The sequence below is a fragment of the Sciurus carolinensis genome, chromosome X (genome assembly GCF_902686445.1).
Source record: "Sciurus carolinensis chromosome X, mSciCar1.2, whole genome shotgun sequence".
Taxonomy (NCBI): Eukaryota; Metazoa; Chordata; class Mammalia; order Rodentia; family Sciuridae; genus Sciurus; species Sciurus carolinensis.
Window position 1 is genome coordinate 64,560,125 of NC_062232.1, and position 254,934 is coordinate 64,815,058.

Below are 254,934 nucleotides of genomic sequence, written 5' to 3' on the forward strand. Positions count from 1 at the left end.
AAAAACTAAAAAAAAAAAAAAAAAAAAAAAAAAACCAGAATGTAAAGAGAGTCTACAGAATGGGAGAAAATCTTTACCACATGCACATCAGATAGAGCAGTGATCTCTATGATATATAAAGAACTCGAAAAACTTAACACCAAAACAACAATAACCCAATCAATGAATGGGCTAAGGAACTAAAGAAGCACTTCATAGAGGAAGACATACGATCAAACAACAAATATATGAAAAAATGTTCAACATCTATAGCAATTAGAGAAATGCAAATCAAAACCACTTTTAGTTTATTTTTGTCCAGGGTGAGAGATGTGGATCTAGTTTCATTCTTCTACACATGCATATTCAATTTTCCCAGAAGCATTTGTTTAAAAGGCTACCTTTTCTCTACCCTATGTTTTAGCTCTTTGTGAAGGATAAACTGATATCTCTGTGGGTTTGTCTCTGTGTCTTCTAGTCTCTAACACTGGTCAGCATGCTTCTATTTTTTATGCCAATACCATACAAATTTAGTTAATTTAATTCTGTAGTCTATTTTTTTTTCACATGTGTTTGAATGGTATTTATTAACCACATGCCCTTGGCATGTCATTGACCCATCCAATTTCAATTTAATCTTCCTTTTTTTATTATTATTGTATACAAATGGTATACATGTTGTTTCTCTATTTGTACATGGAGTCAAGGCATACCATTTGTGTAATCATACGTTTACATAGGGCAACGATGTTTGATTCATTATTTTTTTCCCTTCCCCCAACCCCTCCCACCCCTCTTTTCCCTCTATACACTCCTTCTTTCCTTCATTCTTACCACACTCCTTATCCCTAACCCTAAACCTAACCCTAAACTTAATGCTAACACCTCCCACTCCCCATTATATGTCCTCATCCGCTTATCAGTGAGATCATTCGTCTTTTAGTTTTTTGAGATTGGCTTATCTCACTTAGCATGATATTCTCCAATTTCATCCATTTGCCTGCAAATGCCATAATTTTATCATTCTTCATTGTGGAGTAATATTGCATTGTATATATACGCCACAGTTTCTTTATCCATTCATCAACTGAAGGGCATCTAGGTTGGTTCCAAAATCTGGCTATGGTGAATTGAGCAGCAATGAACATTGATGTGGCTGTATCTCTGTAGTATGCTGATTTTAAGTCCTTTGGGTATAGGCCAAGGAGTGGGATAGCTGGGTCAAATGGTGTTTCCATTCCAAGCTTTCTGAGGAATCTCCATACTGCTTTCCAAAGTGGCAGCATTAATTTGCAAACCCACCAGCAATGTATGAGTGTTCCTTTTTCCCCACATCCTCGCCAACACCTATTGTTGCTTGTGTTCTTGATAATCGCCATTCTAATTGGGGTGAAATGAAATCTTAGGGTAGTTTTGATTTGCATTTCCCTTATTACTAGGGATGTTGAACATTTTTTCATATATCTGTTGATTGCTTGTACATCTTCTTCTGTGAAGTGTCTGTTCATTTTATTAGCCCATTTGTTGATTGGATTATTTGTATTCTTGGTGTAGAGTTTTTTGAGTTCTTTATAGATTCTGGAACTTAGCGCTCTATATGAAGTATGGTTGGCAAAGATATTCTCCCACTCTGTAGGCTCTCTCTTCACATTGCTGATAGTTTCCTTTGCTGAGAGAAAGCTTTTTAGTTTGAATCTATCCCAGTCATTGATTCTTGCTTTTATTTCTTGTGCTATGGGAGTCCTGTTAAGGAAGTCTGATCCTAAGCCAACAAGTTGAAGATTTGGACCTACTTTTTCTTCTATAAGATGCAGGGTCTCTGGTCTGATTCCGAGGACCTTGATCCATTTTGAGTTGAGTTTTGTGTAGGGTGAGAGATAGGGGTTTAATTTCATTCTGTTGCATATGATTTTCCAGTTTTCCCAGCACCATTTGTTGAAGAGGTTATCTTTTCTCCATTGCATATTTTTGGAACCTTTGTCTAGTATGAGAAAATTGTATTTATTTGGGTTTGTGTCCATGTCCTCTATTCTGTACCATTGATCTACCTGTCTATTTTGGTACCAATACCATGCCGTTTTTGTTACTATTGCTTTGTAGTAGAGTTGAAGATCTGGTATTGCAATACCCCCTGCTTCATTCTTGCTACTTAGGATTGCTTTAGCTATTCTGGGTTTTTCATTTTTCCAGATGAATTTCATAATTGCTTGCTCTATTTCTGCAAGGTACATCACTGGGATTTTAATTGGAATGGCATTGAATCTGTATAGCACTTTAGGTAGTATGGCCATTTTGACAATATTAATTCTGCCTATCCAGGAACATGGGAGATCTTTCCATCTTCTAAGGTTTTCTTTAATTTCTTTCTTTAGTGTTCTGTAGTTCTCATTGTAGAGGTCTTTCACCTCTTTTGTGAGATTGATTCCCAAGGATTTTTTTTTTTTTCGATGCTATTGTGAATGGGGTAATTTTCCTAATTTCTCTTTCTGAAGATTCATCACTTATGTATAAAAATGCATTGGATTTATGAGCATTGATCTTGTAACCTGCTACTTTACTGAATTCACTTATGAGTTCTAAAAGTTTTCTGGTGGAATTTCCAGGTTCCTCTAAATATATAATCATGTCGTCAGCGAACAGGGATAGTTTGAGTTCTTCTTTTCCTATTCGTATCCCTTTAATTTCTTTGGTTTATCTGATTGCTCTGGCTAGAGTCTCAAGGACGATGTTGAATAGAAGTGGTGAAAGAGGGCATCCCTGCCTTGTTCCAGTTTTTAGGGGGAACGCTTTCAATTTTTCACTATTTAGAATGATATTGGGGGTTTTTCAAGATGGTGGACTAGAGGGCAGCAGCATTTCATGTTGCTCCAGGACGCAAGATTCAAAAGAGGAGATAGTGAGAGACTTGGGACCACCTCAAAGCCACAGGGTGAGTCTCTCCCTTTGGGGAGGCGTCCTGGATGGGGTGGTAGCCCGGGAACGCAGGGAACTTTGGGAAGTAGAGTTGTTAGGCGAGACGCCCCTCCCCCCGCTGGAGCGGTAAACACGGACAACTGGGATCATCGTAGAGGAGGCGGCTCAGCACAGTGCTTGGACTTGGAGTGACCACTGGGGCTCCGGGCGGTTACCTGAGTAGGAGCTGCGTGGCGAGCTGTTTGGACTCAGAACGACCACTCCTGAACACCGGTGGCCTGCCTGGAGGAGGAGGAGCACGGTGGGTCACTTGGTCTAAGGAGTGATTGCATCAGAGCTACAGGCGGTTGCCAGAGAAGGAGCTGCTTGGCAAGCTGTTTGGACTCAGAACCACCGCTTCTGAACACCGGGGGTTGCCCGGAGGAAGAGGAGAAGCGCAGCGGGTCGCTTGGTCTAGGAGTGACTGCATCAGAGCCACAGGCGGTTGCCAGAGGAGGAGGCAAGTGGTGAGTTGATTGGACTCAAAGTGACTGCTCCTGGACACCGGTGGCCTGCCTGAAGGAGGATGGCAGTGGGTCACTTGGTCTCAGAGCCACCGCTCCTGAACACCCGGGGGGCTACCCCGAGGAGGAGGAGAGGGAACAGGGGGGGTCACTTGGACTCGGAGTGACTGCCTAGGGCTACGGGCGGTTGGCGGGAGGAGGAGACGCGAAGTGAATTGCTTGGACTCCTAGTGATTGTGTCGGAAACTGGGCCGCTGTACAGAGGAGGAGGTGTGTGGCGGGTCTCTGGGTCTCAGAGCTATTGTACGGGGCTCCAGGTGGTGGCTCAGAGGAGGGGCTGCAGAGCCAGGCAATTAGGTGCAGAGCAGGGTCCCAAGACCTAGGCAGTTTCTTGCTGGAAGAGTCGCACAGAGACACGCCTAGGGGCGGAGTGAAGTTTCCAGGACTGCGGGCAGATTCTCTAAGGAGAGGCAGCCTAAGGAAACTCACCTGTGAAGGGTGAGGCTCCCAGGCCCAGGAGGTAGGTCCGGACCCCTGGGAACATTGCAGAGGAAGACAGCCCAGCCCAGGCGGTAGTTGTAGATTGAGGGGAACCTCTAGGAGGGCAACTGACCAGCGAGACCTCCCCACCCAGTGAGTCTTCCCCGCCGGGTGAGGTTTTCCCACAAGGATGGTAAAACCAGAGACACAGGCACAACAGGCCTTGCCTCAGCCTGCAGCTTAGTTCCCGTTGGATGACCATTGGTCAACAAGTGGAGGCACCTCTACCCACTAGCATGGAATACACCCCACCTGAGGGTCACCATCCCTAGAGGGGCAGCTTCCTTGTCGAACACCGCATTATCAACTTCCTCCAAGACTGCAGGCTACTGAAGGATAAGAGGGGATATACTAGCAATCTTCAGGGATATTATAAGTCGATAGAGGAAATCTGCAATATCTTAATGACCCACTGATTCCTGAACAATATGAGAATACAAGGGAAGAAAATGCCCCAAACAAATCTAGATGTTACATCAATAAAATCCAACAACAGCATGGCAGAAGAAATGACATAAAGGGAGTTCAGAATGTACATAATTAAAATGATTAGGGAAGCAAACGATGAGATGAAAGAGCAAATGCAGGCACTGAACGATCCCACCATTCGACAGTTAACAGAGTAAATACAGGAAGCAAAAGATCATTTCAATAAAGAGTTAGAGATATTGAAAAAAAACCAAACAGAAATCCTTGAAATGAAGAAACAATAAACCAAATTAAGAACTCCATAGAAAGCATAACCAATAGGATAGAACACCTGGAAGACAGAACTTCAGATATTGAAGACAAAATATTTAACCTCGAAAACAAAATTGAACAAACAGAGAAGATGGTAAGAAATCATGAACAGAATCTGCAAGAACTATGGGATATCATGAAAAGGCCAAATTTGAGAATTATTGGGATTGAGGAAGGCATAGAGAAACAAACGAAAGGAATGAGCAATCTATTCAATGAAATAATATCAGAAAATTTCTGAATCTGAAGAATGAAATGGAAAATCAAGTCCATGAGGCTTATAGGACTCCAAATACACAAAATTACAACAGACCCACATCAAGTCACATTATAATGAAAATACCTAACATACAAAATAAAGACAGAATTTTAAAGGCTGTGAGAGAAAAGAACCAAATTACATTCAAGGGGAAACCAATACGGATATCAGCAGATTTTTCAATCCAGACCCTAAAAGTTAGAAAGGCCTGGAACAATATTTTTCAAGCTCTGAAAGAAAATGGATGCCAACCAAGAATCTTATACCCAGCAAAACTTACCTTCAAATTTGACAATGAAATAAAATCATTCCATGATAAATAAAAGCTAAAAGAATTTACAAAAAGAAAGCCAGCATTACAGAATATTCTCAGCAAAATATTCCATGAGGAAGAGATAAAAAACAAAGAAGCAAATTAGCAAAGGGAGGAATTATCCTAAGGGAACGGTCAAATAAAGGAGGAACCAAGTTGTGTCAAAAAATAAATAAATAGGGGGCGATCCAAGATGGCGGCCTAGAGGGAGACTGCACCCCCTGTCGCTCCAGAACCCAGGAGTTAAGAAGGGGAGGCATTGAGAGACTCGGACTGAAATAGAGCCACGGGTGAGTCTGCCCACTGGGTAAAGCTCGGCCCGGGGGGCAGGCCCAGATAGAGGTGGCTTATCGGAGCCGGGCAGGGCAGCTAGAGTCATCCACAGGCAGCCCTGCGCACTCCGGCGGTGGGCCCCGCCCAAACAGCCAGCTTCTCCAGGTTCTTGGAATGGAACTGGCCCGCTAGTGAGAGCCTTTCTGACCAGAACAAGCTCCCAGTCCCGGAGCCAGTGCAGCTCAGCGTACTCTGGCACGCAAGCAGATTCAGGGTCCAGACAGGGCAGCCAAAGACTTCCCCAAGTAGTCTGGACCCCTGTGGTGGGAGGTGCCGTTCAAGGCTAGCCTCTCGGAGCTGACCGCCCAGTGAGAGACTTTCTACATAGAACCAGCCACAAGCCCCCGAACCAACGGAGAGCCTCGATCCGCAAACAGCCTCTGGGATCAGGGCAGGGCAGCCAGACACCTCTTCAGGCGGCTCTGCCCACTCCGGCTGCAGGCTCTCTTCTCGGGGCGATCCAAGATGACGGCCTAGAGGGAGACTGCACCCCCTGTCGCTCCAGAACCCAGGAGTTAAGAAGGGGAGGCATTGAGAGACTCGGACTGAAATAGAGCCACGGGTGAGTCTGCCCACTGGGTAAAGCTTGGCCCGGGGGGCAGGCCCAGATAGAGGTGGGTTATCGGAGACGGGCAGGGCAGCTAGAGTCTTCCCAAGGTAGTCTTCCACACTCCGGCAGTGAGCTCCTCCCACACGGCCAGCTGCACGGTGCAGGCCCACAGTGAGAGCATTTCAGCACAGAGCCACTTCCAAATCGTGGAACCAGTAGGGGGCTAGGGGCAGTTTTCTTCGGATGAGCTGCTTTATCAGATTCCTCCAAGATCAGGCTACTGAAGGCTGGGAGGTGATACACTGGAAATCTACCGGAACACTATAAGACAGTAGCGGAAAACTGCAATATCTCAGGGTCCCACTGACAACTGACCAATATGAGAAAACAAGGGAAGAAAATGTCCCAAACAAACCTAGATACTACATCAATAAAACCCAATGACAGCACAGCAGAAGAAATGTCAGAAAGGGAGTTCAGAATGTACGTAATTAAAACGATCAGAGAAGCAAATGAGGAGATGAAAGAGCAAATGCAGGCATTGAAGGAGGAGATGAAAGAGCAAATACAGGCATTAAATGATCGCACCAATCAACAGTTAAAAGACCAAATACGGGAAGCAAGAGATCATTTCAATAAAGAGTTAGAGATACTGAAAAAAAACCAAACTGAAATACTTGAAATGAAGGAAACAATAAACCAAGTTAAAAACTCCATTGAAATCATAACCAATAGAATGGAGCACCTGGAAGACAGAACCTCAGACATTGAAGACAAATTATTTAATCTTGAAAGCAAAGTTGGCCAAACAGAAAAGATGGTAAGAAATCATGAACAGAATCTACAAGAATTATGGGATATCATGAAAAGGCCAAATTTAAGAATTATTGGGATTGAGGAAGGCTTAGAGAAACAAACGAAAGGAATGAACAATCTATTCAATGAAATAATATCAGAAAATTTCCCAAATCTGAAGAATGAAATGGAAAACCAAGTACAAGAGGCTTAGAGAACTCCAAACATACAAAATTACAACAGACCCACACCAAGGCACATTATTATGAAAATACCTAACATACAAAATAAAGACAGAATTTTAAAGGCCGCGAGAGAAAAGAATCAAATTACATTCAGAGGGAAACCAATAAGAATATCAGCAGATTTTTCAATCCAGACCCTAAAAGCCAGAAGGGCCTGGAACAACATTTACCAAGCCCGGAAAGAAAACGGATGCCAACAAAGAATCTTATACCCAGCAAAACTTACCTTCAAATTTGACGATGAAATAAGATCCTTCCATGATAAACAAAAGCTAAAGGAATTTACAAAAAGAAAGCCAGCATTACAGAACATTCTCAGCAAAATATTCCATGAGGAAGAGATGAAACACAAGGATGCAAATCAGCAACAGGAGGCGCTAGCCTAAAGGAATAGCCAAATAAAGGAGAAACCAAATCATGTCAAAAACAAATATGAGTCAATTGACTGGGAATACAAATCATATCACAATAATAACCCTGAATGTTAATGGCCTGAATTCATCAATCAAAAGACACAGACTGGCAGATTGGATTAAAAAGAAAAATCCAACAATATGCTGCCTGCAAGAGACTCACCTCATAGAAAGAGACACCCATATACTAAAGGTGAAAGGATGGGGAAAAACATACCATGCACACGGACACAGCAAAAAAGCTGGAGTATCCATCCTCATCTCAGATAATGTGGACTTCAAACCAAAACTAGTCAGAAGGGATAAAGAAGGACATTACATGCTGCTTAAGGGAAGCATAAATCAGCAAGACATAACAATCATAAATATCTATGCCCCGAACATTGACTCATCCACGTGCGTCAAACAAATCCTTCTCAATTACAGAATTCAAATAGACCACAACACAATCATACTAGGCGATTTTAACACACCTCTCTCACCACTGGATAGATCGTCCAAACAAAAATTGAATAAAGAAACTATAGATCTCAACAACACAATCAGCAATTTAGACTTAACAGACATATATAGAATATACCATCCAACAAAGAACGAATACACTTTCTTCTCAACAGCACATGGATCCTTCTCTAAAATAGACCATATCTTATGCCACAAAGCTACTGTTAGCAAATACAAGAAGATAGAGATACTACCTTGTACTCTATCAGATCATAATGGATTGAAATTAGAAATAAATGACAGAATAAAAAACAGAAACTTCTCCAATACTTGGAGACTAAATAATACACTATTATACGATGAATGGATAACAGAAGACATCAGGAGGGAAATAAAAAAATTCTTAGAAGTAAACGAGAACAAAGACACATCATATCAAAATCTCTGGGACACTATGAAAGCAGTACTTAGAGGAAGATTTATTTCATGGGGCGCATTCAAAAAAAGAAGTAGAAATCAACAAATAAACGACTTAACACTACAGCTCAAAGCGCTAGAAAAAGAAGAGCAGACCAATACCAAAAGTAGTAGAAGACAGGAAATAGTTAAAATCAGAGCCGAAATCAACGAAATCGAAACAAAAGAAACAATTGGAAAAATTAACAAAATAAATAGTTGGTTCTTTGAAAAAATAAATAAAATTGATAAACCCTTAGCCACACTAAAAAAGAGAAAGAGGGAGAAAACTCAAATTACTAAAATTCGGAATGAACAAGGAAACATCACAACAGACACGAGTGAAATACAAAACATAATTAGAAGCTATTTCGAAAATCTATACTCCAACAAAACAGAAAACCTCGAAGACATCAACAAATTTCTAGAGACATATGAATTACCTAAACTGAATGAGGAGGACATACACAACCTAAATAAACCAATTTCAAGCAATGAAATAGAAGAGGTCATCAAAAGCCTACCAACAAAGAAAAGTCCAGGACCAGATGGGTTCTCAGCCGAGTTCTACAAAACCTTTAAAGAAGAGCTCATTCCAATACTCCTCAAACTATTCCATGAAATAGAAGAGGAGGGAACCCTCCCAAACTTGTTCTATGAAGCCAATATCACCCTGATACCTAAACCAGACAGAGACACATCGAGGAAGGAAAATTTCAGACCAATATCCTTAATGAACATTGATGCAAAAATTCTCAACAAAATTTTAGCAAATCGCATACAAATATATATTAAAAAGATAGTGCACCACGATCAAGTGGGTTTTATCCCAGGGATGCAAGGTTGGTTCAACATTCGGAAATCAATAAATGTCATTCACCATATCAACAGATTTCAAGTTAAGAATCACATGATTATTTCAATAGATGCAGAAAAAGCATTCGATAAAATACAGCATCCCTTCATGCTCAAAACACTAGAAAAAATTGGGATAGTGGGAACATTCCTAAACATTATAAAGGCAATCTACGCTAAGCCCATGGCTAATATCATTCTAAATGGTGAAAAACTGAAAGCGTTCCCCCTAAAAACTGGAACAAGGCAGGGATGCCCTCTTTCACCACTTCTATTCAACATCATCCTTGAGACTCTAGCCAGAGCAATCAGATAAACCAAAGAAATTAAAGGGATACGAATAGGAAAAGAAGAACTCAAACTATCCCTGTTCGCTGATGACATGATTATATATTTAGAGGAACCTGGAAATTCCACCAGAAAACTTTTAGAACTCATAAGTGAATTCAGTAAAGTAGCAGGATATAAGATCAATGCTCATAAATCCAATGCATTTTTATACATAAGTGATGAATCTTCAGAAAGAGAAATTAGGAAAACTACCCCATTCACAATAGCATCGAAAAAAATAAAATACTTGGGAATCAATCTCACAAAAGAGGTGAAAGACCTCTACAATGAGAACTACAGAACACTAAAGAAAGAAATTCAAGAAAACCTTAGAAGATGGAAAGATCTCCCATGTTCCTGGATAGGCAGAATTAATATCGTGAAAATGGCTATACTACCTAAAGTGCTATACAGATTCAATGCAATTCCAATTAAAATCCCAATGATGTACCTTGCAGAAATAGAGCAAGCAATTATGAAATTCATCTGGAAGAATAAAAAACCTAGAATAGCTAAAGCAATCCTAAGTAGCAAGAGCGAAGCAGGGGGTATTGCAATACCAGATCTTCAACTCTACTACAAAGCAATAGTAACAAAAACGGCATGGTATTGGTACCAAAATAGACAGGTAGATCAATGGTACAGAATAGAGGACATGGACACAAACCCAAATAAATACAATTTTCTCATACTAGACAAACGTTCCAAAAATATGCAATGGAGAAAAGATAGCCTCTTCAACAAATGGTGCTGGGAAAACTGGAAAACCATATGCAATAGAATGAAATTAAACCCCTATCTCTCACCCTACACAAAACTCAACTCAAAATGGATCAAGGACCTTGGAATCAGACCAGAGACCCTGCATCTTATAGAAGAAAAAGTAGGTACAAATCTTCAACTTGTTGGCTTAGGATCAGATTTCCTTAACAGGACTCCCATAGCACAAGAAATAAAAGCAAGAATCAACAACTGGGATAGATTCAAACTAAAAAGCTTTCTCTCAGCAAAGGAAACTATCAGAAATGTGAAGAGAGAGCCTACAGAGTGGGAGAATATTTTTGCCAACCATACCTCAGATGGAGCGCTAATTTCCAGAATCTATAAAGAACTCAAAAAACTCTACACGAAGAATACAAATAATCCAATCAACAAATGGGCTAAGGAAATGAACAGACACTTCACAGAAGAAGATGTACAAGTAATCAACAGATATATGAAAAAATGTTCAACATCCCTAGTAATAAGAGAAATGCAAATCAAAACTACCCTAAGATTTCATCTCACCCCAATTAGAATGGCGATTATCAAGAACACAAGCAACAATAGGTGTTGGCGAGGATGTGGTGAAAAAGGAACACTCATACATTGCTGGTGGGGTTGCAAATTAGTGCAGCCACTCTGGAAAGCAGTGTGGAGATTCCTCAGAAAGCTTGGAATGGAAACACCATTTGACCCAGCTATCCCACTCCTTGGCCTATACCCAAAGGACTTAAAATCAGCATACTACAGAGATACAGCCACATCAATGTTCATTGCTGCTCAATTCACCATAGCCAGATTGTGGAACCAACCTAGATGCCCTTCAGTTGATGAATGGATAAAGAAACTGTGGCATATTTATACAATGGAATATTACTCCGCAATGAAGAACGATAAAATTATGGCATTTGTAGGCAAATGGTCGAAATTGGAGAATATCATGCTAAGTGAGATAAGCCAATCTCAAAAAACTAAAGGACGAATGATCTCGCTGATAAGCGGATGAGGACATATAATGGGGGTTGGAGGGGTTAGCATTAGGTTTAGGGTTAGGTTTAGAGTTAGGCTAAGGAGAGCGGTAAAAATGAAGGAAAGAAGGACTGTATAAAGGGAAAAGGGTGGGAGGGGTGGGGGGGAAGGGAAAAAAAAGAAACATCATTACCCTATGTAAACGTAAAAAAATAAATAAAAAATAAATAAATAAATAAATAAATAAAATTTTAAATATTAACCAAATGACTGGGAATACAAATCATATCTCTATAATAACCCTGAATTTTAATGGCCTGAATTCATCAATCAAAACACATAGACTGGCAGATTGGATTAAAAAGAAAGATCCAACAATATGTTGCCTGCAAGCTACTCACCTCATAGAAAGAGATACCCATAGACTAAAGGTGTAAGGATGGGGAAAAACATACCATGCACATGGTCACAGTAAAAAAGCTGGAGTATCCATCCTCATTTCAGATAATGTGGACTTCAAGCCAATGTTAGTCAGAAGGGATAAAGAAGACCATTACATACTGCTGAAGGGAAGCATAAATCAGCAAGATATAACAATCATAAACATCTATGCCCCAAACAGTGGCTCATCCATGTATGTCAAACAAATCCTTCTCAATTTTAGAAACCAAACAGACCATAACACAATAATACTAGGTGATTTTAACACGCCTCTCTCACCACTGGACAGATCTTCCAAACAAAAATTGAACAAAGAAACCATAGATCTCAATAACACAATCAATAATTTAGACTTAACAGACATTTATGGAATATACCATCCAACCAAGAGCGAATACACTTTCTTCTCAGCAGCACATGAATCCTACTCTAAAATAGACCATATATTATGCCACAAAGCTAATGTCAGCAAATACAAGAAGATAGAGACACTACCTTGTATTCTATCAGATCATAATGGATTGAAGTTAGAAATAAATGAAAAAGTAAAAAACAGAAACTACTCCAACACCTAGAGATTAAACAATATGCTATTATATGATGAATGGATAACAGAAGATATTAGGAAGGAAATTAAAAAATTCTTAGAGGTAAATGAGAACAAAGAAACATCATATCAAAATCTCTGGGACACTATGAAAGCAGTACTTAGAGGAAGATTTATTTCATGGCGCACATTTAATAGAAGAAGTAAAACTCAACAAATAAAAGACCTAACACTACAGCTCAAAGCCCTAGAAAAAGAAGAACAGACCAAGATCAAAAGTAGTAGAAGACAGGAAATAGTTAAACTCAGAACTGAAATCAACGAAATTGAAACGAAAGAAACAATACAAAAAATTGACAAAATAAATAGTTGGTTCTTCGAAAAAATAAACAAAATTGATAAACCTTTAGCCACACTAACAAAGAGAAGATGAGAGAAAACCCAAATCACTAAAATTTAGAATGAACAAGGAAATAGCACAACAGACAGGACTGAAATACAAAACATAATTAGAAGCTATTTTGAAAATCTATACTCCAACAAAATAGAAAATTTCAAAGACATCAACAGGTTTCTAGAGACATATGAATTGCCTAAACTGAATGAGGAGGACATACACAATTTAAATAGACCAATTTCAAGTAATGAAATAGAAGAAGTCATCAAAAGCCTTCCAACAAAAAAAGTCCAGGACCAGATGGGTTCTCAGCCGATTTCTACAAAACCTTTAAAGAAGAGCTCATTCCAATACTTCTCAAAGTATTCCATAAAATAGAAGAGGAGGGAACCGTCCCAAACTCGTTCTATGAATCCAATATCACCCTGATACCTAAACCAAACAGAGACACATCGAGGAAAGAAAATTTCAGACCAATATCCTTAATGAACATCGACACAAAAATTCTAAACAAAATTTTAGCAAATCACATACAAAAACATATTAAAAAGATAGTGCACCATGATCAAGTGTGTTTCATCCCAGGGATGCAAGGTTGGTTCAACATCAGGAAATCAATAACTGTAGTTCACCATATCAATAGACTTAAAGTCAAGAATCACATGATTATATCAATAGATGCAGAGAAAGCATTTGATAAAATACAGCACCCCTTCATGCTCAAAACACTAGAAAAAATAGGGATAGTGGGAACATTCCTTAACATTGTAAAGGCCATCTATGCTAAGCCCATGGCTAATATCTTTCTAAATGGTGAAAAACTGAAAACATTCACCCTAAAAACTGGAACAAGTCAGGGATGCCCTCTTTCACCACTTCTTTTCAATATTATCCTTGAAACTCTAGCCAGAGCAATTAGACAGACCAAAGAAATTAAAGGGATACGAATAGGAAAAGAAGAACTCAAACTATCCCTATTTGCTCATGATATGATTGTATACTTAGAGGAACCAGGAAATTCCACCAGAAAACTTTTAGATCTCATTAGTGAATTCAGTAAAGTAACGGGATATGACATCAATGCACATAAATCTAAGGCATTTTTATACATAACAACACTACCCTATGTAAATTTATGATTACACAAATGGTATCCCTTTATGCCATGTACAAACAGAGAAACAACATGTATACCACTTGTTTAAAATAAAAAAAATAAAAAAATAAAAAAAATTGAATGATATTGGCCATGGGCTTAGCGTAGATGGCCTTTATAACATTAAGGAATGTTCCCACTACCCCAATTTTTTCTAGTGTTTTGAGCATGAAGGGGTGCTGTATTTTATCAAATTTTTTTTCTGCATCTATTGAAATAATCATGTTATTCTTAACTTGAAGTCTGTTGATAAGGTGAATGACATTTATTGATTTCCGAATGTTGAACCAACCTTGCATCCCTGGAATAAAACCCACTTGATCGTGGTGCACTATCTTTTTAATACATATTTGTATGCGATTTGCTAAAATTTTGTTGAGAATTTTTGTGTCGATGTTCATTAAGGATATTGGTCTGAAATTTTCTTTCCTCGATGTGTCTCTGTTTGGTTTAGGTATCAGGGTGATATTGGCTTCATAGAATGAATTTGGGAGGTTTCCCTCCTCTTCTATTTCATGGAATACTTTGAGGAGTATTGGAATGAGCTCTTCTTTAAAGGTTTTGTAGAACTCGGCTGAGAACCCATCTGGTCCCGGACTTTTCTTTGTTGGTAGGCTTTTGATAACCTCTTCTATTTCATTGCTTGAAATTGGTTTATTTAAGTTGTGTATGTCCACCTCGTTCAGTTTTGTTAATTCATATGTCTCTAGAAATTTGTTGATGTCTTCGAGGTTTTCTGTTTTGTTGGAGTATAGATTTTCATAATAGCTTCTAATTATGTTTTGTATTTCAGTTGTGTCTGTTGTGATGTTTCCTTGTTCATTCCAAATTTTAGTAATTTGAGTTTTCTCCCTCTTTCTCTTTGTTAGTGTGGCTAAGGGTTTATCAATTTTGTTTATTTTTTCAAAGAACCTACTGTTTATTTTGTTAATTTTTCCAATTGTTTCTTTTGTTTCAATTTCGTTGATTTCAGCTCTGATTTTAACTATTTCCTGTCTTCTACTACTTTTGGTATTGGTTTGCTCTTCTTTTTCTAGGGCTTTGAGCTGTAGTGTTAGGTCGTTTATTTGTTGATTTCTACTTCTTTTGTTGAATGCGCCCCATGAAATAAATCTTCCTCTAAGTACTGTTTTCATAGTGTCCCAGAGATTTTGATATGATGTGTCTTTCTTTGTTCTCATTTACTTCTAAGAATTTTTTTATTTCCCTCCTGATATCTTCTGTTATCCATTCATCATATAATAGTGTATTATTTAATCTCCAGGTATTGGAGAAATTTCTGTTTTTTATTGTCATTTATTTCTAATTTCAATCCATTATGATCTGATAGAGTACAAGGTAGTATCTCTATCTTCTTGTATTTGCTAACAGTAGCTTTGTGGCATAAAATATGGTCTATTTTAGAGAAGGATCCATGTGCTGCTGAGAAGAAAGTGTATTCGTTCTTTGTTGGATGGTATATTCTATAAATGTCTGTTAAGTCTAAATTATTGATTGTGTTATTGAGATCTATGGTTTCTTTATTCAATTTTTGTTTGGAAGATCTATCCAGTGGTGAGAGAGGTGTGTTAAAATCGTCTAGTATTATTGTGTTGTGGTCTATTTGATTTCTGGAATTGAGAAGGATTAGTTTGACGTACGTGGATGAGCCAATGTTCGGGGCATAGATATTTATGATTGTTATGTCTTGCTGATTTATGCTTCCCTTAAGCAGTATGTAATGCCCTTCTTTATCCCTTCTGACTAGTTTTGGCTTGAAGTCCACATTATCTGAAATGAGGATGGATACTCCAGCTTTTTTGCTGTGTCCGTGTGCATGATATGTTTTTTCCCATCCTTTCACCTTTAGTCTATGGGTATCTTTTTCTATGAGATGAGTCTCTTGCAGGCAGCATATTGTTGGATTTTTCTTTTTAATCCAATCTGCCAGTCTGTGTCTTTTGATTGATGAGTTCAGGCCATTAACATTCAGGGTTATTATTGTGATATGATTTGTATTCCCAGTCATTTGACTCATATTTGTTTTTTGACATGATTTGGTTTCTCCTTTATTTGACTATTCCTTTAGGCTAGCGCCTCCTGTTGCTGATTTGCATCGTTGTTTTTCATCTCTTCCTCATGGAATATTTTGCTGAATATATTCTGTAATGCTGGCTTTCTTTTTGTAAATTCCTTTAGCTTTTGTTTATCATGGAAGGATCTTATTTCATCGTCAAATTTGAAGGTAAGTTTTGCTGGGTTTAAGATTCTTGGTTGGCATCCATTTTCTTTCAGGGCTTGGTAAATGTTTTTCCAGGCCCTTCTGGCTTTTAGGGTCTGGATTGAAAAATCTGCTGATATTCTTATTGGTTTCCCTCTGAATGTAACTTGATTCTTTTCTCTCGCGGCCTGTAAAATTCTGTCTTTATTTTGTTTGTTAGGTATTGTCATAATAATGTGCCTTGGTGTGGGTCTGTTGTAATTTGGTATATTTGGAGTCCTATAAGCCTCTTGTACTTGGTTTTCCATTTCATTCTTCAGATTTGGGAAATTTTCTGATATTATTTCATTGAATAGATTGTTCATTCCTTTCGTTTGTTTCTGTAAGCCTTCCTCAATCCCAATAATTCTTAAATTTGGCCTTTTCATGATATCCCATAATTCTTGTAGATTCTGTTCATGATTTCTTACCATCTTCTCTGTTGGCCAACTTTGTTTTCAAGATTAAATAATTTTTCTTCAATGTCTAAGGTCCTGTCTTCCAGGTGTTCTATTCTATTGGTTATGCTTTCTATGGAGTTTTTAACTTGGTTTATTGTTTCCTTCATTTCGAGAATTTCAGTTTGTTTTTTTTTTTTCAGTATCTGTAACTCTTTATTGAAATGATCTCTTGCTTCCCGTATTTGGTCTTTTAACTGTTGATTGGTGTGATAATTTAATGCCTGCATTTGCTCTTTCATCTCCTCCTTCAATGCCTGCATTTGCTCTTTCTTCTCCTCATTTGCTTCTCTGATTGTTTTAATTATGTACTTTCTGAACTCCCTTTCTGACATTTCTTCTGCTGTACTGTCATTGGGTTTTACTGATGTAGTATCTAGGTTTGTTTGGGACATTTTCTTCCCTTGTTTTCTCATATTGGTCAGATGTCAGTGGGAATCTGAGATATTGCAGATTTCCTCTATTGGCTTATAGTGTCCCGGTAGATTTCCAGTGTATCACCTCCCAGCCTTCAGTAGCCTGAAGTCATGGAGGAACTTGATAATGCAGTGCTTCCGAGGAAAGCTGCCCCTAGCCCCCTGCTGGTTCCAGGGTTTGGAGCTGGCTCTGTGCGGAAAGGCTCTCACTGGGGGCCTGCACCGTGCAGCTGGCCGTGTGGGGGGAACCCACCGCCGGAGTGTGTAAGGCTACCTGGGGAAGACTCTAGCTGCCCTGTCCTGCTCTGATAAGCCACCCCTATCTGTGCCTGCTGCCCAGGCCAAGTTTCGCCCAGTGGGGGAGACTCTCCCTGTGACTCTATTTTTGTCCAAGTCTCTCAATGCCTCCCCTTCTTGAGTCCTGGGTTCTGGAGCGACTGGAGATGCAGTCACCCTCTAGGCCGCCATCTTGGATCGCCCCATGGAAAGAGCCTGCGGCCGGAGTGGGCAGAGCTGCCTGGAGAAGTCTCTGGCTGCCCTGCCCTGATCCCAGAGGCTGCTTGCGGATCGAAGTTCTCCGTTGGCTCGGGGACTTGTGGCTGGCTCTATGTAGAAAGGCTCTAACTGGGCGGTCTGTTCCGAGAAGCTAGCCTTGAAAGGCACCTCCCACGGCAGGGGGGCGGGCTGCTTGGGTAAGTCTCTGGCTGCCCTTTCCTGGTCCCTGAAGCCACTTGAGGGCCGGAGTATGCCGCGCTGGCTCTGGGACTTGGAGCTTGTTCTGATCAGAAAGGCTCTCACTAGGGGGCCTGCTCTAAGAACCTGGAGAAGCTGACTGTGTGGGAGGGGCCCAGCGCCAGAGTGCACAGGGCTGCCTATGGAAGACTCTAGCTGTCCTGCCCTGCTCTGATAAGCCACCTCTATCTGGGTCTGCCACCCGTGCCGAGCTTTACCCAGTGGGCAGACTCACCATGGCTCTATTTCAGTCCGAGTCTCTCAATGCCTCCCCTTCTTAACTCCTGGGTTCTGGAGCGACTGGGGATGCAGTCCCCCTCTTGTCCGCCGTCTTGGATCGCCCCGTGGAAAGAGCCTGCAGCCGGAGTGGGCAGAGTCGTCTGAAGATGTCTCTGGCTGCCCTGCCCTGATCCCAGAGGCTGCTTGCGGATCGACGCTCTCCATTGGCTCGGGGACTTGTGGCTGGCTCTATGTAGAAAGGCTCTCACTGGGTGGTCTGCTCCGAGAAGCTAGCCTTGAAAGGCGCCTCCCACCGCAGGGGTCCAGGCTGCTTGGGGAGGTCTCTGGCTGCCCTGTCCTGGTCCCTGAAGCCACTTGCGGGCCGGAGCATGCCACGCTGGCTCCGGGACTTGGAGCTTGTTCTGATCAGAAAGGCTCTCACTAGGGGTCCTGCTCCGAGAACCTGGAGAAGCTGGCTGTGTGGGAGGGGCCCAGTGCCAGAGTGCACAGGGTTGCCTGTGGAAGAGTCTAGCTGCCCTGCCCGGCTCCGATAAGCCACCTCTATCTGGGCCTGCCACCCAGGCCCAGCTTTACCCAGTGGGCAGACTCACCCGTGGTTCTATTTTGGTCCGAGTCTCTCAATGCCTCCCCTTCTTAACTCCTGGGTTCTGGAGCGACTGGAGATGCAGTCCCCCTCTAGTCCACCATCTTGGATTGCTCCCTCTGTAGTGTATTTTGACATCAAGAATTGTGACACATCCAGCATTGCTCCTGTTGCTAAGAATTGTTTTGTCTATTCTTGGTCTTTTATTATTCCACATGAATTTTAGTACTGTTTTATTTTTCTATTTCTATGAAGAAAATTATTATTGTTTCCTTATTGTGGATTTCATTAAATCTGTATATGGATTTTGGCAATATTGCCATCTAAACAATATTAATTCTGCTTATTCAGGAGCATGGGAGATCTTATGATATATTTTTAAATAACTAGAAAAATGATTAAAAATGTTTGTGACATATAGAAATGATAAATATTTGAGGAAACAGAAATACTAATTACGATGAGATGGTCCTTACACATTGTATATATCTATCCAATTATTATAATATATATTCCATGCACATATATTATGTGTCATTAAAATTATTTTATACAAATTATTTATTTAAGTAATTTCTAATAAGTATACACCTAATGTTGAATTTCTGGCTCATGGGGGAGGCATATGATCAACTCTGAAAATAACTGCCAGAGTTTTTCCACAGCAGTTGAGCCAAGTTCTAAGTTCGCGTTTTCCAAATTCTCCATAAACTTTAGGTTTTATATTTTCCTTTTAAATTTAATCATTTATGGTTATGTAGAGAGTGTCTACTGGATGTTTTATTCCATTTTCCTGTTGCCTGATGTATTTGAGCACTCTTTTATGTATTTATTGGTCATCTGCACATATTTTTGAGAAGTATTTCCTCAAAACTTTTGTCTATTTTCTATTGCTTTATTTGTTGTTGTAGTTGTACTTGTTGTTATGTTGCTATTATTATTTATTAGCAGAAACTATATATTTTGAACATTAGCTCCTTGTCAGCTATTTAAATCAAATATCTTCTGCCATTGTTTGAGTTGCTTTTCCCAGTCTTAATAGTGTCTTTAGATAAAAATATTTAATTTTAATATCTTCCAATTTATTATTTTTGTTCTGTCATTAGTGCCTTTTGTTTCCTGTTTAAGAAATTTCTGCTGGGGGATTTGAATATCGCTGAACAAAGATGCCTCACACTCACCTCTCCTACAAAGGCTAATCAAAGCAATGGGTATATAAGTGCATTTTGATGTAAGTGACCATGGAGAACACTGGAAATCAAAGGAGAGATACTGTAACCATATAGGATTCAGTGATATGGGACAAGAGAATAGAATAAGAAACAAGACACCTTTATGTCTGCCATCCTTGGCTCCTCAACCAGGGAGTAGTCTTCCCTTTGCAGGTTAAGGGTGAAAGAGAGAATAGCAGCAAACTGTATCAGCACAAGTGACGCCAATGCTAGATACTAGAAAGGTTCATAATCCTCACAGGCTTACAGCCCATTTAGGTAAGTAACCTACAATCTGCATAGTAGCTGGATTGGAAAAACTGTCATCATCTTCCAGTAATTCCCCAGTTTGTCACAGGCAGGAGTCATCTTGAGAAGTAAACTACTGTCTGAATTTGGACTGCCCAAGGGTAAAATAAAAACCTACAAATTCCAATCTCTGGAATCCCACAGAAATTTCACTGCATTTGCTCATGTGGTAGCTGCCTCATGAACCCATCTTAACCCAGCACAGTGTAACCCAAGCCCATAGGCATGGGTTTGAATTGTAGGTAATGGGTATTGTAATATAGAGAGGAATAGAGGGTACCACCCTTGAGCAACATACCTGGGTGAATAGCTTCTGAGAGTAAGAACATGGCCAGCCACAAGTAAACTTGTGTTAGTGCCTGAAAGCAGTTGTTCACTTGGTTCCTTCCATCCATATTCCTTTGCCATGCTCAGATGTTTTATTTTGTATAGGCATTGGTGGGAACACCATAGTTGTTCCTACTGTTCCACCCAAAGGGTCGTGCTCAGTAGACCTGGAGCATCTATCTGGGTGGCTCCAGCCATCACCACATGACCAAGTAAAAATAGGAAAACAGGGCTTAAGAGAAATTTTGCCTGGCTGCAACTTCGGTCCCATTCCTCTAATACACTACAACTGGAGAAATCAAGAGAAAAACCTATGATTTCAGCATCAAACACACTTCCAGGTATGCATAGACAAATGGTAACTAGAGGAACTTTTCTGACTCTGGCTGTGGTCTCACCCACACATATGCACTGGCACTGAAGCAGCAAAGAGACACACCATGGTTCTTGCTATGGAACCACTATGTGGTTCCAACTGCCACCCAGTCTTGAATCTTGTTTGACAATGTACTGCCATCAGAGATAGATATGAGTGTCACAGAGGAATGCTGTGGTTCCTGCCACTATCTTTACACATGAAATATCTGGGCCTACACTAATGACTGTTCATTGGTCACATGCTTCAGATCCCTCATCGCAGATGGGGCTGCCAGTTCTAGAGTCCTTTTTAGTAGAACAGCTAAAACCAACAGTGCCTGAGGAAATCTCCATCACCAGATAGATGCCACCACTCCCACTGTAGAACTGGACATAGTGAGTACTCCATAGCCACTGCTACATGCACCACAGCAACCTGAACTGTTATAGAATCCCTACTCTTTGATGGCCTGCAAAAACAATGGGCCTTTCTGACTCTACCGCGGTATGCACTGCACTGAAGATCATTTATCACAACCAATTAAGTTATAGGGAGATTGTACTACATTAAGGTTTGTAACTGAAAACAAAGGCAACATTGTATAAAAAAATTGGTTCACCACAAATGCAAATCTCAATGTAAGAGCACAGGAAATACCAAAAATGAAATAATATGATACCTAAAAATATAACTAATAACAATTCCCAAAGAAATTGATATGGCTGAAATGCCTGATGAAAAATTTAAAAGAATGATTATGAATAAGCTCAATGAGATTCAATAGAATAGAGATAACTTGACAAATATACACGTTTTTAATACCTGAATGGAGAAAAATGGCATTAAAAACATATTAAGCATAATAATAAAAGAAAAGCTCACTCATCTTGGGAAATATATAGACATCCATGTACAGGAGGTTTATAAATTCCCAAACACACATGACCAAAAATATCTACTCCATTGTGTATTATAATAAAACTTTGCAAATACAGGATAAAGGAAGAATTCTAAAGTCTGTAAAAGAAAAACATCAACTCATATTTAAGGATATTCCTATTAGACTAACAGCATATATGTCATAATAAACCAATAGGCAACAAAGATATCAAATAACACATTCCAAGTCCTGAAAGAAAATAACTACTAAGCAAGAGTGCTATACCCAATATGATAATCAGTTCTTCATTGACATGATGAAAATATCTGACAAAACCAAATTAGTCCATGATCAGCTGATTCTAGGACTTGGGACCTGAGGTGAGGGAGAACATCATGGTGGAATAATGTGCCAAAAGGAAGATGTTCAGTTCATGTCAGCCAAGAAGCACAGAAAGAGGAAGAAAGGCCAGAGCCAGTTGGAGTTCACAAGGTCACATCTACTTCCTACAGTTATACTCAACCTGCCTACAGTTACCAACTACTCATATTCAACTTATTAATCTATCAAATAGACTAATCCACTGATGAAGACTCTGCCCTTAAAAAAATCATGTCACCTTTGAACACCCATGAATGGCCCACAAGATTAAATGCTATGGTTTGAATATTTGCTTTACTCAAAAATTTACATTGAAATCAATCCCAATGTTATGATATTTTGTAAAAAAATGTTGGACATATGGTGCAGGGAAAACTTAAAATACATATATAATGAAATGAAATTAGAACCTTATCCCTCACCTGCACAAAACTCAAATCAAAGTGGATCAAAGAACTAGGCATTAGATCAGAGACCCTGCACCTAACAGAAGAAAAAGTAGGTTCAAATCTTCATCATGTCATCTCAGGAACCAAATTCCTCAATAAGATCCCTAAAGCACAAGAAGTAAAATCAAGAATCAATAAGAGGGGTAGTATCAAACTAAAAAGCTTCTCCACAGCAAAGGAAACAATCAAAAACATGAAGAAAGAGCCTACGAATGACAGAAAATCTTTGCTACCTGCACCTCAGAGCATTAATCTCCAGGATATATAAAGAGCTCAAAAAAACTTAACACCAAAAAATAAATAAATAAATAACTGAATCAATCAATGGGCAAAGGAACTGAACAGACGCTTCACAGAAGAAGAAATATAATTGGTCAACAAATATATGGAAAAATGTTAAGCATCACTCACAATTAGAGAAATGCAAATTAAAACTACACTGGAATTTCATCTCACTCCAGTCAGAATGGCATTTATCAAGAATACAGGTAACAAATGTTGATGAGTATGTGGGGAAAAAGGTACACTTATACATTGCTTTTGGAAATACAAATTGGTACAACCACTCTGGAAAGCATTATGGAGATTCCTCAGAAAACTTGGAATGAAACCACCATTTGACTCAGTTATCCCACTCCTTGGCATATATCCAAAAGACTTAAAATCAACATACTATATTGAAATGGCCACATCAATGTTTATAGCAGCTCAATTCACAAAAGCTAAGCTATGGAACCAACTTAGGTACATTTCAACAGATGAATTGATAAACAGAATGTGGTATATATACACAATGGAATATTATACAGCCATAAAAAGAATGAAATTATGGCATTTGCCAGTAAATGGATGGAACTGGAGACTATCATGCTAAATGAAATAAGTCAATCCCAAAAAGCCAAAGGCCAAATGTTGTTTCTGATATGAGGATGCTGACTCAAAACAGACTGATGGGGCAAAAGGAGGAGTGGAGATTCACCAGAGTAGGGGGATTGAGGGGGAGATAGGAATGAGAAAGACAGTAGAATGAATCTAGCATGACTTTCCTATGTTCACATATGAATGCCTGACCACTATAACTCCACATCATGTACAAACACAGAAATGGGAAGTTATACTTCATATATATATGATATGTCAAAATACATTCTAATGTCATGTATAATTTAAAAGAATAAATTTTTTCAAAGAGCTGGAGATTTCGAGGAAGTGATTAAGTTGTGAGAGCTCCATCATTGTGAATGGGATTAATTTCCTTAGTAAGAGGCTTAAGAGAGCTGCCTGGCCCTTCTATTCCTTTCAACATGTGAAGACACAGTGTTTCCTCCTTCCACTAAGAGAAAAAGCTATCTTTGAAGCATAAGGCACAGCTTAACCAGAAACTGCTAGCACCTCAATCTTGGACTTCCCAACCTCCAAAATGGCAAGAAATGGGTTGTTGTTTATAAATTACCTAGTCTACAGTATTTTTGTTATAATAGTCTGGAATAGACTAAGATCCATCCATTAATTCATAAACTATTTATGAAACACTTACCATTTACTGAGGATAAACTAAAGAGGAACAAAACTGATCTTTGTGCTTTTGAAGTTTATAGCCATAAACTCTAGATGTAGATATTTCATTACATTTTTTTGAGAAATCACATAATAATTACAGGTTAACAGCAGACCATATCCTATTTGTGGTAGGGTAAAATGGTAACTAATTAGTGCATACTATTCAATTAAGTGTGTTCATTTAACATGTTTCAAAAGTCATTCACAAACCATACAGTGAAATTAGTAATTAGTGGATTAAAGATATTATTTAGAAGAAATTGAAAAAATTAATTATTGATGAAATGTGATTAAGGAGAAGGAAAAGTCAAGGATGATATTCAGAATTTTGCTTCAACAGCAGTACAGATGACAGTACCTCTCCTTTTTGATCTTAATATTCTGATGTCTCATATATGCATTTGATGCTCTCCGTTCTTACCATTACTCCCCAGTACAGGCATTTCAACTTCTACTACATAGACTATTACAATAGCTTCTAGCTTCCAGTTGAAGACTATTATACTCTTTCCCTTCTGATTTATACTTCATAGTATAAATGATTGCCAAAACAATCATTATAAGACACAAACCAAGCCACATAATTCTTTTTATTAGAAAAATGCCAATGTCCTGCTGAAATACGCAGTGGTAACAGGGAAACATTATAGCCTGTCTAAAGCTACTGGATTGTTGAGAATTAATACTTATCTTTTGCCTCCTCTGAGCAAGAAAATTTGCCCTTGTTCAGGCCATTTGGCAAATAAAAATCTGGATGCCTGCAAATAACTGCAGCCACAATACACATAATTTTGTTTATTTACTTAAAAGCCCATGAGGAATAAAGAAGAGTAGAGCAAGGACATTTCTAGATAATGGGTGATGAATTTCATGATTACTTTTGTTAATTGAGCAGATGTGCACACTTCTTTTCAGCATTTTGAATTCTACATTCTCCTCTACTTCCCACAGGGTCCCCCAGATCAAGTGATTCATCAAAGTATCTAATTCCCCCTTTCATGAATTGCTGTGACTACCATGACCAAGGACCTAGTCAATTGAAAGGAAAATTTTTGAGAGTTTATGGTAGCTGATTTCATTTAGAGAAAACAGAGTCAAATACCGAAGAAGCCAAATAAAAAAGATACTTCGAAAGACAGGTTATGTGCAAGGATGTGGATCTGCATGTTTAATAAGCTAGGGATATGTATATTTGTATTTTTTCATTATGTGTTGTGTAAATGATATTTTTATTGGTCAGGATAGAGACTACAGTATCAATAGTGAATTCCTGAGTTACAGGACTTAGGAAGAGAAGATTTATACTTTATCATTTATACATTGTTTTATTTTTACCATGTGCATGCATTGTTTTTATATTGTTAGTATTATAATAAAGAAAAGTGTTATTCCCCATAAAACAAGTTATTGTTCAATTTTTCTGTGGTATCACATTCGTCCCCTGAAAATGTAAGAAGTTAATATATTCATTAAGTGATTTCATTGTTTCTAATTTATATGTGAAAAGTTGCATCAATTGCTCTAATCAGTCTTTAAACTACACATTAACTTACTTTGAAACATCAATCACACTAGGCACCTATGGTGAATCACTATCTTATTTTATATATTATCAAAGAAGTCTGGATCCTAAAATACACATATTTAATTATGTACAGTAGGCAGTAGTATGAAGGGGAGGACAAACTCAGGCCTGACTTGCAATTTTATTCAGAATTATGAGTGTTTTCAAGAACTCTCCTAGTTTAAATGGATCCTGAACTCTGCACCTTCCTGATTTAACAAGAAGGGGGCTGAGAAACAACTTTAAAAAATGTATTGCAGAATTTTTTTTTTCCTTTTTGAATTTAACTGTAGAAGGCAATGCAACAGTAGAACTACACTGCAATATAATAAGCAATACTACCATCTTTTGGCCAAGAGTAGGAAGTTCAGCAAAAGGAATCTCCTTAAAAACAGACCAGATGAAAGGAATGAGAATTCAATTAAAATCAAAGGAATAGAGTGTGTAAAAGTCAGCAGTTCAAAGTTGAGTATAACAAATTGGCAAGTTTCAAGGGCGAGTAAAGTGGATACAAATAAAGAAAGAATAGTTGCATTCAAATTTGAGAATGGTTCCCAGTTACTTAGTGACCTGTTACATAAATAACAGGTGTTCATTCATGGACTCATTCCTCAGCACTTGTTCACAGTCCATGTTCACTAGATGGTATCTGATTTATACTCCATTAGAAAACGAATAAATACTTGTATTGAATTTCACTCTCTATACTTCACCACTGCTGTCACAACTGCAACCTCTTGCATAGATCTCCTTCCATGTCCACTAGAGATGAATGAAAAGAAATAGACATTTCTTAACTGTCTACTTTTGGATGTTTCTTGGCTGGAATACCTAGTTTTAAAATTTGAATAAAATTAGATTCCTGCCCTCTAGTTCAGGCACTCAATGTTTTAAATTGCAGGCTAAAGTAAATGAAATTAAATTTTACAAAGAATCTTAGTATGTAAATTAGGAAAAATGAAATTGTTTCCATGATGAAGTATGGAATGGCATGTAGCCCCAACTATTTGGCATCTGCCTTTGCATCTGTTTGGTGATTTCAAGTTGCAATAAACAGGCTACTCAGGTTTCTTCAGTTAATAGGAAGATATAATAAGTAATTGAAACCTTTTGATTGAGATATTAACTTTTGACTTGATTCCAAGTGCAGAAAATTAAGGAATAAATAGCTCTTTTGTTTTATTTATTTTACTTTCTGCATCTTATTAATTAGTATTTCAGTACAATTTTATTAAAATAAGCTATCTGAATTATTAGCATTAGTTATGGTTTTTACTCGTGCATATACAGTTAAGCAATAATTGACAAAGGTAGCAAGAATACACAATAAGTAAAAGATAGTCTTTTCAATAAATGGTGCTGCAAAAATGAATATATCCATATTTAAAACAACTATATTAGAACTCTAAATTATACCACTCATACAAATTAACTCAGGATGGATTAAAGACTTAAATGACTGAAACAATAAAACTCCTAGAAAAGAAAGAGGGAAAAAGAATCTTTGACAATGGTCTTGGTAATAAATTTATGTATATGTCACCAGATGTAAAACTATACACAAATAAAAATAGCCTAAAGAGGGATCAAAGTTTCCACAGCAATATAGTGGAGAATAAAATACATAGTATCCATATAGGAAGAATTGTTATTGATATCAACACGTCTGAGATGCCAGGAGATGCCAAGGAGCAAAGACTGAAGATTATCAATATCAGTAAACCCAAGAAAGGTTATATACAATGAACTGTGGATAACATCAAACTCAAAAGTAAAACGTAGAAAACTTTTTCTTTAAGATCACAAATAAAAGAAGAATAGCCACTTTCACACTCTGTTCAACAAATACTGAGTCCTAGCTAGAGAAATTAGGTGAGAGAAAGAAAGAAAATAAAAGCCATGCTAGTAAAGAAGTTAAATTGTCCCTATTTGCAGACAGAATGATTTTATATATAGAAAACCCTAAAGGCTAAACACACACACACACACACCAGAAAAATGAATCGGTAGAATTCAGTAAAGTTGCAGGACCTGAAATCAACATATAAAAATCATTTACAGTTCTATGCACTAAGAACAAAATAAAAGGAAAAATTGAGAAAACAATCCTATTTACAATAACAATAAAATTAAAATACTTAAAATATACATGTAACCAAGGGAATGAAAGATTTGAATAACAAAAACTATAAAAGATTGATTAAAGAAATTGAGGAATACACAAATAATTGAAAAAGTATTCTTTGTTCATGGACTGGAAAACTTGCTACTGTTAAAATGTTCAAAATACACATAGCAATCTACAGATTTAATGAAATTCCAATCCAAGTTGCAATGATATTCTTCAAAGAAATAAAGAACACTGTTTTTGTGTTAAAGTAACCATACAAAAATCCCGAATAGTTAAAGCAATCTTGATTTTTAAAAAAATCAAAAGAACAAAACTGGAGGCATCACAATGCCTGACTTCAAAATATACTGCAAAGTGATGGTAACAAAAACAGAAAGATACTGGCATAAAAATGACACATAGAGAAGATGGCAGATTAGAGAAAGAGTGCACATTCCAGCAGTTCTTTAGTACCAGTCTTAAAAAGCAGAAGACTGCTCTGAAAGAATTTTAACTAAGGAAACTCACTGAAATTCAACAGTAGACAGTAAAAGAAACCATAGAGACACAGAAATTGGAAGATTTGAAAATAATGTAAGAAATAATACATTATAGATGGCCCAGCTTGCAGTGGTAGTAGCCACTGATACTGAAAGGAGTGGGAGCACACGCAAGAAGGAAAGCACAGCAGAAAAAAATTGAGAACCTGTGGAATAGAAAGGGAGGCTGATCTAAATGAACCTAGAGTCAGTAGGGGAAGCTGTTGAGTTAAAAAGCAATGAAAATCATTCAGCCTATGGGGGAACAGATTAGTGGGAACTGGGGTTACTGGTGCAGGAACTATAAGTGCTGTGCAGGAAATTGGCAAATCATGAAGGTAGGTGCCAGCTCACCCAGCTGTTATCTACTATAAGCACCAGCATGTACCTGGACCAGTGTGACTTATATAAGTGTAGAGAAAATTGTGCCTAGAGCATAGAAGCTCTGAATACCAAGGAAAGAGAGCTCCTTTTGTTGCTGGTGCCCCATAAGCACTAATAGGAAGAAATCAACAATACATAAACAGGAGTGTCTGCTTTCAAGGGCTGATATTGGATAACTCACACACCCATAGTTAGACCTCTGAGAACTTTGGTCCAGGAGGGACCAGCATCTCACCAGCAACAGGGTGTGTGTATCCAATCTCAAATAACCATTAACAGAGATCCAAAGGTCAGTCAAGACTAAATCCCAAGTACTGGAACTTCCAATTTATAACTCTGCACCACCCCTACTACAGGAATACACAATTTCACAGCATTCACCAGTCTATCTCATCCTATATCTCGAGCCAAGAAGTTGAGAGTTACTACAACTAGTACTGGCTCCTAGTAACAATGCGTGGCAACTAGGTGAGGAACACAGAGACATTGAACTTAACAACACTTAGCTGTTGAGAGAAGGGTTACAGATCCCAAATTTAAAAAAAAAAAAAAAAGAAAATTAATCTTTGTCAATAGTTTCAACCACCTCAGCAGAAACAAGCCCTTTATTTCTCATTAAGATTTTTAGTCAGTCTTTTCTTTATTTCTACATCCCCGCCATTTTCCTCTTCTTTTAAATTTAAATTTTTCCATTTTTCAAATTTCATTTAATTATATCTTATTATTTTTACATGTTTCCCTTCTGTGAGAGTGTCAGGGGGACATTCAAGTATGTGTGTTCTCACTGCATGAATTGTTTAAAATAATTTTACTTTCATTTTAATTGCTCTCTTTATCATCAGTTTATTTTTTAGGCTTGGTTTGATGTAGGTGGGATATAATGATAAGTGGTTTGAGTTATTTTGATCATACATTTATTTATTCATATCTTTTTTATGTCCCCGTAAATGTCCCTTTTTTCCTCTCTTCTCCTCCTAATGATCAAATTTTCCTGTTACTTCTTATTCTCTTTTTCATTACTTTATTTTTTACACCATCTTCTTTATAGCTGTCATTTGCTACCTAGTCCCAACCTCTCCTCTGTTCACTTTTTAAATATTTAAAATTTTCTCTTGTCTTCATACCCTATTTTTTTAAGAAACTGCAAGCCCCTATCTGAGGCAATATATAGTTATATAGGAGAATATGGGGAGGGACAAACAGAGGGAAAGAGAGTGGGAACAAGGACTAAAATGGAGTAAATCAAATTCCAAGCATATATTATTTTGTCAAAGTGAACATAACTACTGTGCATATATAAAATGTTCTAATAAAAAACAGACAATGTAAACAAAAACAGAATAGAGAGCCCAGAAAAATATCCATATATTTATGATCAATTCATTTTTGACAAATATGCTAAAAACACACAATAGAGAAAGGAACATCTTCACAATAAATTATGTTAGTAAAAATTTATGCCCACATGCAGTATCTTGATATTTTTAAAATTTTTTTAGTTGTAGAAATGCACAATATCTTTATTTTATTTATTTATTTATTTTATATGGTGTTAAAGATCAAACCCAGTGCCTCACCCATGCCAGACATGCACTCTACCACTGAGCCACAACCATAAAAATTTTTACTTCAAATAAGAATATTAATCTTTACACATACATGTAATGTATGTCATATTTTTAGTAGTTTTGATTTTTCAATTTATTTGTTCTTTTTATATGTACAAAACAGTAGAGTGTATTTTAACATATTATACATGCATGGAGTATAACTTATTCTAATTAGGATTTCATTCTAGTGATTGTATATAAAATCAAGATACTGGCTTGACATATACATTTTGCATAGATGTTCTTGCAAAATTAATATAAATAAACCCTCTAATTATTATCAGGATTTAAAAAAGAAAATTATAGTTTCAAATATGCATGTGGTTTTAAAAGAACTGACATAAGGCAATCAAACAACTTGATATTTACAAAGTAGTTAGAAAAAATTAATAACAAAATAAATTTTAACTAGCAATTTGTTTCATGATTTTACTTGAAATAAATATCAGGCAATATCCATAAGATAACATAAATTTTATCTAGGATTTGTGAAATATAGTTTATAGTAGTTATGTGTGTCCTTGGTGTTTTCATGTGTATCTATATTACATAATTTATATGTAATTACAAAGAAAATGTACATTATTTAGATATTAAGATGCTATTGATTGTAGCGTTATTATGGTCTTAGATTTGAGGAGTCTTTGTATTTTTTTACCTACAGTTATTCTATTATCTCTGCCATATTAAAGATTCCTAAATCGATTTACTGCTTGCACATGTTAGAGAAGTAAATGGTGTGAGATATTGCTAGCATATATATGAAAATGTGTAAGTGCTACATGCTTTGTATTAACAAAAACGAAATATTATTTTACACAGTGTTTTCTTCACTGCTTTTTCTCATCAATTTTTCTTAAACATTTCTTCATCTCTTTCTAAAATTTTCAATAACATAGTATCAATCCACCTTTGTATGTACATAAGTTACTTCCCAATTTTGTAAATACTCTTCCTCATTAATTTTATTACTGATTCTATCAATTCTATTTCCTTGGATTTTGATATTTTATTTTTTCTAAATGTATGACTTTTTAAAAAAATTAGTACTTTTGGGCTGGGGAGGAGATAGCTCAGTCAGCAGAGGATAAGTTCAATCCTCAGCACTGCAAAAAAAAAAAATTTAGTACTTTTAACAATATTGCTAAGCTTTGTAAATATTGAATGATAATAAAATAATTCCAATTAATGTAAAAATGCATGACCACATTCAAAAGAATGAAATAGAACCTCATATCTCATATCAAGTACAAAAATCAACTCCAATGTATTAGTTAAACATATCACTAAAAACTTTAAAACTGCTGGGAGAAAACTTAAGTGGAAAGTTCCATAACAATTTTCTGTGCAATGATTACTTGGATATGACCCCAGAAGCAGAGACAACAGAAATAAATTCAGACAAATGAAATGAAAATATATCAAACTAAAATGCTTCTGCATGGCAAAGCAATAATCATCAGAGTGAAGAGACGACCTAGGGAATGTGAGACTATATTTGCAAACCACATATGATTAGGAGTTAATATCAAATATATGTAAGGAAATTAGCTCAATAGTTAGAAAACCAATAGATCTATTTAAAACTGGGTGAAGGAACTGAATAGACATTACTTGAAAGAACACTATTATCTATCTATCTATCTATCTATACTCAACATCATTAATCTTCAGAGAAATGCAACTCACAACCACAAAGAGATATCATCCCACACGTATTAGAATAATTATTTCAAAAATATGAAAGGTAACAAGCAATGATGAGAATATGAAGAAAGAGAACTCTTTGTGAGAACGTAAGTTGGTATAGCCATTGTGGAGAACTGTATGCTGCATGGAGATTTTCCAAAAAATTATAAATAGAACTACTATATGATTCAGTGATCCCAATCCCACTGAGAGAGAGATAGATAGATATAGATATAGATATACACACACATATATATATATTCCATAGATTATAACATCAGCATGTCAACTATATATCTACATTCCATGTTCATTGCAGTATTATTCACAATAGCCAATATATGGAATCAACTTAAGTATCCATCAAAAAATCAATGGAAGACAAGTGTTGTAGATACGTATAGTATAATATTATTCAATAATTGAAAGGAAGAAAACCCTTTAATTTCCAACAATATAGATGAAGCTGGAGTTCATTATGCTAAGAGAAATAAGGCAGGCATATAAAGAAAGACAAATATTGTATCATCTCACATATATGTGGAGTCAACAGAGTTGAACTCAAAGAAACAGAAAAATTAATATTTTCAGAAGGTACGAATGAGCAAACTCTCCACCTCTGAGCTACTTTTTATCACCAGTTTTCCGATCATTTTAATATCTTTGACCATTCACTTAAACCATGGGCCACAACCCATAAATCAGTATATATTCACATATCTGACCATGTTTCCTTCCAAGCAAAATAAACAGGTGCACTGTTAAAATTTTTGCCTACTGGGAGGATGTTCCTTCCCCACTTCCCTGAAAAGGAATGTCCTGTAAATGACTTTAGTGATGAAGTTTTCAATGTCCTAGTGGTATCTGCATACCATACAGAATATATGTAAACCAGAATCAAGCTTTCTTTTGCTCTGTAAACTGAATATAGAGAATTCGCTGTCAGGTCAGGCATGTAGCTGGGAGAGAGAAAGAACTGTATCAGAATCTAGAACTTTGGACCTTTTGGGCTAATTTGTCATGTAACTTATTTATACCTTCAGGGTCTGCTCAAGCCCAGACTATATATACCACTTCCATTTGATGATGGAGTGCTTCTCTGCATGTATGACATTATCGTTTAGTGGATAGATAATACCTAATCTCTTTAGTTCCTTCAGAAATGCAGTATTATTTTTGGTTTACTATTTTCTGTGATAGAGGCTTTTCTAGTGGCTTTCATTTGGCCTTTCCCACCATAATAATCCTCACTTCATAGGTCAGAGTGCCAATGAGAGAATTATGCTAGTTGCTGAATACATCTCTTCCAATTATGACCTCAAGAACTGGGGAAATAATCACAGGATAAATTCAGGGACCCAATAAACTCACTGTGAGACAAACTTTTACTGAAATTCCATTGATCACCTGACCTGCATAAACACTCTATCTGTTGAGTCAGAGAGATTTGGGGGCTTCTTGAAATTAATGCCATCTCAGAGTCAGGGTCCAGTAATCCCCAAAGATTTAATAGTTTTCTTTTACCAATGACTATTCTCCTTGGTAAAAGGTCAAAGGTGTCTGGGGGAGACTTGGAAACAAAATTAACAGTATAAATTTGTCATTGTATCTTGGTCTTTTCTCAATGGGATGTGATATTCTCTTGATTCAAAAGGGTCTGCCTCTGCAAACTGGCAAATGTCAAGAAATTGAGGGACTATGATGCACTGTAGAATTCAAGTTAGATTTTTGTTGCATCATCCTAGAGCATTTATACTCACAGAGATCAAGTAAGAATTCAGCACATTACCCATCAATTTTTGCTTTTAAGGACACTATGATCAACTAGTTAATGACAAATGTCTTTTATGTCAGACTATTCTCATTACAACTTTGATTCCACTATCTATTACATTGATTATGCACATCTTGCCTTTGATGATCAAGTGCCAATATATGGCTTGTCACCTTAGGATCCACTTAGTCATGTTACACTTAGGTTTTACAATTCAGTGGCCACAGTTCACACTGTAGTATATATGTAAAGAGGGTTTCTCCAGGAATTCTGGAGATTCTCTAACCAATGTTTTTTTCCCCTTAATTGTGGAGAAATATGTGTCCACTAGACACCCCATGGTGGGCAAGCAGTTCATAATTCATAATTCATTTTACTATGCCAATCTATCTAAGCCTTTGAATCATTTTCCTCTCTAAAATTCATGAAAGCACGTCTGATATTCCAACTAAATTTACCGTAAGCCAATATTTTTAGGGCACACTAATTATACAGAACATTGAGTTTTATTGTGTATAAACATGTATATAACATATTTTGTGCATTTTCCCCCTTACTCTCCCTTTCCCTATCCTCCCCCTTCCCTATGATTTGCAGTCCACCTTTTGGTCCATGTTTTAGCCAATAAATCATTAGTGTGCTTTCTTTTCTCCCACATAGTAACATTAAGTCCAGAATTTCTGCTTAATGGGTCCATGTCAATAAATTCAGGCCTGATCCAATATTTTTTTCTTTCTCCCATTTTCCCACATTTTAGTATCAATTTCCACACATATTTCCCAGATTTATGTCTGTATAATTTGAAAAACTCATGTAGTTATTGAAGTATGGAATGGCTCCTCATAAGTCATACTTTTTAACCTCACTCATTGGACTCTGCTGGGACTTAAGTCTAGTCATAGGAGCAAAATCTAGGAGCAAAGAAGGGCAGCAGGGTTAGTTCCTAAAAATGAGAAGTGTTTTTCAATGGAATCACCTCAAGGAAATACATTACAGATTCCTCAGGCAAACCGTGTTAATCTTGTGAGGCAGGGGTTGAGCAGCTCTTTCTACTAGCAAAGACCCATCATAATTTACAGGTTCAGTGCCTCTAACTTCATGAGGATCTACCACATTCCAATTATCAGGATCTAATACCTCCTCAATTAATGCACTCACTTTAACAGTAGACACTTTGCAAAACAACTTTCTTTGGTAATCAGACACCCATAGAATGAGCTTCAGAGTTGAATTCTCAACAAACTCAGCTTTATAGCTCCAAGAAATAAAGGTCTCTTTGAGAACAGATGTAGGCATTTTTAGTTCATTTATACAGTGTTTGAGCTGGGAATTTGAATCCCTGAGCTCATCCTTTTCTTTTCCCAGTTTGTCTAGTGGAATAAGGATAACTCATTATACCAATTGAGTTTGAGAAAAAAGTTTGAAAATGTCATACACCCAGTCACTAAGAACTTTGCCTCTCCTAAGTATTTGGTTAGGCATATCTAATGAAGATATTTGTGATATCACTACTACTATATCATAATTTGGATTATGAGGGTTCCCTTTACTATTGGAAATAGAGACCTTAATATCTTTTATCAGATTAGTGAACCAATTCTAAAAACTACAGAAGCAATCCAGAAAACTCATCCTTAAGCCTGTTCCTCTAAAACCACACTTAACACCAAAATTTGTATTAGTCATGGTTCTATGGAGAAACCTTGCCATACCAAGAGGATATCTGGAAACCCAAGGAAGACTTGATGATGCAGCCAGAGTCCAAAGGCAATCTGCTGGAAGAATTCCCTTTTCTTCAGAGAAAGGGAATCCTTTATCTCTTAAGGCTTTGGATAATACCCAGCCACTTTATGAAATAAAACGTGTCTTACTGAATCTAGTGATTCATATGTTAACCTCGTCTAAAAATACCTTCACAATCATGCTTAGAATAGTTTTTTACCAACATATGCAACTACCGTGGCCTGTACAATTTGACACATAAAATAAAACATCACATCATCCAATTATCTATTCCTTAGATCAGAGAAACTTGAAAAAGTAGATTCCCTTTTAGTTTAGGACCCTGCAGTGGAGAACAGGTACACTGGGAGTATTTCAAATGACTGTTTTCCCCTGAATATATTGTAAAATGTTTATTTTCCCTCCCAATTCCAAACACAAGGTGATTTTACTTTGATGTTCATCATGATAGAGCAGGCTCTTGATGGTAAAACTGAAGAAAATCCCTAAGGTTGAGTCTCCATGAGATTTTAATTCTCACTATAAGCTCCTGGAGAATCATCAATTGCTATTTAAATGTCCCTACCCATTGCTGAATCCAACTGTGATTTTGTTTTGGTCTTTAATTACTGAAAACACTCTAACTTTGATAACTCAGCACCATAAAACAGATACAATGCATATATTACATTATTAGGGAAGGCAAACAATCTTAAAATCTCATCAAGAGGGTGTGATTTTTGTCTTCTTCCCATTAGCAATTCCATTTTGGCCTCAGGTCCTTTACTAAAATATGGGAATGACTACAATAATTATCCTATGTTAGAGTTCTCAGATATTCACCAAGACATGAGATCCCAGGTGCTCCTTTCTTCAGACACTCACAAATTTCATGAGTGAGGCTCCTGGTCACACCCTATCTTTTGAATTTTAGCAAACTTATCCTTTGGGATGTCTAAAACGTTTTTTCCTGAGCCCTGAATCATCTCTAAAGTATTGCCTGCAGAGGTTCTTGCAAAACATATGTCAGTTCTCTTTTCAAAATTCTTTACATATAAGTCTTTTAAAATAAGTTGCTACTTTAATTTTATAAGTTTGTGGGACATAGTGTGAAAAATTGACACATATACAGTGTGTTGTAATCAAATCAGGATAGCTAACATTTCCATCTCCTTCAATATTTTTTGTTTTAAAATGTTTTAAAATTTTGTTTTAAAGCATTTTGTTTTAAAATAATGAGTTAACACTCATAATAATTTCACATATTGATGAACTACAGCAACATATTTAAATACATGTATACAATATGTGCTGATCATATCCCTGTGATTAATGTTTCTGTTCCTTTAACATCACTTTGCTTTTGTAGAATTTGTGATTCTATTACACTCTCTTTAAGAGGGATTAGGCGGGGGTTTTTCAAGATGGCGGACTAGAGGGCGGCTGCATTTCACGTTGCTACAGGACGCAAGATTCAAAAGAGCAGATAGTGAGAGGCTTGGGACCAACTCAAAGCTGCTGGGTGAGCCTCTCCCTTTGGGGAGGCGTCCCGGATGGGGCGGTAGCCCCAGAACGCAGGGAACTTTGTGAAGCAGAGTTGCTCAGCGAGACGCCCCTCCCCCCGATGGAGCAATAAACACAGACAACTGGGATCATCGTAGAGGAGGTGGCTCAGCACAGCGCTTGGACTCGGAGCAACCACTGGGGTTCCGGGCGGCTGCCTGAGGAGGAGCTGCGTGGCGAGCTGTTTGAACTCAGAGCAAGCGCTCCTGAACACCGGGAGGTTGCCTGGAGGAAGAGGAGGAGCGCGGCAGGTCGCTTGGTCTAGGAGTGACTGCATCAGAGCCACAGGCGGTTGCCAGAGGAGGAGGCGAGTGTTGAGGTGATTGGACTAAAAGCCACCGCTCCTGAACACCCGTGGCCTGCCTGGAGGAGGAGTGCGGTGGGTCACGTGGTCTCAGAGCCACCGCTCCTGAACACCCGGGGGGCTACCCCGAGGAGGAGGAGGAGGAACAGGGCGGGTCACATGGACTTGGAGTGACTGCCTAGGGCTACGGGCGGTTGGCGGGAGGAGGAGACGCGAAGTGAGCTGCTTGGATTCCTAGTGACTGCGTCGGAAACCGGGTTGCTGTCCGGAGGAGGAGGTGTGTGGCGGGTCTCTGGGTATCGGAGGTATTGTACGGGGCTCCAGGTGGCGGCTCAGAGTAGGGGCTGCATAGCCAGGCGATTAGGTGCAGAGCAGGGTCCCAGGAGCTAGGTGGCTTCTTGCTGGAAGAGCCGCACAGAGACACACCTAGGGGCGGAGCGAAGTTTCCAGGACTGCGGGCAGATTCTCTGGGAGAGGCAGCCTAAGGAAACTCGCCTGCAAAGGGTGAGGCTCCCAGGCCCAGGAGGTAGGTCTGGGCCCCTGGGAACGTTGCAGAGGAAGACAGCCCAGCCCAGGTGGTAGTTGTAGATTGAGGGGAACCTCTAGGAGGGCAAATGACCAGCGAGACCTCCCCGCTGAGTGAGTCTTCCCTGCCGGGTGAGGTTTTCCCACAGGGACGGTAAAACCAGAGACACAGGCACAAACAGGCCTTGCCTCAGCCCACAGCCTAGTTCCCCGTTGGATGACCATTGGTCAACAAGTGGAGGCACCTCTGCCCACTAGCAGGGAATATACACCACCTGAGGGTCACCACCCCTAGAGAGGCAGCTTCTTCGTGGAGCTCCGCATTATCAACTTCCTCCAAGACTTCAGGCGACTGAAGGATAAGAGGGGATATACTAGTAATCTTCAGGGACATTATAAGTCGAAAGAGGAAATCTGCAATATCTTAATGACCCACTGATTCCTGAACAATATGAGAAAACAAGGGAAGAAAATGCCCCAAACAAATCTGGATGTTACATCAATAAAATCCAACAACAGCATGGCAGAAGAAATGACATAAAGGGAGTTCAGAATGTACATAATTAAAATGATTAGGGAAGCAAACGATGAGATGAAAGAGCAAATGCAGGCATTGAATGATCGCACCAATCGACAGTTAACAGAGCAAATTCAGGAAGCAAAGGATCATTTCAATAAAGAGTTAGAGATATTGAAAAAAAACCAAACAGAAATCCTTGAAATGAAGGAAACAATAAACCAAATTAAGAACTCCATAGAAAGCATAACCAATAGGATAGAACACCTGGAAGACAGAACTTCAGATATTGAAGACAAAATATTTAACCTCGAAAACAAAGTTGAACAAACAGAGAAGATGGTAAGAAATCATGAACAGAATCTGCAAGAACTATGGGATATCATGAAAAGGCCAAATTTGAGAATTATTGGGATTGAGGAAGGCTTAGAGAAACAAACAAAAGGAATGAGCAATCTATTCAATGAAACAATATCAGAAAATTTCTGAATCTGAAGAATGAAATGGAAAATCAAGTCCATGAGGCTTATAGGACTCCAAATACACAAAATTACAACAGACCCACATCAAGGCACATTATAATGAAAATACCTAACATACAAAATAAAGACAGAATTTTAAAGGCTGTGAGAGAAAAGAACCAAATTACATTCAGGGGGAAACCAGTATGGATATCAGCAGATTTTTCAATTCAGACCCTAAAAGCTAGAAGGGCCTGGAACAACATTTTTCAAGCTCTCAAAGAAAATGGATGCCAACCAAGAATCTTATACCCAGCAAAACTTACCTTCAAATTTGACAATGAAATAAAATCATTCCATGATAAACAAAAGCTAAAAGAATTTACAAAAAGAAAGCCAGCATTACAGAACATTCTCAGCAAAATATTCATGAGGAAGAGATAAAAAACAAAGAAGCAAATCAGCAAAGGGAGGAATTATCCTAAAGGAACTGTCAAATAAAGGAGGTACCAAGATGTGTCAAAAATTTTAAATATGAACCAAATGACCGGGAATACAAATCATATCTCAATAATAACCCTGAATGTTAATGGCCTGAATTCATCAATCAAAAGACATAGACTGGCAGATTGGATTAAAAAGAAAGATCCAACAATATGTTGCCTGCAAGAGACTCACCTCATAGAAAGTGATACCCATAGACTAAAGGTGAAAGGATGGGGAAAAACATACCATGTACATGGACTCAGCAAAAAAGCTAGAGTATCCGTCCTCATTTCAGATAATGTGGACTTCAAGCCAATGTTAGTCAGAAGGGATAAAGAAGGACATTTCATACTGCTTAAGGGAAGCATAAATCAGCAAGATATAACAATCATAAACATCTATGCCCCAAACAGTGGTTCATCCATGTATGTTAAACAAATCCTTCTCAATTTTAGAAACCAAATAGACCATAACACAATAATACTAGGTGATTTTAACACGCCTCTCTCACCACTGGACAGATCTTCCAAACAAAAATTGAACAAAGAAACCATAGATCTCAATAACACAATCAATAATTTAGACTTAACAGACATTTATAGAATATACCATCCAACCAAGAGCGAATACACTTTCTTCTCAGCAGCACATGGATCCTTCTCTAAAATAGACCATATATTATGCCACAAAGCTAATGTCAGCAAATACAAGAAGATAGACACACTACCTTGTATTCTATCAGATCATAATGGATTGAAGTTAGAAATAAATGAAAGAGTAAAAAACAGAAACTACTCCAACACCTGGAGATTAAACAATATGCTATTATATGATGAATGGATAACAGAAGATATTAGGAAGGAAATTAAAAAATTCTTAGAGGTAAACGAGAACAAAGAAACATCATATCAAAATCTGTGGGACACTATGAAAGCAGTACTTAGAGGAAGATTTATTTCATGGAGTGCATTTAATAAAAGAAGTAAAACTCAAAAAATAAATGACCTAACACTACAGCTCAAAGCCCTAGAAAAAGAAGAACAGACCAAGACCAAAAGTAGTAGAAGACAGGAAATAGTTAAACTCAGAGCTGAAATCAACGAAATTAAAACAAAGGAAACAATACAAAAATTGACAAAATAAATAGTTGGTTCTTCGAAAAAATAAACAAAATTGATAAACCTTTAGCCACACTAACAAAGAGAAGATGAGAGAAAACCCAAATTACTAAAATTCGGAATGAACAAGGAAATATCACAACAGACAGGACTGAAATACAAAACATAATTAGAAGCTATTTTGAAAACCTATACTCCAACAAAATAGAAAATTTCGAAGACATCAACAGGTTTCTAGAGACATATGAATTGCCTAAACTGAACGAGGAGGACATACACAATTTAAATAGACCAATTTCAAGTAATGAAATAGAAGAAGTCATCAATAGCCTACCAACAAAGAAAAGTCCAGGACCAGATGGGTTCTCAGCCGATTTCTACAAAACCTTTAAAGAAGAGCTCATTCCAATACTTCTCAAAGTATTCCATAAAATAGAAGAGGAGGGAACCCTCCCAAACTCATTCTATGAATCCAATATTACCCTGATACCTAAACCAGACACAGACACATCGAGGAAAGAAAATTTCAGACCAATATCCTTAATGAACATCAACGCAAAAATTCTCAACAAAATTTTAGCAAATCGCATACAGAAACATATTAAAAAGATAGTGCACCATGATCAAGTGGGTTTCATCCCAGGGATGCAAGGTTGGTTCAACATCAGGAAGTCAATAAATGTAATTCACCATATCAATAGACTTAAAGTCAAGAATCACATGATTATTTCGATTGATGCAAAAAAAATTTGATAAAGTACAGCACCCCTTCATGCTCAAAACACTAGAAAAAATAGGGATAGTGGGAACATTCCTTAACATTGTAAAGGCCAACTACACTAAGCCCATGGCTAATATCATTCTAAATGGTGAAAAAGTGAAAGCATTCCCTCTAAAAACTGGAACAAGTCAGGGATGCCCTCTTTCACCACTTCTATTCAATATCGTCCTTGAACCTCTAGCCAGAGCAATTAGACAGACCAAAGAAAATAAAGGGATACGAATAGGAAAAGAAGAACTCAAACTATCCCTTTTGCTGATGATATGATTGTATACTTAGAGGAAACAGGAAATTCCACCAGAAAACTTTTAGATCTCATAAGTGAATTCAGTAAAGTAGCGGGATATGACATCAATGCACATAAATCTAAGGCATTTTTATACATAAGCGATGAATCTTCACACAGAGAAATTAGGAAAACTATCCCATTCACAATAGCTTCGAAAAAAATAAAATACTTGGGAATCAACCTCACAAAAGAGGTGAAAGACCTCTACAATGAGAACTACAGAACACTAAAGAAAGAAATTAAAGAAAACCTTAGAAGATGGAAAGATCTCCCATGTTCTTGGATAGGAAGAATTAATATTGTCAAAATGGCCATACTACCAAAAGTGCTATACAGATTCAATGCAATTCCAATTAAAATCCCAATGATGTACCTTACAGAAATAGAGCAAGCAATTATGAAATTCATCTGGAAGAATAAAAAACCCAGAATAGCTAAAGCAATCCTTGGCAGAAAGAGTGAAGCAGGGGGTATCGCAATACCAGATCTTCAACTCTACTACAAAGCAATAGTAACAAAAACCGCATGGTATTGGTACCAAAATAGAAAGGTGGATCAATGGTACAGAATAGAGGACAAGGGCACAAACCCAAATAAATACAATTTTCTCATACTAGACAAAGGGGCCAAAAATATGCAATGGAGAAAAGATAGCCTCTTCAACAAATGGTGCCGGGAGAATTGGAAATCCATATGCAACAGAATGAAACTAAACCCATATCTCTCACCATGCACGAAACTAAACTCAAAATGGATTAAGGATCTCGGAATCAGACCAGAGACCTTGCATCTTATAGAAGAAAAAGTAGGTCCAGAGCTTCAACATGTCGGCTTGGGACCAGACTTCCTCAACAGGACTCCCATAGCATAAGAAATAAAAGCAAGAATCAATAACTGGTATAGATTCAAACTAAAAAGTTTTCTCTCTGCAAAGGAAACTATCAGCAATGCAAAGAAAGAGCCTACAGAGTGGGAGAAAATCTTCGCCAATCATACTTCATATAGAGCACTAATCTCCAGAATCTATAAAGAACTCAAAAAACTCTACACCAAGAATGCAAATAATCCAATCGACAAATGGGCTAAGGAAATGAATAGACACTTCACAGAAGAAGATCTACAAGCAATCAACAAACATACGGAAAAATGTTCAACATCTCTAGTAATAAGAGAAATGCAAATCAAAACCACCCTAAGATTCCATCTCACCCCAATTAGAATGGCGATTATCAAGAATACAAGCAACAATAGGTGTTGGCGAGGATGTGGGGAGAAAGGTACACTCATACATTGCTGGTCGGGCTGCAAATTAGTGCAGCCACTCTGGAAAGCAGTATGGAGACTCCTTAGAAAACTTGGAATGGAACCACCATTTGATCCAGCTATCCCACTCCTTGGCCTATACCGAAAGGACTTAAAATCAGCATATTACAGAGATACAGCCACATCAATGTTCATAGCTGCTCAGTTCACAATAGCCAGATTGTGGAACCAACCTAGATGTCCTTCAATTGATGAATGGATAAAGAAACTGTGGTATATATATACAATGGAATATTACTCAGCCATAAAGAATGATAAAATTATGGCATTTGCAGGCAAATGGATGAAACTGGAGAATATCATGCTAAGTGAGATAAGCCAATCTCAAAAAACCAAAGGAATAATAATATCGCTAATAAGTGGATGATGACACATAATGGGGGGTGGAAGGGGTTAGTGTTGGGGTTGGAGTTGGGTTTAGGGAGGGGGGCAGGAATGGAGGAAGGAAGGACTGTATAGAGGGAGGGAAGGGTTGGGAGGGGTGGGGGAGAAGGGGAAAAAATGGCAGAATGAATCAAACAACATTGCCCTATGTAAATTTGTGATTACACAAATGGTATGCCTTTATGCCATGTACAGGCAGAGAAACAACGTGTATCCCATTTGTTCACAATAAAAAAAAAAAAAAAAAAAAAAAAAAAGAGGGATTAGGCGGCATTCTTCACTTTTTCCACTAGGGGGCACTAAAGCTCTAAATTTTTTATGGAACTGGTTTCAGTTTAATCTTACTATTTTCCTACACAAACTGCTACTCTGTAAGTTTTAAGCTATACAATGATTCCTGGGAATCACAGAAAAATATAATAATTTATCACGTTATATTAAGCAATCACCACTCACATGTGCAGAGAAGTCCACTTTATTTTCAAAACTGCACACACTGTTTTGAGAACCCCTGAATATGTATAGAATACAGACCTTGCTTATAGGATATTATAATTCCAAAAAAGCTCCAAGTGGTTACTAAAATGTCATACTCTTCTCAGTACATTTAAGTAGCTACCTTCCATACTCATATTACATATTGAAATATTAAACATGTTTTATATGATGAAAACATCATAGTACATAAACCAAATGTTCTCTTTCATCATATAATTAATTTTATTAATATTTTTAAAACTTCTATTTATTTTTGCTGATATGTTTTCCCAATTCCTAAATATTGACTCTAACACGGGTTTTTTTTGCTCATTTGTTTGAAGCTTTAAGCTTGTGTGCTTATAATGAAATCTACCCCTCCAAAATAAGGCCACACTAAATTTCAGTAGAGTTACTATAAACAAAATAATAGAAACTTTATTTGTTATTATTCAAATGTTTTGATGCTATCCAAATTGATATTACCTGCAACCCTCTTAAACAGCCTTATTAAATTTGTTTGGGATATCCCTCTGTTCTCCTGCCATGTATCATCACAAGATCACTTGTCCCTTATTAGTGTCAAAATATGGCATATAAACTACAAAATAGATTCACCTATCATACCTATCTGTTTTACATTCCTCCTAAAGTGTATTCCATGGACTACAAGAACATAAATTATATTGTATTTTCCTCTAATTTGGTTTTGAAGTGTCTTCTTGGAGAGTGGTTATAAACTCTTTCCTGAGCTGATGGGTCCCCAGGGGAAGTGACTGTGGATGTTTACAGTGTGCCCTTCATGGGATAGTTCTTATACCTGTGGAGAGCTGATTGCCTAAGTATCTGGCATGTGGCCTGGTATTACTCTCACGGGAGACTTATTTACAATGACAGATACCTTTCTTACTCTTGTCTGAACTGTATCCAGTTTATTCCCAACAAGATAGCTACCATCTTGGAGAGTGCTGACTGGAAAGAGAGTTAGGTTTTGGTGTGTTAGTGAGGAGAGATACGGTGGAGGCAGCGTGATAAAGCACATGAAACAGCAGAAATAGTATATTACTTATAGATTCCAAAAAGAGGAAAGCAGCATACTTCTCAGAACCAGTGGAAAGCAGGAAACTGTCTAGGATACACGTGTTCAACCAGCAGGTGGTAAGAGTGAGAGAGACCTGTGAGCTAAAACCATTATTGAGGTCTAGGGTATTACCTAAACAAGATTCCTTCATGGTGTTCTAGTTGGTGTATTTAGAGCAAGCAGTCTTGTGTTCCATGGAGTCATTCTGTGACTGAGAGGTGGTCGCTGCAGCATATCTGCACATTCCATGGGGGGTGTGAAGGTTAGTGGGGTGAGTAAAGTAAGTTCCATCTAGCTGTTTCACAGGGAGGTAGTAACCAGGCAGTGGTTGTCATAGGCAGTTATCTGGATCAACCACATTGGAATACTTGGAAGAAGTGGAGAACTGGCAACTTTAAGAGTGACTAAGCCCTCTTTGAATATAAGAACATCAAATTTATATTCAAAATATAGGCAGGCCAAAGCAACAAAAAATTATAAAAATTCCTTACAGATGTCAAAAATAATTACTAAATAACACTTTTTGGATGTCTAGTAAGTATGTCAAATCTAACATGCTCAAATGGAGTTCTTAATTTCTAACCACCTAAAACAAATCACTGTCTTCCTCCAGTGATTCCTATCTCAGTTAATGGCATCACTGAGAATCACTCAATTCACTTATTCTAACTAGCTGGGCAATAATTCTTTATATGTATATGTGTCTCATATTCTGTAATGGTATATGATGAGAATTAAATGAGAAAATATGTATAATGCATAACAGAAATTCCATAAAATAAAGGCATTCAAATAATTATAATTATGATTCTGAAACATTTTCAAGGTAGTCAAATTATTTCTTTGTCTGACCTTCTGTTCTACATATTACCATAACAGGCATTAGGATAGGTTGTGATGCTACTGATACTTTGTCACCTCTTCCACCATGTGTTCAGCAAAGAATGGTTAGCTTTAGAGACTGGCCAAAAGCATATAGAAAAAAGAGTGGAAATTTATGAAATAAAGAGTGACAGAAATAACAAGAGTTCAGTTAAATGAATCTAGGAAGCATTATTTGAATTCTCAGTACATTAGTCTTAGTTTCTTTTAATAAATACTTTTTACCTCTATGGTACATGACTACTGTGATCTTTGGGGGTTCTAAGGATGTCCCATTGAGATTTCTGCTTTCCTCATAGTCTTCTACATGCTAAATAACTGTATCTGTGTGGTTACATTGCTCAAAGATGGGGTAGTCAACTAAATATGTCAACACTGAGTTTGGAACCCTGGTACCTGCAAACAGAGTAAGTGGTCCAGTGCAGAGTATAAAATGTAGCATTGTATCATCCCTATTTTTCCCTTTTAAGGGGCCATATTCCTTTAAATCCACCTAAAGTTTTTTTTTTTTTTTTCAACAAACATGAAGAGAGCTACAGATGGTGGTATACACCTGTAATCCCGGCTACATGGTAGACTGACACATTTTGTGGCCTACCTCCTGGGTTGCATAGTAGTATTCTGTAAGAAAGAGAGAGAGAGAGAGAAACAGAGAGAGACAGAGAGGAAAGAAGGGTGGGAGGGAAGCAGGAAGGGAGGCAGGGAAGGAAAAGAAAGGGAAGAAAGACACACCAGGAGTCAAAAGTGGTTCCAATAACATGTTGGTACTAAGTAGAATGTCACTAGTCTGGAAGCGCATTTCATGATCAGTGGTGTGCTAAAAGATTTCATGTCAGAATATGGTCCTCCAGAAGTACAAAGTGGGCATATAAAATGTATTTAATAGGCAATAATAACCTATCAAAGTAGTAAAAGATGTGTGAGTAGGTTTCTATGGTCATGTTTTGTAGTGTACATACCTCTATTTAGTCCCTTTAGGTACTCCAGGTTGCCTCTGGATCTTCTCCAAGTGCTACTCTGGAAGGGTATCAATCCACTCTGTTTTCATATGGAGTCAAGTCATAAAAAATTAGCAGTCCACAAAAACAAATGATAGCCATATGATTATAAAGGGATACCATGCCTTGAGTCAAGAGTCAGGATGGATTAAAACTGATATCATTGAAAATAAAGAAACAGAAACATAAAACAATCTTATTGGTAATAAAACACATGCTGTGTGAATTGATGATAGAATAATGTAAATATAATTACTCTGGCCCCTATAAGTATGTTTGGGGGTCTTCTTCAAGCTACTATTGAACAGTCTTCATTTCCTTTGCTAGTTCATGGTATTGTATCCAATCTAAATTAAGATCCAAGGTTCTTGATGATTTGAAATCCCCAAATAATGCTCTTCACTTGGATTTACTCCCAAAATCACTATCAGTCGACAGAGTAGACAGTCATTTAACCCTCCCTCATATAAAAAGGAAAAAACCTATGAATCCGAATCCTCCTTGATAAGGAATTCCTACAGAGTAAAATGAAGTATTTCCCAGAAAAATTGACTGGGTACTTGCTCCTATCTCCCAGACCAAGACTACAGAAAAGTAAGGAAATCACTCCTGGACCTATAGTCTGTATGTTCTGGAAATCCATTGTCAACAATATGCATTTTCCAATACTCCCTAAGATACCTTGCATGCTGTTGTAAAAGTAAAAGCAGCTGATAGAAGCTTTATCACAATTACTGTGGCTGTCTATGATGATAATGTGTTATAAATTCTCCTTTACCATTTTCCATCCTATTGAATTTACCCCATGGGTTTCTAAGTTTCATAAAGTCTGTTTTCACCTATGTTGCTTCAAATTAAGTACATTTTTGACTTCAAAATTTGACAATACTTATTTAAATATTGACTCAACCTTTTAAACCTTTGCAATGAATTACAGCTCTTGGCTCCTTGGCCAAGGAAATGGTTTTATATTTAAACCATATAGTAATATATCTACATATGTATCTGGTCTTTCATAAAGATAGTCCTAAGCAAACAACATAACCACCATATTGATGTGGACTCAATGAAGTGGGTGTTGGTTCAGACTTCCCAGATTTATTTATTATTTTTATATTTTTTTAGTTGTAGGTGGGCACAATATCTTTATTTTTATGTGGTGTTAGGGATCAAACCCAGGGCCTCATGCGTGCCAGGCAAGCATTCTACCACTGAGCTACAACCCCAGCCCCTTCCCAGATTTATTTTGGTTTAACTTTTTACAGAAAAATCTGAGTGATTTCAGTAAGGTACCACCTTCCTTTCACTAATATAAGAACCATCAAATATATTCAAAGTTACCTACTCATTGAAGTCTATATAATCTTATGTTAGCTTGGAAGCACATAGACCAATAATCTAATAGAAAGTCAAAAATTAATTCACTGAAATTACTTATAGATGATGCATTTAAAATGTTTGAGGTGATCTCTATCATTTTTAATAATTAACATTCATTGGACATTTGCTATGCACCAATTGATACCTCATGCTTTACATGGATTATGTCATTTAAATATCTAAAAAACAACAAATTAATATGTGTTGTTACCAAGTTTTGGTGAATTTCAGTAATTTTCCTAATGTCACAAAACTAGCAAGACACAGAATCAGAGTGTGAAATTTGACAATCTATCTTCAAAACCCTTTTTTTCATTTATATTAGTTCATTTTAATTATACATAACATTAGGGTTCATGTTGACATGATTATACAAACATGGAATACAATATTCCCTAATTCAGTCACCAGTAGTTCCCCTTTCCCTCTTGTCCTCCCTCCCCTTGTTCCCTTCCCTGCACTCTACTGATCCTTCTGCTATTTACTTGATTTTTTAAATTTTAATTAGTGCCTTATGGATATACATGAGAGATTCACTGTGGTATATTCATATACATACAGAGGAAAGCCTGGTCAGATTTACTCCATCATTCTTCCCTTTTCCTGTCTTTCTTCCCTTCCATTCAATTCTTTTCCCCTACTCCACTGATCACTTCAATTTTCAAGGAATCCTCCCCACTTCTTTTTCCTTATTTTGTTTTATCTTCCACATATTAGAGAAAACATTGACCTTTGACTTTCTAGGTCATCAAAGTCTGTATTTTTAACCACTGCAATAAGAAGTCTACTTACACTCTGCAATACGGCATGCATTCATAGACCAATTTGGAACCACTAATGATGTAATGGAATTTGTTAACCTGAAGAAGATCCTCAAACCAGGGTAAGATATCTTTGAAGTTACTTCTTCACATTGATCCCAGCCAAATGAAATGACCAACTTGAGACAAAAAACACACCAAAGATGACCATGAGGTATAGACCTCAAGAAACAAGCAGATTCCATTTACACATTAAATTCAACCCCTGGAACTTAGATGATTTCATATATTGTTTTTTAAAGAGAAGCTTGTAAAAATGTACATGTTTTGAAATAGTTCACTTTTTAGATTTGGGCGATTGCAGAAAATAAAAGCTTGTATGAGTCAAACTAAGTCTGTTCAGAGGTAGTTTTCAGAATGGAGACAACTACTTTGAACTCTACAGCCAATATATTTATATTCTACATGCATTATCTCAAAACTCATTGAAATGTATTATATTTCATTTTATAAATGAAGAAACAAGATTAAGTTTAGTAATTTCTCTAAGCTAGTAAGTGGTAGAGGGTATGCATGTACTTGATTATTGATTTATCATTTATGACAACCATGCATGTATCTTCAGCCTGGTGGACATACTATGAAAGATGACACAATCTGTGTTTGATCATCTTCAGCTGTGGATGGTACAGTGTGGAATATGTGTAATGCCTTTTATCATCACAAACTAAGTATAAAGAATTGTGCTTGGAACTCTGATATGTATGAATTTGTCCCCCAAAATTCATGGATTTGGGCAATCCCCAATGCACTAGTGTTGAAATGTGATCTTCAAGTGGTTATTAGGTCATCAGGGCAGAACCCTCATGAATGAATTAATGTCATAATGGAGGGAGTGGGTTCACTATTGAGATGATGGGTTTGTTACAAAAGTGAGTTCAGTTCTTTCTCTCTCTCTCTCTCTCTCTCTCTCTCTCTCTCTCTCTCTCTCTCTTTTCTCTTACTATATGATTCTTTCTGCTATATTATGATGCAGCATAAGGCCCTCCCCTGATGGAACCCTGGATCATGGACTTCCTAACCTCCATAACCATGAGCCAAACAAAAAAATATTGTTTTTAAACAACCTAATCTCTGCTATTGTGTTATAAAGACAGAAAACAGACTAAGACAAACTCCAATGCATACATCTTAATTTGGGAGCATCTTGTTTGGGATATTGCCAGTACAAATCCACCTCTCTAGTGCAAATCAACCTCAAATGTACAGTTATATATAGTAATAAACTGTGTCATAGAAAAGCATGTAGGCATTTCATTCATTAATTGTTTCATTCATTGACATTCTTTTATATGAAATTAATTGCCTAGCACCATGGTGAGTAATAAATATACCGTCAATACTATGTGTCTGCCTCAGATTGTGCCTATAAGAAACTAAGAAATGATCTAATCAAAAAACAAATACCTATACTGTCATGTACAACACACTAGAACAAATTTTTTAAAATGTAAAAAATACCATATAAAAGATTTGTGGAAATTTTTATGTATTAGATCTCAAGAAATAGCAATGTTTAACATAAAACTGATGATTTTTAACAAAATAAGAAGTGAACATTTCATGTAACCATTTCAACTTATAAAATTCATCATATGGATATACTAGTATATTAATAAATCATTGAACAGAGATTTATAATTCCTTATATCATTTTTTATTGTCAAAATTAAAGAGAATCTAATTGACCCAAATAAGAAAATAATTAACATTATGGTATGGGTATTAGTAAAATTAATAGAGTAAGGATCTTCAAAAATATCTCCACTCTGTAAAAGCAAAGAGACCACCAGCACAAACAAAAAATTTTCAGAATCAACTTCTTCAGAATTCTGGAAAATAAGAAGAGGCTTATAGCAATCTGGAGAATGCTCCTTTATAAATGACTTTAAATATGTTATTTAAATTTCTTCGAATAGCTAAATAAACCTCTGTCTATAGAACTAGATAAAACGTCAATACTTCCCAAATTAATCTACAGCTGCAATGCAATTCCTATCTGAATTCCAACTATAGTGATGTGGAGAAATTGGAACCTTCATACAATGCTGATGGGAAAGGGAAATGGCATATTCACTTTGAAAACCAGTTTGGCAGTTTCTCAAAATATTAAACATAGAGTTACCATATGATCCAGTAATTTCACTCATGTATTTATATATATATATAAATACATGTATTTATATATATATATATATCAACATAATTAAACACGTGTCCATACAGAAATAGTCACACTGATGTTAGTTGTAGCATTGTATATGATAGCAAAAAAAGAAGCAACTCTAATGTTGAATCACTGATAAGTGGGTAAGCTATAAGTAGTAGATCAATCCAAAGGAATAATATTCAGGAAGCAAATGTGTGAAGTATTGATGCATATTGCAACATAGATGAACTTCCAAAACAAAAAACACAGATGCAGTCGTATATTGTATAATTCCATGGATTTCCAAAATAGGCAAGACCATAGAGACAGACAGTAGATTGATGGTTGCCAGGAATTGTGAGGAGAGGAGTATGGTAATGAATGCTAATGAATATAGAGTTTCTTTCTTTTTTTTTTTTTTTTTGGCAGTATTGGGGACAGAACTCAGCTGTGCTCTCTATCACTAAGCAACATTCCCAGCCCTCCCCCACTTTTTTGCCAAAACTTTTTACTTTCATTTTGTGGAAAGTACTCCCTAGATGCCCACACTGTCCTCAAACTTGTGATCCTCCTGCCTCAGACTCTTGAGTAACTGAGATTACATGTGTGCCCCATTAAAGTAAGTGAGTATGGGGTTCATTTTGGGAATGATTCAATAGTCTGAAATTAATGGTGATGAATACTCAACTTTGTGAATATACTGAAAACCACTGAATTATACCTTTTTGAAGGATTTTTGTGTGAATTATATCTCAATAATAAATCCAAGGGAAAATTAATAAATTATGGTACTTTCATATGCTGAAATAGTGAATATTCATAAAAATGAATATGAAAATCTTGTAGATTGATATGAAAAGATCTCCCAAACATATTGCTCAGTGAAAAATTAGAGGTACAGAGGATTCAGACAAAAGAAAGTGGGCTGGAGATTTATACATACATGTACATATAATATGTAAGCATGTATATGCTCACCATATGTAAAAAGAATCATGACAAAATGATAATATTAGATGCCTGTGGCAAGAGGAATTGGATGGTTTAAGACACGTTTGGCCAGGATACTTTTCAACATATATACTTTTGTTCATTTGGAAGCCTATGAAAAATTAACAATTATATTTAAATTATAAGTTTATCATAAAAATATGTAAGACTCAAAGGCAAATTATAAAATAGGAAAATTATTTCAGTACCTAATAAAATCCAATAGTAATAACATTAAGACCCATATGAAAATCCTGACAAAATTCACAAATGATTCTCAGGAAAGAAATTGCATAAATATATTAAAAAACTCTTAAACACTTTACTGGTAATCTGAAAGAAACAAATGAAATAAGATTTTATTCTTTGTTGATAACATTTATAAAGTTTTTTTTTTTGAGTGAGTAGGATATTTCATATACTGTTAGTAGAAATATAAATCTGTACAAATATTTTTAGTCCGTGTGTATACTTACATTTTTTTAAAAATTCCTACAACTAGTGCTAGGGTACAAGCTACATCATCATAACAAGGAGACACAAAACAAATGGAGAGAAAGGATTGGGGAGAGATTGGTCAAGGTATACTAAATTACAGTTTGATAGGAGAAATAAGTTCTGGTGTGCTAATGCACACCAGATAACAACAATGAATTAAAAGTTTCAGAAAATCTTGAAGAAAAGATATTGAATGTTTTCACTACAAAGAAATGATAAATGTTTGAGGCGAGATATATTCCTCCCTTGACTTAAACATTATATAATATATACATGTGTTGGATGACATTCCACAAAATTTATGTGTCAATATTTTAAATTATAAAATGGGTCCAAAATATCTAAAAATGTAAGTTAGATAATAATAGATGTTAAATTACCTAAAAGTATCTTGTATTAAAAATAAAGTGTTTTGAATATGATTTTTATCTTTAAGTCTATTGATGTGATGAATTATGTTTATTGATTTCCGTAGGTTGAACCAAACTTGCATCCCTGGGATGAACCCCAATTGTTCATGGTGCACTATCTTTTTAATAAGTTTTTGTATGTGACTTGCCAGAATTTTATTGAGAATTTTGTATGCATGTTCATCAGGGATATTGGTCTAAAATTTCTTTGCTTGATGTATTTTTGTCTGGTTTAGGCATCAGGTTGAAACTAGCTTCATAGAATGAGTTTGGAAGGGTTTCCTCCTTTTCTATTTCATGGAATAATTTGAGGAGTATTTGTGTAAGTTCTTTCAAGGTCTGGTAGTACTTGGCTGAGAATCCGTTTGGTCCTAGGCTTTTCTTAGTTGGTAGGTTTTAGATGGCATCTTCTCTTTCATTACTTGAAATTGTTTAAATTTTCTATGTCCTCCTGATTCAATTTGGGTAGGTCATATGTCTCTAGAAATTAGTTGATGTTTTCAAGATTTTATATTGTATTAGAGTATAATTTTTTAGAGGGGCACAATACCTTTATTTTATTTATTTATTTTTATGTGGTGCTGAGGATTGAACACAGTGCCTCACACCTACAAGGCAGGTGTTCTACCACTGAGGTACAATCCCAGCCCTAAAGTACAAATTTTCAAAATAGTATCTGATTATCGCCTGTATATCAGTAGTCCATCGTGATATTTCATTTTTCATCATGAATTTTAGTATTTTGAGTTTTCTCTTTTTCTCTTCATTAGCGTGGCTAAGAGTTTATCAATTTTATTTATTTTTTCAAAGAACTAACTTTTTGTTGTGTCAATTTTTTAAATTATTTCTTGTGTTTCAATTTCAGTGATATCAGATCTGATTTTAATTATTTCTTCTATTCCTTTTAGTGTTAATTTGTTTTGCTTTTCCTAGGGCTTTAAGATATAATTTTAGGTTATTTGTTTTTTGATTTTCCATTCTTTTAATTTATGAGCTCAATGCAATGAACTTTCCTCTTAGAAATACCTTCATAGTGTGCCAGAGGTTTTGATATGTTGTGTTGCTATTCTCATTTACCTCTAAGTATTTTTTTATTTCATCCCTGATTTTTTCTGCTATTCACTGTTCATTCAATGGCATGTTGTTTAGTCTCCACGTGTTAGAGTAGCTTCTATTTTTTTATTTTAGCATTAATTTCTAATTTCATTCCATTATGATCTCATTCCTAGAAATTAATAACAAGGAAATAAATGACAAATATTTTAATAAGGGCTATTGTTCTAAATACAATTGTTTCCTGACTTATAATTGTTCAATTTACGATTTTGATACGATGATGGTACAAAGCAACATGCATTACCAACAAACTGAACTTTGAATTTTGAATTTTATTATTTCCCCAGAATAGCAATACGTGGATAAATACTCTCTTATAACATTAAGCAGAGTCAGAAAGCCACAGCTTCCAATCAGCCACACAGTCCTGAGGGTAAATAACCAATACTCTAAATTTTAATTTTTGTCACTAAGCTATGATACTCAGTAGGTTGGGTTTATTATATTGACATACAATATTTCCAGCTTCTCAAGAGGTTATATATTTTTTTGTTCTAATTAGTTACACATGACAGTAGAATGCATTTTGAAACATCATACATAAATGGAGTATAATTTCTCATTCTTCCAGTTGTATATGATGTAGAATCACACAGGTCATGTAGTCATATATGCACATAGGGTAATAATGTCCAATTCATTCTACTACTCTTCCTACCCCCATAACCCCTCCCTTCACTTTACTCCCTGCTGTGTAATCCAAAGTACCTCTTTTCTTCCCTAGCTGCACCCCCATTGTGAATTTCCATCTGATTATCAGAGAAAACATTTGACCTTTGGTTTTTTGGGATTGGCTTATTTCATTTAGCATGATATTCCTTCAGCTCCATCCATTCACTGGCAAATGCCATCGTTTCATTCTTCTTTAAGGCTGAATAACATTCCGTTGTGTATATATACGACCTTTTCTTTATCCATTCATCTGTTGAAAGGCACCCAGGTTGGTTCCATAGTTGAACTATTGTGAGTTGAGCTGCTATAATCATTGATGTGCCTAAGTCACTATTGTATGCTGATTTTAAGTCTTCTGGATATAAATGAGGCATGGAATAGCGGGGTCAAATGGTGGTTTCATTCCATGTTTTCTGAGGAATCTCCATACTGCTTTGCAGAGTGGTTGCACCAATTTGTAGTCCAACCTGCAAAGTATGAGTGTACCTCTTTCCCCACATCCTCGTCAACATTTATTGTTGCTTGTATTCTTGATAATTGCCATTCTGACTGGAGTCAGATGAAATCTTAGAGTAGTTTTGGTTTGCATTTCTCTAATTGCTAGAGATGTTCGACTTTTTTCATATCTTTGTTGATTAATTGTATTTCTTCTTCTGTGAAGTGTCTGTTCAGTTCTTTAACACACTTATTTGTTGGGTTATTTGTTTTTGTGGTGTAAAGTTTTTTGAGTTCTTTATATATCCTACAGATTAATGCTTTATTTGAGTTGCATGTGGTAAAGATTTTCTCCCATTCTGTAGATTCCTGATGAAGTTATATTTTGATGTCTTATTAGGGGCCATGAACCAACATAAATATATGAATGTCTATATTAACTTACAATTATAAATAATAAAATAAAAAACAAGTAAGCATCAAATTAATAGGGAATTCATATGGAATAATATTTAACCAATAAAAATGATGTTTACAAAATACTAATGATATGTATATGCAGTGGATGGCCATGTATAATAGTACTTCACTTAAAATTCTGTCATCCAAGTAATACTGAAATGAAAGTATTCAAAGCAGAGAACATAAGAACATAATGATGTATATGATTGTGAAGCTTTATTGCAATGTCATCCCAATCATAAAGATTTTGAATATAATCATTAGGAACTTTTTATGAATTCACAACTCACACAATCCTCCAGTGGGCCAGACAGGGGTATAGATGTCTATAAATTCTCACAGTATCCTTTGGATTCAAAATTTGTCTAGGGGTCATGTCCAATTCACTCCACCATGTCCCATCTCACTCTCTCCCTCATTTATTCCAAATCTCCCCCATACTGAAGCAATATTTTTGGTTAGATCCCTATTATTAACAGAATGTTTCTTCTTTCTCTTGTTCACCTAAGCAGGTCCTAACAGCTACCATCATCCTCTTTATTATTAAGACTAATCTATTAACAGCAAATGTCATTTGATTACCAACTGGGGACCCTTAGTTTCTCTCTCAGTTTTGGAGAGCACTATTCAATATCTATCATTTCTGTGTCTACCTGGCCTTCAAATACCAACCTGAATGACCAACTAGAATATTTTTTAAAAAGTGCTATATATCTAGCATTTCAGCATCTCTTGTTATCACAACTGACCACCCTACATAGGACTAAAATAACTCTCAGCCTTCCTAAACCTAGGGCACTGTGATCCCATGAGAAATTTTAAAACAAGAGATCGTATTAAATAGTCATGTTACATGAAGTACCTAAACACCTGGCACATGAAATTCTTGAAAAAGAAAAAGCTATCATAAATAAACCAAAATAACAGCTGCAGATAGGCACTATAAAATTTCCGTGTATGACCACAAGATGGAAGCATTGTCAAGGCACAATTGGTGAGATTGTCTGGTGCTCCATGATAGGGCTATATGGACCAAAGAAGCCACCATAATCTTTTAAGAAAATGGTATTTTTTTCTCCTTAGACTGAGACTAAAGTTCAACTAAAAAAAATCTATAGAGAACAGAGAAACATGAGTTGCAGGCAGGCAAAACCTGAGAGATAAGTGAATGCAGCATTTTAATAAAACTAGATACAATCAAAAGAATCATGCACACAGAATCAAGGAAATAAACTGATTCTAATAAGAGATAGGTATTATCAATTGCAGTTTGGATCTCTAGGACCACAATTCTTGGCTTTACCTTCTACTTTTAAAAAGGATGCATTGCAAGAACTGATGAAAGTTGGGGAATAGCAAGTTATTTTATTTATTTATTTGATTAATGTATTATAGTAATATGTAATTGTGGCATTCATTTTGACATATTCCTGATGCATGAGACATAATTTTATCCATTTCAGGGTAACCCTTTATGCCCTTCCTATGTTCCCCTCAATCCCCTTCAACTGCTCCACTGTTCTCCCTTCTATTTCATGAGATCTCCATTTTTTAATTCCTTATATCTCCCCAGCTTCTGCATATGGGAGAAAACATTTGAACCTTGACTTACTGAGTCTGGTTTATTTCACACAGGATGTTGTTCTCTAGCTCAATCCATTTACCAGCAAAGGACAAAATTTCATTTTTCCTTATTGCTGAGTAAATCTCCATACTGTATATATACCACATTTTCTATATCAACTAATCTATTGAAGAACAACAAGGCATATTCCATAACTTGGCTATTGTAGCTTGTGCTGTTATAAACATTGGTATGCATGTATGATGAGCAGGCTGATTTTAGTTCTTTTGGAGAAATATCAAGGAGTGGGATAGCTGGGTCATATGGTGATTCCATTTCTAGTCTTTTGAGGAAACTCCACAGTGCTTTCCAAAATAGTTGTACTAAGGTGCAGTCATGCCAACAATGTCTAAGTGTACCTTTTCTCCACATCTTTGCAACATTTATTAATATTTGTTTATATTTTTTGTACTAGGGATTAATCTCAGGGACATCTGACCTTTGAGTTGCATCCCTAGCCCTATTTCATATTTTACTTAGAGATAGGGTCTCACTGAGTTGCTTAGGAACCTCGCCATTACTAAGGCTAGCTTTGAACTCACAATCCTCCTGCCTTAGCCTCCCATGCTACTGAGATTACAGGCATGCAACACCATGCCCGGCTGATATTTGTATTCTTGATTGTTGCCATTTTACATGAAGTCACAAGAAATATCAGTATACTTTTGATTTGCATTCCCTGATTGTTAAGGATGATGAAATTTTTTCATATATTTATTGGCAATTTTCATTTATTCTTTTGAAAAATGTCTATTTAAATCATTACCCATTTATTGATTGGGTTATTTGTGTTTTGCTTTGTTTTGTTTTGTATTTTTAAAGTTACTTTATATTCTGAATATCAATCCCCTGTTGCAAGAATAACTAGAAAACATTTTCTCTCATTGTGTAGGCTCTCCCTTCATGCACTTAATTGTTTCTTTGCTGTGGCAGAGGATTTTTAATTTTTAGCCATCCCACTTAGTGATTCTTGATTTTGTTTCTTGAGCTTAAGGTGTCTTACTAAGACTCCTAAAGTCTTGTGCCAGCACCAATGTGTTGCAGTGTTGACCCTACACTTTCTTCTAGTAGTTTTAGTGTTTCTGGTCTAATACCTAAAACTTTGATTCACTTGGAGTTGACTTTTGTGCAGAATGAGAGGTAGAGATCTAGTTTCATCCTTCTACATATGGATATCAAGTTTTCCCAGCAATATTTGTTAAAAAATGATACATTTTCTCCAACATATGTGTTTAAACCCTTTGTCAACTTTCAGATGACTTTCTATGTGGTTTTGTCTTTATTTTCAATTCCATTTCTATTGGTCTTCATATGTGTTTTGGTGCCAAGACCATGCTGTTTTTATAACTATAACTCTAGTATAATTTGAGATCAGGTATTATGATACCACCAGCATCACTCTTATTGCTTTGGTTATTCTCAGTCTTTTATTCTTCCATATGAATTTCAGGATGTTTTGTTGTTGTTGTTCCATGAGGAATATCTTTGATCTTTTGATAGGGATTGCATTGAATTCGTACATTGCTCTGGTAATATGGTAATTTTGACAATATTAATTCTGCCTATCCAAAAGCATGGTAGCTCTTTCCATCTTCTAAGGTCCTTTTCAATTTCTTTCTTCACTGCCCTGTAATTTTCACTGTAGATTTCTTTCACCTCCTTAGTTACATTCATTCCCAGGTTTTTGTCTGTCTGTTTGGTTGAGGCTATTGTGAATGGAATTGTTTTCCTGATTTATTCCTCAGCAAGTTCATTATTGGAGTATAGGAAAGCTATTGATTTTTGTATGTTGACCTTTTTTTAAAATGTTTTTTAGTTGACAATGGACCTTTACTTATTTATATGCGGTGTTGAGAATCTAACTCAGTGCCTCACACATGCTAGGCAAGTGCTCTACCACTGAGGTACACCCCCAGCTCTGTGTCTTGATCTTTTATTTTGCTACTTTGCTAAATTGGTTTATTAGTTCTAGAGGTCTCTTAGTGGAGTTTTGTTGGGTCTTCTACATATAGTATTGTATTATGAGGAAATAACTGATTTGACTTCTTTTTCTATTTGTGACCCTTTAATTTCTTTCTCTTCCTTGATTGCTCCTAGAGTTCCAAGAATGATATTAAATAGGAATGATGAGAGTGAACATCCTTCCATTGTCCCTGATTTTAGAGGAAATGCTTTCAATTTTTCTCTGTTGAGTATGTTGGTCTTGACTTTAACATAAATAGCTTTTTTGATGGTGAATTAAGTTTCCTTTACTCATAGTTTCTTCAGGAATTTTATCACGAAGTTGTTCAATTTTCTCAGTCTTTTTCTGAATCTATTGAGATGATCATGTGATTTTTTCACCTTAATTCTATCATGTGATGAATTTCATTTGTTGATTTGCATATGTTGAACCAACATTGCATCCCTAGCATGAAACTGACTTGATCATGGTTTTATGATATTTCAATGTATTTTTGAGTGTGGATTGTTGTATGTTATTAAGAAATTCTGTGTCACTGTCCATCAGGAATATTGGTTTATAGTTTTGTTTCCTTTATGTGTCTTTATCTGGTTTTGGTATTCGGTTGTAATGGCTTCATGGAATGCATTTGAGAGTGTTCTCCGTTTCTATTTCATGAAATAATTTGAGGAGGGTTGGCATTATTTATTCTTGAAAGGTCTGGTAGAACTCAGGTAAGAATCCATCTGATCCCAGGATTTTCTTTGTGTGAAATTTTTATTAATGCTTCAATCTTGTTGCTTACTATTAATCTGCTTAGATTTTCTATATATTCTTGGTTCAATTTGGGTAAGGCATACATGTCTAGGAAGTGGTCAATATCTTCTAACTTTACCAGTTTATTGGAGTACAAATTTTAAAGATAGTTCCTAATGGTCCTCCAATTTTCAGCAATGTCTGTGGTGAAATTTCATTTTTCTTCTCTAATTTTATTGATTTGGTTCTTCTCTCTGTTTCTTTTAGTTATTTTAGCTAAAGGCTTATCAGTCTCATTAGGGAAGTTACTTTTTAATGTGTAAATGAACTCTGCCTAGGATAATGAAAAAGTTTTGGAAATCCATGGTGGTGATGATTGCAATGACACTGTGAATATACTATATGTCACTGAATTATACACTTAAAATGATCAAAAAGGTATATCTTACGCCATGTATATTTTATCATTCTTAGATATGAGAAAGAAGGATTCAACCAAAATACACTTCCATATACACTATGCTGCTTCATGAATAGTGCAAGTATCTTGACTTCCCAATTTCTTCCTCCCATCTCATATAACATTTCTCTCACTCATTTTATCTATCAATCAAATACTCATCTGACACATTGTTGAAATAATTATTTGATCAAACGTAAGTTAGATCAGTTAAGAATAAGTAGAATAAACCTTTTGAATAGATTCACACTTCAGTTGGTATTATTCATGCCTTATTAGAAGTAGTTCATTTCCTTGCCTCTCTGGTGAATTCTTATAATTTTATCTGGTACTACCTTATTGCTTGTATGTTCATACACTTATCTCTAAGATTTTTTCCTGCCTGAAACAGGTCTTTATGTTCTCTGCATATTGCTTCTCTGAAGTTGACCTTGGAATAAACACTTTACCTGAATTTATTCATTTTCTAACATTCTTCTTCCTTTATGCAGATCTGAGCTTCTTAACTATGTCATTTTCCATCTTCCTGAAGAAATCAATTATCCAATGCTTATAAGGCAGATGCACTGGCAACAAATTTCCTCAAGTTTTGTTTGTCTAAAAGTCTGTATTTTCTTCTTTGCTTGCGAATACAGAATTATACATTGGTGGGATTTTTCCCTTTCTATTGCTTGAATATTTTACTTCATTCTCTACTTCATTGATTGTTTCTAAAGATAAATTCAATTTAATTCTTATTCTTGCTCCTCCATAGATTATAACTGCTATTAATATCCATGTGCATGCTATTGTGTAGATATGTTACTTTTTGGTAACTACCAGGGAGACAAATTTCTGGATTGTACAGTAATAGTGAGTTTAGTTTTCTAAGAAACAACAAACTGATTTCCCAAAGTGACTTACAATTTGACATTCCCACTAATTTGGCAATTAGTCCACATCCATGCCAGTTTTTGTTGATGTCTGTGTTTTGGATTTTGGCCAATCTAATAGGTATGTCATGGTATTTCAATCTTTCAATTGTTGCTTAAATTTGTAAATCATTAATGACCTACAATCATTAAGTAAATTTTCGTATGTATATTTGCCACTTGTACATTTTCTTGGTGAGGGTTTTGGTTCAGAAGTTTTAGATATTTTTATTGTGTTATTCAATCTCTTATAGAGTTTTAAGTTTTCTTTGTATATTTTGGATGAGGGTCCTTTATCAAATATGTCCCATGCAAATATTCTCCAGGTGTGTAATGTTCCTTTTTAATTATTTTCTTGGAGTTTCTTTCTGCTTACTTCATCCATCTGTTCTTTCGTGTTATCCACTTTTACCACTAGAGACCTTATAACATCAATCACAGTTATTTGAAATTACTGAGTCTAGTTCAGATGCTTTATTTTATCTCCTCAAACCATTTTTATTTTTCCAATTCTAATGCATGACTTGTTGTTTTTGGTTGAAAGCTAAGCATAACATATTGAGCAAAAGAAACTGAGGTAAATAGGCCATTAATGTGAGATTTTATATTTTCTGATGAAGAACAAATTGTGTTTACCAATTGCTTTAGTTGGATGTGGTATAAACTAACATTTAATCTAATATCCTTATTTTTGCTCCCACTTCATTGGTGAATTTCACTGAAGATTTGTTCTTAAATAACATCTGTGCCTTACAGTTGCTTCATTTATAATCTCCTGTTTTCATATAGGAGCCTTATTGATACAGTCAATGATAAGATGTAGGAGAGAAGAAGTGATCCATAATCCTATTTTTAGTTCTCCAACTTTAATGAGCCTAAGATCACAGGTTGATATCTTCACAAGTGCTTATCAATGCTTTCTCTTATGTAAAACAGGGAGACTTTGTAATCTGGAGTTGGGAGTTTGCCTTCTCCCTTGCTGGTTAGGCCCTTCCAAAACCCATACTAGTTAGTCTTTTAGGACTGGCTTTTTTAAGAACATAATGTTCTAGTCATAAATCTAAATGGTTACTTTCCACCTCCCCCTGACCACAACATGAAGGCTGCTTCTCTGATCTCCACCTTCGGCACTAGGTGAGGTTTCCAGTGTTCAAACACAGAATGTGTGGGAGTCCCCTAAGTCTGGTTTCCCAGTAGTTTTATTTCTCAAGTTAGTCATTGATTAATTTTCAGCCAATTTTTTTATTAGTGCATTACACTTATACATAAAGTAGGATTCATTTTGACATAATCATACATGCATATAGCATAGTTTTCTTCATTTCAACCAGTTACTTTTTAAGTTTTCCTGCCATGATCCAGAAGCAACTTCTTCCAAAAAACGATTTTTTGCACCCACCTGCCCTACTCCCCACCCAGTTTTGGGGGTGTTGATTTCCCTGATGACTTTAATTCTATGATGGATCAAAGAAAAGTTGGTGGTTTTCATTTTTGTCAGCTTTTTACTTGTGAGGAAATAAATGACAATTTTTAAGCTCTTTCATGACAGATCTACCTGTTTTACATTTCTTGTGATTTTATTTTATATTTATATTTTTTAAATAAATAATTTTATGAATACATTTAAAAACAAAACATTTGGTAAAAATCAGGGCCCAAACACCTAATGTGTAGCAACTGTGAATATTTATCTATGTTCTTTCAACTTTTCATAGATGCTTTAATTTTTAAGTATGAATAAATATGCTTATAGTTAAATTTAAAATGGCACAGAAAATTAAATATATAAAGTTAAAATATCAGTATTCTCTTACTGAGTATACTGATGTAAAATATCTCCAGTACACTGTTCAAGTCTCTCAGTATTCTCTGAGTATTTTATTTTGCATCCTTAAATTAATAGTATATTTTAATATTTTAAAACAAATTGATCACATTATATTTAGTCATCTACAATTTTTCTTCCTTCTTTTTAATTTATTACACTTGAAAATTTACTAGAAATAGTTTTATTTTCTCCTTTTTATATTTTTATCATAAAATTTTCCTCTAATATTTTAAAATGTATTGTTTAACAGTTGTCTTCATTTCTCATTACACTAGAATATACTTAATTAAGTTTTCTTGCTGAGCATTCGGTATTTTCTTCATTTTTACTCTTTATTCATTTATTCAACTCACCATATGCCAGTTCCTGTATATGTCACTGCAAATGCAGAAGATATATATTTATACATATATACATGTGTGTGCACATATGCATGCATCCATGTGAATGTGTGACCTTTATGATTCAAGCTATTATAAATAATTCAAGCTATTCAAGCTATTATAAATAAGTCTACAACAAACAACTTTGGTATTAAATCCAAATCTTCCACTTCTCAGTATTTTTGCATAGATTTTTTTAAAGTGGAATCACAAAATTAGAGGGTATGTACATTTAAGGCTCAATGTAAATTACCAAATATATTATTATAAAGTTTTAATCATTTTATAAGCTTGTAAAAGTTATGCAGGCATAAATAATATTTGTCTTGCTCACTGAACCACTATATTTCTAACATGAGGATAGTATATGGCATATATTCAGTGGTTAAAGTGTGCTTGTTTAATAAATAAGAGCATAAAATCTCATATGCAGTTCATGAAAAAAGGACTCTATCACCTCTTTTTTCCATGATGTAGTTTAAATGCTGAAAGTATTCTTAAAAGACATTACACCTAGATGTGCATTCCTGCTCTATTTATTACTAGCTGGTGACCTTTGGCAAGTTACTTGACCTCTTTATGACTTAGTTTTCTCATTTATAAAGTGGAGCTAATAACAAAACATGGGGTGGTTTAATGATTAGTAGATTTGTATTAATCTATTAAAAGAAATGTACATTTGTATGTTTGTAAACATGTTTCATATACTTTTGGGGGGTACCAGGGATTGAACTCAGGGGCACTCAATCACTGAGCCATATCCCCAGCCGTATTTTGTATTATATTCAGAGACAGGATCTCATTGAGTTGCTTAGTGCCTCACTTTTGCTGAGGCTAGCTTTGAACTCTCCATCCTACTGCTTCAGCCTCCTGAGCCACTGAGATTACAGGCATGCACCATCATGCTTGGCCCAGTTTATATTTGATAAATAATTTATATATGCCTCTATCTTTATTACCTGTTAAAATTTTGTAGATGTTAGCATTTATCTTACTAATTTGTTTAAATTATTTATGTAAATAAAAAACCATCCACTCTGAAGTCAGAAAAATCCGAATTTGAATTCTGAATCTAATACAAACTTTGTGAGTTAATTATACATTCTGTGCCTCCATTATACCATCTATATGACAAAAATAATAAGAATGAATACTCAAGAGCTTTTACGATGATTAAAATTATGCTTACCATACAGTTTTCAAAGATCTATATATGAGGGACTCAAGATGGTGGAATAGAAACAGTTAGCACTAGGTTGATCCTCCATGAGATGCAAAGTAATAGGTATGTAACTGCTAGTGGAAGTGAGTGTGCTGTGGGCAACACTGGAAATTGAAACCATAGAAAACATAACTTGGCAAATTCCAGAGACTAGGGATAACAAGAAAGCCAGAAAAGCAGTAAAACACAGTACCTGGCACCAGTCATGGGGAGGTGAGTTATTCCTCCAAAGAAATAAAGGTGACAGAGAAAGAGTCATAGTGAGGCACACAAAGCTGAACCCTGCAGACTGTTGTAGTAAATAGGTGACCTGGAGTCTGCACACACAGCCAGCTTTAAAGAAGAAATTCGCTGCATCTCTCAGAAAATTCTTGGAAATCATCTTAAGAAGGGTCATATTGTCTAGCGTAAACACATCTGGGGATTATAAAACTAAGCATAGTCACATCGCAGGGTTCTTGTGGACCCCTCTCTGTATTGACTGGACAGACAAGAGCCACAGGAGATAGTCATGGCTTGGAGAGGTGTCTCTGAAAGAAACCCACTGTGAGGTTTGTGCTGTGGAGAGTGTGGAATGCAAAATGGAGGGGAGTAGAGGATCATCAGTTCAGCAATCCTGCCCTTTGTGATACTGAGTGACATAAGTCATGTGTGATTTCACTAGGGATCATGTCTAAAGGCACATGGATTGGATTTTAGCAAACAACACAGTCTCCACATATTCCCTCCAGAAAAGAACTCAGTGGCTCGATTCATTCCCCAAATTTTGGGGGCAATTCAGAGATTGCCCACAGCTTTGACATTCACCATGCCAAAGGAGCACAGAATAAAAATTTCTAGACCACATACATGCCTGCCTCAGTCCACATTCCATCAAAACTTGATCAGCAAGACAGGTTTTCTATTGCTCCAACTTTTGCCACACCCTAAGTGCACAGACTAAAAACCTCCCGGGAGAATATACCCTTGGCACAGTCAACACTCCACCTTAACTGGCTTGACAAGAAAAATAGGGCATGGCTTGCATACTACCCCAATTGCTTTGGTGAGAACTGAGAGGAATTACAACAAACTGCAGTCATGACCCACTACCTACCCCAAAATCTGGAAGATTTCCACCTTAGAACACACAGAGAGAAGTGTTTAATAGCATCTAAGCTAGGAAACTAGGGGGAACTTTCTATTCACTATTTTTTTGTCTGTCCAATCTTTTTTTTTTTTTATTTAACATTATCTGTTTTCTTCTTCTGTTTTCCCATTTGTTTAAATATTATCTCTATTCAATGCCCTTTAATTATTTTGTCTATTTTTATTCTTTATTTTCAAATTAATATTCTCTCTCTTTCTCTCTCTCTCTCTCTGTGTCTCTCTCTCTCTGTGTGTCTCTCTTTCCTTCTCCTTCTCCTTCTTGTGTTGGGCATTTAGCTCAGGTCCACAGACATGGGGCCAGTACTTTGCCTCTAAGCTATAGCCCTCAGCTCAGCTGGGAGGAATTAATCCCAGCTCTGGTAACAACCCACTCCAACTTGAACCCTGGGAGACACTTCTTCTTTAAAAGAGGGGAATAATATCCCAGCTATTGACCCAATCCTAGGTAGGCATATACATGGGGATGTTTAGATCTGGCTCCTTGGTGGGATATCACCCTAGAGAGTTAAACACAATTGTTGATGACATCGCATCAATATAGGTCTTCTGAATTGATCACACCCATACTTTTTCAGATGACAAATATCTGATAGTTCTGAAGGTGAGTCACGGAGGGGAGATGTGATTTCAGTCCCCTACCCTCCCTGTGAAGCAACTAAATTGGCACCAGTCTCCAATCAGAGGACAAGAACTTAAGGCTTTTTAGCATAACTGAAAAAAATAGCATCAGAATTACTTTTGAATAACAGAGATACTATCAATAGTGTCTCTGGAAATCCCCAACTCCTGATAGGGACTACCACTCCCATAATAGGAGTAGCCACCATGGGCACGTCCCACATACTCTGCCTGAAGTACTAGAGTATCCCCACTCCTGAAAGCCTTGAGGGTGAGTCTTTCCAAACCTGACATGTTATACTCTGTTTCAACCCAGGAATCTTGACCAGAGAAGATGTAGGGAGATTACACTACGAAGTGAAGTGGGAAATAAGCATAACATTATACAACAAACTGATACTCCAAGTCACATTGTCAGAAGTCACTCATCATAAAAGTGAACATGTGAAAGTGGTGTCCATCACAACATATGCACAAATCTCAACATGAAAACATAAGATAATTTTAAAGCAAGGTAATATGTCACATTCTAAAGTACACAATTCCATGGTAACAGATTCCAAAAATATCAAAGTGGATGAAATGCTGCACAAATAGTTCAAAAGAATGATTTTTTAAAACTTAATGAAATTCAAGTGAATACAAGTAAGAAGTTTAATGAATTGTAGAAGAAAATTCATGATATAAATTATCAGTTCAATAAAGAGATAGTTATTTTGAGAAATTCAAACAGAAATCTTGGGCAGGAAAACTCAATGAAGCAAATAATGAAACCAGAAGAAAGTCTCAACAATAGACTATGGCAAACAAATGAATAATATTGGAGCTTGAAGATGCCTCTACCAAAATATTACATTTATACAGCAATAGAGAAAACTAATAATAAAGAAAAGACACAATATCTCTGGAACATATAATAAGCATATAGGAAGAAGAAAAGTTACAGTGCTGAAATATAGAAAATGTATTCAGTGACTCCATTTATTTTGTTTCTTCTATTTATTTTTCTCTTCCTTAGTTTTGGCCTCCACTTGCTAGTTCTTTGCTATCTTCTCTCTGTTCTTATTTTGAATATTCTAAACTTTCTTTTGCTTTCCTTCCCCATTTTCTTTTCACTTACCTGTATTTTACCATCCTGTAGAACTATTTAGTACATAAACTCTCTGCTTCCAACATTCATGTTTTATAAATATTAGTATTTCTGATGGTGTATTTAGCATACTTTAATGCTAGATCTTGTTCAAGGCTGTTTATTGTTGCTGTTACTAATTGCTAGACCCACAATTCCTGTTGTTGTGGTAGTTAGTTTTGTACATGTCTTAGTAAGCACCAGATATTTGGGTTTAATATTGTATATGATTTGCTGTTATTGCTGTTGTTTGTCTCTCCCCTTTCTGTGACATTCTCAGAATCTACTTGGACACTCTAAGTTCACAGAATAGAGACTCTACTATTGAGCTATACTCACATCAAAGTCAAAGTAGAGCACATCTTGTTCCATATATAACCTAACCCCACTCAAACTTTAATAATACTTTAACAAAAAAATATGAAAGACAAAACCCCTATACTGTTGACCAGGCACCAATAAGAACTGCTAGTGGAACCATCATCTCCCACTCATTTTCATCCTCTCCTATAGCAAAAACAAATAACTCAAAGACTGATCATTACATCTATGATCACTCTTCATCTAAATTGTTCCCATATACTTTTAGAACATACAGATATATTCATTCTAGCAATCATAGAGTAAACATTAGATATCCTGTTATATACAGCACAATTGCCTAATTTTCAAGAAAGATTTCATGCTTGTGAGACTTACAGAGAAAGTGGGGTCCTTAAGCTCTGACACAATACATACTGTATCAAAGTGCACTAATAATCATCAAAGAATTAACAGGAAAACTCAACTAAAAACCCACTTGGAAATACATTGAAAATCTCACAGCGCTCTGATATCCCAGAACATTGTGTTATGGGGCACAACTTAATAATAGACCAATCACCACTAAGAAGTCCAAATTTGAGAGTCTTTATTAGTCAGCCAACTGACTGTCTCACACAATGTCTCAAAAATGGCTATTGAAAGAATAGCACCAACTATAGGGTTGTAGGGTTTTTACACCATAAGTCAGTACATCAATCATAAGTAGCTGTTGCTATGATTCAAAACTACAAACTAACATCATGAGATCTAAAACCATAAGAAGAAGGGGAAGCTGGTCAAAAATGATCTTAGTTGGGTACAAGTTAAAGAATGACTACTAACATCTAATCACTCTTGACATCACTGTTGACATGGTAAATTGTTTAGGAAAAATAGAAATCAAAAGAGAACAACTTTACATTACATAAGAATTGCCATTTTGTGTTACCAAACATGGTATGCTAAGCAACTGCTGATGGGTACAGAGGTGTGGTGTTCCCATGGGAGAAGTATTTCCTACATAACATGGAGTCTCAGGGTAAATCAGAGGCTGTTTAGTTATTGCCCATATAGCCTGGCCTATTACATTTCCATGGAGTCAAATATGTCCACCTGTCACATTCCCCACTGGTTTTATATAGATAATCAAATCATTGATTTATCATTAGTGTGGAGGTGATTGTAGTGGGTATGTAACACCATTAGTTAAACAGATTGGATTCTATCTCTAACATATTTATACAGTTTATCATGCATGGCCCAATTAAAAGCCCCAGTATAACTAGGATGTGAGGTCTCACCATCATGGTTGTTAGAGTAGTTAACCAGAGGGACTAAGAGAACAGATTTTAGTTCCAATTTCCCTCAGGTTTTCGCCTTTTTTTCCCTCTCCTTGAGTCTTTTTTTTAATCAAAGGTAAACTGTCACGAATGACACCTGAGTGGTTAGTATAGAAATAATAGGTTTCCCCTAACGCCATACATAATCCTCCTTATTTCAAAAATAGCAAATTTAACCCTCTTCTCTTTTGAAAAATGACCTCAGCAAGTGAATCAAGGGAATTTTTAAGTGTCTTACAGAGTTTTTAATTTACTTAAGTTTAGATATGTTTGTCCACTTACGGTGTTGAAATTTTGATCTCCTGTAATGAGTGTAGTGGTCCCTATAGTAAGTGGAGCCAGCTATACCTAATCCCACTAGGAGGGGAACTAAGATAGGGGCCACATGTTTAGAGCCAATGTATTAGCCCTAGATGTTCCCTTTTTTTCCCCCATCATAATAATATAACTGGGGAATGATGTGCACAGTAACACAGAATTTATCCCATTTGGTAATATGGAAAAATTGAAGGACCAGGCATGAAGTTACTTCTGACATACAAGTAAACTATGTTCCCTCAGGCGCCACAAGATGGTTGTCATATGGGCTTGAGGAAGTCCCAAGTACAACAGTAGAGGTGTAAGAAAAGCAAGAGAAATTATATGATAAATAATTTTTTTCAGTATTGTCTTTAGAAGGTGGTTGGGGTCTCTGAGGGCTGTCCAATTTCTGTTGTCTGGACTTAGATGTGATAAACTCATGTTGTGAGTAAGGTCCCCTCTGTTCCACCTGGGCATTAGTCATTTTTTCTAGAACCATTTGATGTAGATGTAGTCTCCTGACTGGAATGGGTGTTGGAAATCAGTGGTCCCTTGGGGTTGGTTTTCTCATAAGTTGAACTTTAAGTTGAAACTGTTGGAGCGACTTAGCAACAGGTTGGAGCAAGAACAGGTTATCTTGGTAAGGATGAAGGAAAGGACTCTGGAAGCATTAACATTTTAATCTCTCAGAGGTCGTCTCTAACTTTCTGGATGCAAATTGGCTTCCATTTTGTGCTTTGACCCGATTACCTATCTACACTGACTGTAATTATATTTCCCCTCTAATTTTAGGTACTTTTTACTGCTGTAGGGAAAAGAACGATGATGATCTTGCTGCTTTGAGTTGAGAGTGGGTGACATGGGGTGCGGCAAGCAGTTTGGGAGTCCCTTTTTAGAAATCAGGTCTGTCTAGGTGTAAAAGTCTGGTTCTATGAATGAAAAAAAGACATGAGTACTGAAATGAGATTAATACAAAAAAATATTGTAGCATCTGGAACATGCCAATGAATACATGAAGATGAAAGAAATCAATAATCTCTTACCAGGAGGGGGAAGATCTGAGATGTTGTCCCTGTAACAAGGCCTAACAAAGTCTAACAAGGCTGAAGAGGATAAGGCCTTTATTTATAAATCTTTAACATTGTCAGAGTTATCAGGGATGTAAACACATTTAGTTAAGTTACCCAATGTCATCTGATTTTTGTAAAATATCTTTTTATTGGCATGAATTCTTTGCTTAGTAGTGCTCTTTATGTTTTGGTTACTTAGGGCTAGAGAATCACCCTAGCAAACAGTGATTAAGTCTACCTGTATAGGAGGTTAGGAAGATATGTAGGCCTTAAACGGACTAAAAACTTATAACTCTGGCAGTTTCTCTTGATAGTTATCAGGCATTTTTGTTTAAGAATCTTTTTTGTCACTTCCAGTTTTACTTATTTTGGGGGTCTAACAAAAGTGTACATCTCAAGTTACATTAAAATAACTATTGTTTTGTTTTTAAAATGTTCAGGAATGACTGTGTTTTGGTTTTAAATGTTTTTGCTAGGTATTTAAGATCAAGTTGGTCAAATTGACCTTGTTTTAACTGTTGTTAAGAGTTAGCTGAGTTCCCATGGGGGTTACTCTTAGGGAATTTGTGAGCAGCTTTTTAGCTCTGCTAGTGCCATCTGTGCTAGGATAGGTCAAGGTCTCACTGACCATGTGTCTTCCCTTGGAAGCATCAGGGATGTCTCCCCTTTCCAATGACCCTACTCTTTTGCAGGATGTGCACTGATTGGCTTTCTTTTTGCAACCCAGTAATTTGGGAGGTCATGTGACCAAGAAGTGTAAATTTCTTCCCCTTGTTCCCTTGGTTCAAGCTAACTCAGAGGGCAAAAACCAAATATTGGTTTTCTTGGCCCCTTTATCTTAATTTTAATCTTTAAGTTTTGGTCTTAAACATCTAACAAGCCAGACTTATCAGTCTTAAAGTAAAAGTATTGGGTTTTAACTTTAATGTTTATAATTTTATAGTTATTTTTATCCCTTTTATTTATTATCTGTATATATATGATGGTCTAATATATTTTCGTAAGGCACTAGCAGATAGCAGTTAAAGTATATATTATATCCCATGTTTGAGATCCCAGTAATCTTTACAATGAAAATCAATCTTTTGAATACAACTTTAAATGAGTAGAAGTTGGAACCATTTTAACACATAACCTTTAAATAGATCATGCTCTTATTATCTTTTTAAAAATATCTTTAAATTATATATCACAGGGCTGGGACTGTAGCTCAGTGGCAGAGTGCTTGCCTCTCATGTGTGAGGCACCGGGCTCGATCCTTAGCACCACAGAAAAATAAACAAAATAAAGACATGCTGTCCATATACAACTACAAATTTTTTTTTAATTTTATATCCCACTCTAAAGGTTATTGTTACCAAAAATTTTATTTGGAGAACACCAGCTTGATAAAATGTTTCTTTAAAAGTTTTACTTTAAGGGATTGTATACCTGGAAGATATGAACACATTTAATATATAAAGAAGAAGAGTAATAGAATTATAATTACATTGATATGTTTATATTAACCAAGTTTAGCTTTTAAAGAAAATTTAGACTTTGTAATATAGTACGATACTTTAAAATAACAGTTGTTGTTTAAACAGAGTTGTACAAACCCCAATTTTTAAGACTAGTTGCTCTGGAGAATAACTTAACTGACACGATATTAAGAGTAAATTAATGTTCTAACATATAGACTAAATTTTGGTTTATATTAGTACATTAATATTTGACCTTAGGGGAAAACTTTGAATAGTTTTAACTGTTGTGTTACTTAGATATACACACAAATATTTTAAAATTTACCCTTAATTTATATTTTATCACTTAACTAGACCCTCTTGTTGTTTCCTTAGATGTAGCACAACTTTATTACATAAAGACTTTTTATCCTAGAAACATTTTTCTTTTATTAAATACATTTTTATATATAGAACCTTTTATTTTTTAATCTGTTGATCCCTTTTTTAAAATTTATACTCAAATAACATTTGTAAATTTCTGAATTTAGATGAATTACTCCATTTTAATAAGATGAAATACTTTGTTATTTATAGAACTTTATTTGAAATGTAGTTGAAACTTTTGAACCCTTTATATGCAATTATACATGTTGAGACTTTTAGTAACCTTGTTTTCAGTGAAGACACAAAGTAATTTTAAACACTTTTTTATTTACCAATTTATGAAAACACCAATAACATTTTAAGTATGTTACCTTATGGAATTTAAGGAGTTAGAGAGTATTTGATGTTATATTTAACAGTTAGCATTTTAGCTCTCTAAACCAATCAGATGTTTCTAACAAACATATCCATAATCAATCCCATACACATCAAATCTAATTTACTTATATTTAAAAATCAAAATATCAAACAAATGTATTGGAAAGCCTCAGCCATTTCTTCCCTATTGATGAAAAATCTAGACACAATGGATATTAGATATTTTATAGACATTAATATTTTATCAGTTTTGTGACCACCTAGAGAAACTTGTGAGTTAGTAACCTTTAAAGACATCCTTACTTTTGTTTACCCAATTTAAATTGAACCTTTTAAATCATGTGAATTTAAAGTATTTGGATTCATTTTTTAAAAGATTTAATTTATGAGCTCATATGTTAATTTTGGTACCAAACGTGTAGATGTGACAATACACAGGTGTACATACACATAAAACACACAGGTAAACAAAGGCCTTGTAATTTATTTTTAGAAATCCATTCATTACATTGGCCTCTGAATGAAACAAAGCATTAAGAAAGCTTTATAGTTGGAGAAAATAGATCTGATCAAAAATTAACCTAGACGCACCAGATCAAAATTATGAACTCAAAAAATAAAAAGAATTTTAAGTCTTTCTGACTTCCAGCCTATTGCAGTCCTGCTCATCACAGATGAAAAGAGTTAAGAGAATATAGACCAAGTTTATATTCCTTCAGGGAGGAGTTTCCCAAAGAGACAGCAAGGAAGCCTGCTTCCATTGGTCCCCTTGGTAGAGCCCCCTCAGGTTGGAATCTTGTTCTAAACCAGTTTTACTGGTCTCTTGGATAGCAGCCATCAAAATTTTAGTCTGGCATTTTGGTGGACCAACTCCAATACTTGGAAGTTCCTGTTGGCAGCAGTTTACGTTTTAATGTAAGCTTTAGTGAACATGGTTAAAAACATTTTCAACCATTTTTTTCCCAAATTTGAATATAAAACATTTAATCAGGATGTTTAGGCTGCCCAAAGACAATTTGGTGATCCCCTGGGGGGTCATCTGACCTCGAAAGTTAGCCATTCTGTCTCAGAGAATTTAGAGAGAGAAAACACATCACAGCAGGTCCCATAGTCAGCTGCCCTTCTATGGAATTCCTGGAAATTGGCCAATATGAATTGAGAGGGGTACATAACAAACATGAGGGAGACTGACCCATGTCCACACTCAAAGGGAACAAAAACAGAAAAAGATGAACAAACATGGAACAGGTAAGACACCAAAGACAATGACAAGTGGCCACTCCTGATTTCTGACCTGAGGGCCTGGGCAACATCTTGCCACAGTCCCACATTTGGGAAGTAATACTGCATCCAGCCTTCCTCAGAGGCCCCAGATATGGATCCACCAGAAGTAGATTTACCAGTTATTTCCCGGGAGTGCAGAAACAGGTAACTCTCAGAGAATTTAGTTCAGTCCTGGGGCAGGGCTCCACAGACCATGCAGCCTGGGGCTTTCCCTTCGGAGGCTTTAACTTAGGAGCAATGACTCTTGTGGCCTCTCCGCAGGAGTTTCCAGGTAAGTGGTGAGTGGTTGTTATCCACCAGGAAGTGAGGATCTTGCTGTGGCCTCCAAATATTGTGGGGCACAAGGTAGTAACAGACCAATCACCACTAAGAAGTTCAAATTTGAGAGTCCTTATTAGCCAGCCACTTTTTCACACAATGTCCCAAAAATGGCTATTGGGAAAACAGCACCAACTATAGGGTTGTAGGGTTTTATACCATAAGTCAGTACATCAATCATAAGTAGCTGTTGCTATGGTTTAAAACTACATACTAACATCATGAGATCTAAAATCATAAGCAGAAAGGGAAGTGGGTCAAAATAACCTTAGTTGGGTACAAGTTAAAGAATGACTACTAACATCTAAACAATCACTGTTGGCATGGTACATTGTTTAGGAAAAATAGGAATCAAAAAGAGAACAATTCTTCATTATTCAATAATTTCCATTTTATGTTGCCAAACATGTTATGCTAAGCAACTGCTGATGGGTACAGAGGTGTGGTGTTCCCATGGGAGAAGTATCTCCTACATAACATGGAGTCTCAGGGTAAAATGGAGTCTGTTTAGTCATTGCCCATATAGCCTGGCCTATAACATTTCCATAGAGTAAAATATGTCCACCTGTCACAATTGCACAAAGAGGAGGCTGTTCCTAAAAATGCCCACACATAAAAGTAGGAAAAAAATCCAATCCAATAGATGCACGATTGCAACACATTTACAATATATATAAAAAAAACAAGGTAACAATATCTGCTAAGGTTCTTAACTCATTAGCAATTAATTCCAAGGATATTGAAGTGGGTGAAATACCAGTTGAAGAATTCAAAACAATTATTATGAAACTGATCATCAATGAATTCCAACAGAACACAGAAATACAATTGAATAAATTAAGGAAGTCAATACAGTACATGAATGAGAAATTCAGTAAAAAGATAGAGATTTTGAGAAGGAACAAAACAGAAATCTTGGAAACAAAAGGCACAGTAAATCAACTTAAATTCAGTTGAATATCTCTCCAATAGATTATACCAAACAGAAGACAGTATCTCAAATCTGGAAGACCAAGCGGCAAGTCATGAATATTCACACAGCATTAAAGAAAAAAAAAGAAGTAAATATGACCAGAACATACAATTCTGGGAAATCATTAATAAACCAAATGTAAGAATCATTGAAATAGAAGGTGTTTTTTGAGAGGCCGACTAATGGCACAGATAATGTCTTCAGGAAAGTAATAAAATAAAAATTTCCAAACCTTGGAAATGAGATGGATATCCACATATAGGAGACTTTCAGAGCCCGAAACACATGACATAAAAAACAGAACTTTTCCATGACAAATTAGATTAGAATCCAAAACTAAAAATTAAGGAGAGAACTTTATTTATTTTTATTTTTATTTTTACACACTGCATTTTGATTCTTTGTGCACAAATGGAGTACAACTTTTCATTTCTATGGTTGTACACAATGTAGATCACAGCATTCATGTAATCATACATGTACATAGGGTAATGATGTCTGTCTCAGTCCACTGTCTTTCCTTCCCCCACCCCCTTCCACCCCATTTTCCTCTACACAATCCAAAGTTCCTCAATTCTTCTCTTTCTCCCTTCTTCCCTGTTATGTATCATCATTCACTTATCAGAGAAAACATTCAACCTTTGGTTTGGGGGGCTTGGTTTATTTAACTTAGCATGATATTCTTCAACTGCATCCATTTACCAGCAAATGCCATAATTTTATCCTACTTTATGGTTGAGTAATAGTCCATTGTTTATATATATATATATATATATATATATATATATATATATATATATATATCATAGTTTCTTCTTTATCCATTCATCAACTGACATGCATCTAGGTTGGTTCCATAATCTAGCTATTGTGAATTGAGGTGCTATGAACATTGATGTGGCTGCATCACTTAGTATACTGATTTTAAGTCCTTTGGGTATAAACTGAGGAATTGGATAACTGGGTCAAATGGTGGGTTCATTCCAAATTTTCTGAGGATTCTACTTACTACTTTCCAGAGTGGCTGTACCAATTTGCAACTCCACCAGCAATGTATGAGAGTGCCTTTTTCTCCACAGCCATGCCAACATTTATTATAGCCTGTGTTCTTGATAATAGCCATTCTAATTGGAGTTAGATGAAATCTTTGGGTGGTTTTAATTTGCATTTCTCTAATTACTAATGATGAGAACTTTTCACATATTTGTTGATCACCTGTGTATCTTATTCTGTGAAGTGTCTGCCCAGTTCCTGAGTCCACTTATTGATTGGGTTCTTTGTATTTTTGGTGTATGGTTTTTTAAGTTCTTTATAAATTTTGGAGATTAGTGCTCTGTCTGAAGTGTGTGTGGAAAAGATTTTCTCCCACTCCGTAGGCTCTCTTTTCACATTATTGATTGTTTCTTTTGCTGAGAAAAAGCTTTTTAGTTTGAATCCATCCTATTTATTGATTCTTATTTTTATTTCTTACCCTCTGGGGGTCTTGTTAAAGAAGTCTTGCCTAAGCCAAAATGATGAAGATTTGGGCCTACCTTTCCTTCTTTTTGGTGAAGGATCTCTAGTCTAATTCTTAAGTTCTTGATCCATTTTGAGTTGGGTTTTGTACAGGGTGAGAGATAGGGTGTAATTTCATTTTACTGCATATTGATTTCCAGTTTTGTCAGCACCATTTTTTGAAGAGGCTATCTTTTATCCATTGTATGTTTTTGGCACCTATGTCTAGTATGAGATAACGGCAATTACGTGGGTTTTTCTCTGTGTCTTCTATTCTGTACTATTGGCCTACATGTCAATACCATGCCATATTTTTAATATTGCTGTACAGTAGAGTTTAAGGTCTGGTATCCTGAAACCTCCTGCTTCACTCTTCCTGCCCAGGATTGCTTTGCCTATTCTGGGTCTTTCGCTCTTCCAAATGAATTTCATGTTCGCTTTCATTATTTTTATGAGGAATGTCATTGGGATTTTATTTGCAATTGTGTTAAATCTGTATAGCACATTTGGATGTATAGCCATTTTGATAATATTAATTCTGTCTATCCAAGAACATGAGAGATCTTTCCATCTCCTAAGACTTTGTTCAATTTCATTCTTTAGTGTTCTGTAGTTTGCATTGTAGAGGTCTTTCACCTCTTTTGTTACATTGATTCCCAAGTATTTTATGTTATTTTTTGAGGCTATTGTGAATGGAGTCATTTTCCTAATTTCTCATTCAGAAGATTAATTGCTTATGAATAGAAATTCATTACATTTATGTGTTGATTTTATATCCTGCTATTTTGCTGAATTCATTTATTAGTTATACAAGTTTTCTGGTAGTTATTTTGGATTTTCTAAATATAGAATCATGTCATTGGCAAATAGTTTGAGTTCTTCTTTTCCTATTTGATTCCCTTTAATCTCTTTGGTCTAATTGCTCTGGCTAGAGTTTCAAGCACGATGCTGAATAAAAGTGATGAAAGAGGGCATGCCTGTGTTGTTCCAGTTTTTAGAGGAAATTCTTTTAGTTTTTCTCCATTAATAATGATGTTGGCCATGGGCTTAGCATAAATAGCCTTTACAATGTTCAGGTATGTTCCTACTATCCCTATTTTTTCTAGTGTTTTGAGCATGAAGGGATGCTGTATTTTTTCAAAAGCTTTCTATACATCTATTGAAATAATTATATGATTCTTAACCTTAAGTCTATTGATGTGATGAATTACATTTATTGATTTCCAGATGTTGAACCAACCTTCCATAACTGGGATAAACCCCACTTGATCGTGGCGTACTATCTTTCTAATTCATTTTTTTTAATCCCACTTGCCAGAATTTTAAGGATTTTTGAATCTATGTTCATCGGGGATATTGGTATAAAGTTTTCTTTCCTTGATGCATCTTTGTCTGGTTTTGATAGCAGAGTGATACTAGCTTCTTAAATGAGTTTGGAAGTGTTCCCTCCTTCTCTTTTTCATGTAATTCTTTGAGGAGTATTGGTATACTTTCTTCTTTGAAGATCTTGTAGACCTCAGCTGAGAATCTATCTGGTCCCAGGGTTGTCTTGGTTGGTAGGCTTTTGATGACTTCTTCTATTTCATTGCTTGAAATTGATCTGCTTAAATTGTGTATGTCCTCCTGGTTCAGTTTGGAATAATTGTCTCTAAAAATTTGTCAATATTATCAAGATTTTCTATTTTGTGGAGTAGAGATTTTCAAAGTAATTTATATTTATGTTATGTATTTCAATAGTGTCTGTCATGATATTTCCTTTTTCATCACAAATTTTAGTAATTTGAGTTTTCTCTCTCCTCTTTGTTAATGTGGCTAAGGGCTTATCTATTTTGCTTACTTTTACAAAGAACAAAGTGTTCGTTTTGGCAATTTTTTGAATTGTTTCTTTTGTTTCAATTTCATTGATTTCAGCTCTGATTTTAATTATTTCCTGTCCTCTACTACTTTTTGTGTTGTTCTGTTCTTCTTTTCTATGGCTTTGAGATGTAATTTTAGGTCATTTAGTTGTTGGTTTTTTATTATTTTGTTGAATACATTCCATGCAATGAATTTTCCTCTTAGTACTGTTTTCATAGTGTCCCAGATATTTTGATATGTTGTATAGTCATTCTCATTTACTGCTAAGAATTTTTTTATCTCCTCCCTGATGTTTTCTTTTATCCATGCTTCATTCAGTAGCATATTATTTAGTCTCCAGGTTTTGGAGAAATTTCTGTTTTTTATTTTATCCTTGATTTGTAATTTAATTCCATTATGATCTGATCAAGTACAAGTTAGTATCTCTATTTTTTTGTATTTACTATGGGCTGTTTTGTCATATAACATATGCTCTATTTTAGAGAAGGATCAATGTGCTGTGAGATGAAAGTGTATTTGCTCGTTGATGGATGGAATATTCTGTATATGTCTGTATAAGTTATTGATTGTGTTATTGAGTTCTGTGGTTTCTTTGTTTAGTTTCTGTTTGGAAGATCTATCTGGTGGTGACAGCAGCGTGTTAAAGTCCCCCAGAATTATTGTGTTGTGGTCTATTTGGTTCCTGCAATTGAGAAAATTTTTTTTGTCGTACATGGATGTACCGTTGTTTGGGGAATATTTACAATCCTTATGTCTTCCTGATTTATGGTTCCCTTAAGCAGTATGAAATATCCTTCTTTATTCCTTATGACTAACTTTGGCTTGAAGTCCAAGGGTAGAATTTTAAATGCCTCAAGAGAAAAAATGTCAGGTCACATTTAGAAGTAAGCCCATCAGAATTACTTTTTATTTCTCAAAATCTAAAATACAGGAGGACATGGAAAACATAACATAACTGTCAACCAAGTTTGCTTTATCAAATCAAAGCTATCTTTCTAACTTAAATAAGAAAAACCTTCCAAGGGAAGCAGAGAATAAAAGAATTCATGAACATTGTATGGGCATCACAGAAGATCCTTCAATAAATAGTACATAGCAAATTAAAAAAAAAAAATTCCAGTGCTCACAAATGGATGAATCTCACTTGAAGAGTAGAAATGGAAACATATTAAACATCAGAAATAATCTAAATGTCATGAATTAATAAACATCTTTATATATTAATTCTGAATGCAAATAGTCTCAATTCCATAATTTAAAAAAGCAGACTAACAGAATAAATTAAAATTAGGACTATCTAAAAGTTCTTTGGAAAATATTCCTACTACATGAAAAGACAGCCACAGACTGAAAGTGAAAAGACAAAAAAGTGATATTATATGCAAATTGAGCACCAAAACTACCAGGAGTAGCAACTATCATATCCAAAAAGCAGAATTAAAGCCAAAATTAATCAAAAGAGAAAAATATCACTTTATACTGGTAAAGGGATCAAAAAAGGCACAGAGTAAATATTTATGACCCAAATGTCAGTGCAACTACCTACAGAAGGAAGAAATATTTCACTTAAAACTCAGATATACTGTTATATTGTGTGCATGTATGAATATATAACAACAAACCCCTTCATTATGTACAACTATAATGCACCAATAAAAATGTGGATAAAAGACTCAGATAGACCCTAATACAATGATATTGGGTAAATTCAACATAATTTCATGAATAGACTGGTCATCCAGACATAAACTCTGAAAAGTCTCTTCAGACATAAAAAATTGTAAATTAAATGATCCTAACATACATTTATAGAACATTTAATTCAACAACAACTACAGCACAAGTGAATTAATTTGCTTCTCAGTTGCTTATGAAAGCTTTTCCAAAGTTATAAAAAAATCATGGGAGAAATTAACAATTTCATAGAATCTAACAAAAATGGAGAAAAGGCATATCAGAATATCTGGGATGTTAAATGTGGTCCTTTTTTTCTTTAAATATTTTTTATTTATTTGGTCTTTGTACTTGTACAAGAAAAATGTATTTTGACATATTATACATACATGAAGTATAACTTCCCATTCTTTTGGTTTTACATGATGTGGAGTTACATTGGTCGTGTATTCATATATTAATATAGGAAATTTATGTCCAATTCATTCTACTCTATTTCCCATTCCCATCCCCCCTCCATTTCCACCATTCCCTCTGTCCAATCCAGTCAAACTCTACTGCTTCCTCCCGCATTTACCTATTGTGAGTCAGCATCCTCATATCAGAGAGAATATTTGGTCTTTGGTTTTTTGGGATAAATGTGGTCCAAAGAAGAAAGTTTATACCATGCAGTGCCTATATTTTTTTAATTCCAAATAAACAACCTAATGATGCATTGCAAAGGACTAAGTAAACAAGAACAAACCTATTTCAAAACTAGTAGAAGGGAAATAATTAAAATGAAAGCAAAAATAATCAATAAAATAGGGAATATAAAAACAATATAATAGATCAAAAACCAAAGAGTTGTTTCTGTGAAAACATAAAGATGATTAATGAACCCATAGCCAAACTAGCCAAAGACAAAGAAAGAAGGCAGAATTAATAAAGTTAGAGATGAAAAAAGAAAACATATCATCATGGACATTATAGAAATTCAGAGGATCAATAAGGACTATCTTGAAAATTTATGTTCCAATAAATTGGAAAATGTAGAATGAATGGAGACATTTTTAGACACATATTACCTTCTAAAACTTAACCAAAAGGATATAAAAACCTAAACAGAACAATAACAATCAATGATATTTAAAAGTAATAAAAATCTCTCTAACAAAAACTAAATTCTGGGAAAAGATGAATTCTTAGCTGAATATTACCAGACTTTTAAGGAATAAATAATTTCAATGCTCCTCAAAATATTCCACAAAATATAAAATGGTAGAACATTTCCAAACTCTTCTTTGGAGCCAGTATCATCCTCACACCAAAACCAGATAAAGACACATAAAGGGAGGAAAACTATTGATGAAAATCCCTGACAAACTTAGACTATAAACTCCTTAATAAAATATTAGCAATCCACATTAAAAATACATTGAGAAGATTGTATATCATGGCCAAACTGGTTTTATTCCAGGAATGCAAATTTGGTTCAACATACAAAAATCAACAAATATAATTCACCACATAAATACAATTAGGAACAAAAATCACATCATCTCAAATAATGCACCCTTTGACAAAATTCAGCACCCATTTTTGATAAAAACACAGAAGAAACTAGGGATATAAGAAGCTTCCCTCATCTTCATAAAGGTTGTAAACAACAAACCCAAAACCAATAGCATAGAGAATGGGAAAAACAGAAAATTTCCTCTGACATCAGGAGAAAGACAAGGATGTCTACCCTCATTATTTCTATCCAATATACTACTTGAAATTCTCACCAAATCAATTAGGCAAATGAAGGAAATAAAAGGGATATAAGTTATGTTATGGTTTAAATATTACATGTCCCCCAAAAGCTCATGTATGGGACAATGCAAGAAGGCTTAGAGGTGAAATATTTGACTTATGAAATCCTAAACCCAATCAGTTAATTACTCTCTTAATAGGGATTATCTGAGTGATAACTGAGGGTAAGCATGGTGCCGGTAGAGGAGGTGGTCATTGGGGGCATACTTTGGGGGCATATTTTTGGTTAGCTGAGCTTAGTCACCCTCTGCTTCCTGATGTGATGTTCTGGGCCACTTTCCTCTGCCACTCATCAACCATGATGTCCTGCCTCACCTCAAGCTCCAGGGAATGCAGACAGTCATCTCTGGAATGAGATTTATGAAACCACTAGCCCACAAATAAACTTTTCCTCCTATAAAATTGTTCTATTTATGTCTTTTAGCTACAGTAGTGATAAAGCTGACAAAAAAGTAATTAAGGAATCACTGTCACAGATGATATATTCCTTTACTTAGAAGACCCAAAAACCTTTACCAGGAGACTTCTTTTTTTAATATCTTAATTTTTTATGTGGTGCTGAGGATTGAACCCAGTGCCTCACGCATTTGAGACAAGCACTCTACCACTGAGCCACAGCCTCAGCCCCAGAAGACTTCGTTTTTTATACCTTTATTTTATTTATTTATTTTTATATGATGCTGAGTATCAAACCCAGTGCTTCACACGTGCTAAGCAATTGCTCTACCACTGAGCTACCAACCCAGCTGTCCATCAGAAGTCTTATAAAGTTAATAAATTCAGAGAAGTTCCATGGAACAACGTCAAAATCCAAAAACCAATAGTTTTCCTATATAACAAAAATGAGTACAACTAAAAAGAAATCAGGAAAATTATTCCATTCACAATAGCCTTAAAATACCTAGATATAAATCTAACTAAGGAGATGAAGGACCTTTACAATGAAAAGCACAGAACATTGAAGAAATTGAAGAATACACTAGATGATGGAAAGACCTCTCATTTTCATGGTTAGAATCAATAGTATTAAAATGGTTGTATTACCAAGAAAGATCTACAGATTCAATGAACATTTTTAACAGAACAACAACTAAAGTCTTAAAATTAATTTGGGAGAATAAAGACCCAGAATATCAAAAGCAATTCTAAGTCAAAAATAAGCAATGCTGGGAGCATCACAATACCAGACTCCAAATTATACTAAAGAACTTTAGTAACAAAAAGTACATGGTACTGGCCTACAAACAAACACGTGAACTAATGGAAGAAAATTGAAGATGCAGAGACAAACCCAGATATATACAGTCATCTGATACTTGATACAATGGTGCCAAAACATACATTAAAGAAAAGACAGTATCACCCTGATACCAAACCAGATATCCAAAACAAAACTGGTGCCTTTTAAATCAATAGTACTGGGAAACTTGTTATCTATATGAAGAAAAATGAAAGTAGATTCTTATCTCTCACATACACATGTCAACTCAAAATGAATCAGACATAAGAATTAGAACAGAAACTTTGGAACTGATAGAAGAAAATGTATGGTCCACACTCCAACATATAGAAGCAATCAATGTCTTCCTCAATAGGATTCCTAAAACTCAAGAAATAATACATAGAATTAATAAATCATACAATTGAAAACCTTCTGCATGGCAAAGGAAACAATTAAGAATGTGAAGAGAATGTACAGAATTGAAAAAAAGTTTGTTATTCTTATGAGAAAGGAATTATACCCAGAAAATATAAAGATCTCAAAAACTTATCATCAAAAAACAAATAACCCAATCAATAAATGGGCAAATGAAATAAACAGACACTTCTCAAAAGAAGAAATACAAATGTACAAAAATGTTTGACATCTTTAGTAATTAGGAAAATTCAAATCAAAACTACAATGACACAATGGAATTTTATTCAGCTGTAAAGAAAAATGAAATTATGTCATTTTCAGGAAAATGAATGGACTAAAGTCATGTTAAGTGAAATAAATCAAACCCAGAAGGTAAAGGTCATATATTTTCTCTCATATGCAGAAGCTGAAGAGGAGAAAAGAAAACAAAGCAGGGGGTTGATCTCCTAAAAATCAAAGGGAGCTGAGTAGAGGAAAGGGACAAAGGAGTGGGAGGTAGGGACCTTACATAAGGTACTGATTCACATGAAGTGTTTTACCAAAAACATCCATGAAAATGTGGATAAATTTTAAATACACATTGAGATTTCATCTCCAGTTACAATGACAGTCATTGAGAATAAAAATAATAATCTTGGAGAAGTTGTGGGGGGAAAGGAACACTTTTACACTGTCATTTACAATGTAAATTAGTATAACTACTATGAAAATCAGTGTGAGAATTCCTTAAAAAACGAGGAATGGAACCACCATGTAACTGAGCTACACCACTCCTTGGTATTAATTCAAATTAACCAAAATCAGCATACTATAGTGATACATGTATATCCAGGTTTATAGCAGCACAATTCACAATAGACCAAGTTATGGAACCAACATTGATGCCCTTCAACAGATGAATGGATAAAGAAAATGTGCCATAAATATACAATGGAGTTTTATTCAGTCAGAAAGAAAAATGAATTTGCAGAGAAATGGATGGAGGGGCTGGGGAGATAGCTCAGCTGGTAGAGTGCTTGCCTTGCAAGCACAAGGCCCTGAGTTCGATCCCCAGTACCACAAAAAAAAAAAAAAAGAAAAAGAAATGGATGGAATTGAAGAACATCATATTAAGTGAAATAAGTCAGGCTCAGAGAGACAAAGGTCACATGTGTGCTCTTATATGTGGAAGCTAGGAAGAGAAAGCATAAAAAGGTATTCCATGAATATAGAAGGGAGAGCAGTAAGGTAGAAGGAGGACAGCATATGGGGGAGAGAAGAGAAGAAGGCAGCAGGAAGTAGTGGCAAGTGGAATTGGTCAAATTTTGTTATGTACATATATGAATATGCCATTATGAAATTCATTATTCTATATATTTATTATGTACTAAGAAAATATTTTATAAAACCTAAAATTTAAAAATCCCTTTTGTCTTCCCATCACCTACTTAATTATCTAAACATAGCTATTTTAAACCTTCTCAATTCCAGACTTCAAATTATCTTCATGACATTTTCTATATCAATGGCTCTTCCCCAACCAGAACTCCCTGCTGTTTTGAAATATACTTTCCCTTCTCCACAAATTTACCCTATTCTTCCCCGATTTTTTGGCTTGGTATGCCTTTCATTTCTTTATTCCCCAGCAAATTTATACAATTCTGGCTCAAATACCATCTGTTAAAAATCAAGGTTTTGAAAGTGGAAAGAAGATTGAGGAATGGAACTAGACAGCAATTTCCAATCTCCCCACAATACAGAAAGGAGGCAGTGAAGGAAAAGTGAGAGGTGGATGACAAAATAAATGCTCTCTGATTCAGTACTACAAAGCGTGAGACCTGGAGAGATTTTAAGATTGGTTACCGCAGTAGAAAATAAGCACAGAATTCCCTAACCCAGAACTTGATCTAGGGAGGAGAAGAGTGGAGGGGCAACAGAGAGAGAAAGAAGAAACAGAAAAATTCTTGATTTCACCCACTTAAAAACATCTGGAAAGGCAGACAAAATTTGAAGCATGATTGGAAAAGAAGTGTCCTTGAAGCAAATTGAACGGCTTAAAAACAAACTGTGAAAAGAAAACTGTACTGGGCATCTGCAATCATTTTGTGGAGCCCTCGGCTCACTAATCACCCCCCTTACATCAACAGGACATCTTCCCTCATTTAGACAGCTGCAAATTAAATCAGAGGGAAGTTTCCTGAAGTGAGATATCTTAAGAATCTGGCTAGAAAGAACTTTTAGAGGGATTGCTACTAGCCAAAATTTGCTGAAACTCCCACTCCATCACCACAAACAATGGGAGTGGGGTGGATCAGACCTGTGTGGGAAAAGTGTATCTAACCCCACGATCTACTTGGCCTCCTTGTGACCTGGGCAGAGGTGGAAACCTCTGTGTAGCCTCTGTGAGACTGGGCAGAGATGGAACAGTAAAGCAATTTTGGTTCCTAACAGAGGAAAATGGATCCATCAGGACCATACAAGCCCTGACCACTGGCATTGTGGGGAGGCACCATGGGAAGTATAGGGACTGTTTTCTTGATCATGGGGTCTATACTGGAGGGACACTTCCTGAATATTCAGTGACATAGAGATCTGTTTCCTGGAAGGTGGCAGCCACCATCAGAAGGCCATTAGGAGAAGTTGCCTGACTACCCCAGGAAACTTAAGGAGAAGGCATTCACAACCATAGGCAGAGGTAGGTCAGTTAAGGTGGAAAACTGCCTGATCCAATATGGCAGGGAGTTACTGCTCCTGATCTTGAAGATACTGATGAATTCCTAGAGACATATGACCTACCTAAAATTAACTGGGAGGAAATAGAAAACTTAAGCAGATCAATGTCAATTAATACAACTGAAGAAGTTATCAAAAGCCTTCCAACAAAGGAAAACCCAGGACTGGACAGATTCTTAACTGATTTCTAGTATACCTTTAAGGAAGAATTACTACCGATCCTCCTCAAATTATTCCATGAAATAGAAAAGGAGGGAGCACTGCCAAACTCATTCTATGAAACCAGTATCACTGTTACCAAAACCAGACAAAGATACATCAAGGAAAGAACACTTCAGTCAGTGTCCTTGATGAAAATAGATGCAAAAATTCTTGATATTAGCAAACTTCATTCAAAGACACATTAATCAATATGCACAATGATCAAGTGGGTTTTATCCCAGTGATATGAGGTTGATGGAACATATGGATATCAACAAATACAATTCACTACATAACTAGATTATAGGTCAAGAGCCATATAATTATCTCAATTGATGCAGAAAAAGCTTTTGACAAAGTAGAACACCCATTGATGTTTAAAACACCAGAAAAACCACATATAGAAGGAACTTATCTCAACATTGTATAGATGATGATCCCAAGGCCAACATTATTCTGAATGGAGAAAAACTGCAAGAATTTCATCTAAAACAGGAACAAGACAAGGACACCCACTTTCACCACTCCTATTCAAAATAGTAGTTGAAACTAACTGGAGCAATTAGGCAAGAGGAGGAAATAAAAGGAATTCAAGTAGGCACAAAAGTGCTTGAATTATCTGTTTGTGATGACATGGTTCAATGTTTAGAAGACTCAAAAACTCCATCAGAAGACTTCTAGAGCTCATCAATGAATTCTGAAAAGTATCAGGATAAAAGACCAAAACCCATAAATCAATCACATTCCTATAGTGCAATAGTGTATCTACATGAAAATAAATTAGAAAAACTATCCTGTTCACAATAACCTCAACAAACCAATTTGGGAATCAATTAAACAAAGGAAGTGAAGAATCTCTGCAATGAAAACGTAGATTACTAAAGAAAAACCTTGAAGACCTCTGAAGATGGAAATAGCTCTCATGTTATTGAATAGGCAGAAGAATTAATATTGTCAAAATAGCCATATTACCAAAAGTATTCTACAGATTCAATGTAGTCTTCATTTAAAAACCAAGGACATCCTTCATAGAACTAGAAAAAAAAACAGTTTGAAATTAATTTGGTAGCCAAAGCAATCCTTAGCAAAAACAGCAAAGTTTTACACAATACTAAACCTCAAATCATACTACAGAGCTGTAGTTACAAAAACAGCATGGTGCTGGCACCAACACAGGCATGAAGACCAGTGGAATAGAACAGAAGACACAGAGGCAAATACATATAAATAAAGATATCTGATACTGAATAGAGGTGCCAAAAATATATGTTGGAGAGAAAAGTTAGCCTTTTTAACATATTATGCTGGGAAAACTTGAAATTCATAAGTAAAAGAATGAAATTTCACCTCTATCTCTCATCCTGCATAAAACTCAACTAGAAGTGGATCAAATACGTTAGAATTAGACCAGAAACTCTACAACTCCTAGAAGAAAATGTAGGCCTAACCCTCCAACATGTTAGGAACAGAGTTCCTTATCAAGATTTCTAAAGAGCAATAAATAAAATAAAAAATCAATAAGTAGGATGGCCTCAAATTACAAAAAAAAAAAAAAAAACTTCCATATAACAAAGGAAAAAATTAAGAGCATGAACAGGGAGCCTGCTGAATGGGAAAGGATCTTTACCTCCAGTGTCTCAGGGCATTGATATCTAGCATATACAAAAACTCAAAAAACAACACTATAAAACAACCTAACTAATAAATGGGCACAAGAACTAAAGAGACACTTCTCAAAAGAAGAAACACAAATGATCAACAAATATAAGAAAAATGTTCAACATCTCTAGCAATTAGAGAAATGCAAATCAAAACTTTTCTAAGATTTCATCTCATTCCAGTCAGAATGGCAACTATCAAGAATACAAGTAACAATAAATGTTGGTAAGGATGTGGGGAAAAAGGTATACTCATACATTGGTGTTGGGACTGCAAATTGGTTCAATTATTAGGGAAAGAAGTATGGAGATTCCTCAGAAAACTTGGAATGGAATGACCATTTGACCCAGTTATCCTGCTTCTTGTTATGGGTGCAACTTAAGAACAGACCGATCACCACTGAGAAGTCCGAATTTGAGAGTCTTTATTAAGCTGGCCAGCTGACTGTCTCACACAATGCCCCAAAAAAATGGCTATTGGGAGAACAGCCCTGACCACAGGGTTGTAGGGGTTCTTATACCAAATATCACATCAATCATAAGTGTCTGTTGCTATGATTCAAAATTACAAACTAACATCATGAGATCATTGACAGAGGGGAAAGTGGGTCAAATTGACCCTTACCTAGGTACAAACTAAAGAATGGTTGCTACAAACTAACATCACGAGGTCATCGACAGAGGGGGAAGTGGGTCAAACTGACCCTTACCTAGGTACAAACTAAAGAATGGTTACTAACATCCATACAATCACTGTTCACATGGTACATTGTTTAGGAGCAATAGGAATCAAAAGAGAGCAATTCTTTACTACATAGACGTTGTCATTGTATATTATTAAACATGTCACACCAAGTAACTGATGATGGGCACAGAGGTGGGGTGTTCCCATGGGAGAAACTTATTTCCTACATAACATGGAGTCTCAGAGCAAAATGGAGTCTGTTTAGTCATTTCCCTTAGAGTCTGGCCTATAATATTCTCATGGAGCCAGATCTGTCAGCCCATCACATTCTCAGTTTATATCCAAAGGACTTAAAATCAGCATACTATAGTGACACAACCACATCAATATTTATAGCAGCTCAATTCACAAGAGCTAAACTATGAAACTGGTTTACATGACCTTCAACAAATGAATGGATAAAGAAAATGAGGTATATATACAAAATGGAATATTATTCAGCCTTAAAAAAGAATGAAATTATGGCATTTGCCAGTCAGTAAATGGATGAGACTAGACACTGTCATGCTAAGTGAAATAAATCACTCCCCAAAAGTCAAAGGCAAATGCTCTCTTTGAAATGCATAAACTTATCCAAAATAAGGAGGCAGGAGAAAGAGAGAGAGATGTAAAAGAAAAAAAGGAGAGGGAATTTCATCAAAATAGAGGAAAGTTCAGAAGAGGAGATGAAGGGGATTGAGCATGAGAAAGGAGGGATGGGAAAAGGAAAGTACAGTGAAATAAATGTGATTAATCTTTCATATGTGGATACATGAATATACCTCAATTAATTCTAACGTAAAGTATATCCACAAGACACTAATATTTTACATTCTATAAATAATGAACACAAAGATCAGTAGAGGGAAGTGGGAGCAGGGAGAAGGAACACAAAGTGAGGGGAGTGCTGGGGAGTGAACTAGAGCATATTCTAGTCAATGTTTTTTATAATTATGTCAAAATGTATCCTAATGTTATGCATAACTAAATGAATCAGTAAAAAAGCATGTTTCTTGATCCCTTCAATAAATAGATGTAGTTAGTTCTTCACCTAAAACCAAATTCCATATTTTGAATATTTGTGCCATCTTTCATGGGCTAGTAAACTGCTTAACAAGGACCTTGTCTGATTTATTCTCCAGTGCTAAACAACCAATAGGTGCTCAAAATTGATTGTTAAGGTCCTGGTATTTACAACTAAAATACTAAAAAAAGACAAATACTTAGGTTTGTTCCACAGAATTCCAATGTTCATTTGCTCCAGTGGGAAGACAGGGGACTGTTAAGTACATACTAAGAAGATAGAAAGCTTACTGGGAATAATTTTAGGGATTAAAGAGTGTTGTAAAACCAAAAATGTTTTAATTGAAAATTTACCGTGTAAATTTAAAGTGGTTCTGTCATAAGCATAATATTTTGTCCTAGGCCCTTGAAGTTCTTGAGACCAATGTTTCCACACATTTTGTTAGGCAGGAAGAAAAGGGAAGGAGAGCAAGTAAGAAAACAAGTATGCGTTATTGGCAGAACTTTTACCAAGAGGGAGTGAAAACAAAATAAAAAAACTTGATTGAGTTGCCCAAATATAGAGAAAACCACAAAGATTCCCCTTTCTTCCCACCCTGGTAACCTTTCCTGAATGACTCCTCCATCTTTTATTAATTTATTTGTTTTATTCAACAAATTTTACTGAGTGACTATTATGTGAAGAACTGTGATTGAACTGTAGCAGACACAGGAAGCTCACAGTCTCAGAGCAGAGGTGGCTACATAAATAACAATTGTACAAGGCAAACTGCTTAAAGGGGATATGAAGAGAAACAGCCGTCCATCCGTTAGAGAAAAGTCACAAAGCAATGCAAATCATAAGCTCCTTCTTGATACCAAAAGGCTTACTGTGGCAGCCTCAGAATCCAGTGGGAGGATCTCTAATTAGCATTTGTGTATTTTGTGATCCACTTTAACACCTATTTTCCTATCAGATTTTTTCCAATGTAGTACAAAAAGGGCTGAAGATAGCATATTAACTCTTTACTAAAAACATAGTACTGGTATTTGAAACCAGGACTCATTCATGCTAGGTAATGCTCTACCACAGAGCTGTATTCATAGCCCTAACATTTTTGCTTTTTGTATTATTTTCTTAAATTTGAGTTCCTTACATTTTCGCCCATGTTTTTCCCTCCTTCTATTAATATGATTTTCTCAATATTAAATCAGAAATCAGTAAGAAAAATTTAATTGACAGTACTGCACACCATTTTATTTACTCTTTGGAAGTGTTTGTGACACTATCATGAATGCCTTCTTATTATAAAAGTCTAATTGACTAGTTTCCCTATATAACTGATTATAGAATTCATGGTAAAGGGTAACTGAATATTTTTATACTAATAAGTCCTCTGCGAAGAAGGTGTTATGGTTTGGATGTGAGGTGTCTCCCAGAAGCTCACATGTGAAACAATGCAGGAAGGTTCAGAGGAGAAATGATTGGGTTGTAAGAGTCTTAACTCAATCAGTTAATTAATCCCTGATGGGATTAATTGAAGGAGTAGGGTGTGGCTGGAGGAGGTGGAGACTGGGGCGTGGCTATGGGGTATATATTTTTGATCTGGAGAATGAATTCTTTCTTTGCTTTCTGATCACTGTGATGTGAGCTGCTTCCCCCTGCCACCTTCTCCGACCATGATGTTCAGCTTCACCTCAAGCCCTGAGGAATGAAGCCAACCTTCTATGGATTAAGAGCTCTGAAACTGTGAGCCATCAAATAAACTATTCCTCCTCTATAATTGTGCTGGTTGGGTCTTTTGGTCACAGCAGCAAAATAGTTGAGTAAAACAGAAGGTGTTGTGTGCCTAAGAATTTTTATGTTGTGAACCAGTTAATAGCATTTATGAGACAGATACAGGGTCACTAATTTTGTGTCAATAACTTTGAGGAATTTAAAAAATTTATTGGTTCTTTTTAGTTAAACGTGACAGTAGAATCCACCTTGATATAATTATACAAGCATGGAATATATCCTATTCTAATTAGGATCCCATTCTTGTGGATGGACACAATGGTGGTATTCACTGTGGTGTATTCATATATGTACATAGGAAAATTATGTCAGATTCGTTCCACATCTTTCCTTTTCATACCCACCTCCCTTATTTTCATTCCCCTTTGTCTAATCTGAATTTTTTACCTCCCTTCTTATTTTGGCTTTGCTTCCATATCAATGTTTGTAGCAGCTTAATTCACAATAGCTAATCTATGGAGCCAACCTAGGTGTCAGTCAACAGAAGGATTGATAAAGAAAATTTGGCATATATACACAAAGAATATTACTGAGCCATTGAGAAGAATGACTTTATGACATTTGCCAGCAAATGGATGAATCCACTGGGAGACTATCATATTAAATGAAATAAGCCAGTTCCAAAAGGCTAAAGCTGAAATGTTTTCACTGATATGAGGAAGTTTTAATAGCATATGCATCCCCTGTGCACAGATAGCAAAATGTAGCTATAACAAGCCACAGTTGGCAAAATCATTTAGGATAAATGACAACAAAGCAAGCTAATTGAACTACTAATGTAACCATAGACCACTGTTTCATGGGCACTAGTATCTCTCTGCAAAGGTAATTGATCATTCATTTAAAATTAATCTGTTACTTCCCAAATTGTTGGGACACAGTCTTCATCCTTTGAACGTTTTGCTTCTAGAAATTAGCATAAAGGTAACATCCCTGCTTTGGAATGACATTGATGACAATTTGAATTCCAGCTCTGCCACTTACTGGCTCTGTGGCCTTGGGTAACTCCCTTTACCTCTTCCATTCTACAATGTGAAGATAGCAACTGCACCTACTTCCTAGAATTGCTTTGAAAAACCAATGACATGTATACAAAGTGCATGGAATAGTGTGTTCCCAACAAACACGAGTTCTCTTGCTTCTGATCCTTTTCATAACATGCAAACCACAGAGCATTTATTAGTCAGACATGAGCTGATTATGTGACTTTGGTCAGGTCTTCCAACCTCTCCAGGCCTGAGTTTTCTCATCTTACATAGTAAATGGAAAGGCTCCAGGGAAAAATGGATGAGAATTTAAAAGCACTCTGCAAAACCATAATGCAGAATCTAAATGTAAGCTGGTCTTATTTGTATGCTAAGCAGCACTTCAAGAATCACGAGGAAGGTATATGGTTATTGCCACACTGAAACTGCCTCATTCAGCCTTTCCCCCTCATAAATTTATTTCCTAATAGAATGAGTCAAGCCTACTGCTGTTGCTAATTAAAATGCTCTTATAGCTGAATGAACATATCAGCTGCCCTGAGTGTGTGCAGCGGAGAGCAACTGAGGGTGTGTGTGTGGGTGGCTAGGAAGTCAATCCACTTTTTTAAATACATCATTTCTTGGAACAGTTTGAATTTTTGAAATTCAAGTCATCTTTTCTCTAATTAGATTTGTTTTCCCCAGTGTGTGTGTGTGTGTGTGTGTGTGTGTGTGTGTGCACATGTTTCTTTTTCTTATAAATGTATTCTTCTTGTAGAAGTAATAATACAGTAATATGGAAACTAAAAAAAGAAAACTCATCCACTGTTACATTGGTACATGCACTGTTAACCTTTTGGCACTTTAGATGCTTTTGCCAAGTGTTGCTTTATTCTTTGTGAACATAGAAAGAAAATTCAAAGGAAAACAAAATCTACACCTAAATAAAACGGAGATTTCCCTAAAATTAAAAGCTATTTTGGAATCATTTTGTGCCTTGTCATTCTGCCCCCTGCTCTGATAGCATTCTTTACAAAAGTGACTCTCAAAGTGTGGTCTCAGAATAACCTGCATCAAAATCACCTGAAAGCATATTGAAAAGTCAATGTTATAGGCCCTAAACCTGATCTGATCTGTTAGACTCTCTTGCAGCAGTGTCATCAGAACTGAATTTTAGACTGCTTTCCATCTGATATATATATATATATGTTATATATATGTATATGCACACATATATAAAACCATTGATTAATGTCTCAAACTAATTTGATAGAAATCCTTTTTAAAAATACACAAATGTGGTAAAAATATTTAAATAGTTCAAAAGTGGATACAATGAATGTTAAATCTTCTATTGTTTTTCTAGCCCTTATTATCCCTGCTCCCCTCTCCAAATACAACTACTATTACCCATTTCTCAAGTATATTCCTAGAGAATTTATTGCATATATAAACATGTGTAAATGTTTATATAAGAAGGTATTTGTTCAGTTGGGATCTGTGTCCCTGTTCTCCTTGCATATGTTCAAATTATCTCCAGAGTGTAGGATTTCCTCATGTTCTTAAAAGAATAAAATGTATGAAAAATGTTTTCTTTCATTGATTATGTAATTCTCATATCATATAATTCTACCATTTGAAGTGTTAAGTTCAGTTGAATTTAGTGTATTCACAGTGTTGTTTGTGTACCATCACTACAACCTAATTCAAGAACATTTTCATCATCCCCAAAAGAAACCTGATACCATCGGCAGTCATTCCACATCCCTCCCTACCCCCACCTTCTGGCAGGACTTTTGGTCTCTACAGATTTGTTTATTCTGGACACTCTAGATAAATGAAACCAAATTGCGTGGTTTTTGTGTTGGACTATGTTTACTTGACATGCTTTCAAGTTTTATGTTTATTGTACTATATACCAATACTTGTTCCAGCACAATTTGTTAAAAGGTTATTCATTTCTCCATTGAATTATTTGGTTATTCTTGTTGAAAATCAACTGACCAAAAATATGTGGATTCATCCGGATTCTCAATTCTATTCCATTGATCTGTATGTCTCCTCTTATGTCAGCACACCAATATCTTTATTCCTGTATCTTTGTAGTAAGTTTTGAAACCAGAAAGTATGAATTCTGAAATTTTTTTAAACATTGTTTTGACTATTCTGGCTTCCTTGAATTTCCATATGTATTTTGAAAACAGCTTTTGAGTTTCTAGGTTGAGAAGTAAGTTGCGCATTGGAATGGGCATTGTATTTAATTAACAGATTCACTTGAGGGCGTATGGCCATCTTGACAATATTAATTCTTCCAATACATGGGCTTGTTTTTTCCATTTTTGTAGGTCCTCTTTAATGTAGTTCAACAATATTTGTATATGCCAGTCTACATGTCTTGTACTTTCCTTATTAAATATATTTCTAAGTATTTGATTCTTTTTGAAACTATTGTACATGAAATTATTTTCTTAATTTCATTTTTGGATTTTTTTTTCATTGCCAGCATATACAAATAAAATTGGTTTTCATATCTTGTTCTTGTATCCAGGAAGCTTGATAAAATTATTTATAACATGTAATAGTGTTTTACTTGATACTTAGGAGCTTTTCTGTATTAAAGATCACCTAATTTGCCAATAGAGGTAATTTTACTTTTTTGTTCCAATCTTAGTTTACCTTCATTTCATTTTCCTTCTTAATTACTGTAGCTACAACATTCAGTATAATGTTCATTAAAAGTAGTGAGAATGAACATTCCTCGGTCCTGATCTTTATTGATTTTCAGTACCGAGAATTGAACCCAGGACCTCATGAGGGCTAGGCATGTGCTTCATCACTGAACTATATCACTGGCTCGTTCTCACATTTTTATTTTGTTTTGTTTTTGAGATAGGGCCTCAAAAAATTTGCCAGGCTGTCATTGAATTTGCATTCTTCCTGCTTCAGTCTCCCAAGTAGCAGGGATTATAGGTATGCTTCACCACACCAAACAACTTAATCCTAATCTGATGTGGAAATCATTCAGTCTTTGACTTCTAAATGTGATGATAGCTTTGGTTTATTTTATACATGTTATCAGGTTGAAGAAATTTTACTCCACTCCTGGTATGCTGAGGATTTTTTTGTTGTTGTTTACTACTAAAGGATTTTGCCAAGTGGTTTTTTTTTTCTGTGTGTATTGAGATGAATTTTTTCTCCTTTATTACAATAATGTAGTATATTACATTCATAAATTTTCATATGTTGAACCAATTGTGCAATCCAGGAATAAATCCTAATTTGTCATGGTGTACAAACCCTTTTTATATGTCACTAGATTTTATTTGCTAGTATGTTGTTGATGATTTTTGTATATTGCTGTCTGAAGTTTTTTTTTTCTTATTTTCTTGTCTAGTTTTGGTATTAACATAATAGTGGATGATTCAAACAGTGTTCCTCCTCTTCTAGTTTTTGGAAAAGTGTGTGAAGAATTGATATAAAATCTTCTTAAAATGTTTTCTAGAAGTCACCAGTAAAGCCATCTGGACCTGAGGATTTTATTCTGAATAATTTCTTATTACCATTACAAATTCAATCTCTATACTTGTTATAGTGCTGTTAAGATTTTCTATTTTTTCCTTAAGCCAGTTTCAGTAGTTTGCTTCTTTCAAAAAATTGTTCATTTTTTCTAAATTGTCTAATGTTTAGCATGCAAATAGCTCATAGTTCCCTTATAATGCTCTTTATTTCACTAACATCAGAAATAATAATCCATCTCTCAGTTTTTATGTTAATAATTCAAATTTTTTTCTTTTTTCTTGGTCACTCTAAAGATTTGTCAATTTTTAAAATCTTTTTTAAGAACTTTTATATTCACCAATTTTACTCTTTTTAAAATTTTCTGTTCATATGTTCTCTGTTTTTTTCTTTGTTCTGCTTGTTATGAGGTTAGTATTTGGTTCTTTTTTTTTAGTATCTTAAACTAGAGGATTATATTACTGATTTGAGCTTTTCTTTTTAATGTAAATTTTTTGATGTTGCAAATTTCTCTTAATGTACTGGTTTCACTTCATCTCATAATTTTTGTTGTGTTATGTTGACCTCAGGGTATTTTCTAATGTCCTTTGTGATTTCTTTTTGAATCATTGATTATTTTTTGGTGTAAATTAATATATACATGTTTGTTAATTTCCTTCTATATTCATTGTTAATTTCAGTCTTTGTGGTTCAACAACATACTTTAAATCATTTTAAATATATGCATTTACTTATCCTCTTTTTAACACTTTCCATGAAATCTATCCTCTTAGCAATTTTTCATTGCACTACATTGTTAACTGGAGACACTTTGCTGTCCAATAGATGCCTCAAACTTACTCCTCTTGGGTAACTGAAACCTTAAACCCATTGAACAGCAACTGTCCATTTCCCCATCGTCTCAGTCCCTGGCATCTACAATTCTATTCTCTGTTTCAATGAGTGTGACTATTTTGGAATACCTGCTATAAGTGAAATCGTGTTGCATTCATCTTTCTGTGGCAGGCTGATTTCACTTAGTTTAATGTTCTTCAGATTCATGTATGTTGTTACAAATGTCAGAATTCTACTTTTCAAGGATGAATAATATTCCAATACATATATATTAAATTTTCTTGACCTGTTCATCAGTTGATGGATATTCATGCTGTTTCTACATCCTGGATATTTTTAAGAAAGTCACAATAAACATGAGGGTATAAAAATATCTCTTCAAGATACTCGTATCAGTTGTTCTGGACATATGCCCAGAAGTTGAAATACTGGATATAAAGGTAGGTCTATTTTTAATTTTAAAAAAACTACATAATGTTTTCTATGGCAGGTACATCAGCCTACATTTCGAAGAACAGTGAACAAGTGTTCTAGTATCTTCACATTCTCATCTTTTTTTCTAAATGATAGCAATCCTAACATGTATTTGGTGATACCTCATTATAACTTCAGTTTGTATTTCTCTAGTAATTATTGATGTGAAACATCTTTTAGTATACATTTTGGCTGTTTATATATCTTCTTTGGAGAAATATTCACTAACAGTTGTTTTAAAGTTTAATATATAGCATACTATGGAGAAGGCTCCATTTTCACTTTAAAAATGCTCATAGAATGTTCTGTAAATGTCTCTTAGGTCTAGTTGATTATAGTATTGTGTAGGCATTATTTAACATGTGTTTTTAAGATAGGATTTCTCATAAAACATTTTACTAAACCTTCCACATTTATCATCATCATCATCATCATCATCATCATCATCATCATTGTGTGGTACTGGGATTTAACCAGGAGGTGCACTAACACTAATCTACACCCTTAGTCCCTTTTTTATTTTGAGTCAGGATCTTGCTAAATTGCTGGTCTCCCTAAATTACCTCCAACATGTGATCCTCCTGCCTCAGCCTCCCAAGTTGCTGGGATTACAGGTGTGCACCACCACGCCAGGCACCTTTTCACAATTATTTACATTGTCTAATGTTATAGCTGTCAGCAATTAACATGAGGGTAAATTACCCTTTTTTGCATACATGTTCTAAAAGTAAGCTAAATGAGCTTCAATCTTTCATTCAGCTTATCTTGTTGATTGAGCAGATGATTCTGTCCATAAATGGCAACACAGAACTACTTAATTTCTTTCGATTTATCAGTAGAATTTGATTCTTTCACTAGGAAAAAAATTTTATTGTAAATCAGAAGCAATATCACACATGACTAAAGATGACTGTTGGAAAGAAATCCATTTGACATGTTTAATTTTCCAAATAAGAGCTAACATTCCTTCATGTGGTTTCAATAAAGAGGTCTAGGTCATCATGGAAACCAGGTAAAAGGCCTTCCTAACATGATTCATAGTATGAGAAAAAGATCCTTATGAAACTAGAATTCTAAATAGACTTTAAGTTATAGCAATGAATAAATTTGAGTATATGGGAAAGGACCCAAGTTGATTTATTACAAATTCATGGTATCATAAATGAAAACTGCCTTCTTAAATTCTTACCTATAAAAGGCTATGAATAAGAGAGTTGAAAGTTTGTTATAAGTAGAAAAAGTAAAACAATGTATCACTTTACATCATTTCTTTCTTTTAGTCTTTAATAGTATTTATCAAATCAGTTGAAAATGAATTGACCAATTCAGAAGTTGACTCTGTACATTTTGATTGTGCTGAGTGTAACAAAGCTCAGATAGAGTAAGAATCTAGGATTTCTTTGATTCCTAAAACCTCAACTTAAAAATCAAGTTCTACAACTTTATTACCACTTTATTAACTATACCTGTTTACCATCATAAACTTACACTGTAGCCTGATCCACTGCTTGTGGAATGAAAAAAGACAAAAGGCAGCCCTTGCAGAGTCTCCTATGTAGTCTCTAAGAATTTTCCTCCCAAATGGGACCAGAAACCACACCATGCCACTCAGACTGTCTGTTTGCCCCTCTATCACTGAACACACACACTTGCACAACACCCACACTCATATTCCGTTATGCCTTCAATATTTTTTAATGTTTTCCCTGTTAGGAAAACTCATGTTTTTTTTTATTATTGTATACAAATGGGATACATGTTGTTTCTCTATTTGTACATGGAGTCAAGGCATACCATTTGTGTAATCATACGTTTACATAGGGCAATGATGTTTGATTCATTATTATTTTTTTTTTATATCTTGCCATATGTCCACCTGAGGAAGGTCATATGAGACAGTGGTTGGGTGCAATCATAGAGAAAACTGAGTTCAAATCTCAGCTCAGACCTTCATTAGCTTTGTGATGCAAGGTGATTTACTTGACCTCTCTGATATTCCATCTTCATATCAGAAAAAATTATAGATAATAATAGTGACTGATTTATAGGGATGTCATGTGGTTTGAATGAAATAATGAGCTTCAAACTCTTTGAATAATATCTAGTATATGGAAAGCATGTAATAAGTGGTCACCATTATTACTACCCATTTCTAGTTATAGGTTTACTATTTTTGTTTAAAAATTTCTGCACATGCAAGACTCCTGGTTACAATTTTTGAATGACAAATTTTATTTACATTTCCTGTCTTGTATCATTTTCTGTTCCTGTATTAAATATAATATTCTTTTCCTACATGAAGTTGTACTGGGGCTTTTTATTTCTCACACATGCAAGAAAACACAAATTGATATTTTAAGTCAATATCCAATGACAAATTTAGGACAAGGTTTCTTTATGAGGCATCTGTCTTCTGCTGTGAAATCTTCTGGGAAAAACACTGGAAATTAGTCATTAAAATATGGCCTGGCAGCAACACAATGGCTTTAAGGCCTTCAACAAAAATATCTAGGAAAAAGCTTCCACAGAGTCTAAACAAAGAGAATGACAATAATATTACCAGGATAATGGCTATAGAAAAGGTAGGTACTATTTTCACATGTACACCTGGTTGAAATTAAAAGCAAGCATTTACTGCCAGATATCTTACCTCATTAAAGTTCCAACAGGTCAAACTTTGAGAACTTCCTGAGGAAAGGAATAATAGGAGAAAATGTCTGCAAAAGAAGGATTAAGTATGTTTAATGAATATTGGAATCTGTCGAAGGCACATAGGACCTTAGCTACATTTTTTTGTGTGTGTGATGCTGGGGATTTGAACCCAGGGCCTTGTGCTTGCGAGGCAAGCACTCTACCAACTAAACCATACCCCAGCCCCCTCAGTTACTTTTTGTGATACCTAGAAGCCTTAGATAATGATTTCCTGAAGGCTTTATTCATAAACAATGGCTGCCTAAGCTGTAATAGGTTGACATAGGGAGAAGAAATGACTGTCTCTTAATGAAAGAAACAATTCTTCAACTGGCCAGACAAGGCACTAAAAATGCAAATGTTATTAAGACTGAAGTAAAGGTGAGTGCTGGAGAGAAACAATTTGCACTAGTGCATTTATTAGGTTAATATTTCTTTAATAATACTAGAATATGGAACTGGTGGTTTAGTAGGAGGAATAGGGAAAGCTAAATCTAAGCTTTGAATGAGGAAATATGCAGACAAATGGAGTCCCTATGAAGATGGTCCTAGAAGCCAGGGTACTGGATTTAAAGGGTTGGGAACTGCTGAAACTGAGAGGCACAGTCTAGGAAGGATATTAAAGATAAACACAATTTTATGAAAGATTGGTTTTTATGACCTGATCTAGAACTTGTCATTCTGAAATCAAATGCCACATCTCACTTCCTAGTGACAGTAACGTAACTGGTTCAGAGTTTTAGGTTAAAATTATAAAGAAAATTTGAAGAAGTTACATTGCACCTTAAAGGTATTCAACTTGTAATTTCCACACTCTTCACACACTATCCTCTCTTCCTTAATCAATGCCACTGTCACTCCACTCTCATATTTACATTGAATGCCATCTACACCCATTTTATTCCCAGTAGATTTTCCCATTTCTGGACTTATTTTCCCTCCAATCCAGGCTATGGATATCCTTCTATATCAGTAGTATGTGCAAGAGCACCCTACATTTTGAACTGGGAAAAATCCAAGTAACCTCATTTTCAGTGTAGTTCCCGGACTGTGAGATATCTTAGAAGTCCTAAGCTACAGTGAAAATTCACATTAGGTCTCATGTTCTCAGAAATTCAAACTGCTAATGACTGGTATTTAAATATATATAGTTCAAGATCTTCGACATTAAAGATTTAACCACTCATATATATTATTGGCAGGATTGAAAACTGACAACTTCCTGAAGGATAAACTCGTGGTTATGTTCAAATTTTAATTGTTTATATCTGATAACCTTATGACTCACAAATATAATTTCTAGAAATCTATCATATGTGAATGCTCATACAAATGTACATGGTTATTCTTCCTAGTACTGTCTGTGACATAGAATAAACTTTAAAAGGACATGAATAATAGATGTTTTAGTTAAAATATTGTACACTCATAAAATGGAACATTAGGTAACCATTTAACATAATGGGGAATATATTGTCAAGGAAAATATTGTCAAGTAAGTACACTTTTATTATTGTTGAAATGAAAGATATAAAATATGTGCATCATCATCTATATTTGCAAAATAAATCTGTACATGAACTTATGTTTATTCATATAACAATACCTGTGAAAATATAAACAATAAATCTTTAATGCAGATTACCTCTGAGAGGTTTACATGGAGGAAAGCAGAGTGAGGTGAGTTTGTCTTCTTACTGAAACACTTCAGTTCTATTTGAGTTTGTTACAGTAAGCATGGATTCTTTTATAATTAAAAATATAGGGGCTGGGGTTGTGGCTTAGTGGTGGAGCGCTTGCCTCGCATGTGTGAGGAACTGGGCTCAATTCTCAGCACTGCATATAAATAAATGAATAAAATAAAAATCTATTGAAACTAAAAAATATTTTTTAAAAAATATTTAGGATTTGCTGGGTGTGGTGGTGCACACCTGTAATCCCAGTTGCTCAGGAGGTTGAGGCAGAGGATCACAAGTTCAAAGCCAGTCTCAGCAACTTAGTAAAGCCCTAAGCAATTTAGCAAGTCCCAGTCTCTAAATAAAATATTAAAAATGATGTGGGGATGTGTCTCAGTGGTTAAGTGACCCTGTGTTCAAACTATGATATCAAAAATATAGGATTTTAAAAATTTCAAGCCAAGAACTCAACATTGATCTGTGTACTGAAAGGATAGGGGTAAGAACTCAGTAGTTTAAGAAAGCTAGGAATAATTAAAGTTGATTTTGAAAGTCATACAATTATGATGGTAGAGAATAAATCTTCCTTGAAAACTTTATATTATTTCAGTATACTTAATTTACATTATGGGGGACTTGCTTTGATTAAAAGTAGAGTCAGGGTGAAATGCATATTAGGTCCCACATTTCCAGAAATTCAAATTATTGAATGTGATATTTTCTTTGATTTTAATCTTTTTACTTGAAACACTACAAAAATAGCCCAAAAAGGAGTTAAAATAGTCACATTTGGAAAAAAAATCACAATTCAAATCATCTTTGGTCTAAAGGAGAGAATAGCCCAATGCAAAGTTTGGGGGACAGGTCCCAAAAGAAGAGAGAAAAATATTGAAACTATGTATAGAACCTTGTGAGGTGGTGCTGGAAGAAACACCATGTATGTCAAACATTCTGATAGTTAGGATTTGGGAGATAAAGAACATACTTTGAAAATAACTAGCAGAACTCACTTTCCTGGTGTGTGGAGAGCTTTCATGTATACCAGTGAACCTTCTCTATCAAATTTCATCCTAGCCTATGTTCCAATGCCAAACAAAAATAAAACAAGTAGCATGAAGTAAGGAGGGTTTCATTCTTCTTCAGTTAACATTGATAGTATCAATTATTTCACAATTACATAAATAAACTAAAGGGGGTTGTTTCTGAAATGCAACATTTTCTCTAAAATAGTACATCCAGGGACTGTAGTTAGGACACTTAACTACTTAAAGAGAAACTCTGCTTACTAGTCTAGTTCTTCAAAGAACTATGAACAAATTTCCCTTCCCTTCCCCACAGAAGCTATTTTGCTAATTTGGTTGGTGAGGAATTGCTAGCCTTCCAATGCATTGTGTTGAGCCAACTGCTACTTCAAGGTGCCTTCCCAGTTCACTGGTGGCTAAGAATAAAGAATTTTGCTTCTCAATCAGAGCTGAATGTACTTCTGCAAGCACCAAATTTATAAAGCATGTTTTTTACAAATTTGTTCTTTTTAGTTATACATGAAAGCAGAATGTATTCTGGCATATTATATATACACAGAGAGAGTGTAAGCCATTCCAGTCAGGATCCCATTCCTGTGGCTGTACATGATTCGGTGTCACCTTGGCGGTGCATTATAATAAAAGGCTAGGAAAGCAATGTCTGATTATTTACATTCTCACTCCTACTCCCCTCCCCTCTCTCCCTTCCCTTACTTTCCTTTTGTCCAATCCAATGGAAGGTTTTATTTGCTCAAAAAAGGCTCAGGGTTTTTATTTTTATTTTTATTATATATCTATCATATCCATTTGTTTTCTTTTCCTAATTTCTTGAGATTTTCAGTTTTTTAAATTTTCCTATGGTGAGGAGAAAGGAGGAGTGCAGTCAAATAAACATGATTTTAATCATTACTCTTTCTTCCATAACAATCATTGGATATTCTAGTGAACTGTAAGGGAAATGTTTATGAAACAGAAATATCAGTCTTTTTTTTTCATTAACAATGATGTTAAACATATTCCTCTGTGGCCATAGCACCAAAGGTCACATAGAAGTTATTCTGGTGCACAATGTTGTGCAACATTACTAGATATTTTTCCTGCTATGTTAATTGTCACAGACTAATTCAGTGGAAATTTATAAGAAGGTTTCCAATGGAAAGCATATACAGCATGAACTCTCCAAGGTCATGCCAACTCTAAAAGCAATTTTTGATTCTGATTTTCTAAGATGCAGTTTCACAGCATAGCACTGTTAAGATGATTATTCTTTTTTTTCAGATAATTGTAGATTCTCATATTATAGAGCTATCCCATGTATCCTTAAATACTTTCCCCTAATTTAGGTAACATCTTGCTAACTTAAGCACAATGTCACAACCAAGTCATTGACATTAATATGGTCAGAACACAAGAAAAACTTTCATCACTACAGGATCCCTGACATTACTCTTTTAAAGACATACCCACTTCTCTCTGGCTCTTTCCCTCTCAAAACTCTTAAAACCACTATATTATTCATTCCCCATCTCTACTGTTTTGTCATTTCAATAATGTAACTTTTTGGAATTAGCTTTTATCAGTCAGTACATTATTCTGGAAACTCATTCAGATTGCATGTATTATGTCATTCCTTTTTATTAACTTCATTCACTGAAGGACACAGGAATTATTTCCAACTTGGTGTATTATGAATGACAAATGTATAAACATTTGTGTACAGATTTTTGTGTGAATGTAAATTTTCATTTCTCTGGGATAAATCCCCAGAAGAAAAACTGATGGGTCACATGGTGTTTTATGTTTAGTTTTTTAAGAAACTCCCAAAATGTCTTTACAAGTTCCTGTGACATTTTATATTTCTACCAACAATGTATAAGCAACAAAGTTTCTTTGCATAATACATTTTCATTACAGGTGAACTCATAGGTGTGTGTACTGATATATCATTCTGATCTGCTCATTTTTATTGGTACATGATAATTACGTATAATAGTGGAATTCATTATGCCATATTCTTACATGTATATATATATATATTTATTATTATTGTATACAAATGGGATACATGTTGTTTCTCTATTTGTACATGGAGTCAAGGCATACCATTTGTATAATCATACGTTTACATAGGGCAATGATGTTTGATTCATTATTTTTTTCCCTTCCCCCCCACTCCTCCCACCCCTTTTTTCCCTCTATACAGTCCTTCTTACCTTCATTCTTACCACACTCCTTATCCCTAACCCTAAACCTAATGCTAACCCCTCCCACCCCCCATTATAAGTCCTCATCCGCTTATCAGCGAGATCATTCGTCCTTTAGTTTTTTGAGATTGGCTTATCTCACTTAGCATGATATTCTCCAATTTCATCCATTTGCCTGCAAATGCCATAATTTTATCATTCTTCATTGTCGAGTAATATTCCATTGTATATATATGCCACAGTTTCTTTATCCATTCATCAACTGAAGGGCATCTAGGTTGGTTCCACAATCTGGCTATGGTGAATTGAGCAGCAATGAACATTGATTTGGCTGTATCTCTGTAGTATGCTAATTTTAAGTCCTTTGGGTATAGGCCAAGGAGTGGGATAGCTGGGTCAAATGGTGGTTCCATTCCAAGCTTTCTGAGGAATCTCCATACTGCTTTCCAGAGTAGCTGCACTAATTTGCAACCCCACCATCAATGTATGAGTGTTCCTTTTTCACCACATCCACACCAACACCTATTGTTGCTTGTGTTCTTGATAATCGCCATTCTAATTGGGGTGAGATGAAATCTAGGGTAGTTTTGATTTGCATTTCCCTTATTACTAGGGATGTTGAACATTTTTTCATATATCTGTTGATTGCTTGTACATCTTCTTCTGTGAAGTGTCTATTCATTTCCTTAGCCCATTTGTTGATTGGACTATTTGTATTCTTGATGTAGAGTTTTTTGAGTTCTTTATAGATTCTGGAAATTAGCGCTCTATCTGAAGTATGGTTGGCAAAGATATTCTCCCACTGTGTAGGCTCTCTCTTCACATTGCTGATAGTTTCCTTTGCTGAGAGTAAGCTTTTTAGTTTGAATCTATCCCAGTTATTGATTCTTGCTTTTATTTCTTGTGCTATGGGAGTCCTGTTAAGGAAGTCTGATCCTAAGCCAACAAGTTGAAGATTTGGACCTACTTTTTCTTCTATAAGATGCAGGGTCTCTGGTCTGATTCCGAGGACCTTGATCCATTTTGAGTTGAGTTTTGTGTAGGGTGAGAGATAGGGGTTTAATTTCATTCTGTTGCATATGGTTTTCGAGTTTTCCCAGCACCATTTGTTGAAGAGGCTACCTTTTCTCCATTGCATATTTTTGGACCCTTTGTCTAGTATGAGAAAATTGTATTTATTTGTGTTTGTGTCCATGTCCTCTATTCTGTACCATTGATCTACCTGTCTATTTTGGTACCAATACCATGCCGTTTTTGTTACTATTGCTTTGTACTAGAGTTGAAGATCTGGTATTGCAATACCCCCTGCTTCGCTATTGCTACTGAGGATTGCTTTAGCTATTCTAGGTTTTTTATTCTTCCAGATGAATTTCATAATTGCTTGCTCTATTTCTGCAAGGTACATCATTGGGATTTCAATTGGAATTGCATTGAATCTGTAGAGCACTTTTGGTAGTATGGCCATTTTGACAATATTAATTCTGCCTATCCAGGAACATGGGAGATCTTTCCATCTTCTAAGATTTTCTTTAATTTCTTTCTTTAGTGTTCTGTAGTTCTCATTTTAGAGGTCTTTCACCTCTTTTGTGAGATTGATTCCCAAGTATTTTATTTTTTTCGAAGCTATTGTGAATGGGGTAGATTTCCTATTTTCTCTTTCTGAAGATTCATCGCTTATGTATAAAAATGCCTTAGATTTATGTGCATTGATCTTATATCCCGCTACTTTACTGAATTCACTTATGAGATCTAAAAGTTTTCTGGTGGAATTTCCTGGTTCCTCTAAATATGTAATCATGTCATCAGCAAACAGGGATAGGTTGAGTTCTTCTTTTACAATTCGTATCCCTTTAATTTCTTTGGTTTGTCTAATTGCTCTGGCTAGAGTCTCAAGGACGATGTTGAATAGAAGTGGTGAAAGAGGGCATCCCTGCCTTGTTCCAGTTTTTAGGGGGAACACTTTCAGTTTTTCACCATTTAGAATGATATTGGCCATGGGCTTAGCGTAGATGGCCTTTATAATGTTAAGGAATGTTCCCATTACCCCAATTTTTTCTAGTGGTTTGAGCATGTAGGGATGCTATATTTTATCGAATGCTTTTTCTGCATCTATTGAAATAATCATGTGATTCTTGACTTTAAGTCTGTTGATATGGTGAATGACATTTATTGATTTCCGAATGTTGAACCAACCTTGCATCCCTGGGATAAAACCCACTTGATCGTGGTGCACTATCTTTTTAATATATATTTGTATGCGATTTGCTAAAATTTTGTTGAGAATTTTTGCTTCGATGTTCATTAAGGATATTGGTCTGAAATTTTCTTTCCTCGACGTGTCTCTGTCTGGTTTAGGTATCAGGGTGATATTGGCTTCATAGAACGAGTTTGGGAGGGTTCCCTCCTCTTCTATTTCATGGAATACTTTGAGGAATACTGGAATGAGCTCTTCTTTAAAGGTTTTGTAGAACTCGGCTGAGAACACATCTGGTCCCGGACTTTTCTTTGTTGGTAGACTTTTGATGACCTCTTCTATTTCACTGCTTGAAATTGATTTATTTAAGTTGTGTATGTCCTCCTCCTTCAGTTTAGGTAATTCATATGTCTCTAGAAAGTTGTTGATGTCTTCGAAGTTTTCTGTTTGTTGGAGTATAGATTTTCAAAATAGCTTCTAATTATGTTTTGTATTTCACTCGTGTCTGTTGTGATGGTTCCTTGTTCATTCCGAATTTTAGTAATTTGAGTTTTCTACCTCTTTCTCTTTGTTTGTGTGGCTAAGGGTTTATCAATTTTGTTTATTTTTTCAAAGAACCAACTATTTATTTTGTTAATTTTTCCAATTGTTTCTTTTGTTTCAATTTCATTGATTTCGGCTCTGATTTTAACTATTTCCTGTCTTCTACTACTTTTGGTATTGGTCTGCTCTTCTTTTTCTAGGGCTTTGAGCTGTAGTGTTAAGTCATTTATTTGTTGATTTCTACTTCAGATTTGGGAAATTTTCTGATATTATTTCATTGAATAGATTGTTCATTCCTTTCGTTTGTTTCTCTAAGCCTTCCTCAATCCCAGTAATTCTTAAATTTGGCCTTTTCATGATATCCCATAATTCTTGTAGATTCTGTTCATGATTTCTTACCATCTTCTCTGTTTGGCCAACTTTGTTTTCAAGATTAAATAATTTGTCTTCAATGTCTGAGGTTCTGTCTTCCAGGTGTTCTATCCTATTGGTTATGCTTTCTATGGAGTTTTTAACTTGGTTTATTGTTTCCTTCATTTCAAGTATTTCAGTTTGTTTTTTTTTTCAGTATCTCTAACTCTTTATTGAAATGATCTCTTGCTTCCCGTATTTGGTCTTTTAACTGTTGATTGGTGCGATCATTTAATGCCTGCATTTGCTCTTTCATGTCCTCCTTCAATGCCTGCATTTGCTCTTTCATCTCCTCGTTTGCTTCTCCGATTGTTTTAATTAAGTACATTCTGAACTCCCTTTCTGACATTTCTTCTGCTGTGTTGTCATTGGGTTTTATTGATGTAGTATCTAGGTTTGTTTGGGACATTTTCTTCCCTTGCTTTCTCATATTGGTCAGATATCAGTGGGAATCTGAGATATTGCAGATTTCCTCTATTGGCTTATAGCGTCCCTGTAGATTTCCAGTATATCACCTCCTAGCCTTCAGTAACCTGAAGTCTTGGAGGAACTTGATAATGCAGTGCTTCTGAAGAAAGCTGCCCCTAGCCTGCTACTGGTTCCCGGGCTTGGAGCTGGCTCTGTGCAGAAACGCTCTCACTGGGTGGTCTGCTCCGAGAAGTTAGCCTTGAAGGGCGCCTCCCGCTGGAGGGGGCCGGGCTGCTTGGGGAAGTCCCTCGCTGCCCTTTCCTGGTCCCTGAAGCTGCTTGTGGGCCGGAGCTCACCGCGCTGGCTCCGGGACTTGGAGCTTGTTCTGATCAGAAAGGCTCTCACTAGGGGGCCTGCTCCGAGAACCTGGAGAAGCTGGCTGTGTGGGAGGGGCCCACTGCCAGAGTGCGCAGGGCTGCCTGTGGAAGACTCTAGCTGCCCTGCCCTGCTCCGATAAGCCACCTCTATCTGGGCCTGCCACCCGAGCCAAACTTTATCCAGTGGGCAGACTCACCCATGGCTCTATTTTAGTCCGAGTCTTTCAGTGTCTCCCCTTCTTAACTCCTGTGTTCTGGAGGGACTGGGGATGCAGTCACCCTCTAGTCCGCCATCTTGGTTCGCCCCACATGTATATATTTTGATCAATATCATTCCCAAGTAACTTCCTTTCCTCTCCCCTTCCCTCTCCCGATATGCTTGCTTTACTGATCTACTATTATTTCATATTATTATATATTTTATATTATTATTCTGTTTGTATTATTTTAATTTGTGCATTATCATTATATATAAGCAGGATACATTGTGGTATAATAAGACCTGGTCATAACCTAATTTTGTAGATTATAGTTATGGAGACATGAAAACATAAATAAAAGAACAAGTAAAGTTAATTCCCAGGTTCTATTCTATGTTCAAAGACTATGATTTAGCAAATTTCCTAGGTTTGGTTTGCTAATACATGATAGTTAGCAAATGATCATAATCAAAATCATTTTAAACTTTTTCTTAAATTAGTGCACCAAATTTATACATAATAGTGGGGTTCATTTTGACATACTCATAAATGCATATAATATAGTTTGCTCCATTTCAATCCCAAATACTTCCTCATCCCCTACCTTCCTCTTTCCCCCTGGTCCCCTTCACTTACTTTATTGGTATTTCTTCTATATATTTATTTATTGGTACATTATAGTCACATGTAAAATTGAAATAGATTGTGATATATTCATACATGTTCAGCACAATTTGTTCAACCTCATTCTCCAGCTCTTTCCCTTTCCCTCTCCTCCCTTCCATGCCCTTGGCCCCCCATTTTGACTCTACTGTTCTCCCTTCCATTTTTGCAAGATTCCCTTTTATAATTCATTTTCTCTCTCCAGTTTCCTCATATGAGGGACCTTTGACTCTTTGAGTCTTGCTTATTTCATTCAGCATGAATGTTATCCAGTTCCATCCATTTACCTGCAAAATTTATAATTTCATTCTTTAAACCCGAGGAGAAATTCTTTGTGTACATATACCAAGTGTTCTATGTCTATTGACAAGCACCTAGGCTTGATCCATAACTTCACTATTGTGCCTTGTCCTAATATAAACATCAGTCTGTATATGTCAATATAGTATGCAGATTTTATTTCTTTGGATAAATACCAAGGAGTGGAATAGTTGGTTCACATGGTGGTTCCATTTACAACAATTGCTGGCAAAGTTGTGGGAGAAAAGGTAGACTCATATGTTGTTGGTGGGACTGCAAATTAGCACAACCATTTTGGAAAGCAGTATGGCGATTCGCCAAAAGCATGTTAAATTTTTTAAGGTACCATATTTTTAGAGAAATCACAAACCTGAAAAACAACTTGTGCCTTTTCCATTCCCATACCAGTAATTCTCAAACTTGAGCATATACCAACATCAGCTAAAGAATCACCTTGTTAAACCACAGGACACTGGGGCCCAGTCCTAGAGTTTTTGATTCTGTAGTCTGAGGCAAGCCAAAGAATGTGCATTGCTAACAAGTGGCAGAAGGTATTGATATTGCTGGTCCAAGGTTTATACTTTGAGAACCAGTGGCCTAAGATATCTCTGGTATGTAGGGGGCACTGAGAGAAAGTATGCTGGTAATGAGAGCAGCTTTATTAAGGTAATCTAAATCACTCATATGTGGCCATGGAGAACATCGAATGTCCAAGGGTGAAAAACCAGGGGCTCATTGATCTGTGAGCCCCTGGCCTCACTCCATTGCTAAGACAGGTTATTCTTACTCTAGTCCCTAAGTGTGTTATGGTCTCTGGACTGAGGATCACAGTATGTTAGTGTTCCCACTGTACCATGATAAAAATGAAAATTCATATTGCAATAATCCTGTTCTTTGTCTATATTATAATCTAGCTACATTTTTATGAAGCTTAGACAAGTTAATCCTAAAGTTCATATAGAAATAAAACCATACAAGAATGGCTATGAAAACATTGAAAAAATAATATCTTAGGTCAGGGGATAACTATCCCCTTCAAATATTAAAACATTCTATCATAAAACCTCCAAAAAGAAAAGAGTGTATGTAGCACTGTAGCATTGAATTGGTAAACCGAGACAGACAAAGAAAAAACCCAATTAATAATAAACTTGTAGGAAATGATAAAGTTAGTATCCCTCAAATTACCTTGGCACAGTTAATGTTTTTATAACTAGTGTTAGGAAAACAAGCCATTTGAAAAAGTGATAAAATTAGATATAAACACCACCCACAAAATAAAATTCAAATATAGTGCACAGCTATATCAATACAAAACAATACAAATACTAGAAAAAACATGTTACTCTATAACTTGGGTACTAGTAAAGGCTTTCTAACTATATAACTAAAAATCCTGATATAATAAAATAAATGTGATTTTTGATTTAATAAAAAATTAAATTGCATGAAAAATATAATAAAGTCAAAAACAAACAAAAATTTGGGGAAAATATGTGCAACATGTATCACAGATAAGGGGTTAACAGCTCTAATATAAAAACTTTTTAAAATTTGAGGAATAGAGACCAAAATATGATGGACACAAACATGACAATATATTCAATTTTGCTCACAATAAATACAAACTAAAACCACATTAAGGTGACATTTTTCATTCCTCAACTTAGCAAAATTACCAGAGTTTGTCAGTGCACTGCATTTTGGGGACTATGGAAAATTATATGCTCTCATACATTGCTTGGAATAACGCAAAATGGCATAATGCTTATAGATGGGATTTTAGCAATATCTAACAAAATTATATATGTACTTATCCTCCAATGGAAAAACCCTGCTCTCAGAAATTTTGCCCCGATGATATATCAACAGTTTAAAAATATATACATGTGAGATTATTTATTACAGAATTATTTATGGTTGTACAATATTAGAAACAATAAAGCATAGGATTTTTGTTAATGAACTATGTAGTACATATACAAAATGAAGTACTATGCAGCTGTAAAAAGGAACATTGAGAATACCTATGAGCTCATATGAATTTCCAAAATATAGTAAGTGAAAAAGCAAAGTATAAGAAAATAGAGCATGATAACTCTGTGTAAGCAATAATGGAAGTAAGAAAGTATACATACATACATAGGTTTATTTTTCCATAAAGAAACACAGAAAGGATGAACCAGAAAACAATAACATTAGTTACTTACAAGGCATGTGGAAAAATGGAATAGAGACAATGCTGAAGGGAGTGACAGTTCTCTTGATTGTACTTTTCTATATAGTTTGACTTTTGTAAACATGTCATTGTTCTACATATTCACAAAATAAATCATGAATAGGAAATGGGGACTAAAACTTAAATATTAATAAACTCAAATGAATTTGAAACAAAAAACAACCATGCTAAAGAGTAACAATAGCAACAAAAAACCTTAGCTATAAGTCATCTAGCATTTCTACCTAAGGGAACTGCACATCACTTAAGAGTTTTTGATACATTACAGAAGTGGACGAGACTTTTGGTATTGTTTGTGGAAGAGCAGTACAAAATATGCATTTTACATAGGCATAAATATTTTTAAAAGCGTGTGTATGCAAGGAATATCGGGTAGTCAAAAGTAGAATGGCAAACATGATTTGCTACCCATCATCCCTTTGCTCTTATTCTAGTTAAAATAATCAATTTCCATCTGAAGTATTCAAGGTCTTCCCACTTTCAGTTCAACCATTTCTTATGCAGTTGTCTCTACCCTCAGGAGCTAAAAGTTAAACCTGAGAGGAGGTAAGGTTTGAATCTGTTATTGCCATCTTGCCATCATATAGAACCTGAGAATGGGTCAACAATGAAGACATCAGAGGGAAAGGTAAAGAAAATGCTCCATGACATTGAATCTAGCCAGTGATTTCCCCTTACATGCTTAAGCAAGTTTTGAATTAGGTATTTGAGTTAGGTATTTGATTTGCTGTATTACATCCATGGTTTAAGACATTATCCTGTTCAATGCCCCTTGTGTAGGGGTCTTCCTATGTTAAATACTTTTAAAATTTTAGTATCAATCAAAGGGATCTCTTGAAAATAAATGCTTTATGGCTCATAATTATCACTTAATTTGCTGTTTCTCTACTTGCCTTCCCTATTGGGAAGTTAAATTTAGTGTTCAAAATAATCTGTTAGCCCTAGATGTTAGCATACATATTGTTCTCATAGTTTTGTTTTGTTTCAATTTTGACCACCTTTTTGTACACGTCAGTTGCTGTATTCTTTTAGAAAAAGAATAAAAATCACTAATAGTGGCAGGCACAGAAACACAACATACATTTTGTTGAGTAAAAAAATGTACCTATTGACAATTACATATTTGTCAGAAACTGAATAATCAAATGGAAAAAAAAGGTGGCTTACTTAAAAATACTTCATAAAAAATCTAAATTGTCAATGTTCAGAAAATATACCAAATGTATCTGAGAATATTGAAGTAGGAGAGAAAGGCAAGACCTGAAGCTTAACATATGCATAAGTAGGGAGGCCACACAGAGGGATAAGGGGAAGGATAGACCTAGAGTGGAGGTTGCCTCATGCTTGGGTAGAGCAGATTCTTGGTTATACAAGAGACCAATAATAAAAGGACATGAAATTTCCCTTCTAAAAGAGAACCCTAGTAGTTTCAGACAATCTGTTTCTTCAAGAGAACACTGGGGGAATGATAGGGGAAACAAATTGTTGTCTGCTTCTTGTACCTCTCTCTCTATCCTCTAAGTCAACCTAAGCAGATTAAACTATGTTTAGTCTGGTAGGCCCAAATTATTTCAGGGACTCACTAAACAAAATGTACTCTCTATTTCAGTAGCTAATGCTTAAAGGACAACTGCAGAATGAAGTACTTTAGTAGGAGTAAGTTTCTAAAAGAATCATGATATATAAATGGTGACCAGATTTTTTACTAAGGGATTGGTAAATGGGAAACATGAAAGAAGCAAAAGCAGAGGAGAGATGAAAAGAAATGGCTAATGGGAAAGCAATATTTATAGATCTCCTAAAGCTGGTCTAGCATCTGTACTGTTTACCTTTAAGAAGTTAAAAAAAAGAGTTATATGGAGAGTCTGATCACCATACTCCATATGAATTTCTAAACCACATATGAAATCAACTTTATATGTGTGTATGAATAGCTGTTCCTTTGTTATAATTCAATGGGGTCTACAATATGTGACTTTTCTTTGGGTTAAAATGTCTATTATTTTCAATGGAATCTTTCCGAACCTAGAGGCTAAGATTTTAATTTGAACTCATAGCAGAAAAGGTTGTTCACCTTAAGCCACTAATTTTCAAGTTTTTAATTCTGTATTTCAATGTAACTGACATAGGAGCATCAAAATAGGTTGGGAATCATAATCCAGAGCTTACATATCAAGTTTCTATGTGTGTATATAGCTGTTATAATTTAACATAGCATACAAACATGTGACTTCTCTTTTGGCTAAATGTCTGTTATTCTATTTGATTTAAAGTTTAAAACAATTACAATATTATTCTTATTATATAATTATATACTATAAATTATATTTAATTTTTTATAGGCTTTCCACATCTGGGACGATGGGACAAAATGAGCTAACTTACTTGCAGACAAATGCATTCTCCTGATAAGTCCTAAAAATAATGTATGTGTTTCCTGATCATTTTCTTCAATTCCTTTGTTTAAGAACATGAGAAAAATAATTGTAAAGTACAAAAAATATTACAGTTCAGGAGATATCAAAGTTTATGGTTAACAAGCAATATCCTGAAACACTTGTTATGTCAGACTACTGACGGATGGATGTAAGTTTCAATGAATTCTGCAATTAGCTATAGTTAATAAAAGCAGACAGAAAATTTTATATCCATAAATGATCAAGCAAGCTCAAGTATAAAATGTTAGAAATCTGCAGCCTTTTTATTTAGTACCAAGAGAATGCCAGTAATTTAACATGATATCTTGATAACTGTTGCTCACAGAGTTTTAACAAGAACAAAAAATATATATAATTTTATGTTGTCTTTGGCATGTTGTAAATTCAAAATGATAGCCATTTCTTTAGCAGCACTGTAAGGGAAAAACACTGTAAAATGCACTACTGGATTTGGTTTACATGATGAAAAATGTGGTACAATGAATGAAAACTTTAATGCCAAAAACAACTGTGCTTTAAAGAAAATATTTATAAGATAAATAATGGCATAAATTCATAATATAGTCAGAAAAAGAATATACATTTATCTGGACACTGGGGACATTTTTCTTTCAATGGTAGCTTTTAAGTTGTTAACTACATGTGAATCATATTTATACACAACTTCTATTTAACACCATTTCTGTCTTGAGAAGTGCAATGAAAGGAAGTAAATAAATACTTATATATCAGAAAGCAAGTATAGAAATTCAAAAGTGCTTGGAAAGTGGCGGCAAACCATTTGTTTATGTCTCTACAGCATAATAAAGCCTATGTAACTCACAAATGCCAATGCTACTTCCTGTCTAAAAACAAAATAAAAAAATATCGAACTCAGAAAAAACAAATTTTCCCTTTATTGTACTATGGACTTTAATGCCATATAATTTTCCATTTCTAAACCATGCTAGAATTTGGATATTTAATTAAGATTTTATATATAGTATTTAAAATGGTAGTTTCTTGATAGGCTGCTTTCCTGTTGTTGAATATAATTTTACCATACTAAAACAAAACTTACATTTTTGCTATAAGTGGTATCCATTTCAGAGAGAAAGAATTCAAACAGAAAAATCAAATGTGACCTGAGCAATATTTGTTGATAGGGAAGAAAAAAGTAAATAATCTAACTGGTCAAATGATGTAAATTATTAAGAAACTAATGTGCTTATTTAAACATATTCTAGAACTGTCCCACATAAAATTTCATGATTAATACATCTTCTGAAGAGTAGTTTCTGTAACTAGACAATTAGAAAGCAAAACGGTCATCCAAAGAAGCTCCATTATCCGGATTTTAGAAATGTAAACACAGAACAAACCCTAATTTGGCAATTGTGTATGTGTGTGTACACACATGCACAATGACACATACATATACACATACATATAACAATAAACATATATGTATATATAAGCATTTAGCTAAATTTCTTGCTAGGTAATGATTGAAAGATACATCATTTGCCCATATGATGTAAAAAAGCTTGGATTTATGTATCCTAAAAGTACTTTTCCATTGTATTTTGTTTCATATTTCAAATAAAGTTATGCCTGTAATTTAAGACTTATTAACTTCCAGTTTCTCCCATGTATTATCAAACAAATTAATTGTTAAGTAATCAAATATTATCATTTTATTCAAAGCATATGACATACTTCACTATTTTGTAAGACTAAAACTAGGAATAGTGCATTCATGAAAGTAATATATGTTGTGAATAATCACTATCAATGCTATTACATTCCTGCACAGGAAGGCAGATAGCAACAATACTGATTTATTCTACTCATTTCAGCAATTGATCCTGAAATAAATGCTAAACAATGCCTCAATAAGCTTTGAAGTAAAAAAAAAATGTTCTAAAACAGTTTAATTGCAGTTGAACAATCTATATTTATTATGGGTTGCATTTTTCTTGCAAAATAAATGATAAATAGGACTTCTATGTCCTGAAATCTTTTTTTTTTTTTTTTTTTTTTTTTTTTTTTTGGGTACTGGGGATCGAACCCAGGGCATTGTGCTTACAAGGCAAGCACTCTATCAACTGAGCTATCTCCCCAGCCCCTATGTCCTGAAATCTTGACAAAGTGTTTAAAAACTTGGAATCCATGGATAGTTTCATTCGAACTCTCTGTGCTTTTATTCTCTATCAATATAAGCGGGGAGGTGAAAAAGTCCTTGTGTTACAAATTATGTACTTTGAGAAACAAGAATACAGACAAATATGTGCTTAACAACAACATATACAGAAATGATCATCAATCACTGCCTCTCTCCATGCTATCTTGTAACAGAAGTTCATTATTACCAAAAATCTTGGAAGATGTTAAAAGAAAATACAGATTGAAAATCAGAAAGTACTATGGAAAAAAGAAACAATTTATTATATAATTCAACATTGGACCTACCGTGTAAGTTCCTTACATACAAACACAAAGACACACATACACACACACACACACACACACACAAATAACTTCACTTATAATTACTAAATTTAAAATTAATTTCATTTTGTTATTATGCCTGAAACTCCTATAAATAGAAACTTGTCTCTTTAATGGACATATTCGTTGGAAAATGCCAATCATCTGTTAGCCATTAATAGAAAAATGTAATTATTTTACAAGATGGCATTCACTTCACCCTTATAGTTGAAAATAGTTGTTCTGAGGGAATGGAATTCCTGATTTGGGGAAAGAAAAAGGACTGAGGTCCTTTTAGCACACAGAAAATAGGATAAATCTTAATGATGGAGTACTCCTGTGAGGTACTCAAGTAGGAGAGCAGGAGAAAGAGAATGTAGAGAGTGCCAAAGATAAACTTTGCGTTGATGGAGATTTAATTTTTTTAGTGGACCTTAGAGTCCAAAGTAAGTATTGTTTTGTTTTCCTTCTTCGTATATGAAAGGCCTCTTACTATTAGGGTACTATAAAATATGTATGAATAAGTTTCTGTGGGCAGTACTATTTTAACATTGTTTCAATGGGGAAGATATTATGTAAGACCAAATAGTATATAACAATAGATATTATATAACATCACTGATTAAGTTTGTGGGTTGCCTAACATAGAATTGTTTTGAGCTAACCAGAGGGGTTATCAAAAATGTTTTATTATATCTAATAACCAATGAAAATAAATTACCAAAAAACAAGGTTTAGGTATTCCTGAATCTAACAAAAACAGGCTGAAGTTTGATCTTCATAAAAGAACTGAAACTACTGTTTTACCCACAAAATCAGTCACCAGTGCTACTCTAATTTTCTTGCAAATGGTTTCCTGAGTTTATTAATGGTAATATGTGTCTTAGAATGAAAGATTGTGTCTATCTGAGCAAACCTGGTATTTTCCTTTGAGAAAATTGTCTCCCAGAAAAAATTGTAAAAAACCCTCAGATGTTATATCATTAATTATTTTAAATAATCATTAACTAGAAAGTAAAGCAAAGTAAAATAATTGTTCATGAATCTATTAGAGACTACAGTATCATAAATTCTTAAAGACAGGATTTGCTTTTGCTGGTCAAGCATTTACAGAAGTCTCAACAAAAATGTTCCATTCAAATCTAAATTTATGGCTACAGAGTTCTAGCCAAAAAGGACATGATTAGGCATCCCTAGCAGGGCACCTTCTACAAAATGAGGGTATAGTTTAAGCCTTTCTTTATTAAAGTTGCACTCATTACTATAGTTTTTGGGTTAGTGTGTTTGAATATTCCAGCAGAACATTGTCCCACAGTTACATGCCTGTATATTTCACACTGTCAGTCCTCACTGGTTGATGAGGAATCGTACTGAACACTGCTTAATTCTTATAGTGTTCCTTCCATGATGGGACTGTATGACATGATCCTTTTGAGCATGTTAACTGAAAATTGTCTACTTTTTAAAAACTATTGAATATAAAATCCTGAAGGTTATTTTCTGATCACTTTTAATTTTTCAATTTCACTTCACCTAATTTTATTACATGAAAAGTACACATGGATATAGTTTCTGTGCAGAAAACTTCAGCATCAAAATTATACCTCTGAGTTTGAGGTGTAAATTCTGATAAGAAGGCGGCATAACAACACAAACAAGATAATGACAAGAGGAAAATAACTCAAAATATTTAGAAACAAATTGTTACATGCAAGTACTTAATGTAATTAAGCAAACTGAAGAAAAAAGCCAAATTGGAACATAAAAAGCCACAAAATATAGTACCAGTTTAACCACTTCTAAGTAATATTTCAACGTGGCATTAGATACTTTATAATGTTTTTTAATTGTTTCAAAAAACACCTCAAAATAAGAGTACATACTTTTATATATTACACCCAGGAAACAGATTTTTGTGCATGGGCATAGATCACTTACATTATAAAGATAAGATGTATAGTTGGTTTTATTAAATACCAAAGTTACATGTCTTCTAGCCTAAATTGTATACTCAGCAATCAACTCTCTCTGAATTAAGCAAAATAAAATACACAGCAAACAGTACACCTAGCACACACAAGTAGTTCAATTATATTCACTAAACAAAACTATGATATCCTTCAGATTACATTCATGAGTTCTTTCTGTCAGTAGTAGTAGTCGTAGTAGTAGTAGTAGAAGTAGTAGTAGTAATGGTATTTTCTTCAACAACACAAAACAATTTTTCAAAATTTCAGTATTTAGAGAAAACAATTCATATTAACACAGTGGTTCTGAATTATAAATTTAATAATAAGACCAATTTGAACAGATTTTTTTATAAATATGATTTTTAAATGTGCTCAAACTTTTTATAGATCATCAATATTACTATTTAAAATGCTAGTTTTTCTTCTCAAAGCATAACTATTATGTAGCACTGTCTAAAGTTACTGAAATACATTATATTATATCATACGTGCTAGGAGCACAAGTCCACTACAGTACAACTTCAACTATGTAACCATAGGATTCAAGGTATATCAGTATGCTACACTGTAGTTCAAAGCACATGGAAGTCAGAAAAACAACAGTGTAGCTCATTTATAAAGGGGATAGATGATGATTAAATCCAATTAGTTAACTTGAAAGTCAGATTACATTACACCAAGATAGTGTCAACACCATGTACTTTATTTTCAAAGGCCTAACTATGGTCTAGTTTGAAGATTACAACATCAATATAAAGTATGTTGCTATTTTTTTCATTCGTAAAATGTTAGAAACCTTAAGAAAATCTTTCCTAGATGAGGCCACTTATGGATAAATATACAGGTCTGTCTCACACATTATTGGTGATTTAATTCTTCCATAAAGACTTTGGCACCAACCATATCATATATTAGGATAAATGTATCTCGTTCTGGCACCAAACTACTATGATGATAATTTAGTAGCCATAAATGAATGGATTCCTTTGGTTATGCACAACAAGCTTCCACATACTTGTTTTTCTTTTTAGGAAAAAAATAGCCTATCTTTCAAGATTAAATGTTAAAAAATACTGATCTTGCTTGGCATTGCACTAAAAGCATGACTCCCCCAAACATTACTATTTGAATATGCTAAAACTAAGAGTAATTTTACTTGAAAAGAATTTTAGAAGTGTGTGTGCAGAGAAGTTGTTAAGACCTGTGGACACCATTTATTTCTTATATAAACACTTGGACATGACTACAAACAACATAGTATGAATATTGTGGACCTGTGTGTTTTTGTAACTTCATTCCCCTTAAAAAGGGGGTCCTAACCAGAATATTCAAGTAATGTAGCAGAAAACAATGCTATTGATATAAGATTAGGCAAAAAGTCACATGTTTAATTTTCTTTTCATCCTGTTTAGCTGAGGAACACTGCAAATCTTACAAGCCAGTTGATGTTCGCTTTTTCATGCTCCTTCGCTGAGCTAAGCTTGAAGCAGCTACAGGCTCTAGGACTGGTTGAAAAGTCTTGTTAGTCAGGGCAGAATATGTGGCAACAACTTCTCCCTAGAATAACAAAAAAAAATCAAAAATAGAGTAACAATCTCAGATGCATAAATAAATAAATAATAACTTCCACATTATATTATGAGCTATTTATGTAGAACAAAACTTTGCTCCAGGAAAATAAGTGAGTATGTTCTATGCCCTAATGCTGCCTTGGTGAATTAATACCCGGTTATTTATGTACTTTTCATTTTAACAAGTATGCTTCTAATACAAAATTTTTAAAACACTAAAACATAATATCTGGCTTCAATGTCTATGAATATAGGAACTGGAAAAAAGTTATAATATAGGAATTAATAGCAATCTTGTTTCCATATGAAACTTGGCTATTTAGATCATTCCTGTATCAAATGTCTCTCAAAAGCAAGGCAATAGACAATTAAGACATTTTTTATTTTATCATCAGAAAGGCAGTAGTAAAGACAGTTAAGAAGAGTACATGGTCATTATTAGTAAGAAACAAATCAAAAAAATCTCTAAGAAATAAAGATATATTAAGAACCATAATTAGTGAATAGCACCCAATGGCTTTATTAGTTAATAAGTTTTAGAAGGCATATAAAAGTATATTTGTTTCACCTTAACAACATGAGATGAATCATTTCTCTTTGGCTGATCATTCGGCAACTGATCCCTGTGGGTTATCCATGAATGCTTTAATACTTGTTCAGTAGTATATCTCTGATGTGGGTCCATATGAAGCATATGAGAAAGCAAATCCTAAATGAAAATGAAAAACATATATGGAATATCCTGGTATATGCTAAATGATCAAGGGGAGAAAGGAGCTATGGAACTTTGCTGGGAAGTTGGGCCCTGGGGTGCAAGAGTGTATGCACTCAGACACAAAATAGAAGGCAGGGTTCTGTGTAGTTAATCCATGCACTAGGGCCTTACTGCACAACATACTAAATAATGTAAAAATATAAATCCAATGTTAGCAGATAGATGCTAGCATAGTTTTGTGAGTTTTACAGCAGATTAAATTATAAATATGCTTATTTGAACTATCATAATAAAATACTATGAACTTAATATACCCTCATAGTAAAATGAAATTTTAAATATACTAAATTATGTAATACTTTTAAATAAAATATCCCTACAATCTTTTAGAAAAGTAGTAGTAAACTCCTTAACAAGCATTTTTAATAAAGAAAATCACCATTTGTGAACCTTTCATCAATAGCAAAATCAGAGACTAAAGGCTCTAAGGAGTAATATCAGAATATAAAGATTGATGTAATTGGTTGTAACTATTTAAGGGACTAGGACAACCAAACGAGGCAATCTACAGAGAAAAGAACAGATGTGCAGAAATAAATGTAGAATATTACAAAAGATAATGAATTATTTCAGTAAATCATATGTAAACTGAGATGATACATTAAAAATAGAACTACTATATAAATAATCTAGCATTCCCACTACTGGGTAGATAGCCAAAGGAAAAGAATTCAGTTTATCTAAGAGATATCTGCACTCCGATGTTCACTGCAGCACTATTCAAAAAAGTCAAGAAATGGAAACAACATATCAACTGAGGAATGGATAAAACAAATGTGGTACATATATATAATATAACACTATTCAGTTGTAAAAAAAAGAATAAAATCCTGTCATTTGTGACAAACTGGGTAGAACCAGAATCATTACGTTAAGTGAAGTAAGCAATTCACAGAATGACAAGTACATCATGATCTCACTCATTATGTGGTATCTAGAAAAGTCAATCTCATAGAAGTCCACATTTAAATGGTGGTTATAAGAAGGAAAACAGGTGAAAGGGAGAGGTGGGGAAAGGTTGATCAATGGGTGCTAAGTTAAAGTTAGATGGGAGCTAGTTCTGGTGCATTACTACATAGTAGAATGACTACAGGTAACAATAAGGGAATGTACTTTTCAAAAGGCTAGAAGAAAGGATTTTGAAAGTTTTCACCACGAAAAAATGATAACTGTTGGAGGACAAAGATATGTTTATCCTGATTTAAATATATGTATACATGTATTGAAATATTACTTGGTACTTTGTTAATATGTACAAGCTGTATGTTTTCACATATGAGATATAAATCTGACATGAATACTTTAACTGATATATGAAATCTAATACACCAAAAAGGATAAAATTTCAACAGTCCAAGAACTTCTGCTTCTGGTCAAAATGGAGTACAAGGTGCTGGATTTACCCACCCATTTACAATATCCCCCAAACAACAAACAAACCTTTTGAAACAAAATAGGAGATCAGATGTTAGTCAATGAAGGACAGTGATCCATAAGAGATGGGAAACTAATTGGTTAAGCATATGATTATCCCAACTTACCAAGTTGTAAGTATTTTCAGATTGCTGTGCAGTAAGAAAACCTAGTCAGAGCCGATAAGTTTGAGTTGAGGAGACAGAACTGAGAATTAAGGAAGATTGAGGCAAATTGAGTTAGCAGAACAGAACATAAGAGAAGTGAAAGCAGTAGAAAAGGAGAAAATTTTGGAGTTCTGGAGAGGATATTTCCTAAGTATTCAGATTACTACTGATAAACACATGTTTGAAGAAACAACTGAAAAACTATCTCATAGGACTGGAGTGAAATCAAACAAAAGCAAAGTGGACCCTGAATTTTGTACAAGTACAATGTGTCAATTAAAAAAATATGTATTCTAAAAGTTGGAAAATATTTAAAGAAAAAAAATTGATATATATTATGCTCATTTGGTTCATGCATCTTGCAAAAATGTCTCAATTTCTTTTCTGAACATAATTTATTTGTATGTTTTATAAAAAGAAAATAAAAATGTTATCGGGGGAGGGAAGAACTCATGTATGAGGGAATGTATTTTTCAAAAACAAAGGCGAATATTACCAGGGATAAAGATGGTCATTTCATAATGACAGAAGGGGCAATTAATCAAGAGGACAAACGTATTTTCATTGGTGCATTATAATTACATATAATAGTGGGATTTATTGTTGCATACACTTACGTGCACATAATACACTTTGGTCGACTGCATTCACTAGGACCTCCCCTTTTCCTCCCCTTTCCTCCTATTCATGGTCCCCCATCTATCTTTATGAAAGAGAGGAAGAAAACTTATAAACATTTATTTATATAAAAACAAAACTTCAAACTACATGAAGCAAAAAATCATTAAAACTACAGAGACAAATAGACAAACCCATAATTATAGATGAAATGAGAAAGTAGACATCACTATGGAGTCAGTAGATATTAGCACAAAAGTAAAGAAATATGAGAAACTTTATGACAATATATCCAACACTGGGTACCTTGAATGTCAATGCTCACTCAAGAAGAAACAGATAACCTAAATACCACACCTGTTTAATAAATTGAATGTGAAGCTAAAGACTTAACAAGAAAAACTTCAGTTCCAGATCACTTCTGTTGTGACTTATAAAAAGTTATTTAAGAGTAAGTAATTCCAATTCTAAATAGGTATTTCAGAAATTTAAATATGAGGAAATACTTCCAAATTCATTTAATGAGACCAATATTACCCTAATAACAAAATTGTACAGATATTACAAGAAAAGAAAAAACAGATCAATATCCTTCATGAACACAGATGTGAAACCTGTAAATAAAATTCAGCTATATATATAATCAAGTTTGTCCTGGGAAACAAGGTTGTTTTAATATTTGAAAAGCAATGTAATTCAAATGTATGTCAATGTAATCAAAAGAAAATCCATAGGATTACCTCAATAAACACAGAAAGTCTTTAATGAAATGTAATATCCATCTCTAATAAAATTTTCTTTAATCCATGAACAGAATAAAACTTATTCCACCTAATTAAAAGTATCTATGTAAAATATACAGCTAACATTATCCTTAATGGTGAAAAATGAATGCCTTCTCTTAAGATCAAGAACAAAAGAAGAACCCCCACATTTGGGGAGTCATCCTTATTTAGCAGAATCAGACTAGATTGGGCCATGGGTTTGATCCTCAGAATCACATAAAAATAAATAAACAAAATAAAGATATTGTGTCCATCTATAGCTGAAAAACATTTTTAAAAAAAGAAATTAAGTATAGTTCAAGCTAGGATAGCCATAAAATTTGTCACCAAATCAGGACATGTGTGAATGAAAGTCATAAAACAGGATTGTCCCAGGAAAACCGTGATATATATTCAACTTAGCAAAAGCAAAAGATAAATACTTACTCTTGGGATAAAACTCTTTTTAGTCTTTAAAGACTAAAGTATTTTTTATAATGTGTCTACAAGTGCCTTGAAATGAATGATGGTCCATTTATATATGGAAATAAGAACTAACTTCCAAAAGTAAATATATTTTCCTGATATATAGCTCAAAATAAAAATACAGTTAAATGTAGTCCTAGTATAAACGCATATATTTTAAAATCACTGTTTTTCTAAGAAAGGGACTAACAGAATGTAGATTATATTATCAAATGACTTCACAGCAGAAGAATCAACATTATGCTACTTTTTTTTTTTTTGGTAAGGGGGATTGAATCCAGGGGTGCTTAATCACTGAGCCTCACCCTCAGAATATTTTTTATATTTTATTTAGAGATAGGGTCTTGCTGAGTTGTTAAATCCCTCACTAAGTTGCTAAGCCTGGCTTTGAACTCATGCTCCTCCTGCCTCAATCTTCCAAGTTACTAGGATTGCATATAGGGACCACTGCACCAGGTCTGATGTGGTACTTACTTTCTTTTAAAGGAACTTAAGTTGGTTACATATCTGCAGCACACAGGCTGCTTAATCCACACTGCATCTGCTTCAGGGGAATGTGTACTGTGTTGTCCTGATTGCTCAGTTCACATACCAATTGTGGGTCTGGAGGAAAATAAGCTGATGACATCCCTTCCCTATAAACACTTCTTGGGTCCTCATCTCAACATACAAAGGTTCACTCCAAAGACTGATCTGATGGCTCAGGAGATTGAACATAGAGCACTATAATCACATATAGTAGGCACATGGATGCTGAGATACACCCCCTGTCTGGGGTATACAGTAAACATAAAGCAGTTCACTAAAATGACCCTCGATAAAAGTGGAAGATACATACAGTCATCCCAAAAGATGCATTAATGTCAACACAGAAATATAGCTGACATGAGAAATTAAAGCAATAAGAATGAAAACATATCTAAGTTCAGGAACAAGAAAAGGATATCCATTCTTCCCATTCTTATGCAATATAGTACTAGAAATTTTAGCCAGAGCAATTAGGCAAGAGAGAAAAAATAGATACCAATAGGAAAGGAGAAAGTAAAATTATCCATATTTGCTAATGATATGATTCAAAGAAAAGTCCTTAATGTCTCCACCAAAAAACTCTTAGGTACAAAATAAAAATTTTTTAAAAATCAGTAGCATTTCTATATAGCAATAATGAACTTACAAGCACAGATATCAGGAAAATAATCTCAATCACGATAGCCTCAAAAATTGAAATAAAATATCTAGGAATAAACCAAAGGTCATGAAAGACCTACAGTGAAAATCACGAAACACTGGATGAAGAAAAAGAAAAAGACATTAGAAGCAGAAAGACATCCCATGTTCATATTTAAGAGAAACAATATTGTTAAATTGGCCCTATCACCTAAACTGATCCACAGATTCAATGTAATCCTCATCAAAACATCAATGACATTCTTCACAGAACTAAAAAAAAATCCAAAAATTTATATGGAAGTGAAAAATATCCTGAATTTCCAAAGCAATTCTGATCAAAAAGGTCAATACTGGAGGCATCACAATACTTGATTTCAAAACATACTACAGAGCCATAACAGAAACAGCACCGCACTAGCATAAAAAGCAAACAAACAAAAAATAAAACAAGCACACAGAGCAATGAAATTGAATAGAGATCCAGAAATAAATCCACACATCTACAGTACACTGATTCTGGACAAAGGTGCCAAAAATATAAAGTGAAGAAAACATAGACTTTTCAACAAATTATTCTGGTAGAAGTGGATATCCACACATAGCAGATTAAAACTAGATTCCTACCACTTACCCTGTATAAAAGTAACTGAAAAAGGGTCACAGACTTAAATGACATATTTGAAACTATGAGAGGAAAACAAGCAAAACTCTTCAAGATACTGGCACAGGAAATTATTTCCTGGATAGGATTACAATAGCATAGCACACAAAGCAAGCACAGACAAATGGAATTACATGAAATTTAAAAGCACCGGCATAGCAAAAGAATCAAAGTGAAGGGAAAACCCACAGAATAGTAGAAAATCTTTGTCAGCTGTTCATCTGACAGAGGATTAATAACCAGAATACGTAAAGAACTCAAAATTATCAAAAGAAGGCCAAACAATTCAATCAAAAAATAAGTCATCGATCTGAATAGACTTTCCACAAAAAAAGCACAAATGGTTAATATACACATGAAAAAAGTGTCATCTTTAGTCTTTAGGGAAATGCAATTCAAAAATATACTGACTTTCCATTTTTCTCCAATCAGAATGGCTATTAGGGGGCAATCCAAGATGGCAGACTAGAGGGTGACTGCATCTCCAGTCGCTCCAGAACCCAGGATTCAAGAGGGGGAGGCATTGAGATACTCAGACTAAAATAGAGCCACGGGGTGAGTTTGCTCCACCAGGTGAACCTTGGCCTGGGCAGCAGGCACAGATAGAGGTGGCTTATCAGAGTAGGGTAGGGCAGCTAGAGTCTTCCCCAGGCAGCCCTGGCACTCCGGAGGTGGGCTCCTCCCACACAGCCAGCTTCTCTAGCTTCTCGGAGCAGAGCCCCAGTGAGAACCTTTCTGCACAGAACCAGCTCCAAGTACCGGAGCCAGTGAGGCGAGCTCTGGCCGGCAAACAGCTTCAGGGACCAGGACAGGGCAGTCAGGGACTTCCCCAAGCAGCCCGGCCCCCTCCGGTGGGAGGTGCCTTTCAAGGCTAGCTTCTCCGAGCAGACCGCCCAGTGACAGCCTTTCTACACAGAGCCAGCCACAAGTCTCCGAGCCAACGGAGAGCTCCGACCCACAGGCAGCCTCTGGGATCAGGGCAGGGCAGCCAGAGACTTCTCCAGGCGGCCCCCCTCTGGTCGCAGGCTCCTTCCACGGGGCGATCCAAGAAGGCGGACTAGAGGGGGACTGCATCTCCAGTCGTTCCAGAACCAAGGATTCAAGAAGGGGAGGCATTGACAGACTCGGACTAAAACAGAGCCACAGGTGATTCTCCCCGACTGGATGAAGCTCGGCCGGGGCGGTAGGCACGGATAGGGGCGGCTTATCAGAGCAGGGCAGGGCAGCTAGAGTCTTCCCCAGGTAGCCCTGCGCAATCCGGCGGTGGGCTCCTCCCACACGGCCAGCTTCTCCAGCTTCTTGGAGCAGGCCCCCCAGTGAGAGCCTTTCTGCACAGAACCAACTCCAAGTCCCAGAGCCAGCGCAGCGAGCTCTGGCCTGCAAGCAGCTTCAGGGACCAGGACAGGGCAGCCAGGGACTTCCCCAAGCAGCCCAGCCCCCTCCGGCGGGAGGCGCCCTTCAAGGCTAGCTTCTCGGAGCAGACCACCCAGTGAGAGCCTTTCCGCACAGAGCCAGCTCCAAGCCCGGGAACCAGTAGCAGGCTAGGGGCAGCTTTCTTCAGAAGCACTGCATTATCAAGTTCCTCCAAGACTTCAGGCTACTGAAGGCTGGGAGGTGATACACAGGAAATCTATACGGACACTATAAGCCAATAGAGGAAATATGCAATATCTCAGAGTCCCACTGACATCTGACCAATATGAGAAAACAAGGGGAGAAAATGTCCCAAACAAACCTAGATACTAGATCAATAAAACCCAATGAGAGCACAGCAGAAGAAATGTCAGAAAGGGAGTTCAGAATGTATATAATTAAAACAATCAGAGAAGCAAACGAGGAGATGAAAGAGCAAATGCAGGCATTGAAGGAGGAGATCAAAGAGCAAATGCAGGCATTAAATGATCGCACCAATCAACAGTTAAAAGACCAAATACGGGAAGCAAGAGATCATTTCAATAAAGAGTTAGAGATACTGAAAAAAAAAAAAAACAAACTGAAATACTTCAAATGAAGGAAACAATAAACCAAGTTAAAAACTCCATAGAAAGCATAACCAATAGGATAGAACACCTGGAAGACACAACCTCAGACACTGAGGACAAAATATTTAATCTTTAAAACAAAGTTGACGAAACAGAGAAGATGGTAAGAAATCATGAACAGAACAGAATGTACAAGAATTATGGGATATCATGAAAAGGCCAAATTTAAGAATTATTGGGATTGAGGAAGGTTTAGAGAAACAAAGGAAAGGAATGAACAATCTATTCAATGAAATAATATCAGAAAATTTCCCAAATCTGAAGAATGAAATGGAAAACCAAGTACAAGAGGCTTATAGGACTCCAAATATACCAAATTACAACAGACCCACACCAAGGCACATTATTATGACAATACTTAACATACAAAATAAAGACAGAATTTTAAAGGCCGCAAGAGAAAAGAATCAAATTACATTCAGGGGGAAAACAATAAAAATATCGGGAGATTTTTCAATCCAGACCCTAAAAGCTAGAAGGGCCTGGAACAACATTTACCAAGCCCTGAAAGAAAACAGATGCCAACGAAGAATCTTATACCCAGCAAAACTTACTTTCAAATTTAACGATGAAATAAGATCCTTCCATGATAAACAAAAGCTAAAGGAATTTACAAAAAGAAAGCCGATATTACAGAACATTCTCAGCAAAATATTCCATGAGGAAGAGATGAAAAACAACGATGCAAATCAGCAACGGGAGGAACTAGCCTAAAGGAATAGTCAAATAAAGGAGAGACCAAATCATGTTAAAAAACAAAAATGAGTCAAATGACTGGGAATACAAAACATAGCACAATAATAACCCTGAATGTTAATGGCCAGAACTCATCAATCAAAAGACATAGACTGGCAGATTGGATTAAAAAGAAAAATCCAACAATATGCTGCCTGCAAGAGACTCATGTCATAGAAAGAAATACCCATAGACTAAAGGTGAAAGGATGGGAAAAAACATACCATGCACACGGACACAGCAAAAAAGCTGGAGTATCCATCCTCATTTCAGATAATGTGGACTTCAAGCCAAAACTAGTCAAAAGGGATAAAGAAGGACATTACATACTGCTTAAGGGAAGCATAAAGCAGCAAGACATAACAATCATAAACATCTATGCCCCGAACATTGGCTCATCCATGTACGTCAAACAAATCCTTCTCAATTCCAGAAATCAAATAGACCACAACACAATAATACTAGGCGATTTTAACACACCTCTCTCACCACAGGATAGATCTTCCAAACAAAAATTGAATAAAGAAACCATAGATCTCAATAACACAATCAACAATTTAGACTTAACCAACAAATATAGAATATACCATCCAACAAAGAACGAATACACTTTCTTCTCAGCAGCCCATGGATCCTTCTCTAAAATAGACCATATTTTATGCCACAAAGCTACTGTTAGCAAATACAAGAAGATGGAGCTACTACCTTGTACTCTATCAGATCATAATGGATTGAAATTAGAAATAAATGACAGAATAAAAACAGAAATTTCTCCAATACCTGGAGATTAAATAATACACTATTATATGATGAATGGATAACAGAAGACATCAGGAGGGAAATAAAAAAATTCTTAGAAGTAAACGAGAACAAAGACACATCATATCAAAATATCTGGGACACTATGAAAGCAGTACATAGAGGAAGATTTATTTCATGGGGCGCATTCAACAAAAGAAGTAGAAATCAACAAATAAATGACATAAGACTACAGATCAAAGCCCTAGAAGAAGAAGAGCAGACCAACACCAATAGTAGTAGAAGACAGGAAATAGTTAAAATCAGAGCCGAAATCAACGAAATTGAAATAAAAGAAACAATCGAAAAAATTAACAAAATAAACAGTTGGTTCTTTGAAAAAATAAACAAAATTGATAAACCCTTAGCCACACTAACAAAGAGAAAAGGGGAGAAAACTCAAATTACTAAAATTCGGAATGAACAAGGAATCATCACAACAGACACGACTGAAATACAAAACATAATTAGAAGCTATTCTGAAAATCTATACTCCAACAGAACAGAAAACCTCGAAGTCATCAACAAATTTCTAGAGACATATGAATTACCTAAACTGAACGAGGAGGTCATACACAACTTAAATAAATCAATTTCAAGCAATGAAACAGAAGAGGTTGAAAAGCCTACCAACTAAGAAAAGTCCAGGACCAGATGGGTTCTCAGCCGAGTTCTACAAAACCATTAAAGAAGACCTCATTCCAATACTCCTCAAAGTATTCCATGAAATAGAAGGGGAGGGAACCCTCCCAAACTCGTTCTATGAAGCCAGTATCACCCTGATACCTAAATCAGACAGAGACACATCGAGGAAAGAAAATTTCAGACCAATATCCTTAATGAACATCAACACAAAAATTCTCAACAAAATTTTAGCAAATCGCAAAGAAAAATATATTAAAAAGATAGTGCACCACGATCAAGTGGGTTTTATCCCAGGGATGCAAGGTTGGTTCAACATCCGGAAATCAATAAATGTCATTCACCATATCAACAGACTTAAAGTCAAGAATCACATGATTATTTCAATAGATGCAGAAAAAGCATTTGATAAAATACAGTATCCCTTCATGCTCAAACCACTAGAAAATATTGGGGTAGTGGGAACATTCCTTAACATTGTAAAGGCCATCTACGCTAAGCCCATGGCCAATATCATTCTAAATGGTGAAAAACTGAAAGCATTCCCCTAAAAACTGGAACAAGGCAGGGATGCCCTCTTTCACCACTTCTGTTCAACATCGTCCTTGAGACTCTAGCCACAGCAATTAGACAAACCAAAGAAATTAAAGGAATACGAATTGTAAAAGAAGAACTCAACCTATCCCTGTTTGCTGATGACATGATTATATATTTAGAGGAACCTGGAAATTCCACCAGAAAACTTTTAGAACTCATAAGTGAATTCAGAAAAGTAGCAGGTTACAAGATCAATGCTCATAAATCCAATGCAATTTTATACATAAGTGATGAATCTTCAGAAAGAGAAATTAGGAAAACTACCCCATTCACAATAGCTTCGAAAAAAATAAAATACTTGGGAATCAATCTCACAAAAGAGGTGAAAGACCTCTACAATGAGAACTACAGAACACTAAAGAAAGAAATTAAAGAAATCCTTAGAAGATGGAAAGATCTCCCATGTTCTTGGATAGGCAGAATTAATATTGTTAAAATGACCATACTACCTAAAGTGCTATACAGATTCAATGTAATTCCAATTAAAATCCCAATGATGTACCTTACAGAAATACAGCAAGCAATTATGAAATTCATCTGGAAGAATAAAAAACCCAGAATAGCTAAAGCAATCCTCAGTAGAAAGAGCAAAGCAGGGGGTAGTGTAATACCAGATCTTCAACTCTATTACAAAGCAATAGTAACAAAAACGGCATGGTATTGGTACCAAAATAGACAGGTAGATCAATGGTACAAAATAGAGGACATGGACACAAACACAAATAAATACAATTATCTCATACTCGGCAAAGGGGCCAAAAATATGCAATGGAGAGAAGATAGACTCTTCAACAAATGGTGCTGGGAAAACTGGAAAACCATATGCAATAGAATGAAATTAAACCCCTATCTCTCACCCTGCAGAAAACCCAACTCAAAATAGATCAAGGTCCTCGGAATCAGACCAGAGACCCTGCATCTTATAGAAGGAAAAATAGGTCCAAACCTTCAACTTGTTGGCTTAGGATCAGACTTCCTTAACAGGACTCCCATAGCAGAAGAAATAAAAGCAAGAATCAATAACTGGGATAGATTGAAACTAAAAAGCTTACTCTCAGCAAAGGAAACTATAAGTAATGTGAAGAGAGAGCCTACAGAGTGGGAGAATATCTTTGCCAACCATACTTCAGATAGAGTGCTAATTTCCAGAATCTATAAAGAACTCAAAAAACTCTACACCAAGAATACAAATAATCTAATCAACAAATGGGCTAAGGAAATGAAGAGACACTTCACAGAAGAAGATATACAAGCAATCAACAGATATATGAAAAATGTTCAACATGTCTAAGGCAAACCAAAACTACCCTAAGATTTCATCTCACCCCAATTAGAATGGCGATTATCAAGAACACAAGCAACAAAAGCAACAACAGATGTTGGCGAGGATGTGGGGAAAACAGTACACTCATACATTGCTGGTGGGGTTGCAAATTATTGCAGCCACTCTGGAAAGCAGTATGGAGATTCCTCAGAAAGCTTGGAATGGAACCACCATTTGACCCAGCTATCCCACTCCTTGGCCTATACCCAAAGGTCTTAAAATCAGCATACTACAGAGATACAGCCACATCAATGTTCATTGCTGCTCAATTCACCATAGCCCGATTGTGGAACCAACCTAGATGCCCTTCAGTTGATGAATGGATAAAGAAACTGTGGCATATATATACAATGGAATATTACTCCACCTTGAAGAATGATAAAATTATGGCATTTGCAGGCAAATGGATGAAATTGGAGAATATCATGCTAAGTGAGATAAGCCAATCTCAAAAAACTAAAGGACGAATGATCTCGCTGATAAGCGGATGAGGACATATAATGGGGGGTGGGAGGGGTTAGCGATAGGGTTAGGGTTAGGTTTAGGGTTAGGGATAAGGAGGATGGTAAGAATGGAGGAATGAAGGACTGTATAGAGGGAAAAGAGGGGTGGGAGGGGTGGGGGTTGGGAGAAAAATAACAGAATGAATCAAACAACATTGCCCTATGTAAATTTATGATTATTCAAATGGTATGCCTTGTCTCCATGTAGAAATAGAGAAACAACATGTATCCCGTTTGTTTACAATAATAAAAAATAAAAAAAAATTAAAAAAAGAATGGCTATTAGTAATAAATATATAAATAAACAAATAAATATCAGTTGCGATATGGAGAAAAAGGAAACTTTCTTTACCTTGAAAGGAAAGTAAATCTGTACAGCCATTATACAAAACACTATGAATGTTCCTTAAAAACTAAAAGTATAGCTACCACATGATCCAGCTATACCACTCCCAAGTATATATATATCCAAGGAAAATAAAGTCAGCGTACAAAAGAGTTATGTACATGTCCACATTTATTATGACAGTTTTCACAACAGTCAATATGTGGAATCATTCTAGGTGCCCATCAACAGATGAATGAATATAGAAAATGTGGTATGTATACACAATGGTGTATTATTTAGCCCTTTTAAACAATGAAATCATGCCATGTGAAGAAAGATGGATGGAACTAGAAGAGATCACATTAACTGAAATACATCAGACACTGAAAGACAAATATTACATATTTTCTCTCAAATGTGGAAGCTAGAGTAAAGAAAAAAGATGAACTGAAAATAGAAGAGGGACATTAATGAATGGGAAGAGGCCCATACAAAAGGAAGAGAAAAGGGAGGGAGAAAGAAGGTAGAAAGGAAGGTGGACCTGATCAAGATATGATACATGCATGTACAGAAATGTCACAGTGAAACCCATTAATAACAATTAGTATGTGTTAAAAGTAAAGACATACTTACATGACATCGTCAGATACTCTGCAAATACACACGAGGATAAAACTTAAAGATTTTAGCAAACTGACATAGATGTAACAAAATAAAACATTTATAATTTATACCTTTGCTCCATCTGAAATATTGTCCCAGTTTCCACCACTCAAAGAGAACTTGCCATTGCCTATACGTAGCAGTATCTCTTCAGGAGTATCATTGGGACCATTAGCAAATGGAGTGTAGCTATTGATAAAAATAGTTTTAAAGACATGAAAGTTTAGCATGCATAATAAATATATTTGAAGTGATTAATATATAGTTATATGCAAATATTTATTATAAAAATTATAATCATCTAATACTTTCAATGTTATCAATTTTATATTTCAAAATGAATTTAATCCTAACAAGCTATTTAATAAAATTAAGAATCTTGCCTATATTGATTTTTCCTTTTGTCTTTGATCCATTAATCATTGTAAAATAAAATGAAGAGTGGCTTTTCATGTAAAGTCAGTTTTAAAACCAGACCACAATGAAACACACATTTTGTATTTTCTCAGGTTAAGTAAGGAAACAAATATATCTACTCTGAGAAAAATGTTATTTATATATATTAAAAATATTTTTATTTTGTTAGTTGAATTTTTTCATTAATATTTTACTTTCATCAACAGTATTAGTGGAAAAAGCTCCATAATACTTTTAATGAATATATGTAAAAACAGATTGGTTAAGTATTTATATCAATATAATTAAAATTTCTGGTGTCATTAAAATTATTATGTAGATCAGATTACTCATGGATGGGAATAAAAAGTACAAAGTGGTTTTTAAAAATTAAATGGAATGACAAAATTAATCACATTTGTGCCATTTTAACAAGTGGAACTGAAATGCTATTCAACTTTGGGACTTGGAAAACTGATTCACAGTTAAAAATATGTGGACTATACACTAATATATTAATGTCTGAATTCCCTCATATAACAAATTAAGATATTCTAAATACATGTATAAACAATCTCTTGTTTAGTTATGAAGTAACTATTTCAAAGAAGTAAATTAGGAGTAGTATCCTATGGTTTAAAACCAATGTTGAGTGCATTTGATATGAAAACTTTAGCTACCTTTTACTTGAGCACTTGTTGTAATTTATAACTGAATATTCTGCATAAATTTGTAATATCTAAAAGTCACATGAAATTTAATGACATATGCAACTATCACTATGCCACTTAAAATTTCAATGTAACTGTTAAAATATTTTATATGTATAATTTACATGTTTTTGTACCACTTTAAAAAATTAAGCATTTTAAAGTTACATCTAAATACATTATATTTACTTGTTAATCAGGCCTACTTATCCATCAGAATAATTTCAGCAGTCATAAATTTTCCCTTTTCTTTAGCGTTACTCATTGCTAAAATTAAAACAGCATCTGTAGTATTTGTATATTATGAACATGAACACAGTAAAATTATTAATTTGTTTTCAGCTTATCTTTATTCATTTTTTTGTACCAGGGATTGAACCCAAGGGCACTTAACCATTGAGCCACATTCCCATTCTCCCTTTTAAAAGAAATTTTGAGATGGGGTCTTGCTAAATTGGCTTTGAAGTTGTGATCCTCCTGCCTCAGCCTCCTGAGCTGATGGATTATAGACTTGCACCACCATCCCCAGCATATCTTTATCTTTTTAAGGGAGCGTCACTATATGGGTTTCTGTACATTAGTACTGTTGAATATTGCGTTTAAATTTTTATAAAGTATAATCTTATTAAATCTATAATAACAGGAAAACTAGAATTTAAGTACTTAAAAAATGAACTTAATGCCAAAAAGTTCAATGGGCAAGTTCCTACTGAAACATAATTATCTTATGACCTGGTAAATACATTAAAAAGTAATGCAGGGCTGGGGAGATAGCTCAGTTGGTAGAGTGCTTGCCTGTGAAGCACAAGGCCCTGGGTTCGATCCCCAGCACTGCAAAAAAAAAAAAAAAGTAATGCACTCATTGTAAAAAATCAAAATATAAATGCACACTTTATTCTTAATTTTTTATTCCATTTGAAATCTCTTTTCTAATTACTGTAACTCAAGAGTACCTCATATACCCTATGTTGTGCTTTTAATTTTATAAGTAAAATATATATAATCTTTTGAAATGTTAGGATTTTTTTCATGTTATTTTTGTCTCTCCTCTTTCTAGATATAGATATAGAGATGAAATTGAAATAACAACACGAGTGTATCAGTTTCTTACCCAGCCAACATCGTGTAAAAAAGGACTCCTAAACTCCAAATATCGCAAGCAGCATCGTATCCCTGCTGCATAAGAACCTAAGAAAGAAATACTCATTATGTGGTATTATTTAGTGTAAACTCAATTTTTTCATCCAAAACAAAGTTGTTTTGCTTCTAAAACTCCCACAAATGTTCACAATATTAAAGTGTAAATCAGTTTATGTATTTAACATTGTAAGTTTCCTTCTGCAATTAGCAAGCAGAGAATAAACAGATGGTATTATAGATTACTTCAGAACACAGGACATACCAAAAAACAACCTTGTCATAGAAAATCTCTGACTTTAATGAGCTGTCTCCCCTCCTCTTAGGACCTCAGATACATACACAGACATCTAAATTTAAGACTGAAATGTACAGAGAGCTTATAGTATAAGAGTACTAAGGATTTTAATTCTGACACTGCCTATATGCCAAAGGTATTACTATTACAAATTTGAAGATGAGGAAAGAGACAGATGTTAGGTAAGTTGTCCAACATCACAAAATTAGACATAACAGAGACAGCATTCTTACTCTAGAGTATGTGCTTTTAATATCTATGATAACTGCCTCTTTACTATACATGAGATGGTAGTATAACATGTTTTCTTACAGAAGATAGACAAATTTATATTTTACATACATACAAGGCTGATGTCTTGAAACCAGCAGTATATTTCTGGACTACAAAAACACATTTGATATATTTTGAATAACTTCTTTAATTTTTCATACAATAATTTATATAATTTTTTTGGTCATCGGGTATTAATAAAAATCAAATAATATCTTAATATTCAAGTGAGATTTTCTATGAAGTTAATAGTTTGTTAGAAAAATAAAGATAAAATGAGGCAAATGAGGCTTTTTTTTTTTAGGAAAACAAGCCTATTGCTAAAGACTTAGGCACATGAACAAAATAGAAACATTACTGATGCATTAACACTGGGGACTACACAAACACTAGCATAGACTTTTCATCTACATAAGGCTAAAACAATATTAATGTTTGGTTTCACCAAATGGCAGGCATGAATAATGAATTTGTAACTGACTTATTTTGAGATATATTTTTCTTATTCAAAGAATACATGTGCAATACTGAGAAGCTTAAGAAGGTATCCAAAATCATAAACACACATAGACACAGAGGGAGAGAGGGAGGGAGGGAAAGGGGGGAGATGGGGAAAGAGGGAGTTAGATCTCTGCCTCAAGTAAATAATAGAAGAATAGAAGTAGGGAATCTAATAGCCCTAAATAAATGACAGTATAGATAAACTACTCGTATCAGGGTAAACTTAAGTTGGTATGCTCTAGTAAAACATAAACCTTTGCTGATTTAATTCCCCTCTTTTTTCTTTTCTCATCACCTCTTATAATTCTGAGCATCACATATTTCCCCTGGTTCCTGTAGGAAGCTTTAAAAGCTTCCTTGATTATCTATTGCATAGCCACAAATGAGGGCCACTGTTTAAGTTGGATAGGTGAGGGTTAAACAACAAATCAGCTATTGGTATTGCATATTTCCATATCTTTGTCAGATGCTGTGGCATACACCTTTAATCTCAGCTACTCCAGAGGCTGAGGCAGGATGATTGCTTAAGCCCAGAAGATTTAGGGTAGCCTGGGCAACATAGTAAGTCCTTTTCTCAAACAAAACAAAACAAAACAAACCCATACTTTTATAATCTTCCTAGTTATGAGAAAAGTGTAGGAGGTATCACACTGCTTAAATAGGGCTGACCATGAAAACTTGATACTTAAAACCCATATTGTATGGGTAAAGAAGAGGTAGTTCACTTTTGTTCTAGATCTAGTCTCGGCCCTATAATAGCGAGAAAATGTAGTTATAAAAGAAACAAGGTAGGGAGGTGGGATGAAAGAAAGTACAGTACAGAGGCTTTGTCCTGCATGTTTTTACTTGCATTAAGTTAAATACATAGAAGAAGGAAATTACAATTCAAATAGTTCACTGCCATACTTTTCTCTTACATTTGACTTCTCAAGATAGGAAAAAGGAAAATATACAGATATTCTCACTCTCTTTGCTCTAAAGTTTAAATTAATTCATATTTGGGGCAAAACATATGACAGACCAGATTCAGGGCAAAGCAGGGTAACTTCAACATTCCTCAGATCTGTTGTAAGCACCATTCAATCATGAACATTCTTAGATCTCACTTGGCATTAAATATCAGTTTAATAATACAATATAATGAATTTTCCTTCATAAAATAGTATTTTGGAAATATATTAACTTTATATTAACTTTTACTATAGTTAAGTAGTAAAGCACATTATGAAGTAAACCTTAAGAGGTTGATTGAAATGATGCCTGTCCTAAAAGGTGAATGAATATTCTCTCCATATAGAAGGCTAAAGTTGCAATAATCAATTGTTCTTTTAGGAAACCAGGAGTCCATGTGCACTATGATGAAATAATTTCATATCAACAAAAGCCTATAAAACAGGTGTCATGCCTGTTCTTCAATATCAATATCTTAAAACAAGGCTGGGTCTGTAGCACAGCAGTAAAGCACTTGCCTAGCAGGGACCTGGTTTCAATTGCCAGTGTAAATAAATAATAATATCTTAAAAAAGATTTATAAAATTTTAAAATGAGAAGTTTTCATTATCAGAAAGTTATATTTCTATATTTCTATCTTGATTATTAGAAAATTATTTTTCTAATAGCTACTTTAAATTTAGATTTACATTAACATATAATACAAGTCTGAAAGGGCTGCCATTTCATAAAAGTAGTCACAAAATATGCCTATGAGATAATACTTCATTTTTAAATTGTCTTATTTAATTTTTGAAACCTGAAGTGGTATTTTGATTTGTATTGAAAACACAATGATTTATATCAGTTATCAATATCCATAATATGTAAGAACAATTCCTGATTTACAAACAAAGTTATAAGGAAACTTTTGTAGCCAATGCCATTCCCAACTAATTTTTCACCAAACTTACTTTCACTGCTGTGGGAAGTGCTAGTATCGTAGTTTCTATCCCATGGTCAGAATAGTTAGAGCTTCCTAAATATAAAATCTGCTCCTCTACTCTGCCAGTCTGTCCTTTTCTATTTCTTCCCCCTGAGATCTATATGTGAATGCATTTATCATTTTAAAATAAACAACCCCACTGTTTATAAACATTCTTGTGACACTATTTTCTCTAGGAGTTAGAAGACCCTAAAAATAATCAGGAATAGCACTGACCTTATATGTTATGCATAATGCTAACTGATATAAATAATTGCATGTTCAGCATGAACTGATTTGTTGCTAAGTCAATGTTAGGTATTAAATAAGTCATTTATGTACTTTGAGTCTCAGTCTCCTCATTTAGAATATGTAATGTTAAAGCTGTGACCTGTCTTTACCCTGACTCCCAGTTCTAAAAATGGTATGATTCTGAAACTAGTATATAGCCTGACAGAATAGTATGATTATTATATTCAGGTTGGTTTAAGATGTGTCTGAACCTTAGGTATTATTGGAATTCACTAATTTAAAGAGTTTTCAGCTGGGAAAAATGAGATAACTCAGTTTTTACCTGCCTGCCTTAACATACACATGGCATTGTATACATTCAAGTAAAGAAGAAGAATGAAAGGTGAATACTAATTTATTTAAAGAATACCTCAGGTGCTACAAAGTTTGCAGTGTAGCAGGGAGTTAAGAGAAGTCCATTTTCTCCTCGAAGCTGTTTTGCAAACCCAAAATCACAGATCCTAATTGAATCTGCATTGGCTGATTCATCCATGTATAAAATATTACTAGGTTTAAGATCACGATGAACAACCTTGAACATAAAGGAAAAGAAGCATTAAATTTTTATAGCTAACTAAATATTTGTAAAACAAAACATCTTAATATGTTTCCAGAAAAAGAAACTCCTAATTATAACACTTTGAAAATGACCTTTTCTCCAATATATGCCCTAAAGTATACGCAGAAAATTATCAGATAGATCCTCAAGTTTCTATTCAAGCCACCAGTGTTGTTAACGTTTTCCAATTTCAACTCTCAGTTTCACTTTTTGATATTATAAACAGACCTTACCAAATGTCCCCTATGCACTGTAAAAATCCTAAAACCTGGATATAATATAAAAAATCAATTATCTGAATGTGCTGTGTGAATACAAGCAGACAGAGCCTGGTAAAGAGCACACACTTGGTGTAAAGAGGAAATATAGTGATCTATATGAAGAGCTTCCTGTATTTGTGACTTTTAGTCTAGGATTGTGTGCAGTTCCTACATACACAGTGGTGGTAAAGGCATGTATGGAAAACCCCACAGTCTTTCTGGCTTGAAAAACTAGAAAATAGATTATGAGGAACTATTAATGCTGACTCAGGAAAAACTATAAGTAAAAGAGCCAGAATTGACCCCTTAATCAAAAATGTGTAGAAGAGCCTGGTGCAGTGGCCCAAACCTGTAATCCCAGCGACTTAGAAGACTGAGGCAAGAGGATTTTGACTACAAAACCAGCCTCATCAAAAGCCAGGCACTATGTATCTCAGTGAGACCCTATCTCTGCCTGAGCCCCTGGGATTACAGGCGTGTGCCACCATACCCAGCTCAGACAGGAATTTTAAAGGGAAAATTGTAACTATTTTTAATGAAGTAAAACGAAGCACACTTACAATGCATGAATTTTTTAGCAGAAAAATGAGAAGTCTCAGCAAAAATACAGAAATAATGAAGAAGGACCAAATGAAATGCAGAACTGGAAACAATTCTGAAATTCCCTATGTTATAACTTTCCTAGTATTACTATCCACTTCATTTAATCTAGTTGTACCTTTAATCAGCAGTTTATAAAACTGAAAGTTCTTCAATGACAACAACCAAGTTTTACTCCATTTGAATTTATAACACCCTTTATAATGCCTATTATGTAGAAATGTTCAATGTGTTCTTATTAATTTATTTTATTGACATAAAATCTGAAAGAATATAAAATAATAAACCAAAGAAGATATTATCATTCTCTTCTCAAAATTCTGGTCACCCTTTAGAAAGTGTTCCCTAAGACCAAAGAGGATTTAAATTGTAATAAACTACTCTACTCCTTTAATATTATATACTGAAAATGTACTCTATTATGCCATACACAAAATTGATTAGTTTACTTTTATTAAGAGGGGTTCGTGCATAATTTTCACTATCAATTTTGAATTGACATTTTTAATGTTTATAGTTAAAAGAGTGTATGTATACCATTACAAGTCTGAAACATAATTTTTGAATTACTTGCTACTTTGATTCCTTGAACAGCTATATATAATAAAAGTTGACTCTGTAACTCAGTTCATTTTGCTACTTTATGAAGAGATAGGTATAGCTGGTGTCTGACTATGATCCAAGCTACCAGGAGGTTGAGGCAGGAGGATGCCAAGTTCAAGGCTAGGCTGGTCAATTTACCGTGACCCTATCTCAAAATAAATTTAAAGGTTTAGGGATGTAACCCAGTGGTATAAAACTTGCATAGCACGTGTGAGGCCTTGGGTATAATTTCCAGTGCTGAAAAAAAAAAAAAAAAGATAGGAGGCAAAATAATAAGCCTGCCTGTCTCTACACCACAACCACAAATATATTAATATTTCAAGTGTTTGGGATCCAAATTTCTTACTGTAATTGGGGGAGTGGTGACAAGGTTCAAGGTATATATTTCTCTTCCTGCCAGAACTTTACATGTCAGATAAAATTTCAAGAACTATTACAATATGATTAGGTTTAATAATATCAAAGGCAAGATTAGGCATATGTATATACTTTAAGAGACGGTGAGAAGAGAATAAAGCACTAGACAATTTCCTAAATTCATAACCTTTACTACATTATTAGGATATTCTTTATTAAATATACAAGTGACAGAAAATACAATTCATCTTAGGTGGCAACATCTCCTAACATAATTTCATGAAGATATGGTCCCAAAATTAAAGGGAAGACTATAACTTACTCCTTGACAATGAAGATAATCAAGTGTCTTAGTTATTACATACAGTACATCACTAGCTTCCTGTTCTGAGAAACATTTTTGCTTGAGAATACGGTCCAGTAGCTCTCCTCCTTTCATCAAATCCGTAACAAGGTAAACATATCTACCATCATCAAAGACCTAAAAAAGAACATATTTAAAGGTGTTATTATTTGCATTTATAATTCTAAATGGTTTAAATTATATTTACTTTGCTTTGCAAGTGAACCTCTAGTATTTAAAATAGATATATTATTTCTTTATTTTTAATGTAGTATATAATGTACTGAAGTTGAAGTGGATTTACAAAAATACAGTACTGTGATACCATGTTAAACATATAATTTCATTAAGTTTTGTTGTAAGTTATAGTTCATCAAAGGATATAAATGGAAAAGTAAAACTTCAAGCCTTTCAAATGACATATATATATAGTATTTTAATATATTATAGCTACTTTTCATCCCTAACAGTAAGTTTCTTTCTGACAGTAAGCACATTATTTGTCAGTCCATATTCTTACATGCTGTCTTAAGTGTATACTGAATTCAAATAGCATGTCAAAGAAAATAAATCAGAAAAATATTTATATCCTTTATACTCAAGGCATGTGACATTGGTGAAGACTGTGTTTTTGTGTGTACATCTATGTAAACTATTGCTGAAAGATTACAAATGAAAGTGCATGTTAGTCTATATGAAATAAACTGATAAAGGTAATAGTTAAATTTTCTCTCTCTAAAAAGAAAATAATATTATCATCTTATGTGAAAAGTCAGCATCTAATATCTATCAAGATATGTTCATTCTACAAATACTCTTTCAGTCAAGGAACAATCCATAATGCTGTAACCAACTGCTGCATAATCAAGAAAGTAAAATCTTCAAGAGCCTGGTATACAGACAACTTCCTGTATTTTCTATACTTACAGTACTAGAGAATAATAAATGGCACTAATTACAATGTTAATGAGTTAACCAGGCAGAATATATTCAAGTAATGAAGACACTCTTTTACCAACCCCTATAGTGTTTGTTTTTGTTTGTTTGTTTGTTTTTGGCATTCAATGAGAGTAGAAGTATAGAATCCTAGGAAAAGAGAATTAATGTGGTAAATTTAAAGTCTTCACATTTTATAGTATACCATTATAAATGGCACAAATATAAAGATTCAAACCATAGTTTCTCTAACATAGCTTATCCTGATATTTTAAAATACCTACATCCTTTAAAGTAATAATGTTGGGGTGTTGTCCATAGCGCATCAAAATTTCGATTTCCTCTGAGGGGTCTCGCTTGCTTTTGTCAATGATCTAAGAAAGAAATTGGACAAGAGAAAAATCTCAGAGGAAAAACTCATTTTCTTTATCTAAAATGAATGGAATATTTTCCATTTGTTTATACTTTTAAACAAATACTTAAAGCTCAAAAACACTGCTTATTACATTAACATTTACATATTTTCTATAACTGAAACTTAGCAGAAAAAATAAACCAGAGTACTTTCTTTAACATTACATTCCATTTCACTGAGACTATATTAAATGATATGTTCCAAATGGGTTATAACTGTTACTACCACTCAATATTAATATAGTATATTAAAAGTATTCAAAAGAAAAATTTCATGAAATACATTGTTCTACCAAAAAAACTTGCAAAAAAATTCAAAATGAAAATAATTAAGTCTTAGAGTTCTTTCTCATCATATTATCCTTCCTCTCTCACTTCACTGAAAATGTTTGTAAGTTAACCTATAATTTAAAATGCATATATCGAACAAACAAGTTAGGCTTAGAGACAATACCTTCACCGCAAATTCCAAGTTGGTAGCTGTATGTATGCATCGTTTGCAAACAGAATAGGAGCCAACACCAATATCCTCTTTCAGTTCATATATTTCACCAAATTGTGCAGCATTTCCATTTATCTGTTTTTTATTTTAAAAAGTAAAACAACTAAGAAGAATGAAATATTTTCATGTTTTCTATCTTTTGTTCTAAATATACATTCATTGTAAATCTTAAAAAATCTAAAATAACTCATTCTAGAAAAGTTTTAATATTTATAAATTGGCTATGCAGATTGTGAACCATTCCTAAATTGCAAGCTTTCTAGATCTTCAAGGCCAATATAATAAATCAGTCAGATTATAAATCAAGCTAACATTTCCTTGCCAATACGGACCACGTAAATATAATTAAAGGTTTTTAACACTCTGCTTTTTTTCCAAAACACACAGAAACACATTTAATTCATCCAAGAGAAAGAGAAAGTCTGTACAAAACAAAAAATAAATAGTTCAAAAAATTACTTTTTAAAAAATTGTGGAAAATCCACCATCAGTAACAAAGAGATAATTATTCCCAAACTTATATATTCCCGAACTGAATAATATGATTAAGTAGAATTTACCTGAACAACTGGCAATACATTTGAACTTGTGATTGGAGTGATTTTATATTCTTCTGCAATGGAAGTTGCGACAAAGCTGAATCCTTTGAAGAGCTGATGAGCATTTGCACTGGCTGGCAAACCAGGAGAATCTAATGTTCAAATAATTATATAATTAAAAATTTACAGAATTTTTGGTATACCATGTAAGCAGTTTTTTAAATGCAAAGGAAACCACTAAACTTCACTATCTGACATGCTATTCAACTTATATTATCTGTCTCTCATCCTTAGTATGCATATTCTATGTGGTCAATAATTTTTGTCTCTTCTGTTAACTGTCACTTCCTCATTGCCTAGAATCTGCTAGGCATTCAATATTTGTTCAATGATTATATGAAGCAAATGCCACTCATAGTAAACCACAGCAAATTCTAAATTGAGTCTGTATAATATACCTCATGTCTTATTTCTTGCCCTTTACCCTGTATTTCATTAGCATGTCAAATGAATCACCAAACAGTTCCCATTTAAAGACTTTACTTGACAGGAAGCCAAGTAATGTTGTAAATAAATGCTACACTTCCAAAGGGAGAAAGCCAACTCTCTACAAACTTACTATTAGTTTTTTAACCTAAGAAGATAGTTTATTTAATCATTATTAAAATACAAGTTGTGATTTTATTTGTAAACCTGCATTACCTTTGGGTGTTTTTGCAGTAAATTCAGGATCAAAACAAAAAGTATCATCTGGTTTTCCAGAAGCAGGTTTGAAAGGTGGCTGAACTTCTCTTTTATATAATTTCTAGAAATAATAGGGAAACACAAAACATTTTACATTTGAAATATCATTATATATCGAGCATTCCTAGTCCAAAATCTTAATTCAAAATGCTCCAAATTTGAAAATCTTTTGAGTGTCAACATGATATCACTGTGAAAAATTCAACAGACCTCAAGTGACATGTAGCAGCCAAAATGCAGGCCCACTAAAAATCTTCTGTAAAATTACCTTCAGGTTATGTGTACAAGGTATATATGAAACATGAATGAATTTTATATTTAGACTGGTCCCATCCTAAAGTTATTACATTATGAATACACAAATATTAAAAAATCTGAAATTTGAACTATTTCTGGTCCCAAAAACTTTAGATAAAGTATGGTCGAACTTTATCCAAAGTAAGGGGAAGTAGAACATAATATTCACAGTTCTTAAAGAAGACTCACAATTCCTTCAGGTACCTGTTAACTAAATTGTAAAAAAATTGAGAGATAATGCCCAAAATCTACTGAGACCAAAAAACACAGCAGTAGATGCCACAACTTGCATTCATGAGGAATAAATATGTTCAATTTCAGCTATAAATCTAACTAGAATTCTCACTGGTACTATATCCATATGGAATATGTCATAACATCATCATGAATAAATAATCAAATAATGTTTATGTTATTAAAAATCAATAATTAGACTATTTTCAAGAAGTATGTATTTCAATTAAAGTATTATGATCTCCCATGGAAATGTATATTAAATGTACTATTTAAGGTTTCAGTCATAGAATAAAAATGCAGTCTTGTTTAACAATCTCATTTGCTAAAATTTATATATTTAAAAACAGAAGAGTGGAGCAAAGTGGCAGCTAAGTTCCTCAGGCTATCTTTTCCCACAGACACAGTGAGCAACTATTAATTTACCAAACTACCTTTACAAGACCTAATGAAATCAAGTCAGATATCATAGTTTTAGCTTTTAGTATGTAAAAAGGAAGCATCAAATAAGGCAGGAAAGAAAGTTATAGGGTGCCTACAACAAACTTGCTTCAACACTAATGCCATACTTAGACTGAAAGTGGAGGCACAGAATAAAATAGTCCATGCAAATAAAATCCAAAAGAAAGCAAGAGTAAGAGTAGTCATACTTCTATCATATTAAACTGATTTTATCAAAAGCAAAGACAAGGAAAAGTCACTATACAAGGAGAAAAGGGTCAATTCAGCAAAATTAAAGAATAATTGTAAACATACATGCATCCAATATTGAAGCATCCAAATATACAAAGAAATATTAATAGATCTAAAAAAAGAGATAGACACTAGTACTATACTACTTAGGGACTTTTAACACCCCAGTCTCAGCAATGGACAGAACATCCAGACAGAATGTTGAACAATAATGAGCAGAGTTAAATTGCACCAGAGACCAAATGGACCTAACATACACCTAGAGAACATCCTACCCTATGGTTTTAGAATACACATTCTTATGAGTACCTGGAAGGTTCTCCAGAGTAGACCATATTCCAAGCCACAAAACAAGTCTCAATGAATTCAAAAACATTAAAATCATATTGTGTATTCTTCATCCACAAAACTATAAAACTAGAAATCACACAAAAGAAAAACTTTGGAACTACACAAATATATGGGTATTCAACAATTTACATTTTAACAACTAATGGATCAGGAAGAAATCAAGAATAAAATCCAAAAATTTATTGAAATAAATGAAAATGGAAACACAATATACTAAAACCTATGGGAACAAAAGGAGTAGAGTACTAAGGAGGGGAGTTATATCAATCAATGCCTATACCAAAAAAGCAGAAAGATCTTAAATAAGCAACCATTCACAGCATCTCAAGGAATCAGAAAGATTAGAGCAATCAAAATTTAAAATCAGTAGAAGGAAAGCAGTAATACATATTAAAGCATAAATAAATTGAGACTGTGAAAAAAGTACAAAAGATTATATTAGAGAAACAAGAACTGGTTCTTTGAAAAGATAAACAACATAGGCAATCCCTTAGCTATACTAAGAAAAAGAGAAGACTCAAATAAATAAAATCACACATGAAAAGGGAGACATTACAACTGACACCACTGAATACAAATGGTCATTAGAGATTATTATGAACAACCGAATGCTAACAAATTTGATAATGTAGAAGAAATGGACAAATCCCAAGACACATACACCTTACCAAAATTGAATCATTATGAAACAGAAAACCTAAAAAATCAATCAGAAGTAATGATATTGAATCAATAGCATTTCCCAGTAGAGAAAAGCCTGGGACCACACAGCCTTACTGCTCAGTTGTACCAATCATTTAAAGAACTAATACCATTTCTCTGTAAGTTATTCCAAATTATCAGAAAGGAAAGAATACTTCCACATTTTACAAGGCCAGAAGTAACCTGTTACTAAAGCCAGATAAGGACAAAAGAAAAAACTGAAATTCAGGCGAATATTTTTCATGAACACAGAGTGAAGAATCTTTAACAAAATACTAGCAAAACAAATACAACAACACAATAAAAAGATTCTTCACTATGATCAAGTGGGACTCATCACAGGGATGCAAGGATGGTTCAATATAGGCAAATCAATAAATACAATACACTGAATCAACAGACTGAAGGGAAAAACCCACTTGATCATCTCAATAGATGCAAAATGGGTATTTGATAAAACTCAATTTCATAATAAAGTACTAAACAAATTAGGTATAGAAGGGAAGTACTTCAACATAATAACAGCCATTTTTATGCTAAGCAAATAACTAGCATTGCCCTGAATGGGGAAAAACTGAATGCAATCTAAGATCTAGAGCAAGACAAAGATGCCCACTGTCACCACTGTTACTCAACACAGTACTGAAGTCTCTGTTAAGAACAATCAGGCAAGAGAAATAAAGAGCATTCAAAGGTCAAAGTGGAAATCTAATTATCACTGTAGGAAGATGACAAAATCTTATATATAGAAAACCCAAGGACTCCACTAAAATAATACTTTAATAAATGATACTGGAAATTTTGTAGAATACAAAATCAACATACAAAATTCAGTTGTATAGCTTCATGCCAATAGTGAATTATCTGAAATAGAAATCAAGAAAATAGTTCTATACACAATAGGTATAAAATTAAAATACATATGAGTAAGTTTAATAAAGAGGTGAAAGATCCTTATGATGAAAATTATAAAACACTGATAAAAGAAATTGAAGAGGATACAAAAAATGGGAAGACATCCCAACTCGTTAATTGGAAGAATCAATAGTATTAAAATGTCCGTGCTAACCAAAGCAATCAACAGATTCACTGAAAGCCCTATGAAAATTCCAATGATGTTCTTCAAAGAAGTAGGAAAAAATAATCCTAAAAATTATATGGAACCCCCCAAAACCCTGAACAGTCAATACCATCTTAAGTAAAAAGAACATAGCAGGAGTCATTGTACTACCTGACTTCAAAATACATTATAAAGCTGTATAAACAGGGAAATGCAATTTAAAACTGTAATGCAATATTAATTCACCCCAGTAATAATGGCTATTATCAAAAAGATTAAAGATAACAAGTGCTGATGAATATTGCACATTGTTGATAAAAAGGTAAATTACTATAGTCATTACAAATATCAGTTCTGATATACCTCAAAATACATAAAAAAATAGAACAACTACATGATGCAGCATTGCCACTGGTATATATCAAAACCAAAAAACTCGGGCTGGGGATATAGCTCAGTTGGTAGAATGCTTGCCTTGCAACAAGCATAAGGCCCTGGGTTCAATCCCCAGCACCGCAAAAAAAAAAAAAAGAAAAAAAAAAACAAAACAAAAAACTCAGTATGTTTAAGAGATATCTGCATACTCATGTTCATTGGCACACTGGTCACAATAATCAAGTGTACCCATCAACTGATGAATAGGTTAAAAATGTGATACACATACACAATGGAATACAGTTCAGTCTTTAAAAAGAATGAAATCCTGGTCTTTAACAATGACATGGATGGAAGTGGAGATCACTATGTTTAGTGAAATAAGCCATGCATAGAAAAACAAGTACCACGTGATTTCATTTATATGTGTAATTGTAAAATGTTGATCTCATAGAAGTTAAGAATAGAATGCTGGCTACCAGATTCTGGAAAAGTTGGGGGAAGAATGGATAGAGAAAGGTAACACTTGATAGGAGTAAGATATTCTAGTGTGCTACTGCATGGTAGGGTGATTACAGAGAACAATAATGTGCTATATATTTCAAAAGTTAAAAGGAAGGTTTGAGTTTTCACCACTAATGAATAACAGATGTTTGAGGAGATACATTAAATTAAAATATTATACATGTATCAAAGTAGTTACCCAAATGATACGTATAATTTTATGTGATGACGTCAGTTTAAAGTAAATTTAATTTTGAAAAACAGAAAATATACATATGCCAACATTTTAGAAAACTACTTTTTCACAGCTCACAGTCCTACAGAAAAATTTAGAGGGAATTACATTAAAGAAATTTTCACATAATGAAATATGTAAACTTTCCACTAATTTATTTAAATTAAAATTAATGACAGAGAGAAGGTGGAGGAATGGTTGATCAATAGGTACTAGGTTATACTTGGGTAGATATCAAAAGTTCTGGTGACCTACTGCATAAAGTAGGTTTACTATAATAACAATAAAGTACTGTAAATTTTAAAGAATTTTATCAAAGGATTCTGAACATTGTCATTATAAAGAAATGATAAATATTTCAGGAGACCGACATGTTTACTCTGATTTAAACAATACACAATGTATACATGTATCTGAATATTGCATGACACCCATATATACGTTCAGATTTATGTTTTACATTTTTTTATTTGATCAAATTTGTTGTACATGACAGTAGAATGCATTTAGGTTTTAATGTATTAAAAATCTAAATTTTAAAAGGAAAAAATTTTTTAAATATTTAGATATAACAATAATGGGAGAAAATGTACTTTCCTTTTTTCTAGGAAAGAAAGAATAGAGAAGCACTGGGAGAAAATGAAAAGAGGATACAAAGATACCTGAGGAAAGATTTATATGATATGACAAAGAAGAGTCAGCTCCCATGCAGCATGCCCATTCAATGGTGTTTTGGGGTATTAATACTAATGGGTTACAACATGTTAGTTTTGTAATAATAAAATTTTGCCCACTGAAGCTATGTGTGGTGTGCACACCTGTAATCCCAGCAGCGTGGGAGGCTGAAGCAGGAGGATTGTGAGTTCAAAGCCAATCCTAGGAAAAAGAGAGGCTCGATGCAACTCAGTGAGACCCTGTCTCCCTGTATTTGATTTGAATACAAAAAAGGGCTGGACATGTGGTTAAGTGCCCCTGAGTTCAATCCCCAGTACCAAAAAAAAGAAAAAAGAAAAAAAATTGCCTACTGAAACCTGTTCTACAAGCCTGAAGAAGAAATGACTTGGTCAGTGAATACCAGCTTTCGATGTCTGTCTTAAAATAATCTTTACTTTTGAAGCAATTTTGATACTCATGACAGAACCACATAACATCAAAAATGTTTAACTATGATTATTTCTAATATATAAAATATATAAAGCTGCTCTATAAAGCACAAAAAATTAAATCTTCTAAGAAATTCTTAGATTAGTTTGAGAAGAGCAATTTTTAAAAATCTCTATACATGACTCAGCAGAATTATAAGTTTGGTTTCATATCCTGTCAAAATTTAATGAAACAGCTGCTATAAGATAACTAATTAATTTTTTCTAATACAAAACAATGAACAATCTGAAATTAAATACACCTTAGATTCTTCATAATTTATTTCCTATAAGAATCTGTTACATACTTCACTTCCTTTCCCCTTCTTCCCTCTCTCACATTCCCCAGTCTAGAATAAGGGCAAAAGATTAACTACATTTAACAGATAAAACAATTGATAAATAAAAATATACTATTATTACACATCTGGTTCAAGATAAATCCCATGATTTATAAATATTTATTAATAATAATTTCACTAAATATAACACATATGGATTATCAGCAAAGTCCATATATTTTTACTTACTTATAAATTTTATGCTCATTCTAATATAAACCTATTTAATAAAAAAAACTTTCTACTCAACTTACATTCCAGTCAATATTTGCAAAAAAAAGATGTCTTTTGATTTCCTCGACTCCTTCTGAACCTATAAAAATGAAAAGAATACTTTATTGGCATGCTTGTGTTTTTAAATCTTGCTACCTGGTTTAATTGGCTTCATCTATAAATTGGACTACACACATTTCATAGATTTCATGAAGTGAAAACATCTATGAATTCTTATCTGGCATTGTATTCATTTATCCTTTCACTTCACTATAATAAAAAAAACTGATGTTTACACTGAACTGCTTAGGGTAGTGAATTCATGTTTGACATAGCATTAAAAGATAAGTATGCTTTCTTTTCTTCATAATTCAACTCATGACCTCAGATTTTTATGACATATTAAAAACTACAAGGAATAAAGTCATAAACTATTTTAATACAATGATGCTAATAGGATAAGAGGATCACATCTAGAACCAAAGAAAGGCTATCAGTAAGTAGTCTTATAGTTAAGTATTAATGGAAACATTCTATTTACTTTGAAAAAAATTAGGAGAAACAAAGTAATTATCATCAAATATCTAAAAGGATTGCCTTTACAAGGTAATTCTGTGAATTATGCCAAAAGAGGTAACCCATATCATATACATATGATATATGTAAAAGAAAAGTTTTGATTAATGAGACTACTCTATTTTTTAACCTTTTAACCTTACATACAACAAAGTTTATTGTTTCTGGAACAAAACACACAATTCCAGATATAAATGTATAACAAAAGCAAATGAACTGAAGCACTTAAGCAAGAAAGAATAAAGATATAGTTAGATCCCCAAATATGTAGTACATCATTTTAAAGATAAGAAATAAGCAATACCCAATCTATTTGATGGATTTCTTTTGAATAACATCCTTAGAAGACTCTGTGCTTCAGCACTAAGAAACTGAGGCATTCCAAGTTTTGCTCTGAAAAAGAGGATTTTAGAAAATTTCACTTAAATCGAATACACTTGTAAATGAACAAATCTCAAAACTAATTTTAAAATTTGTTTTTACAATGGCAAATAGTATCCCCTCTATTTTAGGGGAATAGAACAAAACAGTAAAAAGGGTTCTTTTGCCTCAAAGTAAAACCACATTAAATTACTCAAAATGAAAGCAAGTGATTTTTTCCAAAATCAAATGAGTGTTCATACTTACTTTAATATCATATTCATGGTCTCATTTCTGTCTTTCCCTTGAAATGGTAGAGTACCAGTGAGCATTTCAAACTAAAAGAATAAAATAATCAGAGTCAATTTAGCACAACTTAGAATATTTAATAAAATTCTTCAGAAAAAAATTGAAACTCGTATTACATGATCATCAAATGAAATCAAGTAATGCAAGATTTACGAGAGTGGGTCAAAATAGAACTAGAAAACTCCATCACGTAAGGAAATAACTTTCTTGATATAGGAATCTTAATGATCCCTCAAGGAAACAACAGGTTGGGTAGTGGACCATACATACATACACACACACACACACACACACACACACACACAGAGAGAGAGAGAGAGAGAGAAAGAGAGAGAAAGAGAGAGAGAGAGAGAGAGAGAGAGAGAGAGAGAGAGAGAGAGAGAGAGAGAGAGAGAGAAATACAAACAGAGTCCACATAATTGGTTTTCTTTCCACTACCCCTCTTAATTTATCATGACCAAAGGTTTAGTCACCAATCTACAGTAACTTATGCTACATGCTAAAAATAAATTCTTTCCCCACCTGTTGTCATTATCTATTTTCTATCAATGTACCATTCTTTCAATCCCTAAATTTCATAAATTTTAGAGGTGCTTTTGTGTTTGATCTTTACCTTTCGTTTCATCTGTATCACTAAAATTGCTATTAAAGTTAGTTATGAAACACTTTAATATTTCCTCTTCTTAAATTCTATTATCTTACAACCGTCCTGTAGGAAGTTCTTTTGGTCAGATTCTAGTTTTTGACACTTCCAATTTATTTATACATTGCTGCCAAGGCTAATTAATATTCCTAAAGTACATATTTTCTCTAACTAGCATCCTGTTTAAGAATCTAAAATCATGTATTACTACTCAGAAAATTATACAAACATTACAGGTTTGCAGTTTCACTTCCTGCAACTTCTCCCTCTTTCTTCACTACTGTAGTCAAACTAGTTCCCCAAGCATTTGCTAATATCATAATACTCTCTTTCTTGACATGCAACAATTTAAATTTTACCTATCACTCAAGGCATAACCTAAGTTCCATCTTCTCTACTTTGTCTAGATCAACTTTATGAAGTTTCTCTAAAGTACTTTTGGACATTTTATTTAGCCATTACAATTGTTCCCCCAACCAGATTGTATGTTCTTAGATCAGATAAAATGCTAAGTATATTTTGAATCAGTTACCACCCCACCAGATGTGTCACACTCTGTGTCATTCTTTGATAAACAGGTAAAGTGGATTATCAGGTTTCAGAGGCAAATTATGTCTGATTCAACAGCTATTCACCAGTCATCCTACTTACTACTACATATTCTGTGTATAATCTCATATCAATTTAGTCAGTTGGCATTTATTAAGCATCTAATAAATGTTCCCTATGCTAGTTACTATGGAGGATGAAAAGTAATACAAATCAGAAATCTCCCCTTCAAGGGGTTTACATTCTAGGCCATGCCTGAAACAAATGGACAATAAGAAAGTATATGGTAGGGTGATAATTTCTGAGATATCTAATTAAAATATCATGTAACTGTTAAACTCAGCATTGTGAACTCTAGAATCGAAAGACCTTGTTCTAAGTCTCAAATTTATAAACTTTATATAACAATGTTACCACTTACCTTTGTAGTAGCAACATTAAAAGACTAAAATCCTAATTATTATTTTAAAACAGCTAGTCAACCATAACTTTTAAGCATTAATCATGAAATAACAGAACCCCTTATTTACCTGACACATTCCAAAATTTTCACTAAAACAACATTCTAAATAATATGAATCATATGCTGACATGGTAAATAAAAATACTACTACTTACCATAAGTACACCATATGACCACCAATCAGCACTCTGTGAATGGCCTCTCCGATTTACTACTTCAGGAGCCATATACTCTACTGTACCACAAAATGAGTAGGCCTTTTTTTCCTGATCTACTGACTCCTTGCTGAGTCCAAAGTCTATATCAATACAAAAACATTGAAAAACTTCAGAAAATACAAAACGACAATAGAAACAAAATAATGGGCTAAACATTAAAACAATTAGGCCAGGTATGATGGTGCATGCCTATAATCCCAGCAGCTCGGGAGGCTGAGATTGGAGGACCACAAGTTCAAAGGAAGACCCAGCAAAAAGTGAGGTGCTAATCAACTCATTGAGACCCTATCTCTAAGTAAAATACAAAATAGTGCTGGGGATGTGGCTCAGTGGTCGAGTGCCCCTGAGTTTATCCCCAGTACCCATAAAAAAAATTAAAACAATTAATGGATGGTCTACAATTACTCTTAAGAAAACTACAGTGAGACCAACAATACAAAACAACCCGTATTTCATAATGATACAATTGAAGATACATAAATATGGTTGGATTAAATCTCATGATCAAAATACCTGACTTTAAGTCTATACTACAATATCATGCAACAGTTTTTAACGAATAACAATTAAATCAAAGTTGTAAAATTGATCTAAATTTTAAAATAGAATAAGACAAAGGAGAGGTAGCAATTTAGAGTTTTTAAAATAATAAAAAAGCAAAATTTTGCTAAGGCAAGCTTGCATTTTTGTTTAAACTCTTCAAAGAATTAAACATGAATACAAAATCAATTTTATTTTTATGTACTAGGAATGGAAATTTGTAAATTGAAATTTTAAAACCATTTTAACACCCCCCAAAATTCCAAGAAACCCACAGGCAAAAATATACAAAATATATGTAAAATTTATATGCTGAAAACTGAAAACATTGATGAAATAAATATAAGTAGTCCTAAATAAATGGAGAGATGTATTGTGTTTACTGGCTGGAAGATTCAATGTTGTTAAGAGGTCACCTCTCCAAAAACTGAACTATGTAATCAATAACACTTCAATAAAATCTTTGCAAATTTTTGTTAAATTAACAAATTGATTCCGAAATTTATACGAAAAGGCAAATGAAACAGAACAGTTTTGAAAAAGAAGAAAAAATATGAAGAACTTAAACTCTTCAAGACTTGCTATAAAGCTACTACCAGTAATAAATATTCTCCTACTAGAGGAAGTGTAGATGATAATAGACTGAAATACGCAGCTAGTTCTGCTATAACACTTGCTTCAAAATACAAATTTGTTTCAATGCAATAGATATATTATGAAATAATCAGCCTAACAGGAATCTGGCATTGGCTTACACATGGTCTTGTCTGCAAGAAACAAAGTGAACACAGAAAATTGAACCTAGCTAAGATTAGCAAAGTAGAAATTCATATAAAGCACACATACCTGCAACTCAAACATCTACCAGCTACCTCAGTTAATCTTGTTATAAGTCATTCCTGTCCACTTCTGTTACTACTTTTCTTCCCATTTATGTAATTTATCTTCCACAACTTCATTATACCTTACAAAATAAAACCTTTCTGACATCCACTTCCACAAATGTCAGGTCTTTCTCAAGGTAATATACCACATTTATTGCACTCTTTGTGTATTTGTTTTTCCTTTCCTTTCCTTTATTTTTTTTTTGGACCAGAAATTGAAACCAGCAGAGATAAACCACTGAACTACTTCCCCAGCATGTTTTATTTTTTATTTTGTTTTGAGACACCATATCGCTAAATTGCTGAGGCTGTTTTGCAACTTGCGATTCTCCTGTCTTAGCCTTCAGAGCCACTAGGCTTACCAGCATGTACCCAACTCTTTATATATTTCTTAATAATTTACAGTATGTAAAACAGTGATAATTTTGTAGTACCTATCTTTTTATAGTATTGTATTTCCTTTTTCTTCTTTACTTTTTATTGGTGCATTATAAACATTTGTGGGAATCATTATACTATATTTGTATACATGCAGGTAACATAATTCACCTTATTCACATACTTTCTATGATTTGGATATGAGTTATTCCCCCAAAACTCATGTGTTAGGCAATGTGGGAATACTGAGGTGAAAGATTGGATTATGAGAGCTGTAACATCATTGGTAGATTAATAATTTAAATATACTTCTGGATAGTAACTATAGGCAGGTGAAACATGTCTACAGGAGGTAAGTCACTGGGGGCTTACGTCAGTAATCATATCTTGTCCCTGACTCCACACACTCTGTCTCTCTGTATTTCTGTCTCTTTTTGTTTTCTATTTTTCTGCTTTTCAGCTTCCATGATCTAAGAAGCTTTCCATTGCCACATCCTTCCACCATGAAGTTCTGCTTCAACTCATGACCCAAGCAATGGAGTTGACTGACCATGGACCGAACCTCTGAAACCATGAGTCCAGACTTTTCTTTCTCTAAATTGTTATTGCCAGGTATTTCAGTCACAGAAATGAAAGCTGACTACACAGAAATTGGTATCAAGAGCAAGGTCACTGCTATGATATCAAAAAATCTGGTTCAGAAGCATTTGGACTAGCTTGTGGGAGGAGTTCAGAAAAGTTTGGAAATGCAGGATAGGGAAGTATTAGAATGTTGTAAGCAGAGCTTAATGGAAAATTCTAGTGGGAGCTCAGAAGACAAGGATGCCTATAATGATACAGATGGAAAAGACTCTGCTCATGAGGTTTCAGATGGAACTGAAGACTATTGAGAACTGGGCTAGAAGCTATTTATATTACATTCAGGTTAACAAAAAACTTGTCTACATTTTGCCTACGCTCTAAGACTTTTAAATTCTCCAAATTTATAGGAGATAGAATAATTAACTGGGTGGAAGGAATTTCAAGGCAGTATATTGTTCATGCAGTAGCATCGGTAATCCTAGCTACTTTTAATCAGGGTTACTGTGATAATCAGCAGCAGAAAGAAGAGAGAAAGGATTTGAAACAACTTGACAAATAAAAAAAGTATACATAAAACTGAGACCAAAGAACATGTGGTTGCTTAAGATATTATGACCACTAATGAGAAGCTAAAAACTGGGAAAGATGTCTTTGGGGCATCTCAGGTATCAACACGTTCTCTCCAATGGCAGGTTCAAAAATGTAAAAGTAAAAATTCCTTTCAGAAGAGGCATTTGGAGCACACTGCTCACGCAGGAATACCTAGGAAGTTGTTTCCCCATTCTAAGCTGCCATCGTACTCAAAAGCCCACTGCATTCATGGTCCAAGGGTGCCAGGTTACTGCTCAAACTGGTGGCAGACCTCGGCATACTCCATGTGGTACTACTTCTCCAAGTTCTACCAGGATTCCAAGGAGAGTCTGGGAAGCCAAATAAAGGGTAGCAGGTTCAGAATCTCTATAGACAGTCTCTGAGAGAGTGATGCATGAAGATGTGAGAATGAAGACAGAGCTACACTGGAGACCCCCAGAATTAAGAGCTGCCAGTATCATGAAATGTCTTTCCAGGAAAGCTGCAAGAAGCAACAGGAAAAGTCAGGTCAAGTGAGAGGCCACGTGAGCTATAACTAGCAAGGCCCAAGTAGAGAGACTGCCCAAGTTCTTTGGAGCTCACGTCTTGTCATGTGCACTAGATACCAGACATGGAGCTAAAGGATGTGTTTGCCCAGCTGGGTTTCCATCTTGTTTGGTTCCCATCCCTTCTGTCTATTCCCTATTCCCCCACTTTGGAATGGAAATGTTTTCTCTGTGCTGTTTTATACTGAATGTATGTAACTTGTTTTGACTTGTACAAGGGCCCACAAACAACACTTTGCCTTGATTCTCAGAGGAGACTGTGAACATGGACTTTTGAGCAATGCTTGAACTGTTAAAACCATGAGGACTCTTGGAGATGGAATAAATGCATTTTGCATTGTGAGATGGGTGTTAAGTGTTTGGAGACCAGGGGTGAAATGCTATGGTTTGGATATGATATGTTTCCCGGAAAGCTCACGTGTTAGGCAACATAACAATGTTCAGAGGTGAAAAATTTAGATTAGGTAGGTGCAATGGCACATGCCTGTAATACCAGCAGTTCAGGATGCTGAGGTTGGAGCATCTTGAGTTCAAAGCCAGCCTCAAGAAAAGCAAGATGCTAAGCAACTCAATGAAACTCTGTCTCTAATTAAAATATAAAAGGGATGGGGATGTGGCTCAGTGGTTGAGTGTCCCCGAGTTCAATCCCTGATACCCACCCCCAAAAAAGTTTGGATTAGGATAGTTAAAACTTCAGCAGTGGATTAATACATCTACCATGAGCTGAGCAACTTTCTTCCACCATACCATTTTACTTTGGGCCCAAGGCAATGGAGTCAGCCAACTGTGGACTGAACCTCTGCGACCATGAGCCCAATTAAACTTTTTATAAGTTTTTCTTGTCAGGTATTTTCATCACAGCAAGAGAAAACTAATACACCTATACTTCTCTTTCCCTCCTCTGTTCTCTCCCTCCTCCTCATGATCTGGCTTGCTCTATTTCACTCTATTCTACTAAACCTCTTTCTAATTTTATTACTATTTTCATTAGTGTATTAAAATTATAAATGAAACTGTATTCACTGTGGTATATTTGTACATGGATATATCATAATCTGGTAGATCTCATTCCCTACAACTTTCCCAGGCTCTCCCTTGCTACCTCCCTCTCAAATCCCTTCCATTATTCTAGTGGTTTTCTATTCTCATGAGATTTACTTTTTTCTATTTTTTTAATCTACAAATTCCACATGAGAGAAAACACTTAACCCTTGATTTTCTGTGTCTTTTTTATCTCACTTAGCAAGATGTTCTCCTGTTCCACCTATGTACCAGCAAATAACATAATTTTATACTTCTTTATGGCTGAGTAAAACTCTATTGAACATATACAACACATTTTTTATCCATGTGTCTTTTGATGACACCAAGGATGATTTCCATAATTTGCTGAGTGTGTCATAGTTTAAGATTTTAATGTTATACCTCTAAATCCATTTCCTCCATAAGTTCTGCAGCTTTTACTGTGTGGTTTTGCATTGTGTAGTGATTAAGATCACATTAGGTCACACTGTAACAGAACTGGCTGTATATTGCCAGATAGTTTGTTGGAAAAGTGCAAAAGCAACCAGAATATAAAGGGTATTAATAAAAAAAAATTCATCATCCTACCAAAAGCAAAGGTTAATTCAAAATGGACCATAGAACTATATTCTAGTAAAATTTTAACTATCAATTTCTAAAAGGAAATGTAGGAAAAAATCTTTGTAAACCTGGGTCAGACAAAAATTTCTTAGAAACAACCTCAAAAGTATAATATATAGAAGAAAAATAAAAGCTGTGCACTGGACATCATCACAGTAAAAACTGGTCTTTAGATCTTTTCTCTTGCTTTTTCTCTCCTACTCACTTGCTTTCTTTCTCCTCCTCGATTTCCACTCTCTCTAGTTGAATGCCCTTTCTCTTTCCCTTTCTTTTCCTCTCATTTTCTCTCTTACCTGCAGGGAGACACTTTGTTTGCTTAATAAACTCCCTTATGTGAAAAACAAAAACAAAAACAAAAACAAAAAACTTGTCTTTAAAAGACATTTTAAGAAAATGAAAAAGTAGTTAGATGGGGGAACATATTTGCAAATCACATTTTTGATAAGTGACCTGTACTTTTAGTATATAAAAAACAAAAAATTCAATATGAAAATATTATATTTTTTCCAAATGGGAAAAAGATCTGAATAGAAACTCCTCCAAAGAAATACATATATGACAAGATGCTCAGTTTCATTAGTTATTTGAGAAATATAGATTAAAACTATAATTAGATATTACTATGTTTACTATTAGAATAGCTAAACTAAAACATACTAACACCAGGAAAATGGTGAGAATAAAGAGCAACTGCAGCTCTCACACACGTAAGCAAAATGGTACAACCACACTGGGAGAGAGTATGGAGGTTTCTCACTAAGTTAACTAAACACTTGCAATATGAGCAATAATGTTCTCCTTAGGTAATTATTCAAGTGAAATAAAATGTATTCATATAAAAACTTGTACTATTTATTGCAGTTTTATTCATTACTGCCCAAAACAGGAAATAATTCAAATACCCTTTAATTGTTGAATGGATAAACAAAGACCAACAATGACATTTTGTGGGCCAATAGATAAAAGTTCCTTTGTCATACTACTTCAGACAAAACTGATATTTAACACTAGAGTCTTCTCAGTAATCAAATGACAAAAATTTGACCATTATAAAACCAGTTGCAAGATTAAATGAGATAGATACTAAACACTGGTTTTTCCAAGTTGTTAATTTGAATAAAATACATAGAAATCAGTTACATAAAGGAAGGTTTTGGGACAAGGGGGTGTCGAGGTATATTTCACATTGTTGCAAGCTTAAATGACTCTAACATTTTAAATTTTAAAAAGCATACCCAGAAACCAATTTGAGTAATTACAATTAAGCAAAAGTAATTCCAATGATGAATTTGCAAGTAATCTTAAAAAATATTAAAATTATTTTCTCATGTCCACATTTTCTATTAAATACTCAAGTACTGGGTGATTTAAATTTCTGATTCTATACATCATTTCTTTCTTTATTAGTCACCCCTAAATTATGGCCCTCAAAACCACATTATGGCAACCACAGAATTTATTTGAGCTCAAGTTATGATTAAGATTTTTATATACTATGGGTAAGATTTTGAAAAAAATTGTCATATACAAAATATAAATAATACATAAGCAAGAGTACAGATATCTGGGGATCTCTACTCTCCTTTTACTAACATTTTGCTATACAATCTAATCTCAGTATGAGGCAAATAATACTGAAAGCACAGTTAAAACAGGAAGTTTTCTATAGTCCACTGTCATTCCAGGTTGCTTGTTAAACATTAGGTCCATTCTTAATGTTTGTTTTTGCAATACCGGGGATTGAAACCAGGGGTGCTCTTATATTGAGTTACATTTCAAATCCACTTAGTTTTATTTTAAGACAGGGTCTTACTAAATTGCCCAGACTGGCCTTGAACTTGTGATCCTCCTGCCTCAGTCTCCAGAATAAATGGGATTACAGGTCTATGCCAACAGCATCCAGCTGTCCTGAGGAGCTTTAATATCAACAGGTGGGGAAAAAAAGACCACTGCTCTAAGATTACTCTGGGAAAGTTCACAATGCTAGAAATGACTCATTCCTAAATCACTGCAGCCCACACAGCGCCCACTGCTGTCAATGCAAACAGCAATCAGTCTGCTGTATTTTGATTATAGTGTTTAAAAGGTCAAGTAGGAAATAGGAAAAGAAAAAAAGGTGGTAGGACATACAGAAGGAAAGACGAAGAAGGGAAGAAAAGCAGAAAAAGAAGAAAAAACAAAAAGGAAGGAATAGAGAATAAAGGAATTAAAGGAAAAAATGTAAAAGAATAAAGTTTTTAAATGATTGCTGTTAAGCTTCTCACTTTAACAAACCTCACTGGAATACTTGTGAAGTTTAATCCACAAATGTACTTTTCATCACAAAACTCTGAATTAGGTTATAATCATAAAACTGTAAATTATCTAATAGTCATTACTGTATATTTTCTTTAAAATAAATATTGGTGCAATTTTAAGAAAAATAGTCTGCATTGTAAAAAATTATAAATCACATTTTCTTCCTTTTACATACCTTGTCTCCCCTGCTTATAAATTAACACTGATCCTAACTACTCTTCCTTCCTCAGACAGTTTATGTCTCTAAAAGCTATAAAAGGCAGAATTCCAATTAGAAGACTAACTATAATACAACTTAGCATAATTATTCACCCAATTAAACTTACTGTAGTAGAGAGATAAAGGAAAGATTTATTCTATACTTTATCCGTCTCCTTTTTTCACCTCTGACAAAACAGGTATAATTTATTAAGAAAAAATGAAAGAAGCAATTAAATTCCAATTAGCTTTTTGATTAAAGTTCAATTGCTTTAAAATAAAAAAAAAACTGTTATATAAAATTTCAGAACTCTTTTGTTCTCTTTCTCATTCTTTTTCTTTTCCGCTTTCAATCCCTTGCAAACCTACATTGTTTTTATATACATGAAAAAAAGAATGAGACTATGAGATTCACTAAACTTTAACTTTGACATATTTACTTTCATTTTCAAGGTAACATCTTTATACTTTAATTTTACCTTGATACAGTGCACTAAGGAATTTAGCGCAACTAACCTTATAAACCTACCAGTTTAAAATTCTCTGTAAAGATCATGTCTTCATTTTATCTTTGTTCAGGCATTCTGATAATTAAATTTAGAATGTACTATCTACTCAAAGCACATGTAAACTTTGAGATTGGTTCACTCAGCATAATGCCCTTGAACTCCATTCAAATTGCAGCAAGAATCAACAGTTCATTTCTTTTAATTGCTGAGTAGGATTTCTATTATATGGATGCATCACTGATTATCCATTTACCCTTTGAAGAACCCCAGGGTCATTTCCAGTCTTGAGTTTTTACAAACAGAGGAGCTTTGAACATTCATGGATAGATTTTTGTGTGAATGTAAGTTTTTACTTCTCTAGATAAAGAGGAATGTGAATGCTGTGTGGTTTTACAAAATTGGTTTATATAATATTCTCAAAATAATAAAATCATAGATACAGAACAGAAAACTGTTTGCAGAGTAGGAAATGGGGAGAGAGGTTGTCACTATATTTAAAATGTAATGAGTATTGTAAAGTCTTTCAGCCTATGCTGAAAATAAGATCATGTATTTTTACTTGGGACATCAAATATCAATTTTAATTTGCACAGTGCCTGAATTTTATATTTGAAAATTATAATTAAACTATTATGAAAGCTATCTAACCTTTAATTAAACCTTTTTTCACTAAATAAACAAAATGCAAATGCAAAGAAGAAAGAAGAAAAAGGAAAAAGGCTGAGACTAACAGTAAAATAATGAAAAACAGTGGGTTTAGTACATAAGAAAATCTGCATACCTGTTAACTTGATATGTCCTATTTCATCAAGCAAAATGCTGTAAATCAAAATTCATATTCAGTAAGATAGAATAAAATATTTTATGTAACACATCCACATAAAAACCATTATAAACTTAAAACAGGTCATAATTTGGCATATTAGAAAAATTTTAAGTAATTAATTTAAACCAAGGTTTGTTTATATGAAGATTACTTTTTACAAATCAGTTTCATGTAATTAATGTACTTCATACAGAATTTCTTATAATATTTTAAAAACGCAGTAGAGTATGCCAAAATGTAATTATAATTGTAGAAATATAGACAACAGTGATACATAAGGAGAATATAGTTTTACTTTTCTGGCTTCAGGTCTCTATATACAATTCCTAATTGATGCAGATGATCCAAAGCAAGGGCCAGTTCTGCAAGGTAAAATTTCACATCTTCCTCTGTAAACAGAACCTGAAATAAAATAATAATTTACCATTTGATCTTTCTTCTAATATTGAGTATTTTTAAGAATGTACTTCTTTAAAAACCAGCAAATTTGAGAAAATAATAAGAAAGTAAACATAGGCAATTTTTATTTGATTGGAATAATGACTGGGTATACCAAAAAAGTAAAATTTCTAGATAGATGAAATTAATTTCTTAAATAATCCTTTCCTTAAATATTACCCATTTTAATGTTAATCTTTGTAAAGCACGATGCTGTTTTTATATCTTCTTATATTCTAAGTATACTATATGCAATTCATCTTTTTTGATGATCTTTCGGTGCCCTTAGGTATTTGAAGTATATAGGATATTTTGTTTTAACACTGTTAATTCCATTATTTCTATTACTCTCTCACTATCCATTTTTGCTTCTCAGGTATTTCAGTTTTTTCCTGCTATACTAACCCAAAGTTTCTAACCTACCACTAAGACTTGTTAAACTAGTAGCTATTATATCACAAAATGATAAACTCATCATTGATTTATGAGGTACCTCTAAGCCTTTTCTGTTAGAAAGGTTTATGAGTTTAATGACACTGTATTCCTCATTCTTTCTGTGCCTGGAAATAGAACTGTTATAACAAAGGAGTACTAAACTTGAAACCAGAATACACAGTTTAAAATCAGACATCACTTAAGACCTCTGAGCCTCAGTTTCTAAGTCTATAAAACAAGGAAAATATCTGCATTATCTCCCTAAAAAGGTTCTTGTGAAATTTCAATTAGTTTATGTGGGGCAAAAAAATATTTCTAAACTGTAAAATGTTCTAAGTACAACCAGAAGCTATTATTATATAGGTTTACATATGTATTCATTCACAAGTGTTAATTTATATACAGAATGGGGTACTACTCAATCATTACATGTAATTTTTAGAGTTTACTAAGGGCTTCCAAATGGCAAAAAATATTTTTTCTAGCCCTCAGTTATTTTCATTAAAGAAAAACCTGGGTTACCTATAAGGCTCAAAATTTTAATAAAATATCATAAAATCTAATAACCAGTTTGGCCATTTAGTATTATGGCCATAGCATTTCACAATACATATTAAAACTACTAATAAAACTCCAGAGAGTTTAAGCAATTAAAGATAATTTTTGATATCCCATTTACTTTTTAAAATGATCAACAGAAAAAAACACAAATATTCATTATCTAAGTTTCAGGAACATTAATTTGAATATTAAAATTGCAAATGTATAAGAACATCATTGTCACATGACCATTTATATTAAAGAAGAATACTTGTTACTTGTTTAACTTATGGGAAAGAATAATGAAAATGTTCACTGAAACCTAACACATGAGTAAACCGTAAATAAAAGTCTTTTACAACTATAAAGGAAGAAAGCTAGAGATGTGGCTCTATGCACTTGCCCAGCATGCATGAGGCCATGGGTGGTTTGATCCCCATCATCAGGGAAAAAAAAAAACTCAAAAGGAAGAAACATTGTCTAGGTTACAGTTTATGTCAAACCTACCATCATGTCATGAAGTTATCTGGTTAGAAAGATTCATAATTGACACAAATAAGAAATGTACTAAGTAGCAATTATGGAACAACTACAATTAATTATATGTCAAACATTGAATCTTTGTTATTTTATGACAATCTTCCAAACAACTCTGTTAAGTAGGTATTATCCACATTTTACATACGAGATTTGGTAAGTAATTTGCCAAAAATAACATAAGAAGTATGAGGTTCAGGAATTGAACACAAGGATAGGATATGTGCCCTTAAGAATGACCTTTTCCCCAGAAGCCACTTCTACCACATGCCATTCTACAATTTCATTCTAAGTTTTGTTTGTTGCCAATAATGCTTTCCTATTATCTGATTCTCCTACTCACAAATCCCTCTTCAAAATTAAAATCATCTAAAATTTCAGTATGAAGAAAAACTCTATTAATCTTTTATTGTACTTGAAATTATTTGTGTATGTGTATGAATATATGAGTTATATTAACATACCTGAAATCATACTGTATATATTACTCAGGGTTCTCCTTTATGCCCAGTTAATATTATGCTATAATGTTATAGTACTTACTCCCACTTAAACAGTTTTCAACAACTGCACAATATCAACCATACCCATTTGCCATGATTTATCTAATTGTTCCCCTTCTGGATAATTAGGTTATTTCCAGTTTTTCACTGTTTAAAACAACTATGAAATATGCATACATTTTTACTGGTATAATGATTATTTTCCCAAAATGAATTCTTAAGAAATAAAACAGGTACAAAGAGGTATAAATAGTCCAAGATTCCTGATATACACAGTAAAATTCGTTTCCAAAAAGGTTACGATAGTTTCCACTCCCATCAGCAGTTATGATGGCATTTATCTTTCCATATCTGTGACACCATCAGATAAACCATTAAACATATTTCCACATTTGATATACAAAAATGGGATCAATATTGATTTAATTTAAATTTTTATACTTAGGATGAACATTTTTTTATTCAGTGGTCTTTCCATGTTTCTCATTCAAAACCAGTAATGTTTTTGCCCATTTCCCACTATTAACTTACTGTTTGGTCAATTGGGACAAGCCCTTTTAAATGTTAAAAACGTCACTGTTTTTATGTTCAATAGTTTTTACTTTTATGTGGTTCACCTTATTCATCATTTCTCAATGCTTTTCCTTAATTGCTATTATGCTTAATAAGACTTTCTCCATTCAATGGTCAACTTAATATTCAGCTGCATTTTCTATTAGGATACAGTAATTATTTTCCAGACTAAGTTCTTTAATATAAGTAAAATTTTCACTTCTAAATGGTAGACATGGTATTTTCAATCTAAAAAGCCTAACCAATTATCAAATAATGTTTACTGACCAATTTCTTTGTCACAATCTATGATTCTTCCTTTATATATAATAATATGTCATATGTAATGGGATATTCTTAGGCCACATACTATGTTTATAAACTTATGTTGAAACTGTGATATTTGTTTATAGAAACTTCATAAAGTCTATTGTTGTTTTTGTTTTTGAGGTTTCACTATGTTTCCCAGGCCAGCCTCAAACTCAAAGCCTCAAAGGTCTTAAGAGATCCTTCTGCCTCAGTCACCCAAGTAAGCTGGGACTACAGCTGCACATCACCGTGCTAAATTCAAAGATTTAGAGTTTTAACAAAGAAATAGAGAAAAGGAAGGGTGTCCTTCAGACTTTTAAAAATTTCTTAGTACTTTTCATTTGTTTACTTTTCTGCATATAGTATAATTATGGCAAATTCAAACAAAAATTCCTATTGCAGCTTTGTTCAAATTTTGTTAAAACAATAAGTTAGTTTTGGAAGAACCAACAACTTCAAAATAACCAGTCATTCATTTAACCATATTTTCTTGATTCTAACAAATTAGGGCCTGAGTTTTGTGTGTTTATATGTATATTGGTATATGTGAGTGTGTGCATTGTGGGAGAGAGATATTTTGAAATGTACCTTTCCTTTAAAATATAAATAAAATACACTATAAAATTCCTTAACACATGCCAAAAATGTACTTTCAAAAGTCTATTTCTAAAGAATAAAAATAAGTATTATATTGGATTATTTAACAAAGTTTTTATATATACAAGTGAAGTATAACCAACAAACAACTAATTATAATACTCTGCCTATAGAAGTAAACATTGAATCAATTTTTTAAAGCCTGTTCAATGAATAAACTAATTTACTTTCTTTTGGGAAATGCATTTAAAATGCTTGCTCTTACCTAATATTCCAGACTTAGGAATCAAAACTTACTGACTGCATCTCTGTGCTAGTATGGGTTTAGATAGTCCCACATCGAGAATGGAGGTCTGAAGAGTTTAAAAGAAAATTAGAAATGACTACAGGGAAGAATTTTCAAAAAACATTTTTGACACTTCTATAATCTAACACAAGAAATCATGAATTCTGGAGCCTTGTCATATTGTTGTCCCTATAAACCTTGGGACCAGCTTTTAAAAAGTTTCTTTAAAGAAACATCTTGGAAGGGGATTCCTAAACAGACCCTATTACATACTGAATTCTGTTCTATAATGATAAATATACCAAGAACACACTCTATTGTTCATGCATGACATGTTCTGCACTAGAGCTAGACAGATATAAGCCAGAGACCTGAGCCACTTAATCACTGGCTAGTATCCCAGAAACACATTGGTCCTTTTTCACAACAGGTTCCATAGTTCTGGGAAACCACAGTAGCTCTCCCACACCCAATATTGTAAATTCTGGAAGTGAGATGGTGAACCACTCTCATCCAATTAAAACAGTCCTCCTAGTCTACCATTTCAAGACAAAATGAAGTAGACAAGAACAGGAGTTGTTCTCCTGCATGAAACATCTAAAACACAGGACAAAATATGTGAAATGTTTTTTTTTTCAAGACACTGGACAACTGTTAAAAAAAAAAAAACAGCAAATACTGAACGATGAGGAACAAACAAGGCATGTCCTAAAATTGGCCCAGCTTACCACCTGAAAAAAATTTCCAAAAAGTAGTGCAGGGAGTGCTAAATTAAATGAAGTCAAGAGACTACCTGATTTAATGGATTAGAGCTATGAGTCTGGGAGAAAGAAGACAGTATTCACAGAATAGAGAAACAGAACAAAGAAAACTGCAGAGAGAACTCTGGAGAGATGTAGACAGTCTCCTCAAGCATACAGCAGAGAAATGCTCAGCATATAGAAGTGAGGATACTATTCTGAACCAGGAAAAGAACCAAGGATTATAGGGATCAATCCATGGAACTCACACTGGGCCAGTAATAGTTCATGTTACCTCTAGCCAGAGCAGAAAAACCTCATACTTAAAAGTATCAGAGTAATCAGAAGGGTTTTACTTCAGTAGTAGAGCAAAGTTAACTCCTGACCAAATGCTATTCTGCTCCAGTTTAACAACCTTTAAAGTAAGACCTGAAGGTAAGATGTAAAACTACTTTGACATCCTGGGAAAAAAATTCAATATCCACAGATATCCATCACCTAACAAGGTACATTTCACAGTGTCTGCCATTTAGTAAGAAATTACCAATCATAGATCAGAGGAAAATACCTGACCCCAGGAAAAGAATAACTTTAAAGGATTAATAGAATCTACTGAGTTCACAAAGGACCAGGATAACTTCAATTCTCAACAGTCAGAATAAAATACCTCACAATTTGAAGGATGTTTGGTTAAAGCATTAAGAAAAGTCCTGCTTCAACAGTGGGGATATATTAACTCTATATAAAACATTGCCCTAGTCCCATATAACAAAGCTTAAAATCAAGACCCAGAGTTATGGGTGTAAACCAATGGTAGAGAGCTTGTATAGCAAGTGTGAGACCCTGGAATCAATCCCTAGTACTGAAAAAACAAACAAAACAACATCAACAAAGAAAAACCAAGACAATCAAAATATTTCAAATAATGGACAAAGTGTTTTCAATAACACAACATCAGTTCAGAACAAAGCTATATATCATATAATTTGTAGGAAAACAATGTATCTATAGCATGCAAAAAGTTACATTTACAATGTCTACCATCCAATTAAAATGATCATGCAAGTATGCTGCCATTAAAACATGATAGAAGTCATAGACAATACTTACACAAATGGGGATGGCTGTATTACAATTAAATTTTATTCATAAAGAAAAAAATTCTGTCCATATCTGGCCTAAAGACTATCATAGTTTCCTGACCCTAAGTTAAAGATTCATATTATAAACACTGAAAAACTATTAAAATAACAAAAAACAAAGTGCTGTAGTTAATATTGTCAAGAAAACAGCAATGATAAAAATAAAATAGTACAAAAATTAGTTAAAAGGAAGAAAAAGAGAAAACAACAATGAATAAATGAGAATTAAGGGTATAAGTAGAAAAATGGAGATTTAATCCCAATCATTTCAACAATCATGAAAAGTGACAACCCATGTAAAGATATTTCAGATTGAATAAAAAGTAAGGAAACTTTATGCTTCTTTAAGTATCACACATTAAAACATGAAGACACAAATAGGTTAAAATTAAAATAAGGAAGATGATACACTATGCGAATAGCAATACTTTTTAAAGAGCACCTGGAGTACTTTAATATTAACATTAAAGTGGATTTCAAAGTAAAAAAGGTAGAAAGTAAGTCAATGTAATGTTAAAAGGGTCAATTCCTCAAGAAGGAATAATGAACCTAGTAACAGAACTTCAAAAATAAATGAAACAAAATTTGACTGAAATTCCAAAATATACAAATCAATAATTATATTCAAAGATTTCTGTCTCAAAAATTTAGAAATTTGTACATCAAATTTTTTTAATTTATAAAACAAGCAGGTAGAAAATTAAGAATACAGTAAGAATACAGTAAGAATACTGTAAGAATACAGTAGACCAAATACTACTATTACCAAACTTGACCTAGTTGACATTTATAGAACCTTCCACCACCGAACAACAGAAAATTTTTCTCAAATGCACATAGAATATTTACCAAGATACACCATGTTCTAAAGCATAAAGCAAGTACAAATAAATTTGAGAATTCAAGTCAAAACAAAATGTTTAATGACTATCATGACATTAAATTAGTAATTAATATTGGAAAGATATATAGAAAATGACCAAATATTTATAAAATAAATAATGTTTCTAAATATCCAATGAGTTAAGGAAATAAAGGAAAATTAAAAGTAAGTTTAAAAATGAAGAGGGGGGGATGCCACATACAAATTTGTGGGATTGACATTAAAGCAGCAGTAACTAGAAGGAACTTTGTAACAATGCCTATTAGAAAAGATGAAAGTCTTTGAATCAATAACTTAACATTTCATCTTAACAAACTAGAAAAAGAAAAGCTAATGAAACACAAAGTAAGCAGTAATAAAGGCTAAAGCAGAAAACAATGAAATGGAGAATGGAAATACAATAGAGGGAAAAAAATTAATGAAACCAAAAGCTGAATCTTTCAGGAGAAAAATAAAATTGATAACCTCCTAATAAGGCTAAGTTGGACAAAAAGAAAAAAAAAGAAGACATAAATTATCAACATTAGGAATACACAGTAACATCATTAACAATTCCACAGTTATAAAAATGATAATAAGGCAACATTATGAGAAACTTTATGCCTATAAATTTGGTAACTTTGATGGAGAAAATCCTAAAAAACAGGGGCTAGCAAAGTTCACTCAAAAATGAATAAGTCTACATATAAATTGAATTTGTAGTTAAATACTTCATGGTAAACAAAACATCCAGGCTCTGATGACTTCACTGGTGAATTCTATCAATCATTTAAGAACAATTATCACTGAATCTACATAAAGTCTTCCAAAAAGTTGAAGAGGAAAAAATCCTACCCTACTTATCTTATGAAGAAAGAATTACTGTGCTAATATAAATAGAAAACAATACAAGAATATTACAAATATTCATCATGAAAATATATGTAAAAGTTCTTAAAGTTTTAGCAAACACTATCCAAAAATAGTCAAAAAGGATAATGCATCATGACTAAGTGGGACTCATACACAAATGCAAGGTTGGTTCAACATCTGAAAATCAATTACTGTAATTCACCACATTAAGAAACTAAAGAAGAAAAAAAATCATCTCAATAAATGCAGAAAAAGTATTTGACAAAACATAACATCCATTAAAAAAAACTCCCTATAAAGCAGTAAGAGAAGGAAAAACATCTTAAAATACCAACATTTAAGTTAGCAGTTTACAGTGAAATTCTGCTTCCCACTAAGATCAGAAACAGGGCAAAAATATCCACTCCCACCAGTCCTATTGGACTGGAGGCTGAAGACAATGTACAAAGAAAAAGAAATAAATGATGTTTATAATTGAAAGAAGAAGTAAAACAACTTGGTCACAGAGAACAAATATATTGTCCTTGAAATCTATTTTAAAAAAATTCTAGAAGTAATAAGTTGTGCTACACTGTGGTATGCAAACTCAATATAAGAATAAGTATTTCCATTCAGTTTAAAACTGAAATTAGGAAATCTATTTTATTGATTTGATGATAAAATTTATTTTTAGCATTAAAATATGAATCAGAGATAAATTTGTCAAAAGATGTATAAGACCTATACATTGAAAAGATGACATAACTGAAATAAACAACTGGTAAATAAATGGAGAGAGAGATCATGTTTATTGATTGGAAGACTCAATATTGTTAAAATGTTAATTAACTGCAAAATGACCTATAGATTCAATGTAATCCCTATTAAATCCTAGCAGGCTTTTGTTTAGAAAGTGAAAAGTTTATCTTAAAATTAATATGAAAATTCAAATGAACTGGAAGAGACAAAACAACTTCTAAAAAGAAAAGCAAAGCTCAAGGATTATACTTGCCTGACTTCAAGACATATTATAAAAGACAATGTGGGATTACCATAAAGAGATAAATGAACAGAATAGAGTATCCAGAAATAGTCCTTCATATATATGATCATTTGGTTTTCAAATAAAATGAAAGAAAATTCGGTCAAAAAATGAAAGTATTTTCCAATGATGAAGCTAGAACAACTGGATAATATGTAAAAAAACTTCAACACATACCTAAAACCATGTATTAAAATGTGATTAAAATGGATCAGAAATCTAAATGTAAATTCTAAGAGAAAATCTTTACCTGGGATGAGGCAAATATTCCTTAAACAGGATATTAAAGACACAATTAATAGAAAAAACTACAGTAAGACTTCAAAAGAATTGCTAAGAACTCCTGTTCGTCAAGAGATACCATCAAGAGACTGAAAAGACAAACTGTGAACTAGAAGAAAATATCTGCAACTAACATATATGATCAAGGAATAACATCCAAATATATAAGGAACTCCAAAATCTCAGTAAGAACACAAACAAATTAAAATGGAGAAAAGGTTCAAACACATTTTATCAAAGAAGAAAGATAGCAAATAAGTACAGGAAAAGATGTCCAATATCATTTGTTAGTAAGTGTGATGACATTAGAACTATGAGGAGATACTACAACTACACACTTATCAGATGTCCAAACTTATAAAAGACTGACCATACCAACAATTACCAATGATGTGAAGCAACTGAAACTCTTATATGCTGCTGGTGGGAATGTAAGTATATAACCACTTTGGAAAACAGTTTGTCAATGTCTTTTAAAGCTATAATATCCACATTCTATATGACACATCATTATACTACCAGGTATTTACCCATGAGAAATGAAAACATATGTCCATACAATCACTTGTGCATGAATGTTTACAGCAGCTTTATTGGTAAAATCCAAAAACTGCAACAACTCAAACATCCATCAACAGGTGAATAGATAAACAAACCATGGTGTATCCATAAAATGGGTAATACTACTCGGTAATAAAAATGAACTACTGATACATACAACAATGTGGGATGAATCAAAATAACTATGCTGATTTAAGCCAGACTAAAAGTAATAGATATTGTATAATTAAATTTACATAACCTCCTAGAAGACGCAAATCACATAATAACAAAAAGCAGATTCAGTGTGGTTAGGGTAGGAATAAGGTATTACAAAGTCACATAAGAAAACTTTTGGAGATGATGGATATGCTACTTATTTTGATTTCAATTATGTTTTCACATACATGTCAAAATTTATCAAACTGTATACTTAATATGTACAGTTTATTGTATGTCAATTATACTTCAATAAATCTATTTTAATGAATTTATTAAATATTACCCTGAAAGGCATTTAGGTACCTTGAGTAGCAAAAGTCCTAGGCTCATTCCTATCTAATTCAATGTTATTCATATGTTTTGTGTGTCTAAAAGTAAAATGAATTGCACACAGTAGTACATCAAGATGATTTAAATGACATGCAGACAGAAAATGCTATTAACTGGCACATCACTAAGTACTATGCAATGAAACAGTAAGAATAATTACCAATTGAATTGCTATAGGAAAATATGAGTTTTCTTAGTTTTTATTTCTACAAAATTCAGTAAAAATTTATACTCACCTCTTTGGATAATCTTGTGAAGACATCTCCTCCCCTGAGAAAATCCAATATTAAATACAGCTTCCCTTCAGTCTGAAAAGCTAATTATAAATCATAATGTAGTACCAGAACAATCTAAAAGGCTTAAAAAGCTTAATACACTTTTAAGCTAATATGTCTGTTTAGAATCTCATCCCTAAACAATATAAAGTGATTAAATATTTACTCACATGGGCCATTGTTGGATAACATCTCAAAATTAAATGCACTGTTTAATCCAGTGTTAATATAGCTATAAATTCCTTCTCAGAAAAAAATCAACTTTGCCTGTGGCTTTACACAGAAATTTCTATCACCAATGTTTTCCTGATTTTTTTTGTACCATGTTTTTCTACCACAGTCTAAACTTCACCCCAACCATCTATTGAAAATCTATTAATTCCATAAAGATCAAGAAAAATAACACCTCCTTCATTAATTTTTCCAGGATTCTTGATTTTCAATTTCCTATATCATCCCTAACTCCATCCACATGAAAATTATTTGCTATTACTCTTGAGATCTCATCATACTTTATGTATGCCTCTTTTATGATATTTATTGTGGTTTGATTTATAAATTACTTCATTTATGTCTGTGTTCTTTATAGATTATAAATTTCATAACCACTGCATTTAATACAGTGTTTTGCACAGTAGGTGCTTAATGATTAATGATATACTGGAGATTAAAGGTTCTCAGATAATGTTATTTTTATTCTTTTAGGGTAACAAAGAGTGAAAGAATAATGGATGCAAATTTCTTACAGGTCCTTAAAATACAACTGGGTAAATAGTTTAATGTAATATTTGTCAAAATTACTCTAAGAATAAAATCAGTAGCTGCTACTAATTTTTTAAATGTAAGAAAATGAAAGTGACACAGTAGACTGCATCAGTAGTTTCATTTTATCTTTTAGTTCCCCAGGGAAGCCATATTCCACAATCTCATCCATACATTAACACTGGAGTCATGATTCAAATTTAGAAATACCTGACTCCAAAGCTCCTGTTTGTTCAATGATTCTCAGTGTTTTTGAATGACATTTTGTTATTTCTATGTATAAAAAAATAGTTCAAACAGACTAATATGTTGTACTCAGGTTGGAGCTCAGTGGTAGAGTGTTTGCCTAGCACATGTGAGGCCCTGGGTTTGAAACTCAGCACCACATAAAGATAAAAAAATAAAATAAAGGTAGTGTGCCCATGTACCACTAATAAAAATATATTTTTAAAAAAATAGACTACTGTAACTACATGATCCTCTTGAATGGAACCAGGAAATAAGATTAATATTGTTATTATGAACAAATACCCAAATAGTTTACAAAAATTATCACAGTAGTTTACTGCCTAAGATCACTGGAGGTTCAGCCTAGTATAGGAATACTACTAGACAAGTATGCAGAAGACATTATCTTGTTACCTTGGACAAATTAACCAACACAGACAATAAAATAATTAAAATTAAAAGCTAGATGTTTGTACTCATTTCAGATAAATATATTTTACAAAGTTGAATAACATTAATAAATTTGAAGTATTTGTTTCTTGTTCTTTTATTATGTAAATGGGAATCTTCATTCTCCAATTCTCTAAATAAGAGAAGGATTACATACCATAGTGCAATTTGACAATAAATGGATGATTTACTTCCACCAGTATATCCCTCTCCATCTTTGTACGAACTCGGTCTCGAACTAAAAATTACAAAAGGGTAGAACATATTAAACTTATAATTTCAGTAATGATCTAATCAATGATTTACCAATCAAGAATATAAAATAATAAAATATAACTTCAAAGGTGCCTAAGTTTACAGTGTATATATTCCTAGATAATAACAATCATATTCTCAGAACATAAACAAATTCAGTATATATCTAGAGAAGGGTTACAGTGGCAAAAATCAAAATTTGGCTACTATGCATTTATTGTGTAGTAGCCTTTAATTGTGCAAATGAGTTTATCATTAGAAATTGAGCTTATTATTATTTCTATCATAGCCTAGAAGATAGTATAAAGTATATGTAGGTGACTGTGCTTTCTTAATATGTAACATCAACAAAGATATAACAGGAAAAAAAATAGTGAAAGAAAAGAGTATATCTAGATAACATTAAATTAAATATGTCACATTTCTTTCTTTTTTTTTTTTTTGCGGTACTGGGGATCGAACTCAGGGCCTTATGCTTGCGAGGCAAGCAATATGTCACATTTCTAAGCATGAAATTTTTACCAAGATACATTCTCTTTAATTCCTTACATGCTGGTTCAAAAACTGTAAGAATTACTAATGTTAAGAAACCACATCTACTCACATTATATATGCAATGTATAGCATATTACTTAAAATAAACTATTCCAAACTCTATTTTAATAAACTTTCTAATTTTCTACCTTTTAAAGAAGCTTTTTTTAACACCTTCATTGCATAGAGTTGCCCAGCATCAGGACCAGTCTTCTTTCTGACCAGAAAAACCTAATAGGAAAATTTTTTTAAAAAGTGAAATTCACGTCATTGTTTTTTGAGTTTTTTCCTCATTTTTTTAAGGTTGACCAACAGGTATTAAGGCACTTAGACAAGAGCAAGAAGTTCAGGTATGCTACTGCAGTCAAGTAACTACAGATAAAAATAATAGGCTATATGTTTCAAAAAAGCTAGAAAAATGAAGACATTCTTGGCTATCCATAAACTCACTAGCTCATATCTTTGTTCTTGCATTTTCTCTAATGTTATAAAGATACTTTCCCAGTAAGTAATATAGTAATTTATATTTTTAGTTAGTATATTCTCATATTCTCCTTCATTGAGTAAATCACACTCTTCATACAAACCACTTTAGGAATGAAAATTTTAAAAGGAAATGACATGGTACTATACTTTGAGAAGTTTGTGATATAAGAAATAAAATAACAATGAATGACTAATTTGAGGTGAAGTCTTCCTTCTAAAACCCAGGCCCATGTCCATGTCCTTAATAAAGAAACAAACAAAGTTTATTACCATGAATTTGATACTTCCATTTCTCTTTATTTATTGGTCTATTTTAGAAGTTACCAGACATTCTATTTTCTAGTGAGTAATCACAGGCAATGCTTATCTACTGTCTGACACATAAAAGAATCAAGATGATACATTATCTCAATATACAAGTGAATGTTAACTCTTTAATGTTACTAAGAAAACTTAAGTATTATACTATCTTTTCAAATTAAGAATGTGACTCATTAAAAGCTAGGTTTTTACAAGGCTTCAGTTATGAAAGAAATATGAAGAGATTATAGTTTTATAAGAATTATTCATTAGAAAAGAATTTTTTTCTTCTTTCAATTAATAAGTAATACTTGTTCTCCCTCTCAACCTGCTATTACAAACCCTAAGAAGTTCTAATCAAGTGTTGTTGCTTAAGTTTAAAATGCAAATAAGTAACACAAACTTATTCACCCACAATTGCAGATGGAAGAACTGTTTATTTTTGTGTTTCCCATTTCCCTAGGTATAACTCAAAACCCTTAACTGCACATCATGTATATGATAATTATATTTCAACACAATGGGGAGGTGTCTTAATTCAAAATCTATGACATGGTATTTGTACCATTTAATAGTAATCAGTTTGTCATTGTTTCTATTATAAATGGTAATATATGAAAAATTAGCTACTTCAGTATACAACCCAAAAAATTACACAAGTGTTCTGCTTTAAGACATCTATTTTATTTCCAGATGCAGTCAAATTATTCTATATGTACTTTCCATTTCATCATAGAATATTAAAAATAAGGGTATATCAGGGCTGAGATTTAATAAAATTTTAATAAATTATTTAGATAAACTGCTAATCCCTCATCAAGGACAACCTTAAGGTTGGGGCAGTGAAGAACACAATGATTACTGGTACTATTTAGACTCCCTACCTTTATTGTGCCAAGGTGCTAGCAGTTGTACAATTAATATCTTAGGATTACTATAAAATTGCTTTGACCTGAAGATTCCCTGAAAGGGTCTTAGGGATGTCCAAGGATATGCAAACCATACATGAGAAATACTATTCCAGAACACAGTCCTTAGAGGAACTGCAAAAAATAAGTACTCAGGGTGATAAGAGGGAATAAGGAAGAAAGAAATACTCTAGGTTTTCACAAATATGCTGTCATACAAAACAGCCATTTTTTTTACTAGCTCTTTTAACATTCCTTAGAATCCCAATATGTCATCTATAGAAGTCATCATTCACAATATAGAGAAGTAACCATTTATTTGTTCATTACCTGGTCTCCTTTTTTCAGTCTAAGACATCATATCTCTCTGTCCTTTTTTCACAAACAACTATAGAAGGAGTAGTTTGGCTTCCAACTATTGTATATAAAACCAAACCTATTCTAACAGGAAAGAATCCTTTTCAGTTACACTAGTATTATTTTAGGAAATTGCTCGGATGGGAAATGAATAACTTCAATATATTTTTCTGTCAATAACATGGGCTTTTATATTTTCCATTAATGCTAATTAAGAAGTACTCAATTAGCATTTGTTCAGGTGAAGTAGAAGATCACACATATTTAAATGCTGATTATAGAGAAAATACCTACTAAAGAATATTTTAAAATATAAAAATATATTTTTAAAACCTTTCTTGACAGTTATTTAATAGCACAAGAGTTTGATATTTTTTAAATATATTTTAAGTCCCACACTTAAAGGCTTTATTACCACAAAAGCAAAAACATTCTTTTTTATAATTCATGAAAGTATGCTTTATATAGATATGATTTGTTGTCTGATATATAAATAAGTCCAATCTCATGATTTCAAACATGTTTATGCCTGAATTTGTTTTAGAATAATTCAAGTTTTTAAGTGTACTACATTTTAAACCATATGTTATTGATCATTAATAGCATAATACTATATATGCTTTGGAAGGAATTTTATATGTACCTTTCATGATGATAAAGTTTGCTTTTTAAAGTGTAATTTGAATTGACTTTATTAGGATTTCCCCCCACTAAATAGACTATTAAGACATTTAATATCATAAGACCATAAGACTTTATATGAACTAAAAATCCCATTTACTGCCTTTTAACAATACAAACTTTATTTAAAAAAACTTAAATAAAACTCTGCAGCCCAAAGTTTCTTGGAATTGCTCCTACACTTATCTGATTCACAGCCTTGTCCAAATTCCTGAATAGGCTCAGCATATAACAAGTCATACCTACACAATGCCTATACACAAATGATGTAATCCTGACAAACAAGTACATTCACATCCTAAGAAGCAAAATAATAAGTAAATTAAAAAATTAATTAATTAATAAAACAAAAAACACTTCAATATTTCTTCGGTTTGGTTAATTAACTGCATAAACTTCACTATTCTATATTTTAACATTACGAATTTAAAAAAAATAATTAGCAGTGTCCTTGTTGAACCAAATTCCTGCACAAAACTGAGTGTTCCATGAATTTAAGGACTACAATGACAACTCATCATATTGAATGTGAAGATATGATTGAAAAAGTTCAATATATTATACTATTCTCTTTATGAAGATTCATGAGAGAAATTTTTCTCTTCTTTTTAATCTGCTTCTACTTTAAAGATATTATCAATAATAACACATTAGAATACAACAGCTTTCTTACACTGGTTGCCAGAAAACTGAAGTCTTCATTTTTGGCCCATTTTTGGAAGACTTTTAGGCCATTATGTCATACATTTGTGAAAAACAACATGAATTCCTAGATTCATCTAATATTTTCTGCTCTAATATTTCTGCTTCCATTTACATTGCCACTTATATTTAATACTATTTTATTTAATATTCATCTATAAAAGCCTTAAATCTTTCAATAAGGCTAGGAAGAAATAAATGCATACATAAATATATATATATCAATAACAAAACAATTAATCTTAATGGTTTGAAATGTTTGCATGGTGAAATTTCATTTAAGCCAAATTCATCTCTATTATTCTAAAATTAAGATCATAAAACAGTTAAAAATTTAAAAAAATAGTTAAATAAAGATTACTCTCAGAATCATTAAAATAAAGGTGTCTAGAATGCACATACCTACTCTACAGGTCAGTTTGAAAACCACCTCTCCACCACCATTACAATCTATTAATAGCCCTTTCTAGTTTTTCTCTCCCTGGAAAACTGTTCAAATCCTATCTACTGTCTTTAGATATCTCCTTGTACCAATTTGCTGCCAAGCCATAATCCATCTCATTTTGTCCTTTGTGTGTCCCAAAAATGTTTCTATATATTTCACATATTATATTCTACACTTCAGAGGTATTAGGTTACTTTAAGACAATTAATATATACATTACATTCATCAATACTATTCATACAACTGTTGTATAAATACTGAGTATTCAATAAATGTCTTTAAAAATGTTCCAGAGTACTACAACTAATCACTGCTCAGTGGCAGTGCATTCACTTAGCACATGTGAAGCACTGGGTTTGATCCTTAGCATTGCATAGAAGTAAACGGATAAAATAAAGGTATTCTGTCCATATACAACTACCAAAACATTTAAAAATAACAAATGTAGAAAAAATTATTCATTACCTTTCCAAATGATCCCTGACCAAGAACCTTGAGCAATTCAAATTGGGCAGGATCTGCTTTCTCATAACCTTCCTTAACATGATGAGTAATAGGGATTTCTTTAACAACACCATCATCCTGTAAAAAATAAATCCAAACTATACTCAAATATAGTTCTAACATCTTGCAATTAGCTCTATTTAAAACAGAAATCATATACTATCCACCTCCTTCAATCTATCACATAGTTTTATGGGCTATTTCTATCCCCATTCCCCTGTTTTCTAACTTAACATGCAGGTACACCACCACTATCTTCCCTATCATATATTTTTCTGTGAGTGGAAGCAAGCAAAATAAAATCTATGCTTCAGTTTTCCAAAAAGGAAATAATAAACTGTTACCAACTAAAATTCTCAAGACCCTCACTGTATTGTGACTTATGAGGCAGAGTTAGTCAAGATAAAATCTTGTAAATTGTGAAGTATGGCAAAAAATGTAAACTTCAAGCGTTACTTTCGATAATGTTTTACTATATCCTTTTGAATAGTTAAGTGTCTAATTAGACACATCAATGCAAAAGAAACTGACATAAATAAAAGAAAATTTTGAGAGCTCAAAAAATGTTTCCAGGCCATGATCCTACTTTTATTGAATAACTGAATATAAATTACATGCCAGATTTTCTTTCATCTGGGCCAGGCAGAAAGAAAGCCACTCAGGGAATATTTGAGCCCTTTGGTACAGGGTTCCACTCAGCTGTATGACTACATTCAAGTGAGTTATAATTCTAATCCCTAAAGAAAGCATAGTTTCTAGGGAAAAAAAAAAACTCAGTTGCATTACTTATCATAAAATAACACATCTGGAAGGATCTGGAAAGGTCTGGAAGGGATACATTATCCAACCCTCTCACACAGATTTTTCCATGAATAGTTATTCACAATGTCTAGAATTCTTGAAAGTTTTCCATTATACCATATTAATACTGGTCTGGATGTTAAGAATATTCTTGATCAATTTACCCTTACATTAACAGACTAATCAATGATGGCTATGGCCAAGGTGTAGAATAATGTGGTCCCAAATTAGACAGGCTTCATGGCAGCTCAAATAATTTCCATGTTACATAGGTAATCAAACATTCACTCTATCAAGAGAGTGCACAGGCAGAGAAATTTTAGTTTTAGTTGTTAGGAACCATTATTAAATCAATCAGAAAAAAATACTAATTGACTCAGAGTATGCCAATGGATGTTTCTTATACAACAAAATAACATTTAGTAGACAATTTTAAGTAGTCAGAGATCTGTAAATTTTAATAAAAATAAGGACTGAGGACATAGCTCAATGGCAGAGCACTTACCTAAGTGTAAGGCCATGGGTTCAATCTCCAGTGCCCACACAAAAAAATAAATAAACGTGCTATGAGTCAGCTTTACCATTTGAAAGGGTCCTTTCTTTTTTATAGTCAATAATTTTTTAAAATGTTAAAGTACATGCTTTGTAGATGACGCTTTTGAAATCTATTAAATTATGATGTATTTGTATCTTTAAAATATGTGTACACCAAAAACAATAGATTACATGTTATTAATATTATAAATGAGTTTTCACTACATATTATACATATATTACTGGTCTTCCAAGTATGAAAGTTTCTGGAAGTTTTTTCCTGTGGAAAGAACATTAGAAGAGATGAGACTTGCTTTTATTCCTAGCTCTGTCATGCACAAACTAAGCACCCTTGACCAAATCACAAACTGCTCTCTACTTCAGTATTTTCAGATGACAAAGGGGTCTTGTTGGATGGGTGTCCAGACCTGGATTCTATATTGAACACAACATACTATTTTCATGGTTAAGAAGGCACTTCAGGTACCTAGCATGTTTAACATCATTACAAGCATGGATCATGATAACATCAGGTTTTTTAAGAAGTGCTCTAAATTGGGAAACAAGTGTACACTAATTAGGTTCACCAAACCTAAACAAGTCTTCCATATGAAAATGTCGATTCAATACCCCTTCCTCCCTTTATTAAAATTCATACATGCCCATGCTTTAAAACTGCAATATGTCTCTTGATTTTCAACAGAAGTGCCCTAAAGGCTCCTAACAGGAAAATGTTAGTAGATAAGAAAGACCCCTCTTCCTAGCAGGCAGCCACCATAAAATAATGTTATAATGTGTTCTAATATCTTATCTTTCTTTCCTACTGGACTGTTAATTTCTTCAATGCAGCAATTACCACATTCATCTCTGTATTCCTAACACTTAGTACAATACTTGTTTGATCTTATGGGAGAAGAAAACTAAGGAGTTTTATAAAAATAGAAGAAAAACATATTTTAGAAAGAAAAATAGCTCTTACCAAACATGTGAAAAAGGTAGTTTTGTGAGATAATAGATATGGTAATTTGTTTCACTATATTAAGCATTTCACTATGCATGTGAAAACATTTTATATATCTTAAATGCATACAATAAAAGAATTATTTTAAAAGGTAAAATTAACCAATAAGAAAAATCAAAATTATTTTAAATAGTTAAAAAAATTATTGGTAGATGTTATACAAAATAGTGGGTTTCACTGTAGTATATTCATACATGCACATAACATAATTTGATCAATTCAATCCCTAGTATCTCCTCTTGTCCTTCTCTCCTCCAGACCCCTGGTCTCTTTCCTCTACCCTAATCTTCTTCTATTTTAATAGAATCTGTTTTTCCCATTTTTCTTTTTAGCTTCCATATGAGAAAAAAAAAATAAGGCATTACCTTTCCCAGCCTGGCTTAAATGGATAGAACTGGAGAGCATTAAGTTAAATACTTTCTAAAAAGCAGAAAAATATATACGTAGAATCTATTTTGAATATATAAAGGAAACAATAAAACAGGAATCTCATTCTGGGTAATGGAATTATGTGAATTTAAAATATTACTAACCTTCCGATAGCAATATTTCTATATTTATTAAAATGAGCATTTTTCCTTTAGAGTGTGAAGAATGTTAATGAACTTTTCCCATTATTCATAAACAGTATTTTTATTACACTGTACTGTATTCAACACAAATGAAGGACATAATAACCCATAATCTGTATTTTTAAATGCTGATATTTATTTAATGCTTATCCATTTGTCTTTTTAAATAAATACATTTGTTCCTAGGCAACCATCTGCTACACATTAAATCATTAAATTACAGGAGGTTTGCCTTTAAGTGGATAGAATTTTATATTATAGTTGGTTTGTCTTTAAGTAGATAGTAGTATATAATGGCCTATGTACACATAAGAATCATCTATAGAAGAAAAATGTATTTAACACACTTATTTGGATCCCAGTTCCAGAGATTATGGTTCAGGAAAACTAGGGTGGTTAAGGCATGCGTACTTTTAAATCTCACCAGATGATTATTCTGATACTTGTCTAGGATTTTGGTACTTCAAATATGGGTAATTGAAGTTATATATATATATATATACACACACACACACCAATGCAGATATTTACACATAAAATATATATACAGATATATTTCTTCATGAACATACATATATGTAAGTGCTTACAGTTACTTATTATAGGAATGTTTTATCATTTGTATGCCACTAGCTTTTTTTTTACTATCAAAGTAATGGATGCCTTCCTGTGTTACCATTTCCAATATTGTCTTTTATTATTTCCTGTTTCCCGCCATATCCCTAAATATTGCAGAACATAGTGCAGCATTCCCATGGCTATGTTCATTGTTAACTATTATAATGTTGTTTTCTTGTCTCCGAAATTCCCCCTCCAACCACCCTCTACTTCACTTTCTTCAGGTTTTGCACTACTCTATAAGTTTAAGAATAGCAACAATCTAGCTTTATATAAGGTAGTAGTTTACTTCTCAGTGAGTCTTCTGTTTCTTCCCTAAGAGTATACCACCCTCAAGAAAGTTCTCTATCCTTGTATAATAAATTTTTGGTATATCATCTTATCTTCCCATATAAACACTCTTTTAAATTTTGCATATATACTCAAATAATTGACAACATTTATTAAACAATATTCTGTATCAGATGCTGCTACACACTGGGGATTCAGGAGTAAAATATTTGGAGACAGAAGATTTGGTTAGAATCACATCCTTTAAAGAAACAAAGATACATTCATGTTAAGGGTTGAATCAGGTCTCCTCAAAATTGACATATTAAATCCTAATGCCCAATACCTTAGAGTATGACCATATTGGGGTCCTTTAAGGAGGTCATTCAGGTAAAATGATATCATAATGGGTGTTGCCTAACCTAATATGACTGATATCCTTATAACAAGAGGAGATTAAGACACATACACGCAAAGGAAAGCCCATGAGCAGGCATAAAGTGAAGGGACCTATGTACATGCTAAAGAGTGAGGTCTCAGAAAATCCAACCCTTCCAGCATCTTGATCTCATACTTAACAGACTCCAGAATTGTGAGAAAATACATTTATGTTGGTTAGGCCACTCAGTCTATAGTACTTTGTTAGGGTAGCCCTAGCAAACTCATAAATGGTATCTGATCTTAGTGGATCTGTGAAAACAAAGCTGCTACTAGGAAATAAAGATTCAATAATGACCAGAGACTACTATTCTATCCACATTAAACAATAAATCTAAGACAGGAATGGCTACAAAATTAGGTTAGTTTTTCCAAGCTTGAAGTAATTATTTAACAAAAAACTATGGCATTTCCACCACAAGAAAAATAGCATGATCTGACCGCTGTAATTTATAATCATTTTTTAAATTCAGGGGGTGAACAATGCTGTAACATTGAAAAAAACATATTGATCAAGTACAAAATTAACTGCCAAATACACTACTGCTCTGTTCATTTGAAAACTAATTTCTTTAGGGAAAATAAATCACTTGTTAAACAGAAAGAGAAAGAGCTGATGACAACCTATTAGTAATGTACTATACCTCGGTCACAACAGTTTCACAGGACTATGGAATTAACCTCCAGGAAACAAGTCAAAAGAGAGAGATTTTTAATATTTAAATTTGTTATGTTTGATGTAATAACGAAATATTCATCTGTTGAAACATTTGCTTTATATCAGTGTAGACTGGCCAGTTTGTTTAAAAAAGTTTTAAAAAGATCACATTGAAATTTTAAGAAGCATTTAGTTATGGAGTAAAGAATATGTGGAGAATCAGAAAAGCAGCTTGATGTACCATTCTCATACAGAAAAAAATTAAGGGTCAGTGAAAACCAAGCCAAATAACAACATACTTTGAAAGAAGGCTTACAGTAATTATCACATAAATATCCAATACCACTAGGTTGAACTAAACATATAAAAATAATATACATATTGGAAAGTAACTGCATAAAATTTAGCTTTGTAAACTTTTGTAATGAAGAATGGAAATCAAAGAAGGGTGGAAAACTAAATTTTGTTGTTCTTTTAAGTTCCTTAGTTTCCTCATCTATAAAATGAAAATAATACCTGCTGTATCCATCTCAAATCTCAATTATGTCAGGAACAACTGAGAACTTTGAAAGGTATTATAAAACTGAGCCTATTGAGCTTATTTATAATAATTATCTTTGTGTACTTAATTGTGTAGCATTAACTCTACCTTATAGTCACTATCCAACCATTTTTACTTAAACAATAATTACTAATCAGAGAATTTTGCATTCTGTAGTACAGGGTTCTAAATTTTAAAGAAAAAAATGAATAGAAAACAAATACCAGCATTGCAATGGAAAAATATTGAAGAATAGCAAGATTACAGTGCCCATCAAAATGGAAAGGGAAATACAGGAAAGAAAAAAACAATAATATAGGAAAACAGCTCATCTCCACACTTGAAATACTACCTGCTTATTATCTCACATGAGTTTAACTATGTAAAACCAACTTATGAAAGAGTATTTTTTAATTTTTAAAAATGTATTCCTTTTACATATATATAACACCAGGATACACCCCCACATAATCACAAATTATGGAACACAACTGGCTCGATTTTATTCCCCAGCACTCTCCCTAAGCCCCACCCCCCAGCTCATCTCCCTCTATTTCACTGATCCTTCTTCAAAACATTTACAGTTTACTTTTTTTGTTTATCTAAGCAGTATCCTGTGGATACACCCATGCCAGGCCCCACCAAATCACAACTATGCATACACATACAAAAGTTTGGTCAAATTCATTCCACTGTTCTTCCATTTTCCCATCCCTTCTTTCTCTTCCTCAATTCCTTTGTATACTCTACTGATCTTTCCTCTATTTTGGTGAAATTTCCTCTCCTTTTTTCCATTTCTTTTTGTATTCCTCTCTCTTATTTTGGATTAACTTCTACATGTCATAGAAAATACTCAACTTTTGACTTTGGGGAACTGGATTATTTCCTTTACCATGATAGTCTCTAGATCCATCCATTTATTGGCAAATGCTGTAATATCATTCTTCTTTATGGTTGAGAATACTCCATTGTGAATATATAACACATTTCTTTATTCATTTGTTGAAGGGCGCCTAGGTTTGTTTCATAACTTGGCTATTGTGAATTATGCTGCTCTAAACACTGATGTGGCTACATCACTATAGTGTGCTCATTTAAAATCTTTTGTATACATAGTGAGGAATGGAATAACTAGGTCATATGGTGGTTCCATTCCTAGTTTTCTGAGGAATTTCCATACTGCTTTATTTTTATTTAATTCTTATAAGGGGCATATATAAAGAACAGTTTCTCTAGGTTCAATGGCATGTGCCGGCAATCCCAGCTACTCAGGAGGATTCCAAACTCAAGGCCAATCTCAAAAACACAGCAAGACACTGTTTCAAAATAAATTAAAAAGGGATTGGGGGGCTGGGGAGATAGCTCAGTCGGTAGAGTGCTTGCCTTACAAGCACAAGGCCCTGGGTTCGATCCCCAGCACCACCACCAAAAAAAAAAAAAAAAAAAAGGGATTGAGATCTAGCTCAGTGGCAAAAAACCCTGGGTTGGACTGCAGTGCCAAATAATAATAATAACAGTTTTTAAAATTAACAACTAGGTCTTAAAATATAGGAGATTAGTTTGTTTGTTTGTTTTTTTGACCAGACATTTTCAGTTAAATGAAACATTTATGTTTCTGGGTAGTAAAACTATAAATCAATTTAGATACTAAATATCTTGATGACTTTGCAGTAATGGAACCAAAAAGTAACTAAAAGTAACTAACCACTAATTTAATCTTCCTTGAAATTCTTAAGATATTCATAGAAGTAAAAAAAATCTATTATTTCAGGATTTCAGGGAATAACAAACACATCATAAGTTTATTTTGTTTTTGTTGTTTTTTTTGTTTTGTTTTGTTTTGTTTTTTGTTACCAGGGATTGAACCTAGCGGCACCTATCCACTGAGCCACATTCCCAACCCTTTATATATCTTATTTTGAGACAGTGTCTCACTAAGTTGCTTAGGGCCTGGCTAAGTTGCTGAGGCTGGCTTTGACCTCATGATCCTCCTTCCTCAGCCTCCCAAGCCACTGGGATTACAGGCATGTACCCAGCTCCATAAAGCTTTAAATGTAAACATAAATGGATCATAAAGTATCAAATTGAAGAGACAGCTATTATTATTGTGAAAGAATATAAGAAATTAACTCATATCAGCCATCATATACTAAAAGATGTGAATGGTAACATACTTTTTCTAAACTTGATGTTAGGAGACTAGGTGGTAAAATTTTATAGAAATATCTTTTATCAGTGACCTGTTATTTTAAACTTTCCCAGTGTGAAGGTTGTCTTGAAAATTAGAAAATGGCTCATGATAGAGATATATTGGTATTACACATAGCATATATTTCAGCTTTGCTGATCCTATGCTAGATATATATGTAGTCTGAGAAACATTTAATTTTACTTATTTTAACTGAAGAAAAGTGAACAAATGACTATGAAAGACTACAGTAACACTAGTTGAGATGGAGTAGATAAGTCGTCTATATCAGCTAACCAAAAAACAGCATCAAGTCACATAGGCAACACCTAAAGTTCAACTATCTTATCTATTTATTTTTCAAAGCTGGGGACTGAATACAGGACCTCATGCAGGCTACATCACCAGGCCCTAAAATTCAAATTTAAAGATGACTGTTGAAATGATGTGTATCATAGAGCAATTTTTACAATTTATACTGTTTTATAACAATAACCAAAAAAAAAGCCAACAAAAATGCACAGTTGTGAACATTACATTGGTACAGGCAATGACAACCTAAAAATCCTATAAATAAAACAATTGTTAAAGGGACAAATTTATTGAATCTGGTAGTGCACACCTATAACCCCAGTGGCTCGGGAAACTGAGGTAGGAGGACCACCAAGTTCAAAGACAGCTTCAACAACTAAGCAAGAACCTATCTCAAAAAATAAATGTAAAAAAGAGCTGAGAATGTGTCCTAGTGGTTAAGTTCCCCTAGATTCTATTCCTGGTACTAAAAAGAAAAAAGGATAAATTTATGTGGTTAGCATTTATCACTCATATAGTTTTACTGGTACAGACTGTATCATTAAGCCATCACACACCAAAATATTTAAGATCAACCATGAATTAATCAAATCCCTGAAAGTGTTCCTAGGTCTATTACTTTCTAAAACTTCAGCATCTACCGTATAGTCGTTTAAATTGGTGGCATGGAATAAATCATATTACATCTAGAAATAAATATCTTTACTGTCTTTTCAGTAAAATCTGTAATTCCTAATTTTTAACTAAAATTAGAATGGTGAATATGTGGCTATCACTCTACATTCATGGTTATGAATATATTTTGGCTTCCCATATACACATATATACATGCAAACATGTACAAAGTACACAAAGTATGTGTGTACACACACACACACACACACTTTGTTTTTCCTTCTGTGGTATTAGGCTTGTTTTCTCATTATTTTATTAATGCTAACATCTAATAAGGTACTCATTTCTACTGCTTTATGTAGTTCTTTATACTCCTTATCTTTTCTAAAGTAACAACACAAATGTTTTTTTTATTTTTTATTTTTACAGACTGCACATTGATTGATTGTACATAAATGGGGTACAACTTTTTGTTTCTATGGTTGTGCATGATGTAGATTCATACCATTTGTGTAATCATACGTGTACATAGGGTAATGATGTCTGTCTCATTCCACCTTTTGACACCCTTGCCCCCTCCTCCCTCTCATTTCCCTCTACATAATCTAAAGTTCCTCCATTCTTCTCTCACACTCCTACCCCCATTATACATTATCTTCCACTTATCAGGGAAAACATTTGGTCTTTGGTTTTTTGGGATTGACTTATTTCACTTAGCATGGTATTCTCCAATTCCATCCATTTACCTGCAAATGCCATGATATTATTTATAAAGAATTTACAAAACTTTACACCAAAAATACAAAGAACCCAATCAATAAATGGCCCAAGGAACTGGACAGATACTTTATAGAAGAAGATATATGGGCAATTAATAAATACATGAAAAACTGTTCAACATCTCTAGTAATTAGAGAAATGCAAATTAAAACAACTCTAAAGATTTCATCTTACTCCAAACAGAATGGCTATTATCAAAAACACAAACAGTAACAGATGTTGGAGTGGATGTGGGGAAAAGGCACACTTTTACATTGCTGGTGAAACTGCAAATTGGTGCAACCCCTCTAAAATTAGCATACTAAAGTAATGCAACCACATCAATGTTTACAGCAGTTCAATTCATAATAGTTGGATTGTGGAACCAACCTAGATGCCCTTCAACAGATGAATGGATAAAGCAACTGTAGTATATATACACAATGGAACATAAATATTTCTATGCCTCTTAGCCCATATGATCTGGAGATAAGTCTCTAGATGATTTTGCTAAAAGTTTATATCTGTACTCAAAATTAAAATGTTATTAAGTAAATTGCAAAAACTAAAATGCCAACATTATACTGCTTGTCAACTGAAAGTGTTTCAGGATCACAGTTGGCAGAGACAGTTACAGTATTTCAAATAACAGTCTTGGATTAACCCAACTACTGGTTTCTATTTGAGATATATTCACTTGAAAACACATTTTACAAGGGAAAAAGAAAGAGAGGTTGATTTTATCCACAACTAAATGAGAAAACAAATGGTGTTGCACTTCTTTTTGTTTCTTGGGGGGCCATACAACATATAGCTAAGCTAAGAGGAGGCATACTGTGTCATACATCTTGATTCTATTACTTGCTATTTATCACCTATTGTAAATCACGGTCTCTCCAAATCTGAGTATACTAATCTATGCAATGAAGGTATTACAAAATACTATCTTCAAGGCTCATTCCAACTTAAAAAAATCTACAACTATATGAAAATATCTATAGAAATGGCAACCATAAAATTACAGCATAAATGGAGATGCCTACATTAGTCAGAACTCATTAGCTAAACAGTCTTTAAAACTAGTTAGTAACTTCTGAAATAATTTAAATTTAATTCTCTCTGAAATCCAGAAAATGAATTTTAAATTAGGGCACACTATTCCTATAGTTCAACATTTCCAAATAAGAGCTCTTTCTACCCTGATATTAAAGATAAACATCCATTTAATTCAAATGATTCTATATTTAAAAATTCCAATTATTTATGTATGGTCAATTAAATCTTTCATCCATTACACTTAAAATGGGAGAAGCTTAAGGCACCTAACTTTTGTTTCAAAAAAGCTGTTTATTAAAAGTATTTTAGTCACAAAAATTCTTGACAGAAAAATCTGTTCTATACTTTAACTATAGTTGATTATTATAACTACATTTATTTACTAAAACCTTACCTGAATAACTAGCAGTAAGTGACAGGAGATGTTCTTTCATTATTCTCTTTCTTTAAATGCTAAAAATGTTGCTTAATAAATCAACATGATTACTTACAAGGCAAGTATCTGCTTCTCCCTCGTCCATTGGCTCATCAACCATTTTAAGACCATTTACCTGAAAAACATTGTTCGAAAATTGATATTCAGTAGTATTAAAACAAGAGTAATAACTAAGAAATATAATAACCCTAAGCATCTCCCTTTGAAATCTAATAAGGCCCGCACTTACTGAAAAACAGAAAGACAAAGGACATGTAGGAGGTACTTAGAAAAGAAAAACTATTAATATGGTTCACCAGATTGTCCTTAAGAATCCTTGATTCCTCAGAGATTTATATTTCATTTATATTTTTTAGGACTCTGCTAGGACATATGATCGTACACTAAATACATGAATCATGTATTTTAATTAAGATTGTCCTAAAGAAAATATCTACGACATAAAAAAATGTCAGACAGAAGAAATCTACCTTAGGGGGTTGCGACTGTAGCCCAGTGGCATGTGTGAGGCACTGGGTTCAATTCTCAGCACCACATATACATAAATAAAATAAAGATCCATTGACAGCTAAAATACATATTTTATTAAAAAAAAAAGAAAAGAAATCTACCTTGAATATATTCAAGAAAATTAAGATGGTAAGAGTTTTATATAATTTCCCTGTTGTGAATTCCTCTCCAATCATGAGTTCAATTTAAACACATAAAATACTACACAGAAGAAAGAATAAACTGTAGAAGACAGATATGTGGCAGTGAAAAGAAATTATTTCAACATACAAATCTCAGTATATAATTAAATGTATTCTTCAATTGCTAATTAAAAGAAAATTAAATATAAACAACTTAGATCAAGGGTCTACAAACTATGATCCATAGGCCAAATCTGGCCTGCTGCTTGTTTCTGTATAATTATTCCTGGAGCACAGCCACGCCCATTTGTTTCTAAACAGCAAAACTGCATAGTTGTGATACAGTTTCTATGCCTGCAAGGCCTAAAGTATTTATTATTTGGGCATTTACAAAAAAGTCTTCCAATCATAGACATAAGATGTCTGAAACAGCAAAATGGTGTAGGGGCAAAAAGGAATTTTAACACCGTCCACTTGAAAAAGTCCATAAAAAAGTAGAAAAAATGAAGTAAATTAAACAGAGCTACTGGTGACAGTCAAATGAAATAATCCCACAATACCTGTGTCTCCCCTGATTGTACCTAAAACCCTAGGCATAAAACAAAAGGAAACTACCTAAGGACTCTAGAAACTAAGCAATAGCAACAGGAAGAGAGATCAAAATTTGAGAAATAACTGATGAGTTCCCTGAGCTTATGTTCCAAATTTATCCCCTGAAATTGACCTAAGGACAGGCTAAGTCATACATTTCTACTGTAGGCATGAACAAAAATTTCCATAGAAATCCTACTTTGTAGATACAGAACCAGGAAAAAACACACTTTTGAGGTGTTGATCATAAGGAGAAGTCAAGCATTTCCCATGACATTCCTTCTTTTCAACTCCCAGTCCTAATCTAAGGTAAACCCCAATCAAAAGAAAACCTATCTCTCTGGCAAGAGGAAGCAGGAAAAGAGGATTTTATAATAGGAAAGGTATGGAAGTCATCCCTGTTAGTTTTTTACTCTCTTCTTCACTTCATTCCAAGGGCATCCCTCACAGTGAAAAGCTTTGTGACAAAATGAAAGACTAAGAATTTGAGAGAAACTCACACTGCTTGCCAGAAGAACAGCATAAGAGTCTCTGAGAACCAGATAATTTGGAAGAAATAACAGCAAAAACAGAATGGCAGAAAGATAATCTCTTAATTGATTGTATGAAACAACAAACTGCATGTGTAGCAAATACAACCAAAGAATACAAAAAAGGCTTCGAAAACTGACCTGCAATATCAACCATTTCTCAAGATTTAGACCAACTGAATTATGAAGTGAATTCAGTAGCAAATGCAGAGTAATGACCCAAATAGTCTGAAAACTGAAATAATATTGGAACAATTATTCAAAGAGGGGGAGACAGAACTTGGGAGTGTGAACCAAACACTTTCTTACTGAAAGAAACAAATGTGAATGGAATTAATTCCAAGATGTCTGTCAACTCCAAATATCTGTCAAGTATTTTAGAACAGCTGTACCAAGATTTTTTGAATAAAAATAAACATACCTGAACAGAATGATAAACACTTCTCAGCAGATTCACAGAAAGCAAATAAGAACAGATGTAAGTAATTCCAGAATCAAAAATCATAATATATGAAATTTTTAAAATACTGGATAAGATCAATAAAAGAACGCAGATAGAAGAGGATATAGTAAAGTTGAAGACAGATAAACAGAAATAATCCAATATGAAGACAGTAAAAATGATTACAACAAGCTACAATCCAATCCAGCAATCCTACTACTGGGTATACACCCAAAAGAAATAAAATGAATATGTTAAAAAAAAAATCCTGCACCTGCTCTCCCATGTTTTCTGCAGCACTATTCACAACACCCAGGATATAAAATCAAACTAAATGTTCATTAACAGGTGAATAGATAAAGAAAATGCAGTATTTATACACAATAGAATACTATTCAGCCATAAAAAACACAGAATTCTGTCAATTGCAACAACACAGATGAACCTGAAGAAAACCGCATGATCTCACTTATATAAAGAATATAAAAAAGATAATCTCATAGAAATTCAGAGCAAAATAGTGGTTGCCAGAGACTAAGGAAAATAGTTGGCGGGTGGGGAGAGATCTAATACAGATACAATGTTATTTTTGGATAGAATCAGTTCTGGTACTCTATGGCACAGCAAGGTGAATACAACAATTTTTCATTCTCTATCTCAAAATAATTAAATTTCAAAGAACTTATCATAAGGTAATGATAAAAGTTTAAGATATTGGATATGCTAATTATTGAGTTATCACTAATCAAGATATCACATTATACCTCATGAATACATATGTACATAAAAAAATAAACAGAGCCTCAGATGCACAGAAAAATATCAAATGGTCTAAAATCAATTTCATTAATATTCCATTAAAAATAAAATCATACTGAAAAAAATTACTTAAAGAAAGATAATCCCATTCCTATGAAATGTGGAGAACAGGAAATCTATAGCAACAGAGAGTAGATTACTGGTTGTTCAAGGCTAATATATGTGGGGATGAAGGTAATAACTAAAGAATACAATGTTTCTTTTGGATGTGAGGAAAAATTTGATGTCTACAAACATCTTTAAGTATTTTAATAAGGGCAACAGATTATATATTTAAATGGGTAAATTATACAATGTATGAATTATATCTCAAAGCCGTTTTGAAAAATCATTAATAACTGGAAATTTCTCAAATTGGTAAAAGACATAAATTTATAGATTCAAGGTCAGAGAACCCCAAACAGTACAAAGTTATAGAAAAACCACCTAAAGATATATCTTAATTAAGCTACTCTAAACCAAAAGAAAACTGGGAGAAAAAAATAATGAAATGAGAGAAAAGTATTAAATAAAGGGGAACATCAAATTGAATGACTATAGATTTCTCCATGAGAAATCATGGAGGTCAGAAAACAGCTGAAGAACATTCACCTGAGAAAAATGGAAATGCATGTTAACAAATAAATTTGTATATTAACAGAGAAGTTTTATTCATAACTGTCATATTGGAAACAGGCCATGTGTCTTTAATCTGGTAAATAAATATTATTCATCAATAAAAATGGAAGAAGTACTGATATTTGAGATAATACAGATGGATCTTAAAAGCATTTTAATAACTCAATGTCATCAAACCCAAGTGCTAAATATTGGATGACTTCATGTACATGACACTGAAAAAGGTAAACTACAGAGAAAGAATTCATATCATTAGTTTCCAGGGTTTGGGAGTAGAATAAGGAGACTCACTACTAAGCAATAAAAAGGAATGATTTATTGATACACTCAACAACATGAGTGCACCTTCAATATATTATTGTAAATGCAAGAAGCAAGTTTCAAAAGGCTACATAATGCGACACCATTTATAGCATTCTGAAAAGGCAAAACTATAAAAAATGGAAAAGACATTAGTGGTTGCCAGGGTTTAAGGCATACTACAAAGAGGCACCTTAATGGGCATCAGGGGGTGGTGGTTTTGGGTTGAGGACCTATTCCTTATCTTGATTGTGTTGGTAGTTACACAATACTAAGCATTTGTCTATCCTCAAACCACACACTTCCAGGAGTAAATTTTATTTATATAATTTAATAAACATTATCTTAAAACAACAATGAAAACCAAGGTAAGCAACTAATGATGCCTATTTTTCTAATCGATCCATTAGTCCTTATCTTATTTTAATCTCTGTAGCATATCACAGGTGACCAAACTCCTACTGGATTCTTTGACTTCTTTGATATCACTACCTCATTTTCTATTACCCTACTTGACTGCTTTTTCTCTGTATCCTTGAAACACGGTAACTCCTCAGGAAATGCAACTAAATTACTGATGAATCTCAGATTTACTCTGATACTACTCTTCTCACCTGCATACTTAACAGTTCTGCTAGTTTATCTCACTGTATCTCAAAAATAACCAAGATACAAAGGAATTAGTGACCCCTACAAATATGCTCTCCCTCTAGGGTTCCCCATTTCAATAACTGATGCCACTATCTTACCATTTTACCTCAACAGAACTATCAAAGTGCTGTCTGTGTGTGTGTGTGTGTGTGTGTGTGTAATTTTTTCCAGGAGACAGATTTGTCATTAACACTGAGCATTCAGCAAAACAGTCCAAAAATCAAAAAGGCTGAATACTGATAATTAAACTTTTACAATAAAGCAACTCTAAGGATTATCCAAAGAAGAAGGGTAACACATAGAATAAAAATTTTCAAAAAAGAAAAACATTGCTTCCCTTCTGTTACCTAGTTACTGGTTACTTCTTATTCATACCATCTTATGACTAATTTTTCATGAAGCTGTGGATCTGAAGGAACTAGAAATAAAATAAATTTGAGTCAAAAAGATCTCTCTATTCTGGAAATCATCTCTGTCACCAGAAATTACCTTTAGAACTCTACATTTTTTTTCCATTTCATCTACCCTCAAGGTACCAGATTTTCAATATAAACTACTCATTCCTACGGAGGACCACAATATTCACTGATCATTATTAGAATTTAAATCATTTCTACCCATGTGAAAACAAAAAATGTTTTCATAATTCTCTGGAACAATGAATTTTTATTTCAAAAAAATATATAATTTGAAAAGAAAAATAAACATGTTGTTTCCCCCAATGGAGAAGAAATAATTTTCTACTGGAGCCTAGAAAGCTGACCAGTAATTATAAATGCTATAAAAATTTACACAAATATTCCAAAATCCAAGTGAATAAAACTCTCATGTCAAAGCCTAATGAAGAATACTTTAAATTTATTTTTGTTTTGTCAGAAAAGAATTGAATTACAAGTCTTCTGGACAAACAGAAACAAACTGAGTTGCTGTAATCATCTAACCTCAGAAAAGCATATGGGTCACTTCAAATCTATCACTTTCTTACTACTATTGACAAACACAGGTCATCAAGGAAACCTGAACTGAGGAAGAAAAACATATTTTCCTTTTAGATTTTTAGAACTGGAGGTGATGTAGCAAAGTGAAATATAAATAAATATAGTTTTGAAAAGAGTTTACTACTATCTGGTCCATAATTCTATAATACAAACCTACCCCTTAGTCTAACATACAAGAGTAATATAACAGAGCAAAGCATGGTGCTGAAAAATACACTGAAGAAGTAGAGAGATACACAAAAATAAGGAAAAACTAAGTAGAAAGTAAGAAGAAATATGGGGGATGTAAACTAACAATGTGATTAACAAAACCTAACAATTTTCTCAACAAAGTTGATACTATTATAAATTTAAAAGTACTCTCCAGAATCCTCAAAATGCAACTAGTAAACAAAATCACTGTATTCAAACAATGCCTAATATTGAAAACGTTTAATAAGTTGGCAGCATAAAGAAAAACTTTCTCTCAATAAGATTTATGTTTGCCCATTAGCCTGTCACATTTTATAAAGAGTTCATCAGTTTTTTCCACATTAAATAACCAGAACAAATAATATCTAAAACTTAAAAGAGTTGTATTTATATCTACCTAGAATAAATACCTATGTCAGTGTACTGAATTAAGCCCAGAACAGAAACTTCCACAGCTGATCAATGTGGCAGACACATTCTAAGATGGATCTCCAGGATCTTCACCTCTTGGTGTCTATGCCCTTGTATGATCTCCATCATCTAGAGTGTGAATGCAACCTATGGTTGTATTCCACACAAAAGAATATGGCAAAAGTGATGGGATTTCACTTGCATGATTATATTATATCATAGAGGACTCTAGAGACTTTCCTTATTTACTTTATTGAAGTAGTCAGATAATATGGGATTCTAGGCAACCTCTAGGAGCTGAGAGCTGCCTCCAGTCAACACCCAACAAAAAGCCAGAGCCTTCAGAGTCTTACACTCACAGAAAAGAATTGTGCCAAGAATCTGAAGGAGTTTAGAAGTAGATCTTTCCCCACTCAAGCCTCTGTATAAGAATGCAGAAGAGCCAAAACCTTGATTACAGTTTGTGTGACTAAACAGAGGCCCAGGTTGAGTCGTGCCCAGATTCCTGACCCAAAGAAATTGTGAGATAATGTGTTTTGTTTTAATCTTCTAAATTTGTGGTATACTGTAATTTAACAACAGATAATTAATACAATCAATATTACTAGATAAAATATCTGTGATTTAAAATTATCACCCAAAAGAGAGTTTCTAGGTAGAAATTTATATTTTAATACTTTTAAAAATACATATTTATTAAATGTATGTACTTGTTCTCATTTGGTAGACATGAAACTGTCAATTACATGCTACCAAGTAACCTAAGAACAACAGTCAAGTAGAACCAAATATTTGTTAAAACATTTGACCAACAGGGCTACCTAATTATTTTTTGTTTTAAGTGAGATTGAGAAGATACACATTTGCCCTTTAATTTTGCTTTCTGAGAAATCAATTGCTAACTTAATAAGCATATTGTAAAGAACATAATTTCATACTTCTTTAATAATCAGGGATATTTCAGTATCTTAAGTTATCTCTCTGAACGTGAATTATCAAATGCACAGATTTGTTGTTACAGAAGAGGCAAAAAATAGAATACAAAAGTCCAATGTATACTAAACCCGCAACATACTGTGGAGTTTACTTGTTCAAGTAAAGCCCAACGAAATGGAACCTTTGTATTGTGTTGGTGACAATGTAAAATGGTATGGTTGCCATAAGAAACAGGATAGTTTTCCCTCAAAATAAGCAAAAAATTAACCTAGTATATAGCAATTGCACTTTGGGGCATATACCCAAAATAACTGAAAGCAGGGTGTCAAAGAAGTACTTGTACAGCCACGTTCAGAGCAGTATTATTTACAATGGCTAAAAAGCTAGAAGCTGCCTAAGCATCTATTGACTATTGACAGATGAATAAACAAAATGTGGTAATACAAACAATGGGATATTATTCTGTTTTAAAAAGGAAACAAAAATCTGACTTACTACAACATGGATGAAACTTGAAGAGACTATGCTAAGTGAAATAAGGTAGTCACATGAGGACAAAGTTAAATCTCTTGTTATGTGTATGTAGATTTACCCTCCTTAAGGGTAGATAATGTGATTTATTCTTGAAGCAGGTATAGTACAGTGCTATCATGAAAAATCAATGATTTAGAATCAAACTGAAGTAGATTCACATTCTAAAGCTCTACTTTTACTACTTTGGGAAAGTTTCTTAAACTTTGTTAGTGTCAATCTCTTCATTTGTGAAATAAGCAACAAAGGGTTGTTGTTGAAATTAATATAATGTTTCTAAAGCAGCTGGCACAGTGTTTCACATATGCTCAATAAATATATGATGTGTGAATATTTTTCTGCCAAAAAACAGAATATAGAAAAAAAAGTATAACAAACATTTTAGTTAGTAAATTTATCAAACGTAAGTACCATCACTATGGAAAACAGTATGGATGTTTCTCATAAAATAAAAATATAGAACTACTATATGATCCAGCAATCCCATTCACAGGTATAGAGTCATGTGTTATTTAATCATGGGAACTGGTTCTGAGAAATGTACTGTTAGGTGATTTGATCACTGTGTGAACAGCATGAAGTATTCTTACAAAAAACACAATTTTTAGGACCACAATCACATACACAGCCCTTTCACTGACCAAAACATAATTATGTAGCACATGATGATATATCCAAACGAAATGAAATCAGAAGGTTGAAATATACCTGCATCTTTATGCTTACTACAACACTATTCAAAACACTCAAGATATAAAATTAACCTAAAGGTCCACCAACAGATGGATAAAGAAAACATGTATATTTGCACAATGGAATACAATTTGGCCATAAGAAAAGAATAAAATCCTATCAATTGAGGCAACATTCATGAGCCTAGGCATCATTATGTTAAATGCAATAAGCCAGACACAAATCTAAGGACAAATTTAAGTTAAGTAGTGTACTTTATTTGAAATGTTGGGACCAGAAGAGTTTTGGATTTTTAATTTTTTGAGGCTTCAGAAAACCTTTCAGATTTTTTTTCTTTTTTAAATTTGCATATATATTTTACCTATCTTAGAGATGGAACCTAAATCTAAGCACAAAATTTGTTTCACATATGTTTTATAGATACCCATTTTTTTCTCTTGCAGCACTAAGAATTAAACACAGAACTCGGAGTATGCTAGGCAAGTGCTATACCACTGAGCTATATCACCAGCTACCTGAAAGTAATTTTTTACAAGTTTTTAGTGTGACTCATGTGAGGTCTGGTATGGAATCCTCCATTTGAGGCATCATGTTAGCACTGGGAAAGTTTTGGCTTTTGAACCATTTTGAATTTTGGAATTTCAAATGAAGGATGAGCTCTCCTGTGAAATTTAGAAATATTGATCTTATGAAGGGAGAAATAGTGTTACCAGAGGTTGGGAAGTGCACATGGGAAGAAACAATAAGGAAAAATTAGTCAACAGTACAAAGTTACAGTTAGATAGGAGGAATAAGTTCTACTGTGAGTAGGCAACTAGTTTAATATAGTTTATTTCAAATAGATTTTGAACATTTCTTTTACAAAGAATAAACTTTTGAGATGATTGATATATTAATTACCATAATCTGACCATTACACATCATATACAGGTATTAAAACATCATACTTTACCCCTTAAGTATGTACAATCATTATGGATCAGTTAAAAATAAACTTTAAAAAGTCACAAAAGCACAAAATATTATTTGTATACAAAGTAATACACCTATAAATCAAAAATTCCATCATAATCATAAACTACTGACCTGTTTTAGTATGTCATACTTTTGTGAGATTACTTTTAAAATAATGATAGAATTATTTTCAGTCAACTTATAAAGAGTATTTCAAACCAACCCATAAAGATACATACACAGTCTCATATATATTCCTTGCTTTCAGAGTAATGAATTGGAGCCAGGCATGGTATTGCATACCTGTAATCCCAGTGGCTCAGGAGGTGGAGGCAGGAGGATCATGAGTTCAAAGCTAGCCTTAGCAACTTAGCGAGGCTCTAAGCAACTCGGTGAAACCTTGTGTCTAAATAAAATATAAAAAAGGACTGGACTTGTGGTTCAGTGGTTAAGTGCCCCTGGATTCAAATCCCTAATACTAAAACAAAGGAATAACAAATTGGAGAGGTTTAAAAATAAGCATCGTTGTATATTTTTATGCTAACACTCTCAATTTATCTTGACAATCTTTTAGCAGGGCATATCCAAAATGAAGGGGGAGATGGTTGTTTTTCTTTGTTTTGCATTCCACATAAAGGTTTCAATCTGTCAGCTAACTTTTAACTACCAAATATTTTCAAATTTTTATTAATAGTTATGGTCACTTCCCTGGTAGACTATTTACCTTTTTAAACTTTTAGACTGAATTCCATCATTAACATACTGTTAAGAAATTTGATGCCATTTATAATATTCATTCGAAATGATTCATTTTGATCCTTTTCTTAATGATTTTGTTCTTATGTTCTTAAAGATTTTACCCCAATGGATAAGTCCTTTGAAACATCCCCACCTAGCTGTCACTGTTTCAAGGAAGAGTTAAGAAAGGGCAATTCTATTTGAAGTGTATCTCACAGAGTAGTCCCTTAAAGAGAATCTCAGGATGGGGAAAGTTGTATATAGCCTCCATGCTTATCCCTTATATATATAAAAGCAATTATGAGTTCTGCTGCACAATGAATTAGCTAAAAAATTTCAATGTTCATATTCAGGCATAAAAACAGAGTCAAAGTTAAATATGAATGATCTTTGGCATATTCATCATTTTGGGTCATGTATGTTTTTGAAAATTGAGACTCAAATTTTTCCTTTTTCCTCCACCTTACCCTATATAGATGTCAATCGATAAACACTGTCTTACTTGTTAAGTATCTTTTTTCATCTATCGGACTATAAGCTCCCTAAAAAAAAGTATCACATCTTATTATTCTTTGTTATCCCAAGACCTAGCATATTATCTGGAACATAAAGAGATCCTGGAAAAAATATTTATGTGAAATAATATCTAAATTTGGAATCTGAATAAATTTATTAAATAAATTCAATAAAAGTGCATACTTTTCCTTAGATTTTCTTACTTGAAATGTCTAAAAGCAACTTTGAAAGCTAATTTCATGAAGTTATTTTCAGTAAGTCATTTTGCTTATCATTTTTGACTCTTAATTTTAAATTCTAAAAGCCAACAGGAATCCAGCTCATTCAAAATTATTTTTAAAATGCAGAGCTTGGATGAGTCATAAGGTTTTTTTTCAAAAGACAGTATCTTAAAATTTCTTATTTCACAATTTGCATGGATATTATTTCAAAGGGTTATATTTTTTCAGACTTATATTCCACACCCTAAGTTTTGTTAACAAAATTAGTATAAACCACTCAAACTATATCCTAAAGCTCTTTGTCTATACTTCAGACCACAGGTTAAATTTTGCCAATTATTGTATGGCTTGTTACCTAAGAACAATTGTTTTTGTCCAGCATTTTTTAAAATCTCCTTTAAAAACGATGAAGAATATGTGATAGAGGTGTGAGTTTGTGGCCCACAAACTCTAAAGTATTTACCATCTGGCACTTTCTGGAAAACATTTAACATTCCCTGGCCTAACTATATAATTTTTATAAGCATAAACTAAACAAATACACAAAAAAGAGTATCAAGCTGACCTATCAAAGAAAGAACTAAAATTATTTACTCTATGTAATTATAACTGGCACAGTAAACAAAGGATATTGCTTTACCCAGAATATATTCATTATTTCATACAATTCAGCCAGTACTTTCAACTTACTTTTACTCCAGTATCCCTTATAACTTTGTAAATTTTCTTCAAAGGTGGCCAGAAAAGTGAATTCTTATTTATCAAAGCATTTAAAAAGCTAACAAGACAACCAGACTTTTGCTGGAAGAAACTTGCTGAAGGAAAGATTAGACTTAGAAGCTGTTAATCTTAATAAAAGCCTAATAGATGATATTTAATTCACATTTTGGAATTGGCATAATTCAGCAAAATCACTTTAAATAATTTACTTGTGCCATAGTATTGTTAAAAAGATCTAATACAAAGTAAATCAAGCATAACCTCTTTCAAAGAATGTCAGATTTAAGAATGTAAAAACTGAAATGATGATATGTTTCTTTCAAAATCAAAAGACAGTAACTCCCAAGTTGTAAAATTTATTCAATTTGAATAAGTTTTGAAAATATTACCCTAATACAAACATCAATGTCTATCTTCATAGATGCTGTTATTTCTAGAAAAAAAATGACCATGCTATATGGCTTCTTAATAAGCATTCTGAAACTTAGAGCCTCACAGATTAGATAAAAGGGCTAAAGTCAGCTCCATATTGTCTAACCAAGCCCATGTTTCCCAAGGACTGTTTATACAGGGATGGAGATGTGGCTCACAGTAGAGCACTTGACTATTAGGCACAAGACCCTGGGTTTGATGCGCAGCACCACAAAAAAGGGCCAAAATGCCAGATTAAGTTGTTGTGTACCTGTAGTCCCAGCTAACTCTGTAAGCTGCAGATGGGAGGATCACTAGGACCAGTAACTCAAGATCATATAGGCAACACAGTGAGACCCCAAAAATCACATATACTACTGTACATATTGCAATCCAGGTTCTGAACAACTTCATTCTGAAAATAATAAGAATCAGAATGATTTTTAAATTGTTATTGTTATAACAGCTGTATATATTTTATGCCTTAACTTCAATATACACTAGCAACTAGATATGGAATGTACAAAATCAAACATCACTCAATTAGGACCTACCATTAGATCTAGGATGACACTGTAACCTAGAAAACCAACCACATAGAAACCTCATCATTTCAACATTAATGTTGAGAGTCAAAAATACCTAAGAGATTTAAATTCAAAAGCAATAGATTTAAATATTAATATTTTTAAAAGATCAATGCATTGGAAAAGTAAGTTTCCTTCCCCATATGTCACAAATGAGTATAGAAGAACATAGAATCAAGAGGGTTATATGCCCAAATAAAATAACACTCTCTAAATTCCATAATCTAGTGCTAGTGATAAGAAGAGCTATGTAGGGCAAGAATGAAATATAAATTGAATTGACATATACACTTAAGCTTATTTACTTTTTCCCTTTTTTTTGGTATTGGCACTGAACCGAAGTGTATTCTACCACTGAGCTCCATCCCCAGCCCTTTTTATTTTGACAAGGTCTCAGGTCTCACTAAGGTACCCAGGGCTGTCCTTGAACTTGTGATCCTCTTGCCTAAATCTCCAGGAGTACATGGTAGCTGGGATTGTAGGCATGCACAACCACAACTTTTTTTTTCCCCTCAGGCTATACTCTCTTGACAGCTTGAGTGGGAGGAAATCAGCTACTAATATTTTTTTAAAAACCAAAACAGAAAATATCTATCAGCAAAACAATTAGTAATTCCATGAGGAATTAAAATACTAACACCTCAGAAAAATAGTTTTAAAAAGCTTTATATAAACATAAGTCTGTTATATATTATCCTTTCATTTACATATTTCCTTGTGATTATGGAAGAATGGGTTCTTCCATAATGGAAGCTGGTTCTCAGTTATCAAGGCAGAAATCTGAAGATTAAGTAACTATCCTACATTATACATATTACACATTTGGAAAATAAATGCATGCAAAATAATGTTCAGAATCAATTAAAACCAATCCAAATATCATTATGCTTTAGAAAGAACTAGTGATTGTACTACTATTATACTACTACTGAGTTGAACTAAGCATATCACTACAGTACACACCAGAAGGTATTTGTGGGACATTTGATTTTTTAAAACTTTGATTCAATGACAGAAATGCAGCTTCCTGGATTTCTATTCAAGCAGGAATTTGTTTACTCTGCTTAGCTGCAATCAGAGCCAATGGCTTTAATGGTTTTGAATAGCTCCAAAGTATTCCCAATGCCAATGCACTGGTCTTCTGATCAGTTTCACGTGGGCTACAACTTAAGCCCTTAGTAAATTTGCTTTCAAAGAATACATGTACTATATGGGATATAAACTGAACACACACAAACACCCAATCTGTGTACTTACATGGAGTTCATTTTTTTTTAAATTTGGAAACCTGTTAATCATCTTCAATAAACTTGGCTTGAGATGTGACAAAATTAAAAGTAATAATATTTTCTGAGTGCTTACAATGTAGAAGGCACTCTTCTGGGTGTTTTACATGTACTATGTTCTACTGTTATCCCCATTTTACAGTTAGAGCAACTAAGTGAGGCAGAGAGAAGTTAAGTAACTTATACAAAGATCATGTGGTAAATAAAAGAAGAATCCAAAATCTGAACTCATGTTTTCTAGCTCCAGAATACCTACTTTTATATTCTATGTTGTCCTGAGTGTCTAAAGGATCAGAGATGGCTAACCAACTCTTAACACTTCTTTAAATCAAAGAATAACAACTTAATTAACACAATATTCTCATACTTCCACTTTCACACAGAAAGGCAGGAGACATTTAGTACCATTATTCAGGTTTAATTAAATGAGACAGTTAAATGCTACTCACAGAACTAGTGTCATTCACCTCTTTTTTTTTTTTTTTTTTTTTTTTTTTTTTTTTTTTTTTTTGCGGTGCTGGGGATCGAACCCAGGGACACCTCTTAAGATCAAAAATATGCATTTTTTATTATGGTACCACAGGAAAAAGAAGAGAATGAAGAAGGTAATTTTAAAAATATACAAGTGATGACTGCACAAAATGGTTGACTCAAGAGCATCATTTTAGAGGATGTAGAATTCTATTTGGAAAGGAGAAAAGACTGCAGATAATAACAATGTAACAAGGTAAAAACACAGATATTTTCTTTTCATTTATATGCTGCTTCCAGATATATTTTGCTGTAACTTGTTGGATCTCTACAATCAATGACACTGATAGTTTTACTACTTTCTTGTGTTTTACAATTTACAGTTTTATTATAAACCAAACATTTTGAACTTGAAGAGAGCTGTTATTTCAATATCACATTTTTCATACTTGAACCTTATTTGCATGATGTAAAGTTATTATTTTAAACAAAATGCAATTTAAGGGAGACTTGTTTATAAATTCTGAGTAACTTGTAACAAAATGATTTCCCAAGTTTGCTAAACCAAACTAAATAAAGAAAAAAGTTAAATAATTTTTTTTAAAACAGCAAAAATAAGTCAATATTTAAGATGATTAACAAAATGCTAGTAATCCAGGCTTCCATTTTCTTGGCAAATAAACAGTTTCTAGAGTGTTTTCTGAAGTTTGTTCTGTTTCGTAACTTTCACGTCTAGCCCTAAGAAATTAACAGGTGACCCTCTACTATAGAAAAATAAATTGCTAGGGGTACTACATAGATATGGGTAAGGGGATAGGCAGAAAAGCATTATTTCAGCATGAAAATTTACATAAAAGATATTGGCATGTTAACAAGGCATGGTGGCACTGGCCTGTTATCCCAGCAGCTCAGCTTGGGAGGCTAAGGCAGGAGGATTTTGAGTTCAAAGCCACCTCAGCAACTTACTGAGGCCCTAAGCAACTTGGTGAAACCCTGAGCAACTTAGTGAGATCCTGTTTCAAAATAAAATAATAAAAAATGCAAAAAGGGCTGGGATGTAGTTCAGTGGTTGAGCACCCCTGGGTTCAATTCCCAGGACTGCCCCCCCCCAAAAAAAATAAAAAAAGAAAGAAAGCAAAGAAATCAAATTCTGGTACCTTTATGTTTCTTAATATTTAAAAGGGGATATGAAAAGTCACCTTAATGTGTTAAGAATTAATGACTACAAAGAAAATATACAACAGAAATTATTTTCTTTCAAAAAATAGAGCACTAAACTCCAGCAGAAATAATTTCAAAATTGTATTAATATCATACACCTATGTTCAGTAAGTGTAAATTCTAAAGTTCTATAAACATAATTCATTAAACCTTTCAGGAGAAACAAACATACATGACAAAAAGCCAAAATAAATTCAGAACACTACAAAGGCAATTCAGTGGAGAACAGATTTTGTTCAACAAACGGTGTGAAAACAAGTGGAAACTCTCACAGAAATAAATGGACCTCAACCTGTACTGGCCACAGTAAACAAACATTACCTGGAAAAAGACCAAAGCTCTAAAAACTAAGGCATGAAACTAAAATATTTCTGGAAGTAAAAAATAATGAAGATTTTTGTGAACTAGTATTTAGGGGAAAGATTTCTTAGATAATCTATCAAAGGCAAGATTCACAGAAAACAGAACAGAATAAACTGGATACTGCTGAAATTAAAAATCGCTACTCTTTGTTAAAAGACTGAAATGTTAGCCACAGAATGGGAGAAAAAATGTGAATTAATACTTGATAAACATGTTTCAGAACTCTCAAAACTCAAGAAGAAACCAAACGGGACAATTTAAACTACTACAAAAATATGAACAGACAACTCACCAGATTAAATATATGGATATTGAACAAGCGTATGGAAAAAATGCTTAGCAACATTTGTCATTAGGGAAATGGAAGTGAAAATCACAATTAGATACCACTATACATTTATGAGAATGACTGATTTTTTTCTTAATTTTATCTGAAAACAATAAGCACTGGCAAGAATTCAGAGAAAATAGAGTCAAGATGGCAGAGTAGAGAAGGGTGATTTCCAAGATGCCTCCATGACACCAGGAAAGCAGATAAACAGCTTCTGAGGAAGGTGCAAAGAGGGACTTTACTGCAATTTAATATCGAACTGTCAGAACAGCTTGGAAACTCAGAAGTTTGGATATAATAAAAGGAAAAAAAATCTCCGGTGCCAGTGGCTGCCACAGTTGATGGCACTGTGATGTGTCTTGTTACAGAGAAATCAGAGACCAAGGACACTGTTGGACTGCATCAGAAGATGAGCTACACTATATCCTTATGCAGGAAAGAAGTTGAGAGTCTCCCAGTTGCCTGCAGAGAGCAGAGGCAGAAGCCATATCCCCAGCTGTCCCAGCCGTGGCACTGAAACCAAGCCCGGAGACCAGTCCTGTGTAATCCAAGCTGGGTCCAAAAACCAGACCAGGCAGAGGCCTGCCACATGACTCAGAGTGTGCCTAGGAAACCATGAGAAATTCAGGAATGGAGAGTATTATACCCAGCGGAATTCAGGTTATTGAGATCTAAGAGATCTCAGGTCCCTCTCACCCTTTGAGTCTGGTGGCTTGCAGGACTAGCTGAGGTGGCACAGGAAGTCTATCAGGCATGTGGGAGTGACTATGCATTGGGGACTGAGGCAAGGAAGGATGGGATTCAAAGGTGGCAATGATGGTTAAGGATTGGTTCTTCTACTGCACAAGTGGAACCCAAGGAAGATTCCTGGGGTGCAGACTCCAAGCATGGATGGGCATCTGCCCAGCTGTGGAGGTGGGCTGATATAAAAATCTTTATACTAATCACCATTTAACAAAACACCTGGGGCCTGACTGGACTTAAACCCCACTTTAGGAGCTCTGCCTCTGGGAAATACTCTCAGAGAACCGTACAACAAACAACTTCACCCAGAGACTGGAGCAGAAAACCTTGGCCAACCCTCCCAAACTCATACTGCCAAAAAGGGAAGCAGAGAATTTTTTATCTCCAACTGACAACTTGACAACAAAAAAAGAACAAGGTCTTGACACTCTGTGGCTACTACTCATGCCCAGAACATACCTAAGACAAAACAAAAATTAGAAAAAAAAAAGATAGACATTTGGAAAAAGACCACAAAGACATATTCTCATTGACAATTTTTGACCACCTCCACTGAAACAGTTCCTTAATTTTTTAAAATTCATTTTTATTGTAAACAAATGGGATACATCTTGTTTCTCTGAATTGATGAATGGATAAAGAAACTGTGGTTCTATATATATATATATATATATATATATATATAATGGAATATTACTGAGCCATAAAAAATAATAAAATTATGGCTTTTTCAGGCAAATGGATGAAACTGGAGAATATCATGCTAAGTGAGATAAGCCAATCTCAGTTCCTTAATTTTTTTTTTATCAAGAACCTTCTTTTAGCCAGGAGCAGTGGCATATGCCTATAATCTCAGCAACTAGGGAGGCTGAGAAAAGAGGATTCCAAGTTCAAAGTCAGCCTCAACAACTTAGTAAGGCACTTAGCAATTCAACAAGACCCTATCTCTAAATAAAATACTAAAAAAGTGTTGGGGACGTGGCAAAACAAAACAAAACAAAAAACTCTTCTAAATTCTATTTCAGTCTTTTTTTTTCTTTTTCTTTTTTTCCTCTTTTATTTCTCTTACTCTTTGCTTGTGTGGTGAACAGTTCATGGACATTTGTATATGTCCATATTTGTTTCACTTTTCTCATTTGTAGCATTTTTGAAGGTAATTATATATAATGCCTGTCTTTTGAGGATTAGGGTTTTTAATTAGTGTATTGTGTTTTGTTTTGTGTTGTTTTTCACTTGTTTATTTCTATTGATTCTCTTTCATTTCATTTGCTAACAAATTCTACAAATCACTCTTTTACTCTTTATTTTTTTACTTCTCCTTTCTCCTCCTCTCTTATAATCATCAAATTGTACATCTCTTCTGCATTGACATTTTGAAACAGAAAACCCATTTGCGAACTCACTGTGTTTAATGTTGGCAATTGTTTATCATACCATTTCTGTTTATTGTGCCAATTAACATTGTAGATGTCATAATAGGAACTAAAATTTAGTTTAATGCCGTATATTGTCTGTACTGGATGTTAGTATTATTTGTCTCTCCCTAAACCATGAGGTACTAGAAACATTCAGGGATACTATAAGTTCATATTGTGGAAGTTCTACAACCTCGGATTCAAATGGATAAATGGGTAGAGATATAAACAATATGAAAAAGCAAGGGAACAAAAGACCCCAAACAATGAAATATAACTCAATAACATAATTCAATGATACCACAGTGGATGAAATGCTAGAGAAGGAATATAGAAAGTTGACAGTTAAACTGATCTGTGAGGTAATACATAGTTTAAGGAATGAAATCACAGAGAAAGTAAATGAAGGAAAAGATCAATTCAATAAAGAGATAGAGATTCTGTAAAGAATCAAACAGAAATCCTCAAAATGAAGGAATCAATAAACCAAATTAAAAATTCCTTGGAAAGCATCACCAGCAGACTAGACCACTTGGAAGACAGACTTCAGGCAATTGAATCAAAATATATAATCTTGAAAATAAAGTTGACCATAGAGAAAAGATGTTAAAAGACCATGAACAGAACTTCCAAGAAATATGAGATAACATGAAAAGATCAAACTTAGATTCATTAGTATAGATGAAAGCTCAAAGATACAACCCAAGAGAATGCAAAATTTTTTCAATGAAATAATATCTGAAAATTTCCCAAACCTTAAGAATGAAATGGAAAATCAAATAGAGAAGGCATACAGGACCCCAAATATACAAAATTACAACAGACCCACACCAAGGCACATTATTATGAAAATGTCTAAAATACAGAATAAGGATAGAATTTTAAAGGCAGTCAGAGAAAACCGACATGTCACATTTAGAGGGAAACCAATATGGATCTCAACTGACTGCTCAACTCAGACAACTCAAAACTAGGAGGTCTTGACATAATATATATACTAAGCTCTAAAAGCAAATGGATGCCAACCAAAAACACTATACCTAGCAAAATTAAGCTTCAGAATTGAAAAGGAAATTGAAACCTTCCATGATAAACAAAAGTTAAACAAATTCACAACTAGAAATCCTGTACTACAAAACATACTCATTAAAATAGTACTCATTCCATTGAAGCACAATGGAAAACTAGCAGAGGGAGTAACTACATTAGAAGTATAGTAAGTCAAAGGAAAAGCTAATACAAATTAAAAACTAGAGCAAATTAAAATGACAGGGAATAAAATTTGTCTCTCAAAAATAACACTGAATGTCAATGGGCTAAACTCATCAATCAAAAGACATAGGCTGGTCTTTGACATAGACAAAACACAACAATATGCTATATCCAAGACTCACCTCACAGGCAAAGACAAAGACAACCACAGACTGAAGGTGAAAGGATGGGAAAAAAAATATTCACAAGGATCCTTCAAACAAGCAGGGGTTCTTTCTATCCTGATATCTGATAAAGTGGCCTTCAAGTCAAAGTTATTCAGAAGAGACAAAGAATGTCATTTCATACTGCTAAAGGGAATTATACAACAAAAAGAAATAACAATGGTAAATATTCATGGCTCAAACAATGAAATGTCAACATTCATCAAGTAAACCTTTCTCAATTTCAAGAATCAAATGAACCAAAACAAACTAATATGAGGATGGGGCAACTTTATCACACATTAATCACCACTGGATAGATACTCAAACCAAAAACAAAACAAAGACAAAACAAAGAAGCTATAGAAGTAAAAAAAAATACAATTAATAATTTAGACTTAACAGACATATATAGAATATCTCATCCATTAAAGTTTGAATAAACTTCCTAGCAACTCTTAAAAAATAAAAAGAGAAAACTTGCATTCTATCACATCAGAATGGAATAAAATTAGAAATCAATGATAACATAAAAAAGTAGAAACTACCCAAATACCTGGAGAGTAAATAATACACTGTTTAATAATGAATGGATACTAGAAGAAATCAGGGATGATTTTTTTTTAAAAACAGGTAAATGAAAATAGTGACATATCAAAATCTTTAGGGAGTTCTAAGAGGAAAGTTAGTACCACTGAGCTCATTCATTAAAAGAATAGAAATAATATTAAATCTCAAAGCCCTAGAAAAAGAACTGATCCACACCCAATTCAGTCGAAGACAAGAAATACTTTAAATCAAATCAGAAATCAATGAAATTGAAGCAAATGTTTTTAAATCAATGAAACAAAGAGTTGGTTATTTGGTAAAAAATAAAACTGAGAAACTCTTAGCCAAGTTAACCAAAAGAAAGAGGAAAAACTCAAATTATTAAAATTCAGGATGAAAACAGAAATATCACAGATACAACTGAAATACTGAGGATAAACAGAAAATATTTTGAACATTTACATCTGATAAATTAGAAAATCTAGAACACATGGACAAACTTCTAGAGACATATGACCTATGCAAATTGAATCAGGAGGACATAGAAAGTTTAAACAAATCAATTTCAAGCAATGGAAATGATGATGCCATCAAAAGCCCACCAACAAAGAATAGCCCAGGACCAGTTGGATTTTTCAGCCAAGTTCTACCAGACCTTCAAAGAAGAATTTACACCAATACTCTGGAAGTTATTACATGAAAGAGAAAAGGAAGAAATGCTTCCAAACTCATCCTATGAAGCCAGTATTATTCTGATACCAAAACCAGACAAGGACACATCAAGGAAAGAAAATTTCAGACAAATATCCCTCATGAACATACAAGCAAAAATTATTAATAAAATACTGGCAAATTACATACAAATAGACATTAAAATATAGTACAGCATGATCAAGTCAGTTTCATCACAAGGATGCAAAGCTGGCTCAACATATAGAAATCAATAAATATATTTCACCACATACATAGATTTGAAGACAAGAATCACATAATTACCCCAAAAGATGCAGAAAAAGCATTTGATAAAATACAGCATCCATCCATGTTTAAAACACTAGAAATACTAAGGAAAGTAGGAACATACCTCAACATTGTAAAAGTTATATAAGTTAAACCCAAGCCTACATCATTCTAAATGAAGAAAAACTGATATCATTCCCTCTAAAATCTGGAAAAAGAAAGGGATGCACTCTTTCACCATTTGTATTCAAAACTGAAACTCTAGCCAGAGCAATTAGAAGAAATTAAAGGGATACAAATAGGAAAAGAAGATCTCAAACTATCTCTTTGTGCTGATGATGACTGGATTTAGAAGAACTCCACTAAAAAAGTTATAGAGGGCTGGGGAGATAGCTCAGCTGGTAGAGTGCTTGCCTTGCAAGCACAAGGCCCTGAGTTTGATCCCCAGTACCTCAAAAAAAAAAAAAGAAAGAAAAAAGTTATAGAACTCATAAATTCAGCAAAGTGCCAGGATATACAATTAATATACATAAATCAATTGTGTTCCCAAACCAATGACGAATCTCCTGAAAGAGAAATTAGGAAAACTATGCCACTCACAATTGCCTCAAAAAAATTTAGATATCAATCTAACAAAATAGTTGAAAAAATTTACAATGAAAATTACAGAATCCTAAAGAAAGAAATTGAAGCAAACATTTGTAAGATAGAAAGATCTCCCATATTCTTCGATAGAAAAAATTGATATTGTCAAAATGGCAATACTACCAAAATCAATATACAGATTCAATGCAATCCCCATCAAAATTTCAATGATATTCTTCATAGAAATAGAAAAAGCAGTCATGAAATCCATTTGGAAAAATTAGAGTCCCAGAATAGACAACGCAATACTTAGAAAAGTGAAGCAGGAGGCATCAAAATACCTGACCTTAACATTAGACTACAGAGTTATAATAACAAAATCATTATGTTATTGGCACCAAAATAGGCATAAAGATAAGTGGAACAAGATACAAGACACTGAGACAAACATACATAAATAGAGTTATCTCATCCCAGAAAAAGGCACCAAAAACATACATCGAATGCATAGATTCTTCAACAAATGGTGCTACAAATTGGAAATCCATATGTAGTAGAATGAAATTTAACACATATTTGGCACCCTGCACAAAATTCAAATCAAATTGAATCAAAGAAATGGGTATCAAACCAGAAACCCTGCACCTACTTGAAGAAAATATATGCCAAACACTCCATGTCAGCTTAGGAACCAACTTTCTCAACAAGACTCCTAAATTGTAAAAAGTAAAATCAAAAATCAATACATGGGATGGTATCAAACTAAAAAGCTTCTTCACAGCAAAGGAAACCATTGCAAGTGAAAAGAGAGCCTATGGAATGGGAGAAAATCTTTGCCACCTGCACCTCAGTTAAGGCATTAATTTACAGGATGTACAAAGAACTCAAAAAGCTTAACACCCAAAAAAAAAACACCAAAAAAAATACTAAATAGTCCAATTAATAAATGGGCAAAGGAATTAAACAAACACTTCTCTGAAGAAAAATTAAGAACAGTCAACAAATATATGAAAAAATGTTGAACATCTCTAGAAATTAATGAAATGCAAATTAAAACTACACTGAGATTCCATCTCATTCTAGTAAGAATGGTAATTATTAAGAATACAAATAACAGTAAAAGTTGGCAAGGTTGTGGGGAAAGGGTACGCATGAGCATTAATGGTGGGACTGCAAATTAGTGCAACCACCATGGAAAGTATAATGAAGATTCCTCAAAAATTAGGAAGGGATTCACCATTTGACTCAGTTATTTAATTCCCTGGTATAGATCTAAAGAATTTAAAATTAGCATACTACAGTGATACAACCACATGAATGTTTATAGCAGCATAATTCAAAATAGCTAAGCTATGGAACCAACCTAGGTGCCCAACAACAGATGAACTGATAAAGAAAATGTGATTTATTTACACAATGGAATATTACTCAGCCATAAAGAATGACTTAATGACATTCATGGGTAAATGGATGGATCTGGAGACTATCATGCTAAGTGAAATAAGTCAATTCCCCAAAAAAACCAAAGGTAGAATGTTCTCTCTGACATGTGAATACTAACTCACAACAATGGGAGGGAATAGAAGTTCAGTGGATGATACAAAGGGGAATAATGGCAAGGAAGGGTTACAAGATTAAGAAAGACAATGGACTGAATTTGACATAACTTTCCTATGTACATATAAGAATACACTACGGTGTAACTCAACATGATCTACAGCTACAAGACTGGGATCCTAATGAGAATAAGAAAAGTTAAAAAAGAACAATTCAGAGAAAATAAAACTCTTACATCATAGCAATTCCACTCATACATATTTACTCAAGACAAAGGCAAAGTTATTTCAAACCAAGATCTACAAATTTGTATAAAGCCTTTATTGATTATTGCCAAAAACTGTTAAGAATCCAAATGTCCTTCAAATAATTAATGGATAAACCAACTGTATTAAATACATGCAACAGAATAATGCAGAGCAGTAACAAAAGAACTGACACATACAAAATCATGGACAAGGAGTATATGAAATAAAATTAATAGTTTATAGATCTTATATTACTAAATGATCCTGTCTTTTTTAATAGCCATATTTACTTCCCTTAAAAGGTCTTATAAGTATTCATTTATTCTTTTACAATTTCTCTACATGATAAACATAATATTTAATAATTGTACTAGAAAATGTGGAGCTAGACTTCTCCATTTGTGAAATGAAGTATAAAAACAAAATTATTTCTATGTATGTTCTTTTATTCCAGTATATAACTAATCAATATGAGGTTTTCTATATATACCCATATAAGTTTGAAATGAAATTGTTTCAGACAGCATTCATTTCCAATTGCAGCTGCCCCAGGTCAACAATTATGAATATAAAGGACTTTCATCTAATCAGACCTAATAATTTATTCCTTTTCCTTAGTTCTTAAACTTCAGCTATTCTCACTTAGAACAATTTCTTCATTACATACCTCATCTCCCTCTCCTAATGCTGCATTTAAGAAAGAATAAAAGTCATTTGAAATCTGATATTTTTCCATGTTTCCACTCATGAAATTTTTCTTTGTTTTCTGAAGTTTCATCCACTCTGATCCTGAGTAATTTAATACACCCATAATTCTCATCTCTTATCCGGCATATATTTTTTAGAATTTTTAATCCATTTTTACTTATTCATATCTTCATAACTAGTTTCAACTGTGTAACTGCCACTAGCAAAATACTAATGTAAGATTTTCCCCAGAATCTCAGTAAATACAAATATAAGTATTTTTAATTTCTCCATTTTGAGGCTGCAAATTTCCCTTTTAGATAATCTTTGGATTTAAAAAAATGATCTTAACCAATTTTTTTTCATTTCTCTCGAAAATCAGTTAAGCATATTTATGTGGCTCTACTTCTAGGTTCTCTTTTGTTCCATTGATCTGTGTCTATCCTTTGACCAATATCACAATGTCTTCAATGTAGTTCCATGGTAAACCTTAACATGCAGAAGAATGATCCCTGCATTTTACTTTTCTATTTTAACATTATGTTAGAGCTCCTAGGTCCTTTACTTTTATAATTTCAGAATAAGTTTTTTCATGTTACCCAAAAACAAACAAAAGAAAAAACAGGATTGTTGGGATTTTAATGACTTTTATTTAAACTGAGTAGACACACATTTATTGAATCAGCATATCTGATATGGTTTCCAACAACTTATCTATATCTTCTCCTTATCTTCAAAATAAGACTGCAATGCATAAAGGAAAAGGCATGGATTTAAAGCAATATAGTTTCAAATCCCAGATGTTCCTTTCACTGATTTACCTCTTTCTCATCTGTTAAAAAGGCATTCTTGACTTAGTGAGCTGTTATGAAAAGTGAAAAAGTTCAATGAGATAATCTATCTTATAGCGTCTGATCCATACTACATGCTCAATAAATGCCATGTCTTTCTCAAGTTTAGATACATTTAAGAGGGAATAAATTTCAGTATATTTTGGGGTATAAAAATTTTAGTAGCATTGCTATATGTACTCTTAAAGTTTGTCCCTAACCATTTTATACAAGAAACAGAGAAGTTGTAAAATATGACAATTATGCATGACCTTTGGAATTTTTGTTTGGAGACTTAATTGATCATTTATTACTTAAAACAGTAACTATCCCCTTACTTAGCTAAAAAGGAGGTGCACAGTTTATTTAACCTGCTAATTTGGAGGACAAACTATATCAAAATTACTAGGACACTAATATTTTACTTTTACTCTTATGGAAAAGCAAATTCCTCTAAACTAAACAACATGAGCATAAAAAAACAGCTCAAAAACCTCCTTTGGCCTCGGGAATATCCTAAAACAACAGAATAAAACATACATAAGAACCACAATTCAGAAAATAATCATTTTCCTAATTGCTGAGAAACTGATATGCTTTTTTTTTGCTCAATAATGAGAAGTACATGATTTCTCCTTTGACTATGGCCTACAGTTGTGGTTCATTTACTCTGGTTATATATCATTATATATCATAATTATCTGGAGAATGATATCAAGGCCCCCTCCATATCAGTTAATGTATCTGTGAGTTGAGCAATGGTGTGGGTAAGTTTTTTAACTCCCAGATTAATTTAACATACATTCAGAGTTGAGAAATACTAGCCCAACACATGCCCAAGGAAACTCAAAGCCAAATTAATAACAAATATATTTAAACACGTAGTAAACCCCTAGAGCCTACTTACCTATGTTCTATTTCACACTGCACATACATTCTGCACCTTTTTGCATACATTTACTGCTTTATATTTTCCCTTATTCTGAATATCAAGCATTTGTCATCTGATTTTATTTCCTATCCCAAACACTTCATGAAACGAAGACATTAAGTAATACATACATTCACTCTCTATATTTCATATATAGCAGCACCAACTACTTCAAATGTATGGATACAGGTTAAAATCTATCAGTAAAATCAGTCACAGAGAATGCCTTCAGGCAAATTTTGATAACCTATTATCTGCAAAAGCCAGATTACACTTAGCTCTCAATCTCCTTCCTGTCCAAACTTTTCTCCTATCTAAAAACAAACAAAAAGAAAATAAAGTTTACCAAGAAAATAATATAAGCAGAAACAGTATATAATCCTTGGATATAACATAAATGAGTAAACATTGTATGGCAAATTCTTACTAAGTACTGAAAGGCTTACCTAAAGATTCCAAGCGTTTACCAAATCTTCAGAACTGTTTCTAAATACAGTAATACCACCAACCAAGAAAACAATTATAAGAAAGTTAAAAAGTTACTGATTTCCTTCCTGAAATTATAGATGAGAAAGACTATAAGAGGGGTAATTTTGAAACAATATGATCTAAGAAAGCAACTGTACCATGTAAGAAAGCAACTGTACCACGGATGGAAGTTATGATTAGCTCTCTTAATGAACTAAACAAGAAAGTGTAATATAGAGGCCCTGCCCTAGAGGAAGTGACCTGAATATTTCCAGACTAGACTAGCTTAAAGAGAACTGGATGAATTTAGTGACTCCTAGTAAACCTAGTAAAAGCATACATGAAATATAGATGCCCTTATTCTCTTTTCCACATTCCAGAAAGAAGTACAATTCACTTCTATACCCATGTACTCTGAACAGTAATCTCTATCCATGGCCCATTAAAAAAAAAAACATGAAAAAATTTCGGATAGTAAAACATACATTCACCTATAGTAGAAAAGATTTTAAGCATGCCAAGCATGACCAGAAATCTTTATCGAATGGTCTGCTACTGCACATGACAATATTAAAGAGGAGAGAAGTTCACTTTGGCTTTCTATCTTCCTATGCTGCAAAGATCTATTTAACTTTTTATTAATCTAGTGGCTAGCACAGACTTATATTGGCAGGTACATATTAAATACCTGTTAAGTTGAATTAATTCCTATCACCACACTTCTAATCTGTTACTAAATTCCAGTTATTCCACCTCTTCCAAGTCTTTCCCATTGGTCATAATATTACCCCTTCCATCTAGTTCAAAAATCTCATTACTATATCCACATACTAGCTACCACAATAACCTGGTAGCTAGTATTCCCCACCTTTTGTATCTCCCCTAATACAATTCACCCTCCACACTACCATCAGTTATTTTCTTCAATGCATAAATTTGATAATGTTACTCATGTCCTCAAAAACCTTCAATAGCTCCCAGTTACAAGATATAATTGAACACTTAAATGGTTTTAAAAGCCCCATAAATCTGGGTGTAGCCTTTACATTTCTTACTTCATTTCACACCATATCCCCATTCCTACACCACAAACTTATACTCACAATATCACACACATGTCCTTCTTCCCAGAACACCTCTATGCTTTTGCCTATATTGTTTCCCATCTACCTGAAATATCTTTCATTTCTGTCAAAATATTACTACTCCATAATGCCCTGCTCATATTCCATTTCCTTCACAAGGTTTTACCAGATTCATTCTCAACCACCCCCACCATTCTAACCCCATTGTTGATGGTTTTGTGTCTTTTATAATAATAATTTATACACATTCCTGTCAAGTTCACCTGAATTTAAACCTGTAGGAGTAGGGTGGGATTTTGTAATGTATTGTAATGTAGTTGTAATATGGTATTTCATTTTGTAACACTATGTACTGCATTGCCCATACTCAATAAACACAATGAATTAAACCAATTCCTACTATGAGAAGAGTTCCAAATAGAAATAAAAAATGTCAATGAAACATTTTATTGGCCAGTTATAATAATTAAACTGTTTATCCATATTCCTCAAAGTTTTCCTAAATACAACCTCATATTTTATTTCCGAATCACCCTATCTGTGATTACAAATATACAGAATAAGATCTTCAATATCTTTACATGAAGTGACCAAATTTATGAGGGAAGTCTTTGAAAAAAACTTCCCATTAGTAGGGAAGCCTGGGCTATCTAAATCCCAAGGTTTTTAATATAAGTGACAAAGATTCACAGCTCAGTGGGGAAAGACAAGGAACATTGTTAATAGAGACCTATGATGTGCAAAACACCTTCAAAAGTGTATAAAAACTAGCACTGCATTTCCTTCACATAAAACTTTGAAGATATTTTCATCCCATTTACAGATAAATAAATGGAGGTTCACAGAGCTTAGTTGATATGCACTGGATCCCACAGTGAGTATGAGAAGGGAGTGAGTTTGGAACAGATTTATCTGCCTCCAAAGCACATGTTCTCTGCTCAATTACTACCAGGACACATAAAACTTAATTAAATGTGCGTTTTGTTTTTTTTTTTCCAATCTGCAATAGAGTTACTATTCTGGTTAAATTTTAAAGTTTTTAACTTTAATCTCAAATTGTATTATCAGTGACATAATATTACTCTTAAAACTAACTTCCTTAAACAAAAGCAGTATTGTTAAAGAAATAATATAAAAACAGCAGTTTTAATATTATATGATATGCAATTTGAAAACTCTACAATCAACTCCTCTGTAAGGAAGTAAGCACTCCCTCAACCCAAGAGAAAAAAAAAACTAAGTATATGAACTAATGTTCATGGCACTAATTCACGAGAAATTCACATTACTCAAATAGGCTGTTCTTTATGACCCTTGCCCACTAATGATGAATACTTGCCCCATCTTAAATAATACCTCTTCAGTGATCCTGAGAGAATCCAGGCAAAAGGTAAAACTAGCTTCTTAAGGGGTGATACCCTTTTAAGTCCCTATTCCCAGTAGACCTAATTGAGACAGTACCTTAGCTCTGACAACCAGAAATTCTTGCTTAACCTATATCCCCTCTTTTAAGAACTCTTTTCCCAAAACCAGGAAAGCCCACATTTCCCATTCTCAGGCCCATTCTTCACTTTTCATTGGAACCAAACTATTTCTTATTTGAAACCTTGACATATTTTACCGTAGGATAAATTTTCAAACAGTGGTTAGGCTCTTCATCATTATACCTGCTTCTTCTATTATGCCCTGATCTAAAAATGTAACTACTCATAATAAGTTTTTCTTGTGGGAAAACATGTTAAGAGTCTCAAACAACAAATATACACACTTCTGATTGGTAATTCAATAGTTAACAACTGCCCATGCAAGCAAGAGAGGTAAAAGATGATACTGAAAGATATACAAAAATATATCATAGTATCTATAACCTTTAATCTTACCAAGGTTCAACACACAGAGAAAGTGACAATTATTTCCTTTGACATTAAACTTACACTATTCTTACCTACATTTTCTTTAAGAATTTTAACACATTAAAATGTATATATATATTATATAATGAAAGCACCTTAATACTAAAAACTAATAGTTATGGGTTGTAAAGTTTATACTCTAAGCAAGCATTTCTAAAGCCAACAACAATAAACATGTAATTAAACATATCTTTTATGTAGTAAAATTATTTCCTTCTTATCAAGAGAATATCACTAAAATTAAAATCTCTTCTAAGTACTAAGTGGATCTGTTCAAATGTAGCATTAAATTTTCACCTATTTTTAATTAAGTCACCGACAAGGCTAAATTTAACCAATCTTAATTGTTTTACACAAAGAAGGCAGAAATACTACCTTCACCACATTACCTTCACCTTTCGTTTTACTTCATAGGGATTAACAATTTCCACTCGAGTATTTTTCCAAATTGCTGAAGTAGAGAGACCCATTGTTAAATCTCTACAATACCTAAAACATACTGCAAACAATAAAAAAAACCATATGTGGTAATTACAATTTAAAACATACTACATTAAAAGTTAGCTAAAATAATAAATAGTACACATGCAAAAGGCTTCCCACCTCCCATTCCATCCTTATATTAGAACATTTAACATGTTATCACAAAATGGCTGTGACTATGTCAACAGATTATATACATGAAATAAAACAAATAGTTTTATGTAGTCTTGAATAGTCTTGCTTGAACTTATGCAAGCAGTTACCATTCCCACAGTTTGAGAAGAAATTAAGCCCCTCTTCATTTATACTGGTCTAAGAGATGAAGAATAGTAAAGCATATGTTGGCATTGCCTAGTACACTAATAAAATATTTCCTAAAAATATAAAGAGTTCAACTTCAGGGTACTTCTGAATTTATTTCCATCGTATTTCTTGTTGTATGTTATTCTAATGTGTAATCTAACACCTGTTTAGTTGCAAAATTGTTTTAAAAGAACAAAGATAACCATAAGATAATCATACAACAGTTCAAAGTGGATTTTTAAAGATGGAGCAAATACTTGAAGACAAAGTCGCACCCTTGAGATGTACAGGAGTGCAAGTCTTACCTTAAAATAGCCTACTAGTAATCAATTTGGCATTTGTCAACTATTTTTAGGAGGTTCATAATGGCTTCTTTCAGAGTAATATTCTGTTGATTATTTACTAGAAAAGGATCTAAGGTTCTATCATGATAGACATGTTTTTATATTTAAATGTTGCCCGCTTTTTATAACAACAAAGTACCTGTGCACATCTAAGTTCTCATGGCACTGCAGACCAAAGCCCAACCAGAACAGTTTCGGAAGAGAAGCGGGAAGAGAGGCAAACCAAACTATTTTGGTTGAACCTCCCTGTCTTACTAAAGATCCATCTTATAAAGGCTGGGGTTCACTTTAAGTCTCCTTTTACAGACCAATGGGGCGGGGACTGTGAATGGGGAAAGGCGAAGGAGAGAAGGAAAAGGGCAGTAAAGTAAGGGGACCTGAGATGAGGCAGCAGAACTTCACTTGAATGTAGATAAACCCGGCCAGTCCACTGTTCATTTCTACTTGAGGTGAAAAAATTATAATAATAACAAGCCACAAAGAAACGAGAAAGCTAAGTTACCAAGAAACACTCGTCCCTATGCGTAAATGTCCCCAGGGTAACTTCGTCACCTTGGTGTGTTTTTGTTGCACTGGGTTCCTAAAGCTCCCAGGCTTTAACAGCGAGTTGTATGTAATCCGCAGATGTCCCCTAAAGTGTTCCCAGCAAGCAAACGCAGCTCCTTGGAGAAAGAGGGATGCGCCAAGTCAGGCACTGCACCCCTGGCGTCCCCCAGTCCCACTTTGGATTGGAAAGTGGAGAAACTTAGTCACAACAACTCCAGCGTAGCCGGTGAGGCAGGCGTTTCCAAGGCCCAGCTGGGGCTCCACTCTACGCTGGAGCCCTCCGCCTCATCCCCACCCGCTCCCCAGTGAAGGCACAACTGGGACAACGTGCTCCACCGCCTTGCTGCCTCAAGGGGGCTTGCCCAGGAGCCCCACTCTCCGGTCCCACACCCTTTATCTCTGAGTCCCCCGCTAGAGTCCTGTAGTAACAAGGGTAGTTGGTTTCAGGCTATCTTGGCCACCACACTAACCTCGCCACTGTTCGTGCCGCCGCCGCCGCCGCCGCCGAACACCTCCATGCCTTGGTCCCAGGGCTCTTCCTGAGGAGGGATTGGTAGCATCGCCCTTTCAGAAGCACTCGAACAGGAGCTGCGGACCGCCAGCGCGGCCGTGCATCCTATCTATTGAACTGGCCCGCTGCTGCTGCTGCCGCCTTCTCCGCTGTGACCCCCAGCCCCGCCTTCAGCGCCCACTGCACTCGCCGCGGGGTCCCTCAGAGGCTGGGACCCAGGGGTCTTCGCCGCACACTGCTGCTCCCATAGAGAAGACAACTCTGTGCTGCCTCTCCAAGAGCTGCCGCTCCGCTCTTGCGCACCACTGCCGCCGGCGCGACGGCCGCTTGACGGTGACTACCCCCCCGCCCCCAGCTAACCCTCTTCCTTTGGCCCCCTCCCCGCTCCCGGCTCTGTCAATATGGCGGCAGCGGCGGTGTTACCTGTGCGGCGCCTGGAACCCCCCACGGCGGCAGCACGGCGGCGTCACCCGAACGTCAATGGAGATTCCCCAGACTGGGGTGGGGGGGTGGGAAGGAGGGGCGGGGTGGATGCGGGAGACCGCGTGGTGGGGGTGGGAAATAGGGGAGGGGGGCGTGCTAGGCGGGGGAGGCGGGTGAAGAGTAGTAAAAGCCTCAGCTAGCGCCTCGGTAAACCTGCCCACTTCACGGAGCATGCGCGGCGCTCTTTACACATGCTCAGCAGGCCTTCTCGGGACTACAGAGCAGCTTTGCTGGAGGGAGGATTCCCAAAAAGGATGTGAAAACTGGAAGACCCTTACAAACGCTTGAGGAGTTAGTGCTAGGGGAGGATTCCGGGAGTATCTACTTGCAGGGTTCACCCAGAACAGGTGTCCTATATGCCTAACCACGCCCATTTCGATACTTAGTGACAAATACTAGGGTGAGGATTTTACTCCAGTAGACATCAGCCTTCCAGAAGCTAGAGGTAGAAGAAAATGCATTTAAGAGACATTCGAATACCTGTGATCCTTACCCACCCCTCCTTGTCCCTCTCAATACCCTCCGGATACATGCCACACGATGTTTCCAATGTGTCTGCACGCACACACATGCTCACCATTTATTGAACTCCACTTGTGGCAATGAAGACAGGGTGTACGATTCTAACCCTCCCTTGACTCGCTCTGAGAGTATTGAATCTTTAGTAGCAATAATTGTAATTCTTCTATCTTCGGCAAAACAAGCTTTACTGCTTTGCTTCTGTGAGCCTCACACTGTACTCGTTGATAGCGACATTATGGAGATAAAGTATGGTCGCAAACATAGGTTATGGATAATCAAAACCCTTCTCGCCAAGACATTTCAGACCTCAAAGTAAAAAACAGTTATTTCAAACCTTTGACACTTCAAAGAGACTTAAAAGAGCAACTGCAACAGCTCCTTGCTGGCTCAGTACCTTGGAGAGGTTTCTAACGTTCTGCAGAAAACTCACACCAACTCCTTCCCCCTTCTACACCTACAGTCCTTGTGTTGTGCTTGCAGAGAATACTGATCTATGCCCTCCATTTATTTCACCATCTGGCCTCGAGAGCTAAGAAAGCCAAACAGGCTACAGAGGTTAGCAGTTAATTACAAACAAGAATCACCAATAGTGCTCTCCCACTTGTTCTGCTGAAAAACCAGGAAGAAAAGTGAACATTAGGAATAGGTTCTGTAAAAGTGAAAGATTTGAAAGTAATGGGTGTATGGGGCTATCAAATTTGAAAATGGGTGAGTGTGTGAGTGCATACCTGCAAATAAATTTGTTTGGCTGAACTGAGAGTGTCTTAATTAAGGCTAATCCTTTTGAGCTCTGAGTCCATTTCCCTCTTGCTTACTCAAAGACTTAGTTCTGGATCCACTACTACCATCGACCCTCTCCCCCCCCACACACACACACCTTCTTCCACATCATCTATTTTCTTCTTTCTATTGGATCATTCCCACCACCTAAACACATGCTGATTTTACTTTACCTTGGTTGTCCACTTGCTAGCATCTGATACAGTTCATGACTCCCTTTTCTTTAAATATTTTCTTCACCTGACCTCCAAAACAAAACAGTTCTTATTTTGCTCGTACATCATCAGAGATTTCTTCTCAGTCTTGTTTGCTGGGTCATCCCTCATCTTTCCAATTTCTGACTGTTGTAATTTCAGATTCATTCCATGACCTCCATCTTCCTCAGCATTCCAAATATCCCCACATCCCATCTAGACCCATGGTTTAAACCCCACCTTTATGCTAGGATACCCAAAATTATCTCCAGTGACACAGTGACAAACTCATTCTTGAAGTAATGACTCACATCTGCAACTGTCTACTCAACATCTGTACTTGTCTATTTAATAGGTCTCTCAAACGTATCCTATTCAAACCTGACTCTTGATTTGACCCCAACCAATCTGTTCCTCCCCTAGTTTAAACCAGGCCACTTAATGATCTGCCCCATTCACCTAGTTTACTGAGTATTTCTTACTTCAGAGTACCCTTCCATAATCATCCTATCTAAAACACCATCTCCATAAATCTTTCCCCTCACTCTGCCTTTTCTTCATCTCACCAATGAACATGTGATATGTTTGTTTAATTATTTTCCTCAGAACATAATATCTGGAACATAATGGGACTCTATCTTTTTTCTAAATAAATTTGTTTATTGCCATTTTCATGCACTTTTGATAAATACACTGCCTCACATATATTAAGAAACTTCCTTAGAATTAATATATTCTCCTTTGCTTCATATATAAAATTTAACCTAGGGACTGTTGGTACAGTTCAGTGGCCAAGTGTGTGCATGATTAGCATTTATAAAGCTTTGGGTTCAATATCCAGCACCAAATAAACAAACATCCATATGTGTTCATCCATCCTTCTCTTTAGATTGAAGAGAGACCAGTAGGGTAGAAGAAGGTAGTCAGGGGGAGGAAGGAGGGCAGGGCAAGGGAAGGAACTGAGATAAGGAATCAATCAAATTATTTTATGGGCATGAACAAGTATTCCACAATGAAACCCACCATTCTGTAAAATTATTATGCATGTATAAAATTTTAAAGAAGAAAGAAACAAATTCTTACTAAATACTCTAAACTACCTGAAGGCAAATAATATGTATTATTCAATGCTTTGCATACCAATACTGAATATTAAATGATTGTTGACAAATGTATCATTGCTATTTATTTCTTTTATTTTCAGTTGACAAAAATATCTGTACTATATTTGATATAGATTCAGATACTTCTACAGAAGGGAATATATTCTATGGAAAGTTTAAATTCTTATGACCTATGTTTTTGTAATCCTTAAATAATTAAAACCAGTGAGGATTTAAGAAATTATAATGTCCTAGCAAATAGAGAAACAAACCTAAATCACAGAATAAGAAAGTTTAAAAGTTCTCTGACCTTATGCTCTTTGAAAATAGAAATTGAATGTGAGAGACTTTGTAAGTGCACAACCATACTATGTGCAAAACACTGCCTAGGTGATCTGGGCATTGCCAAAATCAAAACTATCCATGGTATTGAGTTACCTAAAATGGGAAAATACATACAAAAATGCATTCAGATATTTATGGGGAATTAAGTGTTTGCAAATTAATATAGTCAGCCAGGCAAGGTGTCTCATGCCTTTACCCCAGAATTCAGGAGGCTGAGGCATGAGAATCATGAGTTCAAAACCAGCCTCTCCAACTTAGCAAGGCCCTAATCAGCTTAGTGAGACCCTGTCTCAAAACGAAAAATATAAAGGACTGGGGAGGAAGTTCAGTAGTAGAGAGCCTCTTAATTCAATCTCAAAATAAATAGTGATCATTCAAAAGAATTTTTAAAAATTACTGTAGTAATATTCACTCAATTCAAATCTCATACTCTATGAAAAGTCATTTTTGACTACTGTAAACTGAAATACTCTCTCCCTGTGGTAGCAGAAACAACACAAGGTAGGCAACTTGAATCCTTGTTTTGTGTTGTGGTTTAACCACCACCTAGATATTGGAAAAATATTATTAATCTTCAGGATAATCATTTGTAAAATAAGGAGAAAGTTAGGACTAAATGATGTTATTAAAGGTCACTTCCAGATCTAGGGTCCTAGCACCAATTGTCCAAACTAGTCCATTCCAACTGTAAGTTTTAATTAGTGTGATCTACTTCATACCCCACAGGTTGTAGATCTATCATCATTGTGGCAACTCTCCAGGACCCTTACCCTATCTGTAATTCCTGTTTATTTTCCAGTGACTCTCTTTTTCCTTCATAAGTCATCTCTAACCCCTTGATGACTGAACTTAGTTTTCCTGATTTTGACAGTACTCTCTGAAGGATTCGGTTTATACAGACATTCTGCTTTTCTTAATGCCTGGAAGTGTCAGGAAAACACTCCCACCTCATCTAACTCTAACCCTTGGGATCTATGACTGAGTGCCTGCCTATCTGCAGGGCACCCAAAAGAGACATCATGACCCAAGTACTAGCTATTTTTCAAGTACTGATTTTAGATATTTTTACTATTACTATGTTAGTTGTTATGTAAATATTTTATTATTTAACCTTGTGTATGTTTTACAAATCCACAATTTCCAAAATTCTTGAGGTCAGATGTATTTTGAAATTCAGAATTTGTGCTTTCAAGATACTCTAGCATATATATTTGGTAAAACATAACAAAAAAGTCATATTTCTTAAATTAAACATTAATGAATATTCTTTTAAAGTGAAATAAATGAAGACTATAAATAGCTTACAAAACCTCCTGCTTAGTATATAACAATGCATACATCTCTCCCATCTTAAAAAGTGATCAAAAATTATTCCTCAAATCTATGGCTTACCAAACTCCTGTTACTCACAATTTTCAATGAGTTAACAAGTGTTTTTAACTTTATCTCAAAAATTTTTAAATGTCTGCTCCATAACCATTGCCATTTCCTCAAATCACCTCTTAGAATACTTATTTGAACTAATGACTTGAACTCGTCTCTCAATTTACACACTCTTGCATATCTATCCATTCTCCGCTCTTCAACCCAGTGACCAAAATTCTCCATATATGCAGTGTCTCTGAAACTTCTTATCTCTAAATACAAATGTTTTCACCATCTGGCTTCTAACTACCTTTACAACTTCATCTTCACTATCTATCACCATGTACTCTAGTAAAATCTATGAACATGTTATTGCTTCTTCTCTTTCCCAGGCATCCTGATGCGATTTTCTCTTACTAGCAATTGATACAAACAACTACCATTTATTAAGTGTTTACTATTCTCCAGGCATATGATCTTCATAAATTAATTTAGCCCTTATAACATCTTATAAAAATTATTTTATCTGTATTTTATAGACAAGGAAACTGAGCTTGGGAAAAGTTCAGTGATTTTTCTCAAAGACCTCAAAACTATTAAATGGGAAATCTTGAATTAAAAAACAGATCTGCCTGATACCAAATTCTTTATCCCACTTGATGCTCTGTGAAGACTTCTCCATACCCTCCCTCCACTCATGCCCTGCAGAAACTAGTCACAATCTTTCCCTACTTCCATAAGGTGTTTTTCATATTCTTATTTCATTACCCCTTAATCTTTCCATACCAGAGAATTTTGAACTTTTTCATGTATTGAATCGATTTACTAACCTCTGCATTTACAGCATATGGTTGGAGTTCAATAAATATGCTGGATGGACAAACAACCCTCTGTACTCTAACCAGACTTTGTGTCAAAGCTGTAGCCTGATATAAAAATGGGTAAGAATTAGTTTTGTGAAGCTTAGTGCTTATTTATTCAATGTAAACTATGTCAGAGATATGTTGTCTGATTTTAAACTACTAGTAAACAGGGCCTCAATTCTACTAGCTAAGAAGGCACTTGAACTATTGGTGAAAATTATGATAATTTCTTACATAAGCACAAAATAGGTATTAGGTGAAGATTTGAAATTCTCAGGGTTCTGCAAATTATACAAAGCAGAAGTTTATGCTTTCTCTTCAGTCTTCAGGATGTTTTTGACCTGAAATCATCCATGTGCCTATGCATCTCTGTATCTTCCATTATTATATCATAACATTAAAAAATCACAGAAGGGTTAGCACTATTTTAGTAGTTTGAGAATTGGGATGCATTATATCTAGTTTCTAGATAATATACTTTTCATCATAAAAGGTTATGAAAACACCATTATAACATGTGCTCTGAGTGTTTCCAGGACTAGGAACAGGATATGCTGAAAACTCCACAATGACTTTTTTTTCACCCTGTAACAAATGGCACACACTAGATGATGAGGGTCAGAGGTGAAAGTGGGTGTTCATGTAATTTAAGTGAAAAATGTTGACTGACTCATCTTGCCCTCACTAAGGGAGTGTGAAATATGAACCAAGGGCCTTTGATCAATGGATCACAGACCACCCACAGTTCCTACACTGTGGCTTTGATTTTTAAACTATGACTTATAAAAAGTAATACATAGTTGGGGTATAATTATCAAAAGTGCCATATAACCTCTCAATTCTCCTCCTATTTCCCCAAATATTATAATCCACATAGTTAGAAAATGTTGAGCAATCACATAATAAAAACACTACTAGAAAAACATTCAAAGATCTTATTTTGGAGACATAGTGATTTTAAAACATGGGGTTCATGTACAGAAACATGGAAATTTTAAATGTATAAGTATTAGTATATACTTACTTATTATCCTTAAATAATACCTTAGGAATTTCAGACGACTTCTTCTAGAAATACTGAATAATATTGGGCCCCTACAAATCAACTGCAAAAAGACAAGTAATTTACACATATTAGTGAAATGCAAACTCACTACTGCCCTTATGTTGAAAGTAATGAGATTAAGTAATACAAAATCAATATAATAATTTAAAAGTTTTTCCTCTTTGAACAGTATTTAAAATTTATATAATATATGAGGGTAAATTTTCTTAATAATACTAGAAAAAGGGAGGAATAGCAGCCATTTTTTATAATCTAACTCTTAAGGTTTCTAAGAAAGTTACTTATATTTTATGATTTAGCTAAAACTCCCACCTCACTTCATTCTAATTATGGTATCCATTACAAAGAAGAATTGCTATGTTGTATATAAGCAAACTATCAAAAAACAAAATTTTGCTCTCATTTTTTATCCACATTTTTATTGATTCAGTATAGTTGTACATAATTGTGGGAATTGTTGTTATATATCAGTACACATGCACACAATATAACAATATATAATTTGATCATTTTAGTTCTCTAGTACTTTCCCCCTCACTTCCTATCTCCCATCTCCTTGTTTATTTCCTCTATTCTATTGATATCCCTTTGATTTTCATGATTCCCCCCAACTTTCTTTTCCCTTTTCCTCTCTAGCATCCACATATAAGATAAAGCATATGAGCCTTTACCTTCTGAGTTTGACTTGTTTTGCTTAATATAATGTTCTCAAGTTTCATTCATTTTCCTGCAAATGACATGTCATTTTTATTTATGGATGAGTAAAATTGCAATGTGTAATATACTACATTTTCTTTATCCATTCATCCATTGACAGAAACTGAGTCTGGTTCCATAGTTTAACTATTGTAAACTGTGCTGCTATAAAAATTGGTATATGTGTATCACTATATTATGATGACTTTAGTTCTTTAGGATGAATACCAAGGAATGATATAGCAGGGTCATACAGTGCTTCCATGCCTAACCTTTTGAGGAACCTTCTGAATAGATTTTCATAGTGGTTGCACCAATTTACAATCCCACCAATAGTACAAAAGTGTTTCTTTTACTCCTTATCCCCTCCAGGATTTATTATCGTTTGTATTCTTGATGACAGTCATTTGGATTGGTGTGAAATTAATTCTCAGTGTAGTTTTTTTTTGTTTCAAATAGTTATACATGAGAGTAGAATGCATTTTGACACATCATACATAAATGGATTATAACTTCTCATTCATCTGGTTGCACATGAGGTAGAGATACACAGGTCATTTAATCATATATGCACATAGGGTAATAGTGTCCAATTCATTATACTATAATTTATACTCCCATTCTCCCTTCCCTCTCTTCATTTCCCTCTGTCTAGTCCAAAATACCTCTATTTCCCACTGCCATTGTGAATTAGCACCTGTATATCAGAGGAAACATTCAGTCTCTGGTTCTTTGGGATTGGCTTATTTCACTTAGCATAATATTTTCCAGTTCTATCCATTTTCCAGCATATGCCATAATTTCTTTCTTCTTTAAGGTTGAGTAATATTCTACTGTGTATATATACCACATTTTATTTATCCATTCATCAGTTGAAGGCCACTTAGGTTGGTTCCATCGTTTAGCTATTGTGAATTGAGCTGCTATAAACATTGATATGGCTGTGTCACTGTAGTATGCTGACTTTAAGTCCTTTGGATGTAAACCGAGGAATGGGATGACTGGGTCAAATGGTGGTTTCATTCCAAGTTTTCTGAGGAATCTCCATACTGCTTTCCAGAGTGATTGCACCAATTTGCAGTCCCACTAAAAATGTATTAACGTTTCTTTTTCCCCACATCCTCGCCAATATTTATTGCTGCTTGTATTCTTAATGATTGCCAATCTGACTGGAGTGAGACAGAATCTCAATGTAGTTTTGATATACGTTTCTCTCATTGCTAGAGATATTGAACATTTTTTCATATATGTGTTGATTGATCATATTTCTTCTTCTGTGAAGTGTCTGTTCAGTTCCTCTGCCCATTTATTGCTTGGGTTATTTGCTTTTTTGGTGTTAAGTTTTTTGAGTTCTTTATATATCCTGGAGATTAATACTCTATCTGTGGTGCGTGTGGTAAGGATTTATTCCCATTTTGTAGGTTCTCTCGTTTCCTTTGCTGTGAAGAAGCTGTTTAGTTTGATTCCATCCAACTTATTGATTCTTGATTTTACTTCTTGCACTTCAAGGGTCTTGTTAAGGAAGTCAGTTCCTAAGTCAACATGGTGGAGATTTGGGCCTATATTTTTTTTCTATTAGGTGCAGGGCCTCTCTGTTCTAGTGCCTAAGTCTTTGATCCACTTTGAGTTGATTTTTGTGCAGGGTGAGAGATAGGGGTTTAATTTCATTTTGCTACAGGTGGGAAATCTCAGTGTGCTTTTGATTTTCATTTCCATAAATGCAATTGATGTTGAACAATTTCTCATATATTTGTTGGCCATTCATATTTCTTCTTTTGAGAAATGTCTGTTTCATTAATTTGCCCATTTAATCAGTTAATTTGTGGTTTTTTTACTCTTTTTTTTTTTTTTTGCAGTGCTGGGGGTTGAACCCAGGGCCTTGTGCTTGCAAGGCAAGCACTCTACCAACTGAGCTATCTCCCCAGCCCCAGAGAGTTTTGTTGTTGGTTTTTTTTTTTATGTTTCCCCACCTGAGGGGCCGGGGATTCGAACCGCAGTCTTGCACATGCTAGGCAAGTGCTCTCCAAATTGAGCTATTTCTTCAGCTCCTGTGTCTTTTACATTAAGATTTTTTAGTTCTTTATATATTTTAGATTTTAATCCTCTTTCAAAAGAGTAGTAGCACAAATATTCACTCATTCTGTGGGTTATCTCTTCACATTCTTAATTGTTTCCTTTGCTGTGGAGGGGCATTTTAATTCAATGTCATCCCATTTATAAATTTGGCATTATTTCCTGAGCATTAGTGTGTTCAAGTCAAAAATAAAGGGCAATATAACTCACTTTTCCTCAGTCTAGCAGTTCATGTGACCAGATGCTCTCTTTTTTATTTCTAAATCTCTTTAAATTGGATAAAAATGTTTGGTTATAGTATTTTTATGAAAAAAATAGTAGGTATTAGTAGTAGTTTTGCCAAAATGTTAGATTGATCTGTCTACTGAATAAAAAATAAATTTTGAAAATTACATAAGTTATGAACTATAGAAATGATCCCTAATAGTATAGCCTTGAGAATGACTATACAATGCAATCACCAGTCATAGTTGAAGAAATAGATATTTTTTAAGTCAAAGAAATAACACTAGTTATGAAGGTAATCTGGTTGTAATATTTTCATAGCATGGTCCACTGAGATTGAGTCAGCCAATAAGACTGGATATTCAATGTCTCTTCCCAAAAATATAATTTTCAATTTTGGCTCTTTTTCAAATCTTGGAACTTTGTTTCTGAGATAAAGTTGAACCATTCTTTGGTTAAGAATATTAGAGTAGCTATGTTACTGTGGCTCAAACTTTAAATATAATTCTAAATCTATAAAATAATAATAATTACAAGCATGTGCTTCTACTGATTTGAATAGATTCAGAACTGTATTTTACATATAATTTGCAAAGTTATTATCACCTAAAATAAAAGATATGATTAGAATTCCTACCACTGAAGTAATGGTAAAAGATTCCCTTAGATCCCTGCTTGCCTCCTCACTAGGTTTCCCTAGAATTTATGTTTTTTTTAAATAGGATTTATGTTAAACTACACTAGATAATTTCAGACTTATACTTATGGTCTTACTCTAAGTCATGAATAAGTGTGCCTCAGAATCACTTGTAATGTTTATCAAAACACAAATCCCTGGGCACATGCCCGGTGTTTCTAGTTCAGGAAATGTAGGATGGGAACTGGGTGTATACATTACTATCAGGTAATTTTGGTTCTGCTGTTCTGGAGACAATACTTTGAGAACTGCTTCTCAATCTTTTATTGGTTCTTTTTAGTTAAACATGACAGTAGAATCCATGTTGATATAATTATACAAGCAAGGAATATATCTTATTCTAATTCAGTCTCTAGTACCTCTACTCCCCTTCTCTTTGCCCAAACTCTACTACCTCCCCGCATTGATCTTTCTACCTTTTATAGTTATTTTTAATTTATCTCTTGAGGGTGTAAACAATGATGAGATTCACTGTGGTATATTCACATATGTGTACAGGAAATTTATGTCAAATTCATTCTACTGTCTTTCCTTTACCTCTCCTCCATCCCTTCCCTTCTTTCCCTTTTGTGTAATACACTGAAATTCTATTCTACCCCTTTTTGTGGGTTAGCTTCCATATATCAGAAAACACATTTGATCTTTAGGTTTTTTTTACATTGGCTTATTTCACTTAGCATGAATATCCATTCCGTCCATTTACTGACAAATATCATACAGTCATTCTTTATGCCTGAGTAATGCTCTTTTGTGTATATAAACTACATTTTCTTTATCAATTCACCTGTTGAAGGCCATTTAGGTTGGTTCCACAATCTGGCTATTGTGAATTGGGCCGCTATAAACATTGATGCCACAGTGTCACTGTAGTATGCTCATTTTAAATCCTTTGGATATACACAAACAAGTGGGATAACTGGGTCAAATGATGATTCCATTCCTAGGTTTGTGAGGAATCTCCATACTGCTTTCCACAGTGTTTGCAATAATTTGCAGTCCCACCAGCAATATATGGCTTTACCCTTTCCCCACATCCTTGCCAACATTTACTGTTACTTGTATTCTTGATAATTGCTATTCTGACTGAAGTAAGATGATTATCTCATTATAGTTTAAATTAGCATTTCTCTAATTGCTAGCCATGTTGAGCATTTTTTCATGTATTTGTTGACTTCATATTTCTTTTCAGAAGTGTCTGTTTAGTTCCTTTGCCCATTTATTGATTGATATTTTAGAAAATATTCTTGTTCAAAACCCTCAGATTTCAGATTGTTTTAACATAGAGTAAAAACTGAATAAGAACTTAGAAAGTAAATGCAAATTAACATTGCAAAAGATTTACAAAACATTAACATTGTAAAACATTTTATATCTTATATAAGGTGCAAATTCTATGAGGCAGTTTAAGACCTGATTACACAAAAATAATTAGCATGCTAATAACAAATGATTATTAGTATGAATAACGGAACATAATAAAAACTGCCTTTTATCCTGATGCCCTGTTTTGAAACTTAACTAGGGGTATGGGCAAATTTGGACATGTCTACAAGTGAGGTTATATGTATATGCTCCAATTTACACTGATTCATTCTGGGAACAGATAGGGCAGGTGACAGGGTTCTAGGTTATTTGTGTTCAACAAGTCAGAGATAATCAGTTTGAAATTAGGAAAATAGGTAAACATTGAAAATGGGCCAAGTTTTGCCCAGAGCATCAGGACAATTTCAGGTATATGAAGTCTTAGTACCCTGGATAGCTCCCTGGAAGAGAATTTGTTTTGAGTCTAGCTTGACTTGACTTAGACTTTTTCTGAGCTTTACCTTTTATTAGAATTCTGAATGTTAACGGATTCTACATATTTATGTAAAATTAATCCCTTGTTTATAGAGAGTTGAAGATTATTGTAATTTCCCAGGTAACATTCAGACTCCCTCTTAGATAAAAGGGACACATATTTGGTCTAATTTAGAACAAAATAGAGATAACTATGAGCCTTTATGACCTATGTCAGGGCTCTTAGACAAAAAAAAAAGACTTATAAAAACCAATTACAGTTGTTCCTTGGTATCCATGGTGGATTGATTCCAGGAACATCCTGCCTCCTGTTACCAAAATTTGCAGAGGCTTAAGTCCTTTAAATAAAATGACATAGCATTTGCATATAAACTATGCACACCATCCCATATATTTTAAATAATTTGTAGATTACTTATAATACCTAATATAAGTGCTATGTAAATAGTTGTACCATAATGTTTATTGAATGACAAAAAAAAATCTATACTTTTATGGTAGAGACACAATATTTTCCAAATATTTTTTATTGCAGTTGGCTGAGTCTATGGGTGCAAAACCCAAGAATACAGAGGGCCAACTTTACTGTTTTTTCATTCTAAAACTGATAATTATTTTTACTATTCTCTTTCTTCACTTTGTGATTTAGAGTTCATTTGGTGCCCTTTTGGGGGGTGGTGATATTGGGATTGACACCAGGGACTTGCACATACTAAGCACAGGCTCGGTCCCTAACTTCTAAATGAATGTATGAGTTAAGCTAGTATCTAGTTTCAGGAGTTTTTCACAGTGAATGCCAAACAGAATAATTCCTTAGCATATTCCTAGAAAATCCATTCTATATAGCCATAAAAGTTATTCATATGTAATGCAGATTCTAGCATCTCTGTTATTTATTCTTTTGAGTAAGATCTAGTATATTTGAATGGAAATTTAATTAAAGCAAGACTAAAACCTACTCATATTCAGAAGTCCAACAATAGCATTTCTTGTCTCATGAATTTTAATCCATTTAATTAAAATAGAATAAAGTTTTTGTAAATGAATAATTATTAAAACTGAATTTAATATCATGCCCTTGAAACCCTTCGTTGTTTATATGACAATAAAGTGAAAATATATTATTAAAATATACTTTAAAATGATAGATTTAGTAGCCTTTTAAAAATCTATAAAATATTAGCTTTGTAACACATTTTATAACCAGAACAGATAACTAGGCATATACCCAAAGAGGTATGGCACTAAGGGAAATTCATATATGTTCTTTCAGCTTTCTTTAATCAAATTGATTTTAGAACATATCAACCAGTGTTGCACTTCATCCAATGATATAAAAAGATGAATAGATAATTTTTCTACCCTAACAACAGTATAAAATATAATTAAGGAACAAAATTGTAACAGTTCTTGAGTCCATTGGAGAACTGAATACACAGGGCAAACAAACAGCCTGAAATTCAAAAGACAGGCCTTCCAAGGAGAGATGGAATGTAAGCATTGGCTCACCTATAATAGTACATATAGGTAAGAGACATTTTTAAAAAGCAGTAAGGGTAATTAAGTTAAAGTTCTTAATGAATTGCTAAAGGCCAGCTGCAGGATCCCATGAAGTTATAGAACTTCTTGGTGCTTGGTGCTGTGGAAGCAAGGAAATATGATTCCACTCTCACACTATTCTTTACAAACTTAATATCTGCTGATCATGAGAAAGATAGATAGAAGAATAGAATACAAGGGAAACCTTTCTGAGCATTGCAGGCCTGGAATAGTGGGGACAGCTACTGTTGGCATGAAAAGTAAAAAAATCTGCATAAATGATACTAAGTGGCAGAATGAGGAGGGACAGCATATAATGTTACCCTACCCCCAAGAAAATATGTAGAGATCCTCTGTTGCTGGCAAAGGGTGAAATAAAAGTAACCTTTATTCCTAAGAGAGGGTCAGAATACTTTCCTAGGCCCAGACTATGTAACTAGAATATATAACTACCAATGGGCAAGGGCAGGGCAATCTCTTTCTCCTACACCTGCCAAAAATACAAGGCAGACGTTGGCTGTCATGGGGAGGAATATCCCTCAGAAAATTTCACTCCTGATAACCAGAAACACAACACTTATCTAAAATTGAGGCTGAATTGGGACAACAGAGAAATCTCCTTGTCCCACCTCCATGCTAGCAAGTACAAAAATACTCCAGCAAATTAACTTAATACATTTCACATTATAAAATGGAAAACTATAAACTTTTAGAAAAAGACATAGGAAAAACCCTTTCTGAGTTAGGGTTTACAAATCCTTAATATGTGAAATGGATGATTCACTTTTAAAATGATAAACTGCACTTTAGCAAAATTTTTTAAAATTCTCCAGAAATTTGGGAAGGTAATGGAAAAGTGCTCTGATTATGATTACATGAATTTTGTATGTGTTTATCAAAACTTACAGTACTGCACCCTAAAAATATTGTGGTTTAGTACACCAAAAACATTCCTCAATAAACAAGACTTACAGAAAAGGGCATTAAACAAGTCAAGAGAAAAGGAAGTATACACACACACACACACACACACACACACACACACAGTGATGCACAAGTTATGAACAATAGGGTAGGGTAATGTTAAGAAGCTTAATGTTGGAGTAGGGAAGTATATTTTGCAAAAGGGCATTTTGAGGTCCAGGGAGAATATTTAAAGGGGTGGAAACCTGTGTAACCCAACTAGCCATTGTTACCTTGATTATGGGTGGAGGTGTTTTTGTGCTGCTTATATAAGGACATGTCAAATCGGTTTTAGCAATAGAATGTTATGTCATCTTCTATTCCCTCCCACTAATATACTGAGTCACTGTCCTTCTGTATATCTGTGTATGCAAGGAAATATCCCTTGCAATAGTTTAGAGTATCTGAAAAATGGGATGTTCACAATGATTGCTCTGAAATGCTATCTCCTAAAAAGATTTTGAAGGATACTGACAGAAAGAAATACATCAGAATTTACATACTTTTAACTTTATATATGTTATTTGGATATAGCCACAAAATATCTTACATTGCTTTATTAAAAGGCAGAGAAATTATTTATCTTTCTTTCCTTAATTTGTTCTAATTAGTTATACATGATATTAGAGTTCATTTTGATATGTTGTACACAAATGGAGCAAAACTTCTCATTCCTCTGGCTGCACATGATGCAGTCACACAGGTAGTGTAATTATGCATGTATATAGGGTAATAATGGCCATCTCTTAAATGTATCTTACTCACGTACCTTTAATATATCATACAAGAAGAATGAGAATCATTATTTGACAACTCTTAGATTTCTTTTCTTTAAAATACATTTGAATTATATGTAGTAAAAATAATGTGTATTTGGGGAAATTATTTTCCTAAAAATATAATGTTTATATTAAATATCAGAGAGATAAACACACTATCTCTGTAGATATAAATACACACTGATTTGGGAAATATTTTCTTAAAGTGCAAGGTAATAATGCTTCTTACATATAGGTTTTTTGTAGTTTCCTATGACCATGTGGGCCTATGCTATTGACTTTCTGATTATCATATTATTGTTTTCACATCACAAATTCAGGATGGAAATATTTCAGAAAAAATAAGTGACATTTTAAATTTCTTCAAACAAAAATGATAGCCATAATACCAGTCTGTTCAGTAACTAACACTCCTCCCAACCAGGTGGCTACATGCCATTGCAAATTATCCCATTGCTTAATCTTAATTATACCTGTTTTTGGAAGATAAATTTATAATGCAAATGTTAGAATTACTTATTAATACAATTATACCTATATAATTTATGTATCCTTTCTTTGCCCCCAGAAGACTTGAGGAGTCAAATTGTTTATGTTCAGCAACGCAAAGAAATGGGAATTAAATAAATGACTCATATTAGCAGAAGTTAAATTATCCACAGATGCTATCCATCCTCTTTTTACAGAATACATGAAATTGTGATAACCATCTGATTGCTTCCACAGTACCCCACTTCCCTCAACCTCCCTTCTTTCTTACCAATTCCCTCCTATCTCGGCCTTCCTAATTCCTTCTTACTCCACTCCAGATTCAGATTCCTTCAGCCTCCTTAAGTTCCCTCTTGACTACTTTATCCCATTTTTGCCCCTTCAAGAAGCTCCCTTCTTCATCGTTTCATTCCTTCCTTACTACCTTCTTTTCTTAACAGGCTCAAAACCACCCTTATATCCCCTTCTCATTCACCCTTTATTGTTTTCTCCACTCTTCTTCACTAGCCCTTCTCCTTTTAGTCCCTCCTTTGATTTGGAGATTTCTCACTTACTACCTACCTAGCACTACTTGGATTATGACCTAAAAAACATACCACTATGACCTTTGGGCATTTCTACCTGCCTTCTAGTATGTCTTATATTTCCTCTGCTAAGCTTATTATAAAGTGGCCATCCACTCCACTTGGTATGTTAAAATCCAGGTACCCACTTCTGATGACATATGGCCCAGTGTCTTTTGATTGAGTTCCCATTCTTATATAAACAGTGGTAACTCTGTTTTGACTATTATTCTCCTTACAATAGAATATCATAAATAAAGGGATGTTAGAACTCTGAATACATGTAATGAAATGATAAAGGATGATTTAGAACATATTACATGTTAAAAATGATGCTGTTTCCAGGTTTAAACATCATACAAAAAATATATCCTTGCTGACTAACAGCATGATTTTAATACGAAGGAATTTAGTGGAGGGAATATAATATCTGATAAAACTCCTGAGTCCAATAAAGAAATGACTTGTGTAATATCCAGTTACACATAGAAATCTTCCTATTCTATCCATCCAAGTTCTGTGATAATGGTTTATATTACTTGGGTAAGTACTATGAAATCTAAATCCATTCTTTTAGTCATTGAGATAAAGAATTTGAGATAGTTGTGGTATAAAAAGGAGAGCAATCATCAATTTTGTGAATGGAAAAAAAATAACTTGAGACCCCACTCTCTTAAACCTCTGAAAATACAGTGACTACCATAAAATCACTAATAAATCACTTATTTTTGTATTATTGAGCACCAGTAACTTAAAAGTGTCAATAGAATACATCTATTCAGTAACATTTTTAATTTGGCCATCCCCAAATAGGCAGAGTATGACACCTCCATAATGGCCTACCCATGGCTACCATCAGTTATTTGCAATAAGCAGATTCAGTTCATTGACTCACCAGTAGCGTTCTTTCCTTCCTAGCATACTGAATATCTCTTATTCAATTATAAAGAGTTTTATGGCTTTGCTATTTTATAATCCCTACACAAATGATTGGATAGGTAAGTAGTATCTTTAGAATTTATCTACATAGTTTTACATATATGTTAACTTCTCAAATAATGATACCTATATGTCCTAATTGTCTTATTATAATACAGCCATCTACTCAGACCTGAAATACTGATACCTATTTATTTCATGTGCATTATAGAAAGAAAACAATGCACTACTGATATGAATTTGAATAGAACAAAAACTCAAATCATTATCAAAAGCACAAGGATCTGCTTAGATTAGATGATCTCCATCTAGCATAGAAGCTAATATGCTTGCAAAGTTTTTCTTTATTTTTATTTTTTTTAATTTTTACAGACTGCATTTTGATTCATTGTACACAAATGGGGTACATCTTTTCATTTCTATGGTTGTACATGATGTAGTTTCATACCATTTGTGTAATCATACATGTACATAGGGTAATGATGTCTGTCTCATTGCATCATTTTCATACTTCTCCCTCTCATTTTCCACTACATAATCTAAAGTTCTTCCATTCTTCTCTCACCCTCCACCTCCACCCCCATTATATATCATCCTCCACTTATCAGGGAAAACATTCCACCTTTGTTTTTTTGGGATTGGTTTATTTCACTTAGCATAATATTCTCCAATTCCATCCATTTATTTGCAAACGTCATAATATTATTCTTATTTATAGCTGAATAGTATTCCATTGTGTATATGTACCACAGTTTCTTTATCCATTCATCTGTTGAAGGGCATCTAGGTTGGTTCCGCAATCTAGCTATTGTGAATTGAGCTGCTATAAACTGTTGGGGCTGCATTACTATAGTATGCTTCAGATAGAGCACTTATCTCCAAAATTTATAAAGAACTTACAAAACTCTACATGAAAAATACAAAGAACCTAATCAATAAATGGGCCAAGGAACTGGACAGACACTTTTCAGAAGAAGACATACAGGTGATTAATAAATATATGAAAAAGTGTTCAACATCTCTGGTAATTAGAGAAATGCAAATTAAAACAACTCTAAGATTTTATCTTACTCGAATTAGAATGGCTATTATCAAGAACACAAACAATAATAGATGTTGGCATGGATGTGGGGAAAAAGGTACACTCATACATTGCTGGTGGAGTTGCAAATTAGTGCAGCCACTCTGGAAAGCAGTGTGGAGAATCCTCAGAAAACTTGGAATGGACCCACCTTTTAACTCAGTTATCCCACTCCCCGGTTTATCATTGCTTTCTATTTGCATTCCATTATGGTCTGATAGAATACAAGTTAGTATCTCTATTTTTTTGCATTTACTAATGGCTTCTTTATGGCATAGCATATGGTCTATTTTGGAGGATCCCCGAGTTGCTGAGAAGAAAGTATATTTGCTTGATGACAGATGAAATACTCTGTGTATGTCTGTTAAGTCTCTATCATTGATTGTATTATTTAGTTCTATGGTTTCTTTGTTCAGTTTTTGTTTGGAGGATCTATCCAGTGATGAGAGCATTGTGTTAAAGTTTCCCACTATTATTGTGTTTTGGTTTATTTGATTCTTAAAATTGAGAAGGCTTTGTTTGATGTACATAGATGCTCCATTTTGGGTGGCATAAATATTAAAAATCATTATGTCTTGCTGGTTTATGGTTTCCTTAAGCAGTATGAAATGTCCTTCTTTTTCCCTTCTGACTAACTTAGGTTTGAAGTCCACTTTATTTGATATAAGGATGGAGACCCCTGCTGAGTCCATGTGCATGGTATGTTTTTCCCATCCTTTCACCTTTAGTCTGTGGATGTCTTTTTCTATGAGATGAGTCTCTTGAAGGCAGCATATTGTTGGGTCTTTCTTTTTAATTCAATCTACCAGTCAATGTATTTTGATTAATGAGTTTAGGTCATTAACATTTAGGGTTATTATTGTGATATGGTTTGTATTCCCAGTCATTTTGGCTTATTTTTTGTTTTTAACTTGACTTGGTTTCTCCTTTAATTGACTTTTCCTTTAGGGTAGTTCCTCCCTTTGCTGACTTGTATTGTTGTTTTTCACTTCTTCCTCATGAAATATTTTGCTGAGAATGTTCTGTACTGCAGGCTTTCTATTTATAAATTCTTTTAACTTTAGTTTATCATGGAAAGATTTTATTTCATCATCAAATCTGAAGGCTAGTTTTACTGGGCATAGGATTCTTGTTTGGCATCCATGTTGTTTCAGAGTTTGAAATATATTGTTCCAGGCCCTTCTTCCTTTTAGGGTCTGGGTTGAGAAATCTGCTGTTATCCATATTTGCTTTTCCTTATAAGTAATCTGATGTTTTTCTCTTGCAGGCTTTAAAATCCTATCTTTATTTCATCTGTGAGTTATTTTCATTATAATGTGCCTTGGTGTGTATCTGTTATAATTTTGTGCATTTGGTGCTCTGTAAGCCTCTTGTATTTGATTTTCCATTTCATTTTTCAGATTTGGGAAATTTTCTGGTACTATTTTATTGAACAGGTTGTTCATTCCTTTGTTTTGTATCTTTGTGCCTTCCTCAATCCCAGTAATTCTTAAATTTGGTCTTTTTATGATATCCCATAATTCTTGGAGGTTCTATTCATCATTTCGTACCATCTTCTCAGTTTGGTCAACTTTATTTTCAAGATTAAATATTTTGTCTTCATTGTCTAAGATTCTGTCTTCCACAAGATCTATTTTGTTGGTGATGCTTTCTATTTTGTTTTTAATTTGGTTTATTGTTTCTTTCATTTCAAGTATTCCTGTTTGGTTTTTTTCAGAATCTCTATCTCTTTTTTGAAATAATCTTTTGCTTCCTGCATTTGGTCTTTTAACAATTTATTGGAGTGATCATGCATTGCCTGCATTTGCTTTCTTTTCTCATCTTTTACTTCTCGGATCTTGTTAATTATGCAGATTCTAAATTCTTTCTGTCATTTCTATTGCCATTCTGTCATTGGATTCTATCAAAATAACATCTTGGTTTGTTAGGGACACTTTCTTCTCCTGTTTTTTCATATTGTTCCTGTATCTTCCCCTCTAGCATTGGAGATCTGAGGTATTGAAATTTTCCCCTTGCAGGCTTATTGTGTCCCTGCATGTTTCCAGTACCTCTCCTCTGAGCGGGAGATCAATATTAGCAACACCCAATACAAACAATATGCATTCCTAAACCAGATAGACCCTATAAAGACTTTAACAGTATTGTAATAAACAGGATGAGTTAGATTATTATCTACAGTATTTCTAGTGGTGGATGAAGAGGACGGGGAGGGGTGTAGGATGTAACTATCAATGGGAAAAGAAGAGAGTAAATAGAGGTACCTGATCAAGGGAAGAGTGAGAGCAGGGTCAAAAGAAGTTGGTCGGGCTGGGGAGATAGCTCAGTCAGTAAAGTGCTTGCCTTGCAAGCACAAGGCCCTGGGTTCGATCCCCAGCACCACAAAAAAAAAAAAAAAAAGAAAGAAAAGGAAGTTGGTCTTTAGCATGAGAAAAGGGAGAAAGAGATTCTATGGGAATAGGTAATTAGAAGGAAAATAGAGTGAGAGAAAAAAAAAAGAAATAAAAAAAATAAAAAAAAAAAACAAAAAGAAATCTATGGTTCACAGACATCCACCACTCAAACCTCCCAGTCCTCAGAATCTCAATGTAAGTGCAGTACCTGTCAAAGGGCCTCCAGTCTCCTGTAGGTGTCTCAGGAAGGGAGCTGCCCCTCCAATGATGGTGGCCACACCCTCAGGAATGATTCAAAATGTCTGCACCAGTCTCCAAAGAAGCTGGGAGCTGAAGCACAGGCACATCAAGTCCGTGTGGGGCAGGTGGACGGGCAAGGTCTCTGGCATCAGTCAGAGGTGGTGGGGGTGGGCACAGTCTCTGGCATCTGTCTATGAGGTTGCTTGCAATTTTTAAAGCAGATTACTTTTACTTTCCTAATTTTATGTCTAAAAATAATCTGCATTTTTATTTACAGCCATAGTGGATATATTAGAATTAGATCCCATGTATAGGGTATATCCTATTTACTTATATAAAGGTCCTGATTTAGAAATATACATTCATCCTGATCAATAATCTCATCTTGTTTCCAGAGATAAAAATCAAGCTGCTAGAAAATATTTAATCAACCTGACTTTATAACCATTATAGAAATGAACTCTATATCAACTTCGATGCAGACTCTGGCAGGGTTTCCTTTTCAAACATTGGTAAGAAGAATTTGTTTATAGTTAACATATTTATGGTTGTTTCCTACTTTGTCTGCTTTAGAACTAAGTAAAATGACTAGGAATAATTTATAGAAAGAAAATCATGATTAAATACCAAAATATAAAACTTATTTTACATTACCAGTACTTTCCCTATTGAGACTGTGTAGTCAATATCCTGGTCAAATGCAATACTATAAGGAGACTCATGTGACCCAAAAGGATAACTCAAGGAGTGACAACTCCTAGTCCTCTATCTCTCTTCCATAATTTATTTTTGTTTATCAGATTTAGGAGAAAATGCAAGGTGGCAATCTTTTCTCCAAAGGCTGAGACTCTTTACATTCATAAGAGTTCACTTGTTACATAGTATGTCAAAGGAAGTACTTAGCTACCCTATTGTCAGTAATATTTAACTATAAACATCAGTCAGCACAACTAGTCTATTTGGGAAATTGTCTCATTGCAGGATTTGACCCAGAAACATATGTTACTGTTTCTGTAAAAACCCTCAATTGAAGAAAGATAAGCCTGCCAAACTACACCCTCCTTCCCTTTACTTTCATTTCTTACACATTTATCCAGGTAAAACCCTATGGCCACAAAGGTACATTTACTATGTGTTCCTTCCAGACTTAATCAGATCTACTACTTTTGATTATTCACTTAAGTTACCCTCTTTTTTGATCCAGTCTAGGACCAAATTCACAGGGAAAATACTATTGTAGATGCAAATTAGCTATCAGGTTGGGAGTTCATCTCAGTGATACAACACTCACCTAGCATACTTGGGGCCCCAATTTCAATCTCTAGCACTGCAAACAAACAAAAAGTAGCTTCGACATATTTGTTTGACCACATGATTTATTACATCTTTCTTTCACAATGTCCTAAGTATGTAAGAACAGGGATCTTTAAGAGTTTCACCCTGATTCTGCTCTGTTCACCTGAGCCTTACCAGCATAATATTCTTCAATAGTGCCTACTGGGCAGTGCTGTGTTAATCTGACAATTGGAAATTTTATTAAACCAGTGTCACTACAACATTATTCTTGAACATGGTGGTTTAAAATAAAATATCTTATAGATTGTTAAGAAGCTTAAGTAAAATAATACATGTGAAAAAGTTTTGCAATGAATAAAGTATTACTGAAATCTAAGGAATTATTATGACATTTGGTTATTTGGCTTTGTTTTTCAATGGATCATTTTTCCAGTTGACATTCAAAATCATTTTGAACATTTGATTTTGTACTTGGAGATTAATCATATATAGTGAAATGTGAAGTAATCAATTTTAAGTTGATATAGTTAAAATCACAATTCTATTTTATAGTGATGTCACTATCAGGAAGGATAAAAGTTCTTTGATGAAGAACTTTTTCTGTAAACTTTTTCTCTAAACTTTTTGCTTTTTCTCTAAACTAAAACCTACAGAGAGAGGGAAGGAATTACTCAATATTTGATGGCATTTTATATAATATAATTCACTAATTTAGCACTCATTCTTTCATCCATACAACAAATACTTCCTATGCATCTACAAACACTCTAGTAGGTAGTGGTTGTTGTGAAGTGAAAAAGACATAGCAGTTCATGTCGATAAACAACCTAGTAAATATAATGTTCCCTGGGTAGGAATGGAGGAGGAGGTGGAAAAAGAGGAAGATGAAGGAGGAGAAGAAGAGTCCATAAAATTAAGATTTAAATAAAGTATGACCACTGATTATTAATTATGTATCAATATCAGTTGTGACAAATACTCCATATTAATATAAAATGTTAACAATAGAGAAAACTGTGGTGCAGGGAGATATGAGAATTCTGTGTTCGCAACTTTTCTGTAAACCTAAAACTGTTAAAAAATAAAAAGTCTACTAGAAAAACAAACAATCTAGTGGGAGAGGAATGCAGGAAAAGACTCATAAAAGGAAAAGGTGTTTCTGTGTGATAAATTTTATAGTAAAATATGTACAAGATGATTTATAATATAGAAGAAAGGTACAATATTCAGTATTACAGCAATGTATGAACAGGAAGAATAAGGAAGATATTTAGAAAGTTTCCAAGAGATAGATAAGTCCAAGGAAAAACTGAAATGTATTTGACATGAAATGATTTGTACCAAGAGCATAGGAACAAACAGCAGAGAGAGGGAAATTAGTGGACATACAGATGTTCTAGGCAAAGAAAACAAGATGTGCGAAGATCCTGAGGCTTAACAAAATAAGTTTCTTTTTCTTAGATAAAATGACAAGATAATGTGTGTGTGAGTGGGTGTGTGTTTGCACATGCACTACTGCATACACAATGAATAACTATTTATGAAAAATATGGATTTATAATACTATCATTTCTGTTCATGTCCATTGAATTTACTCTGACAATTTGAGCATTTCCTTTTCGTAGATCACCTATTACAATTTTTCCGTATTTCTTCATCCACGTATAATTATCTAGGTAGTTAAATAATGGAAATAAGCAATATTTGGCATTCATCTTAAATAATTTATTTGCTCAAGAGTGAATGGTCATTTTTCAGAACAGAAAAAATAAATTCTACTGTCATGTACAGCTTATTAGAACAAATTTAAAAACTTAATTAAAAAAAAACAGAACAGAACAGATGAAAGGTGAGTTAAGATCTGAACCTACTTTCAAAAGATTTTGGACATCTGGCAGTGACAGATCAGATTTTTATCAGGGAAAAGTGAACTATAAAGATTTATACCCAAATGCACACATGAAACATTCAATATGTGCATGAGAACCTGGGTTCAATTCCCAGCATTGAGGGAGAGGTATAGTGAGCAAGTGACACAATGCCGAGTGTGATGGTGCACACATGTAGTCACAGCTATTCAGGAGACTAAAGCAGGAAAATCATTTGGATTCTTGGAGTCCCAGACCAGTATGAGCAACATAGTAAGACCTCACTTCACCAAAAAATGTATGCATCAGAATATTCCATTTCAGGCTGTATCTGAAAGACTATAAAACATGCTTAAGTTTTACTCAATATTTCATTTCAGCTTCTCTCTTAATGTATTCTTTAGCTACCCTCCTGACTTTCTGACCCTTCCTTAGTCTTCTATAATATTGACTTTTCTCTGAGCACCTAATACATTCCTTTCATTATACACGCATACACTCTCTGTCTCTCTCTCTCTGTGATGGAGTGTGTGTGTGTGTGTGTGTGTGTGTGTGTGTGTGTGTGATTATACAGACATCCTCAATTTCAAAATTTTAAATTCATTGACTCTCCAACTTGTTCCTTAGTCACATTATCAGAGCAAATTTGTTTTCCTGGTTTCTTAATTTACTATGTAATGATGATAAATTAATTACATTGCATTTTACATTGCTTTAAAACTCTCTTCAGCAATGAAATACTATCATTGCCTTGTTTCTGTTCATAGTTTTAATTAACTGATGTTGAAGTAAAGATGCATGTTTGCTGTTGAGAAAAGTCCCTCTAATTATTCACCAATCCCTGTTTGTAGCAGTTTGTTAGTATGCTTCATATTATTTTGATTTGTCGTCATTTCAAATTCTAATTTTAGAGTTTCCTTGTTCCTCCTCACACATTTGTGGTACAATACTATAGCAATCAATAAAAGTGACAGCTTAGAATCTGTCATTTTACCCCTTTCCTAATAGGCTTATCCTGATAACCAATACTAAAATTTAGATTTGTCCTCAAATAATATCTTTCTTATATAGAATCAATCTCTTATTCATTTCCTTAGTTACCAGTAATTTTAGTTAATATTCAGACTATATAAACCAATATAGAATTTGAGGATTTAGTTTACTGAGAAATTGTTTCATTTGTAAATATTTAACACCAACATTTTTCCACCTTTCAAGCAAAACTCACATTTTGATTAAAATATCCAGGTACTATAATTGAGGTCAAAGAGGCCATATTTTTGTTTAAATCATGTGGATAATTGCTTCATTTCTCCACTTTACTTTGCACAAAGCAAGGAATTGACTGAAATTTCAGTGAAAAAAAGTCAAAATGAGTGTTGATTATCTTTAAGTCCAGACAAGTAGCAAATTGCCTGAAATTACCAGTTGTTTGGTCATCCAGCCTTGCCACATTTAGATATAGCCATGATTAAATTGGAAGAAAAATAAACATCACTTTAGTAAGTTTGCCACAGTGTTCAATCATCTGTGTACAGTGAGTTGGTAGCACATTAAATGTTCTCACTTTTCTCCAATTTCTCATTTTATCTCTTGGATTAAGTTTATATTATGAGAATTTATGTCAGTAAAGAATAAAAAATGAGTTGAGATCAGTTTAGCAGCCTACTTTATTTCAGCCAATTGTCACAAACATCTGCTTTGAACATGGAGAAAAATTGTAGAGGTAGAGAACTAAGTAAGAACTAAAATAATTAGATAAACCAGAAAAGTGATGATAACTAGAAATATTTTCACATATATCATTTTTATTTTGCTAGGACACAGCCTAGAAAGAATAAACAAATGACAAATGTGTAAGCACATTGAAAACTGGAAAAAAGGTTGGTGTTAAATATTTACAAATGTAAAAGAGGTCTGGGAAATCATAAAGTCTATGAAATACACTGTTTAAAAACACTCCTGAGGGCAAATGCTATCAAAATTATAATGAGAAACAAATGGATGTTTACGAATCCAAGTTTCCTCTCTGAACTGATAAATAAACCATTTTTCACAGACTTATTGCTTAAGCTTTTCAAAAATCTGCTAATAGACCTACTTTACTATATGGCCAGTCTGTAATAATATCATTTCATAAAGGTTGTAGTAGCTGTTTGTCTCTTTTAGTGAAATCTCAACAGGGAATTTTTTAAAATCTATCTTTACATTTAAATAATTCTAAATTTTTAGTATTGTGGAATGAGGAGCAATGTTACATTAAAATAAACCTCTGGACTTGCCCCACTATAAATACAGCAAGTCTCATTTGGTGACTTGGGTGGTAATGTTAAACAGCTGTCTGATCCACCACTTCCACTCTTCATATGATATATCTCCAACTATTTGAAGATCTGTGGTTAAGCTAAACTTTCAGATTGCTTAGACTTCATTTACAATGGCAATTTCCTAAGACTTTCAAAGAAATCACTTTGGTCAGCTTCCTGTGTACCTCCTCTAAATACTACACATCTCACTTGATGCTGAAACTGAATACATTTTTTCATATGAAAGACATGTATAATATGTCAAAATACACTCTACTGTCATGTATATCTAAAAAAACAAAAAAAACTAACAGAATGTATCAATATCACATCTTGTCCCTTTATTTTATTAATAAATCTATTCGTAAGCTAATATTCACCATTTATGACCATACGATATTCTTTTACTTGCTTTTTTGACCTAGGTCTCTCACAGGCATATACAATTATTTGCTATATTTATACAAAACCAATTCAGGGCCATCTTGTACTCATTTCTGTAATCTGGTATTTCTCCCTAAGTGAGCTTTTTTTTTTTTAAATAGACTTTGTCTTGTTTATTTTTACCCACTTCAGCTTGTCAAAGTTGTTTGGAATCCCAAACTCATACCACATCCCCAACCTCCCAAACTGACAAAGGCAGAATTCTTTTAGCATACATAATTCCTTTAAAAAAGTCTCAAACATGGTACACCATTTGGTGGTCCGTACAAAATCATGACACTAAGATATGCAACATTTCCCACTTGCCTGCCCCTTAATCACAATAAAACCCTGAGTCTTGTTTACTAAACATTCTTACCTGACTCCCATTTCTCTGCTGTTTATAGAAGAATGGAAGGCAACAGCATAGGCTTGAGTTTGAATTGGCCCCATGACCTGACACTCTACATTGTGTACGTCTAGAATTTATTGTGCCTCAAAGTGAGTACTGTGTATAAGTGTGTCCCCTCTGTAGTACAGTCTGCAGGGGGAAAACACATGACTGGGTAGAAAAGTGCTGAAGATGGGAAACACAGTGATTTGATGTTTGAGGAAGGGAAGAGAATGAGATGGGGAAAGAAGTTCCCAGAATAGGAAATCTCACCCTAACCTCTGCTCTCTGCAGATGGAGAGAAAGCTTTATGCTGACTGTAATATATTTTTAGAAACAAAGCAAAAACAAAACATCCTGCAACTCTTAAGTCAACTTTTTTTCTTTTGAACAAAAGTAATAAAAAGCAGAAGAAAGGATGAATGAGATTCTACCTCCTATAAAACTTAGGCTTTACATGTCCCTCAGGCCCAGAAAGAGAAAATAAGCTGGTATTCCTTTTTCCTCTCTTTTCTCCTGGACATTCATTTACCCTTTCTTACATAAATTTATGGCTTTCCTATCTCACTACTACTCTATATCTGGACATTTCCTGGTATAAATATATATTTCTACCTCAGCCCAGATCTTCTAGGCCGCCATCCATTTGGCCATGTTCACTCTATCAATAATTAGATTTTTCCTTTTTATACAGCATTTTGATGCTACAAATATCAACATGAGTAATCAACTTGGACTGTGAACCCAATTGACAATATTTAGGAGGTCATTAACATTAAATATATAAGAAGTTATAATAAAGCAGTATAGTATTGTAACAATGTAAGTTTGTAGTAAAACAGTTATGGTTTACATATGAGGTGTCCCTGTAAAACTCATTCATGAGACAATGCAAGAAAGTTGAGAGGTGAAATGATTGGTTATGAAAGCCTTAAGATCAGTGCATTAATCCATCAGGTGGCAACTATAGGCAGGTAGGGTGTGGCTGGATGACATGGATCATTGGGTGCATGTCTTGGGAAATATATTTTGTCCCTGTTCTGCAGGCAGTCATTCTCTAACTCTTTCTCTCTCCTTCCTGGTCATGTCCTGAGTTGCTTTCCTCCTCCATACCCTTCTGCCACAGTTCTGTCTCACCTTAGGCTCAGAGCAATGGAGTGGATTGTCTATGGACTGAGACCTCCAAAACCATGAGTCCCAAATAAACTCTTCTTCTAAAATTGTTCTTGTCTGGTCTTTTGGTTACAGTGACTGTAAAAAAAAAAAAAAAAAAAAAAAAAAAGCTGACTAAAACAAGAACTTTTAAAAAATAGATTATGTGAAAGCATTAAGAGTTTGAGATTAAATGGTTTAGCAATTGAAAAACATACATGGCAGCTTATTTTCCATAGTAGGAATGTAAGTAAGTTTAATTTGCAATTTAAAAGCACTTAGTGCTTATGAGACACAGGACATCTGGAGTCTGACATTGAATCTATATTTTATTTATTCGCAATATATACTTCTCCTAATCCCTAAAAAGCTAACATTGAACTGGAGATATATTATCATCCATCATATATTAAATTCTTTCATTCAAACAGTTTAAAAAGAATGACTCTATATGTTTGTACTATTTCTATTTTTGTTTAAATGCTCTCAAATAAGTAGGTTGAAAGTAGGTTTTATCCTCTTTAGGAACATTTTGTTGATGAGAATTGCAAAGCAATCTGCTGAAAGGGCAAACTTTTCAGCAACTAAGGACTGAATAGGTGACAGGAACTTTCCTCCATCAAACCAATGTGTCCCGATCTCCTTCCTTTTCAACTTTCTCCAACAATGTAATACAATAGAAAAAAAATAGGGATCTCCTACTAAAGGTAAATATTAGTGTTATATGATGGAATCCCCCCTCATTCTTGTTTTTATAGAGGTTATTTAATTAAATCCTTAATATTCTACAAAGTAGATATAATCACCTCTACTTTGAACATAAGAATATTGAAGTTCCAAGAGATTAAATACCCACAGCTAATTTAGTGTCAGCTCTAACTAGAATTGAAATCTGAGTACAAGGGCAAAGTTTTCCCTTCCTACTACTCACCATTGTGGTAAAGGAAAAGTGTCAACTCATTCCTTTCTCTACTATTTTTCTGCTCTTCCTGAACAACAAAACAAAATATCTTCTCTCTTCAGTACCAAAATATGTTTACACAGTTGAAGTGTTTCTAAATAAATTATGGATATATAAATCGAGGAAGGGGTTGGGGATGTAGCCCAGTGGTAGGGCACTTGCCTAGGATGATTGAGCCCTTGGCTCAATCCCCAACAGGAAAAAAAATAAGGAAGATTTTTGCATTTCTACATTCAGAGATAGGGATCAGAAAAAAAATGAATTCTAGAAATGTTAGTCTGAAACATTAAATATCATTTGAATTTTAAGCCCTCAAACTTAGCCTGGGTGTTTATAATCTAATCATCTATATTGCAATATAAACTCTTGGGGATCTATTTCAAAACTGAAATTAAAAATTGTCAGGGTAAATTATAAATAATTAAACATGAGCTGACATGGTTGTCACATTAATATTCTAATACCAATGCACAAAGAACTGAAGGTCTTTATTAGCTCTGTTTATTGGTTGATGCCTCAGTGGATTTGCTGAATAACTAGAAGAATTTCCAGCCAGAGCATGCATGTAATAATAATAACATATTTCAATCTTTAACAACTTTCTGCAGGCATAGGTCTACCCAACCTTGAAAACAACTGTTATTTAATCCCTGTTCCTGCTGACCCCTCGTTTTCTTTTCTTCCCATAGTCAATCTTCTCATGTAGTATACATAAGCTTATTTCTCTTTCTATAGAACCTTTCCCTATATTTACCTCCTCAGTTTTACTTCTGCTCCACTTCATTAGGAAAACTGAATTCTCAGAGATTACCAATGACCCTTTATGAAGAAATCCACATTCTTTTTTCACAGCATGTTGCTCTCCACCACCTCCAACTTGAAATTCTTTCATTAGCTTCCATTAGACTATCTTGATTCTTTTTCTTTCTCCTCATGTATTCATTCTTAATTTACTTCAGCGGTTATTCTTCCTTTTATACCTTTCTACAGACTTAGCTTTTAATGTCCTTGCTCTTTCTTCACTCTGTTCTCTAAAAATCTTCATTCATATTCATAACTTTTATGACATTTATGTTGATGACAGCCAAATACAGGTCTTGAGGCTACTTTTTTTAATAATTCCTACTGAAAATGTTTACATAGCTATTAATTATTACTATAGATTCATTAAATGCAAAACAGAACTCATCACTTTTTCCTCATGAATATCCCTTTCCTAATTCTAACATTTTA

The 254,934-nt window shown here is 34.2% G+C and overlaps 1 protein-coding gene and 2 non-coding genes across 7 annotated transcripts; 2 read left to right on the plus strand and 1 right to left on the minus strand.

The window, feature by feature from the left end:
• Positions 1 to 119,088: 119,088 nt before the first annotated feature.
• On the minus strand, positions 119,089 to 224,828 carry Rps6ka6 (ribosomal protein S6 kinase A6). Of its 5 annotated transcripts, none has more exons than XM_047535902.1 (23): positions 224,536 to 224,828; positions 224,072 to 224,350; positions 192,431 to 192,490; positions 181,518 to 181,634; positions 177,323 to 177,404; positions 176,542 to 176,622; positions 174,906 to 174,985; positions 164,756 to 164,862; positions 164,416 to 164,453; positions 155,403 to 155,545; positions 153,551 to 153,621; positions 153,228 to 153,316; positions 152,389 to 152,447; positions 146,159 to 146,261; positions 145,478 to 145,608; positions 144,870 to 144,992; positions 144,286 to 144,375; positions 143,045 to 143,203; positions 140,714 to 140,875; positions 137,040 to 137,116; positions 134,894 to 135,011; positions 121,705 to 121,845; positions 119,089 to 121,122 (listed from the first exon to the last, which is right to left on the minus strand). In XM_047535902.1, the coding sequence occupies exons 2-23, from the start codon at positions 224,159 to 224,161 to the stop codon at positions 120,997 to 120,999; spliced, it is 2,247 nt and encodes a 748-aa protein (XP_047391858.1). In that variant the 5' UTR covers positions 224,162 to 224,350; positions 224,536 to 224,828; the 3' UTR covers positions 119,089 to 120,996. The 5 variants fall into 5 exon arrangements, with proteins under 5 accessions (XP_047391858.1, XP_047391860.1, XP_047391859.1 ...); XM_047535904.1 differs by having other exon boundaries at positions 224,072 to 224,140; positions 224,536 to 224,827; XM_047535903.1 differs by lacking the exon at positions 224,536 to 224,828 and adding an exon at positions 222,315 to 222,424 and having other exon boundaries at positions 224,072 to 224,140.
• Trnah-gug (transfer RNA histidin (anticodon GUG)) lies at positions 136,684 to 136,765 on the plus strand. The gene has a single exon. It is a non-coding gene; the product is annotated as a tRNA-His (tRNA).
• On the plus strand, positions 188,362 to 188,434 carry Trnav-uac (transfer RNA valine (anticodon UAC)). Its single transcript has one exon. It is a non-coding gene; the product is annotated as a tRNA-Val (tRNA).
• Positions 224,829 to 254,934: the final 30,106 nt, after the last annotated feature.

Excerpts from the sequence above, each read along its gene's own strand:
- Rps6ka6 (XM_047535902.1), bottom strand. The coding sequence starts at position 224,161 with ATGCTACCAATCCCTCCTCAGGAAGAGCCCTGGGACCAAGGCATGGAG. Across the intron at positions 181,635-192,430 it reads GAGAAGCAGATACTTGCCTT|GATGATGGTGTTGTTAAAGA; the intron begins GTAAGTAATCAT and ends TATTTTTTACAG. Across the intron at positions 176,623-177,322 it reads AAAAAAAGCTTCTTTAAAAG|TTCGAGACCGAGTTCGTACA; the intron begins GTAGAAAATTAG and ends TGTAATTTTTAG.